Source organism: Aquila chrysaetos, chromosome 26 (genome assembly GCF_900496995.4).
Source record: "Aquila chrysaetos chrysaetos chromosome 26, bAquChr1.4, whole genome shotgun sequence".
Taxonomy (NCBI): Eukaryota; Metazoa; Chordata; class Aves; order Accipitriformes; family Accipitridae; genus Aquila; species Aquila chrysaetos.
In genome coordinates, this window is record NC_044029.1 from 8,744,900 (window position 1) to 9,033,257 (window position 288,358).

The following is a 288,358-nucleotide window of genomic DNA, read 5'->3' on the forward strand; positions in this document are numbered from 1 at the left end:
ACTACAAATACAATGACCTTCCTCAAACACATCTTTTAAAGGACTACACATTGTGAAAGAAAAACATTTTGTTATGTTTTTGTGAAAAAGTTTATATTTTCAATATATCCAGGTAAATTCCACTGAAAGTTAGATAACTATATCTCCTATTATAAATACATAATTTGAAACAAACTAATTTTGAATTTTTTCACTTATTTATATGTCAGGAGTCAATGTCTAAAAAACTAAAAGCATTTTTTCTGAAACAGAAGCAAACAAAATACCATGCTGTAATATCACTTGAAAATATTTTATTGCCCAGTGACTTGATCAAGATAGAAGCTAGAGTCTAATAATGTCTAATTTCTCTTATTAGTGTCTAATAAATTGTTGATACTCTTTTATTATATGTTGCAGCACCGTATCATTTGGGACATTCAGATACAAAAGTTAATCTGAGAGTAATTTTCTAATCTCAGCTATTCAAGAATGAACACTTAGTGGCATGGTATTAAGGATTTCTTTGTATAGAGTAGTCAAATATTATGGTTTTCTGTGAACAACCCTGTATGACTTTAGCTGGTAATTCCTCTGAAGTCTCTAGATCAAATACTGATCTTAAAATACCAGTGCCATTTAGAACAAGTATCTTCATTAAAATAATTAGGGGTTAGAATTTTTATACGTACTCTATCCAGAACAGAACTGCTAAGTAGCTGTTCTACCCTAAGTATCTTTAGAAAGTTTTCAGCTGGTTAATACTATAATATAAAACTTATAATATTTGCTCTCAAATATGCATCAGTTAGGATTAGTAGTGGGGAAAAAAAAAGAGTTATGCTAACAATTTGGGCACAAGAATAATTAGTGTAAAAATTAGTCAATTAAATGTAAAGTATGTAAGCTGTAGGGGTAATTTCTCTTTGTTGAATGAATTATGTTCTGGAATATGGTTCCAATAGGAGAAGGAAGAATAGTCATGATTGGTTTAAAACCAGAGTTTGATCAGTTCAGGTAAAGCACTATGTAGTAGAGAAGTCTGATATTGATGCAGAAAGGAGACATGTAAGAGAAGCCATAACTAAAACCTTACCTACTGACTACTATTCTTTCTACAAGGAATTTGAGTATTAGAGCACCTCAAAGAGTGAGGAGGGTATTGCCATACCAAAATTACCATAAAATAGAAAATGTTGAGAAAGTGGTAGAAATGACAAAAGATACAGAAATTGGATATATCTGTTTCTTTATGAAAATATGTGTGAAGCTAAAATTATATGTGTATTTCATTTGTTATTCATGCTTCCTTTTTCTTTTTCTGTTTCTTGTCTCTCTTTCCTCCATCTTCATTATTCATCGGTTTGTATTAATGTATTCCCCCATTACAGTTGCTAAAACTGCCACTGTATATAGTCTGCGTGTTACAGAAAGCTTGTAATTTTCAAGCAAAGAACTGATATTAAAAAGATTATAAGTTAGCGGGAAAAATAGACACTAAAAATAGACTTCCTGGTGAAAACATAAGAAGACTAATTTTATACTAAATGATGGTTATTATATGCCTCTGCATTTGATTGATCAATGATTGTTAGGGCACTGTTCTGATTGCAGTCATGCTGCAGAAGCCCCAGAGTGCCCTCAGCAGAATCACTAAGAAGAAATAAAGCAGTTTTCTTTTTTCACTTAATAAAAGATCCAACTTTTTATTTCAAATCAAACTCTCCATGCTTATGAAAAGGTCTTTCTGTTGCAGGCTGTAATATATGTAATTGATCCAGTCTGGATGTGAATTTCAAAGAAAACCGCACCTACATTTACTATGCAAAGGAGTTAGTCTGAGAAATGTGATAGTCCCAGAGGACAGAGACCTTTACTCACAGATATTTTAGACAGAAATAATAACACTTCATTCCTTGAATCACCTATGTTATCCAAATTGTGCAAGGAATATTTGACATAGAAATTCTGAAAGCATAAAGAATCACAAAAAGAAAAAAAAAAAGAAACTTTGTGTTACCTATATTTCTTTTTAAGCCAGATAGCAAAGAAATTTTTTTTATCCCAAGCACTACTGCGAGAGTTTCAGGGTTTTTCCTTTGATTAACAGAATTTAGAAAAAGACTATTGAGCAGAAATGTGAGCAGAACTTCCTAATTCTTGAATGACTTGGTACTACGCATATACTCCTGAGACTGCCAAATGGAAAAGAGTGGGATGACTCAGACATTTAGAATAAACTCCAGTTAATATAATGGAATGGATGTAAAATCATAGTACAACAAAAAAGAGCTGGAGGGGACCCTGAGAAGTTATCTGTTCAAAGGCAGGATTGACAGGGGTTTGTCCAACCTGTTCTTAAAACTTTAAATGATTTAGACTCTAAATTTTCCTACACAATATATTCTGGAGCTCTTCAGTCCTTTCATGACTAATTTTTTTGTAATGCCAACCTGAATCTCCCTTAACAGAACTTAAACTCGTTGCTTTTCATGTATAACATTTGAATCGTCTTAACAGTAATTCCAAGGGTTAGCCTCAAGAATATCTGATAACCGCTAAATCTTTGCATATTTTATATGGTCTAGATTTTTTTCTGTCATAGTCAATGCATATGAAACTGCTATGATAACAACGTTCTGGCTTTATTACCCTACTCTTACCTAAGGACAATTCTTCTGACCCAATGGCAGTTACTCCAGTGTTGTTACATCAGATTTTCTGACAAGAGAAAAGGAGGGCCTTTGTATATTCGAAAAATCACTTTGTTAGTCCTAATAGTCTTGAAGATTGTGGGGACATATTCATGGGTTTAGAATGAAAACAGGACTGTCGTGGTTTCAGCCCAGCCGGTAACAAAGCACCACACAGCTGCTCCATCACTCCCCACCCCGGCCACGGTGGGATGAGGAGAAAATATTAAGAAAGACTTGTGGGACAAGATAAGGACTGAGAGGGATCACTCACCACTTATGGTCACGGGCAAAAGACAGATTCAACTTGGGGAAGAAACAAAATCAATTTAATTTACTATCAATCAAATCAAAACAAGGATAGTGAGAAGTAAAACCCGACCACAGCACACCTTCCCCCCACCCCTCCCTCCTTCCCGCCTCAACCCCACTCCCGCTTCTCTCTCCCTCCGGCGGCGCAGGGGGTCGGGGTCGGTTCCTCACACACCTTGTCTCTGCCGCTCCGTCCTCCTCAGGGGCAGCGCTCCTCACGCGTCCCCTGCCCCGCCGTGGGGTCCCCCCACGGGAGACGGTTCTCCGCGAACCTCTCCAGCCTGGGTCCTTCCCACGGGCTGCGGTTCCTCACAAACTTCCCTGGCGTGGGTCCTTTCCGCGGGACGATCTTCAGTCCCAGCCTGCTCCAGCGCGGGCTCTCCCACGGAGCGGCGGCCATCTTGTGGGGCATGCCCCTGCTCCGGCGTGGGCTCCTCTCTCCCCGGGCTGCAGGCAGGCATCTGCTCCCCGCTCCCCTCCGTGGGCTGGGGGGGGACAGCCTGCCTCACCGTGGTCTTCCCCAGAGGCTGCAGCTGGATATCTGCTCCACCATGGACCTCCCTGGGCTGGGGGGGACAGCCTGCCGCCTCGCCGCGGGCTGCGGGGGCATCCCCTCCTCCGCCGCCTTCCTGACTGACCTCGGTGTCTGCAGAGGGGTTTCTCTCACACCCCACTCCTCTCTCCGCTGCAGGTTTTCCAGCAGGTGGGTTTTCTCTTTTTTTCCCCTTCTGAAATCCGTTCTCCCAGAGGCGCTGCCGCCGTCGCTGAGGGGCTCGGCCTGGGCCAGCGGCGGGTCCGGCTGGAGCCGGGGAAGCTTCGAGCAGCTTCTCACAGGAGCCGGCCCTGCAGCCCCTCAGTCGATACCAAAAAAAAAAAAAAACAACTGCACCAGACAAACCCATAACAGGATCTAAGGCCAGTTTCCGTGGTATGAAGTCAGTGTTAAATCTAGAAAGTACATTTATTTTTTCTTAATGTATTAGGAGCAGTTTGTGTGTCAATAAAGTCAGAGGATACAGTATGAGATTCTTCTGACCAAGCAAAATTCCTTAGAGCCTTTTGAAGGAGATGATAGTGACAATATACTGCTTTTTGAGTGTAAGCCTAAACCCAAAAATCACCTCTTTTGGCTCAAGGTCCAAGTTTCTTCTCATTTGTATTGCCTGAAAGACTCAACAGACAGAAAATTACAGCCTATAGTATTCTTTTTGCTTAGCTTCAAGCAGAACCCTGATGTGGGCAGATAGGACTTGGCCATTTTGTGGTCAAAATTTGAGACAAGTCAGCTGAGAAGTCATTTCTAGAAATGCTCAAACTTTGTAACACCATAAGGACAGCTAGGATTTGTCACTATCCTGAGCTTGGATTATGCATCCTCTAACTTGCTATTTGTAGAAGATGAAGATGTTCAGTGTTTCAACTCTCCTCCAAAGCTTGTACAGATAAAGTTTGAGACTTTAAAAGACTATCGCTGGAAAGCTTCTGCAATATATGGAAATAGTGGATAATGGGAATAGTCTATTGGCACACATAAATTGTGAGGAACAGAGTTCTAAAAACTTTCTCTGAAATCATTAGTAACAGCCACAGAATCTGTTATTTCCCTCAGGGTATGATTCATGTTTCTGTCAGGCATCAGAATGAGGCAAATTTACTGTTTATAATAAATGTGCTTGATAATCTTGTTTATAGAGGGTATTGAGAACTTTTCTACAAAGTGTTTTTCCACAAAAATACATTAATTTGTTCAAAAAAATAAGAAGAAAAAAATTAGAAGTGTTTACATTTTAATGAAATTTTTGTTGGCTAAATATCCTAATAGCCAGAGATTTAAGAGACAGATTTAAGACCGTTCTTCCCGATACAGGATTCTTCCTGATATAGGAGACAGTATGAGCTTACCACTTGACAGGAAAATGTTATCTGCAGTAGGGGGTGGCCAAGCTTCAAGTTCTACATTCAAATCAGACAACTTAAGGTAAAGCCTGTTCTCTATTGCACAGGATTTCTTTCATTTTTTTAGGTTGCTTTCTGAAAAAACTGTCTTCTTTCCACATTGGAATTAAACCACATGCTTAAAACATAGGTCTTGCATGTGTTCCTTTGTAAAACTAATTATCACTTTTCAGCCGGTCCTTTTCATTTAAGTAGTGCATTAATACTATGTTGTAACTTGAAATGCTCCCTAAATGCAAGCTGAAATGCTCTATTTGAAGGAAAGAAAGCACCAAAGATGGAATAGTTCATTCCTTCTTTGGTTCATTCTATCTTCTATGTAGGACCAAGGAGGGAAAATAAAGACTTGCTAAATCATCCTGTGCTTTATATCTACATATTCTTTAGCCTACCTCACTTTCTGGGGACAACTTCTCCTCCCTGATACACAATCTTCAAATTTTTTTGTAAGTGAGTCAGGTTTTCATAAGAAAAATAGAAGACACTGTTTTGCACATCTTCACAAGCCAAACCAAACACCCAGGGAGCTCCCCTGTCTCATGAAGGTAGAAGCAAGAAGACAACTAAAATTGGAGAAGCAAAAATCTGATTGTGGTTGAATACTTCAGAAATCTGCCAAGAGATTTTCTCAGAACTCTGAGATTTTCCCTTCTTTTTGCCTTCTTCGCCTCTGACAAACATGATTAATGTTTAATGCAATGTTTAATGCACATGAATTGCTAAATAAAATTTAATTCACATCTTCCTTTGAGATAACCTGGAGGTTCTTCAATTCTATGAACAGAGTTGCCTGCTGATTGCAGGTCTATCAAATGAAACAGGATGAATGTTCATATCAGGGATGAAAAGATTTGTATTTAAAATATGTACATTAAAAGATGCTTTTTTCAATCTACTTCATAGGCTGAGAAATATGAAGAAAAAAGTGGTATTAATAGAGCTTCAGATTTTCAGGGCTTTCACTGAAGAAAGCTCCAGCTAAAATGAAAGCTACTCTCAGTAAGTACCTGCTGTGCAAATAATGTTTAACGGGATTAAGGAATTGAAGTTGAAAAGTGTATAGAAAGTGCCTAATCACAGAAATCTATGTGTGCCCAGATTGTTCTTTCTCCTATTTTTGAAGCCTTTCAGAACAGAAACGAGAAAAAAATATGAAAATGTCAGACCTTTTCCTCTTAGATTCCTTACTTGAATGGGGCTTCTTTATACATTGTGTATAAAGAAATATTTCCCAGGAGGTGTCCAGGATAATTTGTACAAACCAGAACTGCTTTGCAATATTGACACATTTTTTATGATTACAAAAATGAAATGAGTTCAGGAAAACACACATCCTGCACAAAGTGCTTAAGGCCCACAGAAACATTATTATTCAATTTTGCTGAAGATGTTCCCCACAAAGACACTCTTACAGCAGGCAGTCCCTTCTGGCAATTTGAAATCACTCTGTGAATAAGAGATCAATCTTGCCTTCACAGATTGTGCTATTGTGCTATTACTGCTTTATCCCTTATCACAGAAAGCTGTTTTTCATCACCTATGAGAATTTTGGTATGATGGATACAGCAGTGCTGACAAAAATCTTCTTTTTTTGTGGAAATATGAGTAGCTAGATTTAATAGTGACACAAGCTAAACTTCTGAATTGCTTCTCGGTATCTCTACAAATATTATGAAACCCATAGTTAGTTGTCTATATTCTGTGAGATCCTCAGCCTTAGTGCTATAACTACATTGTAAATTAAGTCCAAGTAATATTGCTTGAAAAAAAGTGTGGTTTTTAAGATATAGCTGAAAGGTGGGATTTTTTTTCTTATGAACCATAAGCACACTTGGTAATTGATTCCTGAATTTACCTGGGGTTAGCCTAAACACTAAAAGCTTAATCTAAACCCATTTTTTTCTTAGCAATAAGTCAACTCTTATTAACTAAAAGTAGCTTTGCTTCAGGCCTCATGTAAATAAAATATAACTAATTGGAGATCTGAGCAGAAACTAAAGTCATACAAAGGGCAATTTCCCAGTTCTTTTAATTTGATGTGACATAAGTCCATGTACAGCATAGCAGCAGGGAATCACAAGAAAAGCATAACAGAATTCACAAATTATAGAAATTTGAACATTTTATTTGAGACAATTAGTCACAGATAATTTGGGGATGAAAATGCCAATGTAAATCAATTTGTAAAATTATTTTTTTATTATTTTATTGTTATAGTGTATTTGCCCAGTGAGACAATATATCATAAAATGCTATTCACAGTCTTCATCAGGGTTGTTGAAGACTTTTTAATAATATATATCAAATTTTATTTTCTCCTAGCACATATATATCTTTAGACTTGCAAAAGATTCCTTCTATGCATCCATACACTCTTAGAATTCTGACTTTTTACAATCATATATTCTATCTTCAGTAAGTTAATAAAGAGCAGACACATTTTCATATCATAGTATGTAATCATTAATGAGATCATTTCAGGGTGGTCAAGAGTTGTAAAAAGAGATTGGAAATAGATGAATGAAGTGTAAGTTGAATTGCCTGAAGAATGCACCTAAGAAAGACAGTTTCACTGGGCATCTTCTTCCTTTTCTTGATAGTGTGAAATAGCTTTGCACGAAGTCTTGCCATTTCAGCCTAAGGGGAAAACTGCTCTTGAAAAGATTATTCCTGACCAAAATCTGCAGCTTTCAGAGCAGTAGGCATTTAGGATTACAATTTGGGTCATAAATCATATTGTTTAAACAAAAATTAGTTAGCATTTTAATCTATTCATTGTCAATTTCTGCCCATGCAGGTAAAACACAGCCATGCAAATATTGGATGTAACTCAGGAGTGGAAATCTTCAACATAGAAAGGAAAGAAGACCTAAACAACTACAGGCAGTAAAGGTAAAAGAATACGTCAAAACAGTAATTGAAAAGTGAGATGAAGTTGCTTGTGAAAATGACAATTGATGAACTCTTTGCTACACAACTTTTAATTTATTTTGTCAAGCCATTGGCTTTTTATAATGCATTTACATAAAAAACAGAGTAGAATTTTCTGTGTGAAGTTCCTGAGCACCTTTAATTTCTTTGGACGCGTAGCAATTTCAGGATATGCTTAACTCCTGACATAATCAATCAAAAATGCTAGATTATAGTGTGCAGTAGAAAACAGCTAATTCTGAACTCTGAATAACATCTTTGGAGTCATAAATAGGTTTACTACATCATTTACAGTAGCTGAAATTGATAGTATGTCTCCACTGTAGGCACTATGTCTTAAAATTTCCACTCATTGGACATAATACCCTGGAAGTATTTAAAAGATGTGTAGAGATGGTGCTTAGGGACTTGTATTAGTGGTGGATTTGACAGTATTAGGTTTATGGTTGGACTCGATCTTCTTAAAGGACTTTTCCAACCTAAATGTTTCTATGATTCTATAATACTGTTTTAAGAATAATACTATTATAATTAAAATACCTCAGCTTTCATCAAAGACTTCTGTGAAATATATAGACCCCTCCTTTGGGCAGTTAGAGGTGGTAGTTACGGGGAAATTATATTGGATATTGTTTAATATGGATTCTTAAATTAGTTTAGATCCTGTTGCAAATCAGAATGTGCTTTACCTTTCTCTGTGAGAAGTCAATGTAAAGAGATCTCCTCAGTCTAATTTTAAAAATAAAATTTTCATTAAAATCTTATAATAACATCATGACAAGTAACTGAGTGTTTTGCTAAAGCAGTCATGATATGTAAGTGTATTGTGTGTACGTGTCACGGTGCTGGCAGCTGTGGGGGTGTGGGGTTAGTCTCTGTGGAAAAGTACCAGGGGCTGCCCTGTGCTGGACACAGAGGGTTCCAGCCAGCTCCATCAGACCCACCATGGGACACAGCTGAGCCCCTCAGCCAAGCTGGGAGCGTCTCTGGGAAAGTGTATTTCAGAAAGGGCAATAATACCAGAAAGCAGAGAGGAGGAGGGAGTGTAAAGAGTGAGAAACAGCAGAGGAAACATTGGGTTTGGAGGAGGAGAAGGAGAAGGAGAACAAAGAGAAGGAGGAGGAAGAGGAAGAGGAGGAGGAGGAGAAGGAGGAAGAGGAGGATGACAATGACAATGACTGCAACGATGACAATGACAAAGACAATGATGATGAGGAGGTGGTGTTCCAGGTGCTGGAGCAGAGATTCACACTAAAGCTGGTGGGGGACCCATGATGGAGCAGATGGATATTCCTGAAGGAACCGTGGCCTGTGGAGAGCCCACACAGGAGCAAAGGAAAAGTGTGAGAAGCAAGGAGTGGCAGAAAGAAACCATTATGTATTGACCATAGCTTCCCCTCACCAACCCCCTGCACCTCACAGCAGGACAAAGAGTCTGGAGTGAAGGAGTGAATTTGAGTCTAGGGAAGAGGGGAGGAAAGGTGTTCTAATGTTTGTCTCCTAGTTTTCTCCCTACCCAAACCTATTTTAATTTGCAATCAATTAAAGTTAATTTTCCCCAAGTTGAGCCTGTTTTGCCTATGATAGCAGTTGGTAACTGATCTTGCTGTCTTCATCTCAACTTGTGAGTTTTTCATCCCATTGTCTCCCCCTGTCCCACTGCAGAGTGGGAGTGAGCAAGCATCTGGGTCAGAGTTTGGCTGTTTGCCAAGGCTAGACCACTGTGGTAAGCAAAATTCATATGTGTGTTGACCACATTGAAATCATTACAGGTCACTCAGAATTTGTGGAGACGCATTTTTTTATCTATCCACTCCAGAGTTGATGCTTCTTCCACCGTTGTGTAGTAATCCAAAATTGTCAAAGAGAAAACAGTCCTCACTATTCTTCAGACATCAGGGATAGCACGGATTTCTCCACTTAGTGATGAAGGGAGATAAAATAATTTATAAGAGTCAAATAGGAAAATGAGTTCCAGAAAGTTTGCTTTAAAGTGTGCGATTATCAAAGATAAGGCAATTATTTTAATAGCAGGTTTAAATAGTGTAATATTTTTCATGGTCTAGAATAAGAAGTCTGGAATCTGAAGACTGACTGGTACAGGGGACCCGATAGGACCAGTACAAAATTGTTTGCAAGACGAAGGCCTAGAACTCTTCTTTATGATGCTTTATTATTCAGCCATTTATCGGATTTTTCAACAATGGCTTAGATTCTATAGTTGCTTTCTGAAAACGTAAATAAACTCTGGGAGTGTTGCTGGTTGAACTGTACTGTTGCAGCCAGTTTTGCACTATTAAGAATGCTAAATGAGAAAAGTTGGATTAAGCCCTGCAGATACATTCTATAGTGTTTGCTGAACAGTTTAGATTTACTGTGTGAGTTAGCAATAGATACATCACAGCACACAGGGGACACTTTAAAGAATCATTATTATTGCTGTTTATTGGTGTGGGTTTTTTTGCAGTGTAATGTGCTGCACAGTAGAGTAATTGCTTTCAAAAGAACAGTAAGTATCACCCCCCAGTGAGGGTGTTTTATGGAAAAATATGTTGTCTAAAATTAACAGGCAGTGATACATTTTTCCTCTAGGTTCACTTAAGTATTTTGGTTTTATCTCATTTTATACTTTTTATGCTTGAAGAAATCTTTTGTACTAACTTTGCTACTTGAACAGGGGCAAGTCATAAACTCAGGTAGATTTATTACTTCCTTCTCCATTATGTTGATCTGGCTTTTGTTACAGTGAACAGCAAATATACACAAATATCTCATTACCATACTTCCAAGAGGTGCAAGTACATAAAATGGAACTCTTATCATATAATGAAATAAATATGTGTGTCCTAGTTTCAGCTGGGATAGAGTTAACTGTCTTCCTAGTAGCTGGTACAGTGCTATGTTTTGAGTTCACTATGTGAAGAATGTTGATAACACTGATGTTTTCAGTTGTTGCTAAGTAGTGTTTAGACTAATGTCAAGGATTTTTCAGCTTCTCATGCCCAGCCAGCAAGCAAGCTGGAGGGGCACAAGAAGTTGGCACAGGACACAGCCAGGGCAGCTGACCCAAACTGGTCAATGGGCTACTCCATACCATGGGACGTCCCATCCAGTATAGGAACTGGGAAGTGGGGGCGGGGAATCGCCGCGCAGTGACTAGCTGGGTGTCGGTCGGCAGGTGGTGAGCAATTACACTGCGCATCATTTGTACATTCCAATCCTTTCATTATTGCTGTTGTCATTTTATTAGTGTTATCATTATCATTATTAGTTTCTTCTTTTCTGTTCTATTAAACTGTTCTTATCTCAACCCGTGGGTTTTGCTTCTTTTTTCCCAATTTACTCCCCCATCCCACTGGGTGGGGGGGGAGTGAGTGAGCGGCTGCGTGGTGCTTAGTTGCTGGCTGGGGTTAAACCATGACAATGTGCAATTTAAAAAACATTTAAGCATTTCAGCAGGAAACACTAGTTTAAGATGGAGTGCTTGTATCCAATGGCTGTGTAAGTGGTTTATGGAGAGCTTAAGCGATACTAGCTCATCATAACCAATAGCATACAGGGGAAAAGGATGACTTGCATCATAGTCTGCTGATTTTAACTTCCCAACCCAAAATACCATGTGCCAGCTGGATCAGTTGAGAACAAGGCTAAGGTCGAAGTCACCCACGGCAGTTCCCCTTTAACTGCTTTGCTAAGAAAACCTGAGTATGATTAGTGCCTAAAATTATTTATTGACAAATTTTGCATCATTACCTGAACAAAAGTAAAAAGCTTAACATACCATAAAATACAATAAAATGAAATAAAGTAAAATTAAATAAAATAAAAAAAATTAACAATACAAAATTTCATCTAATAGTATTATCAACAAAATTATTTGACAAAAACTAGGTTGTTATTGCTTAGAAGGATGATATGCTAATTAGTTTGAATGTTGTTTACTATTATATTAAAATGCCTAATATTATTATGATGAGTTTTACCTAATGGAACTTTATGTGGTATTAATCACATAATGGTCTTCCACCACTGTTTACCAGCTGTAAATTCAGCCCCTTAATTCCTTCCTGTCTGTCACAGAATGCTTTCTACATAAAGACTCAATAAACTATGAAAGAGTTCAAATCTTTAATTTCTTAGCAGGCAACACTGGGTTATTCACAGCGTATGTTTAGTTTGAAGACTGTATATCTGGTAACTATGTTGTGAACCAGGGAGGTCCTAGCTGACTGGAGGTTAGAAATCCTGACACCCATCTACAAGAAGGGCTGGAAGGAGGATCCAGAGAACTACAGGCCTGTCAGTCTGACCTCGATGCTGGGGAAGGTTATGGAGCAGATCATCTTGAGTGCCATCACACAGCATGTACAGGACAACCAGGTGATCAGGCCCAGTCAGCATGGGTTTACAAAAAGCAGGTCCTGCTCCACTAACCTGATCTCCTTCTATGACAAGGTGACCCACTTAGTGGATGAGGGAAAGGCTGTGGATGTTGTCTACCTAAGCTTTAGTAAAGTCTTTGACACCATGTCCCACACCATTTTCCTGGAGAAACTGGCTGCTCATGGCTTGGATGGGTGTACACTTCTCTGGGTAAAAAACTGTCTGGACGGTCAGGCCCAAAGAGAGGTGGTGAATGGAGTTAAATCCAGTTGGTGGCCGGTCACAAGTGTTGTTCCCCGGGGCTCAGTATTGGGGCTCGTTCTGTTTAATATCTTTATCAATGATCTGGATGAGGGGATCAAGTGCACGCTCAGTGAGTTTGCAGATGCCACCAAGCTGGGCAGGAATGTTGATCTGCTTGAGGGTAGGAAGGCTCTACAGAGGGTTATAGACAGGCTGGTTCGATGGGCCAAGGCCAGCTGTATGAGGTTCAACAAGGCTCAGTGCTGGGTCCTGCACCTGGGTCACGACAACCCCATGCAATTGGCTTGTATCAGAACTAGTGTGGCCAGCAGAACTAGGGAAGGGATCGTCCCCCTGTACTCGGCACTGGTGAGGCCGCACCTCGAATATGTGTTCAGTTTTGGGCCCCTCACTACAAGAAAGACACTGAGGTGCTGGAGCGTGTCCAAAGAGCAACAAAGCTGGTGAGGGGCCTGGAGCACAAGTCTTATGAGGAGCGGCTGAGGGACCTGGGGTTGTTTAGCCTGGAGAAAAGGAGGCTGAGGGGAGACCTTATCGCTCTCTACAACTACCTGAAAGGAGGTTGGAGCCAGGTGAGGGTCAGTCTCTTCTCCCAAGTAACAAGTGACAGAACAAGGAGAAATGGCCTCAAGTTGCAGCAGGGGAGGTTTAGATTGGATATTAGGAAAAATTTCTTCACCTAAAGGGTTGTCAAGCACTGGAACAGGCTGCCCAGGGAAGTGTTTGAGTCACCATCCCTGGAGGTATTTAAAAGACATGTAGATGTGGCCCTTAGGGACATGGTTTAGTGGTGGACTTGGCAGTGCTAGGCTAATGGTTGGACTCAATGATCTTAAAGGTCTTTTCCAACCTAACCAATTCTATGATTCTATGAAAGAATAAAGCCAGTAATTGAAAAAAACCAACCCAAACTTTTATAATTCTCTGCTTAGCTAGTGAAACAACAGAAAAGAGAAAATGGCTTGTCAACAAGATTATGGATCATTATGTGTGGTCACTTCAAGAATGATTGCTAAATATGTTTGATATTGAAAATATGGAATCTCATTCAGAGATTAAAGGATTATATACCTAAATATAGAACATTTGACAATTTCATGGATCGTAGAATTCTGGCTTTTGTTTGGTCTTACTAATTGATTTCGTTACTCATTATTTGGAAATAGTTTTTCCTGAAATGTAAGAGCTTTTAAATGTAGATATTCCTATTTTTTGTTTTCAGCAGTCATTAGATTTGTAACTATTTAAGGAAGATCAAAGGGATTCAAATTCAAAAGATAATAAATGTTAAATTATGGAAGAACAGTCTGTCTCTTTGGCAGCAAAAAAAACCCAGAGAAGCAGCAGGAAAATTAGATGCAGGAATGACAGAAGAAGGGCAGAAATGATATGAGTTAGTAAGATTTTTCTTTTTTTTTAATGTATATTATTAAAACTGAAGGCAATTGAAAACCTGAGTAGAATTTTAAAATAACCAGTTCCACTTTGGAAAGAAAAGAGAAAGACACCAAAAGAAAATGAAAATGGAATGATAGAAAAAGCTAGTTCAGTGTTGTCTGGCATTCTGTATCCAAGTATCAGTATCCTCTATGTGCCTAGCTGGCTGGTGGGCTTTGAGAGAACATCAAGGCCAAAGCAAGAAAGTGCTGAAAGTCAAAAAATGTCTGAAGAGTAAAAAAATAGATCCTACAAGTATTTCACCTAATAATACTTCATATACTCAAATATATGCTTCAGTAGATAATAACTCTAACATACAGTATGCTAGAATCCCCCCAGGAAAGAGTTTAAAAGTTTACTAGCAACTTGAGTTTCTTAGCTTGCTTAAAAACATATTAGGCAAACCTAAAGCCAAACATATAATAACTAAACAACAGTTCAGGATGCATAGAAGAAAAAATACAGTTAATGTGCTTAAGCTGAAACAGTCATAAACTTTTACTAGCAAATATTGTGGCAGAATTTAAGTTTATAGCTGAAACCATGAAGTGGGTTCTTGCTTGTTTTTCCAGAGTTTTCCATAAGCATTTTTAATTTTTTTGTCCTGAATGGTTTTATAAAGTATTTTAAGACACTGTGACAACTACAGTGAAAAGTCTAAATATCCTTTGGATTGATTGCTTCATTAAGTATTGTGGTTGAGGTCATCAGTGTAGAAGCAGAACTATGAAGCAATGAAACAGGCCTAGGCTCTTCCATTTTTTTAAATTATTTTTGCGGGGTTCCCCAAATACTTTTATTTCTCTCACCCAAGTAAAAGTACTTGCAGTGAATAAGTTTTGCACTATTACGTTACACCCATTAATTTAAAGAAGTTTTCCGTACTGTCTTAAAGAAATAGGGAATTTAAGAGCTACTCTGGTTAGCTTAAGCCATTTCCCCAATTCATTTAAGTCAAAATCAAATTATGTAAGTAGCAATAAAAGTGACCTCACCTAATTCTTAGGATTTAAATAGGCATTGAATTTGTACTTTAAATTCGATTGCTAACTCTCACTAAAAAATAAGATAACTGTATTATAGCAAATCATTAACATCTGTTAATTCAGAAAAACAGTAATACAGAATTATTTCATTTTACTATACATAGGCTGAAAAATGAATAAAGCTATTACAGAATACATATTGATTTTGTATGCTCAATAATCCTAACGTGGAAGTATTTGAAAAGATACGTTACCTAATGCAAATAAATCTTACTTGTACATGACTAGAACAATGAAGACACCTCATAAGGAACAGAACTCTCTCTGTCTCTAAACCCAGGGATCTCTAAACCCAGAAATTGGTATGATTAAGTGGAAATATTTCCCATAATGCTGCTGATAGCTATGACTGCTGTTTCATAACAAAATAAATACACCACCTTGCTCTATTTGTGCATGTCGTCTGGTGCAAAATAATCTGCTTGGACATAAACTACCAGGACATAAAGCAGCATGTCATAAATATCAAAATGTATTCCTTCAGACTGAAGCATTCTATAAAATTTTCATAGACAATGTACAATCCAAACTATCAGATATGTTCATGGTTTGAGCATCTGCCAAAAGCAGGTATTTTAAATTATTCAGAGACACTTCAGATCTGAGGATAATTCAACACCCACTTTACACTATTGACCATCCTACAATCCACTATCCTCTTGCTACTCATTTTTGAAAGATTTATTTACCTGGACTGCATTTATCCACTAAAATCTGTAGCCTGGCTACAAATACTGCTGTCATAGTCTGACTCTTATGACTTCTTCAAGTAAAAATTAAATTTCTATCATAACATTAAGAATAATTCTCTGAAAATCCAAATAATTTTACTGGTGATACTCTAGCACTTCCTTCCTATCTCCTATCTTGCAATTAGAGTAAACCAAAACCCACCCTAGGCATAAAAAAAAGATTCCTCATACTCATTTGCTTATCGACAAATTAACTCTTCCTTAATTTTTTCCTGATAATATTCTGCAAACTTGCAATAATTCTCATAATCTTTTTTCTATGAAGTTTCTTTTTTCCTCTTTTGCTTTGTAGAAACAACACTATGTATTTTCCTGTTACTCAAATCCTGCAGTTCCTCAGCTCCACAGTGGGTGAACAGGGAAGGCATAGTGGGCGAAGTAAAATGCTATTAAATAAGTAATAAAGAAAATATATTTAAATGTAAAATAGTGTCACATAGTAAAGTTATGTGTTGTACTGTGCAGCAGGAACATATACATTGTGAATACCATGTGACTAAAGCAGATAATACACTAAATCTCTCCTTAAGTTCTCATACTAGAAGTAAATGTTTATTTTGAGGTGACTTGAGGCTCAGTAAGAGCGATCACATCTTTCAGTCATTTCTACCAAATGACAAATGAGGAGGGATGATAGAAGTGTGCATAGCAAGGATTGCCATAGAAAAGTTACTTAAAAATAACTATCTATTTAGATTAAAACAGTATGAATGAAGGATACAGAATAAGTGTGCAACAAAGGAATGGTTAGTGCTTTGGTCAATTTTGGCAAAAATGAGTGAACAGCTCTAGGATTTTTATTCTGATTGACAGCCTGATCCACTAGCCCACACTGACCCTCAGGAAAATGTTTTAATCTTCTTTTGCAGTTATAAGGAGCAATGCTGAGACTGAATCCCAATCCCAAAGGTCTAGGGGTGACGATCCCTGGTGGGACTTGTAGCAAGGGTTCTTTGCTTTCAGTCCTCGTAGAATTCCTACCTTTTGCTGTTTCCAGAGATCTAAAGGCTGCTCCAGAGGAATCTCCAGATCACACTGTGCAAGCACCTCTATTATATCAGCAGCAGCAATCAAAACACATTTAAACCATATCAGTTACATAGCAGCTACATGGATGTGAAGTGCCTGTGCAGCAACTTTGATTTTTTTTTTCTCAAAAAAAGTGAATCACATACATGCAAACAGAAACAGTGGTTCCCATACCATGAATTCCTTCATGCCCCAGAAGGCACTCAAGAACAAGCACGTTTTCATGCTGAAATGAGAGGGTTAGGAGTAGACCAAGCAAAGGGAAGATGAGGATAATTCATTCTAGTAGTATCATGAATATGTGTAAATTAAATGGCTAACATGACTTTCACCCTTCACACATGTTCTTAGATGCTGTGTTGAAGGCATCTGAAGATAGATTAAATTATATAGGTAGACTAATATCTGCTTCTAGATATGCCCAGAACTAGCTGTTTCTCAAGATGGAGGAGCAGATAATGCCTACAACTAATAAAGACACTTTCTGCTTAAAGGAATTTGAGCTCCCATATCCAAATACTAAGTGAAAAACTGAATCAATGAAGGAAATAGATTGGAAACATGTATGTTTTAAAACAAGTTAAAATACAGAATGATGGGCAAAAATATTAGGCATTTTAATTTAAAAACTACTGCAACAAGTTTATTTTCTCTCATTATTGTCTTATGTCATGATTTGTCTCACTTAGAAATAAGGCAAATTTTTAAAATTATATGAAATATTTAGTGAATTAATTATATTATGGTTGTATAAACAGCTAATACTGTTTATCAAAGTTTCATTAATTTAAAAGGAATATATCTTTCAGAAATAAAAATATACAATGGAGGGTTAGGTTTCACCACTCCTAACTTATACCTTTGAAACATGATATGGCTCAACTTTTAGTCAAGTTTTGCATTATAGTGGAAAGAGAATTAGGCACTGGAAGTGCCTAAGTAGGTGGCTCTCTGAAGGGATTTTTCCTCTCCCAAACAGCCTGTCAACAGAGCCTACAGGGCAAGCTAAGCCTAAATATCTAACATCTAGAAAGTCCAAGTGAAGATGAATATAACTCGCTACAGGAGACAGTGAAGAAAAAGAAAGCATTTATATTAGTAATAAAGTGCAATAATGAAAAAGAACACCATGCAAAATTAAATTACCTTTTATAACTTCCTGAGACGGGCTGACTTCATTAAGGCACGTACAGGGCTTCTTAGAAGATCTAATTCTTTCTGTAGCCCCAGCTTCTATCCCAAATTAGTGAGTTTCCTCCTTCAGAAATAATGATTTCCAGCAGTGATCAAGAAAAAAAGTATGTATCTCAAATATGATTTACTTAAAAAAATACATTTTGGACCATATTTACAACCTTCATTGCCTAACTTGTTTTTTAAATATTTGAGATAAGAACACCAGATCATAACAAATTTCCTGTGCTGGCGGTGGGGGGGCAGGGAAAGAAGAAAACCACAATTTTTTTTAAGAATGCAATTTAAAATCTAATTTACTTTGATTCAAATACTAAGCTTATATGTTGGGATTAACATGTGATTTTATAGAAATAAATCTATGGCAGGAATTGGACCAAAAGTTTTTTGAGGTACGCAAAAAACATGGTAGGGACTCAACTGTTTAAAATGCAGAAAATTGCAAGGCAACAGTGAGTGGTATAATAGCATTGAAATTTCATCTTTTAAAAAAATTATTAAATCCCCCTCATGCTGTGTATGAATTAAGAGTCCTCAACAAAAGCACACAGCATGAACAGGTTATAAATTAGGCAAAAAGCTGAAAAAAAAATTTCCAGATTCATTGCACAAATTATCTATATTCTTTCAAAGACGGGGAAAAAACCTTTTTTAAAATGACCCACTAATGCAATGGAAATCATTTCATTACAGATGCAGGATCTAAATAACGTTCTATTACTAAAATTTCCTGTGATTATCTTCCCTACAGGAGTGGGAAGGACTGGGCAAGTGGAAGAAAATCAAGAATAATACCAAAAGGAGGGAAAAAGGTTATTGTTTGAAAAATTCAAATAGCTCAGATTTCTTTTTCAGCTCTGTAACTGTGTGAATAACAGTGGAAGTAGCACAGCCAGAGAGTTTGTGTAAAGTTATTCTCCAAGGGCTGAATTGAACTTGCATTCTGCCAAATCATAAAAAAAAGTTCTTTTCAAAGTTTAACATGTAATATTTAGTTAGTTAGTTAGTTAGTTAGTTAGTTAACTATCTATCCATTTATTTATTTATTTATTCGGAAGCTGGGGCAAGTGAGCTCCAGTTGGCAAGATGTGCAGTTTCTAAGTTCAGAACAACACCGAGCCATAGAATCCAGCAATAATTGATTGTGCAAGCCCATAAACTGCATGGGGCTTTTAGTCATGAGTGATTAAAAACCAAGCTAAGTGAGGGGCACACATGAGAGTTTCTTATTTATAACTTCAGGAAGGGCATGCTGCCATATATACCGATTTATTGGAATTGGCCCTGTTCTTCTACTCCTTAGCTGGGATGCCCAGGCTGCATTTTAGTTGTGATCTCTTGCTGGGTGGTAACCAGCTGAATTAAATAAATGGCCTTCATCTGGAAGGTATGCTTTGATTTTCAGTGTAACTTGGTAGATGCTATTCAGCACTGCCTCTGAGTTTCATAGGATTCTATGGTCAGCAGAAACCTAGCATAATGCTTCAAGCCTTGGAGATATAACAACCAGTAGGAAGTAAAGGGGCATTGTGCAGGGAGACTGCAACATGAGAGAAAGTGTTTTTTGGTGGTTTCACACATCTTAGCCTGACAAATTTATCCAGGCTACAAAGGGGACACATCATTTAGGATAAGGACCTTGCCTGCTAAAATATATTCTCTTATGTAGAAAGAAGATGTGGTTGCTTGGCCTGGGAAAGCTTATATTGTGACTAAAAGAAGCAAAATAATTGAGAAACTGTGTTCATTTTGACCAGTTAACTTGGAGGAGATAAAACTGAGCACAAATATAATTGGTTTTAACAGATCAGAATTTGACCAGAAAATTCTTCTACTCCATAAATTTTCCAGTCCTGGTTTTTTTTTCCCCACTTAAAAACCTTGATAATCTTCAAAGATTTAGATAGCTACTTGATAGCTTTTCCAGTCTTAATATTGTAAAAATTCAGTAGTAGATTCTCATTTAAAAACAAAGTTCTGCAATACTTTGCTAAGCAAAACTCTTTCAGCTCAGTGCAGAGGAAATTTACCAAAGCAAGAAGAAAATATAGAATAAAACCTCAGCTTTGTCAAGATCTATCTAGATCAAAACCCAGCTTCATTTAAGAAAATATTTCGATTCTTGTACTTTAAAATTATGTGTTTAAAACTGCTACAAGATGCTATCTTGTGTGTGAATTTCATATTAACTACTGTAGTCACCATGATGAAAGAACATTTAACCTTGAAGGAGAACTCAAAAGCACAGGCAATGTAGCCAAAATCATATAGACAAATACAGAATCAAAGCTGAAATGTTCACCTTTCCACTTCCTGTACCTGCCAATGCTTCCTGTACACTTGTAGTATTTAATGTTATATATCTGCAAACTGCAATACTTTTCCACTCCACTTTCAAGAACACAGGAAAAACAATCCTGCACAGTTTCAAATAAGGCAGCACGGTAAAATTAGGGATTACTCTGGTCCACCAGGTGTTTTTTGAAGAATAACTAAAGTAACCCATAACTAAAACTGACTTAGCATACATTTGACATTATGCTAGGCTTTAAGCCTTACATAATTCATAAAATTTTTGCAGTTACTTTTTAATTTCATATTTTTGCAGTTATTAGTTCATTTTAAACAATTGTACTTGAAATACAGTAAAGCAGGAGTTGTTTATTTGAAAGAAACTGAGGCATTTATCCAAACAGCTGATGAAAGGCAACTCAGACCGTGGGCATTATCCAGTGGAAAATAGCCCTCCTCCCTCACAGATAACCTAACAAGTGAAAAAAAAAATTCACAGTCAGATCAATTCCCTGATTCAGCTAAGTTTGCAGGTATATATACTGCTTGTGTCAACACTGGGCCAATGATAAGTAGAGGGCAGAAGTGGTCAGGCAAGGGAAATTTTTGGGCCATATTGTTCAGAGACAAATTAGGGCTAATGTTGAATTAAAGTAAGCATTTGAACAATGCCTTGGTTTTCACTGTGTCAGTGAATGGACAGACATGAATTACAGCATTAGTTCAGACCAAACCATGAGCAATTTGGTCACAGAAGAAAAAAAAAAAAAAAAGAAATCTAATGGGCAGGGGAAAAAAACCCCTACAAAACAAAACTTCAGCATTTTAATATATCACAAATAACTTAAGCATACGCCTTACCAGAAAATTATGAAAATGTAACCATGTAAAGAATAGAAAAACCAACACATTCAGAACTAAGGTATAGCACAACTGGAATGAATTATTATATACAGTGATCAGTATTCATTTTTGCTATAATTTAAGGTAGATTCCTCTGTTTTAATTACTACTATTGTACTACTATTGCTATATACTACTATTACTACTATTCTGTATCGATTGTCTCTACTTACTTGAAGCTATTTTTATTAATTTTTTGGTTTAGTACTTATTTTACTACAAGTTCCAACTAGAACAATGATAGCAGCTAAATTCAGCTTAATAAATTCCTTGAGATTAAGAGTTCTCATGTGTGATGGGGAATGACATGAAAGATTATAGTAACCTTGCTGTGCTTCGTATCTGTTCTGTCTGGATATAAACTGATGCTAGAAACATCTCACAGGAGTGAGATTTCTTCAGTCAAAATGGATAGTACCCCAGATCATGACCTTGTCTTAGAGTATCTTATCAGTATGGAATGAATGGCTGTACTAGAAATTTTTGCTACTTTTAGTGTCATTCATATGTACAGCAGCAATATAGCAACCAGAAATATTCTGCAGCTTTGCAGCAATTGAAACCATGACGTTGTAACAGCATTTTAATCAATACAGTTGTTCATGGGTAGTTCTTCATTCACCCCATCAAATTAATGATGGGTTGACAGGGTCTGCTTTTCTCATAGTTTATTGTAAAATGAGCTACTGAACTGATAGGAATCCCTACATAATGCTGATTGCATCAAAACAAATAAAATACCATACTATACTTTTATGGCCCCAATACGTGCTCAAGGACACTGTCAAGTCCTTACGTATTCTAAATTGTTCCTTTTTACTACGTCCTCTTGTGCTGATTTCCACAATTTTATTAGGTGCTTCTCAACTCTGGTTGATTATTTTCACTTAATATATTTACCTGAATGTATAAGCTGAAGTAGGCTAAATGAATACGTAATATATAAACTCTTTTGTCTTGGATCTTGGAATTTCTTCCCATTCTGAAGCCAATTTAACTTTATTTCTGTTTTACTGATACATATTTATCCAATCTGTTCTTAGAAATCTTCCAGTACTCTTAAAAACTTCCAAAGATGACAGTTCTCTAAACCTATTCCAGTGTTTCATTATCTTTTACTTTTGGAAAGATTTTCTTAATAGTCAGCTTGAATCTCTTCTTCATTGAAACCTGTGGCTTTTTGTCTGAGCCATAGCAGATTAATGTTTCTTATTGCAGCATCAGTCACTGGAATAAATTCCTCATGTGATTTAAATCAAATCAGGATTGAAGCGGTTTATAGATTGAATATTAATGAAATGCAATTAACCAACAATCTCTGAACCATACATACAGAATCAGTAAAACAGATACCATGCTGGGCATCCACAAAACAATTGTAAAGACCTACAGATTTCATCACCCTTCTATAACTAAACCCCACAAGTTCTCACCCCCTCCTGCCCCCTCAGAAATATGCATGGTTATGTGCACTTCCCCCTCCTGTCTTACAGGACAATCAGGTTACAGATAACTCCCACCTCTTCCAGGCATGCCTTCCCTTACTTAGTTACACCTCTTGTTGGAGGTGGAAGGGGGGGCTTCTAACTTTATGTGCAGCTGTGCTGCTCCCCACAACCCACTAATTCACACACCAGTGAGAAAGCACCCTGCGAGATCACATACACAAACCTACCTTGCGAGTCCCTACTTGTTACACTCCTTAGTGTCCAATGTCTAGTTGGATTTAAGCTACTCATGGCATTCAAAGCGAAGGGTGTTTGGACAGACCTAGGCAGATGCTGGCAGGTGACTTCTGCCAGCATTTAACTCAGTCTGATTGCTGTGCTGTTGTGCAATATCAAGTCCCACAGTCACAAATTTCCAAGCTTCTTTTATACGTCTTTTCAAGCTGACTCCTCTTCTCAAAAGTCGCAATCCACAAAGCCTACTGTCCTCTCATAGAAGGAAATGAAATTAGTTTGACTTGGATTTTTTTTTGAAAAACTCAGCATGACTTACTTCCCAATTTGTTCTCACCATGTCATTACAGATAGTTATTTGATTATGTCTTTCTTTAAAGCATGTTTGTCTTTTCCATTATGCTTAGATGCTACACTCAAAATCTTGTTATGGGCAAAAGAGAACACATGGAGCTAAAAAAATCATTATTAGGCCATTTATCACATTAACATATCAAATTATCTGATATGGTATGTATGAGCCCCATAAAGCGAAAAATGTCAAATAAAACCTACCAGTTACATACCCTTGTTCTCCAGTGTTAAAATCACCCTTCCAATAATTCTCTGGTCCTAAGTCTGACACTTCAGTCTTGCTCAAACAGAAGGAGAGGGAAGTTACTAGAAGCAGTCACAGCAGGTCTTTGCTGGGAGCTCATGGTGGGGACTTCTCCCTCCTCTCTTCTGGGAGGAGTGTGATGTAGAAGCTTCCTCCCACACCACTCCCGGGCTCTGCCTGGGTTTCCCTCTACACATTTCCTTTACACAGGTTGCTTCTCTCTCAGCCGTTCCCCACAAAGCCTGGAACAGCTTCCCCCAGTCTCAGAGGACGCAAAGGGATATCGTTTGCTTTGCAGTCACCTTGCCCGAGGTTTGCCAGACCTTCACCATAAGGTATTCACAGGGTTTTAGCTAAAACAGGCTGGGCGATAGTCACTTGGCAGGGGCCAGCAGTTAAAACAAGATAAAACCAAGTCAGGCGAAGACAAGCCCAGACAAGTCCTGAGAGCCTGCACTCAGGAGCCCGCAGGTCTATACAAAGCCTCTGGCCCTTACCAGTAATGGCAAAGTCACATTTACCAGGCAACACGTGACATTATCTGTTCTTCGCAAGTTGGCAAAGATAGTTCCTAACATCCCAAAAATGACATCAGACAGTATTTTCAACATTGTTTTTATCTGAATTCTTTTTATGTGAATAAATTGGCTCTTTCTTAAGCTCTCTTATATCCTTCCCTGCTTGTATTTATGTATTTATATTACCTTCTAAAAATAACCTAGATATGAATTCTTCCACCAAGTCTCTGTTCAGTGTACTGTTATATACATCAACATGATCTACTTTTTTACCATTTCTATTTCTTTTCTTGTCCCCCACTGTTTCAATCATCTGTTGAGCCTGTGTTAGTCAACACAAACAGGTAAGGAGAAAAGGAAAAGACACAAGAGAGACAGAGAACTGATCATCATTCTTCCAAGTTCTTTGAGGCTGATGCACTTAGCTGCAGACTATAAGCTAGACCATACAAGCCTTATGGATCTGATCTTTCACTGAGAATATGAGTACACAACCACATTTCTGTGAGGTTGTGAGGGATGAATTTTTGAACAAAGTGGTCCTGTTTGTCCTGAGGGAAAAGCTACCTCAGAGCATGCTTCTTACATTTACATGTGCTACATCAACAGGCTACCTTATCTGAAAACTACTTGCTTGAGCATCCACTCCTCAGATTCAAACAACTGAACTCTATTGAACAGTATTAAAGTGCAGTAATTGAAAAAGATTTGGTCCCTGTGTGAGGGTGCATAGAAAATCAAACTGATGTAAAATAGGGTGGCCTCAAAGAGGGGAGACATTTGTCTAGGTTACAGACATCAATAAACAGGCAAGTCTATACTCCATGAAGTGTAGTTTTATGAAGCATGAAGAGCTATATGAGGGCACAGTATATGGTACTGTGTTCTATAGGCCATGCTCTATGGTTTTTCATTACTTGAGTAAAGTTCTTTAAAATAATTAGATTATTTTAGGACAACATGAAGGAGCCTTAAAGCAATCTCTTCCCCATGAAAAAGTCATACCAAGGAGAAGTCAGCAGCATTAGTGGAAAGGACTGCACAGGAAATTAAAGAACCTCAGAAATCTTCTATTGAGCAATAGTAAATAAAATATGTTCCCCAAAGCATACATGTAAACTGTGTATCAGCTACGAATATGAGTCCTACATGCCCTATCACTTACTAATATTTAACCACCATGTCACATGAAGAAATATTTAGGATTATGAAACATATCTTAATTGATAAAAAGGGAAATAATTAAGTTGAATGGTGGGACACATTTACAGACAGTGAGATTCACTCATGTGTGGAACAACCTCTTAATGAATCCTGTGGGAGCACCCATGTCTTTGGGTACTTAAAACCAGAGAGGACAAAACATTACAAATTGTGTTTAGGGAACAATTCTTCACTAGTAATAAGATGAACTGCATGATAACTTGATAGAACTCTTCCATCTATGATTCAAATTACCCTAAAAATACACCCTGCAGATATCAAGTAGATGTAAAATATCACGAAGTCTTGAAAGGGTATTTGTATATGCTATGCAGAATCTTAGTCTCTCTTGTTTTACATTTTATTCTGTTTTGTATAAACAGACTCCTTATTTTACAGTCTATGTATGAAGCCAAAACTGCAGCTTTTTTTCAAATTCAGTCTAATAAATTCTTCTTTCCTTGTCAGATCATTTATTTTTATTTCAAATTCTCCATTAAACTTTGTTCTTACTTAGAAAATAGAATCTAAGTTTATGACTAAGGTAAGTTTATAATCTGAGATAACAATACCCACTTTTCCAGTAGAGTACAGTATTAATGTTTTTATTAACCTTTCCAAGTGTTTGGCAACAGACCAGGGAGCATTTCTATCTAAATGATCATTTCTGGCATTCAGACAATTTTTCTCGTTGTCTTCTGAGCAATGATTATAAGCAGAGTGCAAGATGGAAAGAAAGCCATTTATCTGTTAGAAGTAGCTACCAACTCATATTTGCAAATCAAGGATTATATTTTTCATTCCCAACCACACCAGTGAGCCGGAGCATAACAGAGTTTTTTGAGTTGATTTATTCATCTGAAATGTGGATTTAATTGACTCTTAATCTATCTGTAAAGCACTTTACAAAGGCCCTTTCACCCAAGAATCTCAAAGTAATATTATCAGTAGCACAGACTGCAGTAATGCACACATGAACTTAACATAATAAACTAGGTTGACTTTATCAGAGGAAAGAAATATTTTTTTAGCACTGGTCACCGAAACATGCACCCCTACATATTATGACATAATTGCAGTCATGCAGCTGGACAGCTGCTCATATCATTACCCCTTGTGTACGCTTGTAATAAATTTTCCTTCTCTCAGCCAAATCTTGCAGCACAGGGAATAGTGCTGACGGGGAATTGCAGACTGTAGGTGTTGATTGCTTACAGTGTGAGTGGAAAAAAATAATTACCATAGGGCAACAAAAATCTTACTAATTAGAATAAATTAATTTTGAAAGTGTTTATCTTTTTGACAGCTTGATCTGATATTCTGTTATTCAGAAGTAGCTTATTGTAGTAAATGAAATAAATTCTAACCTTTCTTATTGGAGGTGGACTTCTGAACTCCTGAAGACCCCTTTCTCGACTAAAGGATTTTGAACCCATATACCCCTCCTTCCAGAGGAAAAAAAAAAAACGAAAAAAAACCCCAAACCAACAAACCAAAACAAAACCAACACCCAGGCCATTGTGCAGAGTGAAGGGAGAAAATTTTCAGCTGCTCTACCAACCTCTGCTTACTGTATTGCATGGGACCTAAGGATGGAGCGATGCTGCCACACATACACAAAAGACAGGAATGGAGGCAGTTCTGCAGGTTTTGCTGTCACTTGGGGTACTTTCCTGCTAGAAGGGCTGTGCCTTATGTATGTCAGAAGCTGAAACTGGCCTCTCCTCCAGTACTCTGCCATCATTAGGTGGGTAGCAGACCCGTGCCTGCTCCTCACAGAGGTTGTTATTCCCCCAGATAATTGCTTATTTTATCCATGCATTTAATCTGCCCTTCTGTTTTCCATTGCAGCCTTGTATCCTTCACAGCAAGCAACTCTCAATGTCCACCCTATCAGCATCTATAACGGACTACAAGCTGTACTGAGCTGGACTGACAGTACCAGAAAAAAGTCAGTCGCTTGGTCATCCTTATTGGCAACTTGGCTTTCTCTTCTTGGGCTGCCAGAGAGATTCCCAAATGCTGTGCTCAGATTCCCAAACTATCCTGAATCAGTTCTGTTCAGCCTTAGTGTCTTGTGGCCACCAAGCACATTTTTCTACAGCCATCACCCTTCAGGTCCTGAAAACATGTCCTTCTCAGCGCATTCTTCATCGCTTGAAAAATCCAGTTTTGGTGTCTTGGTCATAGCTTTTTCATGTAGGGCCTCCTCATAGCCTCACTTCCTTGAATTCACATAGTCATCTACTGTATATAGCTTCTAGCATTAGATGTGAATCAGATTATACTTTTCCAGCACGGTATTAAGATTCTATAAGGCTGTACAATTTTTCTACTACTAAACAATATTCTCTTTGTAGCTCTTTCCAGAATATGTTTTATATTGGGCATTCAATCTGGGGCAATAGATTCCTCTGTTTTCATTTGCTTTGTCCTCTCCTCAGCTTGTGACATTTTTAATTTCCAAGTTTATATATTAGTAACAAAACCAAGATGTCAAAAATACATTTCAGCCTATAATATGCAAAACTAGAAACATTTCCATTGTTTTGCTACTTTTTTTCCAATGGAAGGAAGAAATATTTTCAAGAGGGGATTAAAAAAACATCAAAACACCACTACTTGACATTATTTCTACTTTGAGAGAATTTGCAATAAAATCAAAAGAGGTGGTGAGCTGTAATTATTTCCCTCACATAAGAAACAAATGATGTTCTGCTGGTTTCACCCAAGTTGCATATTTAGAACTGGGAAAGGAAACAAAAGCTCGGTTCCCTCTTCTGCATTTGGGCACATCCCAGAGCACCCCAACCACACACATCCCTAGATTGTTACATGAATATTGTGTGGAAACAGGATAGCTTTTTAAAGAGATTTTTGAGAACTCTGGAAACAGGACAATGTCAGTTTAAAATTTTATTTACTGAAAGAAAATGAACTATGTTTCCCTTATTTTGGGTAAGTGCCCCATACATTAGGTTACCAAAAAGCAATTTTACCTAGTTGGAAGAAAAATATTCTGTTTCCATTCCATCTTTTCTGTACTCCTCTTTCTCTTTGCTTATATTTGAATAAACTGACTCATCCCTAATTATATTTCATTCCCTTACATCTGGTGACATTATTAGCATACAGATGTGAATTGTTTCACTGTTCTATTGTTTTGTTTAATGTTTTATTTTGTTTTCCATCAGATACATGTAGGACATTCAACATAATTTTAAACCATCTACTATTGCACAGAGCCTTCTGTGCTATTTTCTGAAAGACAGCTTGTTCAAAGTACCTATTATGCATCTAACAGTGGGAACTTGGCTCCACACAGGGACTGCTTCATGATACTTTCCAAAATGTCCTAGAACAAATTCTGCACCTCAGTTACGTTCTTAAATAGGCAATAAGGGATTTTTTTATTGTTATTTTTTTCCCCGTGAGACTCTCCTAGCAAGAATTTCTTGTTAATTTCCAGTAGTGTGTTTCTTCAAGATTAAAGGATATAATTACCCATAACTATTTTATGTTAATCACTCAGACTTAGATAGGTCTGCTTTTTGTTGCAACTGTTTACTTCCTTCACTGTTTGTTAATCTACAAAAGAAGTTGCACAACATCTGAGTTCTCACCACAGAACCCTGAAATACATTTTGACTATCCTTTGTATTGATGGATTATTTATATTTTACTCTTTCACAGGCTTTATCTTTCAGAAGTCAATGTATTTTTTTTTCCCTAGATACCTGCGAGTAGTTGTTCTGATGTTATCGCTCAATATTCTTATGAACAGTCCTGAAAAGATTCTGTTTTGACCCTTCCTCTTCTAAGAATATGAGCATAATGCTTACAAACTTGATGCCTAGAAGTTGTTTCAGTTTATACTGGAGGACATGTGCATATGTGTGTGTATTTGTTTTGGTACCTACCAAAAATTCTAGAAGATGTTCTTTGGAGATTGTATGTTATAACCCTTTTTTGCCATCCTTAATATTTGACAAATCAGCTATCTCCTCCTCAGTCAGCAAGTGCAACCTCAGACATGCAGGTTATCTATTTTTGTTCAGGGTTCTATTCAGTGCGTTGAGACATCACAGATCCTTCCTTTAACAAAAAGGTTTTTGCACTTGTGTTTGGCTGCCAGTCTACCCTGGCATTTCATTCATGATAGAATGTGTTCCTTCTGTACACTTCATCAGCATCTCCAGAAGGGAACATGTGAGACTGGTTTTGTGATGGTTTGATAAGTAATGAAAAGAGTAGCTGGCTCTGTTAGTGTCCATTTCTCTGAAATATTTCCTTGCATTTTGGGAAGGATGCTGATTATGGTCCATGGTGTTAATTCTTTTTCAGACGCAAGACATTTGATATCACTTTATTACTTAAATATTTTTCTGTTGCTCAGTAGATGTGGTGTTCCTGCCTACTCTACATTTTTCTGAGTGTGATTGCATGACTGAGTGATTTATTATTGATGGCCTGCACTTGACCATGTAGTTGTTTTGTTATCATACATCATGTTTCAGACCTGACATTATTATGCATCAGTACTGCTAAGAGGAAATTGCAAATTGCTCCAAAATAGACTTGCAATCAAACTACCTTGCTCCTGTTGTATAGTTACAGATAGCATGGTTGAACAAATAACAGTCCGTCTTCTATCAGTATGTACACTGGCAGCCTTTAGGTCACCAGAAGCTAAGTTTCAGCAATGTCTTCCTCACTGAAAATTCCTGCTCTCAGTCATTACATGTAGTGCTATTCATCATCTCAATGTGGGAAAACAGCTGTTTGTCTTTGTCTTCCTATAGATTTTGTACTGTTGATCATATCCTGGGAATTTCTTTTTCTACCTTACAGATTTTTTTCCACAAGACAAATACTACTACCAATATATGTCCTGGAAAATAATGTCTCAGTTTTGGAGAGTCATTATGCATTGTCTGCTGGGTTCTTTACTGATGTCTGTGTACATACTCTGTCATAAGAGTTATTATGAAGTGATTGTTTCCAGAGACCCTTGCTAATCTTTAGAATTATATCTGTTTCTTGTATACGTCCCACATAAAAGTCTGTCATGAATAAAGAAATCTTTATGATATCTAAATTATACAGGAATACTATTCAGCCAGTACATTTCTCTGCTTCTTAGTTTTGGGTAGAAACAAAGACAATCATTGTAACAGACGCATAGTGTCCCTGCGTCTCATTCCACCCAAGATCACACTGTCACGTTCCATTTAGATGTGTGAAGCTAAGTTCTCAGGAAAAACTTTCAGATCCTGCCTTGTCATTCTTTTGTGTTTCCCATGGGAGACCAAAAAGCTAAGCAACCTTATACCAAAATCATTCTCTATTACCTCATTTTTATCCCTCTGATCAGTCCCGCAACATGGTTTAAAGTCTTTCCAGTCTAAGAATTTTGCTGTCAGTGGCCCTAGACTTGTCTCACCGCTCCCTGTTTAAGGGATTGTTCTGGTACAAGTGGGAATAGGAGGAGCTGACTTGGGAAGAATGTCAACAGACAGGAGCTAGAATAGTAGTCCACTTCTGTCCACCAGTGTCTTGTACAATAACATGAACATCTTATCACAGCTCAAAAAAACCCATGCTTGATGTACTTTAAGAACAAATTTGCATTTTTTCCAGACATACCACATTGGTGGCTCATGGTCATATTGTGATCAACTAATACTCCCAGGGTTTTGTCCTCCTCTGTTTCCAAATGATAAGCTCTCAGGTTCTAGGAGAAACTATTATTAGTCCCCAAGTGTATGACCCCGGCCTTTGTGCTATTGAATTACATTCTATTTCTACTATTTCTAGCCTCATTTATGTCAATGGGAATGCACTAAAAATAGTTCCATATGGAGACTGGGTTTGCTTTTGTATAATTCATTTTCATCAAACACAAGGAAATACCTAAGAAATTTGCTTTGCTTTACATATCAAAATTAATTTGATGTCACATTTGTTAATTTCTTCTATGGATAAAATGATTCCAAATTTTGCAAGGGTCTTAGAGGCACTATAAGTTTTTAAATTTGATACTCTTTCTTTATGTAACTGTGTTTAAATCCTGCTGTATTTTCTAAAGGCATTACATATTTTTATTAGCTGTCATGGATGCATACACACAGCAAAATGACTGCATTCAACTCCATGGTAGAGTGAACTGATTATTAGCAGAGCATTTGATCTCTAATTTGGAAGGTACCAATGTTTATGAATTCTGTCCACCATGCTTTACTGCTTGAAAATGTTGACTCTGAATACAACTCCTAGACATTATATTTTTGTTTATGCATGTGTCAAAATGACCATAAACTCCTTATTCAGTCTAAACCAAATATGAAGGGGTAATGTTATCTGCAGGTTATGTTGTATTCAAACCAGGGAATAATAAAGTACATAAAGCTCAGCACAGGCGAAAATCCTGAATGAAATTATTTTCTTTTAAACATTACTACGAGGGGGCCAAAACCATTTAATTTAGCCTTGATAAAGACATTATAATTTGAAATATAAGATGCCTTCAATGATGGTTTAATTTCACCACCTTTACATATTGAAATCAATGTAATGTGTGGTAAGGCCGTACTATTCAACATGAATAACAGTTAAGGAACTGGGCTGAGAACAGAGATTTGCTTAAACTTTCTGATTTACTGGTCTTCATCTAGTCAGCAATATTTACTTAAAACTTGGTCTAGTCATAATTCATATTTTATTTTCTCTTCTTGACAAGTAAAATGAATTTAATTCTCCAGGCTAAAAAATAAAAATAAAAAATCTATCCCTTCCCCTCCCAAAAACCCAGTACTTGCATAACACTTATCTATAAAATTTTAGGCTACAAAGAAGCATTGACACTGCATGTTCTAATTTATACAGTTTGTTTCCCTTGTTCTGTGCATCTGTTCACCAAAAAGCAGGCACAAAGCCAGCTTCATGTGATGCCTTAATAAGCTTATTTAGGACAAGACAATAAAGATTTTCCCATCTAAATGCATGCTGATACTAAATTCATTTTCAGTTATTGTTACTGAATGAACAGAAATAAGGCATTCAGAAGAAAACAAAAGACAAAACACGGGAAAGAGATTTGCATTTCTCAGTTTATGACAACATTAATTATGACTGACTAATTGTTTATCAAACAAATTAATTTTTCATTCAGGTGAGATGATAACTCAGCATATTTAGGCTGAAGCCTGTGGTCTATTGCTTTTCCTGTTCTTGCAGTTGAAGCCTAAAGTCTGGTTTCTGATGCAGTATCTAGAGACCTTCCTTGGCCTGAGACTATACAGTATTGTCTTCCTGCTGCTTGAACTGAAAATGACGAGTATGGCAAGAGTGGAGAGCCTGGCCATCCCAGAGGCTCTCCCAAGTGGGATGGACCAAAAGTCAGTAGAAACTGTTCCTGTAGGCTCTGGAATGATCACATCGGTGTTTCGTATGCAGTTTAAGACAGTCAGTAGCAGGCATCGTGCGTGTGTGTGAGTGGGCAAGTGGCACCACTGGCCAGCTGGCTATATCAATTCAGCAGAACAGAGGTTCAGGGAGTCTCATCCCATTCAGCTTGAGAAAATTTTGCAAGAGCCCTTGGACGCATGAACGGTGACCCACCACCCTGTTCAAAAGATTCAATTCTGTGCATGAGCATCACCTTCATGCAAAAGTTCCCATTAAATTGGGATGCTTTCTTTTTGTTTTTACCACTTTCCTGGAGTATCTGTGTAGTAAGGCTGGTACAGCTGGCTGGTATCTCCTAACCGGTTTTGAGAACACTTGTCCTGGCTTCCAATGTACTACAGAGTCAAATAGGTATACCCAAAAATAGTTAATGTAGACTATGTAATGAAACAGCGAAGACACTAGTCTTGTGGCTTGCATTTGGGCTGATATATCTATATTGATCTGGTTTTGGTTTTTGTTTCTTGAGTTTTTGTTTTGGTTTGGTTTTGATCTGGACACAATTAAGGTGATTCAGCAAAGATTCTAGCAGGTTTAATATGCATATACCATGGATAAATAATTAGTAAATGTCACATTGTGCAAGGTTACCTAAGAACATATCTGAAATAAGTTTTGTATGTCTCAGTTTTATTTCTGACTTTGTCAGGTTGGAAACAAATTCTTTCTTTCTCTTTTTAAAATACTATTTTTGTGGTTATGGGAAATTTGTTCCAAAGAAACTAACAAAATTTTAGGAAAGGCCTGTGAGAAGTCACTTAGCCATTTTCTTCTGCTAGGACTAGTTTCAGAAACACCTCTTTGAGAAATTAGCTTAATTTACATTGTTTTGAGGATAGTGTCAGCAGCTGTTAGGAGCAGTCCAGTGTAAATAAAGCTAGGTTGCAGATTGTGAAAGAATTGTGCCAGAGTTTAAAATGAAAGGCTTGATTTCATACTACCAACAATGATCCATAATACCCCCTTTAAACTTACTTCTAAAATGAAATGTTTTGTTGGCTTTTACAACCAGCATAAGTCAACATTGTTATTAAGTATCATCTCCTTCACTTGCTGTAAGTTGGTAACAATTTGTAACCGCTTTTTAAGGAAGGTAGATGATTTGCTAGTATTATCCGTACAGTTGAAGTTCTATATTTAATTTCCCTTAAGTTCCAAAGCCATAATAGCTTCCATTAAAAATAATAGCTTAATATATTGTTTATTTACACCTAGAAAGGATACAAACAGGGAAAAATCTACATCAGGGAGCAGAATATACATAGGACTGGCAGCCAGCCAAGCTTTGGAAAATAAGACCATTTTAATTTTTAGTGGCACTTCAAAGAGTCCTTAAACTTTGCCTGATCCATGATTTCACACAGTTTTAAAAAGAAAAAAAAAAACCGAGAGGCTGCTACTACACATGTACACTGACTTGCTACTACAGTAGAGTAATCTTGCACTACTACATAATTTGGGAGATAGCTCTATGACAGCCAGCCAAAATAGGAAGCAATTAGTGCGATAAGTAGAGAAACTGTGTCCTTTAAAGCATCTTCTTATGTATTGCCAAGACACTGTTTCTGGACAAGAGTTTAATAACTGACTCATCTGTTAATTTAATTTAATTAATGTTGTCAATTGAAAATACTGTAAATAAATATAAATATTTCCACTCTAAGACATATTTTAGGAGATGTTTTGTTGTTATAGTAGCATGTACCTCATTGTAAGCAGCATTTCCAATTACATTACTGCTTGTTAATAATGCCAAGTTCTGAAAGCAAATCACAGAAAGTACAGTTCTCACTACTGTGCTTTTATTTTTGTTTCTTATATTAAATATTCTTTCTCTTTACTCTGTGTCAGCTCAGTGTAATAGAGAGCTGCTATACATATGTAAGAAAATCCATCTTTGTCCAATTGCTCCTCTGTAGGTTGTAACACCTAACAGTTAATTTCATCATAGTGTGTTTTCAGCTTTTAGTCATGTTCAGTGACGTGAAAAGTGGTGAAACACTCATCATATGTAATCCACAGAGTTCAGCTATATCCTTTTCTGTTGGAAATCATATTTTTTTAATTCTTCAGTCCTAAGCAAACAAATACTTCCAGTGGTTTTGTTGGTTGGTTGGTTGGGGTTTTATTGGTATATGTTTGTGTATGTTACTCACATGGTTATTTGCTTATTTACAATAGAGTCTTGTGACCAGTAAACCCTTTACTTGCTGTGTTGTAAAAGCTGGTCAGCGCTCAACCTAAAAAGAAAACAGAAACATGCTTTTCACTCAAGTTATAATTTAGGCACCCAAATTTAAAATAAATAGAAAAGAGAAACTTCCAAAAGGAGGTAAGAACATAAAAAATACATCTTCCCTATTACCTAGCAATAAAAATTTTCTAGAAAGTATGTGACTTCTTCAGTTCCTTCCAATATAATTGGCAATACAATGCAATGCAGTACAATACAATAGGGAAATTAAGTGTCTAATCTTAGAGGAAAGATGCCTAACAAGTGGGCATTGCAGCACTTTACTACTAAGACTTTGTGACTAGGTGTGTCATCAGTTCTTATTTGGTGTCTTAGCAGAGCCTTTACAAAGAACGTAGAATAGCACTTACCTGATGGGCCAGTGTGAACGACACTAGAGAAAAATGTGCTCAAATCCTATGGACATGTCTGAGCTAAACTCTACTGCAGGATGCAAAGATTTCTGTGCTAGAACAAAACCCAAGGTGTTTATGTCATTAGCCGTGCTCAAGTGAGCATCACTTTTCTGGAACTCCAGCTGTATTTTGGTTTGGTGGCTACATTATACTAGCAAAACAAAACAGCCCATTGAGGTGGAAAACCAATTCTGCCTAAGTCTTTTTTTTATATAATTCATTCTCAGGTTGCAGAATTGCTCCTCAGACACTGTCATGACCCACTAATAGTCAGACTACATAAAAATAAGTATTGTGAAGTCTCGTCTGTTACTATATCAATACAATTAAGTGACTATTTAATTTATCAGAAAAAGTAGACTGTTTCTGAGACACATCTTAAAATGCTAAACACTAACAGACTACTTAGGAAGGAATAATGAAATGCAATGCTGTGCAACAGGGGTAACAGTCCACTGTGAACTGTGATTTTTAAATACCATGCTGATGCTGGACGACACTCTTAGTCGTATGGTTTACTTTAAGGTAGTCCTGTGAGGAGCAGGGAGTTGGGTTCGATGATCCTTATGGGTCAATTCCAACTTGAGATATTGTATGGTTCTATGATTCTATGCTGTTAACAAAGGTAATCTGAAAACATGAATGGTGTGTAAATAAAAGACATACTACTTCACAGCAAATAAACTAAAGAAACTCAGTATCACAGGAATATAAAATTCAAAAATAAATATGATTCTATGTGTTAAAGAGGTTTATGCTGTTTAGAGAGATAATATCATTATTGGTAGAAAAAGCTAATTTTTCTGTCAGTCATTGCCTACCTTTATCTGACGCCTGCTGGTTGCTGGGAATATTTTCTGTTAGCTTGGCATGTCTCTTTCCAGTCCTCTTCCTGAGCAAAAACTGAGTGAGTTTCCTGAAAAGAAAAGAAAACAAAAAAAAAAAGAAAAGCCAATATTGTGTTTATGGATGTGTTTTGTGGGGGTCTTCTATAGGTCCATTTAAAACTATGAAGAAAGAGAACTTTATCTGCTGCAGTGTTACGGAAGAAATCACCAACTACATTGTTTGATGACTACATGGATTTAGTTCTTGTACCATAGTGGCAGGGGGAAAAAAAAAAAAAGAAAGATCAGAGGAATAGTTTACATGTAATACATTAGATCTACACTTGAAACTGGACTCTATCTCAACAGTGGAATTTGTATAGGGCCTTATTTGCCCATATAAAGCCATGTAAAAATTCCTCAGATACCAATATGACCTGAAAGAAAAGTCATTCAGGATGATATGAAGAAGCCTTGCCAGCCCCAAGATGGTCCCAGAAGCAGTTCTATGGCCAACAGTGCAGCAAACTCATCAGCCAGTTTCTAAATAAGCCAAGGAATGAGAACTGCTGCTTGAAAAATATAAAAGGCTTACGGGAATTTATGAACTGGAAAGCCTATTTCTTATAATAATTAACAGTGCATCACTGTTTAAACCTTGATCTCTCACAGGTGCTTGTGCCATATGGCAGGTGTTGAAAGTCTGAGTAACTTTCTGCGTGTAGGAAAAGGCACTGCAATGAAATGGCAGTCAACTGGGATGTGAGCAGTGAAGATGCTTATAACAGTTGAGGAAAATTTTATAAAGGCCTATGTAAAGCCAACACCAACACAAAACTTCCCCAAAGAGAGACTGAAGATTAATGAATGAATACTGTATAATTTTTGGAAAGAAGTTTCAATAGAAAAAGTAAAGCAATAACAAATCTAAAATTACAGAAACAAGGAACCTCTGTAAGAATAACAGAGTCATGGCCAACTAGTGACTATGGACATGGCTGGGGAGCAAAATTCAGGAGGGTCTTTTTTTTCTTTTATATTAACATGATCTCCTTCTGTAAAAGAAATAATTAAAATCTGTATATTCTCTCCCCCATTGTCCCTAAAAGTTGTAAAGTTACCATGTGAGGGGAAAATAAAATAAATAGATGCCTAGAAAGGTCATCAGTAAGAAAAAAAAAAAAAAGAAATCACCAAACAAATTCTGTAGTAATTGTCAAAGGATAAAACATTTCATTGGATTTGTACACACAAGATAACATATCAAACTTGAGGCTGAAGAGTCCATGAGCACCTTTGGAGGCCTATCAACATCATACAATGTTCAACAGAGTTTCTAAACAGCAGGCATCCAGCACCCATGGGTGTGCCTTTAAAGATGTATGTTTGTGTCACCCAAGAAAATAAAATCCTCATTCCATTTTTAAATCTTATTAATAGGGTTTTTTGCTTTTTGTTTTTAAAAGAAGTCACTATATTTAAAAAATACACTGATTAGTCGAGTAACATTTCTTCCTTTGGAAGTATAATAATGAACTGAATATTTGCGAGTGTTTAATAGTGGATCAAGGCTTGTGGTGTCAGCCAGGACCTGCACAGTAATGAGTTTATTCTTAATAAGATCATGATTTTTGTTATATTGTAAAATTATGTTATTTTTACCCAGATAGCATAAGGAAAAATCCTCAAACTGTGAGTTTAGTTGTTAATTGAGGGAGTATAAATAAATATCTTCACTAAACAGCAGATGTAGATTACATTATTTAGATCTTGATTAATGCCTTTTTAATAGAAATTTGTAAAATAAAACCTCACAGATTGTGGCTTTATTAGTAAACCACATGAAGCATTCTGTGAAATCCTTTTCATGTAAAAAAAAAAAAAAAGAAAAAAACCCAAACATCTCATTCAAGCACAGAGATTTTCACACTGGGAAAAGCAGACAAAATACAGTGACACTGCTGTCTATGGAGTGAGGAATCACATGTCAGACTCTCACGGTTATATCAAAATGAACATAACAGCTACCCTGTGTATCACTCACTTCTATAAAGCCGCTATAAAAACTGAATGAACTCCTTAGCAGCTGAGATCAGCTTGGGTGTTCCTTTTATTCTTTTCATCATTTATCCCAGATTGTTGTATGTCAGCAGCAAACAGAAAAGAGAATGGTGAGTTTGCCAATTATTTTTCTTTGCAGAAAAAGTGTTCTTATCTGAGTACAGGAAATGTTGTATCAGTAAAGGGTGATGAGGTTGAGGTACACAATAGGGCTTTTTCTTAATTCACCAAACACAAAGACAAGATATATTCTACTGACTGCCAGTTGATTCCTCTGTGGTTTTCTCTGTGAAGCAACGAATGTACATAACAAAAATTACTACCGTTGTTTTAGACTGTAATGCTGGAGATCCAAGAATGGTGGCAAAATTTTATTCTTGGAAGAATGTGACAGAATAGTAGGGATAGAAAAACACCCTCTACTTGTTAAAAGGTAACTGCACCCATCCCTGGGAACATTAATTTCTCTCTCCTTCAAGAATTCTCTAATTCAATTTTTTCTGGATGAGCCTACGCTGTACTTGAGGAGACCCAGTGGGATACTATGCAGATTTTGCAAAGTCACAGACTGCATTAAGAGGCCCTACTTCGAACCTGGTTAATACCATTTCAGCACACGTTCCCTTCCCTTCCCTTCCCTTCCCTTCCCTTCCCTTCCCTTCCCTTCCCTTCCCTTCCCTTCCCTTCCCTTCCCTTCCCTTCCCTTCCCTTCCCTTCCCTTCCCTTCCCTTCCCTTCCCTTCCCTTCCCTTCCCTTCCCTTCCCTTCCCTTCCCTTCCCTTCCCTTCCCTTCCCTTCCCTTCCCTTCCTTTCCCTTCCCTTCCCTTCCCTTCCCTTCCCTTCCCTTCCCTTCCCTTCCCTTCCCCTCCCCTCCCTACAAAAGCCAATTAAACAGAAAAGTAATAAATCAGAACCACAGAATTTGTGGTTTAATGAGCTTACTTTCAACGCTTTTCTGAATCTGTTCAGTTCATCCCCATTTGGCCTGTATTTGTCCATTTTTGACCAGATAGAATAAACATTGAGAACTGGATTTAAAATTATTAATTACCATTGACATTAATTATAGTTGTATAGAAACATATTTTATGTTAGTCTACATTTCTAAAACTATGTTATCATTTAAATATTTAAACAAGCATTACTTTAGAATTATGATGAAACAAAATTTTCAATTCTAAAATGAAATAGAATTGAATTGTTATTTTAAACTCTGATCATACATTTCATGTATATATATGCTGATAAACCCCTTTCACCATCAATAATTTCCCTATAAAATTAGGGACCTTTACATAGACAAAGTATCAGTGCTTATAAAAACAGCAGCAGTTCATTGTAAATTGGCCACATAACTAAGCATAACATTAACAAGTAATAGTTTGCAAAGGTCTGTACAAATCGAGTACCTTGTCCCTCCCCACAGCACGACGAAGAACAAAACCAGCAAAAATATGCTCTGCACTTAACTTTCTTAAAGCATGTACTATAGGCCAGAGTTTGTACATAGGAAGGAACCTGTTTCATAAACCCATGAACATGTGGAATGTTTTTTTCAGTTTCATTGGACTCAGAAGTTTTATCTAGTATTAAGTGCATAAAATGCTAAGTATTAATCTGACAGATAAAGAATCAGAGTAACTGCCTTTGTCAATATAGGCAAGTATACTAGTACCCACAATAGCCAAAGTGTTGGACACAAGGTGCATAAAGATAATTTTCTTACTAACAGTCTTGTAAGCACACTTTTATTATGGTGCAACCCAAGTTAAACAGATAATTTCATAACTCTGAAATATATTACACAGGTTAGCTATGTTGGTTTTGAAGAATATCTATTACTTTCACACAGGCTCTCATTGTCTTTGCAGCTGTGTGCAATGATATTTACTGTAGGCAAAGCTTGAGACAGATGCTACTTAACAGATTCCATATTAACATCTGAGTAGACACTATTGTTCATACATTACATGCTTGACCACTGTTTTCAGTTTCTTGTAATAAGGATGCTATTGCTTAGCGAGGTGATTTCTCAATTTTTTTTAGGAATAACTCCTAACATTTATCCAGTGTTTTGGGATCCTTCTCTAGTAAATCCAAGACAACAGACAAAAGGCTTTCTTTTAAAATTACCTTTACTAGACTACAGGCTACAATTTCAAAATTACCACACTCATGCTTCAAAGAATGTATTTTTTGATTTAATACTGACCATTAACTAAATCAGTTTAAAATAATGAAAAGAAGGTAAACTAGGCAATCAAATTCAAGCACCAGTAGTGCTATTTGAAGTTGTGGTTGTTTATCACTATGTCCTTCTGAAGAATTAAGAATGGTCTCTTACCTCTCCTTTTTTCAGATATTGGGAGCTTTTAAACTTGTAAACTATTGTACATCATCAAATGGGAAACAGACAATCTATGACAGAAAGGAGAATTCAGGAATACTTTATTCGTTCTCTTACTTACCTCTTTATCACGTTTCAGACTTGTGTCTTCATGGCCTTCTCCTACCCCTTTTTCTTCCCTAGTTCTTTTAAGAATCCCAGATAAAGAAAAGTGTTTGTGTCAAGCCCCTCTGAAAGGTCAGAAAATTCATAAAGCTGACCCAATCTTACTGCAATTTCCAAAGTTCAAGAGCATGTATTTAAAACATTTTAAAAGCAAGCAAACAAGCAAACAAATTAAAGCAATCATAAACATGTTGCCACAGTCAATGTCCTGAATACTGAAAATGTACAATATCCAGAGACCTTGTCCCCCTCTTAATTTGACTGATTTCTGCAGAGATTTGCCTACACAGAAATGTATGGAGGACCGGGGGAAACACAGGATTTGAACAAACAGAAAAATTCAGACTTTTTAAACTTTCGGTGAATGTGTAAAAACATTATTAGGTTTTAAAGCAAAAATAGGATTGTAATATTTACATCCTCCCAACAGATGGAAGTACAGAGTAATCAGCAGGAGAGCAAAGCTGAGATGATTGTATGAGAGATATTTGTCCTGCATTATACAGTAAGTGAAAGAATCTCTTTGATTACAGATGGCAGGGAAAACATGATTGAAATAATTCTAGGGATAAAAAGTCACATTTCTTCAGTTCTTCTAAAGTCCTGATCAAATCAGTCTTCTCACAGCTGAGTTTCTCCTCCCGTGAAGCTACATAATGTAGAGGTACTGCAAAGCTATCCAGGAGACATTGGCTTCTCATTGAGCCACATCCTGGAAGAATTTAATCACTGAGAGTTACACATGGATCAAAATAGTACAATTAGGCTTTAACAATGGCAAAATCTTTAAAGGGCTGTTCTCATTTGAATTGTCATTGGTATCTAACAAGATGAGAGAAACTATCCCTCACAATAATTATGACAAAAATCAAGTTTGTCAACCTCGCCATGTTTCTGCAGTTTTGAGTGGGTCAAAACATACATCTTCCATATTTATTTAGTAGGATGAGTGTAGATTATTGAACCCCTCCTCTGTTAACATAGTAGCTGACAGGAATGGATTTTTTGAAAACAGGCTTTGCTTACAGGGTTTCAGCTTAAAATGTAACTGATCGAATAGTGTATGTTGACACAAGATCTAAACAGTTGTCTATGCTTTATGAGTGTAGTCTGCAAAAACTTCTTGTCTACTGCTTATGCAGCTATATGCTGCCATTAAGATTTACCTAAAAGCTCCTTATGAAATCTAAGAAAACAGTATTAACCATAAAGTTTGAAACTCTGTTAATACAAGACATTGGGACTGTTAGGGAAATATTTCAAAGAGTTGGAAGCTTCACCATAATGAGTGTTACAATGGCAGAAAACTGCCACAAGGGCCTTATTGTCTATGGAAGGGTACAAACTTTCAAACACATAGCACGCACATTGTAAATGAGATAAAAAATTGTCCTTTCTTACATACTTAAAGATCACTGGATAAATGGAGTTTGGCAATGATTTGGGGGATTCCTGATTTTGATTTTTTTTCTTTTTTTAGATTATGGTGATTATAAAAGCATCAAGAAAAATACAGAAAGAAAGAAAATGCTCTAATGTGGAAGGAGGATATATCAATTAAGCTAACAAAAAACTTTACATACCAGAGAAAAGAGGAAAGATTAAAAACTTGAAGAGACTTTACAATGAATGACAGTCATTTTGCACTATTGTTTTAAACTAAACTGTTTCTTTTGTACAGGATTGAGCACAGATTTGTGGGGTCCTATCTAACCAGCGAATTTTGAATAATAAACCGTGGTCATTAATACCCTCTTCTTTTCTGAGTAATGTGTCTGTGGTGGGTTGACCTTGGCTGGCTGCAAGACGCCAGCCTCTGTCCAGTGTTTTGCCCTTCCTTAAATCTGTTTTCCCAGAGGTGCCGCCATCTTGTCCGAGGGGCTCAGCCATCTTGTCCGAGGGGCTCAGCCATCTTGTCTGAGGGACTCAGCCATCTTGTCCGAGGAGCTCAGCCATCTTGTCCGAGGAGCTCGGCCATCTTGTCTGAGGGGCTCAGCCATCTTGTCCGAGGGGCTCAGCCATCTTGTCCGGGGGGCTCGGCCGTGCCCTGCGGGGGGTCGGTTGGAGCCGGCTGGAACCGGCTGTGTCCGGCACGGGGCGGCCCCGGCCTCGTCCTCAGAGGCCGCCCTGCAGCTCCCGCTGCCAGCGCCTGGGCACCCGCACCCAGGACAGCATCAAGGTAGGATTTTTTAGCTCAGGCAAACCATCTTGCTAATATGACAAAACATTCAGATGTAAGCAACTGCCTCACTCCAGGTCTGGGTGGTACGGCTTGTTTGGCTTCCCTGTTCTCCACTAGTGAACGTAGCCAGGCCTGGAACCTGGCCAAAGCAGCTGAATGTTGTACATCAGTTACATGAATTCATAAAGCTACTAATTCCCACCTTTTATTATTAAATGGACATCCTTTCTGTTCAGTTACTGCATGGGTCTTGTTTCCTTATCTTATGTGATTACTGAAGGGATTTTAGTGTAAACTCAGCACAGATTTACTTCCTTATCTCAAATATATCTCAGCTTTTTCACTTCTTTTTAATGAAACAAAGCATTTGTTATAGTAACTGGTGCTTTATATCTTCTTAAGAAATTCACTCTCCTGAACTGCCCCACTGTTGAGACTTCGTTGGCATGAGATATCTTACGCTAGTAATTTTTTTCCCTGAAAAGGAAATATTTGTGTTCCCTAATCCCAGGACCTTTAATTAGCTCTTTAATTCACTTTTAGCTATAAATCATCGTTTATAGGGTTTGTTTCTTAAAATCACACTTTTGGACATGTCTGCACTGCACAATATAGTGTTATGTTAAAGATTACCTGGTGAACTGGTATTTACCTGGGGAAGTCAAGGATATGGGTACATCTGTGGGTCACAGTAAAACTGTATTAGCATGGTAGTTAGTGGCCAGGCTAATTAGCTCCATCTCAAGGCAGCACTAATGAGCTGATTCTCAGCAATGTGCTGAGCTATATTGCTCACTTATGCTTCCTCCAGTTCCTGAGCAAATTCAGTTGGATCTAGCTCAAGTGTCTTTTGTCCAGCAACGTACATACACCTTGAGGCCAAATGTACGACGTCATATGGCCTCCAGAGCTGCTTCACAACCAGCCTCTTCCACTGTTAAGCAACCAGCTGTTTCAACATATGGTAACTAATCAGATATATAGAGATTTAGAAACCTGCCCTCAGGCAGGGTTCCTTTCCTAAATATGGGTGGCTCTGCACTGCCAATTTTTCAAAATATCCTATTGAATTTGTGTAAAAATCAAGAAAAATAAAACATATTTCACTTAAAGATGAAGGACAATAATTCTCACCAGTGAAGAAAACCATTTTATCTTTATGCTTCACTTAGTCATATTAAGCAAATATGTTGATATTCACCTACATGAGGACCTTTTGTGTGTCCAAGTAAAGGTCAAGCTGTTTATGTACTCTTGGGTGGTATTTTGCTGTGACTTTTTTTATTTACAGGAAGTTACTCCTGATATTGTGACATGCTGCTCACTAATGTCTGTTACCTGAAAATTAAAAAAAAAAAAAAAAAATACTGTTTACAACAAACAGTCAGTGCCACAGAGCTATTTGGGATCAAAGCTATTTTACTAAGCCTGGAAAGTTTCCCCTACTCTGTATATTTCAGTCAGATTAATATTGATACAGACTTTTTAGATCACTTTTTAACACAAGAGATATTCAATTAGCTATAACTAATGGCACTGCACTCCAGAAATAGATATATACCAGTTTTGTAAAGTGCTTCCATATTTTATTAATAATATGATAGATTGAGCATGATATCTGGCATTAAAAATATTTTCAGTACTTTCTGACTTCAGATCAAAAATCCAATGAAAATATGTCCAGCCCTAAACACCAAGTAAATAGGTCTAATATAAGAACACATACGTTAATTCCACCGAGTGTTCGCTTTTGGCTGAATCTGTAGATGCAATTAAATTATTGGAATGAAAATCCAGGTCTTCATTGCATTGCACTACTGCTTTCTCTCCCATTGGAGATTATTTTCCCTGCATAAAACAATTAAACTTCTCAAAGTAGAAATTGACATTAAGGTTAAAACAAACACTCCGCTTAACGTCGGAAGCACAGTAAATCACGCTGTGTCAGAAAGGATAGAAAAAATGAATGAATTTTGATAGGGTCACAATTTTAGCAGAGTAATCTTACTAAAGCTTTAATGAAGTATCTTTTAAAGGTAGTAAAAAAAAAAGTTGATAAAATAGAATTAAATTAAACTTGCAGGATTCACATGTTCATGTCTGTTACTATGAGAGGCTATTTTGTTAAAATGCTTCCAGCATGTTCCATATCTTTAAAAGTATTTTGAAAAACAGTAGTTCAATACTTAGAAACACAGTACATGAATGATGTCTTGAAAATAAATAATTAAAAGGACACATTTACTTAAAGTTTAAATTAAAGTAGTTCCACAATTCTTTCAGTTAGAGGGCATTCTTCATACCAATATTTGTGAGAGAGACAGGCTGTGAGATAAAAGGCTGAAGACAGAAAAGAGTTTCAGTTATTAGTCACCCTAATGACTAACTAGTGAAATTTCAATGTTAGAATTCTGATATAGAAAATCTGATTCAGAAAAATCAAATAATAGTATATTTTACTTTTCAGGAAACAAAATTTAATTTCTGTTGATTAATAAAGGATCTTGCACTATCAGTAATATGTAGCATTTATATATTTTCCTAGGCTTTGATAAGGATGTTTTTAATGTCAACAATCTCTAATTATTTTGGCCGAAAAGACCAAATGCAACCTAAGAACAAATGCATGCACTGATTCTGTGATCTTTATTAGTACAATTACAGTTACATTTTGAAAAATGGCCTGCAACGATTTTTAAAAGTCAGTAGAGAGAAAAGACATATAAAAACTTATGTATTATGGATGCCTTTTGAGAAAGAATAGCTGTTATTTACCCATGGATACACTTCCCATTTTCTGACAATTTTCTTGATGTTACAGTCTCATTGATTCAGAGTGGGGTTGCTTGAAAATGTTCTAGTGAAAACACTTTCAGGCAAATGCGTTAGGTTTGGGGCCTAAATGGTTTGTTTAAATCATCTAATAATTGGGTGTGTTTGGAGCGTCATTTGGTTCTGGCAGCATGTGGGGGGAAGAAGTTTTCATGGCATTCAAATAATCATAAGCATGCTTGGGTTTTCAGCAGTTCTTCTCAAAGACCAGAAGCCAGCTGTTCATCTGCCTCTCTCTCCACTGAAAAACATATTCTGTTCACTGAAAAACATATTCTTGCCAGTTTCATTGCCACTAAAACAGCCAGGAGAAGGTATATCAATGAAAAACTGCAGGATTCAAGGTTGCCAGAAGCTCCAAGTTTTGGTCCAGCCTAATTCTGGGGGGAAAAAAAAGAGGGGGGGGGGGGGGGGGAGCAATAAAAAGAGCCAAATCTGAAAACATGGAAATTTAAAGCCTTTCCTTTGGTCCAGCTCCTACAAAAAGCAATATTCTGATACTTATTTCAAATAGTTATTCTGCAGTTTGTGGATTAAGAGGATAGAACCTGTGCCAAAGTCTGTCATTATCAATGGTGGGACTTTCACTGACATCACTAAATTATGTAGTAGTCTCCCAAACTACTCCCATGAATAAAAAATGAAAACTTCCTTGAAATAAGATTATTTGTACTTTCAAATGAAAAGAAATTCAGTTTTCATTGTTTTCATTAAAAAATAACTGTTCATTGGTTTAGTACATATACTACAAACTTACTGGGATAAAAGTAGGATCACTGATAGACATGCGCAGTGGAATTACATGTAAATTTTTTTTGTTTGTTTTCCTCATGTGCACAGTATTCTGTTCTAGTTTTCTGCTGTAAGGACTATATATACATTTACTCTCTTTAGGTCTGAACTGATTCGCCCTTTGATACAGGTAAGCATCCCAGTGATGGGACTTGCTGTAGATGTTATGGCTGTTACCACTCTGGAGGTTCATGAATCATCATCTAACAATGCTTTTAATTCATTCATATAGGAAGGTGGCAAGGAGAATTGGCCACAATTTCTCACATACAAAGGAAGTACAAAATATCATTTTACATACAACAGATGTCTAAAGAAAAGCAGCCAGTTGCACATACATGAGGCTAGAAATCTTCATGCTTTTTTTTTTCTTTTTTAAATAAAGATAAGAACAATGTAACATGTCAGATTCTTTCCTAAAATATTATCTGGCTTAGTATATTGCAAGTACTGTCAGGCAAGATGCCCAAAAGTTAAATTCTCAGCTCTTTTTCTTTATAACCATGTGGGGTTTTTTTCCATGAAATCAACAATTCTGATAAAATGTTTTTTAACAATTTCACTTCTGTACTTGTTCATGCTGTGCCCAGAGTTCAGGGACTCAAGATATCCCTGCAGCTAGCACTCAAGCAAAAATCATCTCTCATACTAATTTCCTCTGTACATGTCACTTCCCGCTGTCCTCTTTCTTTTTGGCTTGAGAAACCCGTAACATATTATCTTTGGCAATTATTCAGGAACCATAAGCAAAGCATCTATTCCAAGCCTGTCCCTTGGTATTTGAAATTTACATGTTATTCCCAATCTTTCCATTACTGCTTAGAACACTTGCCAAAATAAAAGTAATGTATAAATCATCAAAATCAAAGATGGGCCAAAAGCACCGTCAAACATTTTTCTTTTGTCCCAAGTTTTAGGCTTGAAATCTCTAAAGATAACAGCTTTAAATGGGTCTTCAGAGCCCAGCACCTCTCCAGATATAACTAGCACTAGGAATCTCACATTAGGTACAGAACTTATCTAGGGTAGAGGACCCCCATTTTGTATGCATAAAAGACTGTTTGGATGCAAACCCTGTGGCAGATACTATACTCCTTGATAAGTTTCTTTAAATTAGTAGTTAGAAAAAAGATAAAAACTGAGAGATTCATGGTGGGGAGTGGATGTTCAGACAAGATGGCCTTTAGAGGTCCCTTTTATCGTTAAGTGTTCTGTAATTTATGATCTATATACATAGGATTTACCAGTGGATGTTTCTAAAGTGCTTTTTCTAACCCTATTAATTTTATGCAACAGGATTGGGTCACAAAGATAAGTAGAGGTATGTACAACAGCATCTTTCTTACTAAGTCGAGTGACAAATCCTGGAGAGACCCTCCCAGTCTTAACTGCAGCTCATAAGATTTGTCAAATTCTATAATTAAAAATTAATTTTTAAAAAGTGCCAGTAGTCAGCTAGATCTAATTCTTTATGAACTTCTAAATACCTCCCACTGATCACACTATTATACATTTGGTCTTTATTCCCATCAAAAAGGCATAAGCAAAACATCCACATTTTTAAAGACCCCTTTGCACTTTGTAACACCACAAAACCTGGATACGACTAAAATATGTGAAGCAGGTCTTAATGAGCAAGGTAAAAGAAAATAGGTTTCCACTGTCCAATGTTAAATTGTTCATGTACATTTTTATCTGTAGAAATCAAGTTTGTGTTCACATCACTAATTTATGCAATGTTAGCAATTTGCTTTCCATTAGTTCAATGTCTAGGCATCTAACGACAACCTGTTGTTAACTAAAATCTCAGTGAAAGAACTTATTCAGCCAAGTTTTCCTCAGGTCTAAGACAAACTCATGAGTTACATTGTCTCAGCTAAATGTGGTAATTGTCCAAGTTTTCTTATTTGATTGAATCTGTTGAGTGAGTTGTGTGTTCCTACTTCAGACTGACACAGCAGGATTGCTTTTCTTTGAAACTTAGGGTCATGATCCTGTGCATAAACCGGAATGGCTGATGTTTGCACATCGTGCTTCAGCTGGTGTGATATTGCTTTTACACTTAAGGTTCTGATTCTACTACTCTGAAGAGTCACCCCTCTGCCCCTTACACTGGTTATGATGATATCCTTGGGAGTCACAGCAGAAAATGACAAAAATGTGTGAGGGTTTTTCAAAGATCTTGTGACACCCCTGATTTTATTGCATGTATATATAATTATCAGCAATGTGTCGCATCAACAAAATATATGAAAACAGAGTGTTGGCAATAAACAAGAACGGTTCCGGATGTTCAGTCTATTTCTGTAGTTTTCCCCTAGTTCAGTATTTGCAGGTCTGCTTCAAGAGGGGGACGAGGCAGGAGACGAGGGTGACCCTTCTCTGTCAGAGCGTGGTCCCACAGGGTCTGAGCACTGCGAGCAGGGCTGGGCGCTGGTGATAGTGTTCAGTGACAGCCCAGAAAGGGTGAGGGGAGGACTCAGCCCCATCGCCCCTCCAGGGTCCGTCCAGGGAACCAAATCGGCAGGGGCGGGAGACGGGGTTGTAGCAGATGCGACGTAGGTCCACGACCCCCCCGGGTCTGGAGGCAGGTACTCCGCTGACAGCTCGGCGGGTTTGGTTGCTCAGGCCTGAGCTGAAATGAGGCCGCTGGACCCACGAGCAGGGCTGGGAGTGCTCCGAGAAGTTGAGGCCAATCTGTGCACTCAAGGCCCTGACAAATATCTGCCCCTGTTTCTCGTGGCTAGAAAAGTTTTATCTTCTGCAAATCGGTATTCTTTCCTATTTACTTAAGCAGCCAGTATAAAAGAGTATTCTTGGCTTCTCTCAGAGTTTACATTTAAACACACAGAAAAATGTTTTACACCCGAGCTATGGCTGCAAGCATTACTACAGGGTCCCCAAGGTAATTGTTCAGGCAAGTTCCTTCCTTAATGATCTCGATAGCTTACTGAAAGCCTGTCTTTCCCCTTCTGTCTGTTTGTGCTGTTTCAGCAATAGCTGCTCAACAGACTGACAAAGCTTCCTGCATCCTCTTTACCTTTGACTCAGTCTAAGGTGAAAAATGTAGTGGTTTATAGAAAGAAAAAAAGGATTAAAAAAAAAAAAATTCTCAGGCATTTTCTGTACACAGTGTAGATTATAAAAAAGTTTATTCTCATAGTAATAATAAGACCCAAAGACCTAATTTTTATGGAAAACACTTGTATACGCTTCTTGGTTGTTAGTTCAACGCAGAGCAATCTAATCATTACATTAAATGTCAGTGTATCAGCTACTGACTTATACAGTAGTATTCTAAATTTGCTCTGAATACTTCAAAGGCTTAACTAATTATCTTGTAATAAATTATAGATGTAAGCTACCCTTGATTCAGTTATATTAACAATGGAAGTACTTTAAAAAAAGATGCAGTAACTTTTCACATTCTTTGTTACAAGGTTTCTGCTAGCCTATGAGTTTTCTCAAAACCTTTGGATTTCATTTAGTTTGAACCAGTTACATTTTAATTATAAATGTGGGTTCCCATAATCTTACACAATAAGTGAAGGTTTACATACATTCTGTCTATAAGTTTTTTCTTTAAGACTCAGTTCCATCCATCTTTGCCAGCGCTGAGGATACGTGGTAATACTTTTTTGGGGGGTTGCGTTTTTGTTCTGGGGGTTTTTTTTGGTTGGTTTTTGTTTTGTTTGTTTTGGGTTTTGCGCATTAAAAGGGAAAACCATCTTCCACTTCGACAAATACATAAAACACCATGAATTTTTCATAGCTCCCAAAATATAATATCCTAATTGGATATACACTACAATACCCTACAGGAGTTCTTGAATGGTCACAAAAATTGCATCTCTTCAGAATGATTTACAAGACATAGGACCTCAATCTGCTAAAGGACATCAGTACAAAAGGTAGGGGTCAGCATCCACATCTGCATCAAGGGTAGTAGCCCAGGAACCTTTTAAAGCCCATGAAAACAAATCGATATTTTCAGACACTGTAACATTCGACTTATTCTACGTGTCTGACGTAATACACAGACGACAATTCATGTACTTAAATGTAGTCCTCTAGGGCCAATTTAGGCACCTCAAGAGTATCTGAGTTATCTGCACAGGGCTGCATTACAGAAAAAACCATGCCTTTTTGCAGCAGCAGCTGAAGACTGGCTGGGATACTATATTGCATTTAAAATGGCTATAGAAACCTTTGCTTAGGTACCTGAAATTTGTTTCCCTAGATTCCAAGCATAGAAACATTTAGGATCTCAAAAAGGGAATTGCTGCAACCGGCATCCTCAGGAAGGAATTGCCTAAAATAACACAAAGGGCAAAGCATGAGGCTGAGTCTTAGACTGCACTCCTGTCTAGAATTAGATGCCGCCTTCTGCGCTGCATGGAGTAGTTTCTCACACCTTGGACTCCTCTCCCTCCAGGTCAGAAGTCTCCAGACACTTTAATTTTTGTTATCAGAGGTCTCACTCAGTTCAAGAGCACCGACTGGAGTTATTTAGCCCTGAGCTTTGTAACTAAAAGCTCATTGCCACTCTAAGTCACCATCCCTACAGCCATATTTTACATACCACAGTTTTGCATTTCCAGGTTCAAAGTGGGAGAAGATAGGGACAGAGATGCAAAAGGCCTGGAGTGTGTAAGTGCCACCTAAGCTGCAGAAAGACATGAGAAAACAATTTAGGCTGGGATAATTTCTCTTTTCCATAGATATTCTAAATTATTAATATTTAAGAGAGAAAATAAGGAAGTAATGTAATCCTGGACAGAGCTCAAAAGCATGTGGAAGTGGCCATCCATTTGCAAATACAGAGTAGCCAGGCTTATCATTAGAAAACAGTAAGCAGTATAATTTACGCAATAGTAAACTTTGCAGTTTTGATCAAAAGTTTAAAACACTCCATAAGTTCTAAACATATTTATTCAAACTGGCTGGTGCTTAGGGGTCCCTATTACAACTTAATTAATCTGCTTGTTAGAGTTGCCCCAGCTGAACCTCTTTCTTCCCTGCCAAATGCTCTGACTCACTCCACCTTCTCTAAAATCCATTGCAATTTTCTGTGACAGCTGAGGAAAAATGTGTTTTATATTAGACTAAATATTAGACTATTGTGTTTGTCTTTTAAAATTTCCATTCCTTGCCAGATCAAACACTTGAGCTTACTGTAAATCAAAAGTGTATATTTTTGGGAAGCTGAAACTTACCAATGACAAGTTGGAGAAACGCACTATGTCAGCAAACTGTTAATCCTAAACGTTGTACTTAGCTTAAATAAATCCTCTGCTTTTCATCATCTATTGTAATGTACTGCTATTTTTCTGTGGAGTACAATGCCACAACGGTGAGGAGGCTTGGTCATAAAATATATGTCCAGGCTGTTTCAAAAGCAGGCTGGTCCCCGGTAGAAATTAGGGCAGGCAAAACCCTTTTGTAACTTATGTTCAACTGCAAAGGACCACTGCAGCAGCCAGGAACAGCTGGAGCATAGGCACACTGCTGTAACACCTTCTCCTTGCCACCTTCTCTTTTGGCCATGTCCCAGCACCCCACAAGCTGATCCGGGAGGGGGTTTAGTGCGGGTTTTGCCCCATCAGCTCCATACTGCTAGTGATCTTTCTCTGGGGCCAGCTCTAGGTGATTTATGGCTCCTTTGCATCAGCAGAGCCAATATAAATTGAGCCTCAGAGATACAATTAAGGAGGTTTGTTGGGCAGCGATTCGTGTTAAAAGTATTTGACAAAAAAGTTAGTGTTGTGCTGTTTACATTTTTAACTGGACACACACTCCAAACAGCAAGTTACTGATTCCCAAAAATGCAAAAAGTCTTTTTTGAAACTTATAAAGACTTGTACTTTGAGCAAAGGAGCCTAAGGAAATAATTACTATACTATTATCATACGTCTTACCAACAGAAAATTCATTTTTAGGAACTTCGCAAAGGAATATAGGAAGAGTGCACACAGTTAAATGCAAATAAGCGTATGATTTCGAAGAGAGAGTTGTAGCATATTTTTCAGTGTTTATCCCACTCAGGGCTTCACGTTTCTAACCAGAAACTTTTCATAGGACAATAGAAGGAAAATGGTTTGTGTTCAGGCAGGGAAATAGTAAAGGTAAGGAGTTTTTCAGAAGAACTAGGTAGAGGTAGACTTATAAATCACATGGACCAATGCAATATATGGAGCAAAGAAAAGCAGATCTTTTTCTAGGACTATGCCATCCTTACTGTCAGAGTGGTAGGCAGAGAAAAGTCAACTGGATTAATTTATTTAAACTTAATGAAAGATTCTATCAAGGTTGTTCACAAGGAGGTATTAAGGATACTTGACATCCACACTGAAAAAGAAATACTTGTCACGATTAAATCTTTATATGGCAAAAAACTACCAATAAGAATAAAATGGCTGGATCACAGCATACTCAAACATTAATAGCTATTTAATTCATAGGTTAAAATTTAGGTCAGTATCACTCAAAGTTCTTACCACATGCTATATAAAGATTTATCATATTAAATTAATGGCAAAATAATTAATATTGTATTTTGGTATATGTTGCAAAAATACAGTGAGAAATTGCACCTATACACAAAACACAGAATTGTAAATGTGGTCGAAAAACTGACTCTCATCAGCTAGAGATTCTAAGATTACGTTTTCAGTCTTCTGTAAGGCAAGACTGAAATCCTTGCATCACTGAATATCCTGGCATTATTTTATGTTTTTTTCAATAAAAACTGAAAAAATACATTCTAAATTGATCAAAATATTTTGATAACAAGAAGTAGGGAAAAAAATCTTATTTCACAAGAAAAAACCAAAATATCAAGAATTTCCCACATGATCACTTTCTGGGACGAAGCATTCCATGAGAAAGTTTACAGCCAGGTTTAATGAAAATAAATGTAAGCAAAAATAACTACTTCCACTATTAATTATATTGGGATGGTAGAAAATTTAACAAAAAGATTCTGTGGGCAAATATAACAAAATTGCTCTTCCCTTCCCTTTGTTTTTTCACAAACCAAATGATATGTCATGACTTATAAGGAAACATTTCTTCACCGAGGGGGTGGTCAAACACTGGAACAGGCTTCCTAGAGAGGTGGTCGATGTCCCAAGCCTGTCAGTGTTTAAGAGGCATTTGGACAATGCACTTAATAACATGCTTCAACTTTTGGTCAGCCCGTTGGACTAGATGATCATTGTAAGTCCCTTCCAACTGAAAATATTCTATTCTATTCTATTTGATTCCATTCCATTCCATTCCATTCCATTCCATTCCATTCATTCAATTTGACTGATTTATATTTAAATAAGTAGCAGCTTCACTTTCATGAGACTCAGGCGGATCCAACAAAGAGGAAGAAAGAGACACCTCGGCACTTGAAGTGTAACATACTAATTTCTAACATGCCTTCTCGTATTTCAAAGTTGAAATTTATGCTGGCTGGGATGGAAGCCATTATGCAATGAGTGTTCTTAAAGGAGGATACAAATGAGCTATTAATTCTGCCATTTCAAATTTATCACTTACTAGAATTAATGCATCTTGGTTCCTTTCAGAAGTGTTTTTTTTTCCTTATATATTATATGTCTTACAACAGTGGCAGCAATTAAACTATCTCAGACCCTGATTCTCTTCTAATTCTTTTACCCTTAATCAGCCTGGCTTCTACTCCACTGAAAGGTATCTGTTCCTCTCCAGCTTTCTAATTCTATTGTCTTCTGGGGAGCCGGTATCCACTGGACAAAATCACAGTCAGTTATAGTAGCCTTCCATTAGGCCTAGCTGGAATGGTACAGTTGGTAAAACTCTCTCACAGAAAGGCAAGATGAAGACCTAGGTGTTTTTCCCTCTAAATAGCATCTAGCTCACTTGAGAATATTAATATTAACTATTACACCTTTTCTGGAGGGATAAGAAAAGACGACTTTTAATCCCATTAAATAAGGATTTTAATGAAAATATGTTACAGAAACTTTTTAAAATCTCTTTATGGTTCCTTCCCATTTAGAATGAAAGCATGTTTAATTTAATTTTATTTCTGGTGTGTCAGTTCTCTACTGCTAATTGTGAAACCCCCATCTGACTCAAATTGTAATTTAAACTGTATCAAAATAAGTATTAATATTTACTTCTATGTCTTCATTAAAAGTGAATCAACCTAAATTCCAATAAAGCAATTTTAAAGTATGATAATTATTTTGACCATAGCCCCAGTAAATGTGACTTTGCCATTACTGGTAAGGGCCAGAGGCTTTGTATAGACCTGCGGGCTCCTGAGTGCAGGCTCTCAGGACTTGTCTGGGCTTGTCTTCGCCTGACTTGGTTTTATCTTGTTTTAACTGCTGGCCCCTGCCAAGTGACTATCGCCCAGCCTGTTTTAGCTAAAACCCTGTGAATACCTTATGGTGAAGGTCTGGCAAACCTCGGGCAAGGTGACTGCAAAGCAAACGATATCCCTTTGCGTCCTCTGAGACTGGGGGAAGCTGTTCCAGGCTTTGTGGGGAACGGCTGAGAGAGAAGCAACCTGTGTAAAGGAAATGTGTAGAGGGAAACCCAGGCAGAGCCCGGGAGTGGTGTGGGAGGAAGCTTCTACATCACACTCCTCCCAGAAGAGAGGAGGGAGAAGTCCCCACCATGAGCTCCCAGCAAAGACCTCTGTTTCCTTTTCCCAAAATTTTTCTCAAATAATTAGATTTGGAGTGAAACACGTTGATGCTAGATTAGGACTGTCTTACTATTGCTCCGCAATGTCCTGAACCATGTAGAGTTTGGGTATACAAGTGGGGTTGGTCTTAGCTTTTCATCTGTCATTGCTGAACGTAGATCATCCATTGCAGTCAGTTTTCAGTCATCTGGCAGATTTCAGGTTACATGTCAGTGGCTTAATAATAGCTCCATTTTTTTCCCCCAAGATTTTTATTTGCTTGAGTTATATAAGCAGTAATGACATCTTCCTTGGCAAATGTACTTTTATAATGTAGGCTTTGGGCATTACTAATTTTCAACACTACTTCATGAACTAAAAAAATATTAGCTTTTTAACCAAATTTTATTTGGTTAGTCATGATTCTTCAAACATCAGTCTCCTTTTTATTCTCAGCCTTGTCTTCAGTCTGTTATGGAGAAATCCTTTTCCTTCAAGGTCACAATGTTAGTTTTCACAATCACTTGACATTCTTGTTCCTTTTATAGTTATATTTTGTTATGGACAAATGACCAAATAATCAAAGACAGATAATAAAAGTCTCAAGTAAGTGTAAGATTTTGTGATTTAATTAATTTTGACAGTTACTGGAGGATTATTTTTTCCTTTCCTCACCTTGTCTTCAAATACTTAAGCTATGAAGCCATATTCTTTTAATATGTGACAAACATATCTGTTTATGTATTCAAAGATCTAGGTATTGTTTTCTCCAAACATCAATCAGCAAATGCAATACTTTCAAGAAGACCAAAAATATACCCTGTAGAAATCCAGAACTGTAGTTAAGCAATAAATATGTCAAAGATTATCAGGATAATAAAGGATGTCAGTGAGGCATGTGTGCTCTCTCTAGGAGTTTCACCCCTCTCTTGTAAATTGTCTGCATAATTTGTGTGAAATTTATATAAAAATCTTGCCTGCTTTTAATAAGACATCAGTAATTTATTTGTATAAGAAAAATAGCTGTTTTCTGTGGAACTATGAAAATAACACTCTGTAACTTCTTCTGATATCCACATCAAAAGCTGTCAGGAAATTCAACTTCAACCAGCATTCCACGTTGTTCATTAAACTAAAATGATAGTTTCATGAAAAGCATATAAAAAGAAAACATGTAAAATAAAGGAGAGCCTCAGCTATTTGCAAACTACAAAAGCAACAACAAAAGCTCTAGGAATAACACTCTTCCTATGAATACAAAACCTTTTAGTTTGTATTTTTTTTCCCATTCACATAGGTCACATCAAGGGTCCTTTGGGGTCACCCAGCCCAGCCATCTGCTCAAAGCAGGAACAAATACAAAGCTAGGTCCAGCTTTGAATTTTGATCAGGTTGTGCAATGACTTGACTAGTTAAATACAACTATATTTTTTATTTCTTCTTATGGTTAACTATGTGCTATTACTACAACCTTGCCAATATTTTTCCCCCTTTTTCTAATTTCTACTTATACTAGAAAACAGACTCTAAGGTAAGGTTAAACAGAGCACAAGACTGTGTCTTAAAATCAATGAACACATAAACATTCTCTTATCATCCTCAAAGTATCTCCATCCTTTAACACTTTAATTAAAATTATTATGCTTTTTTTTCTGTGCAAAAGAATAAGATGACTTTCTAATAAGCAAAAATGTTTTCAGTCTGTTGGGTCCTTGCTGAGCTTTCTTTTGATCCCACATAAAAAGGTTTTATTTGGGGTGAGGGGGTATTGGGGAAGGAATTTTACTGGAAGAGGAAGTGCAACTATGTGGTACTTTCACCTGACAGCTTTGTCATTTTCCGATTTGCAGCTACATGGAAGGTAATGTACAGTAGAAATAAATGTACCTCCTTGCTTTATTTCTCAAAGGATGTCCCTTATGAAAATATCCATCCCTGGGGGGCAGCTTTCAAATGTAAATGGATTTATTTCCCCTTGTAGATGTCATCCCAACACAGGCATTTTTCTGATGCCTATTGTCTTACATAAATGAGAAATATAATTATGAGTAAGACTAAACAATATGTTACTGTGAAAATGTTTTTCATATGTCTTTTCAAAGTAACAATTAAATGGAGAGGTTTGTCTGCTGAATACTGTGAAATTATTTTTGTTTGTTTTGCCTTTTACTGTAAATAAAACAGGCATGCCCTTGCTCTCCTTTTCTACTTTCTAAGCTATATAATGTACATTGTTGCCTATTTATTTAATTCAGCCTTCTCCATTTAATAATTATTTTCACAGCATCATTGCGTTTGCTACAACTAAGTATCACTTAATCAAAAAGCAATAAAAATACAATTATTTATAATTTTATTCTCCATCTGTTTAGATTCATATTAGTACCAGTAAACTACCTCTTTATGGCCTAAAAATGTTTGCCTTTAAATACCAAATGCTAAGTTACAGCTTCCTGGTTCCCCTGTATCTTTCAGACGTCACCCCAAAAAGACCTTTTAACTGAAGTATTTAATAGTTTGCACATGGATCGTGAACCTCCACTTAGTCAGCAATGAAGATTTAGCAAAAGGGGTTTCAAGAGGAAATATAAAAGAAGTCTCTGAGCTAACATCTTGTTTGTGAAAAAGATCCTTTTTATTACTTTGAAAATAAAAGGGATATAAAGTAGATCAAATGTAGATATACAGCTGGTCAATTTTTTTACAGTGTCTTTTGTTTACTCGTGTTAGGTTTGAAGAAAACTTGCTCTTAGTGAAGCATACCTGTAAAAAAAGCAAACAAAAATAAACAACTATTTTCTAAAACATTCAGTTTTGAAACCAAATTTATTTGATGTCTAGATTTTTTTGAACACTTAGATTGTCGAAGGAATTTATCCAAAAGTGAAGTATTTTTACTCTCATCGTTCTTTTTTTAGTAGTAGGGGAAATATTTCAGACAGAATCACAGAATGGACAAGGTTGGCAGGGACTCCCAGAGATCAGCTAGTCCAGCCCCTGCTCAGGGCCGTGTCCAGCTGGGTTACGAGTAGCTCCCAGGATGGAGATGCACAGCCTGTCATTACCAGGGCAACCTGGTCCAGGGTTTGATCACCCTCAGAGCAGAAAGGTTTCTTCTTCTGTTTAAAAAGAATTTCCTGTATTTCAGTTTGAGCCCATTGCCTCTTGTTCATTCCCTGGGCATCGCTGAGAGGAGTCTGGCTCCATCTTCTGTAGTTTACCCCATCAGGTATTTATACACAGGCTCCCCTTGAACTTTCTCTTCTCCAGGATGGACGGTCTCAACTCTCTCAGCCTTTCCTTGTGTGTCAGATGCTCTTGTCCCACAACCATCTTGTGGCCCTTCGCTGGACTCACTACAGTGTGCCCCTGTCTCTCTTGCACTATTTGTTTACAGTCGGAAGTCCTTAACATTGTAAGAATCATATATTTTCCTAATGCTAAGAAAATCATAGAATCATAGAATCGTTTAGCTTGAAAAAGACCTTTAAGATCATCGAGTCCAACTGTCAACCCAACACCACCATGCCCACTAAACCATGTCATGAAGTGCCATGTCTACACATTTTTTGAACACCTCCAGGAATGGTGAGTCCACCACTTCCCTGGGCAGCCTGTTCCAATGCCTGACAACCCCTTCAGTAAAGAAATTTTTCAAATTCTGCCTGTGTTTCTTCTCCTGAGATGCTTTACATGCCATTTTCCTTCCTCTACCGCTACTGAAAATGTCCTCTGAGGAGTAAGTCTGTAATGGTGAAGAGAGGTAAAGGACAAGATTTTCTGTGCAACTTGTCCCCCTCAGTCACCCAAATGATTCACGCAGTCAAAACAGTAAAAGTTACTTTTGCAACAGTAACTTACCCCTTCACTGGCTTCCAGCACTTCACACGCTGAACTAGGACAAGAAGGTAGTACACGTTGCAGCCTTTATCTGGATTCTCATCTTCAGCAATAAAAATCTGGATTTTTGTCTTAATTTTTTCCCTCTTTGGACCAATAATTTTTTAGGGAAAAAAACATGGTACTTTTGGTGACAAAATAAGATGTTTCATTTTAATATTTTTCAATTAATCCAAACAAAAATGCTATTCTTTTCCCCTCACTGCTTTAGGAACTGTGTTCCACTTCTTATCTTTGGATTTACTTTGTCTGGTTTGGTTTGGTTTGGTTTGGTTTCCATTTTTTCCCTTGCCCTCCCACGTGCTCTTGAAGAAAACATTAAAAGTAAATAGCAATCTGTGGGAAATATGCATAAAAAAGACTTATTAAACCAAGTAAAGATTTTGACAATTGCCACATTCATCAGCCTAATTCCATATCTTTTGATGTCTCTGATATCTTGTATTCAGTTATTCAATCTACCTTCAAATCTGAAGATGTAGCAGAGCCTCAAAGCCCATTTCAGCTGTGTGAGAATAGGAATTCTTTGTAGGATGCAACACTTGTATGTTAAAATCAATTCTTTTTCCACATTATATCTTCCAGGAAGTCTAATCTTTAAAAGCTATTTTTAATTTCCCAAAACAGTCCTGTGGTACATATTTGTAGTAATTTTGAGATTTTGAGTCCTTTGAGATTTTTTCACATTGAATCTTCACTGTTTCATATTAACCTGCCAAATTTAGCCATGGTGAGAAAAGCTCAATGGACTTCATTGTATAACAGGGCTGTTTTGTTGTAGTGTTACTAGCCCACCATTTGCTAACATGAATTTGCAATCTCAAAAATATTTGTTTTATTCCTCAGATGTGGAAACTCCAGATTTCTGTGGTATCTCCATGACTCAGGGTCTTGGTTTCATGCATTGTAAGTAAATTCCTCGCTGCCTATTATGATTTATTACAGTGAGAGGTGTTGAAAGTTGAGTCATGAAATCTGAAGTCTGGATTCAGACCAAAAACACCACAGGCATATATTTTGCACTAGGGATGCTATGAAAATAGGCCGTTCTGTTGCCAAATATATATTAAGAAGCGCCCCCAAAATGTTAACTGTCATAATTTCAGACTCCAAAGGTTAAGAACTTCTACGCTAACTATCAAGAGATGTTTAGCTTGGAGCTTGGTCTGTTCCTTATTTTACATAGTGCTGTGGTGCTCTGATCCTCTGCTCCTTTATTCTGACATATTTCCATTGTGTAAAATTCTAACAATAGAACTATAATGACAAACAGAGTAAAAGAGTAAATAACGACTAAAACAGTTATACTGTTTTTCTGTTTTAAAGCATTTGCATTGTTTGAAGAATATGAAGTATTCTTGTATATAATTAAATATAGGTTAAAGAAAGCACAGAAGTATTTGGAAATACCACACTGACAATTATCTACTGCCTTCATGTAGGTCTATGTCAGAACCACAGAGTGTTATTTTAGATACACGCAGAATAATGTTCCATTCATTCCTTAGTATTACTACACTATACTATATAATTTATATGGATGATACAGTTATAGTTCAGCTTGCATGTTAAGACATTTTGCAAAAGCAACATATGTTAAAATTTGAAAAATAATTACTGTTCTCACACAAGCCAGTTTAAGACTGTTGAAAACTCTGTACAGTGTTTATTGAATTCTGAATTATTTGATTAGCCAATGCACCACAAATCACAGACTCAAAATTCTCTGATAGATTTTATAGCTAAGAAAGCATTCCAGATACTAATGTAGACCAAGGATTAGATTACATTCTTTATGTAGGTGAAAAACCAGAAATCTGTGTTAATCATCCAAAATCCTGTTCTCACATTATTGAAATACACAAGTAAGATCTACAGCATTGTTGTAATTTTATGTTGTTGGAACTTGATTAATTTTGTTGTCCTTAAATCCGTGACACAAACAGAAACATAAGCATTGCTATTCACATGAACTAGAGTAACATCATAAAAATTCAGGGTTTGAAGATGTTAATACCACTTGTGATAGTAGTTAAGCACCTAAATACTTCTAAGATTGAACAAAGGAAATTATTGCAATAACTTTAGAATAAAATAATTTCATAAAAAGAGTATTACTAGATCCATTCCTCCTTATTTTTCTGATATAATTTTATTACTTCCTAGAATTCGTTAAAAATGTTTTATAATTTTATTTCCTACAATTAGTATTGAGTTTGTTGGATCTAAAACAGAAGTGGTTTTTTTTTACCCTTTTAAAATTTGCCACTAATGAAATAATAGAATACAATTTTTTTTAAGTGCAGTATATTTTAAGTGGTTACTCTGCATGACAAAATTAAAGACTGTTGAAAAAGATCCCTCAAGATGTACAGTAAACTCCTGAGATTGTGGCAGTATAGGTGTATGGAGTAGAAAGGAACTGAAGAATGAATGTTTTGTCACAGTTCCCATTTTCAGAAAAAAAAAATACAGAGAAATACAAAACCTCTCAACATTATTGACAAAAATAAAAGGTACTTTTCACTTAGAGAATATATGTATGGGTGTGTGTATGTGTTGGTGTGTGTGTCTGCATTTAATATTTCACATACATATGCATGTATATATGCTTTATGGAGATGCTTGCCTTTCACTGTAGAAAGAATATTTGGAAAAAAGTATTTTGGATTGTTAGAAAAGAAGCATAAACTAGGAAAACAAAAGTATAATAATCTTTGCAGATACAGTGGAGTGTCCAAATATATTCTTTACTGAAAACTGGATTCTGAAAGATTGACATCTGCATGTTCTTTTGCTTTTCCAAGACAAACACATTGTTTTATAGAAATAGCTTTATGAACCGAGCATCTCTCCTGTATAACTAGCCTCATGGAAGATTCCTATATTATTTAAGAGTAGTGGATTGTGGGTAGGGACCTAGGGGCTGCATTTGTAATAATAAATTAAATAGTGACCAGAAATGTCATCTAGCACTGGAATCTGATCATCTGTAGTTTTAAATTAATAGCATGGGCCTTAGCAGACTTCTGGCCCATGTCAGCCATTATTCTCCCAGCAGTTTCCAAATCCAGCTACAACACTGCAGAGGTCATTCCCAACAGGCAGTCTGAATGCACTCATGCTGCTTTAAAGGTCAAGATAGTTTATTAATACCACGATGAGCTACTCCAGGCCAATTGGCCTGAGCGCCAGTGAGCATTCCTGGGCACACCTGGTGCCTGTTAGCATAGGTATGGACTCATACTCCAAGGTGACATCTTTTCTGACCCTTTTATCTATTGTCAGTAGTGCACAAAATGTGTCTTTGCCAGTTAAATACTGTAACTTGCCTACTATGTGGAATAATTTAGGGCAGATAGAGGATTGTATTTTTGACCACTACTTTCTGAGTCGTCTTCACAGACTCTCATCTTGTTAAAGGTATTAATTCTGGTAAAGCTTTCTCTCTCTTTCAAATAATCTTTTTTCACCTCTGTAAACAGCAACTACTTAAAAAGCAAAATGAAATACTGATTATTAAAGCCGTAAAGTTATTGAAAAGAAAGCACAGAAAATATCTAAATATCAGGAAATCTGGACAGGAGCTTGGTCCTGTTCTGTACAGTCAGTCTGTCACAGGTTTACAGGACTCAATACATGATCTGACTGCAACTGTTTTTTCAGGAAATCAGCCAAAGACATTGTCTTTCAAGCTAACTGACTAATTTTTTCTGTTTAGAGACTTTAAGGGATCAACAAGGAAAGCCCACTCTGCTTAAAAACTGTCAGGTCTTTTGTGGATTTTTTGTGTTGGTTTTGAAAAAGAAAGGAATGATATGAATTCATTCTTTCCTCCCCACCTCTTAAAATACCATTTGCATTAATATAAAGGAATTTAAAAAGATACGAGTTTATCCTGACTGTTTTGCATGATAGGCAAGAAATCAGATAGATAATTTGCGTATATAACATTAGACATTTCGTATCTAGTTCATCATACAGTAATCCCAGCCAATCTGTAAATGAAAAAATTCATTAGTGCAAGCATGAAGTAGATCTTGCCTTACATATTTTGTCTCCCATATTCTGCTTTTCCCTTCTGTTTTCTTCCTTAGCAGTATAGCTGTAATGCTCTCTGTGCTTTCCAACTAGAAAAATAGCTTGCATCATATTCAACTGTCATTTTTACATGTCTCTCTCACACAGATACAGATGAGTCCTATAGCCCTGAACTAAATTGGTCACAGAGGAGCACAGCACAGGGATATTGCTTGCAGCCCAACACCACATGCATTAGACATTCTCCAGGGTCAGTCAGCTCTGGGGTTAGGAAAAGTGCTTCCCCCTCCCTGCCGCCCAAGTGTTTTGGAATTGGTTGGAGTAATGATGTTTGGCTTTATTTGGTTTATGTGCTGATATATTGTGGTGGGAAATATCCTTTTCCTACAGTTTCAGTAAAATATGTGGTCACTTCTGTGGTTTCCCCTGGGTATATTACCTGTTCTTATAGTATAAATTGGGCTGCTGTGAAGATTATAAGTTCCATGCCTGGTCATTGTAGAAAGACACCTCCTCTTGAAGCAAGAAAATAATCAGAAAAAAAGCATCTGCAAATACCTGCAACACCAAACTGCTGTTAAGTCAAAAGGGATAAAGAAGGGAACTTGAACAGCATCTATCAAGTCATACAGCAGCTCAGCATGCCATTTAAATTAGGGCCTATATGCAGGGGCACTTGAAAAATATCCTTTTCAAGCACAAGCTGTTAAAGGATGGGAGTTCAGATGCCACCTGTCCTTCTGTGGGAGTAAATCTTTCCAGAAAACAGCTGAATCAACCGCCCTTACAATTCATGTATCACAGACTCATAAATCACATTCCTAGAGAAACACTGTGTTGTCACCATTGATGTCACCCTCAATTCTTTGAAAAAAATCACTGCGACCATGTGCATGTATTCCCTTAGCTGGATACAGTGATTCTTTAATGTTCTTCAAATTTAAAAAAAAACAAACAAAAAACAAAAAACACATTATCAGGTATGTGTGACATTCTTAAAAGTCAAAATACACTTTACCAGCTTTTCAGCATGTACTGTGTTTTATGACTGCAGAGCTATCCGCTGCAAAGTTTTGTTCTGACAGCAATTTATGTTTTTGATTATGTAATCACTGAAAGTACTAAAATTCAAAGGCAATATCAGTGTTAGTTGCATCCTGACACTATTACTGAAGATTGTTTAAACAGAATTAATCACAAAAATTAATGAATTTCAGACTGGCTTAGTTAAACACAGTTAACTCTCTATATCATATTCTTATTCAGCTTTAAAGTTATTTAAATGGAATTTAGCTTAATTCACTTTTAATGAAGATCTACAAGTACATATTAGTATTTATTTTGATACATTTCAGATTGCAATAGGAGCCACAGAGGGTCTTCTACTTGTGGCTAAGACCTTCACAATTAGCAGGAGAGAATTGAGTCCTAGAAATTAAATTACATTAAACATGCTTTTATTCTAAATGGGAAGGAGCCATAAAGAGATTTAAAACAGTTTCTGTAATATTGTTTCAATAACATCATTATTTAGTTGGGATTAAAGGCTTCTTTTCCAGGTCCCTCCAGAAAGTCCCTAACAGTTATTATTAATATTTCAGGAATGGTTTTGTATATTTGCTTTTTTTTTTTTCCCTTAGAATCTTCCTCTTCTCCAAACTTTTACCCTTTGAAAATGAGCAAAAATCCGTGGAAGTGAGAGAAAAATCTGTGTGAAAGCATATTTTATAAGAAAATAAGGAGAACATAAGGAGATAAATGAAAAGAATAATAGTGAAGTAGCATTTACATGTATTAAAGTTGATTATAATGTTACTGCATCTTTCACAACACCTTCCAAGATATTTTACAAAATAGGAGCATCATTACTCAGGCATGGTTGTGAATATCTGAACATGCAAATATATATTAAGATTGTCATTAGAGCCTCAGGCTTTATACGTTTTTTCCAGTTAGTCATCTGAGTTCAAGAGAAGTTTACAGTGTAGGGACAAATGTCAGGTTTTTCTCAAGTGGCTTTAGGTGCTCATTTTTATGGGATATATACTAAGATACCTTTCAAGTTGGCATCTTTTAAAAATCAGAGCCATAAAATTGTTTCAAGCTGGACAAAAATTCCTAGGATTATTTTTTTCTTAATCTTGACCTGAAAACTTTGCCTTTACAAACATAACAAAACTCTCAAATGTGGAATAGATTATCTCCAGTGGCTATCTAGACGTATATTACATGCTCTTTACTATAATCTTAGGATGATGGAGCTCCAAGTATAATATATTCAAGTACCCTACATTATTCCTGATGAGGTTTCAAGAGAGTTGTCCTGAGCAGGGAATGTCATACCTCAGATGCATCTGCTCTAGCTTTGGAGTAAAATCAAGAATGTCTCTTGGTTAGAATGCTAATGTATAAATTATTTTCAACTAAGTAAAAGGGAGGACCCCTATATACAGTATATCTTCTGTGCTAACAAGTGCAGAATCTCCAGGGCCAAAAGCAGAAAACTGTTCCAGCACAGCACATACTTGAAATACACTCCATTCCAGGGCAATGCACAAAAGTCTGCATCAGATTCAACATGTGGAAGAACTGCAAACACTAACTGGGTATCATTATAGAGGCTATATCCCGTCTGGATTTGGATACAGAGCTTTGAATCCAAAAAGTAGCTGTCAGTCATGGAAATCTTTATACCAAGTCTCTGTGCTTAGTTATACAGGAGACTACAGAAGGTGCTTACAAATTCTACTCACATGAAATGATGCCAACAGCTGAAAATTTTAAACATTTCTTTTGCAATGTAAAACCATTTTAAAGTTGATTATGTCCAACAATGAGCCTATCCATCATGATGTTCTAACAGAAATATACTGAGGGACTCTGCAGTAGGATAAAGATTCTCCATGTACCTGAGTTTAATGTCTTTGAACACTTACCTGAAACAATATTTCATGTGATCACAGTCATCACAGACATTTTAAAAAAACCAAACCAAACTATCAGTTCTGACCTCCCTTTTCCTCCCTTTTCCCCATGGCAAGCTGCATTTAATATGAGACATGAGTGCTGTGAACCTCGTAATTGATCTGGCTGTGGCTCAGTGGCTTAATTGTGGATTAAGGTCAAAGGTTTGCAGTGTCACCAATTTCTAAATGCTTCATAACATAATTTTTGCCACTGAGCACCGGGGAGGATAATATATAAAATCGAAGTACTGGTATAAGAATGCCATAATTCTGACCTGATGAAAAAAACTTAGATTTTTATTGAATTTCTGAGTAAAATAATATATACATAGTAGACAAATATCATCTCTTTTACTACTAAATGGAAAAATAGAATCCTAGCAGATTTATGTTTTTAAAAGACCTTCTTGTTTTAGTGGAAAAATGAAGATGTATAGTGTGCTTTATAGTCAGCCTGAAAAAGAAATGGACCACGCTCCCTGTGAACCTTGCAGTTCAAACATGTTTCCAATACATAGCTGTATAAGAGGGAGTCTTGCTGACTACTACTGGTCTCTGTGTGACATGTCACTCCTGATATCGGAGACACATCTGTGATACCAGTTCCCTGTTTGAGCCATAACAGCTGAAGTAGAGACATGATCTGTTATTCAGAATCTCTGAAAAAGTGTGCTGTGGATCTTTACCTGTTGAAGTGCTCCTATACCTCAGCTCATTGATTCATCCCACCCCTGAGCTGTCCTTTTCTGTCACACTTAATGCAAGTTGGGTTGAGGTAAGGCTGTTGGCATTAGGAGCTCACCACAGGCTGCATCCATGCCTGGGCAGCCTACAAGCTCTTTTGACAGATGATGCCAGTTTGTAGAGCCAATATGGCCTTCCAGGTCTTTATAGAGTTTAAGGCAAATGACATCCTTTCCCAAGGACTGTTTCTGTTGACTGTCTTTTCATCCATTTTCTTCCCTAAAAAATAATTTTAAAATATTTGTGAAATACAATATGAATTCTTAGAAAGTTGAGCTGGCCTCTTTTTCCCTCCTGTATTGGTTTGCTCACACTTTCCTTCTGTTGATGGACAATTTCCCTGTTTTCTTCAGAAATTCTTCTTCACTTTGGACTTTATTAGCCAAATTGCTTCCAATATGTATGTTTTACATTCTACTTTATAAAAGGCACAATATATCAGTACCAGGGTTGCATAGTAAAATGCTTATGTGATTACTACACATCTATACTCAAAGCACACTTTGAGTAAATCATTGCTGTAAAAAATAACAGTTGAGTGAAACAGGTTTTAGACCTGTTTAGAGCCTTGCATAGCTTCATAATTTTTGCAGAATTCTTGATCTGTTTCACACAGTAAATCGTTTTTTTTTGTCTACAAAGATTCTTTTGTTTTCTATTAAGACTATACCAAACCACAGAACTTCAAAGGACCATCTATGCAGGATGCTATAACAAAATAGTTTTGTATTGCACTCAGCAATTTTGTTGGACACTGGTGACACAATACCACATCTATGGGTCATGTTTGCTCTCTTCAAATATGGGACACTTGATTGTGGTAGAGTAGTAGGTTACCTTTGACTACAGAGAGATTAACCAACTGCTAAAGTGGAATGCCCTTGTTCAAGCGCTAATGAGTTACCTGGAATGAAGTTTTGTGATAGACAGATGTACACATCAGTGACTACATTTTGAATTCACAGCTCCTTGCTAGAATAGGTCACGGACCCGGGAGGAAAAAAAGAATAGTTAAACAAGTACATGTACAGTTTGCATGGATTTGCAACTTGGAGTTTAGCCTGCTGTCTACTAAAGATATCTGATTATTTTGTTAGTCAGTGGGATACTTCAGAGAGAGGATATCAGAAGAAAGATTTTAGAAGTCAATAGAAGAGAGTAATATAATAGTCTACTTGTCTGTCTTTCATGAACTGCTTACATATGCTATTTCAGCAGTTATCCCATGAAGTTTTAACTCCTCACTACACTATAGATTTGAGTTTCAGGAGTTTGAAGGATTTTTTTCTTCTACTCCCAAAGTAGTTGTCCACAGCATCTGTGCAGAGCTGGCAGCACAGAAAGCAGGTTTTCATTATTAGTACCTTAACAGCTGCTTAAAAGATCCCAAATACATGACTTGGGCTGATGTGATATTTGGAAAAGAGATCCATCTTCATAAAAAAAAAAATAAATAAAATATGGCACTCACCTGAGCCAGTACAGATGTTAATAATCACATTAGCTTTATTCCAGATGAGAAAATATATTTTCTAAATGTCCAGCATGAGACTGTGCTAACAACCAATCACTAAATCCAAAACTGAACAGTTCATGTGTAGTCACTGAAATCTTTCCATCAGCTAATTTAAAAATTACAAAATTACAATGTGTAGAATTGAGGTAATCTGAGAATTTCATACACAGGGGGATATTCAGACAAATAATCAGAACAGGAACTAGAGAAACAAAATGTGATATTCATGATAATGAGATCCTTAAATAATACTGTAAGGTCATTAAAGGATGAAAATATGAAGAGTAAAAGTCTCTGAATAATACCAATGGAGCTATTTTGTAAGAGAAAATGGTCACTGTGGAAGAATGAATGAGAGAAGGAGAAAAATAATTTTTCCTCCATTTTCTTAGTAGCTAATTAAAAAATATTCACTATTTTGAGATATTTTTTCTCCTTATAAACAATTACTGGTGCAGGCTTCTCTTTTTTTTTTTAATTCCTTTTTTTGTCTCTGACCTCTTTCGCAAGAGAGAATACCTGAAAGATTGGAGCCACTTCTTCGAAAACACTACTGAGCACTGAGGACAGTGTGTCTGGTTCCTGGGAGCAATGCGGTGTTGTATATGTACCATTGGATTACGAGGATCAAGCCTGTACTTGAATATAAACTCCCTCCTTGCATGTTGCATCTGGTACTGATGCCTCTGGTCTGCAAGAGGAGTCAAATGAATCTTGAAGCTGTAACACTTGACCACAGGAGTACAGATGCTCGAGAACAGAAAAGACCTGATCCAGGACTTGAGGACAGCTGCACCACAATATAGGCATAATGAACAATTTTTGGCGGATGGGTCCTACTATTCTTCCCCTGGTGGTAGCGTCTGTCTTTAGAAGACATTAGACAGAAATTATTTCGTTTCATAGATTCAAACCAAACAGTTCCAATAGGAGTTGAGAGTCTCAGCACTTTCTGAAATTCTATCAAAAAGGCCAATTATATTTTTTCAAACTTGTCCACATCTAAACTAATCACAAAAATATTCATAAGAAGATATTAAAAGAATTCTTACACTGAAACAAATGAAAGGTCCAGATAGGCTGGTTTCATGTTATCCCACTGAAATGTTAATAAATATTTGTCCATTCTTCTTTTTTTTTTTTTTTTTGAGTCCAAATGTACCAAATTTCTAATAGATGTGACAAAAGAAAGGAGGTCAGCTTTTAAGCATTCAGAGTTACCTATCTGGGTGCTGGAAGGCAAATATTTCTGCCAGAGCATGTTTAATACAAGCTGATTAGCTTATTTCCTTTTTTTTCATATTTTCAACAAAACTGCAGTTCTAATCTAGATAAAGACATCCAATGACAACTGTTTAAATCCTTTTCTTGTGTTTACAGTTTGCTTTGACGCAACAGTATTATTTTCTTTTTCTTTCTCTTCTTTCCCTTTTTCCTCCTCATACTGAGTAAGCAGTTCTCTGTTAACAGTTCATTCGGGTTTAGATATGGATCTTAATTAACAGAAAAATTGCCAGCAGGTACTAAATCCCTGCTCGGGAATAGAAAAGGGTCCCAATGGCACAGATTTTCTCAGCATCAATTTAATGAACTACCACTATCTAAATAGACCAGATGACCAGGGGAGTATATGTCTTTATTAGACATACTGCTCAAAATATGCTGTGTGAATCAAAACCTAAACACCATATTGTATCCTTCTGGAAGGATGAAAGCTTATACGAAAAGAGGAACGTGGAAAATGAGCCATACTATAGTCTTTAACAAGAGCAAATGATAGCAAGAAAAAGTCGTAGTAAGATCTGGCTAATAAACCAGCCTAAACAATGTATTTTTCTACTCTGCCTAGGGGCAACATTAAAAGTTTATAAATTTTGTATGCCTGTCCCTTTCAGACCAATTCCAATATTTATATACAGAGTGAGCTGCATAATTAGCTTCGACAGCCAACAGCCTGATGGTTACTACTTAACCTGGCAAGTGAAACAACTTAAGTTCAAATCAGGATACAGAGGAACTTAAAATACTGACCTTCTAGGTAAGTGACCTAACAACTTACCTGTTGATATCTTGCTCACTTAAAAAATGCAACAAAATAAAATAAATCCATCATAACTTTAAGAAATTTTCAGAAAAAAAAAAACCAAAACCAATGGGGAGGGACTATCCAATCTACCTGAACTGCAAATACTATGATTTATTGTTTGTACTGCACAGACCCAAGTCACAAGTAAGGTTTTTTTGTGTTAGGTACATAAAACAGTTTAACTGTACTTTCCTAAGCTAAAAGTTATTTAGATAGCTGAAGTCAATTTATCACATAAGCAAAATAATAATTTCTAATTCCACTATTACAGTACAAGTCAATACATCTGAGTAAAGATATACATAAAAATGATACCATTTACCAAGGGTGAGGTATCACTCGAGGAGCGTGGGTCACACTTGTGTGCCCAGTCTGAACATCGACTCCTTTTTTTTCCTTTTTTTTTACTTTGGAGTACTAACACTGACATCCACACCTAGCAAAAAAATACACATTAGTTTCAAAGTATTTCTTGCTTCCCATCCTTTATTTGGTCTTCCACTGCCACTTGATTTGTAAAAAATGCTTATAAGCTTTTGCTGTTGAAAATTGTCCACTTATTTTTGGCACCTTGCTAAAAGGGCCAGATTGTACAATAGGAATCTGATCAGGAAAAGTGTTTTCTCATCAGTTACAGCAGCTTCTGTGAGCAAAGTGAAATCCGAATTTTTAGGTTAGGATTATTATTTCTAGAGCATTCATTTCAGTAAAGTTTCTTTCTTCAGCGACAGAATTTGTAAAAGTTTAAGACATGTCCCAAAGCTGAAAGGCAGTGCTGTAATAATGGATCCTCCCTCATCTTCCGGAGTTCAAGACTTCTGCCCTATTACTTCTTATTTTCTTTTTCTTCTGTATTGTAGATACAGATATTCTTTCTATACTGCAGCTAGAGTCAACTGTGCACACAGTAGGCAGGAGGCAAGGAGGTCAAAATGAGGTCCATCTCCAAATGCTTGTTTTGTTGAACTTTGTGGCTTAATAATCGGTAATCCAAGTCTACGAACTCCAAGTTGATTTTCCACCACAGACTGTCACTAGAAGGTGACAGTCCCTCTCCTCTCTCTGGGTATCATAACATAGAAATGAGAAACCTTTCTGGGTAAGGGTTCAGTTTGACAAACTAGCACTGTCAGACATAAACATATTTTGTGTGAGACATAACTGGTCTATTCTGGAGTTATTCAGTACAGTATATTTGCAGTGAGTTTTTACCAGTTCCCAGTCTCTGTCTGTAGAACAGCTGAATAAATGTGTCTGAAGTCACTCTAGTCAATGAAAAGATGAAAGAATTATTTCACAATATTCTTGATATAAGCATTGTGGTTTACATGTTCTGGTGAATTTTATCTAATGTAATTTTCCTAGAAATACAGTAAAGGATATATAGCTACTTAGAGTATTCTGATTTAAAACTACTTATTAAAAACATCAATATTGAGTAAAAATCAGCAAAATCCACAGATTGAATCAAAATACCAACTAAATTTCAGTAGTTAGTGTCTTCTACCTGCGTGACTTCATAAAGTTTATTAGGCAGAAAGTTAAAGGTTTCTGGTATACTAATACTACTAAAATGCAATGTAAAGTTAAAATAGCTTCATATATCCCTAAGAACCCTCAGACATCTGGATAAGAGTTCTCTGTTGGCCACTTAACCAAAGGTTTATGCCAAAAACCTCTTACCTTGCAGCAGGAAAAGCTCTGGACACTAAATACATCCAAATTAAGTCATTGCAATGCTCTTTCATATTTTCTAGTTCATAATCCATCTCCTTTGTAATAAAATAATGCTTATTCTTTATTTTTTCAAAATTCTTTGCGAAACACTGTTTAAATGCTACACAACTAACATTCATAAATATTTACCGATGCACTTGTGTCTAGAGAACATGCTGGTAAAAGGAATGTTTCTAAACCTTATACTTTTGATATGGTTTTTGAGGAAGCAGTCTTACAAGCTGCCAGCTGCAGACAGTTATTGCTTGCATGTTTTTATACAAAACTCTTCTGTTTTGCAGATTTCTGTTGTGGCAGCCAAGTAAGCATGAAAATAACTCATGCAACTTCCTAGAACTTCACAGAAGGCTAGAATGAGGCCTCACTACAGTGTTACATAGGACAAGTAAATAATAAAACTTTCCCTGCAGAAGTATTGCACTTGTCATGGTTTTCTGCAGTAAAACTTGTTATAATTATACATTTTACAGTTAATAAAAACTTTTCACTTGGTGATGAAGAAAATAGTCAGAAATACTTGTAATTATTGTTTCCATTCCATGTCTCTAATGCAGGTGCATATATATGTATATAAACTAAGCTTCTTGGTACCACACATGTTGTCTTATATGAAGCAGTTCCTGACCAGTGAAGTGCATGAAAAATGCAGTAAATGTTTATTAATTGATAATGTGTATTTCATTCAATGCAAGTTAATTGCTTGATATTTTCCCTTCAATAAAAGATTCCTCACAAGAGAAAAATAGCTTCACCCCCCCAATATTTTTAAAATGAGCTTAGAAGCCTCAGCTGCCAAACCCCATCAAACTTCTAGCTAGACCTGAAACTTCAGCCTTTAGACATCTATGCTTTAGTTAGGCATGACAATACTAAAAATGCACTACATGGAAAACTTATAAATCAATATCTGTTTACCACAGCCGGATGAAGGTGAAATTTCAATATAAATTCTAAACTTTCAGGTAGGTAATTAGGTAGTTTAAAATATTCCTGTTCATGGATCATCTATATATTAGTTTAGTTAAAGTTGGATCTAACACGTCAGAGAGAAAACCACGTATCGGTGGCTTCCCCATTCATCTCTTCCCCACTGAGCATTTAATCCAATAAAATTTTGTAAAAATGCCTAGGGTTTTTATAAACTAGGACAAGTGCACTTAAGAAAAGGGATGTTTAATGAGAAATGACTCTGACATGACAGAAGAAAGTTAAGTTATGGAACAAGGATGTAGCAAATCATGAAGTACTAAGCTGGACACCATCTCAGCTACATTTAGAATTGGCTGGAAGTAACTATCCATAAGAAGAGCAGTAAGGTCTTGGCTAATACAATGCAATTTATCTGAAGATAACTTGGTAGTAAGCTGTAAGTGAAAGAAATGTGTTTAGTGAAAGAGGAAGAAATAGATGGCAAAAAAACCAGCACAGAAGAATATTAAAATTTAGTGGGTGAATGCAGTAAATAAGCCTTCCTCATTCTCAAATCAGGTCGTGTTCATCACTCCTGCTGCTATCAGTGCCAGAGAGCATTTTATTCAGCTTCAAGAATACACTGAGCAAGATTTTTTTCCTTGTCCTGACAGGTTGAATGAAAAACTGGACATGAACCAACAATGTGCGCTCGCAGCCCAGAAATCCAACCAGATCCTGGGCTGCATCAAAAGGAGCGAGACCAGCAGGTCGAGGGAGGGGATTCTGCCCCTCTGCTCTGCTCTGGTGAGACCCCCCCTGCAGTACTGCCTCCAGATCTGGGGTCCTCAGCACGGGAAAGACATGGACCTGGTGGAGCAGGTCCAGAGGAGGGCCACAGAAATGATCAGAGGGCTGGAGCACCTCTCCTTTGAAGACAGGCTGAGAGAGTTGGGGTTGTTCAGCCTGGAGAACAGAAGGCTCCAGGGAGACCTTATAGCAGCCTTTCAATACTTAAAGGGGGCTTATAAGAAAAATGGGAATGGACTTTTTAATAGGGCCTGTAGCGATAGGACAAGGGGTAATGGTTTTGAACTAGAAGAGGGTAGATTCAGACTAGATACAATGAAGAAATTTTATACAATGAGGTGGGGTGAAACACTGGCACTGGTTGCCCCGAGAAGTGGCAGATGCCCCATCCCTGGAAACATTCAAGCTCAGGTTGAACGGGGCTCTGAGGAACCTGATCCAGTTGAAGATTTCCCTGGTCATTGCAGGGGGGTTGGACTAGATGACCTTTAAAGGTCCCTTCCAACCCAAACTATTCTGTGATTCCATGATTCTATGTTCATTTAACTACAATGTATGCAAAGTAGAGGGGCTATTCTTGGGACTGAGTGTCTTTAAGAATGCCAATAAAGGCAAAAAAAATGGCACAATACAGGAGAGATTCTATTTTACCTTTCCATGGTCCTTATTCAACCTGTGTTGCTGCAATAGTTGAATGTCAGCTAGCATATGATTAATGTACGGGAGCTCACAGTACCCAAAGGCATGACACCTTGGTGTCAAATTAACAAATGGTGAATTAAGTCAGCGGGGCTAAGGGTTTTGCAATGGAGAAAGCCATAGCAGGGAAGGAATAAAAGATTTAGTCTTCAAAGCTCTGGATTGGCATACCTGTCACTAAGCCATTTTTTCTTCCCAATTCATACTGAGACTGCAGCTAGATTTAGGAAAATAAAAAATGAAACAGTAAATTCCCTTACTCCTCCTGAGTATCTTTGCAAAAGAAAGCATTTGCTAGAAAGCTTCAACATCAGAATTTTGGATAGGAGGCTGATATCCGATTCCTGAAGTGCATTTCAATTTCAGCTGAACTTTCTTATGTTCTGAGCAAGCATGTACTGTGTTTCCATGAGGTTACCTGCTTCTGTAACCAAAGCTTCTGTAATGGGTTCTCATAGGCCACAGTTCTGAGCATCACCAACTGATATGCCAGCTGCCCAGATCCCACAGCTGTAGAACCACAGAATTGGTATCATACCAGACAGGTTACAGCAACCACTTAAAAGATACTGATGTAAAGTATAAAATGATCTGGTTGGATCATAAGGACAAGTCTTCCCAAATTCAACAAAATGAACCCTGATGAGTTGTAAGAGAAATAGGAATAGCAGACGTGTAAGACCAAATGTTGCTTGCAGGCAACAACTGAGATAAGAATATAGTCAACATAATAATTAAAAAAAAGTAATATTGAAATTGCCAGGCTGGGCTGATGATTCTTATCATTTTTGAGTTATTGCACCATTGCCTGTTCAGAAGTATGGAACATACAATGGTTAATAGTTTCAGCTCAAACTGAAAAAAAACCCCAAATGCCAACCCAAAGCCATACCAGCTCTAACATTCTGTACATTTCAGAGATATGGAAAAACAGATAAAACATTCCACATAAACCCCAGTCACTACAAATCCATTCTCACCTCAGTTACAGTAAACGAATTGGTCCTGATGGCCTTTTCAGCCAGGGTTGTAACAACCAAAATTGCATTAGTGAGACAGAGTTTTTTTCTTCATCCCATTGAAAATCCAAAGTAGAAGTCAAGAGCTACCAAGTTTTGTATTATATGTGAAATTGTAACAGCTTGATTTTTAAAATGAATCTCTGATGCCTTGAGGGGAATAACTTTTCAACAACTAACCTCTGTAAGTTGTTGGCAAGGGCAACATTAAACCAGTATGTAATCAATTTTGGCTCTCACAATTGTGACTCAAACTGCTGCTTTTAAAAATCTATCCAACTGTGCTACTATCTGCAATTCCTCCTTACAGACTGCATCAAATTAACAGAAGATTTTCATGAAAAATAGACCAACCACCAGCTAACAAACACACTGCTATAAAAACTCTCCTAGGCATGGAGGAGAACAGTTAACATAGGACTGCTATAGTCAGTGGCCATTCAGTTAGATGCCTAAATATATTTGGTGCTTTCCAGTAGTCTCCCGACTTCATCCTTATGAACTTAAATTTTCTTGTGAACCTAACCTTCCTAAGGATTTACTACAGTAGCAACTTTCTTCAGCATAATCTGCCATTGTATTTTTTCATCCCATCAGCAAAGTCATCAGTCCCCAATTCTTCTACTATGCTCCTTTTCCACCATTACATCACTGGTTTTATTTTATTTGCCATTCTTTAAAAATAACAATATCAACAATACAATCTACTACATTTGCTGTATCTTCAATGAAAAATATTTTCTGTGGCATAAGTTGCTTTTGTAGATAGAACTTGCATTTTTATCTCAATTTACTTCCATTTTTTTCATTATTAAGGAATATTATATCATATCGAGATCAGGCAAATGTGTTACTTTCAACCCACTTTCCCCATCATTTCTCGCAAAGGCACCATATTAGCTCTTTTATAGTCAGATGGCATGACCCTGATGTTGAGACATTGATTAAATCCATTTTCCAGATATTCTATATTTGCAGCTTTCTGTCACAGATCTTAGGAATTCTGGGATGTAGATTACTTGACTTTACTAGCGTGAGTGCATTATTCACTTTGAGTTTTCTCTGTTATGTGTAGCTTTCAACTCTTCACTCTCGTCTGCAGTAATGATTGACATTTCCATTGAAAACTTCTGCAATGTACTCATCTATTTTCAGGGGTACTGACAGATTATCATCTATATCCATCTCTTCCTGTAATGTAGTGTCATTTCACTTTGGTTTTCCTTGTTCTTTTTTCAATTTGTATAGCTAAAGAGGTTTTACTTTTAATTTCTTTTGCAAGGTCTGACTCTGCTTGACTTCTGGCAGTTTTCTTTTTACCTCTAAACTTCCTGACCTCTAAGATATACTCTTCTTTGCTGGTTTCTAATATCTTTTCTGAAGTGGCTGTTTATCCAACTGAGCCTGGAGTCCTGTCCTACAGCTTGTCGCCTTTGTTTGAGATACAAATTCCAATTATTCTTTCATCATTAATGTTTTAAAGAAATTCCTAGCTTAATTTAATTCCCTAATCTTCTCAGCCCAATTGATTCAGTTGAGTTAATGCAAAAACCTTTCCTTAATTTCTTGAAGTGTGGCCTTTAGAAGGCAAAAAATATGTGCTGCTTGTTTGAATTGGGAAGTCTTAAATTAGACTGATTCTTTGGTTACTCAGCTGAATTATTTTCAATTGTTTTGCCTAACTTACATATATGTCTTCTATCATCACAAAAATGAAATTACACTCTTGTTTCATTGCTGCATTGGTCCCACCTACCAGCAAAATAATCCAGGGATAAACTAACAAAATTATTTGGACATTCGTATGCACTTGAACTTGGGCAAAACATTTTTGGACATTCAGATATTATTCTGTGGTCATAGACGTTTGTAATAAATAACCCACTTTCCCTGTCAGAATCTGTAACAAAATGAATGATGTCATTGCCCCTTTTTTCTTCTCTTTCTTATTTCTAACTTTTCTACAGATGACAAATTTCAGAAAAAATTAGAGCTGTTGAAATGAATTATGAATAAAATTTTGTTTGTGGGGATTAAAGCAGAACTCTGTGAGATGCTCATTCTACTGCATATAAGGAGAGTGAAAGACACCACTAAAAAGTTCAAACTGAAATTTTGAAGATTCTGATTTTAACAAAAGGTAAAACTATGCCTCTCATTTCACAGGCTTCTAAAGGACAATAATTTTGAATTAGAAACCATGAACAGTTCTGTGCCTTAGCCCTACATTAGAGTTCTCTGCATTTCCTACTGAAAAGCAGAATCCTGGGGGACTGCTTACTATGGACACTGACAGTAATATGTCAAAAGCCTGAGCTATAGAGACATGCTGCTATCATATTGTTCGTTTTGGCCTTCTTAAGGCACATTCAATCTGTGTGATAAAATTCAAAGCAAGGTATATGAATGTCTTCAGACACTTCCTCTGTTAGAGACCTTTCTTACATTAATCTGTGATTACGAGAAAATTAGGCTCTAAAAAGCAAAAGAGTAAGTCTCGTCTGCTGGGGAGTGAATACAGCACCAGCCTTATTTACCTACCTACTTATAAAAGATAGACCAAACCTGTTTTATTACACAATATGGTTCTTACTTTTAAGAGTAAGGTAGGGGGTACCTATCCTGCTTTGAAATAAAAAGTGATTAAGTATGGTAGTAACCCATCACTTAATTTATTAATTTAAATTTATCGAATTACATTTGCTTTAAATGAAAGCATGTGAAACAAGATAGACTGATACCATTAGAGGAAAAGTCCTTACTTCATTCCTTGGCTAAGTGCGATATGATGTGATAGTTTTTAGCTGTGACTCCCTAGCAGCACAATACCAATAAACTGTAAGCCTTTCTCCTGTGGTGAAAGGTTGATTCAGTCTCCAAATATAATCATTCCTGGCATTGTCCTTGCAGACATTGCCAATGGTATCACAAGATATGTTAGTTTTATTCTGTAGTTCTTCTGCTCCCCTGGGACCTTGGATGTCTTGAACACTTCTCATTTATGCTTGAAGTAAAATTAAATCCTTTCAAAGGAGGAAAGCTGTTTAGACAAATCTACTGAGTTACTTTGTGCTGTTTCCTCATTTAGTTCACTTTCTGACCGGTTTCCAAAGTTGTGAGCTTTTAATCCTGTAAGACTGCTAAAAAGGACTGAATCTTATTTTGTGTAAAGAAGCTGAAAATACAGCTCACTCTGAGATTAACCTCCTGCTTCCCAAGTTTGAGAGGAATTCTTTAAAGGCAGAAAAAACATAAAAGTTTACTCAGGTACAAAAGAGCAAACAGTGTAGAGAAATCCAGAGATAGGAAAAAGGTCAGGAGGTAAAAAGATAGGTATTCTGTTAAGATCTGGCAAATTATGCACAGCTAATATGTGAGAAATACTGCTACCCTATCTGTTCATAAGTAAGTTCATAACTATGTGCACAAAGAAACTTTAATAAATTATTTATTATTTTACATTTCTTAACTCTCTCATTCTGAATCTGTGTGGGAAATCATGTCCCTGTCAGGCACAATATTCCTGAGCCTTATAAAAAAGTTTTTTACATTCTATGTAGAAAGAAGATAACAGAATACTCAGTACCCCAACCCAAAGTCAATCACAGTCCTTCTCAGGTCCACTGAACATTTAATCATTAATATCAGCAAAAATGCTTCAATAGGAGACATTCATAAAAGGTCATCCTAGAATTACCGTAACCATGGGAGAATGTCGGAGATGCAGGAAGATGCAGAGGGTTAGAGATGCAAGTTCACGATGTTTCTCTGCATATCTCCAGGCAGCATCCTGACCAGTAGATTCCTGACTATCCTATGGTGTCTCACTCACACTAGAACCTAACTCTTTTAAGTGAAAGTATACACGACAGCTATGTTTCCAAGTAATCATTCAATATTGATGGACTGATATTTTCCATTGAAGAGTCCCAACTATCTGACTTTATTTCTTCTGGGTAGTGACTTGGAAGTTATTCACCTCCACTGATATTTGTATCATTCCATATTTGCAATTGGCTTTTGAAAAATATATGACCGGTAGTATTTCTGCGCCTTGATACATTCACTTTCAAATCCATAAGGAGTGTTCTGAAGAACTGTTCAAACAGTTCTGTATCATACACAAATAAGAAGGTATTTGATTTTATTTTGATTTTAGATGAGGGAATATTCAGTCTATCATCATAGGAATTTGTGGGTTTGTGCCAGATTGTAATTGATGTACCTTAATCTTGTCCTATGTGAAAAAAAAACCCAAACTGGTCTATTTCATGGGCTATTATGAGATAAAAATTGTGACCATTAGGCACTACAGTAATGAGAAGTTCATAGACTGTCCTACTTAGATATTTGTTGCTGTTTGTTGCAAGCAACTTTAAAAGCCCAGTTTTATTCACCAAAATTAACAAAATACATTGCAAAACTGATTACTTTTCTAATAAATATTTTCTCAGTTTTTATTAGAGTAGTTGCTTAGTTTCTGCAGCGAGCATTAATGTATGCAATTTTTTTTTTTTTTTTTGCATAAATACATTTGGATCTAAAAGCTCAATTCAGAACTGGCAAACAACATCTTTAAAATAGCATATTGGGATTCCAACTATCCCTTTGGATTCTAAATCTCTTTTAAAATTAGCTTGAAAATATCTGTCCCATCTTACGTATTCATATATATATATATATATATAAAAATGATAAACCTGAAATTAATGTAAAATATTAAACAATACACAAGAAAATAAAAAATGAACAATATGCAACTCAAGTACTCCGGCTAGGCTTTCTCTTTTCCTTGACAAATCACTGCAGTATATCTAATTAAGTATTACAAAGCCATGGCTGAAGTTAACAGTTCCGGATGTTTCTTCTTCTGTGAACCTAAGGTAAGTAATCACATCGACAGGCATACACACAAGGAGCAGAGCAGAGAAAAACCACAGTATTCACAGTCTTATTTTTCTGGCAATACATAGGAGGAGTTCAAAATTAGAATGCAACATGAAAAAAACCTACCCTTTTAGATTCAAACATGCTTTGCGTTATGCAAGGCAGAAGTGTTAAGCTGATATGGATGAAGAATAGAATGACAGCAACAACAAAATTGACTCTTAATACCCAAAAAGAGGTGTCATTGTAAGTGTCATCACTGAACAGTATTGTCCTCTACAGCTGGTTGACTACATCAGAGCATTAGCCATACACCAGTCAAGTCACCATTATGTCACAATATTCCATAAATCTTTCAACTATGTAAATAAGATGGTTCATTTTGAAGTGTCTCGTCATTTTAACCAATGCTCCAGGTTAACTGATAATGTTCAAACTGTAAATACTTCATATACATTCAAATGAAAGGTAATCAATACATTCAAAAATAAGACTTTCAGTCTGTAAGTTTGTCTTTGTATATAAATGTCACTTGCAGATTCTCTAAAATACTTCAACAGAATTCAGTTGAAATAACGCTCTGTGCCAACCTCCCTCCCTTCCTGCAAGCTTAGCTCCCTGATCCATTTAATGATCTTGTTTCATTTCAGTAGTAATAAATTAGGAAAGGCTGGCAATCCAAGCATCTTTGTAAAACATCTTTTATATTACTTTTTACCTACTGGCATGTCTTTAGTGGTAAACTGTAATCTAAAAAGTTGAGGATAAAAAACTGAAATAACATCTAACTTTGCACTCATAACACTGAAATAGCTTTGTGAACAGTATTAAACATTTTTTCACCCTTTGATCCAAGTATCAGCTATCTAGTGTGTATACATTATTTCATTTTTAAGGAGAAGTAAGTGCTCTTTGTTATTGCACTGGAGTTCAGTTTCAATATAAAGTACTGCAAAGAACTATGTTACCTGAATTTAAATTCTGACCCCATTCACATTTTAGCTGTAGTAAAGGGAACGTTCTTTCAATCTCCTCATGGATGAGAAGTTTATCAATTATGTACATATTTTGAATAGAAAGAAAAATAAATTTAACAGCAGGAAAAGACCATTTCTAGAATTCTACTTTATGCTTAAGGAAAAGTATTTTCAGATGTGAATCAAGCTGTACCTTATTGAGCAGATTAAGCTATATTTAAACTGGTATATTTTTAATTACTTTTGCTATTAAAACCTATTATGTTGTTCAAAACATCAGTGCTACGACTTGTCAAACTTTTGTACTTTGTAAGATTTGGTGATGAAATTCTGAATTAGCTTTGAAAGAAACACTTAAGAACAGAATCTCTGAGTCATTACAATCTACTTGTAATTTGCTTTTCAGTTTCCATGTGCAGGCAAATCATGGAGTGCAGAAAGGATCAAGTCTGCTTTCACAATACAAGCCTGGGGCAAGGTGACATGATTAAGATGAGACACTATATATGAAATTGGAGAAAACATATGCAAGAGGGTACCTCGCTGCTTCTGTGCACATAAGAGGGGGAAAATTGTCCAATTACTATGGCAGTAACCATACAACTCTGAAACGAGCCCACTTCAGGGCCACAGCAGTTCTCCAGCAGATTTGGAAAGAGACACTCGCTACTTGGTCTTCAAATACTGTCATGTAAACCTCACACAACTCCATGTCACTCTAAAAATATTGAAAATTACAATATACTAGTTCCTGGGGCTTGTAAACATGCAAGTGAGGGAACAGGTATATTAAGTTTCTCATTACACGAATCTACTATACACGAACTACCTTTCCTGAAGGCAGGGTTTATGGCTGCTGACGAGCTTCCTGAATCAGTGAAACTGTGACCTGGCAGGGATTTAAGAAGTAACGAAAAAAACCTCAACAACAACAAAAGGTCAAAAGATCCCAGCCTATCTCATTCTCGGCAGACGCAACTTACTCTGAAAGATCTCCAGGACTTCCACAGCATTCCCAGATAGTCTGTTCCATACGGTATCTGTGTGGGGTGGTACTTTTTTCTAGTAAAGTCCATAGAAACACCTGACATTTTGGAAAGTTCAATGAAGAACAAAGATTTTACTCTCTGTTGGGGAGTGGGGAGAAATCAGGACTTCCCAAACATGATAGTCAAAATGGCTATACCTCACTACTTCAACTCACAGTTGTCCTCAGATAAGGAATTAATTGGGAAAAAAAAAAAGGCTATTTTTATCTTGTACCTGACTAAGCCTGTTACACTTAGGAGCAACCAGATGCATCAAGAGCAACGCTCTTCTCTCTTCACATGCTGATTAGCCATTTTCACTGCATCCTTCTGCTCAAAGATTTCAGTTCAATCAAAGATTATAAAGGGCATGATAAGGGGAAATCTCCACCAGCTCCTGTTTTGGATTTGTGTGGCGGGGTTCGGTGTCGGCTGAGGGGCCGCAGGGCCGGCTCCTGTGAGAAGCTGCTCGAAGCTTCCCCGGCTCCAGCCGGACCCGCCGCTGGCCCAGGCCGAGCCCCTCAGCGACGGCGGCAGCGCCTCTGGGAGAACGGATTTCAGAAGGGGGAAAAAAGAGAAAACCCACCTGCTGGAAAACCTGCAGCGGAGAGAGGAGTGGGGTGTGAGAGAAACCCCTCTGCAGACACCGAGGTCAGTCAGGAAGGCGGCGGAGGAGGGGATGCCCCCACAGCCCGCGGCGAGGCGGCAGGCTGTCCCCCCCCAGCCCAGGGAGGTCCATGGTGGAGCAGATATCCAGCTGCAGCCTCTGGGGAAGACCACGGTGAGGCAGGCTGTCCCCCCCCAGCCCACGGAGGGGAGCGGGGAGCAGATGCCCGCCTGCAGCCCGGGGAGAGAGGAGCCCACGCCGGAGCAGGGGCATGCCCCACAAGATGGCCGCCGCTCCGTGGGAGAGCCCGCGCTGGAGCAGGCTGGGACTGAAGATCGTCCCGCGGAAAGGACCCACGCCAGGGAAGTTTGTGAGGAACCGCAGCCCGTGAGAAGGACCCAGGCTGGAGAGGTTCGCGGAGAACCGTCTCCCGTGGGGGGACCCCACGGCGGGGCAGGGGACGCGTGAGGAGCGCTGCCCCTGAGGAGGACGGAGCGGCAGAGACAAGGTGTGTGAGGAACCGACCCCGACCCCCTGCGCCGCCGGAGGGAGAGAGAAGCGGGAGTGGGGTTGAGGCGGGAAGGAGGGAGGGGTGGGGGGAAGGTGTGCTGCGGTCGGGTTTTACTTCTCGTTATCCTGTTTCGATTTGATTGGTAGTAAATTAAATTGATTTTGGTTTTTTTTTTCCCCAAGTTGAATCTGTCTTTTGCCTGTGACCATAATCGGTGAGTGATCCCTCCCTGCCCTTGTCTCGACCCACCAGCGTTGCTCTCTATTTTCTCCTCCTCATCCCACTGGGGGGGAGGAATGAGCGAGCAGCTGCCTGGTGCTTTATTGCTGGCTGGGCTTAAACCACGGCAGCTCCCCAGCTTCCCCCTGCTGCTCTAGAGCTAGTAGGATTGATGGAGTTTTAAAGGGAAGGTAGCACTGGGTGCTGTAGAGTTGCCTCTCTGCTTTTCAGCCCCCTCCAGCACACAGTTCTGCTCCCCCAAACTCCCAAGGAAGGTGCCTGCTTCAGACCGGGAACCACAGAGGAAGAGAGAGACTGTGCAGAGTGCTGGGGGCAGCACACTGCATCGAATTGCACCGTTCAGTGATCTGTGAAGCCTACGATAATTCAGAAGTTTTTTCTCTGGAACTAACAATTGGGTCATTCCAAATGTAGTAGTTGGTCACTCTGGTTCCTTAATGGCAAATAATTTTTTAACATAATCTTGGGGCCACTTTTGGACAGCATCAAAGAGCCATAACGCCAATAACAATGATCTTTCTTGGTGCTAAATTTTCAGTTTATGCATGGCATGAGGATGAAAGAAGTCATTTGTCTTCCACTGCACCAGGTGGGGAAAGGCTGTCTGTTTTCCACAAGCTCGGTAGTTTTTCTTACAGGTTGTTTCTAGGGCAGCCTAAGAGTATTGTTCTTAGCCCCTCTAACAGGTTCTGTAATGGAAAGAAGAAAAAGCTTTTTGTGTCCCTTGCCCCTTCCTCTAGTTTCAAATATTGTATGAAAAAGGGCATACTTCAATTGCCCGTACCTTTTAATTTTGCATTTTTTCTGCTATGTTTAATTCTAGAATTGCTTTGCATAGATGAATAGTAGTAGCTGTACAGTCTCAGTCTATGGGAAAGTTATTATATTCACAGTTTTCTTTTCTCACTTGTAATTGATTCCAGAGAGAAAACACACATATTAATACCTATTATCTCGTTTGCAGTACAGATGTCTAATCATGAAGGCATTCCCTATGTGAAACTCCCGTTGAAGTCAGTCAGAGTCATGCCTGCAAGTGGACAGCAAGGTCAGGAGCAGATTTACTTTCCTATCATTTTTACGCATTGACAGAGTATGTTTACTTTCTAATACATTACAAAGAGTGATGGGTAAACCACAAAGTGTCTCAACACTTGGACAAACACCAGAAACTGTGGATGCTCTTTTGAACTGTATTCCAACTGTCTAAAGCCACTTGATTCTCCACAGCTGGGCTGGAAATCTTACAAGATTAGATATTTCAGCACTTCTGCTTCCCATCCTAGCCAAGTGGAGATAGTTTAAATTTGAAATGGGAGTGGGGAAGGGGGAGAGATGAAAACAAGACCATTGCAAGCTTTAAATATAAACTAGATTTTCAAATATTTACCTGTTAATCTGAGATTCCAGTAAAATTCTGTTCTTAACATGGGTATCCGAGTGACTCTGGCCCAAGACCATATAACACTTTATTTATTTTCTCACTTACAGCAGCCATAGACTACTCATTTCTAACCTAGGTGGTGGATTTAGATCCCAACCAAACATTTTGGTCTGATATAGACAGCAGGATGTCTGAGTCAGTGATCCTGGAACTAACGGACAGAGTCCTAATGATGCTGTAACCATGACAGAAACGAGACCCAGACTCAATTTCATCTTAGTTTCCCTGAAAATAAAAGAGCAGAAACTCTTGATCACCTTTCTTATTAAAGATTATATTCTTCCAGCTATTGGAGAATAATGTGGCTTCTGAGGGAATAGTTGTTGAGTTTTTCATGGAACCCACTGTATCAGTCACTTTGCATATCTCATTTTTACATTCCCATGTTGATCAACCTCAAGTTTAAATACGCCAAACTTAGTCATATCTAAATTCTGATATTTTATTATCCATTTTTCTTGATGACAGAACAATGCATCAGATGCTCTGTGAAAGTATACACTGCACTAGATTAGCACTTTCTTTCTAAATGATATTGTACTGTGTTTCTTGGCTGGATGTTATGAGAAACTTAAGATGAGTCTTATCCTAGCAGGTACTGATGATTTTGTTCAAAACACTTATGCAAGCAATCTGGCTGGCTGCTATAAAGCTTCATTACAAATACAGAAAAAGTTCATAGAACAGCTGCTTTTTGCTTCATTGCCATCAATTAGAGTATTTCAATAACATGAGAAACTGAAATCCCACAATATATACCCACTAATTAGTTCTTTTAATACCTAAGCTCTTCTTATATTAAATATTTCAGGGAAATTGCTACTAGCATCAACAGAGTAAAAAAGTATGTTTGTGTATTTAATTTATATATGTTTAATTTTAAAATAATTTTCTCAGAAGAACTGTCCCAGCTCTCAGGGAGCAGCAGGAGTGGGGCTGCTCCGGGACAGAGATGAGCTGGGAGCCACAATGACCCCAGCACTCCAGGCTGGGTAGTGATGCTCCCACAGGCTGCAGTCCCACGGTACCTGATCAGGGATGGTGGTAGCAACAGGTCCCAGTGACCAATCCAGGCAAGGCAATGGGTCAGCTCCACAGCCCAGCCAGGAATACCAGTCAAAAATGGCGGGAGACTGGGCTAGAGGCAGAAGTAGAGATAAGGCTATGCATAAGGTGAGTCCAAGCCCCATCCAACAAGCTCAGCCAGGAGGGCAGAACAGTAGGTAGCAGGACTAGGCACATGTGTACTTACAGCATCACTTAAGTAAGGTGGGGGAGTCCAGACCTCAGCTTAAATGGAGCCCTCAGATCCACAGGCAGGTCCAGGTGAGGCTGGTCAGCACATGTATGGCCTTTTGGTGCCCTCTGGGACCTAAGAGTTTTCATTCCAATACACTGAAATAAGAAGTAGATGCCATGCCTTTGAACCCTTGTGAAAAGTGTCTCAACGGTGTTATTTTTTCAAGTGTGGATTTCTTCAAGGTTGGGGAAAGGGTAACATCTGGGGCACTACACTAGGCAGAAAGGGAAGCTAAGCACTTCTGAAAAGGCTTTCTGTGTGGCTGACCCTGCCTAACCCCAACTAGCAAAAACTTGATAAGCCACTTTTCCTATCCTGCTTCCTCCAGCTGTCCTTCCGGTCATTTGACTCTACAGAAAGCCACTGAATAGGTCATGTCAGATGTTATAATAGTCACTGAACCTGAAAATGGCTCCTTGTAGCCCAGGGGGTGGGGGGTAATTTTCATATCTAAGGCAGGTAAAGCTGTCTCAGACATATTCAGAGGAAGCAAGAAAAAATGTGGGGTAGAAATGGAGAATAATGAAGGGAAACAAAAAAATCTTTGAACGTTAACAATTAAATATATTCAGATAATAAACGGATACAAGGCATCAGTACAAAAAATCAAAGTAATACTGTCTGAGTCCAAAACTTACCTAAACAAATCATTCTATCAATGAATGAATAAATATTTCCTTGGATAAATTAATTCATTATCTTGGGATTAATTAATTTTGTGAGATTTTAATAAAGTATGAACTTCAGTTAAAACTTTTCCCACATAGGTCTCTGTATGCATTGTATCTGAACTCCCCAGCGTCAGCTCATGTTACAGCTTTTCCCCACTGTGGGGGTCTTAATAAGGTTTCTTTCCTTTATTTAGTTATCCAGTTTCCCAAAACTGCAAAATTTTCTTTATGTTTGAGGTTCCCACCACTCTGCCACATGTGAACTGAAACTGCCAAATGGGTTCACACTTTACTGGATGCACACATTAACAATAGCATGACTGCATAAGCATTGTTTCCATAGGAAACCAGTTAAGATAATCTGGTAACAATAGCTGACAAGTTCACTTAACTATTATCATCAAAATAGCAATGTTCTTGGTTCTTTTTTGGAGCCACATCTTCACAGGACTGTTACTCAAAGTGAAGACAGGAAGTATTTTCCAGAAATTTGATAGGTGGCAGCCCAGATAAACTGGCTTTTACTTAACATATGTATCTCAAAACACTCCTATATCTCCAGTTTATAACGGATGAAATAATTTTATGGATTTTATATGTTTCTGTATATAAAACATGTCTATATGTTTATAATCAGAAACCTGGAGAGATAGAAACTGATCTGTAAGTTTAGAAACAGGAATATACCCTTAGAATGTTGCAAAATGTTATGTTCTCTGCCCTATTGTCTTGGTTTCAGCTGGGATAGAGTTAATAATCTTTCTAGTAGCTGGTATAGTGTTATGTTTTGGGTTCAGTAGGAGAAGAATGTTGGTAACACACTGACATTTTCAGTTGCTGGTAAGTAGTGTTTAGACTCAGTCAAGGATTTTTCAGCTTCTCATGCCCAGCCAGCAAGAAGAAGGCTGGAGGGGCACAAGGAGTTGGGAGGGGACACAGCCAGGACAGCTGACCCAAACTGGCCAACAGGGTATTCCATACCATGTGAAGTCATGCCCAGTATATAAACTGGGGGGAGTTGGCCTGGGGGGATCGCTGCTCAGGAACTAACTGGGCATCGGTCAGCGAGTGGTGAGCAATTGCATTGTGCATCACTTGTTTTGTATAGTCAAATCCTTTTATTATTATTGTCATTTTATTATTGCTATTATTACCATTATCAGTTTATTCCTTTCTGTTCTATTAAACTGTTCTTATCTCAACCCATGAGTTTTACCTTTTTTCTTTGGATTCTCTCCCCCGTCAAACTGGGTGGGGGGGACGTGAGTGACTGGCTGCGTGGTGCTAGTTGCTGGCTGGGGTTAAACCACAACACGTATGTAATAAAAACACTTTGGACATAAACTAAGTCTATTATTCCCTTCCATTTTTGTGGCTGAATCACTTCTCTTAGGTTCTTCTGCCTGCTCAGTTACATAGCATTTTAGCTCCAGAAGGAACAAAATCGACCAATTAGTATCTCATGATGCAAAGAAGACCCAAAATACTGAAATATGTGGTGCAGTCGACATAAATCACTGTCTCATTTAAAATAGAGAGAATCAGGCAGATTGAAAGGATCCTAAAAAAAGAAAAATGTTATATGAAAAGCAAAAATTGTGGAAATTACAAGATTTATTTCAGCCAACACTGTAATCTTTTCATGCTGTTGGAAATTTGCCCATTTTGTAATTAAAACTTTTTAGGGTAAAGACAAGACTTTTTACTGATTCACTCAAACACCCAATCAGTGTTAGATCTTAATTCCTGCAAATATTTTGTGAAGAGCTGATATACAGGAGCTGCAGCTATGGGTCTATCTAACCCCAACTACATAAGAAATGCATAAAATCCTCATATTGCAGGAAAAATAGCTAAACCACCTCCTTTGGGGGAAGAAAACAGAAAGAAAAAAAGAAAGCAAGCTGATGAACAATATCATAAACTCCCTATGCTATACTAGGAACAGAGAGACCTGAAAATCAAAGTAGGTACAAAGCTTAGAATACATTAGAAGCTACAAAACTGGAAAATAAGAACAACCTAAACTGTAACCCACCTTCCTATGTCATTGTCCATGGTTCTTTTTTCTAAGATGTTCTAAGATTTATTTTCCATATACGTGTAAGGAATGTGGAAGTACCTGTCTACCTCTTATCAGAAATTCTGTCCCATAATTTCTGACACTTAATAATTTTCAAGAGATTTACCTTTCTACCTGACTGTAAAAAGAAGTAGATACAATAAACCTTGGGCTTTAACTTACACTTTCAACCATACAAACACCAGAAAGCCGAGCACACTGTCAGTCTCTGCAATCTCTTCTCTGCCAGCTCCCGACAGTGGTGCAGCTGTGAAACCCTACATCAGACTACTGTGTGAGAATGAGCTGTGGCTCATTAGGGTTTTACCCTCTTCATTTGAGAACTGCATTTTAAGTTCAGGTCCTTGCACTTGGTCCCTACCTACAGCATGAGGTATGCTTTAGGTATGCCTGTGCTTGGCTTGGCTGATCCTGACTGCTGCTCAAGCTTATACCTGTCCCATCACCAAGGACTTGTCTGGCACTCACTGGACTCTTGGCCGAAGCTGGTTACTGTCACTGGGCCACCTCTGCTCTTCTTGCTTAGGGATTGTGTGACAGCAGTCATGTCAAGGAGCTGTCTGCCTTGCTGCTACCCTTTGCTCTCACTTCTCCTTCTCTTGGGGAGCAGATTGTTCTTGCTGTCCCCTGAGACCAAGCAACACAAAGCAGGATGCACATCTGGGGTATATATGGTCAGTAACCCTGGGTACCCCTTGCCACTTATGGGCAAGAATTACAGACTTAATTACTATCTCGGGTTTTTTTCCCCAAACATAGCTGAAGATGCTTTTGCATAGACCACTTCATGTGCACAAGCTGGTTAGGTCATAATAGTACAATTTCTTTTTTAATTAAGAAAATCAATGCCAAGATGTGAACACAAAAAAAATTATGAAAGGAGAATCAGTTGTATGATTCAACAGTAACGTCCCAGATGTCTTTACTCAATAGTGGAAAGAGCTATACAATGAAGGGTGCTTGCTTTGTGTGAAACTCAGTTTAAATACATCTCCCATATGCTGCCTTCAAAAATGCCTGGAAAAGTGGCTTGATTTAGTTGGAGGAAAGGTGAGATAGAGGTGAGCATATAAATGAACTAACTTCAATCTCAGCTTAGGAGGAACCTAATGCTTTCCCTACAAATACTATCCTGTGCAGAATTTTTTCTTTTACAAATGTCTAAACCTCATCCATATCATTACTTTACTGTGCCTACTTTCTTTTCCAAATCTCACTACATATTTTTCTCTAGCTTTTTATCTGTCATTCCTCCTTTTACCTCAGTCATCCCTTAGAAGAGCACAAACCCAATCACTCAAGCCTGAGCTGACATTTCAAGCCCAGGATTTTCAAGTGGGTTAAAAATTAAAAATTAATTTGCCTTTCTTTATCTAGCAGAAGCCTTTTTCAGTATTCCGTTAGTTATTTCCCTTCACTCCCAAAATTATTCCATTCTCAAGTACTGTAGTACTTTCTAACGGCAGCATAGTATACCAGACAGCCATTAATACTCTGAAGTAGGTCAGCACTGGTATTTGGCTGCCAGTTAGTCTCTGCACATCATGATATTAAAAGTTTTATTGTATATAGCCAGGTAAATTATGTTTTGTCCCATATTCTGATTATTTTGTTACTTTATCAGATTTCTCTGGCTTTATTCAATATAATTCACTTGATGTAAATGACAAGAAGAATGTATGAAATTAAGCTAAATTTCTCTGTAAAAGCCATGGAAGTTTACTGTGAGACAAAAGAAAAGTTTTACCTGGAAAGAATTGTACATATGTCCTACGTCTTAGTCTTTTTGTAGCCTCTTTGATGCAAAATGGATGGTTTTGGGGAGTTCATATGTGTCTACTACTTATTCAGGACCCAAAATGAACCTAAGTCTGTAGTGTCTTATGTATCTTCTCATCATCTGAATTGTCATAGTCACAAAATTAACAACTTCAAGAGAAGTCACAAATAGAAGCAGCTATTTTAAACATCTTGTTTTTTAGGAAAAAATTTCTACTTGGTAGAACGCAGATGTTTTTGCAAATTATTGCCAAGAGATCTTCTGAAAGATTTCCTGTCCTATGTTAATGAATCTTGAATGATGATTTGCTGATCCTCCAGTAATAATAACAACTTTGCATTTGTCACTTACCTAAATGTCTTTGACACAGGTATTCACCTGTTACTATTTTCAGCTCAGGAGAAATACAGAAGAAATATGTACTCTCAGTCTCAGTTTAAGAATTGGCCTACTTTCTGCAACAAAAGGTAGCAAAAATCCTACTAGAAATAGTAAAATTTACAAGTATATTCATATTTTTATTAGGGATTACATTGAAGTGCTTTTACTCTTCATCTTTAATTGTTCGCTTCCCTTCCTGCAGTTTATCCTTAACATGTAGGAAGCAATCATTTTCTTAGCAGCCACCTGTTATTCTAAACAAGGCAAGGTCTTGCAGTATCTTCCATGACACCTGTTGGTATTTTGCTTAAATTGTAAGGAACAGAACAGATGTCTAGAATAGGGTATTCCCAATGATGATGTGCCAGTGCTTTTCTTGTTGCTACTGGACATGCCTGCTTGTTTTGTCTGGATTATGTCACCTGATGCCTGTAACCTTTGTGAGGTTATGATAAGTCTCATTAATCATCATTGTATTCACTACACACCATTTCTCCCTGGCCACAGACTTAAACATGTCACTTAATGTCTGAATTCCTCCACTGTCTTCTCCATGCATTAAATAAAAAGTATTTATTGCATCGTTCAAAGCTCTGTATGGCTCTGTCCTTCCTTAGTAATTTGTTCCTGTGTGGCCACATCAGGTAGATACACATTAGTATTTTAGACTGAAACTTTTGCTCTTGAAACAAACCCTTTAGCCACGCTTTGGCTCACGCTGCAGAGTGGTCTCAGCATGCACAAGTTGCATTTCTGTTCAGTGAAGTTAAACCTGGAGATGCATTGCAGTGGCTAATGGACACTCAGTTCCCAGGACCAGAGGTGTAGTTGTACTGGCTAGGATAGAGTTAATTTTCTTCACAGCAGCTCATATGGTGCTGTTTTTCAGATTTGTGACCAAAACAATACTGATGACACACTGAAGGCCTAGCTATTGCCGAACAGTGTTTGCATAGCACCAAGGCTTTCTCTGTTTCTCACTCTGGCCCCGCACTGAATAAATAGGGGGTACGCAATAGGTTGGGAGGGGACACAACCAGGCAGGTGACACAAACTGACCAAAGAGATATTCCATACGATGTGATGTCATGCTCAGCAATAAAAGCTGTGGGGAAGCAGGAGGAAGGACGAAGGGAGGACAGAGTGATGGCATCTGTCTTCCCAGGTAACTGTTACATGTGATGGAGCCCTGCTGTCCTGGAGATGGCTGAACACCTGCCTGCCCATGGGAAGTGGTAAATGAATTCCTTGTGTTGCTTTGCTTGCGTGCACAGATTTGCTTTCCCTATTAAACTGTCTTTATCTCAACCCACGAGTTTTCTCACTTTTACCCTTCTGATTCTCTCCCCCATCCCACTGCAGGGGAGTGAGTGAGCGGCTGCATGGGGCTTAGCTGCCTACCAGGGCTAACCCACAACCGTAGTTCAGTATATGCCCTTTGTCCCCCTGTCCGCATGTCCCCCTCATGGATATAGTCTAGATGTCAGGTCCTCAGCACCAATCATTTGGCTCTATGAATCTCTTCCTGTTGGGCCATGCTTTTCAGTAACATTAGTCTAAACATCATTTTCTCACCTATTAGAGTAAGACCCAGAGAAGCTGGGCTATAAAAGCCTTCAATACCTTCATTCTGGCTCTGCTCTTCGTCTTTTAATAAACAGTGGACAGGCAGAGATTTTCATATGTGGGCCATCTAGCCTATGGTTAATAGATTTGAAGGAAACTGACTTTAAAAACTGACATATGCTCAAAACCAAAACTAATATGTAATATTCTGTGAAATTAAATTAATTTTCAGAGACAGGGGAAAGCAATGTTGACCTTAACACTGAATAACACAACACTTTTGAAATTGTCAGAGCATTCACTGTCTCATACAGTCATTAATAAGGTGACTAGTTAATACTTCATAGAATCATAGAATGGTTTGAGTTGGAAGGGACCTTTAAAGATCATCTAGTTCCAACCCCCCTGCCATGGGCAGGGACACCTTCCACTAGACCAGGTTGCTCAAAGCCCCATCCAACCTGGCCTTGAACACTGCCAGGGATGGGGCAGCCACAACCTCTCTGGGCAACCTCTTCCAGTGCCTCACCACCCTCACAGCGAAGAACTTCTTCCTCACATCTAATCTAAATATACCCTCTTTCATTTTAAAGCCATTACCCCTTGTCCTATCACTACATGCCGTTGTAAAAAGGTTACTTACTGGTTTTAATGTGGTTATCTTCTTTATACACCTTGTCCTTTAGCTGTCAAACCAGTGTGTGAACCTATAACACATACAGGACTTCTGTGAATCTTCATTTTGATTTAATGTTCTTTCTTATTGCTAAGTTTAGGGATGACTTTAGACTGAAGCTGCAGACTGGAAAACACTGCAGCTGTGTAGAAAGAAGTAGGTCATTTGCAGATCATATGAGATTTTAAGCCTGAGAACCACACCCTTTTACATAGGGAAGTATAGAAATCTTGACTTCTAAAGTCACCAGTGATCAGTTTCAAGATTAATGGAATATTCTGTATGGGTGTAAAAACAGATCAGAATTTAGTTTGAGATAAGCAACCTTTAAACACCTATAGAAATCTTCAGTTTATCCTTTTGGTTTGATTTGAACTAAAAATATCACAAGAGTTTAATGACTTAACGTAATGGTAACAAAATATATTACATGTTCTAGTGTATTTTTTTACATTAGCAAATAATTATTTTTTCTTAGTGGAACTTTCTATTTTTGTATCTAGTCAATACAAAAAGCAGTGGCAGTCATAATAAAAAAAAAAAAAAAGGAAGAAAAAAAGCCAACAGACTTTTTCTATCAGTTCGGGTTTATAGTTTATGCTAAGATGTAGAGGAATTTAAATTAGGTCCAAGCAAAACCTAACACCTAGGATCAGTTTCACTAGCATACAAAGAATCCTAATGTTTTGTAACATTACTAAAGATCTAAGAAGAAATTTAACATTCAAGGCATGTAACTTTTGACCTAATACTTTTACATTCTGCTCCTGCAATCAGCTAAGTGTCTCAGATTCTCATCTCCAATAAATAAGTGCAAGTCTGAAGTTTCTCAGATATGCTTGGGAGACTGTTATGGGATTTTAACTGCAGTGCTCTGTCTTAACATTTCTTTTACTTCAACAGAGGGTCTCAGTTTTGCTTTGATACCTCTCCTGCTAGGTCAAGGGAGTTTGACTGAATTCAGCTCATTATAACTTCTAAGCTGCTGCTTAAATACTGATATGCAGCTGAAAGGAAATGTTTTTATTGTTTCCTACATCCATGTCTCTAAAAATGCTGGCATTTTATCTTTCACCTAGAGTATTGAATGCTATGGAACAAATTACTATGATGACATTTTTCTTCCATTTTTACTTCATTTAACTGAATGGAAAGTAAGTTTCCTTGACCAAAAAATATGTTTAAAAACCCCAGCCTATATTTTGCCTTCATTTCCTTTCTATGACATACATTTAAAAATCTAGGGAAAATTGTAGGTTAAGACAACATTTTTATTAGATCATTTTTAAGGAAGCTAGCTTTGCCGTTTACTTAAAAGTTTCAATGCCTGAGCGATCAACCTTGGATAGCATAGATTTAGTTTTCCATTCTGAGTTTGTGGGTTCAGGGTTTTTTTGTTTGCCTGGGTTTTTTTGTTTTTTCATTGCCCCTGGGGTTTATGAGGTTTTTATGGAACACACCTTGATATCTACATATACCAGGGTCATTTTCATAATCATTAAATCTATCATATAGGATGGTCCCTTGTCATACTTTAATAAATAATAACAATTTAATAATTCTTGTTCACACTTCACTGTAAAAGTATTGTGACTCATAGTTTCTGAAGGTTTGACATTCTATTTTCTATGAATGTGAATCCATACCTATGAGCCTGATTTTTATGTACATATGTGAAGTCTCAATCTACAGACAGAAACTGCTGTATTTAGGAAAAAAATCTCAGTAAAATGACTGAGCTATAATTACAGTTTGAGGGACTGTGTTGGTTATCTCTTTTTCATTATTGTGATTTCTATTTTATAGTCATGTCTACAACACGGGAGTTTTAATTCTTTACATATGTCATAAGTAATATTGAAAGACAGTAGAACAATACATACTCTTCAATTGATATTGATCACTCTTTTCCATTATAAACCCTAACACAGAGCCTATATACACCAGGGGGAGAGTAAAACTGGTTATGAGAGAGCAGATTCCACGTTTAATCTGTAAATTTCTAAACCAAAGTCTAGTCTTCTCCTCAGTTTTCAATTTGTCCTTATTAATGTCTTCCATGAATTAATTCTATTGGTTTCTCAAGTGGCATTTTAAGCTTGAGTATCACGTACTAAAAGATGAAACAAAAAAAAAGCTAATCAAATATAATCACATTCCATATTCATGACTGCTAAAGAATTTTCTTTCAATGTTCAGAGTTACAAGCATCATGTTTAAAACATTTCCAGCAGCTCCAGAATCTGAGTAATGTTGTGGGGTTTCTGCAGAAACATCATATGGTAAATAATAAGATGACTTACCACCTGGATCACCCAGTTCCATGCAGATATGAGCATATTTGGATCCATTTGGGAAAGCAGTTAAATCACAAGCAGCAAAGATGTCACTTGGAAATTGCAGTTGAACACATATGGTTAGATTTTTGATGGCCGCACAACGGCACTTTTGTGGTAAGTTAGAAGAAATAGTTTTTCCAAAAGTCAGGAAATTACTTCACCTCTTAACAGGGAAAATAGCAAGATTTCCTAAATTGTATCTAGAAGAAGAAAACAATAGTTGAAACATAACAATGAATTGACTTTCTGATTGAGATAATCGTAGAAACTTGGTGGGGTTTTTTTATTTATTCTCCTTCGAATTTTGAAACTGAGGTTGAATAAACCTACCCTGTCTGATGATCTGTGTGGTAACAGAATGCTCTCTCCTCTATTTGAACTGCCCTTATCCTGCATAGGGGAAGTTTTAAAGGGTTCAAACAATTTATTGCACCCTGGGTGTGCCAAAATATTAGATAAGAAGCATTTCAGTTAAGCAGTACATCCATGTTTGATGTTTTGGTTTCTGATGTTCTTCTTGCTTGTTTTAGTTAATTACTGTCCCAAATCTCATCTTGGCTGACCACTTGCCATGAGTCAAAAAAATTTCACTTCTTGTCATGAGTTACTGTTTCTCAAACTCCTGCCATACTTCTGCTTTTTCTGCTTCTGGTTTTCTGCTGACTTTTTTTAGTTCTTTCTGGTGCTAATTAGCCTTTCTTAAACAAAGCCTTTTTATTGTACTAGTTCCTTGTAGAGAACTAGCATCATGCTCTTTGAAAGGAGTTACTTGAAGTTTCCAACTCTTCTATTTTCTCGCATGAAATAAACAGAGGGAAAACATAAACATAGAAACTTTTCTTTATTTTCTCTGACTGTGATTACTCCTGGGTCTAGTCTTCCATTTCTGAAAAGATGAAGTAGAAGTAGAGCTACACACAGAATAATTAGCACAGCTGTGAGCACTTGGTCAACCTTTCAGACAGGTCACATCCTCCAGGGCTGGTTGAAGAGGAAACGTGCCATGAGACAGGTTTTTCCCCGTGTTCCACTTAGAAATGAGAAAGTATCCTGTGGAATTTCTTATTAATCTCAGACTCAAGAATTCACCCAACAAAACAGCAAAGTAATTGCCTTGCATGTAATAATGTGTGTTTTATTTTCATGTACAAGACCATTTGTGAATGAAACCCCTTCAGATGAGTATGGTCATCTTAAAGATTAGTTTGATAACAACAAATTCATTCAGATGATGGAACTAAGTTTTTTTTATTTTCTCTGCTATCTGGTAGGAGGACTTATCTTGTTGAATCTATATCTGTGTTTAGCTCTGTTCAAACAGTTACACCCTGCATAAATGAGGAAAAGAGGATAGCCTGCTGCAAGTTCTTGAAGGAGACTAAATAGATTGGAATAATTTCATCCAGTTTTATTTTCCTTTTTACTGTAGATACTTAAGCAAGCCAGGCTAGGCTCTGTTTATAGCCAGTGAAATGAAACAGGCACTTGGGTGCAAACTGTCTGACCGTATACAGATATCTCATTTAGGATGAGCTGAATCACACCTTGGACTCCATGGACTGCAAGTGGCTGGAGCTCTGCAGGCTGTGAAAAGAACCTAGGAGTCTAACTCAGGCTGCAGACTGCATACCCAGTTGAGTGACTTGCACCCGACTCTGTGAATTTGAAAACAATTCAAATCCTCACTCCAAACTCTCACTCACCTTTATCTCAGCTTCCTGGATCTATGAAAGGTGTTTTCACTGAAATGATGTAGTGTAGCTCCAATCAGAAGCATTTTCAAACTTGGCTACTGTAGTTCATATTCTCCTAAGGCAGAAGCAGAGACATGTGCAATAAGACACTGCAGGAATTGTCAAAAATGTTTTCAAGACCACGACCAAAACTTCACAGTTCCCCACAGAAGTTCTCCCCACACTCAGTACACTGCATGAGATCCAGAGGCAGCAGTAGTAGGTGTAATCAGAAAACAAGTAATTCTCAACTGCTGTGGCTGGCTGGAAAGCAGCTTTGCAGAGAAGGCCCTAGAAATCCTGGTGGACACCAAGCTGACCATGAGCCAGCAATATGCCCTTCTGACAAAGAAGACTAAAGTTATCCTGGGCAGCACTAGGAGGAGTGTTGCTGGCAGGTTGAGGAAGGCGATCTTTCCCCTCTACTCAGCACTGGTGAGGCCACATCTGAAGTGGTAGGTCTAGTGCCGGGCTCCCCAGTACAACAGAGACATGGACTTACTGGAGCTAGTCCCGTGAAAGGTCGCAAAGATGTTGAAGGGACTGGAGCATCTCTCCTATGAGGAAAGGCTGAGAGAACTGAGACTGTTCAGCCTAGAGAAAAGAAGCCTCAGGTGGATCATACCCATGTGGATAAACACCGGGGTAGGGGGGAATAAAAGGATGGATTCAGGCACTTCTCAGCAGTATCCAGTGACAGGACCAACACAGACAGGGAAATCACTTGCCAGCTGCTGTCACAGGCAAAACAGACTTGACTTGGGCAATGACTTAAAACATGTAGTTACTGATTTGGGTATTAGGAAACAAGGAAGACAAACATTAAAAAACTGTGAAAACGTCTTTCCTTCTCCCTTTCCCAGGCTCAACTTCACTTAAGAGACACCTCTCCTTCCCCCTTCCTGGGCTTCTCTGCCTTTGTTATTGTCACAGATTACTCAGTCCCTTTGGTGGGGTGACCTGCGGTGCAGGAGGTCGGGGTCATGACAAAGTGGTTTCTTTCTGACACTCCTTGTTTCTTACCCTTTTTTTTCCATCTTCTCCCTCCTTCTTATCCATTTCCTCTGCTCCAGTACGGGTCTGTCATGACATAAAGGGTTACCTGGCCTGCAGGCGTGTAGGGATTGCTACTGTGGGTTCGCAGGATACTGTAATACAAAAGGACGTGGAGGCTTTATCCACTAAATTTCTCTACTTTATTATGGATTACCACAAATACCACAAAAATCACCACTAGCGAGTATACCTATGATTAATAAAGTGAATGTATATAATCAAGCTATTTAAAAATTACTATCAGCAATAATATAGTATCAATCAATAGTATGGCAGCAGTTAATGAGAGCAACAACCAATCATTTAGCAACAACCACTAACAGCAACAACCACGTAGGTATATACTATTACAGCTTACTACGAACTTATTATTAGTGAAGCAACTTACCAACAATGTAACAGCAGATATGCTTATGATAGATTACTTATATGGATATATAATACCGATATCAAGTGAATTAGATTTCAGAAGGGGCCAAACTGTCCCAAAAGGGAGGACAAACCAATCCCAAAGGGGGACCTACTCACCCCAGAGGTGGGAGGACAAGCCCAACCGACCCCAGAAGTGGGCCCAAAGGGGGATCAATAAGATGACAGGCAGACTCTCACTTCAGAGGTGAACCATGTCACAGTCTGGGGTTAGCCAGGCATCCCCGATGAGAGTCCAAGGTCTCATAGAGCGGTCATTCAGAATTCAACCTGCACAGGAAAGGAAAAGTATGAACAGCACAGGAAATTATCAGAGAGAGAGGCTCCATTTTGGATAAAAATTGAGTCCTTTTTATAACACAGAGACATAAGAGGGTGTAGGACGTCCTACTTTGAACAGCTTACTTCGATGCTGTTAATTCCTATTTTTCACCTGTAACAGCCAATAGGTGATGCTCTTTTCTGTTCTTTCAGACCCATTTTATTTTCGCAGCCTGTTTTCCACCTTCTCAGACAATAAGTTGCCATTACAGTCCTGTGTTTTTGCACTTATCAGTGGTATCTCAGGACGTCTCTGGTTTCTAGGTACCCCAGGTATACTTCGAAGAGGCCAGCTGCACTTTTCAAGGGTGTTCCTGGTTCCAGGGCCTGGTTCCCAGGCTCACAGCTCCCAGGGTGGCAGCCAATTTTTCTATCAGTACTTTCAGCAGGCATTTTCTTATGTTCAGTAATTTTCCCCTTCTCGCCAGGCCACCTTTATAGCTGCTCACATCAGGGTCCTCCATGAGCAGCAATCCCTTCGGGCTGTGCCCAGCCCTGCTGTGGAGCACCTCCTTTGCTTCTTGCCTTGCTGTTCCTTTTTCTCAGTGTCTTCCATCCTTTTTTCAGTATCTTTTCCCAGAGGTGCCGCCATCTTGTCTGAGGGGCTCAGCCATCTTGTCCGAGGGGCTCGGCCATCTTGTCCGAGGAGCTCGGCCATCTTGTCCGAGGGGCTCGGCCATCTTGTCCGAGGGGCTCGGCCATCTTGTCCGAGGGGCTCGGCCATCTTGTCCGAGGGGCTCAGCCATCTTGTCCGAGGGGCTCGGCCGTGCCCTGCGGGGGGTCGGTTGGAGCCGGCTGGAACCGGCTGTGTCCGGCACGGGGCGGCCCCGGCCTCGTCCTCAGAGGCCGCCCTGCAGCTCCCGCTGCCAGCGCCTGGGCACCCGCACCCAGTATATACGTACTCAGTGCCTTGGCCTATCAGCTTTTGGTTACTGAAACTGCTAGAGAGACTGTATTCCTACAGAACATAAGGATCTAATTCAGTGCATTTACGACAGGAAAACCCTGGGCAAACATAACCACCAATGTGTTAGTTTAAGAGAAGGAATATCCACATGCTGCAACGTGTTTTTCTCTTGAGATTGCATCTGAAAAGAAAAGATATTTCAGAAAAAAAAAAAAAAAGGTAAAAAATTCCAGAATATTACCAATATTATCTAAAAAATAGAAATCTACACGCATATACCAACTAGGACAGCTTTTGTCTACTTGCTGGTTAGTTCTGCTGAAGCTATTCTGCTCAGAAGCTTTTCCTTATAACATAAAGAAATGTAAAAATTCCAAATCTTGGAACATTTTTTAATTTATACTATGCATCTTACTTTTTGTCTGAGCCTTTTAGCCTACCACCAGCAAAAGTTACTTTCATTATATTTTTAAAAAGCAGTTTTGTTTTTCAATGAAATCCAGAATTAAAATCTAGACAAGAAAATTGTTTGCTATTTATGACTGTCTACAAGGTGCCATTAGCTTGTTAAAATATGAATGATACTGAAGATACAACATATCCTATTAATACATTACCACTTTAAACTAAAACTAACGGTGTTCATTAGAACAAGGTTTGACATTATATTGCTGACTTCATAGTGTATCAAATCACATTTTTAATGTTAATAATCTGCTGATAATTATACTTGCAAAACTAAGATTCTCTGACTTCGTAACCCCATTTTAGAGTAGAGACTTCATAGCTATTTTTTTCCAGAAAGCAGTGGAAAGGTCCTTTTTTGAAAGTGACATCATTAAACATGAGGTTCCATATAGTGAAAACTACTTAATGTCACATATAGTTCAATCAAATTAAGTATAAACAGAGACGTTCTTTTCAATTGATGCAATCCCTTGCTGCAGAAAGCCAAGTGAGATTAAACAGGTCAGTGTTCCTGTCCTCCATTTCTACCTTCCCATTTTCTGTAAAAATGTAGCTGTGAATAGTGTTCTGTTTAAATGTAAACTGTCCTTTCTAACTTTTATCTAGCTGTTGGCAAAAAAACATCTGTTGGCCATGATATACTATGGGAAATGAATGAGAAGTCAGTTAATGAGCTGAACCGTTTGTTATTTGCTCAAGCATACAGGCTTTCAAGATATTTTTTTAAGTAATTTTCACTATTTTTATTGAACAAAATAAGATTTGTATTAATTAAAGCCTATGAAGTATTAAAAATCTTAATGGATAGATACATCTTCCTGCAGATCCCTGCACAGAACAGTTTTTCCTGATTTCATAAAAAGAATAAATTGACTGTCAATTGACTCTAATTAACAATGTAGACATTTCACAGGCATTTAGAAATAATCATCTGCTCTCGGGCATGGTCTGGTGTAACTACACTGTGCGGGTCAATTGACAGTCCGTTGCTGTAGTTAAAGAATAAGATAAGCTGAAAGAAAAGGAAACATTACAGGTCAATGTAAGGCAGAAGTCCTGTGCTTTGGTCAGCTATTAACTGTCTCAGACTGACTTAAAATACGATCTTTTGCATATGACTATGAGCAAGCTCCGTCTAAGCAATGAATTCCATGCATGCTCTGAATATCCTAATGTCTAGACCATTCCTGAAAGTGATTTAAATTTATCTGTTTTATTTTGCTGTAAAATATCTAGTTTCTTGAGACAGTTATACTATCTCCACCATGGTAACCATCACTGCCAGCTGAACATAATAAGGCCACTCCTTTCTGCTGCTTACATTTTGCACTTACCTCTCCCTTGATTCTTTCGGCATCTCGGATACAGCAGGGGAAAGAGAAGAGAAAGATGTCTCATCTCATCGCTCTCTTGCATTTAGATGCCATATAAGTCTATGTGGCCCAGCGTAGTGTGATGTTTTTCATTAAACTGGGACATATTTTCACCAAAGTGCGGAAATTAGGGAGCATCAAGAACAAGGCAAGGTTTATTGGATGGATAATTGGATGGATAATTATTTCAAAGATAAAGTTCAGTTGGCCAAGGGATCGTATGAAAAGCGTCAACAACTTTTAGACAACCTAAAGTGCAGATGTCAAATGCATTCACATCAACAAAACTTCTAGATCTTTTGAAATTCTCCCATTCTCCCATAGCAGTAATGACAATGTATTAGGAAAAGGGACATAGGTAATATTATTCCTAACCAAAATCTAGTAATCTGACCATACACCAAAATAAAGGAATGGGAAAACATCTGTGACATATTTCACTAATGTTTATACGCTACAGTGAAGTAGATGAACAAATAAACATTTTGAGTAAAGATCAAAACAGACTGTCTGGGAAAACACTTTGGAAACCAGAACATTACTTTTGAAACTGGAAAGATTTCTATTTTGACATCGCTGCCAATTTCAGCCATCCAAAATCATGAGTCAAACCTCAGATAATCATAGGATTGGCTTAAAAATAGAACAGTAAAAAAAAATAGTTTGTGTTTCTTTTTACAAGCCCTTTGCTTTCTGAGATCTTACAGATTACTTGTTTCATTTTGTCAAGGTTTTATAAACAAGCATTAAAACTTGAAGCTTATCTTCTAAAAGAAAGATCTCCTGCAATCTCTTAATTCCAGCTGCAGTGGCTTTATGAAAATACTAAATATCATGAAACTTTTGTTATATTTATGAGGGCTGGGAATACAGCCAATTAACCAGCAACATTTAAGACATATGTTGACAAAAGAAATCATAAGAAAATGCATTCTTAAAACATCCATTATCTTCACACTTGTTTTTTGGCACAAGGTAGACTCAAGACTGTTGCAAGGCTGACTCCTTAATCACTGGGCAACAGTGAAAGCAGGAGTCAAAAGTGATGGCAACTTCCCTCACTGAAGTGCCAGAGGAGTTAGATGGGCAGTAAATGGGAGAAGGTAGTGCCTTTGCTAGAAGCAAGGGATCCACACTGGACCCACAATCTTCATGTCCTGGTCTCACATATACTTTGATCTGCTGCAGCTGATATCAGAAGGACCTGTGAGGTCCCTGGTCCCAGCAGCCACCAGACAGCCCTGCATGCCAGCCCTACTGCAACCAGCCCCATTTCACCTGACATACGCTTCCTTTTCAGACAAAATACAGCAAAAGTCATCTGTGGCAAATCAGGCAAACTCTCCTGCCTAATTCTCCCGCTTCTTCTTCCCTCCCCCCTGTCCCCCCATCCCTTATTTGGACCCTTTCTACACAGGATGTTGTTTGTAATGATATAACAACCATGTAATTCTTAAATACAGATTTTCAGGCATAAGCTAAACCACAATAACTCAGTTTCATAGCAGTATGACAGAGTCCAGACACAGAACCTAAATCCATTTAAATTAAAGCATTACCATGGAGGAAAAGATAAGACTTTACACAGTAAGAACTCTAGAGCATAAGAAAATTCCCCCCCTGCCCCCCGAGAATGTGCAGAACCTTGATAAGCAAGGTCTTTGATGTATCTGTGTTTCTAGATGGTATTGTAATAGAAATAATAGCAATACTAACAATCAAAAAAATGAAAAAGAGGCCACTCAGTCATTGTTTTGTTTTCCATTCCATTAGGGGAAAACAGTTGTTTGGGGGGGGTTTAACAATCAAAATTTTAAAGATTAAAACTTTGGGAAAGCATTTACCTGTCACTGTTGTCACTAAAACTGCTAAAAGTTCTTCAAAGCGATGACAGGAATGAAGGCAATCACGACAGTCAGTATGGTGTATCATCTTGATCCACAATGTCTAATACCTGTGTATGACAAGTGACAACTTGTGATTACAGTCAGCTCCGTCCCTTGGAAAGTTACTTACATGTGAATAGATATAAAATCCCTTTTATTACTGTTTTCCAAACTGCAGAAGTTATTATAGAATAAGACTTCTTGTCATATCTCAACGTACATAAAAGTAATGAGAATATAGATTCATTGACTATATATATTAGCAGTTCTTCATGGAAGCATTGCAATACAGTATAATAAAATTTCATTATAAAATAAGTGAACAACAAAATCAACATTACGAACAACATAATGGAAAAGCAAGATCTGCTCTATGATTCTCACTGTCTTAAGACAAAGATTCTAATTTATCCTGTTTCTCTTTCAGTTTACATGGTCTTTCATCTCTCTGTCCTTCCTCCCACTATTTTCTGGTTTATCATTGTCATTCTGTTTATCTCACAGACTTCTCCTTTTTCCTGAAGTTTGAGAATTTTGATTTTGTTATTATTTATCATGCTAGTCATGTCTTCAGTGTTTTGAAAGGACAAAGGAAGAAAAGAACTTTATAAATGAGCTTATTAGTATTATATCAAAGCTGGGAGAATGCAGAACAGTGACAGCAGTGGAGAGATTCCTATTAGCTTCACAGTCAAATACCAGTGGAGGAGCTTTTGTGTGTGAAAAGGTTGATGTGGCAACGGCATAATGGACAGATCGATGTCACACACCTGTTGTTACAGTCACACAACATATTTAGGTCATAGAAGTTACAGACTTCATTAGGTCTGGATGAGTTTTAAAACGATCAGTACCCATGGACATTAATGAATTCTTGCAAAATCACATACATCATGTCAGCACACATATAAACCCTCAGTTTTTTATAAATTATAAATCCAAGAGGCTTTATTTGCAAATCTCAGTACTAATAATCATACTATCTCTTCAGCAATAAGAAAAAAAAAGGTTTAATTTCACTCATTTTTGGAGATGATTTGCCCAGGATTGACAAATTAAGAAAGAGTATATGCAACAATGTCAGTGTACACATTATGTTAAAGTGCAAGATATTGGGATCCCGTGTTAAAAAGTATTTCAGACTGAAACCTTCTTAGATATCAAAGTCTGGCTACTCCCCAGTCACAGAATGATAGAAAGTGGTATTGGAAGAGACCGTGAAGTTATCAAATCCATCCAAAGGCAAAATTGATTATATCTATGTTATTCCTGTCAGATAGTTTTATAGCCTGCTTTTAATATTTCCAGTGACGGAGATTTCGTGATCTCCAGTGCTTAATTATTCTTAAAGTTCTTTAACACCTCCCTTGCTACAAAATAAGGAATCTTATCTTATGGGGAACAGTTTATTCCTTGTGTTTTTTCTGGTATGGGAAATTAAGAAGCCCCAGTCTGAATTCATTTCAGTTGTTCAAGATGGAATTGAGGTCACTGCAGGGTGCAAATTCAGAAGTTTATGAAGCAGGGCTAGGATGAGATGAGTAGCCACTAGCGGAGCAGACAACATCCTTAGCAGCATGTGGTTGGAGAGAGCTCTGTTTTAATCCCCCAAAAGATTGCTAGCTTCAGTCCTATGTCTTCACATCTGAAACAGGTTAGCTTGCAGCAGTCAGGATTATCGACCAAAACCAGGCAGTCTTTTATGAGTTCTTTTGAGGGTTTTATGAGGTTTTATCACGTTCCTTTTATTAAGAAATGTGATGAAGAAGGAGCTTCTAAATGGGACTGGTTCATTTCTATTCTGCTTCCAACAATGTGTTGGCATCCATCAAGGAGACAGTAGGTAATGTAGTTCAAGTTAGTCATTTGCTAATGAGCTGCTGGTGGGGTCAGACCCCTATATCTTTCCAAAGGTGACTGTGATCATACCTCATGGATGTTGTCATGAGGCTTTTTGGAGACTAACAAGAGAAGACAATAACAAAATGATTTGCAAGAGCAGAAAGTTTTCTAGTTTCATTGTTCCTATTGTTATTCTTATTGTTGAATTCATTTGCATATCAACTAATGTAATGTAAGAGAAGTGCCTATATGATGAACGTGCTGTTCTTTAAGTGTCTTTCAGAGAGGTAGCACTGATTGGCACATTACCTCAAGCTAGACCTTTGAGCTCTTTTAGAGATTTTTCCTCTTTGTAATTAGCTTATTTAAAGCACTTACAGTAAGCATGTAATCAAGAGCTAGACATAATGATTTGATGTCCTGTACTATTTGTTCTCCATCTACAGAGTATTTCATCTTGAGAAGCACCAGTATGAATGAGATGGATAGTTTATACTGCTGAGAATTTTAAACCCTAACTTTATTATCCCCACATTATGCTATAGTGTCTTATTCCCATATAGCACAATAGCTATCAAAGTGTTTTAAGAAAGGACGTATTGATATTTCTCTTCTATTGATAAGAAAAACAAGGCTTTAGCATAGGACTTGTAAAGAAATCATTTGGAATAGATTAGTAAGAGAGAATATATAATTTCATATGACAAGATCTTTCAGAATAAAACTTCTCACGTGTAAATGGAAAGAAGAGTCGTCTCACTGGACCACTCATCAGTAGAATGCTGATGATAATAACTAGGTTCACTACATAAATGAAGACCTATTCTCAAAATGAAGAATACACTTAGACTATAATCAATCTGGCATCTTGTAGACTACATTCTCAGCCAGAAAAAACATCATCCTTCTCATTTGCCCAGTGCAATTTCTTACATTTCTCCTATCTTAACTACCTCAAACTTCAACACATGTGAGTTTACATTTGGCAGCTGCCAAATTCCTAGTCATTTATTTACAAGAGATAGGTGATGATTTTTCTTACTTTCCATAACAATTCCTTTAAAACCATAAATGCCATAGAATCAGAGAATCATTTAGGTGGAAAAGACCCTTAAGATCATCGAGTCCAACAGTAAACCTAACACTGCTAAGCCCACCACTAAACCATCACAATTTCTCAAGAATAGAACTGGCAAAAACATGTGCCAAAAATAGATTTACTTTTCACTGTGTAAATAGAATGAAGAAATACAATGTTCTGACTGCACAGACATGAAATGTTGGTCAGCACCGGATTGCACTAGCAAAAACAAACCTGCAAATGCCTGTATGGATATATATGTGAATATATAGTTAAATGCAGATGAAAGTGGGATTGTTTTCAATTTACTTTGAATGCCTACATCTGAGTTAGCCATCTAGAATCCTTTTATAGTTAGTGGAGAAAAATAGGCTTTTCTGCATTGTGACTCATCTGACCTGGTTTAGATTTATGTATTAAGATGAAATCAATTTCACTCTAACGGTAACGTTCCTTCCATTGATAAAAACAGAAGTCAAATGGCTAACTCCGACAAAAACATGTATGGTGTAGGTAGGTGAGATTAAATCTGGCTTTAATATTGGCTTCTTGCTAATTATGTAAAAGCTTCTTAAATCACAGTAAAGAGCAATAAGTAATGGATATAATTTAGGGCATCTTTTCTAAGATTAAATTAAGTCTTAGAAAAATTTAGAGGTTTCCTCTTCACAATAAGAATGAATCTAATTTCTTCTGTTGTGGCAACTTGGTTTGAAAGAAAAAATATAAGGCTTGAAGGCAACAAGAGATGGGCCATTATAGCCTGACAGAGATAACAGCTACCTGCAACTGTCAGAGGATGGAGTGGATACCAACAAACAAAATGTTTACTGCTTATTGGGTACTGTAGCTCAAAAATATGGATCAGAGTGACTGTAGCAAACTGTAGCACAGGATATATTCAAACCATATTATTCAAAAAATTATCTGATGGTGATTTTTAGATCTTTGTAACCAAGTGGAAGAATAATTTCTATGAACGTCTGCTTCAGGCCTATGCCAAAGCACTGAAACCAGTAAACAAATCCCTGGCTACTACGGTTGTATGCAATAGTTTTATTGGATAGTAAAGGAGAAAAGACAACATTTGAAACTTTTTTACATTGCTTCTGATTACATGGAATATGTGGTGATCTTCCTTGCAATTAGTGAAAAAAGGCAAACTTCAGTTACTGAGTGTCAGAAGTAAATGTTTTCATGGTTCTAGGCAATACAGCTGTGGCATGGATGGGAGCAGCAGGCACAGGAAGCCCAAATAAGTCATCAAAATAAACGTTTCCTCTTATTTTAATTGGGTATTTCTGAAAATGTGTATAAAAGATCTCATAAAGAGAAAGAAAAAATTAATCAGGGTACCGTTTGATCATTATATAGTATTATATAATCAGTACTTATAGATATCTCACAATAAGCAAGATTCAGCCTCCTGCTATAGCAAAGTACTGTTTTCTGTCAGTTTTCCTCTTGATCGTAGGTGATCAAAAGATGACAGAGCTTTCCACCATTCAACTATTTCCTTACATATGTACTTTAAGTCCCATTTTAGACTAATGGGACTAATTTAGAGTAATTTCCACCTCCCAACAATCTTGCAATTAGAAAACTATGAGAATTTTATTATACTGTTATCTGAAAGCTCAGTCAAGAGCAATTTGCCAAGGCAGAGCAGGGGCTCAGGAAATGGCTTCATTTGCTGAAATAAAACCCGAGTTAGTACACTGTTAAAGTATTTGCCAGAGCTGAAGTCCATCATTGACTGTCTGGCACAGTACCTTCAATTTAAAAACGTCTTCATCATCTTGTGTCACACAGTGCAACTGATTATGCAGATACCTATATCTCATATTTCCTACATTCTCAGTGGATCAGATGTTGGAGAGAGGAGTGGTAGGAAGGGGTGGGAGGGAGAGGACCGTCTCAGAATGTCAAACAGTGGACAGAAGCTGTGGAGTGCTGCCTGGAAGCTTGTTTGAGCCTGTAGCCTGACACAGTGGGACTAGCACCTCTTCACTGCTCCATGCCATAGTCCGTTCGCTTGCCCTGTGGTCTGCTTACAGTCGTTCCGTGGGCTGGAGAGGCACTGCACACTGCTGCAAGGATGCCAGGGACACCTCTGGCCACTAAGGAGCATGGAACAGGAGTTAGCTGAATCATTTCCATGATCATTAAATGAGATTTGACCCGGCACACTTTTGTTCTACATTTTAGACTCTTCAAACTCTTACTCAGCTTCCACCTCTCTTCATTCACTTCCAGGCTGATTAAATAAAAAATTCCAATGGCAGCACTTAAAATCTGCATGCTTAAATCTTAAGCATTTTCTTTTCTTTTTCTGTTACTACTATGCTGTATAAAACAACTAGAGAAGGTAGTCTCTAACAAAACATGCACCTGTCAGAGTTCAGTTCCACTTGTAGCCTATTATTCAAATCGGTTTCCTATATGTTGCAGGAAGCCGCGAATCTTTCGTTCTGTCATGCCAGGAGACTATTCATGAAGTAATTCACACAGTTATCTCCAGTCCTAGCTTACCCTTTTAACCCGCACACTATGACTTTCAGCCTAAAGGAACTACTCACATCTAAGCACATCCCCAGAGTATTGGTATGTGAACTATTAGCTCTGCAGAGCTCTTTTTACCTATTAGATGTGAAGACTGTTTTTGCAAATACAGTGACTGAGGTGACCGGTGTTCACCGCAGTCATGCAAAGATAAGTCATTCCTGGGTGATTTATGGAAAATATGTCATGTAAGTAGAAAAGCTATCAAAACAGAGAAATTCAGCGAGTCTGTAAATTCCAATATCCCCTCTCTGCAAGTGGCCACTACCACATACTTTGGGAGAAAGTCTAAGAAAAATTGAAGAAAAAGAATAACCTTTCCTCAGGATAAATGCATTTTTTAACTCTCACTCTTGGGTGACTGCTTATGCTCAGAGTCAATGAAACTCTGTCTTTGTCACAATAATAATAAAAAGAAAAGAATAGCCTATGGTTAATTTTGTGGATGGTCCCATGGCTCACATAAATGTCTAATTCATTTAAAGGCAGCTACATTCTCAACATCACTAACAGGCTGTGCTATTCCTCCTGTAGGAATGAATTCCAGAGGTTAATTATATATTATAAAGAATTATATCACTTTTCAGTTTAGCTGAATGCTGCTTTCACCCACCCTACCCCCCCAACCTTTCCTCCCTTTCACTGTTTTGTACTCTATCATATCTCTCTCACTTCATTGTTCTTATTCCCAGCATAAGTCCCCATCTTAGTTTTTGTTTTTATGGAAAGCTTCAACAAGTAGAAAGACTCTAAGGGCTGTTTATTCACTAATACTGGAGGTATGCATGCAAAATACATTTTTGGTCAATGCAATCTTATAAAGTTTAGTATAATGAAAATTAAAGTACATCCAGGCTGTGAAACTACCAGCATTGGGTCCATTCCAATAATTACAACAGCTCTGACAAAAGCCCTGAAATCAAATTTCCTGGATGAATAAATTCAGATAGTCTTATGAGAAGATTTCTTTTCCAAACAATGCACAATGAAGTGATCACAGATACATCTGGCAGAATCCCTAATGAGTATTGCGTTCCTGTCTACTAAGTACCAAACTCATTTTTACTGTTCAGTGATGCTATTTATATTTGAGAATATGGTCACTGTGTGCTATGTGAAATGTATCTCATTAAAGTATTTTCTGAATCAAGGTGAAATTTATATTATATAATCATAGCTATTACCTTTTGGCAAGACCCAAATATATTAACATTTGCATATGTTAGGCTTGCAGAAGCATATAGTAAAATCCTGGTTCCACTTTTGTGAGGACACTATATAAACCATTTTAAATTAGATTATTTTTTTAGATGGCAATAGTATATATTATTATGCATATTTTCTTAATTTTAACTCCTAAATGCTTAAGTAGATCTTTTGAGTTGTGTCTTTTTAAAACTCATTTAGTAGTAATGACCTGGATACTAAATGAATGTTAACACATCAACCACTTTTTTTACATCCTCACTCGAATGAAGATTAATGGAATTAATACATGTTCTATTGTATGCTTTCCTCTATTTGAGCCAGATAATCTGGTGTCAGGAAAAAAGAGAAACAGGGAGAGGAAGTGAACATAAAGAGTAGAAGCAGGATGTAAATGTAAGGACAGAGAAATGTGAAAGAAGCAAACAAATGTCTTTTCTCCCATGTCAAACATGCAAAACAATGATTACCTGGAAGTTCTAGGGCTGTGTGTAGAAGTATCACTCAGAGATAGTTGCACAACCTGAAAGATATGAAGATTTCTCTCCTGCTATAACTGTCTTTCACAAGTTTAGATTGCTCAAAAGTAATGTTTAGGTATTTAGATGCCTGAGAATTGAAGTCTTGATTGGCATAATTATATATGCTGTCATCATAGAGAATATTTATTGCATGCTCTTAGTTCTACATTGCTAATGCGCTTTTAATGTTCACTAGAAAAAAGAGAGAGTTCAGTTTAGTATTGATTTTAACCAATATTCTGAATATTGATTAATTTGTTAATGGTAATTTGGTTAATTGGCAATAGGTATTCGGAGATACTCTTATGTGTGGCTCCTCATTCTGTTAACTGTCTATTCTTCAGTATACATTCTTCATCTGAGCAGTATCCTCAGTTAGAGTATGCCATTGAAAACAGCAGATACTAATCTACCCGTAACTGCACTGGCTGATAAACCAAAAGCACTGTGAAAGCATAAAACACATTACAGTGATTATTATAGCTTCTTGCTGGTCTGTTTTTATCGTTTTCTCCTTTACATCATAGGTTTAAACTAATATTTGTTCCAGAGTCATGTCCCATGGAGCAGAATGGAAAAACAGAATTTTACCAAGGAATAGAACACATTCACACATACTGCATAGGAAAAACTGAAATAACAGTGTTATGGCTTTATGAAGTGTAAGCTGTGCCCAGTGCTGCTAGACAATGCATGCAGACCTGAAGCTTTAAAATGCTCCATCTTGCAGAAGAGAAATATATTTTATGTGAGTTTAGTGATATTCAGTAGAACTGACCCTCCAAGGAACACAATTTCCTTTATGAAAGAGAAATTTAACTCTCAGAATTTTATGTATAGTATGGTTTAAGAGAACTGAAACCTCTAGATGAGCACATAAAGTCACAGCTGGAAAAGTCTAGAAGCAAAAACATGGATAAAGAAAGAAAGGTTCCTAAAACATTTTGTGTTCTTAAAAGTTAACATTTCTGCCCTTACTGCTGTAACAGGAATCATTGAAGCTTAAGATCTGTTCAATAGATACTGTTTTGTATAACTTAAAATCACAGAATAAAGTAGATTGGAAAGCATCCCTGGAGGTCATCTGATCCAAGGCCTTGCTCGAAGCAGGACTAAGTTTAATGTTTGATCAGATTGCTCAGGATCTTGCCCAGTCTTGTATTGTCTCTGTGTACTTCTGAAAGGAGTATGGCTTCATCTTCTTTATAACAACCCATTAGGTAGTTGAAGACAGCAGTAAGACTTCACTAACCCTTCTTCCTCAGACCGAAAAAAAAAATCCACCAATTTTCTCAGACTCTTCTTGTAAGGCATATTCTCCAGCCCTCTTGGTAGCCTTCCATTGGGCTCGCTCCAGTTTGTGAATGTCTGTCTTGTACTGGGGAACCTAAATTTCGATGCAGCACTCAAAATGTGGTTTCAGGTGCCAGATAGATGGGGATAATCACTTCTCTCATCTTACTGGCTACATTCTTACTAATGCTGCTCAATATGCAGTTAGCCATCATAACCGCAAGAGCGCACTGCTGACTCATGATCAACTTGCTGGCCACCAGGACTTTCAGGGCCTTTCCCTCAAAGCTTCTTTGAAGCGAGTTAGGCCTGTCCTCTTGCAGGGGGGTATTCCACCCCCATTACTGTTAAATTTCATGAGGTCTCTCGTTAGTCCATTTTTTCCAGCACATTGAAATTCCTTTGGATGGTCACCTTTTCTTCCAGCATATCAAGTACTGCTCTCAGTTTGGTGTCATCCACAAATTTACTGAAGGTGCTTTTCATCTAGTCATCCTAGCGGTCGATGAAAGACATTAAATAGCATTAGTTCATTACTGTCCCATGAAGAACACCTCTAGTAACATAAGCCAGCCTCTTCAGAAGCCTTGGATGCACTCTATTGTCCTATTAGGGTCCTATTGCCCTATCACTGTCTTACTGACTGTGTACATCCAAAAAATATTTTTATATTGCTTCAGTCCAGAGTTTCCTCTTCATTCATGCTGTCCTTCTGCCACACTTGCTTGCCTTCCTGCAAATCAGGATAGACCATTCTTGTGCCCTGAAGAGATGGCCCTTGAGGATCAACCAACTCTGCTGGACCCTTTTGTTCTTCAGGGCTACCTCCTAGGGGAGTCTGCCAAGTATTTCCATGAAAAAGCCTAGGTCAGCTGTCTGGAAGACCAGGGTTGTAATTCTGCTATTCACCTTCACAGAATCACAGTCTATTTGAGGTTTGCAGGGATGTCTTGAGATTGTCAAGTCTAACCTCTTCTGCTGAAGCAGGGCCAGCTAGGGCAGGTTGTCCAGGACTCTGTCCAGTCCTTACCCCTGTGTCTCAGGACGTTAAACTCTACTAATCACATAGATGAGGCTTCCATCAGTCTTCACATCCCTGACTAGTTCTTCCTTGTTTATGTATAGCAGGTCCTGCAGAGCATGTCCCCTAGCTGGCTTGCCAAACTCCTGTGTCCTTGTTTGTGCCCTGCAAGTCAAGCAGATATCAAGATAAAATTTCCAATGAGTACCAGGGCCTTCAACCATGAGGCTTCTTCCTCTACAGTCCATAAAGAAGACTTCATCTCTTTTCTCCTCTTGTGGAGGTTCCTCTGTAGGGGACGCTCACCAATTTCCCTCTTGTTGGTTTCTATTCTTTAACCTGTCAGTTTTTTACTATCTTGTCACTCATCCCAGAGCAAAACTCCACACCGTCAAGCACTCCTCTGCACAGAGTGCAAACCTCCACCCTGTCTTCCCGGCCTGCCATTCCCAAAAAGCCCATACTTACCAACGTGCCGCTATGTCTGTGTGATCCCAGTGAGATTATATGTTTGTGAGTGCACAAGGACTTCTAATTTCTCCTTGTTTGTTTCCCATGCTGCATGTGTTCATGCAGAGGCACTTGTGAAGGGCACCCAGATACATAGCTTTGTTTGGGAAGCGTGATAGCCTCCCACATCATCCTGTCCCTGAGAGCCTCCTATGTTCCACCCCATTCTTCCACTTTTCCTTGTACTTTATGTACTCTGTCCCTCTGAAGCTCCATTTAAGTCTAGCCTCCATCATCTTGGGAATCTATATCCAGTCATTTAAGAATAACCTCAGGCCATCTGTCCTTCCATGTAATATGGATTTAGGTGGTTTTGCCCGTGCAGGCTTTCTGCAAAGATTCTTTCTATGTCCTGCCTGTCCTCCCTGGTGTTACACCATCTACTCACCTTCTCCCATAGCTCCTTCACTTGACAGCCCTGGTGTCTCTGATAGGGTGCACATCCCACAGGTGTCAGCCCTGGGACAGGAGAAACCACAGACACTCTTGGCAACCTAGTACCTGGGCAACCTTGCCCTTCCTCAGGAGTTGTGTCTTCGTCAAAGTCACGTCATGGAGGGGGTCACTACAGCTTCTGTTGGGAACCACACTCCCTGATACACCTTTGACATTGTAGCACCAGCTCCAGCAGTCCCACCCAGTCCCTTGTGCAGTGCCTCTGGCCATCCTGCATGTCCTGCTGTCCTGCACCAGCTGCTGAGTGCTGATTAATATGTCCTGTTCATATGCTCCTCTTCTACAAGTCTGGCTTAGATAATTTTTGGTAATTAATTTAGGCTCTATGATTCTTGCAAATACAAACCCTCTATTTTGCCACAGAGAAAGGGCAAGCAAGAAGAAGGACCTCCCTGTGACAAATGGTTCTTCACTAATGAAGAAATGTTCTGCACCCACCTCCAAAAATTGCGTATGTTTTTTTCCATTTAAGAGTCTTGGGATAATATGTATAAATAGAATGAGCAGCAGACATGGAATCTCAGGACTTCTTTCTTGGGGAATCTTCTTGACTAAAAAGTTTGATTCCCTTTTATTTAATGTGTTCCAGCCTTATGAAGCTGTTTTTCTCAGCTACAGTAAAGCTGCTTAGTAAGATGCTTCTCCTTTTGGTGAGTATAGTCGACCATAGTTGTGCCACTGAGTAGTGTTCAGGATTCTAAAGAAGAATATGAAATTTCTGTGTTCAGTCACTCTCAGGCTGAGAACAACTTGAGTTCTCTTTCTGATGAATACTTTGATGCTCTTGATAACTAAGCTGTGGTCCTAACAGGCGGTGGAACTACTATCACCTTGAAATGAACTCCAGTTGAGGGGCCTTTGATGGGTTCTTAAACATTAAATAATGCTTGACAGCAGGTGGTATCTGCTGAGAAATAAGCTTGAGAGCCCACTTAATTCTTACTTTACAACCATCTGAACATAGTCCTATTAGTGCATTCCTCAAATTCCTTATCATCTCAAAGAGGTCATAAGGCATTCTCTTGCTCTGAACAGGTGTTTCTGATGTCAATGGCAATACCAAAATATCTTACAAGCCAGATTTAGAAAGTGTTATGATTAAAAATGATGGACATTTGCTTTTTTGTCAAAATATTTGGTTTTGGCTGGTTTGAGATTTTAAAGGTCAGATTTCCCCCCTTACTCTTCTAAGAGTTTCAATGAAATGTTCAAAAATGGCAACGACATGGGTCACAATTTTCAGCAACACAGAGTATCATTTTATCTTGTCAGAAATTAGCACTTACTGTACAAGATTGTATATTTCCAGATGTTACTGGAAAGAAAAATCACGCAAGTGCTATTCATTGTTCTTGACTATGAAGTAATTTGGATTGGATGACTTGATGCTCATAATCTTCTGTGAATGTAAATTAGGCTGAGTATTATTAAATACCAGATTTAAAATAAACAAAAGGAAGTGCAATACATGATAAAACTACGGAAGTCTTTTCCATAGTATATTGTAAATGCCAAAACAGAGATTTAAAAAGGATTAGGAATATTCATGGAAGAAAATTCCATCAAGTACAGTTGAACACAAAGATATGGTCTATAGCTCAGAAAATACTACAACTGCAGATTTCTGGAAGGATTTATCTGGAGAAGTATCACTAGGGGATTACACGGAATGTATCCACTATTGGTTTTTTCTAAGATGGAATACTGGACTAGATAAATCTTTGGTGTGACCTAGTATGGCTGTATTCTTATAAGTTTTGTGTCAATACAAACTCTCCTTGGTCTATACTGACTGCAAAGTCATGCTTGCTAATTTATCATTTCATCAACATTCCTCTACTGCAGTCCAAAGTGCATAACTTTTGTACTGCAGAAAGAACCTCTGACTGAGACATTTTAAAAGCACTTTTGAAAGCACTGATTTGAAGTAAACCAAATCTGATTTCATGTATACCTCATCTTAGGTTACTTATAATAAAGTACCTTTGTGACAAACATGCCACTGCACTACTGCTTACAATGTACATGAATGTGACATAAAATAGATATGTCCTCAGTTTGAATCATTATATTTAAACTAATCTCACTTCGTTGCTAACACACAAGGGTTACATTGCACAACCCTGTGATTCAGTTCCTGGCATTACATTTATACAGCTACATGCCATGCAATATGCTAAATCCTTTTTAATCCTCTAAAAAATTACTATTTCAACTAGGAAGCACAGTAATGAATTTATTGTATTAACATTCATCCTTGAACTCAAATAGACTTGTTTCCCAAGAAACCAAAAAGCATTTTCTCTCTACCTCAAACCCATACCATTAAAATCTGAGCTGAATTATTTCTAGAGCTGGATAAACAGTTGCACTGATACTCCTAGAAAGTGAATATTAAGCTTGCACACTTGATGGCTCACACCAGAAAGGTTATAATTTATGTGGAATGAGATAATGTTTGGGGTAGGAAGAATCCCAAATCCCTTAGACTCTTGACGCAGAGGCAATTAAGTGAGCCAGACAAGAGTCTGACTGCATCCTTCACAACTACAACCAGGCATGCACACAAAATTACTTCACAGCACTCTGACACATTACATTTAAACTCTGTACCCAGCCAATAAATCTTACAGAAGCCTATTTTTTTCCATCAACATTGCCTTGGGCAAGGCCTATGTGACCTAGAAAGGAAAACCTGTAGCAGTTTATAAAATTTTCTGATGCTGTTTACCTGATACCTCTCATCAACCTTCTTCACTCTGTAAAAGATTCAGTGCCACAATGACTACTGCAAGGTCTCCTTCTAGTAATAGTATCAACTGGTCAGGAATCAATAACAATGCAAAATTTGCAACTGTCTCTATTTCACATTATTGCAAATATTGTACTGTGTAAAAAATACAATGGTAAAACCATGGCCCTATTGAAGACAATGGAAAATCTGCCACTGACTTCTGTAGGACTACAGTTACCAACTTTACAGGTCTTTCTTTGTCTAAGACCGGACTCCTGGAGTTCTCTAGTTTTGTAAGATTTTCAATTGTTTCTTAATAGGGTTATTCATAGACTTTATGACTGCAGCGAGAAATTTGAAATTAGAAAGTGAGTAAAAACTTTAAAGGAAGCATCTGTGTTTCTGCATCTATCTACTTTTTAGCAAATCATGTTATTTAGTGATTTTTTCTTCACAGGACTTGAACAGTTTGAATATCTAATGTCTCTTATGATCTTAACAATCATTTGTTAACAGAGTGGTCTGAAACTGAATTACTGTGTTTTAAATATTATGTTCAAAATTTACAATGAAATAATAAATATAATAAAAATTTCTTTTATAATCAATTTCCAGTAAGTGGGAGGAAATCATGTTCTTTCAGAAGTAGCTAAAGTAATTATGTAAATTACTCAGCTGGCTGTAATTTATAACTTCTATGTTGCCTTTCAACTTATTTCTAGCAAATTTTCAGTGTTTAAAATGAAAGCTCAGTATTTATGCTGAGTTATAGAAAACAAAATCCAGCAAATAATACACTTTTCTGATACATATTCTCTAGGCCGAAGCCAAATTACCACCCAGTCTAATTTATAAACGAGCTCCACCTCCTAACAACAGAGTTAAATTAACTTCTGTTTCCTGTACATGGGGTGAGTGGCAAGGAGGGGGAAGGAGATTTGGGTGGAGAGAGTAATCCAATTTGTTAGTAAAACATCCAATTTGAATGTGAGGATCAGAGAACAGCCACTGATTTGTTAACTTCTAATTTGCCACAGTGTTATAATTGTACTGCTTTCTGTTTCCATTGGCAGTATTACCCATTTGCTGAATTCACATTTTACAATATTTTTTTTCTTTGACGTGTGCTTGAATAAGGCTAACTGAAGTTACCAAAGACAGAAAGATGTCTGACACAACAATAAGGAGAACTTAGTAATGAACATTTATTTTTCTTGAAAACTGTATCATCTGATGTATTTTCTGAATTAAAATTAACAGCTCTAATGGTAATTTTAAAATTACAAGAAATGGAAATGTTATTTTCTGATTTTCAATATTTATGCAAAACCATCACTAATGCTGACAATACACACTGTTCCATACAATTCAGTGCATTGATTCAGCAAATATTTTTCCCTCTTGAAATAAGTAGTAGAAAGTGCCTTCCATGTCCTGATACACATATCTATAGTAGAAAACCAGAACACTCATTGACTGTATGCTTACGGTAAATATCTGACATGTATTTAAATGTGTCACGCCTATTAGAAATTTTGCTAAAGACAACAGTCACATCTTTGAAAAAGATGAATCCTATTTCTCTTTACTATCCCTGTCTTTCTAATCACTGATGCAGGTTCAAGCCTCTGCAGGGTTTTTTCTTCCCTCTGTCAAATTTCATAGATAATAAGCTTGAAATAAATATATTTATTTTAAACCAAAACTAGTCCAAATGTACATACTTTCTGAAGATAAGAGAGGTCCCTCATATCAAAACAACTGCTGACCTACTTTTGTTGTATATTCAGATATACCATTCCCCTGTGCACCACTAGCAAATTCCTTGGATGAAAAACTGCTGTTATCCTAAGGAAAGGCATTTTGGCACCTTCCTCTGCCTCTGTCTCTTGCTTGTACCACACTGGAGATCTACAGTTTCCCTTTTTGAGTGAGAATAGCAGAAAATGTGACAGTAGCAGGTGGTAGCAGGTCTGATATATTTGGTTCCAATTAAGTACTCTCTTTAGAGACATTTGCCTGACATTTTCTGATTCAAGAGTCTCAAAAGCCATGAGGGGTTCGCAGAGGGAAATAGGAAAGTAGTAGCTATTCAGGATTCTGAGGTTATTAACAATCTGTTTTTACAGAAGAGTGACCTGGGAAGAGATAGGAAGGCATGGGGCAATAAACAGCAGGGACACAACAGACTCAGGCAAGCTGCATACATTCAAACCCCTGGAACAAGATGGGATTCACCCAGGAGGGCTGAAAGTGCTAGCTGCTGTGATTTTTTAATTCAGCTGTCATCTGAAAAAAAATATGGTGATGAGGGGAGGTGCCCGACTAGTAAAAACTGGAAAAAAAATTAACGCTATGCCCATCTTGCCTTTAGAAAGGCCTAAGTAGCCCATGTGGGTCCAAGGAACAAACTGATCAGCATCACCTCAGCCCGTAGAAGAATCACAAAACATTTACTCTTAGGTTGTGTTCCAAGCACGTGAAGGTTAAGTGTATCTGGAGTACTTGGCACAGGTTTACAAAGGGCTTGACCAACACAAAAACTTTCTGCCATAAAACAAGTGGTTATATGGATGAGGAGAGACTGGTAGATATACTCTACCTTGTTGTTAGTAAAGCTTCTGATACCGTCTTTAACAGCATTCCCATTTGGAAATTGAGAAAACACAGACCACACTTTGGAAAAATGAACTACTAGATGGATTGAAAATTGGCTGGACCACCACGCATAAATAGTAGTCATTATTTACTTGATTTTGGTTGACAGTGAGCATCAATCAGAGGGTCCCAGAAGCCAATTCTGTGCCCCGCATGTATTCAACATCTTCAGCAGCCACTTGGGTGATGGCGCAGAGTGTACCCACAGGCAAATTTGTAGATGACTCTAAACTAAGGGGAGTTGTTGGTACAGAGTTTCAGTCCAGAGGAATTTTGAAAAATTGGAGGACTGGGGCCAACAGAAACCTCCTGATCTTTGGTAAGACAAAGTTCAAAGTCAGAAACTATGATGGAAAATCGTGCACATTTGTACAGGCTAGGAACTCGCAGCCAAACAGTAGCACTGCTGGTAAGAGCTTAAAGATTATAGTGGACTCCAGGTGGAACAGTACACTGTCATTGCATGGAAGCCAAACAATGTATTGGTCTATGTTAAGAGGAATATGGCTAAAAGATAAAAGAAAGCTCCTGTCGCTCTGTATTTGGCATTGATGAGGTTACACCCAGAATATGCATACAATTTTGCCTTCCACCCAGTTCCAGAGGGATATGAAGAAACTGGAGAAGGTCAACAGAGGGCTGCCATTATGACCAGGGACCCAGAGCACATGTGCTGTGAAGGGAGGAAGAGGGAACAGGGGTTGTTCAATCCAGAAAAGAGAGGACTGAGGGGAAATCTACCAAATGCCTATGGTCATGGAAGGGCAGCTACAAAGACAACAGAACTGTACTCTTTGCAGTAGCACCAAACAACATAACAAGATGAAGTTGCCATGAATTATGCCTTTGAAAAAGTGGAAAAATGCAGTAACAGGGTAATGCAGCTACCAGCGTAACACAGCATTGGAACTTGTTGCCTAGGGAGGTCAAGGGACCTCTGTCCTTGGAGATTTTCAATGCTTGGCTAGACACAGTCATTGCTGACCTGACCTGATGTTGGCAACAATCCCACTTCAAACGGGAGGCTGAACTAGATGACCTCCAGAGTTGCTAAATCTCATTATTTTACTGCAAATCTTACCAAATTTTATAGGCTAGTTAAGACCTGAGATCAAGATCACGAGAAATCACAAGAGATAATGATCATAAGAGAATCCAACCTTTCATTACAAAGAAAAAAGAAAAAAAAAAAGTCTGTGGAGAACCCTTATGCAAAAAAAAAAAAAAAATTTAAAAAAAAAAAAAAGATCAGAAAAGAAATAGAAGGAAGCCCACCTAAAATGTGTTGTGATATTGCAGATATTCTCCTGGTATTTAGGAGCCTTAGTCATGTTTTGTGAAACCCAAAATGGGATTTCTGCAAATCTAATGTAGTAGGCAAGATCTTATGCTGGCACAACAGTGAATGTCATGCTTCAGAAACAGACAGGGAAGCAGAAACCATACATAATATGAGGCTTTACAAGAAAAGTAGCAACATCCTGTGATGTTCAGAAGTCTTAAAAGAATGAGGCATTAGATGAGGAAACATAAATCTGCCACCTCATGAAGTGCATAATAAAAAAGAAATTGTAAAAAGGTTTGTATTACCCAAGAACACTATTCTTTTAGCTCATTATTATAAATGTTTTTCTGGGATTTAAAACCATTGAATAAACATGTTCCTTCATCTTGTATGAGTGTATGCAGTCACACATGCAAACATATTGCACTGCAACTCAGATTTTGCCCTCAGTTGTTAAAAACATGAAGAAATAGTCTGTTCTTCTTCTTAAGTCTAAGGTCATCAGATTTCCCCCAAACTACACAGTATGCATTAAATAAAGCTACTGGTTTTTTTCATATCTGAAGATAGAAAGCCTGCTCCATTCTGGAAGATTGGTGTAGAGGTAATAGATAGAAATGCCCTTGCTTCTGCCTGCTCCATTTCAGATAATTGTTTCTTGGAGTGAGCAAGCACCAAGCTGCCTGTGCTCATAGGAACAGACATCACCAGCCTACGCAAAGGCTAGGCAAAGAGGATTCTGGCATGCTACTGCAGTTCTGTTTGCCAAAACTCCATTTAGTAACTTTAGTTGACATCCATTTTTTTGAACAGCAGCCCATCACAAGAAGTGCAGTAGGGTTTATATGACTTTCTATGCATTGTGTAGAACTAGGGTGCAGTAAATGAACTCCTCCATTTTCCCTCTTTTCAATCTACAGACACCATTCAATAAGTAAGACTTTGGATACCTTTGTAATACATGTTTCTGGCAAAATGGCAAATGATGCAAATAGAAAATCAAATCCTGATGATTAGTCTGAAGCCTGAAGTTTCTTTCCCATAGAAACAGCTGGGGTGGGAGTGCTTCCAGAGGTTTTGGCAAATTTTGGCTGTTGCTGTAAATTTCTAAGTACAGTAATAAAGAAAATTTGAAACTGGAGACTGGCAGAGTGGTTGCTTGCTGTTTGGCTTCCTGTGGATGCAATCAGAAATGACTTATTAAAACAGCTGTGGTTCAGGCTCTGTATTGCAATTTTAGTGTTATCCATAAAGTAACAAGATTATTCTAGTCTGTCAAATTTCATTCCTTCACCTGCTCCTTGATGCAATTTGCTTGCACTCTCTTCTTTAATACACAAAATGGAAAGAGGATTATTGAAATTCAGGGAGGCAGTGTCAGTGCCAGATGAACATTAAGGGGCCTTATCACACAGTGCGTGATCCAACATGAACTGATTCTGCTGACTTCCACCAGTTTTGAAACAGGCCCTGCCATACAACTGAGAAATCTGTACTGTGTGAGCAATAGAGGAGTGCAACCAGCTTTGCCTACAAGCTAGGATTGCTGATATTCGGCAGTCTGAAGGTGCAATGCGTGTACTGCAACCACAAGGGGAAAAATACAGCTCTTATCACAGAATCATAGAATGGTTTGGGTTGGAAGAGACATTTAAAGATCACCTAGTTCAACCCCCCTGCCATGGGCAGGGACACCTTCCACTAGACCAGGTTGCTCAAAGCCCCATCCAACCTGGCCTTGAACACTGCCAGGGATGGGGCAGCCACAACCTCTCTGGGCAACCTCTTCCAGTGCCTCACCACCCTCACAGCGAAGAACTTCTTCCTCACATCTAATCTAAATCTACCCTCTTTCAGTTTAAAGCCATTAGCCCTTGTCCTGTCACTGCAGGCATTGGTAAAAAGTCTCTCTCCATCTTTCTTATAAGCCCCTTTTATATACTGAAAGGCCATAACAAGGTGTCCCCAGAGCCTTCTCTTCTCCAGGCTGAACAATCCCAACTCTCTCATCTTTTCTTCATAGGAGAGGTGTTCCAGTCCTCTGACGATTTTTGTGGCCCTCCTCTGGACTCACTCTAACAGGTTCATGTCTTTCTTTTCTAGGGAGCGCTGAGCTGGATGCAGTACTCCAGGCAGGGTCTCACCAGAGCAGAGTAGAGGGGCAGAATCAGCTCCCTGGACCTGCTACCCATGTTTCTTTTTATGAAGCCTGGGATACAGTTGGCTTTCTGGGCTCCAAATGCACATCGCCAGCTCATGTCCAGTTTATCATCCACCAGTATCCCCAAGTCCTTCTCCACAGGGCTGCTTTCAATCCATTCAACCCCCAGCCTGTATTGATACTGGGGATTGTCCCAAACCATGTGCAGGACCTTGCACTTGGCCTTGTTGAACTTCATGAGGTTTGCACAGGCCCATTCCTCAAGCCTGTCAAGGCCCCTTTGGATGGCATCCCTTCCCTCTAGCGAATCAACTGCACCACTCAGCTTGGTGTCATCTGCAAACTCACTGAAAGTGCACTCAATCCCACTGTCTATGTCACTGATGAAGTTATTGAAGATATTAAGTACTGTTGGTCCCAGTGCAGACCGTTGTGGGACATCACTCATCAATGGTTTCCACTTGGACATTGAGTCATTGACTACAAGTCTTTAGACATGGCCATCCAGCCAGTTCCTTATCCATCTAACAGTCCATCCATCAAACCCATATCTCTCCAATTTAATGGCAGGAATGTTGTGGGGGACTTTGTCAAAGGCTTTATAAAAGTCCAGATAGATGACATCCATAGCTGTTCCCTTGTCCACTGATGCAGTTACTCCATCATAGAAGGCCACTAGATTAGTCACGCATGATTTATGCTATAATTGTTCATGCTATAAATGATTCTGGAAAGGTAAAGTAATTGTTGAAAATTATTGAATAGCTTAAGGTAATTAATTGCTAATCATTACAACTCCTTGGATTTTGCTTCACCCTTCCTAAGAAGCTTCAGAGATTTTGTTTTTGAAAATCTAAAACATCATCTAATACTTCCAAAGCCCTGCTCACCCTCACACTGATTTTTTTTTTTTTTAAGTTGTGAAAAGCAATGCTGAGAGTGGAACTGATCCAAAAGTCTATTGAGATCAATGAAAATTATTCTGTAGACTTGACTGGGCATTACTTAGGATCATCAGTAAGCATTAACTTGTTCTGAAAAGCCTGTGTTTTCAACCTCAGTAGTTGTTTCTGCTTATTCACATATTAAGCACGTGGACATATTAAATGAAAATAACATTTCAAGTACTCATCTCCCTACTTTGTCTCTGTGAAATTAAACGTTTCATCTGAAATCTTATTTCACTGCCATCAGAAAACTCTTACTAGCTCTCTAGTATTCACTGATCCAACAAAAAACTTTAACTCAATAATCTGGGGATAATACCACAAAACTTCATTTCAGGGCACACCCGTGTTTTCATTCATATATATGTTATAATGTCTATTAAATTTTAAGATGGGAAAGAAAAGGAAATTATAGAAAATTAATAGCCCAGAAGGAAAATTGTTTTTAAGTCCCTGATCTGAACCAGGCACAAAACAGATTTGAATCTGAGTCTCCTACATTACCTATGAGTGTTGTGGTCATTAAATCTACGCTGAAATTTTATGCAATTTGCCCATCTCTGCCATTTTGATTTAGGAAACTCTTCTTGTCACGAAACCTAACAGTTTCGACAAGTTTCAGTTCTGGCAAACCTGTCTTTTCTGATGAAAAATGTTCTGTCTGTAATTTCCTAACCAGATCAAAATCTTATTATCTTCAGTAACACCCTATTTTGCATTAAGAACCTCCCTGCTAATTTTCAATTAAGAACTTGAGGACTTTACATAAATTGTAAAATGGATTGGACTAAAGATATATAGAAGGTCATCATTTTTTAAGCATGAAAAGATGAATTTCACAGTTTCCAAGTTTTTCACAGGTAATTTGATGGAAAAAAGTCAGAGTCAAAATGCAAACTGTTCAAGGAAAGAATTCAAGTCAGAAACATATGGAAATTGATTATATGTAAATAAAGGCAATGAAAATACTTCAAATGGAATAGCAGATCAATAGCATGCAGAATGTTAAATATGCATGTCAAGAACCTCATTTTTTGGGAAAATTTCTCTCAGTCCCTCTGCACAGGGTATTTTATTCTGGAAGAAGTCTGCACATCAAAATATAAACAATTACATTCTGTGTAATAACAATAATATATCCAAGATAATAGTTTCCATTTTTGTAAGAAAAATTAACAAATGACGACCGCCATTATTGCAACTTGTACCTTAAACTGTCAAGAATCAAAAATCCTCTCCTCTATATTGAAGGAAAATTGGTTTCCAAAGATTGATCTACATTATTCTACATTTATTGTTTTCAGGTTTACAATATTTAAAAATTAGATATTAAACTCCAGTTACATAACTGGCACCCTGCTTTAACACCCAATAGTCAGTAAATGTCTCTTGTACCTTATTAAAACATTTGCAAAACAGGTGATTCTCAGAAAGGAGCTAAATCAACAGTGTCACCTGATCCCAAATCAATGCATATGAGCTAAGCCAGTGTGCCAAAACAACAGTCCATTGCAACATAGTTCTAAATACATGAAAAAGCATTTGGAAATTGGCCAATTAATTTCCTGAGGAACTGAAGGAGTGACGAAATCTTCTGTGTTTTCCAATATACTTACAGAATTTAATGTCTCCCTGAGAGAGACACAGCACTATGCCTCCTCACAAACCTGTGCAGGCTGTATTTCATTCCTGTCACAGGGAAAAAAAAAAGTTAGATCTTACTGTGCTCAGTCATCATATCCAAACTACTTTTTCTGTTTTTTCACCACAGCAGCAGTAACTCCTTGTGAATTCCTTATCGATAGCTGGAAATCTAATAAATCAGGTTAACAGTGAAGCATCCCCTTATTCAGTAAATCTATTACTATTAATATAAGAATATATGAGGCTCTACTCGTTTAAAAAAAAAATAATCAGGGAATTTTTGGATACTCTTTCATGACCTGTTTGAAAGTGTCTTTCTTCTTGGGGTTGCACAGTTGAGAGTAATCTTCCCCAATCATACTTTTGGTCCAGTTCTTTTAAGATGTTTTAGGACTGTCTTATCTTCCCCCTGAAGATTCTGGTATTCCCTTATATTTTGAAAGAGACTTTATTTATATAAAATGAATAAACCAAACAGCAAACATTTTTGCTGTTACCACGCTTTTTGTGTGTAATTTTTCGTCCGTCCTGCTAAGGAGACAGGGGCGATTTCTGTGTCATGTTTCCTCCTCTGTCTGGCTCCTCTGGAGTACTTGGCTTGCTTACCTAAGATTGCTTTTGTATATGCTCTGTGACTACAATGACTGACATTTACCTACTGAGTTACTTTCTCTGTCTTTGTGCAGAAATCTCCTTTTTGTCCCCCATAGCACTGAAAAAGACAAAGAAATGATTTGCCATGTTGTATTTATCAAGGCTGTTCTTAAAATCTGGTGAAACTCCAGGTGGTTCCCATGAACAAAAGTTCAGAAACCTAGTTGTTGCTTTGCTTCATTATGGTTCTGCTTTAAGACACTTCACATATTTGCAGTTCTATTCATTTCCAAAGTTAAATGACAATTGCTAACTTTTACTTGGATTCCAGGGTAGATGGAATCCATCCTGGAGCTAAGAGGATTTGGATTTTGAAAAGAACAAATTATTGCAATTCAGTACAAATATATTTAGTGCCAAGCAGTCTTTGGCACACACATTCAGTGAAAAATGCTATGGTAATTGATGTTATTTATTTAAGTACCAGTGATATACATGGCAGCACACTGTCCTCTTGTAAAACATACTTTGAGGGCACTGGTGCATGCAGAAAGGACAGAAGAGCATTTTCCCCAAAAAAATCAGCTTTGGGATGCTCTTTTTAAGAATTGGATGATCTGGGTTTTTTTCCTCCCTGTGTTGCATTGATTGGCATCAACAAGCAGGAATCAAAGACTGGGTTTTGTTGGGGTTTTCCCCCCACCGTTCAGGATTTAATAAGCAGCATTGGTAAGAAGTGTCACCGAATTTTATTCCTGGGTGATGTTTTTTGGACTGGCAATACATTAAATTCTACAAAACATGGAAAAATGACAAGGATTTCACTTAAAATAACTAACAATCCCTGTGGACTCAGTCCCACTATGAACAGTCCATATGAACTTTGTACCTACTACAGGTACCCTCCAGACACATTTATTAAAAGCCACTATACTGTATCTCAGCCTTCTTATTCAGCACCTAAACACACCCAGCTCTTGAACTTACATATTTTTCAGCATTTTTGTAATGCTCTCGGTTGTTGGGCTTTTTTCCAATAACAGTTACCTAGTTTTCTCAGAGGATACTCTGACTGCATCGTATAAGTTTATGAAATTTTCTTCAGATTGGTCATTCATAAATATTTTATTCTTTTTTTTTGTGGATTTTTTTGTTTGGTTGTGTGCAGTTTTTTACTGATAACAAGTTAAGAGCTGTGTAACAGAAAAACGCCAAGGATTTGGTCTAAAATAACAGTCTATATGAACACAGGCACTGAGACAGACAAATGAGTTTTTTTCTTCACTTTGTATTTATTAACTACCTTTCTGTGGATGCTACCTTCTATTTAAAATCAGAAAATGTCTGCTTTGTACTGAACCGACCGGCCTATATCTGTTTAAGTAATAGATATTAAAAACATGAATTACAACCTAACCCTTTAGCTTTATTATTTCCTGAGATGCAATAGTTTCCAACAATTTTCACTGTTTATGTGGGATCAAGTTTTCACAGCAGGGATTTTATAATACTAGATAAACCACACACACATGCAAGCACACAAACACACTCGCACACACACGCAATTCATTTAGTGTTTATGGCTTTGTTCCTTTACCAAAATGATTTGAAAAATAAAAGAACATAAACATTTCCCCTTTTAGTACAGCTCATTGTATTATGGCAATGGAGAATGTATGAGTGACAAAAATCAACACTTATAACTGTGCAAAGGAGCTTAAAACACTACCGAAATTATTCACATTTACCAGAGATAATTCATTAAATTTTAGGTTGCTTATTTTTTCCATGAATTTTAAATTAAATACATTATTAAGATGGAGGTAGCTGTCTTTTCTGATCTGTGGTTGAAAGAAACAAAGCATGCTCTCACACACACACACACACACTCGTATCTCAGAGAGCTAATGGAAAGAGAAAAGCAGGTAATAAGAATGGTTCCCCATCAGTGGTCAAGGAAAGCTTGGTGAGAGCCATCTCAGAAGGGCTTACTCAAACTGCTGCTTTTAGATCGTCTCCAAAAGAGACCACCTGTCCATGCAGGACAATTGCAGCACGTATATAGAGGGAAATAGTCAGTGCTAAGAGCTTTTTAGGAACAAAATCAGTCACAAAGCTATCTCTGCTTGATCCCTGTGGACTGCCTGTCCACAGTCTTAAGCGTGCTTATTGGATCACAAGTTCTCATTTGCCTCGGAAGGAGAAGCAATTAATGTGCTCACAAGTGCAAATCAAAGCACAGTAAATGGACATGGTCAGGAGATTTGCTTCATAAACCATGCCGAAACTAAAGTGGAGCCCTCTCATGCATTAAGAAATCTTTGTGCAAATGTAGCACAGCTGACAATAATGTACCACAGCCCTGGCATAGGAGTCCCATTTAAACTCATTGTTTGTCACGTTTAACAAGAACCACCGATCATAAAGTTATGCTTTTAGACTGAATACACAGGGACATAAGGAAGATTTGAATTCAGATATGAAAGGTTGTTTCCTCGCCTTTATGGCTGTGAAGATGGCCTAGTTATGAGAAAGGTCTCAGTCTGTGACGTGCAAAAAAAAGTCCTGCTACAATAAAGACATATTCCTTCTTCTTTGATGTTCCTTAGGGTTTTCCCATTAGCACAGGACTAATATAACTGTGTTAAAAGACTTGAGTTTGAAATTATTTGAAGGAGAAAGGTGCAACCAGTCCTCGCAGAGTCAGCCCCAGCAGGCTCAGTACTGATGCCAGTTCAGGCAGCGTTAGGTTTCTCTAGAACTGCTGCTTTCATGCTGCCAATCAACAGTAAGCTAACTCCTGAAGATATTAAGGTACCAGAAATCAATCAGTGTTATCAATCCCACAGGTAGATGGCAATATCTTGCTGAGAATGAGACTGCCTTCCAGTCAGTTTAGGTTCAGCAGCTTTGAAATGTTGTATTACTGGCTTCTGCATTTCAAAGATCAGTATATGAAGGTGTTTCCTTGCCACTTCTAATTTTCCAGTGCACTGTTCAGTGTAATTTCTTGCCATTTTTCCTCAATATTTTCTTTGGAAACATAACACTCCAATGGTAGGTTGTTTTCACAAAATCAAGTTGAATAACAATTAATACATCTTCATGGGCAGTGGTCCAGTGTGCTGGTGTATTAGGAGGCACTCCAGCATGAATTGTGCATACAATTTAGGCACACTTTTGACTTTTCAGGGAAGCAATCAAGCCAAAATCTTAAAATTTGAAGTAAAGCACCAAACTTCTATTGAATACCTAGATACATCTTTTCATGCTTAAGATATGTTTGAAAAACTGTCTTCCATATGCTATGTCTTATTGATATCATAAAGGCAAAAAGTCCTCAACACGTTCTGGAAGTAGTTAGTTCTTACAAGATAAAGCCAATGATATGTAGTATGATGGTAAGATGGAATATAACTGCAAACTCTGGCATCCGAAATTCCTTTTCAAATGAATGGACATTGTCAATTTGGAAGCTCGCTGTATTTTTTGCTTTCCTTTCAAATACTTTCAATCTATAAGGGTAACAATAAAGATTCTTTTTACAACAATATTAGGAAAAAGAACCAAAACCTGAGAAAAATTAGTTTGGGGAAATGGGGGATGAAATACATATCTATGTAAGGTAACATATCAGTCAACACCTTTTTTTTTTTTTTTTTTTTGATCACTGACTTAAAACAAGCTCCAGAACTAAATTTAAACATCCAATTTGTAAGCCAGATTTTCCAAAATACTGAGCTTCAAACAGCTCCCATAAATTCTTGCAGGAGGTTGCTGAATTCTTGGTACTTCTAAGTACCAAAACCCATATGTCAGTGTCTAAAAATATATTTGGAAACCTAGCTTCAGACATCTATTTTGAAAAATTGTATTCTCCAGCTGAATACATCATGGGTGATATAGTCTTGGTTTTATTCATTGTAAAGGAATGAATAATTAAATAATTACTAGCTGAGAAGTGAATACAAATTTATATTTCAGGAATGCATCAGGCATCTAGTTCACAGAAAAATGCATTCTCTCCCTCTCTTCCTGGAAACTACTCATTGAAGTAGGGCCACTGAAAATACCATTTTGAAACTTTAAAATACAATTCAGTTTGGTTGTGGTTTTTTGTTGGTTTTTTTTTTCTAAGCACATACATGTTATGGTTTTATGAATCACTTTGCAAAATAATGAGCATTTCTTAGCAAATTTAGTTATTTTGTAAATAGTTTTGAATTAGGATATTCAGGAGCCTTACTAATGATCAGTGAAAATATAACACTTTTCCTCTCAGACATATATTGGGTTTGATCTTACATCTTCAAATATACTGCATTTCCCATTTCATACAAAAAGTAAGGTAGATAAAAACTCTCCAACCCATCATGAAAGGCTTGCCAATGTTGCCTGAATATTTGACTTATTTTCTAGATAAATAATGATTTTCAAAATAAGTCATGCAAACCTGGGTTCTATCAACTGCTTAATGACTCTACAGCTATTTCTTTCACTATCTACAGTTTTCGGTTTGAATAGCTTCCATTTTATTTCTATTTATTTCCACTTCTACTTTACAAACTACAGCTCTGAGAAGACAGGAAAAACCCTTGACAAAAAATAAACACCCAATTTCCAACAAGCAACAAATTCACAATAGTTCTATTCTCACTGTATGCCAAAGTTCATTACAAAATCATGAAAGAAATTTCATGGGAAGGGGGAAAAATAAACAACTAGAACTTTAAAACTGTAAATGAGATGCAGAAAAATTCTACTTCAGATTGGAGTCCAGAATCTGTGCATAAAATTCTGTTATTTCTAAAAATTTTAAGGCAAACCTTACTTTCTGTATCCTGGTGTTATGTAGCAATGAGTCATTTCTGGATTTTCACATCTATTTCTAATGAGAACAGCAATTCTTTATGGCTATTCAAAGCCTGTAGATCTCCCCAAAGTCATCCTATCCAAACATCCAGTGCTGCTGGTAATGGCTATTTCCCCTCACTACAGACCTAAGAGACAGTTTCCTCAGGGACCACTACTAGAGATGACACATGAAACTTTTTCTTCCTCCACTCTCCTTCCACTGGTACCCTGGGGTCATTTCCAAGTTCTGTTTAGCTTGTACTGTATTTTGGAAAAGGAAGCTCATGACTGATTTCATATACAGATCTCTAGGCATCATGGCATAATGTGTTGCCATCAATATAGTCAATTTAATGAACTAAGAGTAAAATGCAGATTAAGGAAATTATACTGAAAGATTATTCAGAGCATACTTCTATGAACATTTATACCCTCTAAGCGTCCGTCTGAATGTCTCCTGAGTGAAGACCCTCTACATATGGGGATGCAGGATTTGCCTCAACTGATGCAGGGAAAATGCTTTCACAAATTGCATAGAAAATGTAATAGCTGAAAAGTTTTAGAAAATAATAGCAGTTCAGGATTTTTATCACTGGTTTTCAGACTTGTTTAATTAATATTACGTGATGGAAAAAATCAGAAACTGTATGGTTTTTAGTTTAGTTTTTGTTTCCTTTTTTTCTCTGACTGACTTGCATTACATTATAAAATTATATACCCTTTCAGAAAATAGACCTCTTTTGTGGAGTTTCATTTTAATGATATTCCAGATGTCTATTGCACAATTTAATAAATGCAGGTTCATAATCTCCCACTCTTCCATGAAGAATAGCATTGAATTATGAGGATATGAAAGCTCTCCTAAGAAGAGAATTTCCAAGAGTAACGTGTTTTGTCTGATATGGAAAGTTAATGTATTAGAGGAATTGTAGCATATGAAAAGAAGAAAAATGAGAGAAAAAAAGATGTGCTAAATGAATGCTTTCTGTACAGTCTGATGACTGTTTTACATTGAATTAACTGAAATATTTCTCACGGAAGTGTCTTAAATTGAGTGACATGACTTTAAACAAGCAAACAAAACTCAGCACTACTTAAGAAATAAGACCAAAATCAGTATCTCTACAACAGTTAAAAATTTTACAGCCTGTTCCTCTTGTCTCTTTTTTCTTTCTGTACACCTACTTTTTTCTTGAAACAAAACATTGGAATAAACAAAGTAGAGAAAGTATAGTTGAACCATGTGAAGTAAAGATTTTTATTAAAAATATCTAGTCTTAAGTTTAGCAAAGGCCAACAATTTTTGAAAGTAAAAAGGATGGAATAATGTAACAGATAAAATGGGATTTTCAAAACGGCTTTTTTATTTGCCTTAGCCAAGGATTTCATACATCTCTGAGTTGAAATGAACATGTAAGTCTTTGGAGGTATGTCCCTCACTATTACTTGTCAACACTAAAATATAATCAAAGATTCTCTTTGCTCTCATGCTCATCTCTACGGGAACTGAATTCACTTCAAAATGCTATTAAGCAATCAATTATTTAAAGTGTGGCACATGATGTTGACATTGTTTATTATTTTATAAGCATCATTAAACCTCAGAGTAACTGTTGAACTAATTATATTCTTCACTGTTACCCAGTGAACACCTCTTTTCCCTCACAGCTCTCTGAATAATGCAAAGCAAAGTACTTGTTGATTCTGAACAAGATTTTCCAATTTGGACCAAAAATCACTCAGGTTCAAATAATGTAAATACAATGTAGGTATATTCAAGATATGCAGTTATCTATTTATGTCTCTAAGGAACAGTTTCAGAAGCCATTGAAATTACTGGAAATCTTTCCCTTAATTCCTGTTGTTTTGCATCCAATATTGCATGATCTCTGTTCCGCTCACATTTATTCGCGCTTATATCCATTCCTTATTTACCTTTACTTTCTACCTCTTGATTTTGGTGTAACTTTCTCCAAAAGATGGAAAGGCTCACAAAGTCAATTCTTGATCTCTCTTCAGCGAACAGTATGATCGAACCTTTTATGTTGAACCTGTTATTTGAGGACTAGAGAATAACTTCCTTAAACACCATCAACCCTCTTTCTCAAAGAGACCTCAAAATATAGCTATGTTTCAAAATTAGTTTCCCTGTACCATAAGCAGAGGCAAAAGTCACCTACTCCTCCTCCTATTAGAAGTATTCCTGTTGATACAGTTAAGGTTCACAATACCTTTTTTTTTTTCATAACATTACATTAGGAGCTCAAGATCAACTATTGAACCTTTAAAACCTTCAAGTCCTAATTTTCCAGGCTCTAGTCCACAGCCTTTTGGTCTGACCTGCATTTCTTATTTCCCACCTGAAAAGTTTTTTAAAATTCAGATACTTTTAGGGGGTTGGACTACCCTCATTGTATTGTTGCCTTGTCTCCATCTGTACATCCCTACCTACCACGTTTGCATTCCACCTACACCATTGTGTATAGATGCCTGATACTGTTCTGCCCATTTTAATGTTTTTTTCTCACCCTTTTTGGCTAGTGTTGTTATATTCACACTAAATAATGATGAAAATTTTAATATTAGTCTAGTATCATTCTCCATGGAGACAACTGTAAGATCTACTGTTCAATGAAAATGCTTTATCAACACGTGTGTCTGAGATCAACAGCAAGACATCCTTAATCAACTGAGGGCATGTCTTACTGATGATTAAGGAGTGTTGATCCTTTTAAATGTAATGCAATAGTAAAGCTAATCTCTCAACAGTGCGCAAACATAATACATATAGATATTTAACTCTAATCACTAAAACATGTAATCTAAGAAATCAGGCCTCTCTGACAAATCTTATTTCTCATTTAAAAGAAAAAAAAAAGCCCCTTCTGCCACCCCCAGGAAAACAAAACACACACAAAAAAAACCCCAAATAAACAAACAAACAAAAAAACCCCAATGTGGACTGTTTTCTTTATGGTGCTATACTGTAACTTTATTACCTGAATATTTTATCACATTTTCCATTTATTGGCTGGGACTTATATCAGCCCAAGCCATCCTGCTTCTCAAGAATAAGCCATATATTTCTCCAGCAGTATTTGGAGTCACCAGAATATAGAAAAATGAGCATGACCTGCCATATGTATTCTTAGCCAGCAATTTAAGAACACTTGGTACCAAGAGTTTCAAGGCCTCTTGATTTAAAATATTTATCTTCTCACTAGGGAGGAAATGGGAAACTGGATAAATATGAAAGCCAGCCATGCAGGACAACCAAACATAGACAGTAAGGGGAAAATAACAGTAACTTGCATTCTATATGATACATGGGTCTCTGGGTGGTTGGTAGATTTCTTCCCTGTGTAACTAAGAAAAACAAGCCTATAGTCAGTAAGCTTAAGTTCACTAAAAAAGGATATGTATTTCTACCCGACTTTCTTTTTTGGGAAGTGCAGATTGAGACACTTGTATAGAGAGCTGTATCATCCACCAGTTGTGATTCCTGAAATGGAGGGAGCAAGAATAAAAGGAATACAATTTCTTTGAGTCATGAGGAGAATATACAAGCAACACTTGATTTCATTTGCAATAATCGGTGTAAATACATCGAATAAGACTTTTAAATGATATTTACAGGGTAAAATCTAATGAAAAGTAAATGGGAGGAAATCACATTCTATTTATAGAGAGGCTGCAAGGAAAATAAAGGACTAACTTAATCATATACATAATTTACAGCAAGTTATTCACTCAGCTGTCTCTTCCTATATAGTGCTGTTTCTGTTTTCCATGGTAGTTTAGACTGAACAGTCACAGCTGTCTCTTCTTTTAATATTAATAGAGAGGGAGCTTTTCTGGAGACATGGTGCCTGACCCAAGCACAAATTGTTTATGGCCATGTATGAACATAGGTGGCATGCTGTTTCTATAAACACTCTCATAAAGTCATAAGGGATTTGAAGACAGAGTGCACTGTAGTGGCTGTTTGTATTGTTATTTCTTTGATACTTTAATGTCTGGGTTTTTTTAGGTTTATTCAATTTTGACTGAATTGTTATATGCTAGTTTTAGTTTTGAGTCAGAAAGGAAGCATAGCTGGAAGGCATAACTGGTATCGGTTTTGTTATCTTCTTCTCTTAGTCCTTTGATTAGACCAATCCCAGAATCATCTCACCACTTACTCATTTTAGCTTGGGTCTTTTCTGTTTGAGTATCACCAGCAAAAGAATATTTTTTTTTTTTTTTTTTACACCTTACATCAAAGAAAGCACAATCACTGTCCATGCTCCCATTCATTAGCTTTTTAGATTTGATTTTAACAGTAACTTTCTTAAGGAGAAATGAGACTGAGTTCCCCTTAAAGGTGGGTAACTCAGTTAAAAATCAATCCAAGCAGTCAGGAAACAAGAAAACCTCCATAGGATTTGACTGCAGTAAAGCTTAGATTTTTAAATTTAAACATGTTTAGGAAGGTTCTTCAATTTTGTTCACACATGCTATAAGCTATATTCTAATACTGTCAGAACATATGAATAAAGAGATACTAATTAACCACACTTCATGTAAATTTTTCACTCAGCTGGAGCATCAGTCTTTAAACACGTTCTGGCAAACAGATTGAAAAGTAGTTTATATGCTGAATTGCATTGTGTCAGCCTGACTCTCAGGTCTGTTGTCTAGTGAATGGTGTCAAATTGGGTGCAAATATAAATGTTATTTTCAGAAACTACATTGGTCTCTATTCACAGCTAAACTCCACAAAGTTTTATTTACAAAATATAGCTATATTTCTTAAGTATTTTATTTGGTGTACCACAATATCCCCTAGTTAGTCCCCCCTTACGGTGTTTGTCCCAGAACTACAAATAAGATTGGATTCAGAAAAAGATAGCATACAGGCAGTGTTATCTAATAAATGCATATTAATTCAAACAAATAACAGATGTTTTACTTCCCTCTGCTTACTGGGCAATTTGAGCAATCAACCTTTGTTCCATGAAAATTATATGAGTTGGAATTAAATTTCAATCTATACTGCAACCAAATTCCAACTTTAACAGAAGGCTGATCCAAAGTGCTGCAGGGAAGAAAAGCTAAATCCGCCCCACCCCCCCACCCCCGCCAAAAAAAAAAAAAACAAAACAGAAAACAAACAACAAAACCTGTGTAAGATACAACTCAGATTTAATGCATTATTCTTCCTAGGAAACCACGTACTCTAGTAGTTTTAATATCTTAGCAAACATTCATTTATTATGATCACTGCAAATTGCACTGCTAGAAATTGGTACAAAGCCAATTTATTCATTAAATATTCAATCCATTCTCACTCACTTCTTGCTATGTCCATTCTTCATACATTTCACATAATTAAGTATTTGTCAGGTTTGCATTTCCAAGGCTTTGAGTTAAATACAAGTTTAGCTGAGACAGATAATGCATAGTTTGGATTAAAGTTATTTTTAACCTGTCAGGTAATATTATTTTAACCAATAAATTAAGTAGAACTGTATACACTGGTACATATCTAAAATAAGCCAGTGCATAAAAAAATTAAACATAATACACTTAGCATATATTTCATATTTCTGATTTCTTTATTGTATCTCTATGGATACCCTTTCAGGACAAGTCTTATTCCTTTGACATTCTTGTATTAAGACCTCATATTTATCCCATGCTTTGAGTAGGTTCTTGTTACCAAATTCTGCCTCCACCAGAATTTCATTTATCCTCAGCTTTCATTGAGACTGGACATAAGTGCTTCTTCATGTGAATGCTTATGGGCTGTGATCAGAAATCCTGCTTAATGCCAAAGTACCATTTATTTTGAAGCTAGAGCAAGGTAATTTACTGTGATTTTAAAACAAAGGTTTGTCTGTCTTCCTTGAAATCTTCTTATCCTGTCATGGTAAATTAAGACTACTTGTGTTCCCTAATGACTGTCTTTGCTAACACCTTGTCCTTAAGAAAGTGCTGTCTTAACTCTGCTACCCCTGTTTTCTCTCCATCTTTCAGACCAAGATCAGCCCCAGATGTTCATCAGTGAACTTAACTGTAGCCCTTACAGCCAGTAGTATTTTTCTTTAGGTAACTCTCTAGTTAACTTCTAGTGAGGATGGTCTGTGACATTTTTAGCTACCTGTATCCTGCTTCAAAGTGTCAGGCTCTACAAATATTATCATAACAAAGACATCCTAGCTCCCCAATTAAACATATAGTTTAACAAATTATTTTTGGTATTTCCAAGTTTATCAATACCTAGTGATCCGTACACCTATCTGTCTCTATGCAGGACTAGATAAAGGTATCCATGTTTAGTCTGAGTAGGTTTCAGCAATAGAGTACCAGTAATACAGTGGTCCACCTGCATTTATTTACTTCAGCTCACAACAGAAAGAGCCCAAACATAATGCTGTGCTAATGCAGCTATGGAGCTGCCAGCTGGCTCACTGAGAGGTAACTCCATGAGTTCTACTTATTATTGTACTTTATGGTATAGACATATCTGATAAGTATGCATATCTTATGAGACGTGAAGTGTCCGTACTCATCACTTCAACTACAGGCATATAAAGTGATAAGGTTAGTGCACTTTCCAACAATAATAAGTCCCTGTGAGGGGATTCTATGATACAAAGTGAAAAAAAAATTCTTTAGTCACTGCCACACACCTCACTGCCCCAAGGCTGCTTCTATGTACAAACCCAAGATTGAAAGATTGACACCACTACAACGTTGTCCTGAAAATAACTCTCTCATACCAAAGGAACCAACAAAAACAAACAAATAAAACCCAGTGAAAGTTTAGATCTTTTGAGGGTGCAACTTGTTCATGTTTTCTATAATACCAGAATTACTTGGGAATTTTCTACAAAGTTAAAATGTTCTGTGGAAAATGTTGACCTTCTAGCAAGAAAAAAGCCAGAAAGAAAATAGCAAAGATATCTGAAACAAAATATTTCCATTTACTGAACTGATTTTAGGATATTCACTTTGAGGTACTTCAAAATTAATCTATTCCCACTCTGCCAAACAATAAGGTGCCTCAGTAGAATAGCATAAACATCTTGCATCCATGGATAGAAAAGGACAGCTAAGTACTGAAAACACAATTTCCATGAAACAATGCTCCATCTTAGAGAAATATTAGTATTGCTAGGCTTTCAGACACCTGACCAGTAGATGCAGCTACTTCTCAACAAGAACGGAGTTCCCAAAGTCATTAATTTTAATTCAGGTGGACTAAACTTGACAACCAGACAACACTGAATCACAACAATCCATACTCCATTGAATCACAACAAACCATCACAAAAGTTGTCTAATACCTATAGACACTGAGAACCCAAGAATCATCAGTAGCAGCAGTAGGACACTAGACTGTAAAAATTTGTTCAAACAAATAGGTTTCTGAAAACATGCTACTGAATCTGTATTTTCTGACTATGTTCTATCAGAAAATTTTTGATCATTTGAATGTGAAATTTCAAACATAATTAATGTATTGGTTTTCTTTTGCTAAGCCAGTAGGATAAGAAATTCTTCTCAATGAACTCTGCATACTGAACTCCAAATAGCTTTGACAGCCTGTATAGTACATTTCTGGTAAAACCTGTAAAATTGTTAGAACTATACTTTTTTTTATGACAGTTGTGCAAAGCACCAAATGTTGATGACTGGGAAAAGTAACAGATACAGATGTAATGCAGACTGGGTCACAGTAAATTACCTTATGCTGCCATTAACCTTTAAGTTCTCAACTACCTAATGGCTAAGCTAGAATTTATTTATTTAAATTTTTAGTAGGAAGCAATATTAAATGGAGAGTATTAAATTTATGTCTCAGTTTGACTAGTAAAACTGAAGTCAAGTCCTTCTCTTATGTGAGTGACTTAAGCAAGAGATAATACAGAAGTAATTCTGGTTAAATTAGTTGAATTGTTTATGCAAAAATGAATGCACTTAGCAAAAGAAGAGGTTTAAAACCTGCCCCAGAATATAACTAGAGCTCAAGTTTCCTCAGCTAGGATGTGAGATAGGAACAAACCCAAACCTCCAACCAGAAACAGGAAAAGCACAAGCTTAGACATCCAAGAACAGGATGCACTAATATATTCTGCATTCCTCCTTGCAGTCTGCTATTAAATGGGACGTTCTATCCCCATACTGAGAGAAACTCCCTAGCAACATTATTAACGCTAACCTAACCTTGTGAAAAGCCATGTTTTCATGAATCAGCAGTTTTGATAAGCAACTACATCATCAGAGTAAATACTCACCAGCTCCAGCTGCAGTTAATCCATGGCAGCTGCAGTTAATCCATGTAGTCCATCCATGACAGGTTAACTTCAGTTTTATCCATGACTGAACTCATGCTTTAAGATCCCCCTGGAAGCAATGTCAGAGTAGATGAACTGCATTTGCCTATGGGGTGTGTTTATACCTTGTCTGACCAATCAAGAGATAAAATGTACTAGAATTTCAAGGACTTCCCTTGAGGAATGAATATGGTGCAACTTTTGCAGGTAGGCTCTTTCCAGAAAAAGAAGGTGGTAGCCCTGCTATTCCTTGGTTTTGTTTGATTAGTTTTACCATGTAGGAGATTTAATATCTCTTTTTTCTAGAGTCTTAAGGACTGCAAACTGCAGGCTTGTTAATGTTATCACCTGTATTGCTTTGAAAATGCAAATGTAGAAAAAGAGTAGCTATTCTCATAAGTTTTTGTATTTTATATAACACTGGAGGGTATGAATTTCCTGGGTGATTGTGACACAGCCTCAAAATTCTATGCGTAGCAAAGGGATAATACTCTGTGTGCAAAACATATAGTACGTTACTATTGTTAATCGCATGGTATGAACCAGATTTACATGAGAAGTATCAGATGCCTTCAGTTCCTAATAATACCTTTTGTGTAAATTTTCTGAAGAGAGCCTTTTGTGTAACTATCTGTCTAGACTCCTTCCTGTTTTATGAAAGCTTATGACATAAGTGTCCCCTGAGTGAGCACATATTTTTCCCTCTAGACTGATGGTTCTGAGCTAATTCATCCATCTCTGTAGTATATTATCTGAAGTGCACAGCTGCCACAAGACTGGATCATTTGTTCTTCCTCATTACAGCTGCAACAGTAACACCACTGCACTTAAGGAACTGTCATCCTTCCATTAAAAAAAAAAAATAAAAATCAAATGATCAAAGGCTGGAATTTATCTGGCAAGTAAACTTTCAGCAAGGTTATAGTACCCTCTCCTTTCTCTAAGTTTCTTTTAAATCCCAATTTTTGTTCTTTGTTACCTTACTTTGGTTTATGTTTGTGATTTTTATTAAAGAGTTAAGTAAAAATATGTGTATGATAGTAGACCATTAATTCAACAAGCAATCAGAGTAAAATAGGCTGTATAGATTGTGAAGACTTGTATGCAGAGTAACCTCTTCCTACAGACTTTTTTAGATAAATTTGGTATATAGTAGGTCCAAGGCATGCCACCACAATGACAGTGAGGAAAAAAGTCAAAGCATTTTGGTCGGGTGATTAACTGTCTTATAATACATGATGAAAGTTCATTCTAGAGGTAGTTAGACCTTAAACGTGTTTTGGGTTTGTGTGGCGGGGTTCGGTATCGACTGAGGGGCCGCAGGGCCGGCTCCTGTGAGAAGCTGCTCGAAGCTTCCCCGGCTCCAGCCGGACCCGCCGCTGGCCCAGGCCGAGCCCCTCAGCGACGGCGGCAGCGCCTCTGGGAGAACGGATTTCAGAAGGGGGAAAAAAGAGAAAACCCACCTGCTGGAAAACCTGCAGCGGAGAGAGGAGTGGGGTGTGAGAGAAACCCCTCTGCAGACACCGAGGTCAGTCAGGAAGGCGGCGGAGGAGGGGATGCCCCCGCAGCCCGCGGCGAGGCGGCAGGCTGTCCCCCCCCAGCCCAGGGAGGTCCATGGTGGAGCAGATATCCAGCTGCAGCCTCTGGGGAAGACCACGGTGAGGCAGGCTGTCCCCCCCCAGCCCACGGAGGGGAGCGGGGAGCAGATGCCCGCCTGCAGCCCGGGGACAGAGGAGCCCACGCCGGAGCAGGGGCATGCCCCACAAGATGGCCGCCGCTCCGTGGGAGAGCCCGCGCTGGAGCAGGCTGGGACTGAAGATCGTCCCGCGGAAAGGACCCACGCCAGGGAAGTTTGTGAGGAACCGCAGCCCGTGGGAAGGACCCAGGCTGGAGAGGTTCGCGGAGAACCGTCTCCCGTGGGGGGACCCCACGGCGGGGCAGGGGACGCGTGAGGAGCGCTGCCCCTGAGGAGGACGGAGCGGCAGAGACAAGGTGTGTGAGGAACCGACCCCGAGCCCCTGCGCCGCCGGAGGGAGAGAGAAGCGGGAGTGGGGTTGAGGCGGGAAGGAGGGAGGGGTGGGGGGAAGGTGTGCTGCGGTCGGGTTTTACTTCTCACTATCCTTGTTTTGATTTGATTGATAGTAAATTAAATTGATTTTGGTTTTTTTTTTCCCCAAGTTGAATCTGTCTTTTGCCTGTGACCATAATCGGTGAGTGATCCCTCCCTGCCCTTGTCTCGACCCACCAGCGTTGCTTTCTGCTTTCTCCTCCTCATCCCACCCAGGTTGGGGGGGGAGGAGTGAGCAAGCGGCCGCCTGGGCTTAAACCAAGACAAACCAAAAGTAGGTGTTCAATTGCTCTTTGGAATAGCTTTTACTTTTAGTGTTTGAGGTACTTTTTAGAAAAAGGATTCTTCTTGTATTGTATCTCCACAATGGTGTGTTTATTATTTAAAAATGAGGCAAGTGATTGTACATATGTAAGTACTAAATGCCTCACCAAAGCGACAATCATCTATATTTGGTGCCTTGTCTATACTACAGGTATACAAACAGTAATTGAAAAAGACATGTTGCTCTACAAAATCAAGTTAAATGCATTCCTTGATTTATAGTGTGAGGGAATTCCACACTTCCATGAAAACTGCTGCATTCATTTAATATCCAGTATCCATGAAAGAGTGAAAAGGATCTAGGACAGTGCACTGCTTAGATTCAATGGCACACTCTTTCAATAATGAGTAATATAAAGGCGAGGTAGTGTTCTTCATTTCTTACCAGGATCTGATTCCTATGAATTCTGGCTATGATCAGGCCCTCTTTATTTGGGTATTGATCTGCAGTGAGCAGTTACAGGTGATGTATCTGTGACTCATTAAAAAAGAGCTCTGCCATCTGGGTAACTCGGAACATGTTTCTGTTCTTTTCTCAGTGAATTTCAAATGGTGTTGAATAATGGTCAAAAGTAGAAATGGATTTTGTTGAACAGTAAAACAAGAATTCTTCTGAAAGTTGTTAGTTATGCTGACTCATTTAATCCAAGGAAGGAAGGGAAAAGGACTGGAACTAATTTGGGGCATTTCTATTTCTCTCTGCAAATTCCTGAATATGCAATGGAATTACAAAGTAATATAAAGTAATAAAGTCTTCGAAGAAGTTAAGCAGGATGTGTATGGTTATCAAGGCACTTTTTTAGATGGAAGAGAAAATCGATTGCTAAAACGAAAAGATCCAATTCAAAATACCCCAAACCTGAATAACAAATCTCCAGCGTATTACTGAGATGGTCTGAGAGCACCTATCAAATATGGCAATAACTTAGCTTTAATTCAAAATAAACCAATTAATGTCACAGAAAACACTCTACAATGTCCATAAAATTCATACTGCATCACAGGTACTGTAACTGTAATGATTCCTTGTAAATGTCCTGCAAGAATCTGTGGTTCATACAGGGTCAAAACCGAAACACTCATTATATTGAAGGACGTGGAACATTCAGGATTTGAACTGATGTGATTTTTGCTGTCCGTTCATTAGTATAGAAATTGCAAAGGGAATAAAAGATCTGAGCAAAAATATAGTATAGGAAATTCAACATAGCTATTACAAGATGCCATTAGAAATTAAAATCATATTATTCATCATTATAATGGGAACCAGTAATAATTACAGTGAGAGACTACAAACAGCAAGAATCCGTGGATCCATAGGAATAACATTCAAATGTTTGCCTTAAAATACTAGTATTTCATTAATGGCAAACAAATGTCATTGAGCCATACACTAAGTAGTATTAAAATTTTGCCTGCATAGAAGGAATGATTTATCTTACGGGAGTTTGCTTGCAAACACGTCTGTAGTTCTCTGCCTTCTACAGATTAGGATAATTGAAATTTAGAGGCGGTGTGGGTAGGTTTGGCCTGCTATCACAGCAAGGCAAATGTTCATTTGAATCCTCAATACACTTCGGTTTCTGCATTGTAATAAGACCAAATCATGAACTATGTACATCAGGTTTCACTTTTTCCTAAACATTACATATTTATTTTTACACACAGTCCAAGTCTCAATGAGGAAAACATTGACCAACCCAGTCTGAGAATTTTTAAGTTAGTCTTCTACACTGCTGACACAAAGCAACATATTTGGAAACAAGAAGCACTATCTAGGTCCAGCTAGCTAAAACTAAGTCAGAGTGGCACACTTAATATCTGTTGTCATGTTCTTAATAGCATTTTTATGTAGTTTTTGCATTCAGTACTCTCTTGGTGAATTGGCTTACAAAGTTCTATTCATATTTTTCATTGTAAATCTCATTACATTGGCAGGTAACATCACACAGTGTGCACTTTCTGTGAAATGCAGGCGCTCCATAATACTATATTCTTGTTCTGTGGTTTATTGTTTATGTAAAACCAACTGTCAAGAAAATATTCATTGTTATTATTGATGTGTTATCTTCTTTGTGTTTTGTTCAGGGAGATTTTATAAGCTCTTTGCAAAATACATGTGGAAAGTTTTGCACTATGTTATTACCTAAGAAATTTCTAAAATGGTTGGGTTTTTTTTTATAAATTGCAAGTAATGACATAGTATCTTGGATTTCCAGTAGCAGCTAATGTGCTGGAAAAAATGTGTTTTTAAAATATTACTCTAAAAGGAAAACTTAAACTTTAATACTTTAGACAAGCTTCAGTTGAAGCTGTAGAAAGCTAGACAACTTTAATATAGGCAAAATTTGATTGATTTAACAGTGAATTCAAGATAATATTAAAATAAGGAAAGAAAGAGAAGATAACACCCAAAGTCAGGTCATTCATACAAACGCAGTATAATTTCATTAACTTCATTGGAATTATAGGATTTTGTCAAATTCAGGCTGAACTTCATTTAAAGTTTTAGGAAATATTGGTTCTAATAAACAGTCTTGCATATATTTTACTTTAATAAGAAAAAAGAGGAAAGAACTACATAGACATTTCTCCTACCACTCACAAATGACTGGACAACTGGACAACTTCACTATGCTTTTTTTTTTGCTTTTTTTTTTCCCTATCAAGTTAAACTAATAATAAGCTCAAGTATTGCAGAAATACTAAATGTCCAAAGAACCTGAACTTTGAAAATGTGATGTTTAGGATCCTAGTGTTGTCTTCTCATAGGGTCTAAAACAATTAACTCATTTTTTACTTACAGAATCATCAGTCAGTTCCCTGAAGTGCAGTTTGTAGTAGTTCACAAAATCCTAGGGGATTTTCAAAGACATTTTGCATTGTACGTGATGACTCCCATATTTCTAGCTCAACAAATTGAATCAATCCATCACAATATCTAGAATGGCAGTATATTAAATATTGTACATTAATCTCATACCCTGAAAAACCAGCTTCTTGTTTCTGATATTCCCACTTTCTGTGGTGTTAAACAAATGTTTGCACTGTCTGTGTAGCATCAAGACAGTATTTTTGAGCTACAAAAGAATAAATTAGCATGTGTATATATGTACCTAAAAAAATCTTTCTAATCATAATATTCCTTTATCCATATTATTCCTCATTTGCCTGCTTACTCATCCCCTCTGTTTCCTCATACCAGGAGCTATCAAGCAATGCTTTTCTTCTTAACTTTGCCTTACTAGTTTCACCAGACTTTCCTGTCATGCTTGGAGCTCATAGATTTTACTAGCAGATTGATAGCTTGGTGGCTTAGTGGCAGCGTTTTCTATTTGTTCTTGATTGCAAGCTTTATGGTTCTGAGTGACTTTGCAAGCTTGGGGAAGCAAATTATACAGGCTTTCTTGAAAACATTCACACTGTTGTGAAAAGCTTATTGTGAGAGTAGTTATAAGAAATTTACAGAAATCTTCTGCGTATAACTTATAATGTGTGGGGCCACATTTTCCCAGGTGAAGGCAAGGCAGCAAAAAGAATCACAGAAGTTAGAATATTAATTAGCAGTTCCTTGGAATTGTCATAGTGAACAGTTTACCATTTCTTGTGATTCTGAGCTGAATGAGATAAATAAGGCCATAGAGGACTTGAAAAAGAGATAATGGTTTTAAATAAATAATTTCATTTCTATTTCACAGGAATGGGATGACAGTGTCAACGAGATGATTTATTTTCTGAACTGTTGTTAATGATATAATATACTTCAAAATCTGTGGTTTAACATAGGATATTTGGAAAACATTGATAATCTTCCTCATGTAAACCTTATTTATGACAGTAAAATTTTAGGGACTTGCAAGTTTCTGTGTACTATTGGTAGAAAAACAGAGAAGATAACTGAAATTTAAAATCAATGAAGATGGATAATATATTACATTTTAATGCACTTATGATCACTTCTCTAGCACAAATGACTGCAAAAAACCATGGTGATCATTGTAAAGTCACTTCTGGGAAATGTTTCATGATCCTGCTTCCTAAGCCTGAACCAGTGACATTCTGTGTCCTAAAGGAATGACAATATTTTGTGACCAATGGAAATTGTGGTGTCTGTGAGTATTTTTCTTCCTTATGAGCTCTAATCACAGTGACTACTACAATCCCCCCAAGGATTTTACTATAGACAGGAAACACTGTATGCTGCAGATATTTGGAGCTTTGTGTGCGCTGGCCAAACTCAGTTGCTGATTGCCTCTCCAAATGCTGCCAAGCAGAATTCCTGAAGACTGAATTTAGCCTTTCACTTGTTTTTACTCAGCACTGATTTTCAAAAAGATTGTAGAGACCAAATCATCTCTGATACTTCCAGCTTTTCATCAAATTTCCTTGAAACTGGCAGGTGACTTAAACATTTTGCAGGTGCACACTCAGACAACTCACCATCACAGAAGATTCTTTTCCCTTGAAGGGGTGGAGGAGGAAGAAAAAAACCCCGCAAACCTAAGCTAAATTATACTAAATATATATATTATTTTTTCAAATCTTAAATATTCCCATAACAAAAAATTAATGTAAATATCAAAGATCTGATGACAGAGAGTGAAGATACACTCTGATAAATTCTTTAACCAAAAAAAGCCACATACAAGTGTAGGTAAACTTCGTTTTAAAACAGATATCCTAGGACTTGCTTTAATTGAGAAGAAATACAGTTTTCATGTCACATCTAAAGTTAGGGAATAGAATTCATTACACTTCTACCTTAAATGCTTTTATTTGAAGAACAGATCAACTTCAATAGCTTATAGTGAACTTATTTATTAGCATCGTCATTTGCATCATCATGGTATTTTCAAGATCTTGAAATAGATTAAAAGGTCAACGTGAGAAACACTCTAGAAACCAAGCAGATGAGTGGGTTGGGCCAAGGACAAGTGATTGACAATACTGCAGCAGAGTAATACTAATCCCGTGCTGTAGGCACACTGGCAGCATTTGACAATGATCATCAAGAAACATAGGGGTCATAGGCAACACAGGTTAGAACATAAATGTTTAGTTTTGTAGAAAGATTGAAAAGACAAGATTTAACTGACTTTGCAAAAAGTAGTGTGAGGCTCTTCCAAAGCATGGGAATCAATATAAAAATGTTTTTCGGAAAAAATGTTTCTTTGCCCCATCAGAGGGCAATGATGAAAAGGAACACATGTAACTTGGAACACAGTTATGCCAAGGTATCCCTGTCTGATATCAGGGTTCGAGTATTAGATGTGATAAAGATAGATTTGGTGGACATAAAAACAGTTATTACCTTTTGAAATCAGGATATCTTTAACTTTTTACCATAGAATATGATGGTTGATTTTGTTGTTAAATACAATTTTATGTTCAAAGAATATTCAAGTCTTCTTCAACCATTCTCTACCTCATGTAATCCTTAATAATATGAGATATAAAAGCAAGGTTTATAATTAATTACTGCTATTAAAACTATGTTATTTAGGAAAACAACAGCTTGTTGGTGTTTTCTTTAGCTTGGTTTTTAGGTGTTACTGGTTTACCATCAGAATAATAGATTAAATCCTGCTTCTAGTCACATGTCTAAAGATCAGCTTCAGCAGAATAAATGAGGACAGGATTTTCCCTTTTGATGCTAAGGAATTGAAATGAGCAGCATCAAACTCTTAAGTTTTTTTTTGTATTGGCTGTGTTTTCCAACCATGTCTATAAGTATTTCTTGCTGCAGAGATTTTTCTTACCCCTTGGAAACCACAAATCATTAGCTTTCATTTCTTTGACTTCCATTCATTATAGTTTGTGCTTCAAAAGTTGTATGTTCTATATTAGTAAATAAACTCCCAGGAAACAAAGACTCCAAAAAATGAAATGAAAAGGTTGTATGATTTGGGAGTCATACAGTGCAACCAATTCACACATAAAGTTGATTTTTCTGCCTAAGGAAAAGAAAAAAACCAAGGAACTTAACTTCCAATTTCTCCTCCATGCTCACCCAAATAGCAAGAGAGAAAAAAAAGAGTGAGAGAGAGAAAGGTTGAGGAAAATTAAGTAAATGAGAAGTCAGTTGTTTAAAATCATAAAATTCAGGCTTGGAAAGTATGGACTGTGTTTTGATTGCAGAGGTATAACAAATGAAGTGGGCTTTACTTCATTCATAATGAAAATATTTCAAAAATGTAAAAAAAAAATAATCCAGTATCTGTGACTAACACATGCTTACATCAAGGTATGAATGTATGCAGCAGATCCACATAGCAAGGTCTGCTTAACAATGGAAACAGTTTACATATAATATGGTTTTGGCACTAGAGACCCATTTTTTCTTGCACAGAACCAAAACTTTTATGCAGCATCAAATATCAACATGTTGCAAACTGAGGTAAAAAGGAGTTCAGTTAAAAATAAACCAAGCAAGATCTGGGCCATAATTTTCATTCCTCTCTTCTTTTTCTTCATAAGAACAGCTTTTGTTGTATTTCTTCCCTTAGTGTAAGGTTAAAGACTATTTTTTCAGTCTTTTCCAATCTGCAGACTCCCACATACACAATTTTCAAGTACACTTTCAGACCTTAGTACTGCCAATTTAAGCGTACTTAGAATAAGCTTGCTTTTCTTAGTTACCTTTAACTTTTAGAAGCAGTTCATTTAATGTACTTAAAAGCCCCTGAATTACAGGACTCTACCTAGGTTTATTTCTAAAACAAACAAAAAAATGGCTAGTTAGTGACTATTGAAATCACAGCTGGCCTGGGAAAGAATAGATTTACAAGAAGGACAATAAACCACAAAGGTTTGTTTATTACCATGTAACTTTCCAACATTAAAAACTCAAGACAATTAACATGTCTATGGATATCTTGCAGTATTCCTGTATGTTTAGCTATGACAGTCTCTAAGGTCAGGCCATAAAGGATTACCATCAGAAGATATCATGAGAGAATATCAAGTTCCAGATCTGAAATACCTCAAACATTTAGCTTCATAACAAATGAAGCCAGCAGTGTCCCAGATACAGCTTACCCCTTTGTAGTCCCCACACCTCCTGCTATCGTTAATTAGGAACATTTGTTCACAGGTAATGATGGAAGACTGACAAATGTTAAGTGACAGACACCTAGTACATGTTAAAAAAAGATATACAGTTGTTCATTAATCATAGCACATCTTTTCAGCTAGGGAAAGTATATGTCAAAAGAAAAAGGTTTCAAAACATACTGAAAAACATACTGTCAAACCTACTAAATGAGGTTGTCTTTCTATTATAACAGAGATGTAATGAAGATTAAGTCAGCACTACGGTCTAAACTCTTCTTTCCAAAGGATTTGTCATTCAACAGTGTAAAACAGAAGTCAAAGATGGGTTAAAGAATGTCATTCTACCTTTCAGTACAACAAGCACTTTTTACCCCTTTTTTTTTTTTTTTAATGCTGTTCAGCTCTTTGAATTGAATTTCAAGTTCAGATCCTAAAAAAGTAACAGTTTTCGTTTCTCATGTAGATTTGTATTTAACACTTTGGCTTTCCAAAATATTTTTCCTTTGAAAGTACTTATGGGAAACTCTCTTGCTACTCAAAAGAAATAAATACAGATATTAGCTAGTGAACTCTCTCTGTTTTTATTTCCTCTTATTTAAACTGTTTTTGGTAGGGAGGCAAGTTTAGCATGACCAAGCTATCGATCATTTCTCCATGCGGCAAATGTAACGTTCTAATGTCAACTCAATTATATGTATGCCTCATTAAAATGAGGATTAAATGGAGTATATGATAGTTCTCATTTCCACAGAATTCCCACTTGAATATAGGATTTCCTGGTTATTTACGATCTACAGGCAAGAAAGCATGTGGAAATAAGAAACCAAGTTTATTGGTCATTGCCAGCTGGTCATCCTGAAGCTCATTATTGCTTCCCAAACCAGACACAGTGTAAGGAATAGTTTTCTAGCTTAGCCCTGTGATTATGGATATTTTACTTAATTTTCTATTCCCATTGTTAAATAGTGAGAAGGTCTGCTTGCTCAGGTTCCTAATTTAAGAAGGCCACAAACAGAAGAAAGGAGAGGAGTGGTACAAATACAGTTAGACTTCAGGCAAGTATTTACTGCTGAATACAAGAAGGATGGGGAAAGGAGGAAACTTATCATCAGACAGTCAGTATTTGAACCTAGGCACTCCCAGATTACCTGACAGTATATGTAGTTCTAGCCATAGCTGCTAGGCTGTACCACATCCCAGGTAGCGTACAGTCCCCTGTATGTGGATGGGACATACTATACAGAACTTAGCGACTGCCTGGAGAATGGAATAGAGGTACATGTGTGATGCCCACCACTGTTTGTCAGAACAGAGGTAATATGAGCACGCAGACATAGTCCAGAGCTACGAAATGGGCAGAAAGGGAATCCAGCTGTGCAGGAGCATTAAGGAAATCATTTAATCTACTGCACATCCCCATAGCCTGAAGGCATGACCTAGAACATGAGATTAATTTATGCTAATGTGGTTTTTTATAGTGTCTTCTTTCAGGCACTATAAACCCAGGAAGAATAGAACTGTAAGTGGTATAATGTGATGAGGAGCATGATGAATGAGACGATGACAACAAAGGGAAAAAAAATCCACAGGCAATATGTAACAAGTCAGGAGCTTCTCAGCAATCATAAAAGATTTTGCTTTTTTACGATAAAGGTTAACATATGCAGGTGTGTTAAACACTAGTAATCTCTCTGTACAAGTTTTTGCATTATAATCACAAGGATGGTTATTTTCAAATGCCCCTTTCTATGTTAGTTGATTAAATAGTTCAATAAAATCAAAATCAAACCAAGTCAAGGAAAGAGACACCCTGTATTTTACAATACAGTATTAGCAGCAGGACTTTGTTAAATTGAAGGTCAACATCAGGTTTTTATGAATCATACTGGTTCAGCTTTATGAGAAAAATAACCTTTGAACTTCAAGTTTCCAGATGTTAGTATTTGCTGCGTAATGGTCAAAACAGATCCATAACTGTAACCTACACTGAGAGCTGGCGGGCCTCCATAATCAAGCATATCGTATTATTTGTTAACTATATCACCATAGCTAGGGTGTGTCATACATATGGACAGAGTTTTTCATAAATCTTTATAGCACAATAGTCTCCAAAGGAATCTATGAGAAATCAAATTTTCTTGAGATAGTATGTTTATTTTCCTTTACTTCATCTAGTCTCCTGATAAAACAATTTTCCCTAAGAGATCCAGAAGAAAATCAATAAGCAAAGGAAAATTTAGTCTTATATTGATTTATTCAAATGAATTTAAAGTAGTTGTCTATCCCAATGCTTCAGTGCCTCACCTTTGCATGAAAATGCACAATAACACAATAAAAATATATATGACATAAGGTTTAATCAAAACTGCCCCAATTCCATTCTGTCCTCTCTCCCAGAACTTACAGTGAGTTCAGTGTTCCCTGAAAATTTGGTCTCTGGAAAGCCTTTTGTGGTGGGAAGGAAGAAGGTGCCAGAGTTCAGGCCTCTTCTCAGAGGAAGACATAGCAGCTACCTCATTTATAAAGAAAGAAACCTGCCTAGATCCTTTCTGCTGATCTCAGCTGCATATGCAGAAGTGCTTTTCTTACAAATACGTATGTAGTGCGCTTAAAGGTTAATCTGTGGTGGAATTACAAATAGGACAAAAAGCACTATGAACAGAGCTCAGAGGATGTGGGGGTAAAACCAACCACCCATCGTATTGTAACCTGGAAAATATATGAAAACATAATTACATCTTTTTGTGGGGTCTCACAAAAACACAACCTACCTCGTTAAACCATCAAAAGCATAGTACTTCAGATTGCTTTATTCTGTGACTGAGTCTCCAGTGCTCTGTGCAAGTCTACAGTGAGTAAAAGGTAAGAATGGAGACGAGCTGGAGGCCATGGTAGTCATCTGGCAACCTAGACAGTGTTGTATAATTCCTTCTGTATTTAACATCATTAGTATACATCCCTTTCCGTTATTCTGATTTATTGTTTATTTTTTGATAACATGTGGCAACCTGAAGGCAAGAATACTATTGTGATAGTCATTAAGCAAACACAGAAGACAATTCATTACCTGTCCCCAAATTATTTATAACTTTATTGTAATCTGAGGATGAAAGATTAATACAGATAGGGAGAGAGGACAGTACCTGGATGGATTCTGAACTTCTTGTCCTGATAGCTATAACCATATCAGAAAAGTCTGCTGGTGTCCCAGCTATGGAGACTTGCAAAAGCAATTAAGTCTTTCAGAGATATTTCTGGGATTTTTTTTTCTCAAATATGAAGAATTATTTTTAACTTCTCTTCCTCTCTCAGCCATTTGTGACGAAAAGATTTCCGTGAACAATAGGCTTAGAGGAGATTGTCATAAAATTAAAGAGTTATTCAAGGTTGATAGAACAAATAGCTGTTTCCCCAATCTTTTCTCATGACTGTCAACAAAGTTTATGTAATTCTTAATACTTTTTTTTGCTTTTCTCTCCTTTTGAAAGACATGTTTGTTTGTTTACTTAAAGACAAATGCTGGCAGGCCAATGTTTATGAGAAAAATTTTACAAGAATAAATCAGGCAACATTTGCCATGAATGTATAAAGTTTGATAAGGAACTAAGTATTTCAATTTCATGCCTATGTGAGGTTACAAACCTGAGTAAAAAAATGGTATTTGAAAAATTACTTTTGAGCTACTAGCAATGCAGTCTGTTCAATTTCTCTTTCTGAAGGACTACAGATGAATAACAATTTGTAATTTTTCAAATTTTTTTTCTTTTTTATCAGACCTGTGTGATATTAATTTTTTTTTTTTTAAAGATGCAACAAAATTCACAGAAGCTTGTGTAAGGTAAGATAGACTCATGGGCAATCTTACTTGTTCAGGCTTACCCTGAGTGGCAGTTTTGAACCCACTTTACAAAAACCCAGTAAACAAATACGGTTCATGTAAATTTTTTTAATGAGAGGATTGATTTATGAAAAATGCATAGGGTTCATTATTCAGTGAAATTGTACATCTAATATCAGAAGTATTGAAGAAGAATTTCAGTTTATAAGATTGACATAAGAAAATCAAATCGCTGCCTTTTGCAAATGTAGGTTTGGACTGAGAAATGAAGCATCCCCCGTAACTGATGTTTCAAATTACTAAGAGTATCTTCACTTGTTGATTATGTTTGGAAAAAGAGACAAATATACTGTCAGACTAAATATTACCTGCCATAACCTTGTGTTGCTATCATAGTCTGGAGATTTTAACAGGAAGATTGTTTATATATGCTCTATAATGTATATAATGTGTTTATATTCATAAACATCTTACACTTGTAAATATATTTAAATGTTACCTCAAGTTTGTTACATTGCCCCCAATGTTGGAACAACACCCCTAAAAGGAAGAAAGATGGTTATTTGGTGTCCACACTTGAAAAGAATCTTTTTGTTGTTGTTTTTGACATTTACTGAAATCCTTGTGCATGTGCATCTGTTTGCCTCTGGAACAGCCTAGAAACAGTTTTCTAGTTTGGTTTGAGTTAAATTTCCTTTGCATCTCTTCATTTCATTTAGTATAACATTCCATTGGATGTATTCAAAAATTTAATAGAAGAGTAAATTAAAGAAAGAAAAACTTCCTTATATGAACATTCAAAATTTTTATGGAAAAATCTACCATGAAGAACAGACTAATTAATTCCACAGTTCTGGTTTGCAATATATATTGAGAAGAATTGCTTGAAGTGCTTATTTGCATGACAGTATCAAGACTACATTTCAAATTCATAGCTACCTCATCAGACTAGCCCCCCCCCCCAGATTTTCTTTTTTCATTGATTTCAGTAGTGGTGAGCTGGGTGATTTCATATATATTCTGGAATTTACACACACATGATTTTGTATAACTAATTTGTCTTATTCTGAAGTTAAACTACTCCCTAACAACTGGCAAGAACCATTTTTTTTCTTCAGTTTATGGTTGGGTCACTGTGAATCTCACACTATTAATCAGGATGAAAAAGTACTCAAGAGATGCTTGGTTAATACACAGAAATAAAACATGTCACCAGCAGGATCCATCAGAGCAGACATTTTCCCAGACTTCTGCATCCTAATTCTAATCCAACCAGTCATTTAATTTGATTGCAATTAGCATCCTCTTTGATGATTTCTTTTTCAATCTTTTCAGCTGCTATAAAAACTTTAAACTGATCCAAATGATATCCTCTCATCCAAGTGGAATTTGAATTAAAACTTCAACAAGCAGCTTGACATAACTGATCCTCTCCTAGCAGGCAATTCAGTATCATTCTGAAATATTTGTTTAGATAGACCATATGACTGAAATACATATTATACAACAAAAGGAATTTCAGTTAATCTTAATCTTCCAAATTACTGCTTTCATTTTGCAAAAGATAAGGAAAACCCGATTAAAACTTAATTTCTTCCATCACTTCATTCCATTTCAGTAAATAGGCTGAAACGGCAGTATAACCCCAGCTGTAACTATGCCGTATACTCCTTTTTTCCCCTTTTATCTGTACCTTCACCTACCTCACAGTTTAAATGTGATCAGTAGTCAGTCATGTTGCAAATATTTTGTAGCGCTTTTGATGTATCTTCTTTCTCTGTAGAGGATTCTTACTGTTCTTCAGTTGTCTCAGGAGCACGCAGCAGCTAGGTGGTCTTGAGAGTCTGACTCTGATGCATGCACCCATTTCAGGACTCTTTACAATAAGATTTCTTGCAGATGCTAGACAGAATGTCTAATTCTTGCTTTTAAAATGAAGATTGGGGTCTTTTTAGAGATTGTTTTCTTTTGTTAACACTTATCTCTACAACGTTGTCACAATTTCTCTAAGCATCCAATATCCTTGAGTTACATGTACGCAGGAAAAACTTGGATTTAACAAACAAACAAACAAACAAACAAACAAAAGGGGTAACAATACAGGGATTGTACAGAAAGAATATGGAAAAACATATTTAGAAAAAAGACCTTTTTTCTCACTTTTCAAAATCAAATAACTTAAAACATAGTAAAATTCAGGATGGACATGTAACATTCATATTTTACCTGTTTCATTTGGCTGCACTGATATAAACACATTCACCAGTTAATAACGATATATGGGGGAAAGCAGCATGAATTTAGTAATAGAATCTAAATGTTATTTTAAAGAAAGCACTTTTTCTTTCATGTTTACTAGCATAACACCGTAGTCAGTTAAAGCTAAAAAGTTGGTGCTTTGGCCAAATGCTTTCCTTACAGTTGCATCCCACCCCCCCCCCCCCCCAAAAAAAAAAAAAAACAAATGGAGGCTGTGTCGGAAAAACCAAAATAATATTATTGTCCTTGGTCTATAAGCTGTTACTGTACCTAAGTATACAATGGGATATGCAGTCTTCTGTTTTTACAAAAACCTTGCAGCTTTTTGTAGATATTAATTTTTGGTGCAGGAATAGTAAGTATGTAATTTTCTACATGCTAAATATTGAAAACAAGTGGAAAAGGAGCTTTGAAGGGTGGTCCACATAAAGGGAACCTAAATAATCTTAAATAGGGTTTTTTGTTTGCTTAGGGGTTTTATTTTTTGAAGGAGATGTGTTAGATCAGATTATCAATTCAATTTAGACATCCAAAATAGATCTGAGCTTTACAGGTGCCTCAAAAAGGCTTATAAAAGACAATAAAGGATGCTCAGATGAAGACGTTTATATTGATCTTAGAATTGGATCATAGCAGTCTCTGTATGTGGTCTTCAGCTGTGAGACAGCTAATGTCAAATGACAGAAAACATTGCTTCCACTTGTGTAAAAGCCAAGTGTTTGGTTTACATTTTTAAATAATTACGATTTTTTACAAAAAAAAACCCCATAAATTTCATTGTCAAGAAAAGTTTATTGAGATAGAGCTATTTGATGAAAGGAAAGGAAAATGGGGAGAGAAGTGGATTTGAAAACTACCCCTTTTTTATTTAAGAGTTATTTTTACACAGGCATGACCTTTTTCTGGATGGCAAAATCAGTGTTTCATAGACATCTGTGTGTTCATCTTTGAAAAACTACCAGGAGAGTTTCTTCGACTCCCTATCATTTCTGAACTTGGAGAGAGTGAAAAGGTGCCACCTATTTTGTTGTTCAGATCCCTTCCAGATACACACACATCCTAGTGCTGGCTGAGCTGGCAACAGTGGAGCTTAAGGACTGATCAGAGCAGCACTGAAATAAACCTGACACACTCTACCCTAGGCTTAATCATTTGACCCGGGTTCCAGACTTTCTGGTTGTGCCTAAAAGTACATTGCTGTAAACACAGCTGCTCCTCGCCTTCCCTGGAAAAAAAATGTTGCCAAACATATCCCATAATCTCTATGTCCTCTGGAGGGATCCCTATTTCCTAGCTGCATCTTCTTCCTACGCTCTGTACCATATAGCTCAGCAAGTGCTGCACACAACATGGCATCAAGGGGTAACCTAAACACATAATAACATGAGTGTTCTTCCTTCAGCCCATGACTCAATGTTGTATCAAAAAAGCATTGAAAGCTTTTTCAGAACACGATGAATGTCGTTTTCATCACAAACTAAAACATTTGTTTTACTTTTATTTTTCCCACACTATTCATTCACTGGTAATCTCTTACCAAAATTGTGTTCCAAATTAAAAAAGAAAACAGAATCCGAAATTATGGTATTTCTTTAAAGAAAACCCCAAGCCCCACAACAAGCAAAGCAAAAAAACCAACCCAACAAAAAATCTTTTCCAAATTCATTTAAAATCTTTTTTCTTTAGGTTTAGAATTTCAATCAAACATTATGCTTGCAATCTGATGTCATGGATTAAACCCAGCCAGCAACAAAGCACCACGAAGCCACTTGCTCATTCCTCTCTCCCCTACCCCCTCCTCGGTGGGATGGGGAGGAGAAAACAGAAAGCAACGCTGGTGGGTCGAGACAAGGGCAGGGAGGGATCACTCACCGATTATGGTCACAGGCAAAAGACAGATTCAACTTGGGGGAAAAAACCAAGTCAATGTAATTTACTACCAATCAAATCAAAACAGGATAACGAGAAGTAAAACCCGACCGCAGCACACCTTCCCCCCACCCCTCCCTCCTTCCCGCCTCAACCCCACTCCCGCTTCTCTCTCCCTCCGGCGGCGCAGGGGGTCGGTTCCTCACACACCTTGTCTCTGCCGCTCCGTCCTCCTCAGGGGCAGCGCTCCTCACGCGTCCCCTGCCCCGCCGTGGGGTCCCCCCACGGGAGACGGTTCTCCGCGAACCTCTCCAGCCTGGGTCCTTCCCACGGGCTGCGGTTCTTCACGAACTGCTCCAGCGTGGGTCCCTTCCACAGGGTGCAGTCCTTCAGTCCCAGCCTGCTCCAGCACAGGCTCTCCCACGGAGCGGCGGCCATCTTGTGGGGCATTGCCCTGCTCCGGCGTGGGCTCCTCTCTCCCCGGGCTGCAGGCAGGCATCTGCTCCCCGCTCCCCTCCGTGGGCTGGGGGGGGACAGCCTGCCTCACCGTGGTCTTCCCCAGAGGCTGCAGCTGGATATCTGCTCCACCATGGACCTCCCTGGGCTGGGGGGGGACAGCCTGCCGCCTCGCCGCGGGCTGCGGGGGCATCCCCTCCTCCGCCGCCTTCCTGACTGACCTCGGTGTCTGCAGAGGGGTTTCTCTCACACCCCACTCCTCTCTCCGCTGCAGGTTTTCCAGCAGGTGGGTTTTCTCTTTTTTCCCCCTTCTGAAATCCGTTCTCCCAGAGGCGCTGCCGCCGTCGCTGAGGGGCTCGGCCTGGGCCAGCGGCGGGTCCGGCTGGAGCCGGGGAAGCTTCGAGCAGCTTCTCACAGGAGCCGGTCCTGCGGCCCCTCAGTCGATACCGAACCCCGCCACACAAACCCAAAACATCTGAAAAGACTTGTTTCTTCATTAGGGGTAAAGTGCTTGTACAGTCTGAGTAGACTAATAAATGGAGCAAAGGGGTATTTTAAGACCCAGTATGAATCAGCTTCTTTGCTTACACTTTTTTTTTTTTGTTTGGGCATTTGCAAGGAGGGATTGCTATTTGATGGTTTTGTCAGGAATAATTTATTTCAATGGAAGGAGGTAACAGATGACAGGCCACCTTGGAAAGACTACCCTGAACTGTGTTCTCTGGCTAATTTGCAATGGCTGTTAGCCAGAGTACAGGAATTTCCATACTAGAGATAGCTCTCTGGGGATGTGATACCCATGCCAAGAGTTCAAGGGACACAAAACAGGGAAGTGGATAAGAATAGGGCAAATCCATATAGATTTCAGAAGCTGTAGTTTTTGCTTGCAGTAGGGAGTAGTCATCATGATTCTGGTCAAGAGTACAGCTGTTTTGAAGGGGATAAAGTTCTACTGTATTAAGGAATATAACGGGGGATGTGGGGGGGAAGCCTGTCAAGTCCATGCCTCATTAATTACACTGCCGTTCACACAATGGATATATGTGGAGAATAGGCACTGGTAGGTAGAATTCATTTAACAAAACTTAAATACCTAAAATATTGATATCTTCAACTGAAGTACCCACTTTGCTATCTTTTCACTATCACTGCGTAGCTAAGCCTCTTTAGGGAGCCATTCATTTTATCTTAAGTTAAACATCTGTAATAGGTGTCACAAGGAGAAAGAGAACAGCAGATAATGAGGCACTGCCAAGGGCAACTTATTAAGTGGACCAAGTAAGGGATAGGCTGCATCATGAAAAGCTTTACACCAAGACTCACACAGATCAAACTGAGACCACAGTTACCAGTGGGTTGGCACAGTCGAGCCTACGGAAAACATGACACTGGCTCTGACCAGTCTCAGTGTCATGCTCTGGCTTGTGACTGGGTACCAACACGTACCTGGTACACTACGTGTACCTTCCCCCTCTACGTGGTGCTGAGTGTTGGATGTCCATGTAACAACGCTTCACCCCAGTCTCTCTTAAGGGGCAGGAGGGAGGTTATAAGCACAGGCTGCCAATGAAATCAGTCCATGAGGATACCATGATACAGCTTTTCAGCAGTTTCAGGTGTTTTTCCCCTGTTACTCGTCAATCCATAACCTATACCAAGACTCATCGCACACAGTTTTGGTTGTATTGTCCTATCTGCCATTGCAGTGTACTCAGATACTCCATTCTTGACTCTCCCATGAAGGCAGGTCAGGTGTAGGTGTCCATGAAGTAGATGCCAGCAACTAAATGAGATGAATCCACTCCCAGTGTGATTAGCCCTATGAAGATGTTGGTATGGAAGCAATATATTTAGTATTTAGTAGGCATACATATAAGGAACTCAAACAGAGTTTGAATCTTTTTTTTTTTTCTGAAAAAGCCAAGGTTATTTTTAAATTGTTATAAGGCAACTTGATCAAGGATGGCAACTAGATCAAGTCATGCTGTGCTCAGCAGTGTCCCTAGTTTTTTATTAGTTATGTAGAAATTAAGAGAGATGCCAGTGGAAATTGCAGTGGAAATCACTTTTCTCAAGCAGCAGTCGTAATGGATGCTGTGAAATTTTCTGCCAGATACATAAATCTCAGCACATAGAACCTATGTTTTTGTTACTGCCATTTTAATGAGAATCTTATCTTGTAATATTGGCATTAATGGCCACGTCAATGGTGGAAAACCAACTTTATTCACAGTTTACTTCTTACTTAATAGCCAGACACATAGAGATTTAAAATGTTAATGCTTTCAGTAGTTCAACTGGCAAATAAAAAAGAAGGAATAGCAACCAGTTTTCTTTTTCTGACCCCTTTTTCTCACACTGTCAATGTAACAAATAATGCCAGCTGCTACTTAACTTAAATGGAAACATTAAACTAGATTTTAATTAAAACTGTTTTCCAATATATGTCATGCTTTGTATGTGGCAAGGAACACAGCCTGTGAAACTGTTCCAGGATAGAACTTTGAAATCTTTGAGACATGAAAATGAGTTAACAAGAACCATCTCAGCAGCACTCCTCCCTCAGGAACAAAGGATACTTAGGAACAATAAGGTGAAAGAGTCAAAGCTCAGTCAATAAGGAAAAGATCGCCACAGCATTTTGAGGAAGTTGAACCTTGTTTCATTGCTGTATGAAGCTGTGCAGAATAGGCCTTCTGACAGTCCATCTTGCCACCCCCAGGGCTGCGCTGGCAGGTGCAAGTGGACTGCACAATATCTTTTGGACAGTCAACAAAATCATGAACAGATGAAGTAAGCATTTTCAAGGTTATAGTACTATATTCTTGCCCAAGGGGATCCTCCTCAGGGAAAGAGAGGTCATTCAATAGGACCTGATATATTTATTCCAAAAACTGTTGTATAATTATTATTTCAGCTGAAATAAAGTTTTTCCAGGCTCAGATAGGAGTGGTGTGAACTCCATTGGGGAATGTGAATACCTGCATCACAGTGAACTTTGTGTGAATAGTTTAGTCTCATCTCTGTTAGTCATGTATTTTATTGTCCCATTTGTATTTATTCAGCAGATTTCTAAGAGCAATCAGCTTTCTCTTACTACTTTCTTTCTGGCATATTTTTCCCTCTTCCATTTTCGATCTCCATTTCACTCTCACTGTTTCTGTCTTCTCCTTTTTTATTGTGCTATGTCTTCCAATGTCTTTTGCTTCATACAAATCTTTTCCATATATTCTTCATCCCTATGAGGAAGGAAGAAACCCAATTGGTTGAATAGTTACAATAGCATGCCAAAGACCAGGGGCTCAAATGTCAGATACGCACTTGAATGTTCCTTGCAAAGACTGTGTATCTTGGCTGGCACTAAGCTAACACGTGGAGAATTGAACCAGGTATCTCTAGATTATTGCTATAGCAGAACACCTTGTTTCCCTGGGAACTGAAGACCACGCCTGTCCACTTGGAAATTCTGGCTTCAGAGTGTGCAGCTCCCACGTCGGTAAGCTACCTATTTAGGGTGGAATTCATCACACCAACAGGTCATAAGCTGGGCACGTAGTATAAGCAGGTTGGTTTGATCCCCTTTTAATCAATGGATAGAGAGGTCAATACACCTAGTTCTCTGTGGAGATGATGATGTAAGCTTATGTTATACTTTTAAATTAGGTTATTCTCATTCTTGCTATTCTAGACAGGCAAAGGATTTCAAAGAAAACAGGTCTGTAAAAGGGAATTCCAATGTTACACTACATAACAAGGAGGGGTCAAAAAAGCAGCAGTCCAGTACTCTCTTTGCTTCTCTACTCCCAGCACATCAGCACCACGGCCTCCTTCTTCACTTTACCTCAAACAGAAAAATATTTGTTCTTGTCTGTTTGCTTACAAAGTGTATATAAGTCTTCATCGACACTGGAAAAGTTTGCAAAATCACAGGTGACTGAGCTTAAAACTGGCTAATCGCATTCACACATAGCAGCACAGACTGTTTTATAGGATGGTTGTGCTCTAGTATACCACCACATCACTTGCTAAATAAAAAACAAAGAACTTTGTCCAGATGATTTTCCATTCTGAGGCAACAGTCAGAGACAATGTTTTTTCTTGTTACAAATATGGGGGGGGGGGGGGGGAGGGGAGGGGGCGGGGAAGGAAAAGAAATAACTGGAGCCAAATCAGTTCTCATGCTTGGTTATAATATATGAAAAAAACAAACAAACAAAAACCCAACAAACAAAACAAACTTTTTCCTCAAAAGTTCTCCCACCTTTTTGTAGTCTCTGAAAAGTTTTAAAATGCACTCTTTCTTTGTCTTGTCACGTTTCAGAATGAAAGCATTATTTGCAAAGAATATTTCCTTAGAACTAAAAGACTAGACTTATTCACAGACAGTCACACTCATGGAACATTAAGTATACTCTAAATTATGTCACATATTTTCACAAAGCTCTTCCTTGTGGATATTGAAGAAAACAGAAAGAGACTGTGATGAGTGGTTGCTTTTAACTCTGACTCACACTTCTTTCAAAAAGTTAGGTCAGATCATCTCATGGATTTCGAATACTCTCCTCTTAAATGAGTCTTCTGTACAATGGCAAGGAAACAAATTAAGACATTTATAGCTTCTGAGATAATTTGAACCAGTATTTTAACTGTCTAATGCATCTTACCACACCACAGAAGTCTGCCTAAACTATGAAGTCTTTCTAATATTTGAGGTCTTGCTACTGTTCCCTTTAAGGCCAGTGAAAAATTTCCCCTGAGATAAATGGTGCAGTATTGTGTACTAAACTAGGTTGTTGGCTCTTTTATCTTCTATCAGTGAAGTATTTTATTGTGGAAATCTCTCTAAAGTGAAATTTGAAAGAAAGCCCCACCCCCAAAAAAAGAACAACCAAAAAACGCCCCTCCCAAAGCTCTTCAAGGGCTCTTAAAAAAAAATAAAAATTTACTGTTTCTTGCAAAGTCCTTGTATTTAAGCACATGTTCAATGCCATTTTTAGGTACACTTTAACAACTACAGACAATGAAGTTAGTAATTTCTTCAGGCTGTAATGTACACCATTTACAGAAATCACAGAGACAGCCCCTCTAGGAAGAGATGTAGGAGAGAAAATAGTTGTTGGAAAAGTCACCTGTGCAGTAATAGTACTAGTTTTGGCTGGGATAGAGTTAATTTTCTTCATAGTAGCTTGTATGGTGCTGTGTTTTGGATTTGTGCTGAAAACAGTGTTGATAATACAGGGATTTTTAGTTACTGCTGAGCAGTGCTCACACAGCATCAAGGGCTTTTCTGCTTCTCCCCTCACCCCAGCAGCGAGCAGGCTTGGGGGGGGCACGAGGAGTCGGGAGGGGACAGAGCCGGGACAGCTGACCCCAGCTGAGCAAGGGGATAGTCCATACTGTATGATGTCATGCTCAGCAATGAAAGCTGTGGGGAAGAAGGACGGAGGAAAGGGAGGATGTTCAGAGTTATGGCATCTGTCTTCCCAAGTACCCTTTATGCACGATGGAGCCCTGCTTTCCTGGAAATGGCTAAACACCTGCTTGCCAGTGGAAGCAGTGAATGCAATCCTCATCTTGCTTTCTTTGCACATGCAGCTATTGCTTTACCTATTAACCTGTCTTTGTCTGAACGCTTGAGTTTTCTCACTTTTACTCATTCAATTCTCTCCCCCATCCCACTGCCGGGGAGTGAGCGAGTGGCTGTGCGGTGCTTAGCTGCTTACAGGGGTTAACCCACAACACCCTCCCATCACCAACAGCCTTACAACCTGATCTCCTGAGCAAGGCAAAACTCCAATGTTTAAAACCCCCTGTTATTTATAGGTTAAAGAGCTTGCAGAGGCAATCTCCAGTGCATTTTCTTGGGTGCAGAAAAAGAAAGCAAGTAAGCTTGGATCTAGGATAGTCCCTGGAAGAAAACTGCCTTTTGGTTTAGAGGCTAACAAATGCTTGAGAGAATTCAGAAACAGAAAAAAACATCTGCAGCTTGAGACAGGACTGGAGTTAGCTTTGGCTACTGCTCAGTTAAAAAATAACAATATAGAGAGCCAAGTAATCATTCTTTTATCTGCATACTAATTGGTCTGCTGTTTATTGTTTAAGATTGCAATCTTCGGTAATCAGGACTCCATTAATAGCTCTCTGTAGGTGTTACAAAGTCCCAACCATTCAGTGGTGTTAAAGAACGTAGTATTTTTTTCCTGTTCCCTAACCCAAAATAAAGGCTTGTATCATTTGATGCATACAACTCACTTCTCTGTCAGTTAGATATTTGTGTGCATGATCACTGTAGAAACAAGCTTTATGGGGTGAAGCCTAAAGCACCACACAGATAAACGAGACCTTGATGACATCTGCCCACCTCTTACTCACCAGGTTAATCTGGTGTGAGTTGAAAACAAAGAAACAATAGACAAACTTTTGTAACTGTTACTAACTTCACACATTTGTAGTACATTGGGAGCAGGAGACCAAAGGGTGGTAAAAGTCCCAGTGACAACCACTAATTGGCCTTAAATGTAAAGAAAGCAAAAGAAATTGACCACCAAGCTACATAATTGCTGCAGCCATTGACAGTATATACCCGTGGCATAATTCAGAAAGCAGTAAGTAGCTAAAACAGAAGCTCCTTAGGGAGGGAAACACATATACGAACAACTGCTGGACACAGTGCAGAAGGCTGAGTCCAAAGTGGAACTGCTACCTGTGGGGCCCAGGCTGCCAGGCAGGACCCAACTCACCCCGTGCTCAGGGTGAATGTCCTCTTACCTTCGGTCTGTGGAGCACCCCACCTTTAACCAGACCAGAGGAGCTTCGATCGGTGTGCGTGCGTAGTAAGTGCACGCTCTAGAACAGAAATCACTATCCACCTGACATAAACATCCTGTTCAATAAATAAATTTTAGATTATATGTCAGAGGGTGGTGCGGTTCTCGTCTTGTGGCCACCCTACTCAAATTTCCCCATGACACATACATAAGATAGTAAGGCTTTAATGAAACAAACAGATTTAATTAGTAATAAATGGCTCATCTCACTAACTGTGGGATGTTTGTCTCTGCCCTTTAGCATTTGTTTGAATCTCAGATTTTAGCATTCTCTAGGAGAGATTTTCTATATCTCTGGCCAGAATATCATAGGGTTTTAGATGTAGACTTTGCTATCTGTTTCTTCCAGTCCATATGTTTAAGCTGTCAGGGATCAGCTATGGGGGGAAGTAAACTATGAACGACTCCTAGTTCAGCATTTGCACAGAAAGAAAATTCCATATGTGGAAAAAGGAGACCAGACTGTGCAAATAGCACAGATTAATTTTAAACTCAGCCTTACTCCAAAAAATTGTGTAATGATAGCTGTTATCTCTGTATTGTCCTTTAATTTTCTGTAGTTAAAAAGATGCATAAAGGGATTTGTGTTATGTCCTTCAGGAAATAATTCTTGAGATAAGAATGGTTTAATAACTAATTTAAAATAAAATATAATAATAACAGTAATGATAATAAAATATAATAATAAAAAAGTAATGAAAGGGAATATAACAAAAAAAAAAAAAAAAGAGAGATTAAATAAAAGCCAAGAAAAGACAAGTGATGCATGATGCAATTGGTCACCACCCATTGCCTGATGCCCAAGCAGCTATCTGCCCCTCCCAGCCAACTCCCCCCAGTTCACAGAGTGAGGATGACATTCTATGGTCTGGAATATCCCTTTGACCCTTTGGGGTCAGCTCTCCTGGCCGTGCTCCCTCCCAGCTTCTTGTGCACCTGCTCGCTGGCAGAGCATGGGAAACTGAAAAATCCTGAACTTAGGATAAGCGCTACTTAGCAACAACTAAAACATCAGTGTGTTATCAGCATTATTCTCACACTAAATCCAAAACACACTGTACCAGCTATTAAGAAGAAAATTAACTCTATCCCAGCCAAAACCAGGACAAAGTTATATTAGGTTAGTTCAGGATGTTGCCCAGTCAAGTTTTGATTATCTTCAGGGATGGAGATCATACAACCCCTTTGAGAAACCTGACCTAATGCTTTCCCCCCACCCCAGCTGTGAAGGATTCTTCTTTATATCTAGTAGGAATTTCCTTTCCTGCAACTTGTCCTTTTGTTCTGCACCTCAGAGAAAAGGTTGGTTCTGTCTTCTCTGTAACCACCCATACAAACACTACATAAACGTATACAAATACAGCAGATTAATCACAGAAAAAAGGGGAATATCTGAACTCCAGACCCTATTCAAATATTTTACGTACTTGGTGCGAAACAGTGACACGCAAAGCCCAGTTTCTCATTGCAGAGTCTAAAATTCCCTGCGATTCCAGGAGGGTGCAGTATCCACCATTACAAATTTAAAACTTACCGTTCCAAAGCACAGAGGTTCAAGGGTCAGACCAAAAGCATTCACTCCGGTGCTGCTTAGAGAAGACCGCGGGCAGACAGACGTGCAACTTCCCCACCACCTTCTGTCACCCTGCCTTACGTGACGGCAACAGAGCGGCGGTGGCCTTCAGGCCGTGCTTGTCAGGCAGCGGCGGGGGCCGCGGGTGGCACGCTGAGGGTGGCCGCAGAGCAGGTGGGCTGTGACCACTCCGAGCCCAGTCCCACCGCATCTGCTCCGGGTGAGCGGAGCCAGCTGGCAACAGCAATGGGTCCTACCGAATGTCTGGTGAGCATCGGGCAAAAGCGAGGTGACAAGTCAGGTCCGAGGTGAAGGCAGGACATCCATGCCATTTGGGAAGGGGACTGGAGACACGGACGTTTAAAGCTTAGCTCAGGTTGGATGGAGGGCTCAGGCAAGGCTCCTCAGGACCATTATGGCTTATTAGTGCCCCCAGGACCCTGATGGTGATTTAGGACTGAGCATCTTGATAGATAGTCACCTCATTTTTGGAGTGCACGAATCTACTCTTCTCGGCTTTTTTTTTATGTGGGGTTTGAGATGACTCTTGCTCATGCTTGCTGACTTCTGTGTACGCCCAATTCTTTCTCTGCTTACACCCTGTAGAAAATAGAGGAATTTCCATCACAGAGCGGTGTGCATCAGCAGTGAGCTTTGCTGTGTCTAGGTAGATTCATGCTGAGGTACCTGTATTTCTGCCTAAGACCCCTAACAGAGCATCCTACGCTCCCAGGCTACCTGAGTTTCTTGGCACCCCGTGCCATGCCTCAGGACCAGTAGGACCGCCAACAAGTGACACTCTGCCAACACTGGGTCTAGATGCTCAGGGACTGACACTGTCCCTGTTTTCCAGAGCCAGCCATTTGACTAAGATGAAAGTGGCTTTGAACAGTCAGTTCAATAATAAAAAAGCTAGTGTTTATTTGGACAAATTATTTGATGAACATTATGTTATGCTTACAGAAATTATGACTGGGTCATGAATAATTCAGAAGAACACAACAGATTAAATTTGTTGGATAATTTGACAACAAATAATTTAGCTAACTGAAAATCATATAAATCTCACATAAAATCCAGATTTGCTTGTTCTGGAAATGTTTGATATAGGAATAGATATTACCAGGGAGAAAGCTCATATCACTGTCAAATGTTAGATGGGTTCGTAGTCATTTGAAAAGACTATGTAGATTTTTTAAAATATAAGTCAATATGGGTATTTAATTAATTATAATTCAACAACAAGAAGAATAAACAAAAGAGAAGACTGTTGGAAGACAGAAAACTAAATTTAGTTAAATAAAATGAGATATCAAACTCCTTGAAAGGTGAAAATGTCTTTGTTTCACTTAATTTTTTTTTTAAATAAAACACACTTATGAAGTAAAGCATTTAAGCAGAGGACAACAGTGAATGGCATAAGTGACATTATAAAAGCTGAATAATATTGCATCTAGGCTGCGAAGCTGGCCTTGCAGGAGCTAGAAAACATATGTAGCTAAAATAATTTAGACAAATATTGCAATGTACTGTTTGATATACTTGGAAAACCTCAATGTGTCATTGCCAAAACGTAAACTGCAGCCTAGTATGATACCAGTATAGTGCACATTCTCTTGCAGTAGGTTTGACTTGTTTTTCAGGATTGCTTTATACAACACATTGTCTTGATTTGATAGAAACGTCATTTCACTTCATTTTCTATATCCAGACATGGGAAATTTATTGAATTCAGGCTCTCAAATATAGTATTCATTTTGTTTAGATTTAGCTAGAGTTATTGCGTGAGAAGTGAACAATTGCTAGCAGACTATTTTAACAATTTCTGGACTTTATTATAAATACACCTACTCTAGTGTATGCATAGCAGTAATTTTTGCACTCAATAGAATTATACCAAGAAAGTCTTACCAGTAAAATGAAATCAAATTACAGTACTGACTTTTTAAATGTCCTATATGTATGTGTGTCCTATATGTATGTATGTTCTTATGTGTGTGTGTGTGTATATATATAGTATAAAGCTTGATTCTACAGTATCTGAGCATTATGCATATGACCCAATAAACCACCTAAATGCATATCTAATTTCTCTAGAACTTCAAAGGTACTACTCATGCTTAAAATTATGTACAAGCTTAAGTGTTTTGGTGAATCAGAGCCAGAGTATTCACCACCTTGCAGGAACAACCCCTAGTCACTGAACTTCAGAACGAACATTTTAATAGACTTTTAAATAGATTTGGGATCAAATGAAAAACTCAGATCTGAATACCCACAGCTTTGGGAAAGCTCTGCTAAGATTGTATATTGAAACAAAACCCAGACAGAGTTATGAGACTAAAAAAGGAGACACTAGTTAATTCATGGGTTCAAAAGGAACATGTTGATTTTATGTTGAAGGCTTTCAGATATTAATGTCAGGGCATGGTTGTTTAGAAAAGTTCATGTGACGAGGGGATGCTCTCGCAACATGCCATAGCAGCACTCTTAAGGGCAGTCTGCTGAACACTACTGTAGTTTCCCTCCTGTTTCAGGAGTTGCTCTCTGTTGAAATGGTATTATCTGATTCAGCCATTTAATGGACTACTTGTAAAACAACAAACTTCATTCTCCGCCGTGGCTACCTTCTCATCATGTCCCTGGTGGTCTTAACATATGAAATTCAGCCTGAACATTCAGCCTTATGTTAAAAACTGCTCAGTTACAAACTAGGCAGAAGTACTTCTTTGACTCATTTGGGAAACCAATTGTCTGAGCTTGGCTTGTAGCTTCAGGGAGTTGGGAAGCTGCTGAGGTACAGAACACAGAGTGCTTTTGCTTTTAGTGTGTGAGTTTACCCTGGTTCCGCAAAGGAGTAGGAATTAACAACAAATGGGCAGGTAGATTAAGGTTTCTTAGCTTTCTTCATCAATCTGTAAATGACAATAACCATGAGGAGCAGCACGAATCCCTGTTAATCTATAGGGGTATTTAAAAAAAAAAAAAAGTCATGTATATTTTACAAGCAGAATTGGCATGCAGAATCTAACTCTAAGGCTGAAACTTCAGTGACCATCTCTCTCCCTTCTTGTGGAAGAAAAAAAATAGTGAAAGCATCCAAACATCTTCCTATGATTCTTTTTTTTCTCTTTGAAAATGCAAATTAAGTTATCAAATAGAAAGTTAAGGAAATGAGTAGGTTAGTGAGAGCAGCTATAAACCAGAGAAAGAGATTTTGCAGTCTGCAAATCTGGTGTCTAGAGTGAAAATTTGGTGAATAAGTTTGGCACTGTTGCAACAGTAAACACAAAACTCATCACAGTCACAGAACAGAAGGCATTTTGAGAACATAGCTGGTAATTTTGCATTAATATTGATATTTTAAAATTACTATGGGTTTCAGAACAGATGATCATTTTGATTAGTTTACAATACATAGAAAAAATGATACATTAGAGTTTCACAGGTCTGGTGATACTGATAACACATGGGCTAAATATTCTTCACAGTAACCACAGAATTATTGTGAACTTATGTTTCCAGATCCTCTTGCTTTTGTTCATACAGAACTGTGCTATTACATTTTTTACAATTTTGCTATAGAAATAGATAAATAACACCTGAGCTTATGCCTAGATGTTGTGGTTCAACCCTGGCCAGCAGCTGAGCCCCATAGAGCCACTCACTCTCTCTCCCCAGTCCCCCTCCAGTGGGATGGGGAAGAGAATCATAAGAAGAATCGAAAGTGAGAAAACTCTGAAAGACAGTTTAATAGGTAAAACAAAAGCCCCACGAGCAAACAAAACAAACCAAGGAATTCACCCACCCCTTCCCACGGGCAGGCAGGTGTTCAGCCATCTCCAGGACAGCAGGGCTCCAGCACGCAAAACCGTTACTTGGGAAGACAAACGCCGTCACTCTGAACATCTCCCCTTCCTCCTTCTTCCGCTAGCTTTTACTGCTGAGCATGACGTCATATGGGCTGGAATATCCCTTGGGTCAGCTGGGGTCAGCTGTCCCGGCTCTGTCCCTTCCCGACTCCGTGCATCCCCAGCCTGCTCGCTGGCGGTGGAGCATGAGAAGCAGAAAAGGCCGTGTTGCTGTGTGAGCACTGCTACTTTCTAAGCAGTATTTACTGAGGCCAAGTTGAAACTGGGTAGATATTTTAAGCAGGCTATAGCAGAAGTCACTAGGGAAGGTGACAAATTCTCTTTTCTACATAATGTTATCATACAAAGACAGCTGGAACAATTGTACAGAGTGATGGGACTCACACTTACAAGAAAATGCCCTAGGTACACAGGAAGTTTACCCCAGCGCCAGCTCTGAGTATGGCTCTCAGAAATTTAAAGTCAACAGACGATTATTCTGATGCCAAATCTGCCAGTCACATAACAAATTCATGTATAAAGAGATAATCTCTGTAATAAGATGATATTTTCATTGATGGTTTTGGTAAAAATAAAGTGTTACTGGTTCATCAAGAGCAGATTACTACGCGCTTATTTTATCAGAAAATATAATGAAATCATACTCAAGTACAATGAGCTTCTATATCATAATCCTTGATGTAAATTGGACATGAAATAATTTCTAGCTTCTTATAATTTTCAATATGAAAGATGTTTGTGCTCCATCAATTTAGTTTCAGAATTTAGATTGGATATCTGCATAGATAAATATATAATTGCGATGATTTATTTCTTGAAAGTCTCAGGGCAAGCTCTAAGTGCCCTGTTTAAGCATTTGTACAATCTCTCCCCTATTACCTATTCACCAGAAGTATTCCAGCATAGATCTACTAAATATATGTTTTATGAGAGGATGGTTTATACTGTAATCTTAAACTCCAATGTGAAAAGAATTCATGCTGAAACTCTATGCCTTTCATTCTTAAAGGGGTGAGGGGCAGCTATTGCTCTTGTAAAACTTTTATAGTTAATTTAGGCTCTGCGTTATTATAATTTGTCTCCTTTGGCTTTTTCCTACCTTTTTATTGCAGTTCTATCTTTTATTCATTTTTTCCATTACCTAGAATAAGAGAGGAATCCTGACTGCTTGCCCACATGAACAGCTCAATGCTTGCTATTTGCAGAAGTTGGGGGTTGCAGGTCTCAGTCTCAGAAAGCTTGCTCTGCCTGCCAGAAGAAATAGTTCAGCTGTTTCCTGAGCTCACATAAGAGGTGGATTGAGCAAGCATCCAATAGAATAAAGGGGCTTGAAGAAGCTCCTTTCTTTCCTGAATGCAGAGGAAAAGTGTTGAACTATTAGAAGAGATTTGGGATGCCAGCACAGGGACTGTTAACATCACTAAACTAACACAGAAGTGGGAGAGCAGCTATGTCAATAAAATGATTTTTATGGACCAAGGTTCTCTGAGTCACTGATCCTGGGTAGACTGATAGGGAAATATTGCTATGTTCTTCCTATGCCTCTAGGAGGGTTGGGAGGTATCAGATGGCTACCAAGCATTGTCTATTTCCTGTTCGTTAATCAAAGGGAAGAAAGATAACTTTCCCTCCATGTTTTATAGTCAGCTCAACTTCTTGTTCTCACGATCAGCATGTCTAACAACCAGCTGCTTGATGCCTACTGACAGATATACAGCACAATGTTCTTGCTGCCTCATCAGTATGGAAAACTCATCCCTCCAATTTTACTGTGTCACGATGAACTGCAAACTTCAGCAGCTCTGCCAGAGCTTCACTTCAACGCTACGGTCATTTCTTTTCTTTTTGCTTCTCCTAGTTGCCTGATATGTACAAGGAATGTCTAACAGTTCATTCACCCAGAAAGATGAGTCTATCCAATGACTGTCAGAAGAGAGAGCATAACAGATCTAGGTGCTATGCACCTGAAACTACTGCACATGTTGAGATTTTTAACTTGAATATATAGCCTTGTTACAATGCAGCTGATTGAGAGCTCTTTATAGCATAAAATGTCAGAAATTAAGTTTGGATATGCACTGTTTGTCCTGTCCTGTCTGAACATTTATGCGAGTTTGGCTAGAAGTACCGAATTCTTGTCCCCACATCAAATGGTGAAAACCTGACCTGGAATATGATTGTTAAAGTGAGATTATTACATGTAATTTTAGATGCCTGTATATATTGTAGATACCTGAATTTTGATCAGAATATCCAAGCTCCTTCCTCATCAAGGAGACATCTACACTCCAAGGGCACAGTGCCATTGACCAGTTTCAGCTGTTTTCAATAGGATGAAATTAATTATACCATACAGATGCCTTGTTATATGGACAAGTCTCACACACTGTCTCTTTGATTATAAAATCTCATTCTGGCATTCCATTGCCCTACTGAGCTAACAGGTAGTCAGTCTAACAGGACATTTGGGAAAGAAGTATTTACATTTCCTAGTGGCAGCGTTATAGTGAAGGTAATGACACTTAAGGGAAACTGTAGGGAACTATAATTTCTTCAGTTAGATCCATTGATTTTTATTTGGTTTTTAAAGGACAGATCTTTGGGAATATTGTCCTCTTGGTCACATGTTTCCTTTTAGCTGTATTTGAGATTGGACTCAGAGCCAGTTTCATCCTGCAGGGAAGATAGCTGGATCATTCACCACTTAAGCCAAAATACTAACATTTAGGGCCATGTTCAAAGCTAGTGGCCCAACAGGTATGGGAATTTAAGCATTACCTTTGGTACATGATAGACATGCCTACAAGTTTGTCAAGCAATATCAGCAAGAGTAACTTCCTCTTTCTTGAAACTTTGCTTCTCCTACATTTTGTCTCATCATCAAAAGTAATACAAAAAGGAGAAACCAAAGTCTGAGTCCAATATATTAAAACTAATTATATCATTTTGAATGGAAGAGTATATAACTTTATTTTTTGGAACAGTTTTCTACTTCTTCGCCTGCTAAAATCCTCCTTTCAAATCCTTCCATAAGACATAGATCTTTCATGGAGATCAGCTAGAGAAATTTTCCTCATTTTCTCTCTCTCTTTCTTTGCCTCATTTATCACATTTGTGTGAATTTGGTTATGGGCTCCCTGAGGCAAGGACTAAAGGGCAAAAAAGTGTTCTTAAATACTCTAATGTAAATCTGAAAAAACTTTTTGAAAATCTGTGGAGATTCTCCAGATGGTCACAAGTGTAATTGGTTTAATATGTTCGTGTGCCTTTGAAGGGTACATAAAAGCTTGTGTACACCAAAGTTTGTCATAGTAACAAATAACAGTCTTCACATTGAATTATAGTCTGACACAACAAGTCAGTATTGTTCATCAGAACTCTTCTGATAACTGATGGTTTTCTTAGCTCTTCAGGTCCCTGAATTCTGGGTTCACATTGTAAAGAAACCTGGGAGTATACAGACTGTATTTCTTTTGGATAAAACTAAACTGGAAGATTTTATGAGTCCACATTATACTGTCCAATATAATAGGAACCACTAACAGGCAACCTGATAAGGAGGCAGTAAAGCACAAGATCACATCTGCCAAATTAGCCAGAGTACACTCTAGGGAGCTTACACTGTTTTTTTGCTGGCTGTGGGAGAACAGACAACAAATAACCTGGTATAGAGGGGCCTGGTCAAGCAGTACTTTATCCAGAGTAAAGCTTTCTTATATAAAGTTAACTGACAAAATTATTTGAACCGCCTTGAACAAATAAAATGAGTTTATACTGAAACAGTACTTTGTGCCCTGTGCTTGTAGTGGTTTTCATCTAGTGCAGAGAGCCCCATAGCCAGATTTGTTGTACCACCAAACCAATGTGTGAGCCTTTTATTTACTTGTAAAAGCTCTCAATGAAGTCGCTCATTCTTAGTAAAGTAAAATGTAGTGTTTTATTAGACTACCAGAACCAAGAACAAGTAATTTCAGAATCGCTACACTACAAGCAGAATGAAGCCTCATACTCCCCAGGTTGGGTAGCCAGCAAGGTAACGCAGAGTTCTGCATCTGACCAGTCACTTCACCTGCCTTTTTTGCACCCATTTCACTCTTCAGTGATACCAACCATACAGCAGTAGTCTAACCTTGCAGAAAACTGGGAAAAGTGAATACTTTTCTTCCAGTTTAACTCTGCATTAGCTCATTATGCAGCCAACTACTGCAAGGCTGTGGCAACACGGCATAGTTTACAGCAGAGTAGAAAAAGACTTAGCCTACTGGGGAACAGTTAGCCTTCAGATTATCTCATTTTTTAATCTAAAATCTCACCTCTCACCATTCAGAAGAAGGACAAATAGCAACCACTGTGTTATGTTAATCCTAAAGTAAATAGACACTTGTATATCAAACATATTTTATTAGCTTAATAAATCTGTCTTTTTCTCTAGGGACATACCATATCCTTCATAAAGGTGATTGGAATGAAGCTGGTATTAATCTAAAATGAATTGCACTACACAACTAATGCAAACCAATATCCTTCTGATCACATAATCCTGTAGCGTAACAATGCCGGTTTTCTCAGTAAGTTAACAGTGAACTGCTGATAAGTGGGTTATCTCTTACTCTCCTGGTAATTGGTACAACAACTGATAACCCTGTTAATCTTTTACTTTAAATCCTCTGTTGTTTGGAGGCCTCATTCACTGAAGAATTATTCACTCATACATATTGCTATTCAGTACATAAACTAACTGGCAACAGGAAGATCAATGTGCCTCTTTCAGAAGAGATGGCTGTAATGATCTTCCTTCTGTTGTTTGTATCACCCTTTCTCAATATATTCAGACTTCACTTACAGACCTGTGCTGTCCATGAGCCATCAGACTAAACTTATTCTGATAGTTATAGCAGCCTAACCATGCCATACTTTCTGCCTACATTCAAGACAGACTGCAGAGATAACTTCGCTATCCTGTTTTGAATCACAGAGAGAAAAATTTACATCTGGTTGTCAATGTCAGCGAGATACTACTCCAAAATTCAAAAATGACATGACACTGAGTCAAAGGTGTACAGATGAACATATATATAACTGGGATAAAAGTATTTTGTAATCATAGGTGACTGTATCTTAGACACAAGAAATGTCAGAGAACCAATTAATATAAGTTATTGCCACAAGGTATGATCAGGAAGGTCAGAATGAAAAATGACTGATGTTAGAGGAATACAATATATGTTTAGAACTGGCTAGTTTTTCTATGACAAAAATCTCCAGATGTCAAAGTTGTTTCCATTTCAAGGATCTGACAAAACCAAACCAAACCAAAAAAAAAAAAAAAAAAAAAAAAACCAAAAGAAAAAAAAAAAAAGAAAACCCAAACCCACCTGAAACCATCATGGATGTTTTTAATTTTAAAAAGTCCCATATAAATGAAAAACAGAGACCACATAATGGTCTGACAATTTGAAAGAAAACAAAAGTAAATAAAATTGTCATAAAAATATTATGAACAGTACAAGTTTTCAAAAACTCAATAAGCTTCAAAGACATTTTATTTTCTAAACTACATAATTTTTCAATTAATAAAAGTATTTGAAAAATATCAACTAGTTCAATACTTTAAGCAGATATGGAAAAGTTACTTCCATTCTGAAAATGAAGAGACTAAATTAAAAAAATGACTGTTGACCCAACACGGAACAGCTCTGAACTTTAAATCCAAATTACAGGACTGCTTTTATATTAGCATATTACCCCCATATTTGCCCCATGCTTTCTCTGAGGTTTCTCTCTGGCGACATTCTGACTATCCAGTGCCCTAGTCTCAGTAGGCAGGTGGGAAGGAGGTTTCCATTGAGGCTAACCCTCTCTGTGGTATCTAGACCACCCTGTGAAGTGGGAGTTGTGATTGCAGTTCCTGGAGACTGCAGAAGGCCATGTCCCACGTTTCTCCCTTCCTGAAGGAGAGCGAGCCCTCACCTGTAATTTGATGGGAAAATAAGCAGCATGAGCTCACTGTTTTGAGTTGGGCTCTGTGTGATCAGCGAGTGTTAGTTTTAAAAGAGGTTTAGATAAGTCTTTGAGTATGTAACAATGAGGAACCTTGTCTCTGAATTCCAGAAAGCCTTGGGAAAAAAAAAAATTGTCACCTGAATACTCAGCACAAAAAAATGAAGCAGGAATGCTTCTAGGTATGCTCATTGAACAACTTCTGACACTTAATGTCAATCTAGGTATTTACGATACCTAAGGTCCCTAAGCAGGCTAGAGACAATTTCTGGGTTTCTCTTCTAAGAATATATACTGGCATTGTGCTTTATGTGTTTAAGTGTTTTCTTGAATCTCACCTTAAGTAACTTACCTGGTACCATAGGAAAAACCACTAGGAGAGCCAAGAACAAAATCCAGCTCCCTTTCCCAGTTTCTGCATCAGAAGAGCATTCTTTCTTTCTAAGGACTACACAAGTTATCTAAGTAAAAAAAACAGTTGAAGGAAATTCAGAGATATAAGAAATGGCTGGCAGAATACTCCAAGGAAAGCTTTATGAAGAATAAACTAATCAGTTTTCTTAAGTGCACATCAAAAGAAATGAAAAAAAATGTGATAAATGCAGCCTAAAACTCATAACTCGTGATATTCTCACTAGACCTTTCACCACACTTGCACTTTTTTGTTTGTTTTTGTTTGCTGAACTCAGGGAGAATATTGGCCAGCAGCCTGAATCAAGAAATTACTTGGATGCTTCCCAGGAATACACAAAGATTTGCAAATGCCTTTCACTGCAAATGAGGAGGCCAACAGAAGTACGTATAGGAAGAGAAGGTGGTTTAATGGCTGAATCCCATTGTGCTGTGTTGGTAAATTACTCCATAGCATATCTCAGGTTCTTTTTTTTTTTTTTTTTCTCAAAAAAAGAATAAGGACAAATATAAAGAAGTCAGAATGAGTGTCAAGCAGATGGGTAGATTTACAGATAAAGCTTAGTAATGCTTTATGTCAGTAAAATCTTTTCTATTATTTGCTTTCATCCAATAACTCACAGAATGTCAGCAAGCGTGTGGATGATATTATTTCCTTCTTAATGTTTAAGAAATAATAATTTTGACATCTTCCATAAAATACAAGCAATATCATTATCTACTCTTCCTGCATGAATTTGATTATTTGACATTATTTGCTTGACATGATGTGAAGGAACTGCAAGTCAACCCTAACTCTGAAGTTTTGGAATTTTCATACTATTTGAAGATCTGTGATCTATCTCAGAAAGTCTTCACTGTGAATACACCCAAAACATCACACTTCTAAGAATTTTTGCAGGATTCACCTGTGTCTGTTGGATGTCTTTGTAGGTAAGCCATGTTCTTTCCTCCAGTCTTGGTCTCTTTTCAACCCCTTTCTAATGGCTTCCTGGAATATGGTACTACTCCTTGCATACCTAGAAAAAGTTTCTTTCTTTTCATTACCTTGAATCTTGGCTGCATGTTTGAGCCATGCTCTTCTGAGGGGCCTCTCAGGCTCTGCTGCTGCTGCCGTCTTCCTGCCGCCCATGACCCCATTCTTACCCCCTTTTTGCCTGGACTCTTCTCCCAGGTCCAGGTACGCAGCCCACTTTGGGAAAGTGCAGTCACTGCCCTCCCAAAAAAACTCAGGCTGGCTCTGAGCAACACATTTCTGTCTACTACCCCCAGACTTTTAACAGTACAAAACAGTTAGAGGAGGTAATTAGGGAACAAATAAAATTATATCACCCCAAAAGATGCCATCTATCACATCTGGTTTTGACTTAGTGTTACAGACTTGTCCAATTAGTTTAGCCTGTCATGATTAAACTTTGTCATGACTTTTTCATGATTAATTTTCTCACCCATTGTATTTTGAGCAATGCTGTTCTCTAAAACAAATTTTGTGTCCAGAAAACACTATCGTCACAAGAGACTGTTCCTTGGTTCTCAAGTATTCACCTAGTTCAGCTTTATACCCAAAGGAAAGCAAGACTTCAGAGCATCTGGTACAGATATTAGGATTGGTACCCGATTGTAATTGTTTTAGCAGCATAATTAGGTCTTTGTAGTTATTAAACAATTACAGTTGTCATCAATTTTAAATACTTTGCCTTAAACCTTAGTGGTTTATTGCTAATTGTGTGATTTGATATAAACTTAATTGGTTATGATGGCTGAATTAAAGAATCACTGCATCTTATAAAACTATACCTCAGACAGAGTAGATTTCTTTAACAGATTTTTGTTCCTCTGGGAACAAGACAGAAATAACCACTGCAAGGATAAATATATCCCACTGAATTTAATCTTAACTCCGTTTTATCTAAGTAATCAGAGCATAAAATGCAATGGTTAATAATAAATTAATGACACTAGGGAAAAGATCTAGACAGTAGTTGCGTTTTGGAATATTCTGTGTAGGGCTTAGTTATGGTTCTTATAATTGACTCTCCACAGGGGACAACCAAAAAGAGAAAAATAGTAGTGAGTGGGATGGCCAAGACAGACACAAAATTTCATTTCTTTGTCTTAAACATAACGTAGAAAGGTCACAACAAACTTCATCTGTGTGGCGGGCTGATCTTGCACTGCAGCCAGACACCCACCCAGCTGCTCTCCAAGTCCCCCTCCTCAACAGGACAGGGGAAGAAAATAGAATGAAAATGCTCATGAGTCAAGATAAAGACAGGGAGATAGATCACTTATATATTACTGTTACAGGCAAACCAGACTCAAATTGCAGAAGATTATTAATTTATCAACAGTTAAAATAGATTTGGATGGGGAGAAACAAAGACAAAAATTAAAACCTTTCTACCACTCCCACCCCTTTTTCCCCTAGACTCAGCTTCACTCCTTCACTCACAGATACTCTACCTCCCCCCATAACCTGAGCATCACAGGGGGATGAGGAATGGGGATCGTGGTCAGCACATAACAGCTCCTCTCTGCCTCCTCTTCCTCCTCACGTTTTCCGCTGCTTCCTGCGTGGGCTCTCCACAGGCTGCAGCTTCCCTCAGGTCACATCCCCCTGCTCCAACATCAGGTCCTCCACGAGCTGCAGGTGGATGTCTGCTCCAACGTGGTCCTTTATGGGCTGCAGGGGGACAGCCTGCCCCACCACGGTGTCCTCCACGGGCTGCAGGGGAACCTCTGCTCCGGCACCCAGAGCACCTCCTCCCCCTCTCTGACCTTGGTGTTTGCAGGGCCGTTTCTCACACTTTTTTCTTGCTCGTCTCTGCTTTCTGGTGTAATTGCTCTTTCCTAAATCTGTTTTCCCAGAGGCATCACCACCCTGGCCGATGGGCTCAGCTGTGCCCGTGGTGGGTGCTCTGGAGGTGGCTGGAGCCAGCTGTACCCAGCTCGGGGCAGCCCCGGCCTCTCCTCACAGATGCCACCCCTGCAGCCCCCCCTGGCCAGCACCTGGGCACCTACACCCAATTCAACCCGCCAACCCTTCCAAAACTTTGAAATTGCAGAAACAGGTGGAAACTTATCAGGAAAAATGTTACTTTAGAAGGAAGATCAACATCACCTAAATCCCAAGCCTCATCTCGTACAAAGCCCACTACCAACAAGTCTCTCAGCAGAGATAAGATTAGAGATGTGCGTGTAGAGAGTAGCTGATGATTTGTTTCATCACGAAGGAAAAACAATTTTAAAAAAGACCTTTTTTTGATCATGTCAAGGTTGGTTATAGGCTGAGGGGTTGTTTCTTTGCAGTAGGACAAAATTTATCCTCCTTTCCCAAGTGTACTTTTCAGGTGTAATGAGATGTTTCCCTAAATTCAGAATAAATCGTCTTGCTGCCAGGTAAATGTGTGAAAACAGAGAAAGTGTTTGTCTCCAAAACAATTAGAGATAAAACTTTGTCATTTAGAAAATGTCATAAGAAAACTATTTGGTTTCTTTTAAGTAAGTTCCAGCCAGCTTCATGAATTTGGCATAAATTCACATAATTTCAGATGGTGCAGATGTTGTGCAAGTACAAAGTTTTACAGTTCTACAAATGCTTTAGCTGTAGCCACCTTGGTCTGAGAAACTCCCTCATGTTTAAGCTGATGCCAAACGTGTGAGAGTCTTTCTACTGGTAGGTGTGAAGAAGGGCAGGCCTGGAAGTGGTTGTTACAGTCATTGAGCAGTGCTGGGAAGAGCAGGAAACAGTGTAAAGGAAGATATATGGCAGACTTGGGATATTTTTCTCTTCTAAGGCTTTTATTCAGAAATGGCTTATTGAAAGTAATGTTCTTGTGCCTAGTTTAGACTGCTTAAAGGTGCCACTCCATTGAATTTTTCCCATAATGTGCAAAACCTGCATTGACATTGAATTTCTGTTCACCCTATCCATATTATATCTGTCATGTGCAACTACATGGATCACATCTAACCCCTCAACTAGATGTATCTTTATTGTAAATAGGTTACTAAGCTTCCAACGTTCTTTGTCTTCTACATAAAAGCTTCACAGAGAAATCAGAGAACCTTGATATAGCAATTTTTTATGGACCAATATCCTCAAAATATGACCACAAACAATTTATGAAAGGACATAGAGGTTAAAGACTACGAATGCTAATTCAGGAAAAATGATGTCAAGATTGAACAAAATTTTTTATCACATAAATCCTTACAATTCACAGACCTGAAATTGCAACAGTTACACATTCTGTTGGCTTTGATAATATATTACTTAAAAGAAGCAGGAGTCTGATGAAGCTGTTTCCGTGAATTATACTAGTACAAATTCAGTGGCTTGTATAAATTTAATTTAAATAAAATATATGGTAGAGAGTTATCACAATGGTTCTTTAATTTGGTTCATTTTAAATGATATTTTTATGGTTTTGAAGAAAGGTCAGAAATATACCATTGCTGAGCTGGACTTTATTTAGATATTTTGAAGGAGTAGCCTGTATTCTGAAGGGTTTTAGTCAGCCCCTTCCATTTCAATATCAGATAAGTTCAGAAACTCTGAGAGACAGATAGAAATAAGATAGGAATTCCATTCCAGGGAAAGAGAAGAACAAGACAGAGGTCTTAAAGCCTGGCTGTATTTTTATTTTGCAGCTGATGAAGAAAGAAAGAGCCCTTCCGAGAATAAAGATTACTGCATTAGTAATTTTGCAGTCCACACTATGGTGGGATAATGAACCAGAAAGACTGGCATTACCTTTCACAAATATTTGAGGCCAAAACCATTTCAGACAATGTAGCCATCGATTTAGTAGGCACCACACATTCAATAAAGTGCTTAAGCTTTTAACTTTAGACATATGTCTAAATACCACAGTGAGTGCTTTGCAGAACAGTGATGCACTTAAGTATAAGCTTAAATGCTTTGCTCATCTGGGACTTTAATGAATACGTCTCTGATAATCTTGACCTAATATAGAATGATCACTTTCTCTAGGGATTACTAGCAGTTCAGTTAAATTCTGTTTTTTCTCAACTGCAGATGTGAAATAAAATCCTTTAGAGACTGAGTGTAAACCACAAATTATGCCTCAGAGACATGAACTGAAGTCTGAGATAAGAAAAGCTTGGATTTTTATGCACACAGGCACCCAAACTCAGGGGAAAAAATATAATGCAGCTTGCATTTTCAAAGTTCACGTGACTTCTGTGAAATTTCCTTTTGTGTTTACTACCTCCTATTCTTTGAGTAATTAGTTTCTTGGCATAAGGCACATCAATGACAATCAAAATAAACTATTCCTTTGAAGACTGTACTATAAAAGAAGCCAGGAAACAGGATTCACAGTTTAAAAACTTTATGGCATGAAAGACTCTTCTAGTGTGTTACATACTTGTTTTGCTTAGCCAGACACAGAAAGTTCCAACAAACAGGTTAACTGCCCCTTTCCCTAACACATCCAGTCTTTCCTTCTGTAGCAGGTATAACTCTCCATTGATTCTTACAAAGGGAGAAACAGAAGCTGAAGTAAATGAAGCATGTTATTGCATATGTTCCCAAATATCTGAAAATCAGAACCAGTTCACGTGGCTCTAAAAATTGATTAAAACAAGTTAGAAGAAAGACCTTAAAGGAATAGGAACTCTGCATCCAATAAGACCTGCCAATTAAGGTAGCATTTAATCTTGGGAAGGAAAAACAGTCTACTTCCATATGCTTTGTCAGCCATACAATAATCCTGCAATAACAATGAAAAATGTAGTGCAGAGTTTTTAACTTTGAAATTTTTATATTTATTTGCACAAAAAATGTACTTTTTGCTTTGCTTTAACAGATAGCATCTTGCAGGCATAGCTTGATAGAGGCAGTATCCACAGACATAAGAATAATCTTGCGCCTGATCTCAGACTGTTTTCAAACAGTACTTGAAATTGCTGTGTACAGACACACTTGTGCGAATTAGCTGTATTTCTTATAGCATAGTCTGTATATCCACCAGTTCTGAAATTCAGACATAGACTTTGAAATAAGATCATTTGAAAGAAAAGTACAAAATTATTTTATGACCTGGAATTTCTTTAAACCATTTATTTTTATCTGCAATTATTTCTTAAGGAAAAAAAAAAAGAAAAAGCAAGAAAAATGGTGATGGACAGACATGTAGCAGTTTTTCCTAAGTCTTTTGGTTGTGTTACTCTTTGGTTATCATTGCAGCTTTTCAGAAATCAGTTTTGCAGGAAACACATTGGAAACAGCAAGGGGGAATAAAATCTTAAGGGGAAGAAGCTTATAGACTTTGAAATGAGCAAGGAGTTAAAATGCTATCAAAGACTATCTAAATAGCAAACCTTGGAAATATCTGCTAAACTGAATAAAATGGTTCTTTTGCCACTGCTCATCACTAAAAGTTTTATAAAATGACTGCAAAGCGGTTTGAAAGTGCTACCTCACCATATTTCAGCATTTTGTAATCTCACTGCGGTCAACTTTGAAGTGACAATCTACAATACTTGGGAAGAGAAAAACAGGCCCACAAAGTTTGCAGTCAGCAGACTAAGCAGCAGTGCAGCTATTTACCTTACAATTATATCATATTAGTTATAGTAAACAAGGACGCACGAAGATCCAGAATCATTCCAGTGTACATATATATGTGTGTGTGTATATATATATATGTGCAATCTTCCCATTCCTGTATAACCTCAGGTGACAGGGTTTGAGGGTTTTGGGGTGCTTTTTAGTAACTACCATAAGTGTTCTGATGTCATTTCAATTTGACCTTGCCAGACTGGTATATCCAAACACAAGCAGAATGCTTTTGACTTCTTTTGGTGTGTTTACTCAATTTGCAGTGTTAATACAAGGAGTGGGGTGGGGAAGGGAAGAAGAGAGGGAAGACAGTATTGATAACAATCTTCCACCTAATTGCTCAATGTATCTTGTAAATGTGTGATTTACAGCTCACAGATATAACTGATCTTTTAATTTGTCACACTAATATTGATATAGACTACTTTTTTTATTGTTAAATACATTATAAAGTGCAGGTGTTTGTAATCTTGGGGCACAAACTTTTCAGTTTAATTGTCCAAAATTAAAATTTTGAAAGAAAAATCAGCAGTATGCCTACAGAGAATCTCCGTTTATTATGAAAGTTCCTAACAACTTTCTGTATAGTCATACAAAATTTTTGCCCTTGCAATGAGTCTTAGCACCACATGGCAACACACATGACTTTGGAGTTTACAGTGACATTTCCTCTTTTCTGATGAGTTTGTGAGTTCATGGTTTTGGGGTAAACCTGGCAGAGAGCTGGCTCAGAAAAATGGAGGAAATCTGTGTTACAGTGCTTCCTTGATCCACCTACTGTGAACTCTGGAACCAACTCAACGTAGACTCCTGTCAGATTCACCACGGCCAACAGAGAGGAAAGTAAAATCAACAGGAATGTGTGCTTCAGGCTGGAATTAGGTTATTACAGTGTATATTGCCAACACTGTTTCCAAAGTCCCTTTTTTTCTTCTCTGACAGAAATTCTGGTTTACAAGGAGTTTCAATGTATTTGGTTTAATTTATAAAAAAGCAAAATTTTAAAGCATACATATTTGTTCTTAAAACAGAAAGTCTAATTTTCCAACAAGCTTCACCAGTTCGGAAATACCGCCTAAACAGTGAGAGGTGAGTTAATATCATTATTAATTAATCGCTCTTTGGCAATTCAAGGGAATTAGAAAGCTCTTTCTCTACTCCCTGTCCATACTAAAGGGACAAACATGGCAGAAAAATATTCCTCCTGTTGACATCCAGTGGTCCTTTAGTAATTAACTATAGTCATGTCCCTTTTAATGAGGCAAGACTTAAGCCTGCATGGACTGAACAGTCTGACCTGATTCAACAAAGCACTTTAACACACACTTAACATTATACATGTGTAGTGCCTTTGAAGTAGGCATGGGGTTGAAGTTGATACAACTCATTCTTAAATCTGCTGCCAATTCAATATTGTTCTACAATGTATATTTTCTAACAAAAAAAAAGCTCCATCCATTTTCTTTGGCTTATTCTCCAGTCCATTTCTACGTATTAAGTAATATTTGTGATATTAAGCCTGAGTCTACGGCGTCCTACATTGAATCCCTTATTCCATTTGTTAACCCTTAACTTTATATACTTCAAATTAGTTTTAACACCAACAAACTCTTTATCTGTTATGTAGTAACCTGGACGTATTTAAGTTATTTGGTGATTAATTCAGGCATGATTTTTTTTCCAGGTTCCAAAACATCTTTATGCTTATGTATCCAATTACAGGTAAAAATCAAACATATTAGTTCCCTAATTCCAGGGACTGGCAACTGACTTGTATGATTTAGCAAATGATTTTTATGGATGAGGGTGATACACAGAAATCTCCACAGATTTGCAAATGTTGCAGAAAGAAGTTAAATTGCATAGTCTCGAACAGCAAGAAGGTGGCTGATAAATTGATCACAAATTGTTTGCAGGAATTCCAGATTAGCTTAATTTTATAAGAATGTTTTTACTGATAAAAATTTGTTTTAATAGTAACAGGAACATTTTCTTCAATTTTGCCAAATAGATGAGGATACGTACAAAGAAAAATACCCCATACTTCTAGCTTTTCAGCAAAAAGTGAAAATACAAAAACATTGTGAGAATTTAAGGCAAAAAATACATTTTCTTTCTTCTTTCTCTCTTTTCTAGACATCATACTTTCCCAGTTTTAATTTACTCTAAGGGACTATATCTATTATTAGTGAATAAAAAATTTTCTTGCTCAAATCAAGTGATTAAAATCAGCAGTTTGAACCTTCTCCTGTAAGTATATTCATGTTTGTGTGGAAAAATAAATATGAAAGATCTCTTCCATCCTGTGGAATTTGTGCCCATATGATCCATCTGGAGTTTCAGGCAAAAACTGGTCTGCAGCAGCAGCCTGTCTTTCTGGCAAGCTGCTTTTCTGGCCTTTAAACTATTTTCTAAGCAAACGTCCAAAAATTTGATACAGAGTGACAAGCTTAGGGGACTTTTGGACTAGCGATTAACCAAAGCAGGCCACCTTTTGCTAATTAATATCCCTTCTGCTAGTAATTTTTTCTTTCTAGCGTTAAAATGTTGTTACAGTTCTCAGTTGTATGTCAATGCTGGATTAAGCTGATATTACAGTAATCAACTCTGAAAGGCCCCAGATGTATTGTGGAGGAGAAAAAGGAAGCCTTTTATCAAAAGCCAGTTCCTGCTTCCTGAACTACGATACAGCTTCTAAAGTTTCCCTCCAGATAATAGACCGCAGTCAGAGCTCAGAATATGGGAGAAGGGAAACACACACATACATGCACATATACTCAAACAGAGTACAATTCTCCTCACATAGAAGCAGATGTAGCAAGTGAGGTGCACCAGCTAAATGAAAGCAAATAAAGATAATTTCCCCGAATCTAGTCAAAAGTCTACAGAACAGCAATGTAATTGAACTGCTTCTGGAAACAAGAATAAGTTCTGTTTGAGTGAAGGTGCCATAAAAAGAGGCAATCTTTAATGTCATAGTAGTATTTTACTCTGATACAGTGGCACTCTTCGTGTTAACTTGGAAGGTCAAGATATGAAAAAAAAGAAAAAAAGACATACTAGGCTTAGAAACTGTTTTGTGCTCTTTGACAAATATTCCAATGGGGTTTGAATGAGTTTAACTATAGTACTGCCTAATTCCATCACATAAAATTACATACACACCAAATACTAAAGAAAATGTGTGATTTTGTGTTATTTTTAGCTTTGTGAATTTTTCCTCCACTTTTATTCATTTCACCTTTGAGACTTAAGGTAAACTCCAAGCAGAGACCAGAAAAGCAAATCATTTCCTTTTAATTACTCCTCCAGGAAATCAGTTAATGGAGGTTCACCCTGGGTCATGTAAAACTGCTATCACAAATCTTTAAGCCACAAATGAACTAGGAGAAGAAATCTGTCTGCCACACATGGTATGACTTTGGGTCATTTTTCCCAGGTGCTTCTTTCACTAATTGATAAAGAGTAACAAATGCTCTATGTGTGACAAAAAAAAAAAGACCAATACATTCACATTCTCCTTCCTATATAACTCATATCCTGTGCTTTTCCCATAATTATGTCATTTGATACAAAACCAATATTATGTATATTAAAAGGATTAAAAACTGGCTGATATGTTTCAGAAATTTATTGTTAATAGGGAATCATCTTGAAACAGGTGTACTCCCTGTGGGTCCTAAAGGGATCCCTTTATATTCTCTGTTGTTTAATTTGTTTACTGGAGGAAAACCTGATATGTTCTTGCTGCTAAAGTTAGTAGATGACAAATGGATTTCAAAAGAAGCAAGTAAAGGGGAAGAAAGAGGGGAAAAAAAAAAAACAAACCAAGAAACCGAACAGAGTAATTCAGACAGCTTGATAACATGGGCACAAATATACAACTCCTGTCTTAATATGATGAACTGTAAAGCAAGAAATCTACCCAGGGAGGCAAGGGTTCTGGCAGGGATTAGAAAGGTCATGGTAGGTAATGAGCCAAACATGAGCTCTCACTACAGATCTATAGCCGAAAGGGCTAAGGAAATCCTTGGATGTTTAAAGAGAGGACTATCAATTAGGAAGGATACATTACCTCTGTATTTGGCAATCATGCGACTGCAATTGCAAAGCTTTTTCCACTTTTTGGAGGTCTAGAAAGATGTTGATTGGTTGCAGAGAGTTCAAAGCAGAGGCGTGAGATTGATTAAAAGACTGGAAAATGTGCATTACAGTGAAAGACCTGAGGAGCTAAATCTGTTTATCCTAACAACAGTAAGAAGAGATCTTAATCATAGTGTGTAAGTATTTAAGTGGGAAAAGAATGTTGTTAATAGAGACTTCTTAGTCCACTTATAAGTATAATAAGATAAAATGGCTTCAAGTAAAAACCAGACCATTTCAATCTCCAGCTAGAGTGAATCCAGGAGAAAATTAAGAAAACAAGAAGTATGTCTCTGAGCATTGCATTGCCTTTGTATAGAAAAGGGAAATATGTCACTAGTAGTTTTCATCTCTTTTGACACTGTACAGCAGCAGAATTTATGAGAAGAGAGCTATTCAGTGAAGACTTCAGACACATTTTGTTGTGAAGAGTGACAAATCCAATGTCTTAAAAGAATTCTAGAATGAAAGAGGTATCATGGACAGTTTACAAAAATAAAAAATAACAAACAAGAAATTGGCATGCAATACACAGGGAGCCAAAATGAAATAAACAAATAAAACCAAAGCAAAGAAGAAGAAATAGTTCAATTTCTAAATTTCTGTTCAATTTCTGTTTCATACCTCAGGCATGAATATGAGAATACAGTGTGATTTGTAGTAGTCTAAGTGTGACTGAAAATCTGTTCATCTTCCCGTCTTACATACTAAATTTGTGGTGCAAAGATTTCACTGGTAGGAATCATTGAAAGTTCAAGCTGAATTCCATGAACAAATATAATATTTCTGTTTTTCTCCAATATATGGGCCGACCTTCATGGTTTTTTGCAAGTCTGTGGTCATTGTGCAATTCACTAAATGTTTCATGTTGAATCCAATTCCAAATATTTCATGTCCAAAGGCCATATCCTTCAATGATATGAATCACTGTGCTTATTCAATGAACCTGCTGTGCTGCTGGGTGTAATACTTGAGACTTCTCTAGATTTCAGTAGAATATATTTTCATGAGTCCCATTGGACTCCCATGAAATCTTGACTCTTCCCCTTTGCTACTGCACTTGGCAAAGACCCGCTATGTACTTACCATGTAAGAAATGGAGTACCTTTCAAAAACACAATAAATTCTAAGTCCAAGTGATATGATAAAGCATCTGCTCATTTAGTTCAACATATATATGGTCAGAGTCCCATCTTACTGTTTTTCTGACCTAACGTTAGTCTATTGTTGGTCAGACATACTTTGAAAGATATGTGGAACTGTTTTAAGAACCACAGGATAGGGCAGCACTGTATAAACACTTCTCAGTCTTCTAAATCCTTATTCAATTAGCTAAATGTGAAAAATAGTGTGATGATAATAACTGTCTCGACTGAAAAGACAAACACACATGCATCAGCTTATTTCATTGGTAGATAAATCCTCCGAACATTGCTGCAAAAGCCACTAACAAGGTCAATTCACATTCAGTAACCATGGAATTACAGTCTTTCAGGGAATTGCTTTGTGCTGACCAGGATCTAAATTTCTTTTTCAAGTTAAAATAGAGTTATTCTTCCCCTTGATTGTAAAACAGGCTTTCATATTGGTGATAAATGCAATATGAATGATTCATGGTTCTTCTGAAATGGAAAGATAAGCAACATCATAAAGAAATGGGGCATTAACATTAACACTTTATTATACAAAACAGTATCAAAACTTTATACTCATGGGAATAAAGACATTGTTCAGTCCCTTTAGAGGATGAAGATGCTTTTTTAATCAAATGAGGGGAGTGTGGCTACAATCTTTGAAAAGCAGACAATGTACATTCTCACATATGGAATAATGAAATACACTAATTGAATAGTTATATTAATTAGCCAGTGGTAATCAGTGGATTCAGCTAAAAGATGCATTAAATAAATTGATGGTGGGAGGAGCAGAAAAAGAAAACCAAGACAAAAAAAACCCCATTCCTAAATAATCTCCTTCTATTCTTAGATAGTACCCCTAGAATTTGCTTTTCTATGTTCTTCCTGCTTCTTTAGTTTGTAAATGAAAAAAGTGTGAAATCAGAAGGATTTCATGATAAGAAACCATGCAAAACTATCCTGGAAGCAAACAGGTGCAATTAAAATTATGGATTCCCGTCATATACAGGAAAGGTTTGAACAACATAGTCTCAAACAATTTAGTCTTAAGAGCTATTCTTTGCCAACTGCTCTTGTCTTCCTGTATATCAAAAATACTGGACTAATGCCGAGGGCTCTTGCTGCATTGCTAACAATATACAAATGGTTCACAGACTGAAAGTGGAAAATATAAGGAGAGAGAGGAAAAAAAAATGGAACTTCAAATCCATTTCAACAATAATATAAGAAAATAAGACACTTTATGTCTGGAATTTTGGAAAAGCCAGAACATAACAAAAGTTTGGTTGTTGTAAGAATTTCTTCTTCTGCTTAATATTTAAGGCTTATATATTTAAAACAGATGAGTGTTCATTTTTATAGTTTCCAAATGTGAAAAGCTGGAAATAATTAAGCTGTTATTTTCACAACATCTCATTTAAGCAAATAATTTTTTTCTTTGTTACAGTTAGGTGTTTAAAAAAAAGCATTACCTTTTTTCAAACTGGCACCAATTATAGCCAGGTCAGGGGGAAGATCCTTGCACTAGGCTAGCAGATGTCTGAGAAACTTACTATAGCAAACTAAAATACAAGAATAAAAGATACAGCAGCTGCTGTCTTTGATGGAAAGTACACAGTTAGATACTGCATAGCAAGCTTTTATCTGTGACTCTCATAAACTTAATGGAAGACAACTACTTCTGAATGGCTTCTTAAGGGCTAAACCCTTATGTAATTCTGTATTTTCCATGAGGATAACTTAAATGAGTAATGGTATTGTTCCTGGTAAACCTTACTCCTAGTGACTTCTATAATTAATCTGTAAATGATAAAACATATAAGAGGAAAGCACATTATTTGAACTACATTAAACATGAACTGAGAGAAAAATTGCAGTTTATACCTGATTAGGTATTAGAGGCATTTTAGATAAGTCCTTTTGGAAATTGCCATAAAGAGCTAAGGTAAAAGTCTGGTCTTAAAGAATCACAGACTGGTTGAGGTTGGAAAGGACCTCTGGAGGTCATCTTGCCCAACCCCTCTGCTCAAGCAAGGCCACCTAGGGCCAGTTGCCCAAGACTCTGTCCAGACAGCTTTTGAATATCTCCAAGGATGAAGACTCCACAACCGCTCTGGGCAGACTTGCCAGTGCTCAGTCACCCTCACATTAAAAAAGTGTTTCCTGATGTTCAGAGGGAACCTCCCGTGTTCCAGATAGTCCTCAATGCCTCTTGTCCAGTCACTGAGCACCACTGAAAAGAGCCTGGCTCCATCCTCTTTGCACCTTCCATCAGGTATTTATACACATTGATAAGGTCCCCGCTGAGCCTTCTCTTCCGTAAGCTTAACAGTGCCATCTCTCTCAGCCTTTCCTCATAGGACAGATGCTCCAGTCTCTTAATTATCTTTGTGACTGTTCATTGGACTCTTTCCAGTAGCTCTTTATGTCTCTTCTACTGGGGGACCCAGAACTGGACACAGTGCTCCAGGTGTGGCCTCACCAGTGCTGAATAGATGGGAAGGATCCCCTCCCTTGACCTGCTGGCAATGCTGGACACTGTTAGCCTTTTTGCCACAAGGACACATTGTTGGCTTATGTTCAGCTTGGTGTCCACCAGGACCCTCAGGTCCTTTTCTGCCAACTTGCTTTCCAGATGTACCAGTGCCTGGGATTGTTCCTCCCAAAGTGCAGGACGTTGCACTTCCCTTTGTTTGAGGGAAGCCTGCTTGCAAGAACTGATTTCAAGTATGTTGGGAATGTCATCTATGGAAGGGTGTCATTTTGGGCCAAAGCTTGCTGTCTGGAGATTGCCTATAATTTTCCTTGCTTCAGATCTATAGACATATTATTAAGATATGGGGAAATGGTTAGCGACCTGCCACACCACTTAGACACACAAGTCTATGAGGCCAGATGGGATCCACCCAAGGGTACTGAGGGAGCTGGCAGAAGTGCTTGCCAAGCCACTTTCAATCATTTATCAGCAGTCCTGTCTAACTGAGGAGGTCCCAGTTGACTGGAGGTTAGCAAAACTGACACACATCTACAAGAAGGGCTGGAAGGAGGATCCAGAGAACTACAGGCCTGTCAGTCTGACCTCGATGCTGGGGAAGGTTATGGAGCAGATCATCTTGAGTGCCATCACGCAGCATGTACAGGACAACCAGGTGATCAGGCCCAGTCAGCATGGGTTTACAAAAAGCAGGTCCTACTCCACTAACCTGATCTCCTTCTATGACAAGGTGACCCACTTAGTGGATGAGGGAAAGGCTGTGGATGTTGTCTACCTAAGCTTTAGTAAAGTCTTTGACACCATGTCCCACACCATTTTCCTGGAGAAACTGGCTGCTCATGGCTTGGATGGGCATACTCTTTGCTGGGTAAAAAAACTGGCTGGATGGCTGAGCCGAAAGAGTGGTGGTGAATGGAAGTAAATCCAGTTGGTGGTCAGTCACAAGTGGTGTTCCCCGGGGCTCAGTACTGGGGCTCGTTCTGTTTAATATCTTTATCAATGATCTGGACGAGGGGATGGAGTGCACCCTCAGTGAGTTTGCAGATGCCAAGCTGGGCAGGAGTGTTGATCTGCTTGAGGGTAGGAAGGCTCTACAGAGGGATCTGAACAGGCTGGTTCGATAGGCCAAGGCCAATTGTATGAGGTTCAACAAGGCTCAGTGCTGGGTCCTGCACCTGGGTCACAACAACCCCATGAAACACTACAGGCTTGGGGAAGAGAGGCTGGAAAGCTGCCCGGCAGAAAAGGACCTGGGGGTGTTGGTCGACAGCCGGCTGAATATGAGCCAGCAGTGTGCCGGGGTGGCCAAGAAGGCCAACGGCATCCTGGCCTGTATCAGAACTAGCATGGCCAACAGGACTAGGGAAGTGATTGTCCCCCTGTACTCGGTACTGGTGAGGCTGCACCTCGAATATGTGTTGAGTTTTGGGCCCCTCACTACAAGAAAGACATTGAGGTGCCGAAGTGTGTTCAAAGAAGGGCAACGAAGCTGGTGAGGGGCCTGGAGCACAAGTCTGATGAGGAGCGGCTGAAGGACCTGGGGTTGTTTAGCCTGGAGAAAAGGAGGCCGAGGGGAGACCTTATTGCTCTCTACAACTACCTGAAAGGAGGTTGTACTGTGGTGGGGGTCAGTCTCTTTTCCTAAGTAACAAGCGATAGGATGAGAAGAAATGGCCTGAAGTTGTGCTATGGGAGGTTTAGATTGGATATTAGGAAAAATTTCTTCACTGAAAGGGTTGTCAAGCGTTGGAACAGGCTGCCCAGGGAAGAGCTTGAGTCACCATCCCTGGAGGTATTTAAAAGACATAGATGTGACACGTAGGGACGTGGTTTAGTGGTGAACTTAGCAGTGCTAGGTTAACAGTTGGACTTCGTGATCTTAAAGGTCTTTTCCAACCTAAACAATTCTATGATTCTTGATTTTTCATTGATTTCAACGGGATCAGAGTAACAGAGCAGTTGGATCTTATTGTGATCCCAGGGTAGACTGGATACTGTAAGTATACTTCATGTGCTCTGACCTGTCTCATTCTGACACTCTATTTGAAACCTCTTGTACTGGAAAACAAAATTCCTTTTCCTGATATGAAATAAAGTGAGAAGGATTTGTCCATCTCCAACCAGAAACAAAAAAAGGCTAAATCTTGTTTACTTATGTCAGTCCAGTATGAATAATTACAAGGATGGAATTTATCACATTGTCATCATTTGATTAATAAATCAGCCTAGGTTAACCAGCTTTATTAATTCAAGATGTGGGTTCTTTCCCCTGAAAATCATAGAGTGTATTCTTGTGTTGGAAAGCATGATGGAGCCCTGCTTTCCTGGAGATGGCTGAACACCTGCCTGGCGATGGGAAGTGGTGAATGAATTCCTTGTGTTGCTTTGCTTGCGTGCACGGCTTTTGCTTTGCCCATTAAACTGTCTTTATCTCAGCCCACGAGTTTTCTCACTTTTACCTTTCTGATTCTCTCTCCTATCCCACTGGAGGGGAGTGAGCGAGCGGCTGTGTGGTGCTTAGTTGCTGGCTGGGGTTAAACCACAGCAGTTCTCAAGATGGTTAACTGATAATCTTCCTAACACCATATGGCACTTAACAAAACACAGTAAAACTGATTTTTCAGTGTGTGGTTGGTGTTTTCTGTGAAATACTGTAAAGGATTCAGCAGCATTCATTCTATAAATATTTAAGCACTGGCTTTGCTCTTTGCAGATTTTCATTTTTCTGGAGGCAGCATTTTGATGCAAGCAGCAGTGTTTTTCAATTTTTTTTCACCTTTTCTTATTAAGCTTCCAACACTATTGTTATCATTCAGCTGTCTTCTGCTTGTAAATCCAAATTCATACAGATTATGAATCTGTTACCAAAGTTTTAAGTGTGTATCAAATTGTTATGCAACATTCTAGAAGTATCCAAGGTAAAACAAAACTGAAGGTAGCAGGACTTCACTTTATATACTGTCTACACCATCTTCATAAAAATCTGGAAATCATTGAGACACAGTAAGTATGGAACCCCGTGAAGCCACTTACATGGACTTTTAGGAGTCAAATTGCACTTCAACATTTATGAATGTACTTGCCCATTTACTCTTCTCAATTTCTGTACTGCTCAGGCTATCCTGAATAATGTGCGACCCAGAATATCTTATATTCGGGTTTTATTGAGCTGTGGACCCACGAGGTTATGAAAGTATAAAGTGTGCTTCCAAACTCAGGAGGGTGGTAGACTCAGCTTTATCAGTTTAGTCAGTGAGAAATCATTAGAATGCTAAAGACTATTTGTTCAATCAGTGCCCGGGGGTTTTAAGCCTTTGGAATAGGTAACTAAAACCTGAAGGACGGCTTTGAAACTCTCATATACATGCAGACCTTGGTTTGAAAGATAGTGTGTCAAAACATAAAGGATTTAGTCAAATGTACTGGAAAATACCATGGGTGCTGAATTTTGAATTTGGGCTTGCTAAAACTAATGCTATGGTCTTTGAGCAAGCATGACTTCCCAGAAGTGATTAATTTTCAACAGAATACTCACTGGCTTTATTGCCTCATGTTATGACAGTTTGTCAATAATATGGAAGGAAAATGAATAGATTTGGGAAAGTAAGAATATAGATAACATTTTGTAAGAACTACTTAACTGAATTTTCCCAATCCTTTTTTTTTTATAGTTAATCGTTCTAAACTAGATAACATTAGTATAATTTTCAGTAGAACTAGATTGACAACTTAAATTAAACTATGGAAAACTTATTAAGTTCTTCCTGAAATACTCCGTAATCTACTAACCGTATGTTGAAGACCTAATAATATAAATATATATAAATACATACATAAATAAATAGAAACAAAATAATAAATAAAATGAGAGTGAGAAATACAATCAAACATATTCTTTATTTTGATCACTGCTTTCTTCTAAATGTTTCTTAAAAAAAAAAAAAGCAAAGATACTTCACAGTAATTCAGATTCACTGCATTTTGTGAGACAAATTCTGAATGCTTGCGGTTAATTATGGGAACAGAAATCAAGTAAAGCTAACTAGTCCATAGGTGAACCAATGCCATTAGCTCACTGCACTTTAGGTTTTGGCTGGCTAAACTTGCTGATGTGGTCTTGCAATATGATTTTCCAGAGTATGATACTCATAGAGGAAAACTCTCAAGATTCAGCACCTAAATGGCAGGTCAACATGTTTGCTTTTAGTTTGTCGCTTGGAAAATAATATGATCATATTATCATAACTAGAGGTTACAGAAGATGAACGAGAACTTCTGCTAATAAAAGCAGACTCCGTTAGAGCCTCCAGGACTGAAATACTGAGCTACCCATTCAGTTGCTTCTGAGGGCAGTATGTGAAAGAGTATCATTCATTTCTCCCTTTAAAAAGGTGAAGAGTTTACTTTATTGTGTTTTTTATTAAATGCGTTGTGTAGACTGAAAGAAAAAGAACATGTGTGAGTCTGGGAGAAAAAATATTAGTAAGAATATATTGAAATAAAAAACAAAACATGTTTGTCATAAACTCAAGTTTTCTCTCATAGTGCTTGCTTTGTTAAATCAAGGTTTAGAATTCTATTTTTAATGATTCTTTACTAGAATCAGGATGAAAAGCACTGTCACAGGTTTCATCAAGCATCCTAGTCAGCCTGGGCATGTTAATTCCTGAACAATAAATTTTATGAAAGAAAAAGGTTTTTGACAATGAATCTTTAACTTCAAATCAAACATTTTCCAGAATAATCAGAAGCCTTCATTTAATTTCTTCAGCCCTCTTTAAGCTCAGAATTATCGTATATAGTTACAAGACAATGAACTTTTAATCATGTAGAAAAGGAATGTATTGAACCTTTGATCATCTTAAGGGTCATGGTCAGCTAATGTAAATTGTCAGAGCCTTGTTGAAACCTACAAGCTTAGGACAATTTATACAATCTGAGGAACTTAATTTGAAACATTTTGGGTTTAAGTTAGGTAGCTTATTTATTAAAATGTATTGAATGCCGTTTCATTAATTAAAAAAGGAGAAGGAAAATGAAGCAGTTTTACCTAGTTAATTAAGTATTTATTGTGGCCTATCTATACAATTGAATTTAAATTGTAATTTAAATTGAGATTATTTCTTGCCTGGATGTAGGTTTACTTACAATTATTTTTACAGTGATTTCTTTTATGAAATAAGCAGAGGTTTACAATTTGGCCCAGGTACTTTTGTAGGTATCATCTTCAAACTAGGGCATGAGAATGGTGTCACCTTTGTGGTACAGTCCTGTCACCATAATAATTTTTATGTACTGAGAAGTTTATGGAAAAGATATAATTAGATACATCTAAGGTATTAGAAATATTCCAGTTACTACAGAGGACATGGATTAAGCCATTGGGTGAAAACCACCAGACTTCATCACTACAGGTCTAAAAGGATTCCCTAGTCTCCCTAGCCTGGCTGAAAAAAAGTTCAGAGAAGTTTATTTATGCAGTAACCTACACCCATAGTTTGTCACATGGGAGGTAAAAATAACCTTCACAAATCATTTCATGGGTAAGAGTTTAGTTTTCAAGATCACTCAGGACAAGAGTTTCACATTTTTAGCACCTCACAGTGGGCCAGCTCTTCAAATAACCAAGCAACAGATGCCATGCCCTTTCACAATCTGAACCCTGTTCTGAGCAATAAAATCTTTAAAAGATCAGGGTCTTATTACCAAAGTAACCCTAGCATTAAAGCTAATCATGGTATTTTTTATAAGAAAATGTTGCCATTTTAATACTAGACAAAATATTTCAAACCTGTGTAGGTAATATTAGCTCATGATACTATCATTATCATTGACTTAAGTCTAGACACTTGAAGACTTCTTAAGAAAGCTGATATATCCAATAGGTTTCTTAATTTTGAGTTCCTTGTTCTGGGCACCACTGGGTATCTCAGATTTGTCCCAGTCCCATGTTGAGGTGGAACAGTTTTCCCTCACAGGAGGTGACTGTCTTTCAGTCCAGCGAACAAGCACAGAGCAAGCTTCACAGGGATCTAATCTGCCCAACCAAGGGCCCAAGAGCCTGGCATCAACTGCAGCAATCACCCACTGTTAGTCCAGGTGTAGCTATATTTCAATAAGATGGAGAACCAAATATGTTGATGCAAAGAAAGAGAATAAACAAGAGACAGGAAGAAAAAAAAGAAAACAATTACTTTGGTTCTGTACCTTTCTTACCAGTTAGGTCATTTTTTTAAAATTACATCTCAGAGATGTAAAGAGGTTACTAGGACTTTACAGCTTAGCAGTCAGCAGTTTCAAGGTAATGAAAATTTTAGTGAAAGAGAGTTAAATTGAATGACATTGGAGTTCAGTTGCCATGGACTAAGAGTAGGCACTGGGACAGTCACTTTTAGGCAGTGATTGAACTGGTAGGAATCGAGCTCTTGCTTTAACAGTATTTCTGCAAATCTCCATAAAGAATCATTTAAAACTCAGCACCAACACAGAAGGCTTATTTTGTAAAATGTACTTTCTTTACACTGGCAAGATCCTATCAAATTCAGTGGGAATTCTCATTCACAAGTCCAGTCTCTATCCAGCTGTCTGTCTAGATTTTGGTTTTACTAGCTCATGTCAGCCCTTTTTAACTAGAAAAGTAATTTTATTTCCCATGTCCCTGAAATAAATGTCATTCATTAACAGATGATCTGAATGATTTAACTGTGTTTTCTCCCATCACTCTCTGGTGCACTGTGGAGGCACTCAGTCATGCTCAGCTTGATTTTAGTTTGGTGACTAACAGGATCTGGCTATTTCCTCTTCTTCAAGTAAGGACAGAAAGAGGCTTCACATGGTAGAAGTTACTGAGCATACTAAGCAGGATAAAACATTACAATTTGTTCTGTGAAGCAGAGAACTCAGACATCAAATGACCTCCCAACAATCTTTGATATTTTTTACCTCATTCACATCCATGAACTGATTCAATAACTTTTCCCTCTTTTCTTTGTTTTTGTCTGTTTTCAGAAAAGAGAAAACCACATTTGCTGTATCTGAGTATCTGAATTTTGAAGCTGGTGTTCTTCAGTCATTTTAAATTCATAACTCCCCAGTATGTCTTCTTAGCTGAGATAGGGAAAGGATAGATAAGTATGTTTATGTGAAGCTTTCTTGAATATTCCCTGAAAAAGGATATAATCCAGCTCCCACTGAAATCAATCATTTCAATAGTCTGTGAATCAAGCCTAGAGAAATGAACTTCCTTTGTACTAGACAGCTTTAGATGTGATTTCAGAATAAGCAGCTGGAAATAAATGTGTAATCCTTACAAATGGTACTCTCAAAGGCAAAGCTTCCATTAACTTTAATGAGAGCAAATTTGAGCATATCGTAGGAAAGAAGGGGACATGTGATAAAATTAAACAGCTGTACATTTAATACAAATTAAAGGAAATCTTTCCTAACTCAGAGTATAATCAACGTGTAGAGAAAACTTTCCACAGGAGGTCATCTAAGTGGCTAGATTTAACAAATGACTGGATAGCTTTGCAGCCATTATTAAAATTTGTTGCTATGCAAGCTTAAACAACGATGTGAGTAATCACATTTCAGGCTTCAGGGCTTAAGCTGATTGCTCATGAGGGTTAGAGTATAATCCATCTTCTCATTTCATATTACTCCAAATTTATTTAAGTGCCCTCTGAAAGAGGACAATTGATTGATTTCAAAATATGAGGTAGTGGTCACTAAGTCACAGAAACAATATAAAAGGAAGCAACCCCTGTAGTCCACATGCTTTGTTTTGGTTTTTGATTACATGCATGCTAATTTAAAGATAGGAGGCTGGGAGCTTACTGCATTGATGAATGACTCCATCGCAGTTCATATAGATTTCTTTCGTGACTTGGAGACTGCAGAATACCTTATTAGAGCTTTTCTTCATGTCTGATAATTTCTTATATCCACAGTTGTTGTTCTGATTCATTCCAGAAGGCAAATAATGAAACAGATATTTTTAATCTTTAGGAAAGATACTCTTTATCAAAAAAAGTGTTAAATCATTTGTAAATGTTCTCAACACTGTTTAAAAAAACACTTGTGTCAAGTTTTTCCATCTTCTTTATAAAGCTATGATCAGGATATGATCTATTATAAGTAAATTTGCAATATACAACAAAACTGAGATAGCATGAACTCATTTACTATAAAGGGGATTATTTTATAGAATATATGAATACATAGTGTAGAAATTATCTTCTTTGCTGCATCTCACCAAATTTTATGATTGGATTTTTCTATGGGTAGTGTTGTGCAGGATATTCACTGTTATAAGACTATCAATGAAATAAGGGATTTTTGGTTTAATATTATAACACAAAATCACTGTAAAATAGGTATAATAAACTTCATAAAATTTGGGTTATCCTTCTGCTGTATATACATTTCAGCAGCTGGCTAGACTTTCACTTTTAATCTTTTGTTGGAAATACAGGTGCAAACTTCTTTCTTCAGAATGCCATTTACTGTGAGGTGTGCAGGGAGCAGAAAAGTTTTTGCATTGGCTTCAAAATGTGAAAAAATCTGTGTATTTCCAAAGTGACTTTTTGGCTGTATTCTCCCACTGGAGGCATTATGACTAACTTGCTCCACCATTTCATCAGTGAAGATCATGGCCTTCAGACAGAATATTAGAGATGGTTCAAAGGAGACAAGGTTAATTTGGCAAATAAGATAAAAAAATATGGTGGGAAAATCTATAATGCGACATTGTTCTGGAAAACAATCAGCTTAAGCTGTTTCCATTCCTTCAATAAAGTTTGTCTGGCATATTCTAGCTGCTCTCATCTAGAAACATTAGATTGAATTACAGTTTATAAACATAAAACTATGTTACAATACCCACTATTGAGATTTCTTCAAACCCCAGGTGCAACTTTTGTTGTAAGCTCTTACCATATTCTGACAGCATACTGTATTGCATGACCAAGACCAGAAGTGCCAGGAATTAATATTGAGCCAAATATAGGTCAAATACACTGTATAATGATAGGATATAAGATGGGATGGTTCAGATGTTCTTATACTGAGAACAGTACAATAGAGGACTACAGTGCAGTATTTCCCTTAAACTGCAGCCAGACTTTTCCCTCTCGAAATGCCCATTTAAAATCTAAATCAAGAGGATATGTATCCTGTTTGAATTTTATGGTTTGTTATTGATGCTCCTTTAGACATAACAATTTCAGAACATACAGAGTTTCAAAAACCTTGCGTCCTGGTGAGTCAGCAGCTGCGTGGTGCTTAGTTGCTGGCTGGGGTTAAACCATGACACCTTGTTAGTTATTTTTCATGTTTAATTATGTGCATGTAATGATTTCAGACAATTATTTCCTGCAATAATTTAGAACAATACAATGAGATTTTCAGAGTTACGTATTTTTTAAAAAATATATGCTTTAGATTTGCAAACTACCTGACCATCTCCTGGAATTTAGCCAGAATGACAAGATTTCATGTTTATAAAAGATATTGGAAGTGTAATCCCAAATGTCCACAACAGCTCAGTCCTTTATTTTCACATGCTACCAGCTGAATCAAGTAAATCCTCAGAGCTGACAAAAGGGGCTTCAGTATACATCTGAAATATTTATAAAAGAAGTACCAAGTCATCTTAATAGGAATTGGACTTGCTGCACCACAGCACAATTCGGAGATTTAACTACATCAAAATCTTCTGTAGATGTATGTTAAATCACTGCCAGTGAATGACAAGGATCATAAAATCAATTTCTTTTATATGGACATTTTTCTATAGCACCCACCCATTGCAGAGAAAAAGAGATTGATGCCAAAATTCTGTCAAATACTGACTTTGGATGCAAAGCCAGGTGAAAAGTTCCCACCTCTTTCCTTCCCCTTGGCTCTCCATTCTTACTCTGGACTGTAGTTTGCCATCACTTTCTCACTACTATAGCAGTTCATGGAGATTGAATTCAAATAGAATAATCCTACTAAAAAATAACCCTTTTTCGAGATTTATTTTTAACCTGAGTCAGTCCAGGGTCTGGTTTATATTTACAGCAGATATGTAGGACCATTGAATGCTAGTACAGAGACAGCATAGAAAAGCTGAGGAAAGATCTTATTTCACTTTCAGAAATCACTGTATTTTTGAACGTCCTGAGATCTTGTTCCTGTTCCCATCGATATTAGAGAAGTAAACACGGGATCATATTGAAAACAGATTGACAATGGGACATGGGCAGTTGGAAGAATTCATAACCCTGAGGAAGACAACTAACCTAGCTATGTGGTAAATGAAGAGAGTTAGGCATTTAGAACAGATGGAATACATTAGTGCCAGCATACTGGGTAAACATCACAAGGAAACTAATACAAAATGCTGAGAGAGGAATACGAAAGATATCTGTACCTAATTTAAACCTTCCCTCCATATAGCATAGAAACTACTGAATCCTTTTTAGTTAGGCTCCTAAGCTTTTTCTTTTAAAAACTGAACAGGGAGTCAGTTCTTTCTCTTCACAGGAAGCTTCCAAATGAAATGCAATATTCTTTGTTTTCACCTGCTAATTCAGTGGCAAGGTACTTTCTCTTGCAGTGGGTTCCCTTCTTCAGGATCAGGGGATTCAAATGCGCATCTCCCATGAAAATAGTATCCTTGGCAGAATGTGATTTATGCTGGAACTTCCAATCCCTGTATTTAGCATAGGTTGAAAAAATAGTGCAGTGCAGCAAGTATTTCTCATCCCAGGTGTGCACCTTAAGCAACAGACTGTCAGGTCACACTTAGTACTTTAGGTCCAATTAATACTTGATTGTTCCACCAGCAGGGAACAGATCTAAGAAGTTGTCATGAAGTTCCACTTCAAAACTGAGAACACTGAACTGGACAGATCAAGAACTTGAGAAGCCAAAGGATTTTTTTTTTTAATTATTTTGGGAGTTTCATATAATCATCTGTATGCTTTGTATGGTGATGGTTAAACAAAGGTGGTCAGTGGAATACAGAGAAACATTGCTAAAGCAATCAATGAAACACAGAAAAATGGGCCAAATCTTCAGCTGATTTAAACCCTAATGGCTGTATTGGCCAGCCCAGATTCTGCCTCAATATATTTTTTCTCACAAAAATAGTAAACAGAACATTAGGCTGTATGCTGAAAAATTAGGGAAAGATTAAATACAGGGTTTGACTGCATTTGAAACACACATTGTTTCCAGGGAAATTAGTTTTTAGATCCAAATTTTATTTGTGAGTTCTCAAACATGATCTGACACCATGCAAACATGTACATGTCCTATTTACGGAAAACCTTTTAGTATTTATTTTACAAGCATATTTCATATATGCGTTGCAGTGCTGAAAATAGGTTACCTTTCCTGTTACAACAGTTCTGTTTTGGTGCTAGTCACTGACTCACTCTGAAGATTGTTCAAAGACAGAAAACTTTTCATACAGGCCAAATGTCTGAAGTATAAACTACATCTTCATGACTAGGAACGTGCTGAAACCTTAAAAGAGGGGATTTTCCAAGAAGTAGTAAGACAAGTAGAGAAAAATGTTACTATGATGTGGACCACTTTTATCCAAAGGTATTGTACCAAGTTAGATAAAACAAGGACATCCACCCAAACACACTAAAGCTAACAGAAATCCAAGGTATGTACAGAATCCAATTAACTGTGGATGATATCTTGGATTTTGTCAGGAAGGATGGATTTTTTAATCCCTTTTGGTGTTTTCTCGTAAGTGTTCCTTTGGATATATGCACATGCCATTGTAGTCTCATGTAGACCTCAGTAAATGATGAAACCTGCGGATTATACTGGAAAATACTAGCTGACTATAGCGGAAGTTAGAATGCACCTTTGCTTCCATAGATTAGACAGAGGCTGATGATGTATTTTATTCAGACACTGCTTCCAATAGGTTCACTGAAAGAGATACCTGAAAAAATACATACTGTGGCATGCCTTATGTCTTCATTTTGCATTAGAGTGCTGGAAGGTCTTTCACAGAGTTCTTCAAAGAATGTATTTAACTTTAATCTGAAAAGAAAGACAGAAATAGCTATGGAGACACCTCTGCCCTTTTCTGAAATTAACTTACATGCATTTCTGTTAATAGTGTTCTATTTCTGCTGCCACAGTATCCAATAGTGTAACAGACATCAAGTCTGGAATACATCTGAGGTTACAAAGACAATAATGAAATTCTTTATCAGACTTTTTTTTTAAATGATCTTGCTGTAGACAAAGTAATAAACACTTTGTATTACTGCTTAGATACAGCAAAACCACATCGTTTCATCATCACCTTTACTAAATCTAGTTTCCAAACAGATGGAATTAAATGTTCTGTTATATTTTTCCCACTTTAGGAGCCCTTGTTTGTCTGATAGTGCCTTAACAAGGTTATTAAAAGACAATAATCATCTCCCAGTGTAAATGATTCTCAAATGTGCTGTTAGGTAATAACTAATCTTAGTAGTCTTCGATTATACCTTTCCTGTAACTTTTTGTTTCACTCAGATGTGAGATTTCGCTATGGAGTGTTGCAACTACAATGTGTTACCCATGCAGAAAAATGTTCTGTTTATCTTACACAACAGCAGGAAATCCCCATTCAATTTTCTTTCCAAATTTCTGAAAGTGATTTGAAAGACCTGTAACAAAGAATTCCTCGGGGTTCTCAAACTAAAAGGCTGGTTCTTGCTATATTTCCATATTAATTGCTTTAGCTATTACAAATAGCAGTTCTAATTGGCTTTTGAAGACTTTTTGAACTTCAGTAATTAAGTCCATAAGGTACTCTTAAAATTGTTGGCTCTAACCTGCTGTCGTCTCCTTGTCTGCCCACACATCGGGTAATTCATGCAGACTCTCTATGCAGTCCATCTCTTCATTTCCAGTTCACGATTTGGAATGTGTATGTCTTCTTGCACAGTCTAATATGCACAGGCATATGAACGAAGGAAAATCCAGGGAGGATTTGAATCTGGGAGTAAATTAATCTATTAAATCTGTAAAAAAACAAGAGACAAAAATGAAACATTCCCATCCTGTAGCAACTGTCTCTCATCTCTTTTTTCTTCCATAACTGAATGATTGACCCTTTTCTGTTTCTTACTGAGCTAGTTTTGATGGTACCGTGGAAAAAGTTTACACTGAAGCCTCAACTTGCACAAATCTCATGAGAAATTTGCATTGCTAACAGAAAAACAAAACTGGGTTTCCCAAGAAGATCACTGTCCTTTTGAATCAGTTCAGTCTGATTTACACCAGGATGATGCATCTGTTCTTGTTTGATCTTGGAAGCTAAGCAGCTCTGGAAACCACCTGAAAATCTCCTGGAATATAAAAATAAACTAAGGTATCACAGCCTACCAGTTGGTGAACACCAAGACACATGAACAAGTCTGTGTAATACTTTGTTTGTTCCACTGCTGCTGAGAACTTGAAACATCAGTAAGAAGTTGTGAAGAACCGAGCTACAATTTTTCATGAAAGCCACACAAACAGCATTCTTTTGGTGTCAGGTTCAGCAGATTCCTCATACAGCAAAACTTCATTAATAGTTGAGACTATAGATATCTGGGGCATGATTCAGTAACCTAAACATAGACATCTAGTCCCATCTAAGTTGTTCCTGGGTCTCTGAGATCTGGCAAATGGGGCTGGAAAATACGAATCGAGATTTATCATGCTCCCACACTTAGGCAAGGTGTCACTGCAGAACATAAAATAAAACTAAGGACCCATTTCAGAAACCTGAACCCCGTTGTGAAATTCAACTCCTGATGAAGATACTTAAAACTATGTGGCTACAAGAGGAGATCTATTAGGAGGTACTTGAGTGTCCAAACTCCTAGTAGAGACATTGGAAATCTAATAAATGCAGGCAGGGGAGTGAAGGGAGTGATCCTGCTCACTATAGATTAGAAACCTCATAGCTGCTCAGACATGTAGCTTTTCAAGTTGTTACTGCTGATTTCAGTCAGCTGCCCACAACATACTGAAATCTGAGATGGCGTCTCTTCCAAAGAACACAGATTTCTCATAGAGCCTATGTCGTACCTACAAGCTCCATGCAGATATCTCAAATACTTCAGGGCATCCTAAATGATACTAGAAACATTTGTGGGGATGTAATGCACATAGGCAGCTAAATTAAGATATCTAATATGGAACTGATTCCCACCTTTAGAATTCCTGATTTTGGTTAAGTCCCACTGAACTAAGACCTCAGATTATTATGTATAAAATAAATAAAACTCTACAGTTTTAATTAAAATTGATATTACAATTATATATTTATATAAGATTCTTGAAACAAGCTTAAAACAAGAAGAAATATGCCACAGACCCTGTGAAATGAAAAAAGATAAAGTTTGCATGTCTCTTACTGACAGTTACACAGTGGATGTATCACTTTTAAAGCAATATCCCTTTAACAAACATTAACTCTCTTGCAACTTTCACACAAAACCTCATATATCTATAAGAGGGATTTTAATTTGAATTAAATCAATCTTTTTTTATTTCTACAGGAGGAGAAAAAAAAAGATAGAAAAAAAATCAGAGCAGCACAGTCAAGTTTGTAAAAAGTCCAGCGGAGATGGCTTCTAAAGTTTGTATCCATAATTACAGTTGGAACTTGTGGAGGACAAGTTTATACTAACCTCATTTGCATTGTTTGTATAGCCTACGTTCATTTTGTCAAGGAATAGTAACAGATAAACAGAAGGCAAAAACTGTGCCACAATCCCAGTAGCTCAATTAGAAGAGAAGAGAAGAGAAGAGAAGAGAAGAGAAGAGAAAAGAGAAGAGACGAGAAGAGACGAGATGAGACTTTTTCAGTTGTAAGGGACCTACAACGATCATCTAGTCCAACTCCCTCACCAATTCAGGGCTGAACAAGTTAAAACATGTTCTTAAGTGCATTGTCCAAATGCCTCTTAAACACTGACAGGCTTATGGCATCGACCACCTCTCTAGGAAGCCTGTTCCAGTATTTGACCACCCTTGCAGTAAAGAAACGCTTCCTAATGTCCAGTCTAAACCTCCCCTGGCACAGGTTTGAACCATTCCCATGTGTCCCATCCCTGGACCCCAGGGAGAAGAGCTCAGCACCTTCCCTGCCACGTCCCCTCCTCGGGAAGCTGCAGAGAGCAATGAGGTCGCCCCTCAGCCTCCTTTTCTCCAAACTAGACAAACCCAAAGTCCTCAGCCGCTCCTCACAGGACATTCCTTCCAGCCCTGTTGCCTTCCTCCAGATGCATTCAAGGACCTTCACATCCTTCTTAAATCCTGGGGGCCAGAACTGTACACAATGATCAAGGTGGACCGCACCAACACTGAATACAGCGGGATAATCACCTCTTTTGACCAGCTGGTTATACTTATGAGATACTGAAAGAAGTTGATAAAGAATGACTTCTACAGAGAAGATGAAAGTCCTAGGTAGCCTTCTGAATGAATTTGCTCCTCTGTGTTCATGTTTCCTCATGGAGCATGTTTATTCTTCTCATGTTCATGCAGGAAGACTCAGGCTGTTCTTATTTCCTCCAAGCAGCCGGGAGAAACCTCCAGACATTTCTGGATACCATATAGCTGAGTTAACCAAGTTCCTATGTCTTTTTGAAAGTCATGCCTAAGGGCTCCTAGATGCAAATCCAGCCAGCTCAGAAAACACACACAGGAACTGGATGCCTGCACCCACATAAGTAAACACATTGTGAGGAGGCCTGCTGAATCCATAGATCTATGCTTCACTTAATATTAATTTCAGCTCCTGGGGGCTGTTTTATATGTGCTTAAAGACACATTTTTAGGCTCCTTACCTTTCAGCATAAGCTGTAATACAGACCTTTACTTATAAATTCACATTCCTCACTCTCATCCAATTAGAGGTGAAGATCAAACAAAATATATAAGACTAAAGTACTGCTACTGGACATAATTGGAAATCTGCTGGAAATTAACTGAAAAATTCATCAAGATAAGATTCAGCTGACAGTTTTTCACATTTTCTCATGAAGGCTTATTAAATTATTTGAGCCAAATGTCCTATTCTCAAATGAAAAGAAAAAAGAAGTAGAAAATAAGGGTCCATTCTGTCTGTAGTAGTTGCCTAAATATAAATCAAGTGGAATTTATTCTAATTTCCTTTCATATTTTTATAACATCTCTTGTATTAATAAAACACATTTTCCAGAAAGGGGTTATGTGACTTTTCCTACAGGCTTCCTAGTTTTTAAACTTATAATTCCCATTTATTCAGTTAAAAAATCATGTACAAAGTAATAAGCTTAGGCTTGAGGAGAAATCTACTAAAATACCTAAAACAATTATCAAAACTATGATACTTCAAATATTTTTTGCATGGGTATTTCATAAATGTACACCCCTTTTCAATGCTATACAAACATGTCTTCTGGATTTGCAGATACAGAAACATAGATGAATAATAGTAAGTAAACAAGAATTTGTACCAGGATAAAATCTAATGCAAATTCAATTGCATCTGGATAAATAAATCCTTAAAAAATTGGATTTCTATTGAAAACATTTCAATATAAAAATATAATTATGTCAAAGGAGGTACCCTGCGGAAGTCTACAAATTGAAGACGACATTTTGAACTTAACAAAGTCTAAAGCCTTTGGCCATAACTTAAACAGAAGAGGAGAGAGAAAAACACCAGAAACTAAACGGGATTTCAGATTACTGAGAGGTCAACTATCTATGCAAAACATTTGAAAAGAAATCTTTGTCCTTTCTTCTTTTCCTGCACTCAGGGTTTGAAGGACAGATGGAGCAGCAGTTTCATCCCCAGACACCATGGCTGCATCCTGCTGTTCTGGGCTGGTAAAATGGCTGTACTCTCAAGTTTGGCTAGACAACCCATAAAAGAATGAGGAAAACAGGACCTCACTGTTCTATACACCACTTTCAATGGTCAGTGAGGAGGTGTTTGGACACTTAACCAGTTTTGCCAGCTTACTTTAGTAAGGTCTGGGGCATTTGAACAAAATCAAATACTGTCAACTCCAGTTTCTGATGTTTTTTTACAAAGAAGTTGTCCTGCTGTCCTGAAGGTAATTATATTCCTGTGTGAGTCCCTGAAAGCTAGGCCAAGGGGTGAGCGATGAGTCCTGACTTCACTGGCCCATGACAAAACACGCACTGACTTCAGCAGTGGCAGGCTGTCATGCCAGCAATTAGGCATCATTATTAACACCCTTGTATGTCAGAGCATTTAAAATTATGTCTATCTTTATGCATCGAAGTAGTTGCCTTCTTCATCGAAGAAGACTCAAAAACTAAGACAACAAAAGGTTTCATTGTTAATAAATAAACATACTTCTCCCCCCCCCCACCCCCCCCCCAATTCCTGGTAAAATACATAGTTCTGAAGAAAGACCTTATGTTTTAAACCTAATTTGTGACCAGACCCAGTAGCCTGAGAACGCAATTGCAAGAGGTGGCAACGAAACAGTCAATAAAAATCACATAGAAGGACAGCGAAGAGGATAAATCCTAGAAGAATGTTAATGTTGTTTCTTGTTGCATTAACAGAGCTGGGCATCCAAATTCATGCTAAAAATAAGCACTTTCCACATAAAGATTTACAGATTTGAAACTTCATTTTCTAAAAAAAAAAAAAAAAAAAAAAAAAAAAAGGTGAAAACCCAGCAGCATTGAACAGTCAGTTCTGTCACAAACTTCCATCTGATGGATGACTTCTTCAATGTGTATTGAAGTTCACCACATTACGAATATTTTAGGCTTAGTAAAATGAAACAATGTAAATATATAACTTTGAACTAGGTGAAAAAAAAATCCCAAACAAGTAATTAGGTTTTGGAATGGAAACATTTTTTGGAACTGGAAAAGTAAAATCCAGTTAAACTACGTGCACTTGTATGCTTTATCTACTGTCCTGTCTCATCATTTAGAAAAAGAGTTTCAGTTCACCTCTGCCTTTTACATTATCTTTCCTGTACTCATAATGTAAAAACTCCAGGCAAAATTAAAACTTGTAATGGCATGTTTGAGTTGGGAAGGTTTTCCTTCTTTGTTTTTATCTATGTTTAAGAAAACCCCAGATTTTCTTCAAAATAGCAATCATATGAATAGAACAAGGTGACTGCAACACCTCTTTTCTGGGATCAATGTAATGTGATTTTTCCTCTAGGAAAAAAAAATATTGAAATTATTTATCAACAAATATTTGCTGAGTTTTAAAAATAAGGGGAAAAAAAGCACAAAGCTAGCAGAAAGCTCTTAAGGAAATTAAGATTTTTTATGTTTAATTTATATGATCATTAGATAGACATAAATATGAAAGCATTATTGAAAATGAAACCAAATTTCTAGGGAGATACTGAAAAGGCTTTATTGACCACAATCATCAGTGATAACTAGAACTTCCTTTAAATACAATTTTAAAAAGGAAAGCAAATGCAGTGTAGCAAATAATGGCAATTTAAAAAAAAAACTTTGCATACATAGACCTCCAGTAACTCAAATCTCAGTAAATCAAAGTTACTATGTAACAACCTGGAATATAGGTCCATGGAACTGGACTAAGGGACAACATAGATCATATGCTTTACATGTGGTCCTCATGCGTACATGTACACAATATTAATTTAAACTCAGCAGTCAATATTTTTAAGGTGCCAATATTTCTGTCTTTGAATAGAAATACGAGCTCACTCATTGTGTAGTACATTCATAATGATCCAACACATCCAAAACACTTCAAAACCACTGCTAACTCATTATTATACATTCAGAGGGCATTGTGTTTTACTGTTGGGCCTCCTGTGTATTTTTACTTACCCTACAGCAGATGAACAATTATTCCTGATGTGACAGATACAGCACATGAGCTGTGCAGATGATCTGGGATCATGAAATTGCCACAGGTCAGTGAGCACAATCAAAGCTGCTGCTTCTGCTTCTGCTGCCATGCCCTGGCACTCAAAAAACCTAACCAAATGGCTGAATTCCTGGTGGGAAAGGAAAAGGAGAGTTGTCAGGCAATGTGTCCAAGCAGAAAAAAAACCACATGTCCAAGAAAACTAAGACACAGGGTTGGCATTGGTTGCTAATACATTTTGGAAATGTATTCATTTTCTAATCCCTATCCATTTAGATCCAAATATGTATGCATAATGGCATGTACTGGTTTCAGCTGGGATAGAGTTAATTTTCTTTCTAGTAGCTGGTATAGTGCTATGTTTTGGGTTTAGTAGGAGAAGAATGTTGGTAACACACTGACATTTTCAGTTGCTGGTAAGTAGTGTTTAGACTCAGTCAAGGATTTTTCAGCTTCTCATGCCCAGCCAGCAAGAAGGCTGGAGGGGCACAAGGAGTTGGGAGGGGACACAGCCAGGACAGCTGACCCAAACTGGCCAAAGGGGTATTCCATACCATGTGACATCACGCCCAGTATATAAACTGGGGGGAGTTGGCCTGGGGGGATCGCTGCTCAGGAACTAACTGGGCATCGGTCGGCGAGTGGTGAGCAATTGCATTGTGCATCACTTGTTTTGCATGTTCCAATTCTTTTATTATTATTATTGTCATTTACTGTTATTATTTTTATTATACTCTCTTTATCTCAACCCACGAGTTTTACTTTTTTTCTGATACTCTCCCCCATCCCACTGGGTGTGGAGGGGAATAAGCAAGTGGCTGCGTGGTGCTTAGTTGCTGGTTGGGGTTAAAGCACAACATGGCATAATACATGAAACTATCCTAAAGTAATAGCTGAATACGTGCATTATTAAGGATAATTACTGGTTTGCTGTGTAGTTATGGTGACTGTTATGAGGACAACTAAGACAGACCATGTTCTCTGCTAACTTGAGATTTAGTTCGTTCTTTGCTTCTAACAATAACTAAACCCAATACATTATAAAAGGGACTGGAAAATATGTATTTAAAACCAGTGGAGAGGAAGGATTTCTCTCATACAGGCTCAGAATTCTCAATATAATAATTTGGAGCTGACCAGCAGCTGTTGTACTCAGAGACAGGCAAGGTAAGTGGTGTTTGCTTGCAAATACCAGCTAGATACACAAGCAGGCATCTATCTATCTATCTATCTATCTATCTATCTATCTATCTATCTATCTTTGGGACAAAAAATTACAGAGGGCTGTCTCCACTCTTTTCAATTCCTTGTCATCCATTCCTATGGTTTAGAGCACTTGTTCAAAAAATGGCATTCCTAATTTCTGTTCTCTCCTTTCTTTGAGAGAATTCAGACCTAACTTTTCATTCTCCCTGAACTCCACTATGCAAAATAAAGCAAGTTTAAGTTAGTTTTGTTTGTTTGTGGTAGTTTTTGGTTGGTTTTCTTGGTTTTTTTGGGGTTTTTTTTTTTTTTTTAGAGAATATTTAATGTAAAATACTGAGACAGACCCATGAGAACACTGCAGAATTTTCCTGATGTTCCATAACCATTAAGCTAGGGAGTCTGGACTCAAATCTTTTGCCCCAGATATTTGTCTAATGCCATTTGAGATAACCTTGGATATATGACACAGTTTTCAACTGCCTTCCACAAAGGGATTTGTCACCCATATGTCCACAGTCATATCTATCTAGATAGTTTTCTATGACTCAGATACATCCCTTTCAGAGTGCCTATTATCTCCCTCTGGTCTAAAATGTGAATGTAGAAACTAGCTCAAAGTTCTGCCTACATCTTTGAGACATTTAACGTTAGATAAGATAAATCTCAGGCATAATAAACACAAGAGATAAATTTAAAAAAACAAAAACAAAAACAAACAAAACAAACAAACAAACAAACAAAACAAACCCCATAAATGTGAGTTTGGAAAAAAGGAACAACCAGGTTCCATAGAAAGCAAAAGTATTTAGGATTCAAAAAAATTGTCAATGTATCATCAGTATGAATGATACACCAGAAGAAAAAGAATAAGCAGACTTATAATTTATAAGCCTGATGAGTGTTGTATTTCTTATAAGCATCTTATCAAGCTTGTGTTAATGATAGTGGTTTAAGGTGTTACTACCATCAGCTAACCTTTATCCTGATGCCAGAGGTAATGCCCATAAAACAAGTGGATAAATCAAGTATTCAGCAGCTTTCTGACTGCCATAACTCATAGCCCAGCATACTAAGACAAACTGCCATGCATTTTCCTTTAAAATAACACACCATGCTGTGAGAGGTAAGAACCAAAGATACTCACACATATCCTTCTGTTATGCCTGTTACAGGAGGATAACCTCTGAATAAAACACAAAGTAACCAAGTAAAGAAGAAAAGTTGGCTAAATGTTTCACTATGTGATTAGCAATACCTATTTGGTTACCAAATAGGTGTGGAATAGGTTCCATTTTAAGACACAATCAAACTTGTATTAAGTAGACTAAACATCCAGAGAAGTTAAAAATTTATCAGTGAAGCATCTTTTACAGAACACTTTTCCATGAAATGGAAGTTTGTGACATTGTAGGAGTAATTGGTTACAGGCAGTTGTCAAAATCTGTAGTCTTTTCCAAATAACGTTTTAATTCTCTTCAAAGAATTACAACAGAAGTGTAATCTATCTTTTTTTTTTTTTTTAAATTTAAATACTTGCTATTACAAGGCTGTTTGTCTTGGAGCTTGAAATAAAGGACCATTAATTTTGTCCATGCTAATATTATGATAAAGTAAAAGAATTTGTGGCACTAAGCCACAAAGACTCTCTTACTTATATATTGTTGCAGGCAGCAAAATTTTCTGAGTGAACAGGCGTGGAAGAAACATGGCATCAAAAAAAGATCCAACCATGCATTACAAGAGAAGAAAGAGCTGTTATCTGAATCTCCCAAACTTTCCTTGCAGTGCTAGAAGAAAACATAAACATATGCTTCCTGTAAACATAAAACTCTGTGCCTTAATTTTGTAGAACAGCTCTTTCAAAAACATATTTATCCATTGACATTTTTGATATATAGCCTATAATTTGACTTCTGCTACATGTTCAATTTTTTTTGCAGTCAGATACAGGAATTCCTAAAAGCCATATTGAAAGCTGTCCAGAAAACTGATTTGAGATACGCTATAGACTCATAAAGAAATGTTTTCTACTATTACATTGGGAATACTAGCTATTATTCCAATTGTATTAATTGGAATAGGATATCAAGATATTGCACAGATTTTCAAAATAAAGATTGAATCTGTGGTACAACTCCACTTTGCTAATATGAAAATACGACATTGTGATTACAGAAAGGGTATAAACAGCTGTGATTTCTCTGAAGTATGGGGAGAGGGTTTTCTGAAGACTTTTAGAAGGTTAATTTTATTTATTTTTCTGTTAGGGTTGGGATTGCTTTACATATTTGTTATTTCTTAAAAGACTGAATTGTGATGTGAAATGGAAAAATGGAGAACTAAATGTTAAAAACAGCCTAAGGGATTTGGAGACACATTTTTAAAGGCATTTAGGTAGCCAAGGTTGAAGAAAATAAGAAATGCCTCAGCAGTTTAGGTATTTTTTTAAAAACAATCTCATAAAGTATGCTTGCTTTGCAATCTCCATATATTTGTTATTCTCTTTATCACAATTTTGTGAAATAGTGAAATCCACGGGAAAAAGTTAAAAATTATGGGAACTGCATTTGTACATCCCTTAAAAGTTGTGAAAACTGCAGCTTTACACTTTACTTTATAGCGGGATATCGTTAGGACAGCTAGATGCAAACAATTTAAAATAAATAGTTTTCAATTTAAAATAGTTTTTAAAGTCCTCATTTAACTTTAACTATAGTTATGGTACATGACAGATTTTAAATAACTGAATATACAGGTCTTTAGACCTGGTCCTATCAGAGTGGTTTTTAAGTTTTTTAGAGAAAACAAGTATTCCTGTAGACTTGACATTTTCATACGAGAGGCTGAAATTTTGACAAAAAAATTGTCTCTTGTGGTTAATCTTTGGGAAGCCAGATGTGAAAGAAACAGAAAGATTAGAAAAATGTAGCTTTTCTCCCCTGCTAGGAATTAAAGAACATCTAATATATTTTTAAAAGAATTAGCTGTCACATCATCAGTCTTTCATAAAGTGAATAAATCCATTCCTTTGCCTTTAAAATTTTCAGCAACTTCCATCTAGCTTAATATTCTGCATGTAACATAGCAGTGGGTTACCCAGATGTTATTATATACATACATTCACAGCTGAGATGAACCACCTTCAGCAGTGTTACATGAATTCATTCATCACCAGCCCAAAAGTAGCAAACTCATGATATAAGTCTTTATACTGACATTGTTTTAAAAATGAAGCATGATGCTGAGGTTAAATTCATCATTATCTTAACATGTTTCTTTCAGAGTACAACTGAGCATAATCCATTTACTGGCTAAAATCAACAAAAATCAGAAGATACTTGGCAATCATTGTCCTAGAGGCCCTTCTGCTCACTTGGATTGTAGGTTCTTTTCCCATGGATAATATTATATTTCCTCATGTGGAAGATTTTTAAGTAAGTAAAACTTCAATATGATGAGAAGGATGTTTCTGACTGATGTAAGGATCTGGAGCACTTAGCATCTATGAAACCCCAAAACTCAAAATAATCTGCCAACAGTAAACAACTGAAAATCAGTTATATCAATCTCTGACTTTTCTTTTTTTCTTGCACCTCACAAATAAGGTTAGTTGCAGCCCATGGGTCTCCACAAATACTCTTCTGGGTTTTAGAAACATTCATAGAATGCTTGCATGTGTTATATCACCTGTGGGCTCTGATGTTGTCTCATCAGTCTTGCTACAGCAATGTAAACACTCTATCTACAGTGCTGCCTGCAGTCCTGCTTCTAAGAGCTGCTGGTATTTTGGGGGCATTTTAAACACAAGGCAGCAGTGTGCTGAACCAATTCGCCTGCCATAGGTGGTGAAAGCTTTTTCTAGCATAAGCAAGGAAGCTGGGAAGAAGCAGCAATAAGCTGCCACGTATGTGTGAAGAATGGGACGGCATCTTATGGAGGAAAGCTTAAAAGTATAAATTGTATAAATCTAAACTGCCTTGCAGCATGTTTCAGTTGTTGCCAGCAGAATTCTTAAAAGGAGAATACCCTGAGTCTTCACAGCACAATAAATATTTGCTGTACTGAGAAAACATACTAAAATACAAAAATAAATACAAAATTGTGCTATGAATAATTTGAGGGGAAAAGAAACTACATTTAATGATCTATGTTCTCCAGATAAACTCTTGTTTTGGGTTTGTGTGGCGGGGTTCGGTATCGACTGAGGGGCCGCAGGGCCGGCTCCTGTGAGAAGCTGCTCGAAGCTTCCCCGGCTCCAGCCGGACCCGCCGCTGGCCCAGGCCGAGCCCCTCACCGACGGCGGCAGCGCCTCTGGGAGAACGGATTTCAGAAGGGGGAAAAAAGAGAAAACCCACCTGCTGGAAAACCTGCAGCGGAGAGAGGAGTGGGGTGTGAGAGAAACCCCTCTGCAGACACCGAGGTCAGTCAGGAAGGCGGCGGAGGAGGGGATGCCCCCGCAGCCCGCGGCGAGGCGGCAGGCTGTCCCCCCCCAGCCCAGGGAGGTCCATGGTGGAGCAGATATCCAGCTGCAGCCTCTGGGGAAGACCACGGTGAGGCAGGCTGTCCCCCCCCAGCCCACGGAGGGGAGCGGGGAGCAGATGCCCGCCTGCAGCCCGGGGAGAGAGGAGCCCACGCCGGAGCAGGGCAATGCCCCACAAGATGGCCGCCGCTCCGTGGGAGAGCCCGCGCTGGAGCAGGCTGGGACTGAAGATCGTCCCGCGGAAAGGACCCACGCCAGGGAAGTTTGTGAGGAACTGCAGCCCGTGGGAAGGACCCAGGCTGGAGAGGTTCGCGGAGAACCGTCTCCCGTGGGGGGACCCCACGGCGGGGCAGGGGACGCGTGAGGAGCGCTGCCCCTGAGGAGGACGGAGCGGCAGAGACAAGGTGTGTGAGGAACCGACCCCGACCCCCTGCGCCGCCGGAGGGAGAGAGAAGCGGGAGTGGGGTTGAGGCGGGAAGGAGGGAGGGGTGGGGGGAAGGTGTGCTGCGGTCGGGTTTTACTTCTCGTTATCCTGTTTCGATTTGATTGGTAGTAAATTACATCGACTTGGTTTTTTTCCCCAAGTTGAATCTGTCTTTGCACATTACCATAATCGGTGAGTGATCCCTCCCTGCCCTTGTCTCGACCCACCAGCGTTGCTTTCTGTTTTCTCCTCCTCATCCCACTGGGGGGGAGGAATGAGGGAGCGGCTTCGTGGTGCTTTGTTGTGGTTAAGCTGGGCTTAAACCACAACAGCTCTTTCCACACTATTTGGTTTTGCTATCTAGATTTAACTTAGAGCTTGCAACATTACATTTGTATCTCTTTACTTCAGTTAAAAATATACAGATTTCTTTCTTAAATAATGTCACCAGCTTTATAGCACATCAAGTGTGCTTAAGTCTTCAAACATTTCTAGCACTTTCTGTTTAATGCTGTAGATGTAGGTCAATGCAATCCCACTAGTGATTCATGACACAATTCCATCTGTCTCATTACTCAAATTCAAAGGGAGATAGAAAAAAAGAGGGCACATAAAATCCAGAAATCAAGTCTGTCTTTTCACAGACAGAAGCTAGCAGCTACCAGCACACATTAAAAAAAAAAAAAAAAAAAGGTGCCCCCAGTGTCCCTAGTTCTTTCAGGTATCTCAATACTGTAGCACTTCTTGTCATAACAGCACAGTCAATGATGGAAGTCCAAAAACTGGCACTTACTACTGAAAAGACCATCCTGTTCTTGCCAGTCAAGATCAGCAGCATTTTTACCACTTGTTTTATTAAACACCTGACTCACGGCTGTTGATTGTCTGAGATCTCTGATCCATTCTCTCTTATTCTCTAGGTCACCATTTATTTTACAAAAATAGGGCAAAACTTGAAATGCCTATCTCGTTATTCAGCCTGTCTTCCCATTTTAAACAAGATGGAATCTGTACTTGACATAAAGTTATACAAATCTTTACCATTTAAAGTTTTATAACTGAACCAAAAATGTGAAGTGGCATATTTATATCTGATCCAGACAAAATAGCTTTTATTCCTAGCAAAAAAAAAAACAAAACAAAAAAACCAACAACAAGCAACTTTCCGTATCAAGTAGAGGCATTTTTTCCTTCAGCACCAAACCCATTTCAATTTAATTCACACATATTTAATGCAAAAAAAAAGTCATGGAAAGCAAGTGTCAACAGCAACTTTCTTAAATTTTGACGTAAGCATCAGACAGAAAAGTTGAGGCATCTAGTAATTTTACATCCCAAGTCCAACTCTGCTTTTTCCTAGCTGTAGTTGAGAATAGATTCAAAAAGAATAAACTGACCAACACACAAAACTGTTTTTCTCTGTAAGAAGTATTTAAGAGTTCATATACACTACAGCAGTGCAAACAGGAAAGACAGAGAACAGGTGAAGACAATCCATCACTGAGTTACTGTAGGACATTCGATAAGTTCTGCTGAGTGCTTCATGAGATTCAGTATTTCCTAGCAGAACAGAGGTATGAATTCACATGTCCTATACATAAAGTTCTCTAGCTGCACAACAAGCATTTAACAAGCAGAAGCATGACATAGTCTCTTCATTGTCTTCGTGCAATCTTTCCATGCGGCTTCAGAGAGGGCCAATACTTGCTATCCCACGCATTCACATGTTCAGAGTCATGAGTAATTTGCTATGTTTTGTCCTCTGTTCCTGTGGATACACAAGGTATGCCAAATAAAATACATATTCATACATGACTTCCCTTTTTTTGAAGGGAATTACAAACTGTATATTCCCTCTATTTGCATAGCAGGCATGCTGTCTAGCACATGTACAATCTGCAGAACGGAACAGATATGTTGATGTTAATACACTACTATCTAAACTAACTTCTTATAAAAGCAGGAGGATGAGATTGTAAAATGTCAGTTGTTGGTAAAATCAAGTTGGGCTGACTCTGTAACTAAGTTGCATACAGAAGCTGCTTTACGAAATCTGCTGCTGAAGTTTACAGTTGGTCTCTCAGTATCCATGTTATGTTCTAGCCAGCCTAGGTGCACATATAATTCCTTGAAAATGGTCATCATGTTGTGCACATAGAAAGTTGGGTGGATACAGCTAACAATGAAGTTTCTACTGAAAATGTGGCCTGTGCTCTACCAGGCTACATCTGCAGAAGGGGAAGACTAAACTCTAATCTTAACGCTTCACTTCTATTTTACTTCCCAGATATCTTTCCATTTCAGTCATAAATTGTGTATTCACCCTATCCTTTAATCTTCTTAACCTAAGTCCAGTCAAAATAAACAGATTTTTAATTAAGAAAGCTGCAAGCAACCCAATCATCTCTATCTGGAGAAAGAAAAGCAAATGACGGTTGTGTGGGTATAATAATGTGCTGTGATCAAGGCTGAATCATAGCTGAAACCCGAAGCTGATTGTCCCACTGTGGGTTGAATGAAATGTGAAAAAATAATTTAATGCATGCAAAACCTTTACACAGATTCCTAAGTGAATTACAAAAACTAAGGTAGTTGCCTTAAAAATAAATTATATTTCAGTGCTTCCACATGTGTACTAATCTGTATCCCTGGACATTTTATCCTACTATGGTGGGAAAACTAAAGCAAAATACAGAATCCTGAACAATTCACAGTTTTATTGGGACCTGAAAAAAGGCTGCTTTTGTTTTAGCATGCATGCCTTCTATTTTTGTAAATATACAGAAATTTTAGCTCATTAGTAATTATTAGTTTCATTTCAGGAGTGCCTGATGGGCAACATACCCGGGCCATATAATACTAGATGTGGAACATAAATTGAGAAAAAAACTCCTTCCCAAAGGCCTCATTCCTTAAAATGAATAACAAAGAAAAGAGTAGGAAGACTGTTAGAAAACAGAGACACATTTCTTTGCTTTTTCTGGTTTGTTCCTATTTTGTTTCATTTCTGTTTAAGCATGATTATACTATATTGCTCATGTTGCAATGTATGCGTGTATTTATCTGGAGTGAGCCATCAGGAGGATCCTGAGGGGTGGAATAAATAAGGCCCTAGAATTTCAGAATATAAAATTCAGTGAACGAGGCTTTATAAAATTGAAGATTAAACCTGTCCTACATTTGACAGCATTTGAAGTTTGCCATTATCTTTAGCAAGGCCAAGATGTTCCTGAAGTGTCATACAGATAGGTTCATTCAGCGGTTTGATCCCAGAACGTGATAACACAATCTAGATGACTAAAGTGCATGTGGCTTCCCTCTCTGATAGAATGATGAAGCTTTGTGGGAATGTTGACTTTGGATCTAAACATGGAGGGTTGCTCAGAAACTCTCACAGAATATGTAAGTATCTGATTCACTTATGAACACATTGTTCACTTCAAAGAGAAGTTGTGAGTTTCAAGCTTTGCTTCAAGCACTGTATTTACACGGAACCGTATGCTGTGTCTGAACAGATTGTCACATCCAATGTCTGAAAGCTGAAACAGCATATGGAAGAGGTATTGGAGGTATTAATGTTGCCTAATGTTTTAACTTCGCTTTTATGTTCAGGAATGTTAATTGGACCCACACAAACACTCTCACATGCAGCATCCTGGTTTTTTCCCCTCTTTTAATTTCTATCATTTATTGAGCTTTTTTATAACTTGTCCTGCTGTTTTACATTTCACAAATGAAAAATAATGCAATGCAAAACCTAGTGAACTGATAGAAGCTAGAACTAGTAGACTCTGTCTACAGTGACTTCCTGATCCGCAGAACAAAGCTACGAATGCCATCTGTACAAAAGTCTCTCCCAGTAGAGACATCTCCAGTCAGGATCTCTGCACAGCAGCAAACAATGCAGTTTCTACAACATAACTATCTCCACATCAAAATCTTATTGATGTTTATCCAATAGCTATTTAGATAAAAAATCGATTATCACTTCTGTTTTGTTCTAGAAGCCTAACAAAGCTTATATTCTTTGACTAGCCTATACCTGAGGCATTTGCATCAAAAGAGAAAAATGAGGGCCAAAATCAAGTCCAGGAGAGGTTGCTGAAGTCTTTTTAGACACCTTCCTGACAAACTAATTTTAATGTCATAAGATCTTGTATGTTAGGAAACTGATATAATGTTAAAAAATCTATAGGTTACTGAATCTTTAGTTATTTTACTATCTCTCCAATGATAGTACAAGTGGAACTGGGGTAGGGATAGCATCACTAGAAAGTTTTTGGACAATTCAGAGGAGTGGGAAGGAGGTATGATTTCATTAAAACTCATTAAATGTTTTTATAAAGATCACTGAAAGATCTCCTTTGTTCTCTTTATGTAACCTTTTTAGTTACTTTAAAGAGTAAATTAGTTTCTGGTGTTTTGTAAATATTCCTTCAAACATATATAACATATATTGCTTAAGAAAGGGTCACTCTATTTGAGAGGCTGTGAAATACACTTTTTCAGATAGGCTAAAAATACCTTTGCCTTTAAATACTATTCTGCTAAATTTTCGACTGGGAAGAGATCATTGGTATTCTAAAATCCTGTTGGGACTCAGGTACAACATAACTCTTGGGTATGTGAAATATAGATGAAACTCTATATTCTCAAAAACCGCAAAATGAAACAAATGTAAAATTTTGCCAGTGGAAGATGTGTTTTGCGTTGGGCCAACATAGCTTTTTCAGCACCATCAGTCTCCCTGAGGAGGGAAAAGAGCGTAATTCCAAGGGCATCCCAAATGGACCCCAGATGATCTGTTAAGCAACCAAATCCATTCACTTCCAGTGCTGGGGAGAGAAACTTCCTGCTGTTCTGTCTTGCCTGTTAAAGCCTGCTGGCTCCAGGATCAAATCAAGACACATATGCCTTTATCTTTTTTAGGAGCACATTTCATCAAGTAGATACCCTAAGAATAACCATAAAGCTGTATGTAAAGAAATATAGGAAATCCACATTTCCTGTCAGGGTAGATTAAAAGTTTTTAGTAGTTTTCCTTATTCAAGACAGTAGATTTCCAAAGGGCCAACTCAGACATCTAGGATAGACTTCACCAGTGCACAGAAAATCACAGCTCTAGTCTTCCTGAAACCTTTAGTTTCTCATTCTTCCTATGTCTCCAGAAGCTTTTCATCACTTTTGAAGCCCTGAATAAGATGTATCCCCCATTTTATACAAGAAATATAGAGGTAACATAAGGATAACACAATAGGTTTTTGTTCAGAAATATTTTTACCCCTTCTCAGCTTCCAGGTGAAGTGGCTTTAGTGGTACATAGAGAAACGGAGAGCATAACACTGAAGCTCAAAGAAAAACAATGGGAATGTAACCCATCCTGCATTTAAGCATAATATGGGAGGCTTTCTGTGGTTGCCAAGGTTAGAGTCAGGAAAAGGAAGTTGTTGTCCTCTGATACATCTTATTCCTGTAAAATATAGAGCGCTGACTTCACAGGAGCTGCATCTGCTGAACATCTTTCATGAGCTGAGTCCTTAAGTTCACTGACAGCAGAAGAAAGGAATGATTTTAAGCCAAACAGTTTGTAAACCTGTATTGTAGAGCACTTTATCAGTAATAGTGGTCTGGTGTAGCAGGGAAGGTCACAGGGCAAAGCAGCATCGCTTCAGAACTGGAGCCTCTCATATCTTCTGTTTTTCTGAGGCACTAAAGACATAAATAAAAGCACTGCAAGGGAAGAGGAATTACTTTGTAATTAAATGGCACACTATATTCAAGAATATAGAAAACAGTCATCCTGTCTTCCAGCGTCTCCTCTGGAGTGTGTTTAACAGAGCTGCTCTGTAAGGAATTCCTTAAGGGAAAGTCTTTGCAGCACATGTTCTCAAGAGAGGAAGAGGGACTGTGGAAATATTCAAATACTTCTGAAATTATTTAGAGTCTGTATATCCTCTCTTTAAAGGCGCAAAGCTCAAATTGCTATGTTCTTCCTTATTTCCATGCTGAACTTAACTTTAAGTTTTCTGGGCAGACATTATAACCTTGAGTACTATTGAGCACGTGTCAGAATATTTAAGGGCTGCTTTGTTATTTCTAAGGAAAGGACAATATGAGATTTTGCTAAAATGTAGGAAATCAAATAAATTAAATGAAAATTAAAACAAAGAGCTTCTAGTTAATGGAAGCAGATTATAAATCTCCTATAAAAACATACTTTGTTTATTTTTCCTGTGGTATGACATGACACCAATAACAAATGACTTAGCATGTAACACATTTAACTTGCCTTGAAAACACTACAATCGCAGGACAAAGAAAAACAGTAATTTCATGGGTTATAATTTCAGGAATATAAAAGATACTGCTTCAAAAGAGCTCACAGCATTAAATTTTCTTAAATTAGCTGTGATGGCTGTATAAAAGATGAGAACTTTTACATGTAAATCTAACCTCAGAGAGGGCTCTTAATATGCTGTAAAGCCACAGAACTTCAGGTAAATGGTCTGAAATTTTGGCTCACTGGACTGGAAATTTTTAGCATGGTTATGTTTCTTCCATTTATTCTGTATAGTAATACAAGGTAAACATCCCAGAATGGCCTGCAATTAACACCCGCTGTGATCTCTCAAATTTCACAAACTAAGCAGACTTGAGCCAAGACAGCGCTTGGAAGATGTAGGTGCTTTTTATATATGGCTGATGAGTAAGTAAGTAGTTCCATTTGAATGCTAGTCTGTCTTTGCTTTCCATGTGTATGAACAGGGGAATTGTGGTCTTATCTTCTCAAAATGCATTTAACAAAGATGTCAAAGCTGCCTGTCTTAAAAAAAAAAATAAATATATATATATACATATTTACTTAAATTTTAAACTATATGAAATGGTGAAAGGTTACCTACAACTACAATGAAATGGTTTGAAAAACAATATTGTTTGGGAAATGATGTAGCCTAGGAATTCCTAAAAAAGATTGAAATAGCCACTTTATAGCCTTGTAATTATTAAAATTTGATCATGTGAAGCTGGGAAGATCAATTTATAATAGAAATCATTTTGCTATTACAAATGTACTCTCCCACAAGCCACTGGGAATTCTTGGTAGAAACTGTAAACTGTAAGAAGATTGGTTTCATGAATGTGGGTTATGAGCGTGGTTGTGTTTCTTGATATCTCACAAGCTGAACTGGCAGTTACTTGGAAGCTATTTTCCTTTTCCAAGAAACTCAATTAGAGACTGATCCAAAGATGTGTGGGCCTAATTGCAGAAATTCGTTACACCTGCTGTCTTCTTCTATTGCACTGTATCAGACACAAAGCATTAACTTGAAGAAAATTTACTAGGAAGGATGATTGCTGCTAAGTAACCTATCTGAGTGTATGGATTCACAATTCTTGCCCACACAGTAAAACTACCTGAATTACAGTAATCAAAGCGAAATAGATTTTTCCTTCATAGTTTGTGATTATGTCCAGAGACTGATAGTTTACCAGCCACCTGTGCTTCCAAGTACTATGGGCAATTTTCTGTGATTTAAAGCAGGGTGCATCTGGGAAAATAGAAAGGTTTTGAAGTAAATTTTACCATGAGAAAATGCTGTCACTAAAACGTACTATAGTAAAAAGTAAAAATACACTGTGCTTTTTATAGGTGCATTAATTGTATCGTGTAGATAATCAAAGAAAAAAAAACCTTTTTAAGTAATGTTATTATAATTGGGATAATGAAAAATAGAAATACATCCGGTTTGCAAAATTAAGAGCTCTTTGTGTTCTGCAGTGAAATGCCTCCTTCATTTTACATAAAATAAACAGCTGTGTAACATAGTTTCTAGGGTCAATTTCCAAATCCCAGAGCCAAAATCTAGCACTGCTCAGCAACTAGCTTAGCAATATAAACCCATCTGTAGGTGAATGTACCTTAGCTGAGAATCTAAAGACTAATGTGAACATGTATTCTTTACCATTACTGAGTGCATGACTACACATACGTATACAGATAAAACTAATCTCTTCCCATACAGCTGCATTAGTGTAGTGCTGTACTTCATCATTTATTTCGGGGCTCAGTAGTTGGAATTTTGATTAACTCTTGTTTTTGTGACAACATAGCTATGAAGTTTTGATCCAAGCCTGGTTTACGTCCAGACAGCTTAGGGAGTTGAAGATCTCATCTAACCATAGTTAGAATCATCATTTAGGTTGGAAAAGACCTTCAAGATTCTGAAGTTGTACAGAAATACACTTAAGTATATTAGTTACTTAAGAATTTTATTATTTCTATTGCCATTGTTGTTATTACCATGATTTGTATTTTAGCAATGTCTAAACTGATCAGGAATTCAAACAAAACAAAACCTATGTTTATGCTCAGAATTTTTTGAAATACTTTTATTAGCTGGGGGCGGGGTGGGGGGTGGGGGGGAATTACAGACAGCTACCATTAATGCATCTATTCAAGTACATCTATTACAGTGTAACACTGCACAGGCAAAAACCTACATTTGCAGTTTAGATCTATGATTAGAAATAATTTTATAATTTATGAAACCAAATACAATTTGATACAAATATTAAACACCAAACTTTGATATATGAAATTCTTCAAAACTTTCCAAAAAAATAAAGTATTAGGTCCTCTTCCCTTTTGTGTGTGATGGGTGCTCCCAGCAATGTTCTAATCCAAATGCCAGAAATTACTGAAAATTTAAAAATACATTTGTTCTGTGTTATTTCAGTCTCCTGTAATAGAAAATGCTGGAAGGTTCCAGGGAAATCTGTTTTCTAGACATCTTCAGTTCAATATTACTTGTAGAGTAACATGGCTAGTAGCTTTGGAATCTGTAGGGACAAAATACCAGGTAACATAGAACAACAGGATTTTTAGGAACAGGTGGCAGTAAATAAAAGAGAAGGAGTAAATAAAAGAGAAACATGAACAGAGAAAAATATGGAAGGAATGTGTGATTCCCAAGAAAGTAACAACAGAAGGAAAATTTTTCTCTTATTTCTTCATTTCAAAAAATCACTTGTAATAAGAAATCCATTGATACAGTCATAAACGTTAAATTAACTTAGTAATAATATTTACAAACACATGACTGGTCACATTTCACTTCTTTATTGATATAACCCTTAGACATCTAAGGCCTTGTCTTCAGTAAAATAAGTCCAGACTTTCCTAAGGTATCAAAACAGTATAAAACATTACTAGATATACCAGACAGACTACCAGATTACCAGATATACGGACAGACAAGATTTAGTTTTGTAGACATTAAATACATGATGATGTTTGACAACTGAAAGGAGTCTTTATTCACAAATGCTGAAGAGGTACCCAAACACCAGCTAGCTTATTACCTGGGATGTTGCTACCACTGTAGTTCCTCTTTCCTGGTAAGGAAAAAATAAACCAAGAAACAATGTTGAGATTTAAAAGATACACAGTAGATCCCTAATTTAAGCCAATGAGAGGTATGAAAACACAACAGTTTTGGACAGAACAACAATGAAAAAGAAGATCAGAAAAAAATTCTCTGACCTCTGGCTGACACAAAAGTGAATTCCACAGCACAGAAACTGAAACCATGGTAAGGGTGCTTTCCAGAGTCAGTCATCAGATCTTACTTAGGTATGGAGATAACAATTTTATCTGACCAAGCAGTAAGATCCTTCAGGATCAGCAATAGAGTAATACCAATTGCAGCAACTGAAGTGGTTCGTTTTACAACAAGGCAGTTGAGAATCCTATCTGAAGAAGATCTAAAAGAAAATAGCTTTTAGCTTTTATGTCTGGACACTCAGACAATTGCTTTAGATTCTGCTTCCAATTTACTTATTTGAAATTATACTAGATGGAAAAATAAATCTGAGACCAGAAAGCAAGGCCTAAAAGATTACTGAGATCTTGATTTGTATCTGAATATGCTACATTACTTGATTTCATGGGCTTCCTAGATGTTAAAAAGAGGTTACAACTCTATGTCTTGGGAAATGCAGGACAACTATGTACAAGCAGAAGGAGCAAAAGCACAGGCACAGCATTTTCCTTATGGTGCCACTAATCTCAGTCCATTGGAGCATGCTGGCTTGTCCTCTGGTCTGTCCCTGATTGCAATGACTGTATGATAGTTAATTAACCAATTTACATCAGGTTTTCACCAACCAGCACTTTAAAAATAAATATATTATAAAGATTATATATCAGTTCTTTGGCAATTTGGAAAATATAAACTAGCTAGTAATTTTTATGCTTTAGAATTTCTAGGAGGCCGAGAATTCAGGCTCTAGAATCACAGTAAGTGATGAAAACAGTTATGAACACAAAGAGCATAAATAATTTGCAGAAAGAACAAGTAAAAATGTAGAAAAAAAGGAGGAAGAATGTATGTGTACTATAATGCTAAGACACTTAAAATCTTCTCCCAGCTTTCACTTTAGCATGCCTTGTCTCTAAATGCAGCACCAAAACAGAAGTAATGATGCTGAAGACTGAAGACTGGATGATATCAGGGTGAAGTGATCCATCAAATGAGTCTTAATTCTGATTAACAATTATAGTCTGCAGAGAAAAACTCTAATTGCCTACTTGATTAAGAGCTTCTGTCAAGTAGGTTCAAGTTCAAAATTAAGATTTCTGCTAAAAAAGTAGACACTGAAAAGGACTTTGGAGTTGAATGGTAGTGGCTCAAGAGTACTCTTTGAATAAGTGCAAAAGAGATTGATTTTGTTTTGTTAAGAATTTCACAAGTGTTTCATGCTTTTTGTTTCACTTCTATTCAGCCCCATTCTCCAAGTTAAATTCTTTGCATACATTTTCAACTTTGGTTTCTTTGCAAAGAAACTACATTGTAAAATTCTCAGAGTAAGATGTGATGAAATTCAATGGAGGAAGAAATTAGGAGATGGATGAGGAACAGAAAATGGGAGAAGATGCAGGGATGTCACAAGGTTGGTTACTGGGTGACAAGTAACTAGTGACATGCTATATAAGAGGATCAGAGTAAAAATGACTTCTGCTAAATTGCAATTTAAGCTAACCATACTAGTCACTAGACTACATGTTATATGACTCCAAAAGTGATCACAGTGTGATGTGTCAATCATTTCTAAAAGTACTTGTCAGTCTTGTTTTGGATATGTGTTAATGGGGAGGTTTTTGTGTCACATGGACAGAAAATTACTTAAACTATAAAAAATCCTCTACAGACATGCTCTGTGAATCAAGCTGAAAACTGTTCAATAAGTGATGACCCTGTTCATTACTGCCTTTCAGCTGTTGGATAGAGACCTCACAGTGCAGATGCTTTAAATGATCTTTTGCACCTTCCTACACCAATTCACTGCTAAGTGAGAGATTAAGTCTGATTACCTATAGTATTGACTTAACCTGAACTGGTTGTGTGTTGATACAGACAAGTAGTGCTTACACAATTAATTACAATGTCTAACTTGTAAGGCAGTAACTTTGGTTTATGATTTGTTAAGAAACCTAAAACTAGTGGATTCTGTACTTAGCATATATGTAAAACTTTACATGTCTTTGTCTTCTTTTTTTTTTTATTTTCATCAGATCACAAACCGGCACATATCTGTACTATATGAATTGCTAATGAGAACTACCTCACAGAAACAATGAATAGAGATATTTTCTTTTTAAATTTTCTTTTTGAATTTAGAAATACAGTATCATCATGCTAACATAAGACACAGAAACTGCAAATATCAGCTTTAAAAAGAGGATCATTCAAGTCTGGTCAGAAAAAATAAACCAGACATAGAATTCCCACAATTTTACTGTAAGTTATTCAAGAGAGGATTTATTTGACAACAATTATTATCTTTATTCTGTCTTTTAAAGAATTTTTAAAAAAGGTAACGCGTTCAAATACCTTATATTTGTAACTTCTGAAATAGCTTCAGGCATCTCTTATTGCCTGAAGGTGATCCCTAAGTCATGAGGGGTAAAAGGCACTTTCCTTTGTCAAAGGCTACTGTTGGGAATTTTAATATTTCAGCTGTCCAAAGGCCTAATCAAAAATCTGTTAAAATAAATAGATTAATTCCCATTAACTCTGGTGAGCTCTGAACCAGGTCCCCAGCAGTCCTCCATAAAAATGATCTGATTTACAAATAAAATAAAGCTTTGTGTCTACTCAGTCCACGTATTCCTTTTTTTGGGGGTGGCAGGCACGTTGTGAACCTTAGCCAGCCTCATCTGTTTTTGTAGAAGTCTCACTGAGCTTAGCCCTCCTTCCTGTGTGGAAATGTTATGGGGACAAATGCTTCCTTCTCATGCTAATGCATCAGTGCTTGAAAAGTTATAATTAAGCCTTAAAGCTGGTATCTTTTCAAGACTTAGTATCTTTGACACAATAACAAGCTTGAGTTAAATATCCATGTAGATGCAGAAGTATCAGTGTTTAAACAGATGTCAGCAATTTCTGAGGAAAGGGAACTAGTGTTACAGATGATGATGACTGAAGAGTTTAAAAATAGCTCTGTTGCAGGAATAAAAAATGGCATGTGAGAAAAAATAAATTGCATTAGAGCAAAAAAATACTTGAAAGTTAAGGTCAATAAATTAAAAACAAGACTTGCACCTCAAGTTCCAAAACTCTTCTGAGCTTAGAATTGGAAGCTGATTAGCCAACACTCATTTTTTCCCAGAAAGATGTAACTTTACAGAGCAGAATTTAATATAGCTATTCTATCCAGGCACAAGTATCCCAAAACAAACCACAGCAGGCTGCCTATGTGAACTTTTTTAAGAATTGGTGTGTTCTTACAGCACTAAAATATTGAAGTTCCCAGTGTGTTCCCTGAGAGATGGAGCAGGCCCAAAGCAAGTATAAATCAGTAGGTTTTGTCCTTTTCGTAACTATTACAGTCCTAGCCCCAGTTACTGTTTTTACCGCAAAAAAACATTAGAAAAGAGGAAGAATGGAACTGTCTCTTGAGGCCATTTCTTAATGATTTCATCATTCTTTTACTACTTGATTCCCTTCATTGACTCCAACTGCCAGTTTCATAGGCAACATGTGTTGAAGCATGGACCTTTCCAGTTTCATTTTTCTCAACACGAGATAAATGGCAACAAATGCCAGTGGTAAATGGCAACAAAGGAAGTCTGCCCCACAGCCAGGCCCAGGGAACCAGGTACCTATGAGCAAGCACATCCTTCACCTAGAGCGCAGAGCCATACCTTCTCTGTGGGATGTCTCTGACGAGCAGCGGCTGGCACATGAGGTCACGTAGCAAGAGAGAGATCCTACCATGATACAACACAAATGCACAAGACATGTGAGGGGTTGCCTCGTGGGAAGTAAAAGCAAGCGTATTGAGAAATGTCCAATAAGTGGTAACCGCGTGGGTGCCAGCAGGCTGTTAGGACACATGAAGAAGCTGGAGACAGTTACAGAGCTGTCACTGGGAGGGCAGGCTGAAATTCTCAGTTTCGGGTGGCCAACTACAAGGTTTGGTTTGGACAAAATTCTAAGCTCTATTCATTTCATCTTTCACGATGTGGCTCAGTACTAGCTTCCAAATCTTTCAGGGAGTGTTTCTTTTGTTTTCTTTGTTATGACTTAAAAAAAAGAAAAGTAGTACATGATAAATTTGAGTACTGAACTATGAATTCCTGTGTAGCTGAGATTCATCCTAGGGAATGAAGTCTCAGTGGAGGCTACCCACCAGCTCTTTGTACAGTCACACCACTTCTATTGTACTTATATCTGGTCCATTATTTTGGTTTTGATTAAAAGTTGTAAAAAAACCTGTTGGGTTTCTATGAAGGGTAATAAGTTTTCCTAACCTTTGACTCATTTCTTCTCTTGTGCAAAAACATTTTGTGCGCTAAAAGCTGGCAACAAGATCTTAGTCATCCCTTGTCGGCAGTTGGATTTTAAAAGTTTTTTTAGCACTTGAAGTACATGGTTAGAGACCGATTTCCTACAAACTTTAAATACAAAAATAATTCCTTGAAGCTAAGCAAATTTAAAGAACTGTTTACCAAAATATCCATCAATTCATTTATAGTTATTGATAGAGTGAATGTGTCAGAAAGTGTCTTGCTTGCAGAAGAGAGCAAATAAATATATTATGGTTATTTTTTTTCTGACAATGGAGTATTTTGCCTTAAGCTACATATGAACTCTGTTTTCATTTCTTTTTGGATAAATCATCTCAGCTATGTTGAGCACAAGAGCTGAACACGTAAAATAGTTGTATAATGTAACAGCTTTAAAACTGCAGCCGCTGGACAACTTCACTTTATTTCATCCTAAGTGAGATTTCAATCATCACAATAATGCAAAATTTTTGACAGACTGCCATTTTTATGCAGGGAGTTTCAAGATACTGTTAACTTAAGCTAACTGCTTAATACTGTGGACAGTTAGTTCTGTAATACTATAGAAATTAGAAGCCTATACGTGGTAATAAATTGAAAGCTTGGTATAGAAGCTTACCAGAAGAGGTAGTAACTGTTTCTGACCTACCACAGTGGCTGCACTTTTTAAAGGGGTTTTGGAGTGTAATGTGACAAGTTCCATTGGGTAGCTTTTCGCTGGTTGGAGTCAAAGAAGTTGCAAAATATTTAAAAGGAGTGTATTCATATGTATCTTTTTAAAATAAAACAAATTATAAAAAAGTCAGACCAAGTTCTACGCTTAATCTTCTTTTGTACTACCCCCATCAGTGGGCTTGCATGGATACAGCTGAAGGAAATCTTTTGAAGATGAAAAGTTTAAGGTGCTTTAGTTTCATGGGTATAAAACATGTTAGGTGAGTTTGGAGAAGTTCCATGTTGAATAAACCATAATTCCTTTGACCCGCACAGAGGGTTTTCTTGATTGAGTGTGTGGTGGAAATGCTTTATTTTAATATAGAACATTATCTTAAAACAATTTGTAAGAACACGGATTCTTATCTAAATAGTCCGTGAAGAATAAGGTGGAACAATTATGATGGTGTCTGAAGACACCACCTCCCCCACAAAAATGAAATTTACTGAAAAATTTCAAGTTTTCCTTGAAGGTAAATGTTTTCTTTAAGATTATGAGTTTTCTTCTCAGTGACAGGTCCCAGACTTTCAGCTTTGTACTTCCAAAGAACTATTTTTAATTGGACCTCACTCTTGTAATCTTTGCTGTGAAGTCTCCAGTTAAGTCCCTTGGTTCCATACTTGTTTCAATAAAGGGGGCTTTGGAAGATGAGCTTTACTTGCTAATCATTATCAAAGGAATTATAGTTTTACCTAACAGCTGTTTTATATGATTCACCAAATAACACAAAAATATCAAGACAGTTAATAGTCTCACTATAAGAAAAGCATCTGTGATTTATGAAATCTGTCATAAAGTATCAACAACCGAACAGTTTGTAAATATTCATGTCTGGCAGGGTAGTGGCTTTGCTATGATTGCAGGAGGAATTAAGATTTTCCTATATTTAATTAAATTTTATAAACACTCTGTGGTATTAAGGCTTAAGATAAAAATACAGTGTCTATCATTTAATGGAAAGAATACTCACAGAACTTAGGTAATCTCTCAAATTACCTTAAACAGAACTGTGAAATCAAGGAAAGAAAAAGTCCTTACAAACTCCATTAGAGATCTGTCGCTATCATCTTGAGAGTCTCAATAAGGGATGTTGGTAAAAAGGCGTATGATAAATGACTGGTAGATAAGGTATATACACTTGGGTATTGTTCTGCCCAAATAAGAGCTTGTCAAAGGCTTCAACGAAGTATAACAAAAAATACAGGATACAATGAAATACTCTATTTTATATTTGAATAATTTGGTTTCTTTAAACAATTGAGGGATAATATGCTATAGTGGAAAGCTATTTTCAGGTTTAACAATAGAACATGTACTTTGTTCAGTTGAAAAAATATAATTTGACCCACTATCCACTGGAATTTCCACTTACTTCTTTTAATCTGAAAAGTCTAATACCTTAATGAAAGAAAAGATATCTAGTTACTACCATTCAATTACCTATATTGAGAAACATTGAGTCTTGTAGAGGGGAAAAAACCCACAACCCTTTAAAAAGTAATTTTGTACAGTAGGTCAAATTTGTGCCGAACAGTCTAAAATCTAACAGAATTACATCTGCCTGGAGATAAGCACAACAGTCATTAAAGAGGGAAAAGGAAAGCCAGAGGAACAGATGTATTAAAACAGATTTCTCCAAAGCTTCAGGATTCACTGCCGAAATCAATGTTCACAAGATCCGCATTAGAACAGTGGAGTTCTTACCGAGGCAAAGCTGGGGCTTCTTCCATGCCCTAAGAAGCCAGGGCCTAGCATGAAAATTGCAGAGTGTCCCTGAAGACCCCCTTGGCAGGTGGTGAGGAGGCCCTAAGTCATGCATTACACGTGCTCTCTGATGGTCTTGCTCTTGCAGTTTCTCTTGTCACAAATTCCTTAGAATATACCAATATTTTCACAGAAAACATAAATGAAATCTCCTAGAGCATTATTGGTCTGGCTGTTCTATACCAGCTCTTGGATATTATCTTAATACAAGTTGACTGGGTATTTCATATATGTGTATGTGTCTATACACTCATATGCACATGTGTGTGTGTTTTCTTGGCTTGTTTGGTTTGGGGTTTTTTTTGTTGGGAAGTTTGTGTATTTGTATATTGATAACAGAGCACACATCAGTGCTTTGTTCAACTTGTGTGATTGCTGTAACTTAATGAAACCCACCTGGGAAACAAACCTGAACATTTGCATACATCTGGGTATAAATAACATGTTGCTACAAAACTGATTAATAATTGCATTTAGAAGGCCATCATTAGCTGTATTTACATTTTGGTGCCAGTGGGAAAGGAGAAAATGAATATTTACCATTCCTTCATTGAGTTAATTTGAAAAAGATAGTAACTGAACTCATGCTTTATGTACAGTATTTTTGCATGCTTTCATACGACAAATAGCTGTTCTTTTTCTTCTCTAGAATGATCAGGAGGATCGTCAGATCACTTTGAGATGAAGTAATTTCTCTGTATTGGCGATATCAGAAAACAAACAGTTTGCGTAGGAGATGGGTCAAGTGCATTTCCTTCAGCAGGCATAGTGCCTAGCAACTGTAGTTCATATTCAGAAGTAAATGAGAGATCTGGTAAATGTAATTCTAGCAGTCTAAACAATGTGTGGGCTCCCAACTTTAAACAGTTTATCCTCATTGGAGTCATTTAGGAGAACCTGCTTTATTCTACAGAGCTGACTGAATACTGAGGAGATAAGATAATTCCTATATACTTGGGAAAAATATATAATAAAAAAAAACCTTGAAAAAGGTAGCACTATATCACCTTTCAAAAGCAAAAGTAATATGAGAAGCACAACCTGTTTTGTATTTCTCTTCTCACAGTTGCAGAAGTTTTGCGCACTGAATAACATTGATTTGGGGACATCGTTACAAGCCACGTAGCTTTTTGGTATACTTGCAACATGCAAATGAAAAGTTTGATTTTCATTGGGGTAGATGTTCCAATATCATCAGATGTCTACCCAAATTCCAGGACAATGGAAGCTCAGTGAATCTGATGGCTTTTACTTACAAATGCCACTACAAATGGGAGTAATCTTTCAGTTTTTACTTGGGTACACCTCTGTTTATTTTAGCAGAATAATAGACTGCCACATCTGCAAGGTCAAACCTTAAAATCACTTGTCATTGCATTTGTCGAAAACAGCACAAAGAAGCTAACATTTCAGGGCACAAGCCTCAGCTGATCAGCATAGGTCTAGTGATGAAACACACTCAGGCCATACAGATTTTTCAGACTAACTAAGTGAAAAAGAAAAATCTCTGCCATTACCAAAATATTCTGTAGCAAGAAGTTTAAGTTATGACAACACAGATTTATTTATTTGTGTGTTGTTTTGGGTCTTTTTTTTATTTAAATCAGTGTAGCTCCAAACCCACTATCCAATATATGCTGGAAAGTCCCATTGTTAGAACTGTCAGAACCTGAAGTCAGACTTTGATGTCTTCTGGAGTCTGTGTCAGTAAATATCCTGCATAGATAGTTTTATCTGCAAGAGGATTCAGTAAAAATATTCAGGGACCAAGTATGAAACAGGGAAGTAATTTTGCACAATATATAATTATGAAAATCTGGCCATCCAATATAATTATCAAATTTATTAGAGCAGAATGAAGAATGGAGAGCTGTATGCCAAAATTCACTCAAAGCTAATGCATTTCAGATATACTTACAAACTTTTGTATTTACTTTTTTTGAGCAGTTTTGTGATCAAATTTGCTAGCTCAACAATTGCAGAAAAGCAATTTCCAGAGCTGTGGATGTTTGGGAAAGCAATTTTAAAAGTACATGCAAAGTATTCATGCCAGAATAATTTGTGCACTCAACCAATTTGGAAACAGAAGCAGTATCACATTATATATATTACATGACAACGGTATAAAGTCACAGAAACAGGGATTTTCTTCTAATCCTAGACAAATGTGGAAAACATTGTTGCCTCTAATTTATTGTCTTTTTGCTCTGTCGTGATACTCTGATGAAAACCTCCACCAGCCTCTCCTGACCATCTGGTACACAACCTTTGGAAGCACTTCAGCCAGGCAGTAGAGCAAATGTTTTTGCTTTAAGTATTACTGCTGACAACAAAACAGCAAGGTCAGTAAGACTAACTAAATAAAAATGACTGTACTAATTTCAATATTCAAGACTAGGTAGGCATCATATGGAAAAAAAAGTCCTTTGCACAGTCACAGAATCACAGAATAGCTGAAGTTGGAAGGGACCTGGAGATCATCTAGTCCAATGCCCCTGTGAAAGCAGAAGCCACTAGAATGGGTTGGTTGGAGCTGTGTCCAGTCAGGTTTTAAATATCTCCAGTATGGAGACTCCACAACCTCTCTGGGCAACCTGTTCCAGTGATCACCCTCACCATAAAAAAGATTTTTCTTATGTTCAGTTCACTGGCTTTAATTCACCTCACTATGATGCCTTGGTGTCTAGTACATAATTCTTCAATTTGTCAATGAGGAAGTTATGGGACCCAGGTCAAAGACCTTACTAAAGTCAAGGTAACAGCATCCACTGCTCTTCCTTCATCCACTGAGCCAGTCATCTCATCATAGAAGGCAATCAGGTTGATTAGACATGACTTCCCCTTCATAATCCATGCTGACTGCTTCAAATGACTTTCTTGTCCCTCATATATTTCAAAATGGTTTCATTGGCTCATGCCTTTCAACATTTAATTTTACATTATGCACAACATTATGCACTGTTATTACTAGAAAGTAAGAAAATACTTTTTCTCATAAAAGCAATTTAGCAAAACAGTGAGATATAACTAAATAACCAGAAAAAAATCACTTACTGTACAGAGTACTTGTCTAGAGCCAATAGAAGAAATTATGTTGTCTCCAATCAGTGTAAGATATGTGTGATATACATGCCTTATCAAATTAGATCATATTGAAATGTCTGTAGAGCAGATTATACACTGTAGAGATGTAGAAGATAAGAAAGGGACCATTTCTTGAGCCAGAGCTCAAACTTGCAGCATGTGTCACTTCTGAGCTTAGATTATAATATACTCTTTAAAACAATGACATACTAATTTGTTTAAAAGAAAACCAATTAAAATCTATATGTAAATACTGTAAGGTACTTTTAAGTAATTTGATGTTACACAAAGTGACAAGGGCAAACAAGAAGTCAGAACACCTAAAGAAGGCCTTCAGAGAGTGAAATCTTACCTTCTTCCACTATATTATCTTTTCCAATAAAAGATCTTATCTCTTCCAACAAACTTTGCCTCTCTGGAGAACAAATAACTTTGTAGTCAAGATGAATATTGCAATATTTTTCCCTAGCAAAGCCAGTCTATTCTGTGAATTTGATAAATATCCTTGGCAAAACTTTCAAGACAGTTAAAAGATGGTTAAAACTTTGGCACCTGTGCTGGAATGCAGTTTTAGAAAATTTATGAAAACTGTCTGACTGTAACTGTATTGCTCTTTATCTGTGGAATTGCGCTCCAGTTCCAGTACACTTATTAGTTAAGTGCCAGTTTTGTCAAAATGATCACTGCCGTTGGCAACACTGAATCCAAAATGTGCTTGAGAGGTATCCAAATATTTAGATCTACAGATGGTACTTTGGTAGTTTCATTCTAGTTAAAGAATAAGATTTGGCAGTAAAGCAATACACAATATGGATGAGATATTAAACTTTGCAAAGTTTGCTGCATATTCAGCAGCTAATTTTCATTAGAAGTGTTCTAAATATTGTGTTAAATGAGCCAAGTTCACTTTCATTTGTGCTCAAAGCTCTCATAAAGTCAATGGAATTTCTATGCAAACATCTGATAACAGAATTTTGGCTTAAAGAATTTTTTTCTAGCAGCTACAAGAGAGTGAATGACCATTCAGGGTGTTTATGGGAGTCCTGGCCAGTTGTTCTGCCTAGCTTCATTGTCTAATCCCCTGTTTCCTTCTCTTTCTATGCTGCCAGAAAAAAAATTCAGCGAAGAACTGTAAGATAGTCAGAGGTGTATGTTATGACAAAGAAGAAAAATAACATTGAAGATTAGAATTTTGTCTAGAAGGGTAAGAACTGTCTTGAAAGGAAGGATTAAAAAATAGCTTAACAGAGCTGAACATGAATATCATGACCTATACAGCATAAATAAAAGATCGTATTTTCTTACTTTTCAGGAAAAAAAAAACAAACAAACAACCTGTCATTTAATTTCCAAAATGCAGTAGAACAATAAGCAGATTAGCATAAATGCAATATTCAAGATTTGTAAACCCAAACCTTTAAGACTACCAAAAACCTGCTAGGAAAAAAAGAAATACATAGTACAGTTATAAAGGATACAAAAGTGTTTTGGGATAGTCTTTTAAAAGTGTTTAAACCCATTGAAAGAAAATAGACATTAGGCTTCTAAATTCCACCATTCCAGTTGAAAATTCAACCTTTTTCTAATCTTTTCGCATACCTTGGGTAAGATTTTATTTCACCAAAGAAATTTTTTAAAATGTTATGTATTTTTCACAATTCTTACACTGATAGATAGCAAGCAGATTACAAAGTTTTCTTTGGGAATATTTTCAGTGTCTTTTATCAGTCTAAGTACAAAATATGCATGCCTAAAATCAATATCTTTATTTTTCACTTTCTTGTTTGTTTAATCTCAGTACATTTCCTCAGTATATTAACAACACTGCTTAAATTAGATAGCACATTGATTTAAGTGTTTATGAAAGTGGACTCACAAAGCATATGAAGAGAGGTATAAGACACAAAATGTGAACACCCACCCACATGAAAATATTCAGTCTACTGAGCTGCCATACAAATACAAGTTTTCATAACCTACTACTATTAAATCATTTAACTAAAACCAGAATATTCAGAGAATATTTTTCTTAACTGTGAATGTTTGTCCTGTTACCACACAGGGTAGATTAAAAGTCTTCCAGTTAAAGGAAAACTTGTGAATCCAATTTTAAGACTTCTATATTTCTGTTGCACAATCCACCAAGACAGGACTCATTTAAAAGTATTAGAGAGGAAGCAAAACTTGCACCTTGACAAGGTAGAATTATGATGCCACTACATGTCCATTAAACAATTCCCTTTCTTTAGAACTGAAGGATATTTTGAGTTTTTCCGTATAACAGAAGGTTATTTCAATTAACTAAACACTTTCCAGGAGCTCTGCTAAATTTCATTGAGAAAATTTCTTTATGTCCAGATATCAGCTGTATTTTTACATTACAGAAGAAAGAAAGAAAAAAATATGTTATCAGTCTTGATTCCATCTAAACACCAAAATGCACTAAGTAATGAAAGAAGAAAGATAACAAAAAAAAAAAAAAACGGTGTGCTTTAAAAAGGGCAGGTGTAGAGACTCTCCCATCACACAGAACTAACTCTATTTCGCCTCTAAATGATGAGAAAAGTCACTATTTCTAGGATGGTTACCAAGTTTTTACAGTGAAGAAAACCAAAAATTCCTGAAAAAAAGATAATATGAGTAAATGTAAGTAAATAATTCCATTGTAATGTTACACACACGTTTCTCCTGCTTCATGGTAGAAGTCCTAAGTTTTAGTATGAATACATTTTTGTCCTGACTATAAACTTCACTCATTTTCTGAACTGGTAACCAAAGCAAAAACTTTTTTTTACATCCTTTGTAAATAGGTTTCACTATGCATTTCATTTTTATCTCCTTCTTATACAAAGTCTCTCTGTGTAGCATGTAAACATTTCTTTTTGCTGTGAAGCAATTACTTTAGGACTCAGTGACAGCCTTGTTGCTGTGAGCTACCTTTTTGTAGGATTACAGTCTGAAATAAAACAGATCTGGATTAAGTGAAAATATATAATAGTGTGCACACAGGGCCTTGAGGTACTGTATCAACAGTACAGAAAGCAGAACAGTCTTCTAAAGATCTATTATGTTAGTTTTAGGGTCACATTTTCAGAAAGACTGAATATTCTAAAAGCTTTTAGTCCATTTTAGATGTTTATTTAAAGATGTAAAAAGTTTCAAAAGAGTTTATTTTTCAAATCAAATGTTTAATTTACTTTAGCATAGTCAAGTATCAAAAGAAACTCAAAATCAAATCACTGAATTTTAGGTTCAAGTAAAGTAAAGGTCAATAGAGTATATCTGGCAACACTTTAAGTTCTTTTAATACAGTAACAACATTATTCCATATGGCAATAATCAATGGTGGTGAATTATAATGAATAAAAAATGCCAAATTCTATATTCAGGATAGGAAACTGAGGTGGTATTTATTTATTTATTTATTTATGTTATATTCTAAAATTATATGCTTTTTACTGATGGTAATTTATTTATTGGATATTCTATTAATGTAAAACAAGGTAAACACAGTTGAAAGGTAAAGAACATTTGCATAGATTTAGGTTGGTTTAGGTATTTCTTTCACAGCCTTTCCCCATCTATTTGTTGTCAGCTGAAGAAGAAAGACTGCGTTTGCAATACTTAGAAACAGATCACTGACATTCCACTGCTGCGCTTGCACTTACTGTTGAACACTCCTGGAAAAGAGATGTTTACGGTGTATGTGTTTCACGTAAGGAAGCACTCCAGGCAAGCGAGAAAAAAAATGACAACAGAGAAATAAAAACATGAATAATTTGTTATTTAATAAATTAAGATTTATTTAATGTTACATTAATTCAGGTGGCTAAAAATAATGAAAGCCATATTTTTAAACTGAGAAGAGAAGGTGTTATTAGTGTCATCGCCAAACCCACAAAGGCTAATATGTCTACAGAAATTACTGATTGTATTAGGTATGTTTATATAGACAGTGTAAGTACTCCTAACATGCCTTGTTTCAGTATGGAAAAGGTTCCAGGGTGGAAGGTAACAAAGAGTGAACCAGAGCTAAAATACTCATGCTGCATGGCATAACTACGGTACTACTCCAAAACAAAATTCACTAATTTTCCTGATTTTCCTCATGAGGCAGGATGGATTAAATTATGACTTTATGCTTGTCATCAAGCTATCTTGCTTTCCAACGTGGCACCATTTTTGGCTTCCCCTGAACCAGGAGCTTAGAGAAGCTAAGTTTTAAAATTTTCATAAGATTTTGACCTGAAAGAGGCAACGAATTTCAGGAAATTCTGAACTTACTGGGAGCTAAAAACCAGAAACTCCTATCTTGAAAAGAGGAAAAAGTCTTTCTTCAGCTGAGGAAAGCTTTCCAGCTTCTTCTGAGTAGGAGCTTGTGATCCTAATGGCAGGTCCTTCTCGCCGATGTGTGAAATGCACGTGCTAGAGAGAGACAGCCTTTCAGCTTCCTCTGCAATGAGACGCTAGCAGGTACAGGAGCAGCCTAGCTGCTGAGCCAAGATCTCTTCTGAATTCAGTAGCCCTAGAAACAAAGACACCTTGCAACTCACGAAGCACTGCTTCGGCACGTGGGGCTCAGTTGGAGCTGCAGTGAGCGAGATCTTCCTCCTGTAAGCAGTAGGTAGGCTGCTGCTAAGGCAGGTTAACTGCAGGATGGTAACAGAGCTGGGCCACAGTTGGGTGTACTTGAGCCTTATTCTGAAAGAAAATCTCATCTTTAGCCACCTAAAGACATTACCATGTAGACATTAGGCATTGCAGGTGCAGCTACACTACCAAATAAGATGAGCCCAGGACTGTTCTTTGGCCCTTGTCTCCTCCAAATCAGAGTGGCCACATCTAAACAGTCCATTAGGAATGGTCCAGAACTGTTCTCTGGCCCTGTCTAGTTCACTAATATAGATACTTATGCTGGTAAGCAAACATCCACAATATTAAATTACTTGAGTAATCTCTCAAACAGTTACAGACTGGAGCCCAATCGCTGTCTTGTGTCTGTGCACGTTTGGGAGGCTAGTATGTGTCAGTGATGATCCCCAAAGGGCATCTGGGTTACAACCACTCTGGTTTAGGAAGTCGGGGAGTTTATTTGTACTTAGCTTCTCCCAGAGTGAGGACCAACATTTTATTATTATTCTCACGATCATGATTTTAATTAACATAGATATAGCCAATGCCTACAGGAAACTAAAGTGCTATAGGTACCAATCCTGAAGGCAATGTCAATACTAATAAGTCAAACAGTGTCAGAGAATGTTCCAGGCTCTGAAACTTGGTTGTCATCACTATTAAATTGCTAAAACAGCTCCTAACCCAGTTTTAGCCCATACCAAGCTTTGATGCAAACAGTTCCCAAGCACAGCTCAAGGTTTAGTATGGGTCAGGGACTAACTATTCCCAGCAGGCAGTTTCATGTTTTGCAGGGAAAAGACTTCTATGATATAGATGTTTGCCTGTCTGTGATGACTGACATCAGTGCCACCGTACAGTCTCAGACATACATAATTTGCTAATTAAGACAAAGCTAAACTTGTCCCTCTACTTGGGAAGTTTCTGAGGGTGGTGAAATTTGTATAGTTGCTTTATAGCACAGTTCTACTTCTGAGTTTGAAAGAGAGAACATCTGAGCAGGAAATCAGCTGTACATCAAAAATACCTATTATGAGAGAGAGGGAAGTTTGGTTCTTCCTCAGTCCGAGGGTTGATTTCATTCAGTATTCAAGTGGTGCATGTCACATGAAAATGAATCCTGGGTCACCATGACTGCTAAGAATGATATTTTTCATACTCATTCCACAACCCCCATAAACCCCTCTGGGTTTTGTCAAGCCAGGAGAATGAATATTTAACTGAAAAGTAAGTTATGCTGTTTATAGAGCCTCTCATTTTTTAAATTCCTGATATCTCCTAAAGAAAACAATTTATATTTCTTCATGGCAGGTAGTGACTTCTGTCAGTTTAATGTCCTTTAGAGCAGTTAGGAAAGAATACCAAAAAATACCCCAAACCTAGAAAATATTAGATAGTCATAGACTAAAGTAGGATTAGGATAATTATGAGGGATAAGATTCCTTTCTCTGTCATCCTGACATACATCCATGCTGAGCTCCTGAAGACAATGAAGCGACTCGAGATTATACAGTTCAAACCAGAAGTACAATCTGGCTGGCAGTCCAGTGCTGTGCAAATGTGATGCGAGACTCAGCTGGGACATCTGAGTCGTTGTCCTACTAATGAGAGTAAAGACTTATTGCACAATATAGACCATGCTTCAGGGCAAGCTGACAGCCTACATATGCTGTGACCAAAGGAACTTAAGGAAATGACAAAAGGAACTAATCATGGCAATTACGTTTTTAAAAAGAGATTTCAGAAGCTCCTGTACGCAAAGATGATGCAGATTTTCTTAATGTGAGCTTGGTTTATTTATCATAATTGTATCTTATGCATTAAAAAAACCCCAACTGTTTCCATCTTTTTACACACAGAGAATAATTATAGATCATTGTACTTGCTTTTTATTTTTATTTTATTGACTGTGTTTTGATGTTTATTGTATTTTGGTGTTTATAATCTTGCTGAGGCTTTCAGATTAATAACCTAAGTAAGTGCAAGAGAATACTACATGCAGTTGTGCTTCATTTCCGATAGCTATGTTGTATCTAGCTTTTTAAATAGCAAACCAAACAAATGATATTCTAGAACTTAACACATACCACTGAGAAAGTCAGATACAACACTATATAAGATAGCTGTATTACAAGCGTGTTTTGCTTTGTTTCTTTGCGGCCTTCATTACATCTAAATAATTTGTTCCAATGCTTGATAAAAAGTTGGAAAAAACCCCCAAACCCAAAGTCTTCAGTAACGTTTTTAATCAATAGAGTTGTAATTTCATTAATTAACACATGCAACTATAGTTATGGTGATATGAACTGACAGTGAAAATTTGAAATTATTTTCAAAAACAAATAGGCTGAACTGAGCTAACTACTCAAATGCCCTTTCATAACTTACCTTAAGTATGAACCCATAGAAAGTTGCAAGCATTTGATAGTTAAACATATGAAATCAACTTAGCCTCATAGTGATGTCAGTAAAGATACATTATTAATTCAAGTTTAACACTGACAATTCTTAATGCTGCATAACTTTGCCAAGCAAAGATAAGATTCAGATGTTTTTCTCACCTCTTACTATCCATTCCTTTGCCCTGGTGCAGTTAGCGGTGAAGCTGAACCAGCCTCTGGTTCATGTCTTGGGCAGGTTAATAGGTCTTTGGACTTCATTTACCACTAAGATTTCAGACCATCATAAGTTTAAAACATAGCTTCATGCTGACAGTTTAATGGTCAAATAAGCAAAGAGTTAACTTACTTTTAACGTCTAAACCTTCTGACCTTTCTTCCAGGGCCACAAAAATGAATTTCAGCGTGGATTTTCTGATGTGTCTTTGACTGTGCACATGTGGCAATGTCTAAAACAGCTGCCCATGTTTACATTATAACCCTTTCAAAATATTTTCCTTATCTTTTTATTTTGCATGGCCTCTGTAAGACAGGGAAGGTAAGCAAAGAGATTCTCCTTTTCTTACCTTTTATTTGATTAAGTCAACCTTCAGAGTCACGTTATAGATCATCTGAGGGGAGGGGAATCTCACTCAAGTTAAACATTCAACTTTCTCTTTGGCTTTTGCCAAGAGAGGGGTTTGGGGGTTGTTTTATTTTAATGAATGTGTCAGACCCGAAAGCGTTCACCATACACTAGCTCTTGCCAACAGTAGGTCAAAGAATTAAATCATTGTATTCCTGAGACAGAAATGTCATCCCTTCCCATTACACAGAGACCCTTCACCTTCTAGCCTTGTAAACACTTTAACTGGCTCTTTTCCAGCAAAAACGCATTAGTTTCTTAACTTCATTCTAACATATGAATGTAAAAGAGAAATTTGCAACGTGGATAAAACCCTGTCAATACCAAAGAAGTTAGATTTTTGATGGAAGAAAATAGAACAGTTCAACTTTCAGGTGATAAACAAAATCATTATCTTCAGTTTTAGGTTTTAATAAGCTTCTTTGTTTAAAAAATACTGTATCATTTTTAATGTTTTGTATTTATAGACATGATACTTGTGAATATCATGTTAAATGTTTTTAATACATGCTGCTAAAAGTGAAGGATTCTGCTGAATCCTTTCAGGACCCCAGAAGCAAGTATAAAAAGGAAGAAAAGATCAAAATATCAGTGATCAATATTTTGCATTTTGTGCCGATCAACAAAAAACTACAAGTGTAAATGTGAAAGTACACATTTAAAGAGCTTTAAACTAGGTTCAAAGGGGGAAAGGGATAAAATTCGGCATACTAGTGATAAGTTATGGGATGGCATGACAATGTTTGAGGCACAACGTGCTATTGAAGGCTTTCACTCTGCCTTACGGTGTGCTGAGTACACTGGAGTGAATTTGAAATGTTTGTACACTCATGCACACAGTATGAGGAATAAACGAGAGGAACGAGAAGCTTTGGCTATGACATCATTGGCATAAGTGAGACTTGGTGGGAAGAGTCCTGGGACTGGAGCGCTGTGATGGAAGGTTATAGGCCCTTCAGGAGAAGCAGGGCAGGTGAGACGGAGGGGTAGCGCTATATGTAATGGAGGGGTTGGAGTGTGCAGCACTTGCAGAAGACATGGTTGAGAGCTTCTGGGTAAGGATTAAGGGAAAAGCTAATAAAGCAGATGTTTTTGTGGAAGTCTACTATACATCACTCAGCCAGGATGATGACACTGATGAATTATTCTTTAAGGAATTAAGGGAAATCTCTAGATCAGTTGCCCTTGTCCTTATGGGTGACTTCAGCTTCCAGATGTTAAATGGAACTATGATATAGCAGACACCAACATGTCCAGGAAATTCTTGAAGCACATTGAAGATAACTTTTTGATACAGGTACTAAGGGAGATGACTAGGAAACGTGCCCTCCTAGATCAGTTGGTTGTGAATAGAGATGGTCTCATGGGTGAAGTGATGATCGGTGGTTGTCTTGGGCACAGTGATCATGAAATGGTTGAGTTTAAATTATTTGGTGATATGAGAAAACTGTCATCAGAGCTACTACACTGGATTTTGGGAAAGCAGACTTTAGGCTGCTCAAGGAACTAGTTAGGAATGTCCCCTGGGAATCTCCTTTTGAGGATATTAGGGTCCATAAATGCTTGTCACTTTTTTACAGTCGTCTTTTAATAGTGCAGGAGCAGGCAATTCCAATGTGTCAAGCAAGAAGGGCAGAGGCCAGCTTGGCTGAATGAGTATCTCCTTCTGGACAGTAGGTGGAAAAAGAAAGTGTATGGACTTCAGAAGCAAAGTCAGGCTACACTGGAGGACTACAGAGATGCTGTTCGCCACTGTAGGGAGAAAATTCACATGGCCAAAGCTCAATTGGAATTGAAGCTCATCAGTATTGTAGATAACAAAAAAAGGCTTTTTAAAGTATGTCAACAGCAAAAGGAGGACTAAAGAAAACATTATTCCATTACTTGATGAGGTTGGTCACCTCACAAACAGGGAGGAAGATAAAGTAGAGACATTGAACACCTTCTTTGCCTGTCTTTAACACCAGTGATGGGCCTTGGGACCTCTGGAGCCCTTGGTTGGAGGACCACAACTGGCAGAGTCATCAGTTCCCACTTGACTTTGAACTTGTACAGGATTTGCTGCTGTAACTGAACGCACATAAGTCTATGGGGCCCAAAGGTAATTACAGGCCTGCCAGTTTTGCTTCAATGACTAGTAAAATTATGGAGAAGATTACTCTGGGAGTTATTGAAAAACACTTGAAACACAGCGCAGCCGTTGGTCAAAGCTAACATAGGTCATGAAAGGAAAGTCATGCCTTACTAACTTAATATCCTTTTATGACAAGGTTACCCACCTAGTGGATGAAGAGTAGGCAATAGATGTGGAGTTTTTTTATTTTAACAAAGGTTTGGTACTGTCTCTCATAAAATGTCTAGCATACAGCTAGACATACACAATCCAATGGGTGAGTAGTTGCCTGAACGGTTGGGTTCAAAGAGTAGTAGCAAATGGGGGTAACATCTGGCTGGCAGCCAGTCACTAGTGGTGTTCCCCAGGCTCAAGTTTAAGGGCAGTTCTCTTCGATGTTTTTGTCAATGACCTGGATACAGGAGTTGAGAGCACACAGTAAATTCATCGATAGTACTAAATTAGGAGGAGCTGTTGATCCCCTCAAGAGCAGAGAGGCCCTACATGGAGATTGTGGTAGAGTAGAACTCTGGGCAATTATCAACCATATGAAATTTAACAAGGACAGATGCTGGATTCTGCACCTGGGACAGTGTAGTCCTGGATGTATGTATAGACTGGGGGAGAAGATGCTGGAATGCAGCCTTGCAGAAAGAGATCTGGGGGTTTTGATTGATGGTAAGCTCAATATGAGCCAATGATGTGCCCTGGCAACCAAAAGGGCCAACCATATCCTGGGGTGCATTAAGCACAGTGTATCTAACTGGTTGATAGAAGTGATTGTTCCACTATACTCAGCATCGGTGCAGCCTCGCTGCAAGTACTGGGTGCAGTGTTGGGATGCATAACGTAAGAAGGATATAGAAACATTAGAATATGTCCAAAGGAGGGCAACAAAGATGGTGAAAGGACTAGAGGGTGTGACATGAGGAGCTGAGGAGTGGGTGAGGATACTAGGTTTGTTCAGCTTAGAAGAGGCTGAGGGATGACCTCATTGCTGTCTACAGCTTCCTCATGAGGGGGAGCAGAGATGGAGATGCTGATCTCTTCTCTCTGATGTCCAGTGACAGGGCATGAGGGAATGGCTTAAAGCTGCATCAGGGGAAGTTAATGATTGGATATTAGGAAAACGTTCTTCACAGAGAGAATGGTCAACCACTGGAACAAGAACCCCGAGGAAGTGGTCATGACCCCAAGCCTGTCAGTGTTCAAAAAGTGTTCGGACAATGCTCTTAGATATCTGGTTTAACTTTTATGCTGCTCTGTGTGGAGTCAGGAGTTGGACTCAATGATCCTTGTGGATTCCTTCCAACTCAGGATATCCTACGATTATACATGTCTTGTTTCAGCCAATTATTACATAAAACTCATATACTTGGTTCTATTTACATCTGAAACTGAACTACTGTAATAGCAGTTACACATAGTTAAATCTCATACTTGAATTAATGATCAAACAGTAATATATTACTGTAAATTACTAAAGAAAATGTTGCACTTTCTATCAATTCCAAAAATAGTTTAGTAACATTTTACTTCTAAGATGAAAACAGATCTGGCAAAACAGTATTCTTGTAAGAGTTGTTTCATTCTCTCTTCTGTGTTTAACCCTCTTTGCCATAAAAGAGCATGTTCTAAAAAAAAGTCAATATATTGACAAAATAAGCATGGATTTTATAATTTATGAAAAAATCAAACATAAGTCTAATATAACTAAAAAATATTGTTGGTACTCTGTGTACCTACTTTTTGCATTTTCAGTTGTAAAAAAGCACAGTTATAGAGTATTTCTACTCTGAGGAGAAACAAGTACTGCTAGAAATATACTTATGACATTACTTCATCTCACAAGATATCTATTTTACTTCTGCAGAATCATGAGTTACACATTATTAGATAAATAACAAAGAGTCTATGTGCTTTTATCATTAAATAATACTGACTCAGTATAGTACTGTCTTTTGAAAAGAACAGAATATCATGGGACAGAATGCAAGATGAACACCAAGTGACTTGCAAATTTATCCAAACATACAAATTTTAAGCCCTCCATAGCAGTTAATTTTTTTTTAACAACAGATTCCATTTGCAGGAGGATGAATTGTTGTCCCATGTCAGTCCAGGCTTCCAACATTCCTTGTGGCAAAATTGGGTATGCCATATGAAGGATAAACACAATTTTTATTTTCTCTTCTCGTACTGCAACTTTTATCTTTTTTCTTTCTTCATTTTGCAAGACAGTAGTAGTCACATCTCTGACTTCTTCACACAGGATTATAAAGACATTTGGTACCTCCCAACTGTTACCAGTGTACTAAACATCTGAAGAAACTCTTTAGTCATGTTGCTGTTCCTTCCTCTCCTGAAAACCTCTCCTTCCCTTGGCAGTGCAAACTGAGTGGGCAGTGAGCTCTAGATGGAGGCAGAGCTGATTCTGCCAGTTTTAGGCCAAGGCAGATCTCCCTGTCAAGAGCTTTAAAACCACCTTTACTTTACTTTTGTCTTTACCTAGGCACAGTACCTATAAGTGGAAGCACAAGAACAAGCTTACACTTGTAGATTCATCAGTTCTAAGAGTTACTGCCATGTGGTAAAACTATCCTCTGATATGAATACCAATTGCAACTCCAGTATATTGACCAGAGAGGTTGTGGAGTCTCTGTACTGGAAATATTTAAGACCTAACTAGACACGGCTCTGAGCAACCCGCTCTAGTTGCACATGCTGTATGCAGGGGCGTTGGACTAGATGATCTCCAGGTATTCCTTCCACACTTAGCTGTTCTGGGATTCTGTGATGCTACTCATTTCACAGATTTCACAGGTGCATGCATTTTTGGCAGGACAATATTGATGCTGCACAATTTGAAGGAAAATGGAATAGCACATTTATTTAAGTTAAGCCACCAAAAATCTTCACAATCCTAAAGATGGCAAATTTTTGCTTTTGATTGAGCATCCTTCAAGACTCAATGGTTTCTGAAGGTGAAGTGATTTTAAAACAATAGCCTTTAGCACAACATTTATTTATTTCACACTGAAAATGTCAAATAGGAACTTGCAATGCTTTTTGGTATTCTATTCAGCAAACTGGGTTGTCAGTGTAGCTAAGAAATGGACAACACACTGGTGAATCAAAGCCTGTTATTAACAACAGACCACAGGGAAGAAAAGAGGGAAAAGCTTATAAGAAAGCAATGACTGAAATGTTAAGTAGCAACCATTTTCTCATTCTGGTTTGGATTTTATTTGCTCAAAAGATCATTTTTAGTAAATGCAGAATAGAAATAGAAAAGATAGCAACAGTCCAAGATTCTCCGCAATGCCCTTTCCATGTGCATCAATCAAGGCTTCAGACATCAAAACTTCCTTTCCTCTGTAATATTCATGAATCTGTTTCCCATTTTCAAAAAATGTATATCATGGAGTTACTAGACCTGCCTAATTAATCCTCATATTGTCTCCAACAGGAATGTCTGAAGTAAAATGAAGTGCATTGGTTATTTATACTATGTTAACAAGCTCTGTAGAGACACCCATAAATAAATAAAATGGTAAGAATAAATAAATTTGTGAACTTTGCAAATGGTCGCTTTACATTCTAAAACTAACTTAAGACTCTTCCTCTGTTGCTTTGAGATCCTATTATGCCACTTAAGTTTAAATTCACCTATCCTTCAAAGAAACAAGCAACCACGTATATAAATTATTTCAGCTGAAAAAAAGATTTTTAACATGTAGGTGAAATAAAAAGCAATGCTCTATGTAACTGAATTTTCTTTTAAAAAAGTGGATATAACCCAAGTCATTATTCTTTTTATGTTTATTATTACTCAGATAAGTAATAAATTAAATTTGTTCAGAACATTTCATTTTACAGGCATTTCAACATCTCATTTTATTTTCAGAATCTATTTGCTACTTAAAGAATAGTTTAATTTTTCAAGCAAGCTGTACATTTCTGAGGCTAACAAAAAAAATCTTTCAAAATTTAGGACTACAGTTTGCCTCTAATAATTTCTAGTAGTTTTATTAAAGCAAGTACCCATTTCATAAAAGTAATAGAAAGATATAAATCAAAAGTAACATGCATTATTCATTTCTGATCATCATACTATTAACTTCCTAGAAGAATACATCAGGTAACAAGGTAACAATGTGTGTTCTTCATATACACACATACATATATGGAACTGATCTTTTGTTTTATCTAGCAGACGGTTACAGCTGGAGCAGAACAGGAATATTTGCACCTTTATTCAACCCATTTCTGATCTAGACAATTCAGCACAGTCTGCTAATGCATAATTACTGGTTGAGGAAGCAATTAGGAAGATTAAAGTATCTCTCAAGGACAATGTCCTTGTGAATTGATATAAAAACATATTGGGATAAATCAGATCCTGTAATCCTTATTTTTTACCTCATATTCCATCCTTTTTTACCTCCTGCACACAGATAGTCTTTACTTACATTCTCTTCTTTTATTCACGTCCTCACGCATACACACTCTCCAGACCACACATACAGGCATATACAAGCACAGGCAGACTCCGTCCTGAACCCATGGCTTTTCCAAATTCTGGCGTATTCCCACACCCACACATACCACCACACATATACACATACACATACACATACACATACACATACACATACACAATTTCTCCAGACTTAACATCAGCTCAATTTATTTTAATCAAAAGAAAGGAAAAGGAAGTTGGCATGAATAGTAAGTAATACAAGTCTAACAACTTTACAAAGACACTGACATGGGATTACCTATTCTATCTACGTCCATGATAACTTAAATTCAACATGATGCTTCTTAGTGAATAATAAAGGAATTAATATTTTTTTACCACTTAAAAAAAGTATCACCAGTGGATAAAAAAGTTTATCAATTATTAAATCCCTTGGTATTCACTATATTTGCAGGGTTCGTGGTGAACTCCTTTGGTTTTAGTAAGAATGTAAAGTAACATGTAATTCCATAATAATTTCCACATACTTCAGCATTGGTAATTATCCAAAATATTGCTTTTCTTCTGGAAGGGAATGGAAGGGAAGGGAAGGGTAGGGTAAGGTCTATACTTCAAGATCCCTCCCAGGTTAGTGGCTGGTAGACATGTAAAAAATGAGCTTACTGTAGTGAAAAGTTATGTGGAGCAGCTGAGGTTTTAAACTTATTTGATACCCACCTTTGGACAGACAGTATTATGTATGCACAGGCTGGTAACTGAATCTGGAGTAATGTCTAGTACATTACATTATCAGCCTGAACCTAAACAAAACAAAACAAAGAAAGGGGAAAAAAAACCCAAACCAAACCAAAACACCACCCCAAAACAAAGAAGAGGAAAGAAAGAAAAAAAAAGAGAGAAAAGAAATATGTGAGCTCTAATAGCTCTAAGAAAAATGATGGAGTGGACAAGACCGTGTTTTGAAACAGAGCAAGCAAGGAAAACAGAAACATTCAGACTCCTCAGAAGGGAAAACCAGAAATATTTAAAGAGGTGAGAGAAAAAAGACAAATACAAATTTGAAAACAGATTCTTATGAAAGCAAAAATATTAGATATATTTACTGCAGAAAAGGCATAAAGGCAAACAGATAAGGACCTATAGTGACTCCTTCAAGAACAAATACAAGAACAAGAATTAGATTCAACAAAAAATTTACCTTAATTTTCACTGTTTTTTTTAAAATTATGTGGATATGTCAGCCTCTCAGTGTACTTATGTTTCATAATTTCTGTCCTTTTAAAATTCTCAGTCCAAGTGATCCCATAGGGATTCTCCTTAAACACTCAACATTTGCAACCTAGAATAATTAAAATAATTCATATTTTTAAAAGCTTTTTATAAGCAAAAATGGTGTTCCACACATCACTAATATCAGCTGATATCAGTTTCTGTCGGAAATTTATTCAAATCTATTTACAGAGCCTTGCTGTAGTGTTTGATAAACATACATGAATTGAAATGGAATGCAAAGTTTTGCAACATACACATTATGAGCCAAAATTTATAATTAGCAATAATTAACAGACAGTATTCCTACAGGACATGTTGAAGTTTGCTACAGAAGCAGAAAATAGGGAAAAGCTGCGTTTTTGTGTTCCATAAGTTAAAAAAAAACAAACCAAAACAAAAAAACACAAACCACAAAAATCTGAAGGCAGAAGGGTGACTATTTATCAGTGTTTATCTGATAAGACAAAACTGAGAGATTTGGTTCTCGTATGTATTAAAAAGAAATAAAATCACAGAACATCCAAATTATTAATTAAAACCATGAAGAACCATCTGTTCGTTATCCTCTATAAGCAGCAGAGCAAAGCCATGTGCATAGTGTTACATGTGGAAAGAGTTTCTATAAGCATATTGCGCTTCTGCAGAGTCTGGGCCACCCCAAAGTCCATTGCTCCAGAACATCTGCGCAATACGAGTACTGCAGACTGGTGTTTTAAAGGAACCTGCCTGACTATAAGTTAGTGTTCCTTTCCAGTAGTAATGTGCTGGATAGAAAGAATCTTCTTCTTACGTTGCTTCTACACAGACTTTGAGTCCGCACACATTGGAATGAAACAAATTACCCATTTACTTACCCTCAAAAGCAATTGGGCATGAAAGAATGGATAATAGGAATCTTGGATTCAACTCACAGTTGCAGAGCCAATAGGAAGGAGATGGAGTGATGCTCATTTATTCATTGTATAATAAAGCAATAAACGACTACCTATTTGGAGGCAACAGATGGGGGTGTTAAAAGGAGAGTTTATAGCATATGTGAACTCCAAGTATTCCAAATACAGTTACGCCTTTGTATGGTGCCTAAAATGCTAGTCAAGGCTTTCTATACCACTGTCTTCTCCGTCATTTTTATGCACACACTAACCTAGCCTTACAGATAGACTTAACAGAGAGACGTTAGTATTTCACTCTTACTTGTAATGAAGCAATTCACCACACAAATATTGCTCATTATTACATGTTGTATCACAAGACAAATTAGATGTTCTTTGGCAGCTTATAGAAAACCTTCCAAATATACTCTGTCCTACTGTTACTTTTATTTTCTCTTTTCAAATCGCTCTAATATTCTTGAGTTTTGTCCAAAATTCAATAGCTATAGGGATTATTTCCATGTTTGTATTATAAAATGCAGGAGTAACTATAGAACAGCTCTCTGTTACGTCTGGTACTATTCATTTGACACCTAATCTTGAAGCCTGTCTCACAAAGCTATTTTATAATTCTCTCAGTATTGGAAAAAAATAGCTGTTTTAATTTTTCATTATTAATTATTCATTTAACTTGATATTGGTTTAGAAGGCATTTTGAGTCACTGAATAGATATTTTATTTTCCAGTTTTATGATAGGAAAAATATCTACTACTTTGGCATTTGATTCTGAATGCAAGAAAACAATAAAGGATTACTGCTGCTGTAACTTTCATTAAGGTTTTGCTGCCATTGCCCGCATAACTGTAGAACATTACATATATTTACAACCAGAATTTTTCTGGATCTCAGAAGGCAAAATGAAGAGAAGAGTCATAAGATCCTTAAGTCTTAAAGAAAATATTATATTATATGCTTTGGATTTGGATATATAGAGAGACCCCTTTAAAGTTTCTAAAATGAGAATTATTACCAAGGATTCTATCTTAGGGGAGGATTTAACCATTCCAGATATGGTCTAACAAATAAATGCTGTCAACACTAATAATATCTAATTGGTGCTGCATGGAAAAACTGACAGAATTCTCTGTGAAGTAGCAATTAAACAAGAGGTAATGCTATTACAGATGCAATGCAGTAATTAATGCACATTCTTTTTCCAGGATATGTTTGCATGCTCTCTGTTTATGGTTTCACAGCCTTTTTTAATGTGGCTATTTCTGAGGCTTTTTTGAACCCCACTGACACACAGAGATATATAGATAAATATCATAAATATGCATTGAATTAATTCAGTTTCAGTTTCATATAGCCTAAGTTTAATCATCAAAAAGTTTGTCACATGGTCAGTCATTCAGACTTCCAAGGAAACAGTGGAGGAATACAGTGACAAATATATTTTTGATATATCTAATATAAATTTGATAAATTAACGAAAGAGTTGAATAACATCTGCAATCTATTTTTTTTTTTTTAACCAAAGGCCTAATGAAGAAACGTGAAGATATTCCCAACTCATTTTTATGAGACGTTGATTGGTAGTTACCAGAGAAACTTGTGAAGCTATGGTTACATTTGAATTCTCAAACTCTTTTCTTTGGTAGGCAGGCATCCTCAGAAAAGTTGAGAGAGGTAGTCATTCAGGACAGCCGCTACTGCCCATGCAAAACTTAAAGGAAGATTAAGCTTAGTAATTATTTTTCTCTTATTAACTACATAATGTTCCTAAAGGCAATAGAGGAAAGTGAAGAATATGAAAGAAAGAATTCCATCCTACAGTTTCATTTTTCTTTAGATGCTTTCAGGCATTGATGTGTGGATCATCATTTAGCTGTTTCTTCAAAAGTGTAGATGTATTGAAATGTAGCAGGGTCGCTCACTCTGTGTCTGGAATGCACAGCTTTTCATGGGAGGCAGCCGGTGTTTTAGAGGTAACATTGATCTGGTGAGGTCTGCTTTAAACATTCACATTTAGAATTCTGCTCTTCCAAATCTGTTCCAGTCTTTAGGAATTGTGTACTTCACAATATCCAGTATTTCGACTTTACTTTTTTCCACTTAAGTCTACTTAAGAGGCTCATGCATTCCTATAACAGAGATGTTGCAATTCTTCATTGCCCAACACAAAACTTAGCTCCCTAGCTCTATTTATTCCCATTTATTCTACTTCTATTCCCATTCTAATTCTACCTTTATCCCCAGTTTGTAGTCTTCAGCCCCTGCAAAGTGGTATAACACCACAAAATGTGGTCTGCAGCTAACCCACAAAACCTTTATCTTTTTTTTTTTTTTTAATTGAGTTCAATGGTAAGTGCAAAAAGCATTCTGCAAAAATATTTTAGGGAAGGCTCACTTGTCTAGGAAGTAAAGAAATCACTTTCCTTAGTCAGCTTTCCATGTATACAGATAAGATAATTATAACGTAAGTCTTTAGCTCTCCTTAGTGAGTGTACTTAGAAGACTGTTTGACTGTTTCTGTGGGAAAGTCATTCTGAGTAGGAAATTACACTTTACCAACAGATATTTAATTCATCTGGAATCCTCATTGACAATCTTCAGAGCAGGAGCCTCTCATCTGAAAAACACAGCCATCTAAATGCAGTAACTCATCAACTATTTCAAATAAAAATGAGTCACAAATATAAAAACTAAGACTGTGAGGGTGTTTTATATCCTTAAATTATTCAGATTATTTTAAAATGACACCCTAATGTTTTCATTTAACTTTCCAAAACTCCATACTGCTTTGTGGATGTCACCTTTTTTTTCTTTTCTTTTTTTTTAATAAAGAAATAGTTCCCAGGAAGGCTTTCAGAAATTAGGTGCTTGTTTTGGCGGGAGAAAGAGACAGGAAAGGAAGGCAGTAAAATTGCTACTGATATTTGTATGAACTGTGTCATCTGCAATATCTAGCTGTTATTTTCATATACATAGGGACATTAAAGTGAATCTAAAGTCCGTCCATATGCTTTATCATTATGTGCCATATAACAAGGGAAATTTGAATTGAGCACATTAAAGGCATGACATGTCCCACATAAAAGTTTCAAAGAAAATGCAGGCAATTATCTATATAACAATCTTTTTTTTCCCCACTACAAAGGAAGCCCTATGTCACCCAACCATCTCATTCCTTTTGACCCAATTTCATTGTAGGAAATCGACTCCATTTTTGCAATACACCTGAAAGAGTGGTCCATTTAGTGATTTGGCAGAAAAATAAATGAAAGCTTCTGCAGTTCATAAGATAATACTTTTATGATTTCATTGAAGTTACCTCATAAATATAATGATAAACAGAAGGTCTTGCTATTTTTCTAGTGGGAATAACTTAAAAAAAAAAGTATAATTTCCCTTGTGGTTTTGCTGTGCCATATGTTTTTTTTCTAGTAATATTTTTAGCAGGCTACAAAATTGACTGGATATCTTTTACTCACAGACAGCTCAGATATCCTATTACTACACAACTCTTCAGTGCTCTGTACAGCACAGCTACAGTGGTTGTAAGCGTGGTGATATTTTTTGATGGTAGCGTTACTCATTGCACCACTGTCTGGCAGGACTAGATTGTGGTTTCTTTCCACCTGATTGTAAAGAAACAAGGGCACAGTGCAGATATTTATATTACCATATTTAATAGCAATTATTAAGTCCAAATAGAGGAAGGAAGTGGCAGAAGTAGGTAAGGATTTTTGTTGGATCATGTATTGAGACTTTTTAGAGTTCATATATGAAGATTTACTACCTTATACTTATAATCAAGTTTTGTTCAAATGCATACTAATAATACCTTTTTGCAAAGGGTTTGTGTGCATTGTATTTATTCATTAATAGAATACCTATTACTGATACTGGCAGACAACTATTAACATCAAAATTCAATTATTTACCTACTGGTCAAGCACCCTATGATCCACTGCAATCTTATACTGGACGGAGGTGTATGGTGCGTTATGGGGAACATATAGCTGCAGATACATTGTGAGAGATGTATATAGCAATATAGAACAATAGAGAACCGCAGTTTAATGCTGTATGAACTCAAAATGAAATGTCACCACCTCACAACCAAAGCAGCTTTTACAGTATACTGTTCTTTGACAAGTTCCAATTTTTCAACTCAATTAGGTACAAAAACCAAGCGTTGAAATAGCTGAATTTCCCCATGGAACAGTAATTTCAATTTTTGCTCGGCTCTACTTAATGTTACCTCAGCAACCTTCCTTTTTGCCTGTTACACAGGTTTTTCTGCATTACCAGTGGGAAAGCATCCTTCGTTTATGAGGTGGGAAAGCAACCTCTGCAGAGCCATTACTTCCCCTTTCCATAATGGTGTGAAGAGAGTAGGCTGAGCCTTGATATTATTTCTTTACCCAAGAATGTAACTGCACTAACACAGTGGCACCTGGCCATATAATTGCATGAAGTATAGACCTGTTGTATTACAGCCTATCCTACCCAGAGGTGATGGCAGAAGGTAGATTGTGGCTGAGTTACAATCTGCGTCTGGGGCACTGCAAAAAAAAATCATACGCTGTTTTCTCCTTCTATGTGCCATTGGCACAGTATTTGTACAAAGTCACAGTCTAGTTATTAGCTATAGCCACTGCAAAGACTATGGTCTACCAGTGTATCAACTGAATAATGGTTTGGCTAGGATAACATTGTCGTTAATTACAATAAAATTATGGTTGTACCCTAGGACTGAAAAGAAATTTTCTTTTTGAAATGTGATCTCCCTATAGAGGAAATCAAATACAAATCATCTGCTGTTCCAGCATATTTTGGATCTACTGGATTTTCAGTGGAACATCTTTTTAAACTACTAAATTTTAGTTTCTTAAAAAGTCTACAGATATTATTTATTAGTTATTGTCTTCAAAAATTATTTTTAAGAGTAATAAAATTATTCTGTGAAGATGTACTTCAACATTCATTGAGCTGATGGCTTCACAGTAATGCAAGCCAATATATTCATATTGCAAATATCTGTATTATATTATTTAACATCTCCCATGTTCACACTGAAAATTAGAAGGAAATAGCTTTTTGATACTCACCGTATGTTGTCTTTAAGGGGAAGTCTAAGACATTAGTTCATGAACATAAAGCTGTTTTCTTCTCTGTGAAATTACTCTGAAGTTAGCAGGACTGTCCCAGGACAGTGCTGCTGCTCAAATTATGGACATTGTATTCCAGCCCCAACATACCTCTTTATTACCTGTATGTATATGTATGCAGTATCGAATAACTTTCTAACCAAGTTCATCTTAATAAAAGTTTTACATTCACAGAAGAGTTTGGCTTATCTATCCAATTCATTGTGTTTTAAAATTATTTGTTAACCTATGAATAGATCAAAATTCATCTTTTATTATCACACTAACTAAATGAAGAGGTGCATATGCCGAATATGATTAGGTACAGCCGCATGTAAACTCATAAAACAGTCACCATTCCTCTTTCCCTGCTTTCTAAAAGAAGGAGGAATTGCATAGCAAACAGAGCATACTATTTAATGAGAACAAAAACCCCTGAACTTCTACCTGGTTTTCCTAGCTACAGAAATAAGAGTTAATGACACTAATCTTTGCACCATTATTCAATTGTTTCGGGTACTTAAGGTTCATTGGTCTTTCAGGCAAAGCTCTGTGATCTATAATCTATGACATGGTAATTTTATATTAAAAAAGGATAATTAGGCCTTTTAGGAGAAGATACAAGAACGAACAGTGGAAAGAGTTTGTACAGTGGATTACTGTATTTATACCAAAATGATGGCACAGGTGTAACAAAGGATTGAACTCGGTCAATCATACTTGTTAATTTATTTCTGCCAAATTAACTTTAATCTATAAGATCAAGGCAGGGGGGAGGGGGTGTCAGTAACTTATTTATGGCTTAGTGGCTTCCTGTGTATTAATTTAATAGGTTACAAATGTAAGCCTGTTGAGTTTCATAGTTAGGGTACACAGCTCCAGAAAGGACATTTGCTCAGAAAACTATTGCTTCAACATTCTTCTCTTGACTGCCTCGCTATTTATCTCATCGGCACACCTATATAACTGTTTTCTAAGAACAGATTGACTAACATCACGTTTGTCTCAACAGACCCATGGGTATTGAGAGCCAATGGCAAATAACAATAACGTAAACCCACTGAAGAATGATTCGAAATTTCAGAGACAGGTAGAAAGTACATTTTATTGGAAATAGACATAGATACTCTGTCTCCACAGTAAGCAGAGAGAATCCAAGTACTTACTTAAAAAGGAAAGAAAAAGGGAAAAAAAGACACTGGAAGTACTCCATATATCAAGTTAAATATTGCATATGGCTTTGTAGGTTCAGTGCTTAGAAGATGAATAAGCAGAAACACATACCAAGGATTAGCCAAATAATCCAGTCCGCCTAGAGAAAGAAAGGTGACTTTATTGATCTTGGATATAATAAAGGATTGATTTTCCTTAGACTTTTGGAAAATTGGACTGATGATACTGTCTGTTCTCACTAATGAAAGCAGAATCAGCTGCTAATATACTGTTCTCATTAGAGCCAATAGCTTCACATCATTTCCATTTATGCTTTGAAATAAAAGTTGAATGGAGTAGGATAAATTTTAATCTTGTGAAATTTTAGACTTAAATGTCTCAGTTAAGAGAAGTACTTATGTGCCAAGTGTCTCAGAGATGTATGCAACAGTAGCCTCATTTACTTTTGTTTTTCTAGACTCCTGAAAGAATCTAGTTTGATCTCCTGACCCAGCCCATTCAAAAGGATTTCCCCTTTTACACTCAGTTCCAGTTCAACTTATGAGCAAGTACGTGCCTCTGTTTACTACAAAAAGCATTTATGTCAGCAAACAGATTTGTCTTTTAAGGCTCCTATTCTTTAAATCCGTTTGCAGTCTCATAGCATGTTATATCATATGTGCCCTGTCATTCATCCCAGTTTATCAGTCTGTATGTATACAGTCTGTATGTATAGGTGTTTTTTCTTTTATTTCAACACCAGCTTGGACTTTCTCATATAAACTACTGATAGAGTATTACTGTCACAATTCTTCTCACCCAGCAGATGTCTGAATCTGGCCTAGTAATTTAGTAAATAAAGAGAAATAATTTCTGTAAAATTTGATGCATCTGATCTATTTTAGGCCAGATAGGTGAGATGAATCAGCCCCTAAAAGTAAAAACCTGACTACCTTACATGTAGATACTTAGACTGTAGACAGTTCAGTTAAGCAAGCTAAAGTTTTCCCATGATGCTTAGTCACATATGCAACCCACTATACTTGGCTTAAATCTAAAACTAGGAAAAAGATAACTAGATACAATACTGAGCTCTACTATCTTGAAAGAACCAGTCCTTTCTCTGTTATCCGCGTAAGAATTCATTATTATAGCACATAATTTAATGACTATATAATCAGTTGTTTAGCTGTGTCTCATTGAAATATTTCCTTTTTGTACTTTTCCTATAAACAGTAATAACATTTAAAATTCTTTATTGTTCACAAATATTCACATATGTTAATGACCCATCAAATCCAGTAAGAATATTGGATTGTTAACTTAAATTCTATGGGGCCTGCCAAGATATTGACAACTATTAATATGTAGGAAAGGAAAGTTAAAATAATCACATTCATACAATAGGAAAAAAGACAGAAAGAAACTCACAACAGCTGTTAATTAGACATGGGCAAAACCCAAAATAACCATGTGCGAGAACAATGGAAATTTGTTAGTGTGAAAAATTCTTTAATTCCAAGGAATTAGTTTCTTCCTTTGTGTGTTTCTAAAGAGAACTCCACCAAAGGTCTCCTTCTGAAACAAAGTTTTTCTGTGTAGTTAGATAACCCTGGCAATGGAGAATGATGCACTTTTATGCCAAACATACACAAACACTAGCTTGAAGATAACTGTGAAATGATCCCATTCATCTCCATGGAGTGTTAAATATGAGGCCTAATTAGCTAAATTTGCTCACCATTTTACTGCTGATCACCCTCCTTTAAATATACAACTAAAGCTATCCATTTTGATTAAATGGCACTGTTAAGTTTAGTCAGAGGAACTACTGAGGCCATAAAAACAAAAAAGCATGCAGGGTGCAGAAACTTTTGTGATCATCTTGGCCTTTGAATCTACTTCTTGTTTTGTGATTTTAATTTTTTATTTAGTTGATTTTTGTTATTGTTGCTTTTTCCATGGTGAGGCATTAATTCATTAAAGAAACTATCAAATTATGAACTACTTACTTAGTAAATAATCTCAAAGGTTTTTCAGACACCCAATCTGTGACCATACTGAGGTTTGAACTGATGGTGGCTCTCTCCACTGCTACATTTTTCCATATATTTACCAAAGTTAAGAAGTAGCTAATATATGGTTTGGGTTTTTTTTAAAATGCTACTTATATAAACAGCATGGGAAGAAAACTGGAGTGAAAATGAAGGACAGACTCAGAACGTTCCTGAGAAGAAAAAAAAAAGGCAAGCCTAAGTTTAAATCCTGAGGCAACAAACTACATATGTTCACCACATGAATAGGAGACATGATTATGGTGGGTGTGAAAGCTATTCTGTATCCTTAATATAGACTTTGTACACTTCCTCTGAGCATCTGCTAACATTTTAAATTTTGAAGTGGAAGTTTTAGAGATACTGACCAGGTGGCAGCAATATCACAAAAGCTGTGAAGTGGAGAAGAATTAATAGGGAGATGGAAGTTGGAGTAACAAGAGATCTGAGACACCTATGTGTTCATTAGTCTCATGGGCAGTAGGCATCTGGATCAAAAAATCAAAAAGTAGCCTTCATGCCTCCTTAATTCAGTATAATTTTCAGTGTGCAAATTATTATGGCAATGGATAGGGAGCATGACACCTCAAAGACCGAAAGCCAAGATGGAGAAAAATGAAACTGTAGTTCTGTGCAGGACTGTGTCAGTCACACTGAACACTACTGAACACCAGAGCATAATAAGATTATATATATTATGGGTAAGAGAATTTGAAGAGCTGAATTCATTTGAAAGTAGTAAAACTTCTAGTTTTCAAAACCTACCTTATGGGAAAATATTAGCATACAGAGATAAATAATTAAATATTTCTAGTAAGTGTTACCAAGCAAGGACGCCTCTGACTGGAGGTCCTCATTACTTTAGTGGTGCAGTTCTTGTCGATGTTACCATGAATATGTTTCCTACAGTGACAAGAATGTTTTAAGAGAATAGTAAATCAAAACATTTTGAAGATACATTTTTTTATGAGGAAGTCACTGAATATTCTCTATATCAGTCACCGTGCAGTTCTTCTCTTAGAAGCATTGCCTTTGGTTTCACATAAGTAGGAAGTCTGATGCTGATCAAATCGATTACAGAATACAAGATATTAGTAAATCTGGTTTCAATCATCCCTCCCTTCTGCTTGCCTTTAATTTACATAATAACCTCTCAATTGAGGTAATAGTCAAGTGCTCTGAGAGACAGAATGAGTGTATCTTTATGCAATATTTAGTCAGTGATTGTCCACTTTGATTTGGACGAAACATAACCCCAGCTCCTGCTGCTCTCACTGTTACCCATTTCCTGAAAACAATATTGTTCTCTTGATTGTAGAGTGGGTTTACTGGCTAGCAGTTTATTCAGACTCATAAATCCTTTCCCAGAGATGTGTTGCTGTTAAGCCTTCTTTTTGAGATGGAAGTGGGGGGACATAGTCAGACAATCATTATTAGCTCTTTCAAAATATAGAACTTTTTTTTTTTCTACACTGAAAACAACTGCATGCACAATTAGCTAGAATTAGCACTATGGTTTCTACTCTGACAAAGTTGCATGACTTGATTAAGCTGTGTTTTTATTATCAAAATTATGTATCAGCTAAGACTGTTGGGTTGCACAAGCTGTCTGTATCACAAGTCAACTACGGCATGGTATAGCCAAAGATCTTCAAGGATCTTTAAAGATTATGTATATACTATTTTCCTTGAAGCCATGGGTAGAACAGGAGAACAGTAGAATACTTTGTTTACCAACAAAAAGGTATGCTACCTCAGGAAATTATTGAGGTTTAATGACAATATTCAGCATACTGAAACACTAAAATATTGGCTGTTCAGAGAGTTTCTGGTGAACTTAAGAGATAGAATAGGAACCCTGTGCTCTAGAGATTCAAGTATCTAGTCAAGATAGAGAAGAAAGTAAGCTATGATAGTTTAAATAATTATCTAGTGTAGGCTCTTAGCAGTAAATTTTTGGCAAGCACATAGAAGCAGGCTTTCAAAAGGGGTTTTAACACAGCAGTTGAATTTTTAGTCACATCTGTTTTACTGTGGTAACTATGCTGCATCTATTACAGGCAAGCATTCTGCATATTAAGACTACCTTTTACCAGTTTTCAGCTTTTCTCTGGAGTCATGCAGAGAAGCAGAAGAGATCGTGGTGGGGGAACACACAAGGCTTTTTAGCAAACATGCAGCAGTGAACAGCTGTAGGCTTACAGCCTGAATCTTTCTGCCTTTGCACATCTGGCCCCACAATTAGCAGAAGCAGCCAATGCCTAAATACTCGCTCAGAGCTACTGTCCTTTTCACAACCTAAACCTACTCAGATTCTCAAAATCACAAGACTGACTTTAAGTTTTTTCAGGCAACTAGTGTGGAATCTTTTCGTTTCCATTTTGGGAGTCTCTAGGGACACTTTTTTCCCTCAAAAACAGTAAAGACAGTAGTGGAGGATCTTGAAGGTAAAACTAAATGTCTTTGCTATATGAAAGGCTTATTTTTAAACCTTATGTTGTATAGGCTCAATTTGGTCAGAAATACAAGCAACTAAGAGCCATCAATGACAGTGGGTGTAGGGTATGTAAATGTCTTCTTGGATTTGGGCCCTACCTTTTATGTACCCCAGCTTCCTAGATGAAAATGAAGATTATCAAATATTGTCAGAAAAAATAATAAATATGTTAAATATTTGTATACTACTAGAAAAAGGTGTATAAATACCTAAGATAACAGAACTATGGGTGATAAAGTTTACTGACTGAAATTCTTATGTATTCACATGACTCCAGAACCATGGGCGCTTAAACAAAAGAAAAATCAACATCATATCCCAAGATTAATGAAAAACTAGTAATAGTAGGCAATAAAGGCACAGCAACACACAGCTCATCACTTCTGTTGAAGAAGTATTGGATTAATTTATAGTAGCAACTCCAGCGTAAGCAGATCTGGAAATACTCAGCACATTCCAGTCTCTCTCTTATTAAAAAGAAAAAAAAAAAAGAGAGATATTAAATTTCCAGCAATTGATCACAGAAAATACCAGTCTGGTAGAGTTACCTTTGTACTTTGTAAGTGTGCATAATATTACAGTGTCACCATGGTTATGGAAATATTTCTTTGCATGGTTCATTTTAAATACACAAATAACATGCAGAGAAAAAGCCACAGCACAAAGGAAATTCAGCAATGGAATGCAAAAAGAAGACTGAGTGATACCAAAGATACAAGCGTAATAACATGCAAGATCCAATTACCAACAGCTGGCCTGCATCCGGGCTGGGTTTGTGAAGGAGGTGTGAATGATACAGCCAATACTTTATCACACAGCATTATTTATGAAAGTCACTAAAACCGTAACTTCACATTAGGAAGTATTTGACATAAAAATCTAAAAAGAATTGCCTGGGTTTATATACATAGTTTAGAGATCGCGCACAAAACTGCTGTGTTACGAACGGGGTCTCTTTCAAATGGTCACGTCTATGCTAGAGCTTTCAGGTATGTTTTTAAGAAGGGAGATTACAGCAAGTGTATCCACATGTGATAGTTTCAAATTGTGTTCTGTCATTCTGACCTTATTCTGAATTTAGGTGGCAATAACACAACTGCTGCACCTTTTTGTGTGGTTTCTCCAAAACAGAAAAAGAACTTGCAACTAACTAGCTGTGCACATTTGTTCTGCTTCAGTTGCCCCATAATGTAACAATAACAGTAATTAAGAAGCACCTGTGGCCTTTGTAGGTTTCTTCTGTTAGCAAGAGCTTCTGCAGTTCATTTGCTTTCCAGCAAGTTGAAGAAATGGTCAAAAATGAAAAAAAGCTGACCATGGCACTATGTCACGATCTTTCACCAGGACATGAAATTACTCATGAAAATTTCGTAGAATAGAAAAGGCAGGATCTACACATTACTTTTTTTTTTTTCTTTTTTCCTTTTTTTTTCCAAAATAGTATTGCTTTTCTTCCTCTGAAGTTACGTTCATTCCTAATAATCTAAGGAAAGTATTGTAACAGTTTTTCCCTTTCTGATGAGCTGTTGCTACTATGAAAGTACTATTGTTTTATTTATGGTCTACATGCGAAACTTGTTTTATTTATGGTCTGCATAAGAAATTGACCTGGCCTATTTCAATCAGTGCAATATTACACTGTTCTGGCTGTTTGCAAACCCTAATAAGAAGGTGAAAGAGTATATGAGGAATAAGTAGCAGACTGAAGACTGTTACATTTCTTATTCTGGATACTGGGTTCAGAAATTCCATCATTTTTCTCCATTGGTCATGTCTACCGTGAGCTATCCTTTGGATTATAGAATCATGCTGGTTGGAACGGACATGCATGGACAGCTAGGGCAACCACATGCTCAAAAGAGGGCCAATAAAAGCAGGTTACTCAGGGCCGTGTCCAGGCAAGTTTTGAATGGCTCCACGACCTCTCTGGCAACCTGTTCCAGTGCTTCACTAGTCTCATGGAGAAAGACTTTCTCCCTTGTCTCCCCACACATGTAATACGCTCCATCTCCCTGATCATTTTGGTGGCTCTTTAAAGAGCTTGCGTCCAGTATGCCCATGTGTTTCTTGTAAAGGGAGCCCAGAACAGGACACTACTCCAGATATGATCTCACAACAGATGTCAAGTAGAGAGGAAGGATCGCTTCCCCAGACCTCCTGGCAACACTCTTGCTAATACAGCCCAAGAGGTGGTTGGTCTTTTTTGCAGTGAGGGCAGACTGCTGAATCATGTTCAAATTCTTGTGTAGCAGAACCCTCAGATCCTTTTCTGCAAAACTGCTTTCCATTCAGTTGGCTCCCAGCCAATAGAGTTGCATGGCCTTATTCCTTACTAGATGCAGACTTTGCATTTGTCTTTGTTAAACTTTACGATGTCTCTGCTAGGCCATTTCTCCGGTCTGTCAAGGTTTCTCTGAATAACATCCCTATCCTCCACAGCACTCATCTGTCCTCACAGTTTGTTAGAGACAATGAACTTGCCAGTCCTACTCTATCCCGTCACTGAGGTCATTAATAAAAGTGTAAAATATTATTGCCCCAGCAGCCATCACTGAAGGACACCACCTGTAACCAGCCACCGGTTGGACTTTGTACCGCAGATCACAACCCTCTGAGCCCAATGCTCCAGCCAATTTTCCAGCCAACTTATTGTCCACTTATCAGTCTGTATCTTACTAATTTGCCTGTAACAATATTATGTCAAACCGTGTCAAAGTCCTTGCTAAACTCAAGGTACACAACAGTCGCTGCTCTTTCTTTAGCCTTGCAGCCAGTCATCTCATCAGGCAAGACAATAAGGTTAGTGAGGCATAATTTGCCCTTGGTAAATTGATGCTGGCTGTTTCCAATCAGCTTCTCGTACTTCATGTGGCTGCAAAAGACTTTGAGGAGCTCTCAGTGACTAGGGTGAGATTGTCCAGCTCGTAGTTCGCTAGATTCTCCTTTTCACACTTCTTGAAGGCTGCTGCGACATCCATGCTGCAAGCATTCACTTCGTGAGTATATGACTGCAGATGAGGACCTTCAGTAGAAGTCTCACAACAACCATGTCCCAAACAACCATATATTCACAGTCAGAGTTTATGTCTCATGCAATATGAAGTTCAGTTACTGCTTCAGAAGGACACAGAAGACTTCCGATCAAATTGCAGGCCTTAGAAGTAGATAGACTAAAATGTTCACAAAATATGCAGAAGAGCAGGGTTCCAATCCTTAAACAGTCACATGAAGACTTCAGATGATGAGAACATCGATTTTAACGTGTTGCTTAGAAACAGTGAGAATACAGACATTTCTTATTACTTCTTTACAAAGTTATAATGGGCTTACAATGCAGCATGTCTTCAGCTTCTAGACCTCCTGTCTTCCATGAATTATATCCATATACTTCACAATTTTTGAGGGTAGTGTTCACAATGCTCTTTAAAATGCTAATTGTTAATAGGATTAAATATTAAAAAGAGCTGTTCATTTTTTTTTCTTCTTCTTTCCAGTAAATTTAAATTGAATACAGGCAAGTTGCAGATAAAATAAAACATTTAATTTGAAATACATGATTTGTTAACATCCTCAAAACGTAGCTAAGAATGTTTAATATTTGTATGTTATCCAAATCTAATATGTCATAATCACCTCCAGTATTCTTTCATGACTTCAGCTGAGCTTCTGTGATGTAAAAATTAACGCTTTACCTCTAGGTTTTCCACTTTACTCCACATGTTTGTCGCTCACATTATTTTCAAATATATTTTGGACTAAGTAGCTATCGAAGGGTACATTACACACTGCAAAGATGTACTCCCTTCTTCGTGTGCTCACTGATTTCTTATTAGTACTAATGGAAGTTAAGTACATGCACATCACTCAGAGAGCAGTCCCTGATGAGAGAACGAAATGGCTGGGTAAAACAGATTTCACTGTCGATATCACAGTTGTCATTTGAAAAAACAGAAAACTGAACGAAGAGAGAAATCTAATCTTTTCTCTATTTACTTCTCACTTATCTTCATTTTTCATAGGAATTATCCCGCAGTTTAAGTGCTGTCTGAGAGCACAGATTATACATACATACTTTAAAGATGCACTTTGATCTATAATTTTAACAGAATTCAAATAGACACTGCATTGTCTCAGTGATAAAAATTTTGGCCAACATTTATGAGAATTAATTACTTTTGTATGTGCAGTCCAAAAAATTTTCAAGAGGGCTGAGGATCACTGTTGCCTGTTTCACCAGATTTCCCCTATGGTTTTGAACAAGTCACTTAAGGATAGATCTATACTGCAGCACCCAGTGCTCATGCAGCTGTCCCCTTTGCAGAACACACTTTGAGAAAGGGGTTGCATTAAAGATTCATAATCCTGAACCTTCTCGCGAATTTTGGAGCCCAAGAGCTTTCTGTTTTCAAAACATGGAAAGATGTAATAGTACCAAATGGGATAATCAGAGCACCCAGGACTGCTAGCTTTAAATTTGAAGGAATCCAAACCTGCCTTTCCAGCAGAGTGCTCTACCAATAGATGGTCTTGTGAGAGGGTTCCATCATTCCTCACAGCTATTAATTTTTAACTAGGCTAACTAATTAGTCTTTTGGCCTTTCCATAAGCTTGTAGCAAAAAAACTTTAGGGTTTTTGCCTGAAGCAGTACAACCTCAAGTTTCATTCTCTTCCCCAAGGAATTCTATGGTATGATGCAGTAGAGATTACTGCAGCAGTGGCTTGAACATAGAAAGTCCACCTCTTGGAAGAAAGTCTTAGATCCAAATGCTTAGAATCATTTTAACACTCTTTCTTGTCTTTAAAGAAGATATTCAAGCACAGGCATTTTCCCTGCTCATATCCTGAGTCTCATATAAAAAAAAACTTGAGGCATATTCCTCCACTGTACTGTTTGTTATTCAAGGAAGAACACAAAATGCAGATTACCACATCACCATGTCTGTGGTCTAACAACTGAACTATTCCTAATAAAAGATAGTTATCCTCTGTGCTTTGTGACAAACATGATTCATTGGGTATGCAAGTGTGAAAGAATAACGTTTAGTCTGTGAGTTCTTGGGAGACAAGTGAAATATATATCAATCCGCTCAGAGCTGTTGAGGCTGAAACTCTACTGAGCATGCCCCAAACCAGAAAGCTGTATGTCTACTCACTTTAGACTCCCTTTGAGGTTAAACAGCAGCTGATAGGTACATTGGAGACTAAATTGTCTTCAAATACTTACATACATCTCATTGTAGATGATGGATTGCAGCAACCAGTGTATCTGCCTACATCTACACCACTTGTGTTGGTTGTGGCCAAGTGTGGACTTGTATTTACCTATCACATAATGAGGGTCCAGTCAGTAGTGTCCATACTGATTGTAGGGGGGTTCTGGAGCTGATTCAGTACTCACTCTCTCAATAAGTTTCCTTCGTTTTTGGCTTACTTTGACCATAATGCAAGCCACCATGAAGCAATGTGACAATCAGGAAAATTTGGGTTGAGTAGGAACTGGAGCTCTAAAGTAACATTACTGTGTAGCCATTGTTATTGTGTTTGCTTCAACTGCCCTTAATGCAGAATAAATCAAATAATGTCAAGAAAATACAGCAATGTGTCAGTGGGGAGGTAGACTAAATATCATATGATAGTTAAGATAGATGGGGGCAACGTAAGTGGTGTGACAATATCCTTCCCTACTTGGATATGAAAGAATTTGCTGACAAAAGAGAACTTGCTAGAAGAAAAAACCCAGAGAAAAGGAGTTCCTGCCTTGTCACTCCCTTGTATACAAAAGAACCGTGAAGGAATGCAGACACTATCTTGGTAGTAGGAAGAAACAGGAGAAAAATCACGGTTTGCCCATGATTACTGTAGACAAACCAACAGAATCGTGAAGAAGTAACTGAGATTATTTTGCCTACCTTGAGGAAACTTTAGAAGATAGATGATTTAATAGCTGGTTTACCCTCTCTTCTTGGATCCAGTGTTAGAGCTGGACCTAGACAATCAGATTTATGGCCTGGTTATGTTCCGTGCTGTCTGAATTCTGGAATCATGCCTTTGTGCCATTGGCAGCTAGCATTAACAACACATCAAAGGCTATAAATGGTTCTTTGCAAATCCCCATGTCTCTCCCATTCCCTGAAATACACTTTATCTGTACCATGCACCTTCAGGATCTGGGCTATTATCTTCAGAGGGAAAAAAGCTGTATTATATAAAAATGTAGTAAGAAAAAGTTTAATACATTTCTTAAGGTTTGCAGAAGGAACGCCAGATGTGCACTGAATCACAGGTCTCCATTTAGGATCTCAGCGATCTTTAGAAATACTCTTTTCAACTAATATATTGACAACCTTCTGAAAAAACCTGCATAGAAGTCTTACAGCCTGTAAAATATACAGAAAACGTGATGTTGCTATGATTCCCATGGTTTTCTGTAAGATGTACTTGAGAAGTGGAAGATGTTCCCAGAGGAAATATTTAACAGCCGTGGTATAGCCACAGCTCATATCACAATGAGTTGCTAGAAAACTTTAAATGTGATTCTACTTTACGGACCAAAATGGCAAAGTGAGGGGTTCTACCTTTATTAACTTACACTGACTGAGTCTTTTAATGAGTTTGGTTTACGAGAGACATTTTTTCTAATTGCCAGTCCTACTCATTAGTCTGTGAGTACCTGAAAATGTCCTTCTCACCATCTGGAAACCAAATGATGCTTTCAGTTTTACCTGTTCAGTCTCATTTTCTTCACTTTATGCCCTCAATTATGCATAGGTAAATCTTCTGTATATGATCAGAGGCGGACTCCTATATCCCTGGTATAAATGTCGTCATTTCCATTTTACAAGAAGTCCCATCCACATACTCCCAAATTATACCTCAGCTGTACAAAAATACATCATTGATTTAATTGCTTTTTGCTTTGTTATTTAACTGAATAAAGAAAGCTAAAGAAAGCATTTTCATGAATACACTTGTCATAAGTCAGTACGCAACTAATTTCCATATGTTCACAGAGATTTACAGTGGTTTAACTAGACCAACACACTTGAGTTAAAATGGAACATCTAGCCTCTACATGAGTAAAATACTGTGGCTAAGATCCTCTCCAAAATATGAATATATTCCCTTTTTAATTTGTTATGCAAGAGAACTTTCATATATCTACTTATTTGATCTCCATAAATGTGGAAACTAGGAGATTACCAATAATATTTACCCTCTCTGAAGTGGGGAAATATTGTGATTGTCATTTCAGTAACGGGACGCTAAGAGAGAGAGATTAAGAGCTAGCCCAGTAAAGGGGTTTTGGCATGCGGCCACCAGAGTGGAACTCAAACCTCCAACTAAACTTTCCATGCCGTGCCTGGAGGAAATTATCCATTCAAGAAAAGGATTCATAGCAGTCAGCATGCTGACCCAGGGATATGCTTAAACTGGAGAATAGGAAATGATAGAGCACATCGTTTGACTCTCACACCTTTTTTTGACATTGACAGACTGCAACAGAGTATAGAAGTACATGATCTAGCTCTGTACTGAAAGTATCTCAGCACGAAAAATAAGCCAACGCTTAGCTCCCTTTAATGATGATACAGTGTTTAATCTGAATAACTTAGGTCTTTCTAAACTTTGCATTAGGATATATATTTTAGGCTGGAATTTGAAGTCCTGAACCTTTCCCTTGAACGAAAAACTAAGCTGCTTCCCTGGCAGAAGAGCAGTCAATTTCCCTTGTCTTTTAAAACATGGCCAGTGGTAAAGCTGTATTTCATTAGAGCACTTAAACTCAGGGCCTTCCTCAGCATTGGAACGTTCAATTTGATATTTTCTCTCTATCTCCTAGATGTATGCCCTAACCATAAACTTAGAGGGCAAGCATTCTGCATTAAAATACAGAAACAACCCCAGAAAAAGCAACTGGAAACCAGGACTCCTATTTTCAGGGGAGAGCTGTAATCACTAGACTAGTGTAATAAATCTGTAATTTTTGCTTCATAGTGGTACCATGTCAACATTCTGGGTAGAGTTTTGAGGCCTCATTACTAAACTGCATCCTTTCCTACATTTGGCAATGTGTTCTTTCTATACTGCATCTATGTAGAGGGAGAAGCTGTTTTTTAGTGTTTTGCAGCCATGGAGCTTGAAGGAAAATCCTGGCGTATATTCCTGATCTCTCCCTCTAGATTTGTGGTAAAGTACTTGGGATAAGAAAACAGAATTTCTCACCAGGAAAAAAAAAAAGTTTTATAACTGCTACCTGTATCCAGCTTCCTATATTTGTGATAAACAATATACATACACGTATATACATACTATATATATATATAAATATATGTGTGTTTAAATACATATGTATGATAACTACATAATGTCTTCAGCATTCTCCTGTGTTCACATTAAACTGAAACTTGGCTTTCAAGAACATGGGTCACAAAGTAAATACTTACTCCCTTTAAACACCCAGTACACACTTACTGGTCAACCACCGCAATACGGTGAGAGCAACTGGGCATAACTTTTTTTTCACATCTTTCAGGAAGGCACTAAAGTTTTATGGAAATGTATAGACTCACTTGCAGGCTTAAGAAAGAGTACTACTTATAGAATCTGTAATTCCATTCTTCATAATTCCTAACAGTTTTATGAACTTTTGAGCAGAATGCATGTCATTCAGACCTGTAAGTATTAAATTAGATCTGTATTTACATATGTGCATTTGTGTGCTGAAAATATTTTTAGAAAACATCTATATATTGTTCCTAACTTTGACTGGTCCTTTTAAAATTGCACTAGGCAAAAGACATAGCCATAATTTTATGTATAGGCAAGTACACATGAAAGTGTACAGCGATGACTGCACATCCTTTTCTTTTTCTTATGGATAGAGCTTTGAAGTTCTCCTGCAAGATAGATACAATCCATTCTATTGGCTACAAACGTAGGAATGAAAGCAATTACATTTTAAAGTCAAAGACAATTTACAAAAATGCATATCTGAATTATCTAACATAGCATACTGTATATTATGAATTCATTATTCTGTGCTATTACAACACAACTCTTTCTTGTGGGGATATGGACACGGTTACTGTTGGTACATCTGTAAAACTATTTGCGCAGAGAAAGCTTAGCTGATGGATAGTACAAATGTGTTTACAGTTTGCTGTTTCCTAATGTTACAGGATTTTTCATCTAGCCATACACAAATAAAAGTAAACCGATGTCCTGATATTTCTTTTTTACTTAGTGCACTTATCTATAATAATTCCAGTTCTGCTGGAACTACTACTACTCTAATGAGGAGGTTTTGATTGACAAAGGGCTTTCTACTGAAGAATGGTGGGATCTGGGCTCCCCAAACTGTTGTCTTTCTCAAAGACAGATGGTAAATCTGTCAGCAGTAGCATTCTGCACAACAGCAGCCCAGATGCTTTTAAGCTTTCTGTGTGAAGCCTCTCCACCCCTCAAGAGTACCAATGGGCTACTTGCCAGTGAAAGGTCCCCAAGGCAATTAGCTGCCTCTGAATTCAACTCCAGCTGTCTGGGAAGTCAAATGAAGGCAGCTTGTTTGGTCATACACCATTTAATGTGAAGAGTCTGCTTCTTTATAATTAAAGCAGCCTTCTATATATCAGTCCAGCTGTGTTCTAAAAAAAAACCTATGTGACCTTCATTGTTCACAATAGAAACTTTCAGTTTATGGTACCTTTTATTTTTTATTTAATGAAAACCATAGTCTTAACTATTATTTTGTAAGTTTTCTGCATGTGTATTTTTGCCATCCACAGGACTTCGCAGCCACAGTATTTATGAGTCATTTAGTGCAAAGTAAAGGACAAAGAACACTGTAAAACCTTTTTCACAGTGTTCTTCACTTCACAGCTGAAGGCTTTGCACTTAGGCTTTACTGGATCCCTGGATCCACCTCTAGGACAATTGGAACACATTGTAAAATTGATTAAAATGTGGAAATTGATGCTAGCAATTAGAAATTACATAAAGATTGCATTTTTGATGGACAGAGTGTCAAACCTAATTCTCAGACATACGAGAGCAATTGAAATAGAAGCTAGATTGCAGTCCTTTATATGCTACCAGTACAGAATTATTAGACCTCTGTTATGCACCATCATAAAGAAAGTCAGCAAAGGGATGTTTTCTTTCAGTGGTTGCAGCATTGGCTTTACGTGGCAAGGTTTTGGTAGCAGAGGGGGCTGCAGGGGTGGCTTCTGTGCGAAAACACCAGGAGCTGCCCCCATGTCGGACAGAGCCAGTTCCAGCCGGCTCCAAGACGGACCCACCGCCGGCCAAAGCTGGGCCCATCAGTGATGACGGCAGTGCCTCTGTGGTGACATATACAAAATGGGTAAAAAAAGCTGCACAACAGCATCTGGGAAAGAGGAGTGAGAACATGTGAGAGAAACAACCCTGCAGACCCGCAGGTCAGTGCAGAAGGAGGAGGAGGTGCTCCAGGTGCCGGGGCAGAGATTCCCCTGCAGCCCGTGGGGAAGACCACGGTGAGGCAGGCTGTCCCCCTGAGCCCACGGTGGAGCAGATCTCCACCTGCAGCCCATGGAGGACCCCACGCCGGAGCAGGGGGATGTGCCCTGAAGGAGGCTGTGACCACATGGAGATCCCACACAGGAGCAGGTTCCTGGCATGACTTGTGCCCCCCCACGCTGGAGCAGTCTGTGCCTGAAGGACTGCAGCCCGTGGAAAGGACCCACGCTGGAGCAGTTCGTGAAGACCTGCAGCCTGTGGGAGGGAGCCATGCTGGAGAAGTTAATGAAGAACTGTATCGCATGGAAGGGACCCCACGCTGGAGAAGGGGAAGAGCGTGAGGAGGAAGGAGTGGCAAGGACAAAGCGTTATGAACTGACCACAACCCCCATTCTCATCCCCCTTCGCCACTCTAGGGGAGGAGATAGAAGAGTTGGGAATGAAGTTGAGCCTTGGAAGAAGGGAGGGGTGCAGGGAAAGTGTTTTAAGATTTAGTTTTTGTTTCTCATTAACCTACTCCGATTAATTAGCAATAAATTAAATTAATTTCCCTAAGTTGAGTCTGTTTAGCCCATGATGACAATTGGTAAGTGATCTCTCTGTCCTTATCTTGAGCCACAGGGGTTTTGTCATATTTTCTCACCCTGTCCTCTTGAGAAGGGGGAATGATAGACTGGCTTGGTGGGCACCTAGCAGCCAGCCAAGGTCAACCCACCACAGTTACAGATACAAATGACTATCCTATAATGTTTTCCTTGAAATATGAACACTTTTATAGACAAATATTGATTTTAACATGCATATAATAATTTGAATACGTAGATAAGCAGTGTTCAAAGATTCCATACGGTAAGATCCTGAAGACATATTTCATTGCTTCAAAAGAATCAAATTTGTTTAAGCATTGAGCAGCAGCCATTACTGAAGGAGCATGCTCCTAACTTCAATGACCACCCAAAAACAACAACAAAAGAAATCATTAATTTCACTGTTTAGTCAGTAGGAAATGAAAGTTTCTGACAATTTAACATTTTGAATAAAGTTGATGAGTTTAATTTTTCTTTGCTTCCTAGGTAGTGGAAAAATTAAATTTTCCCCCGTATGCATGTGGTTCTACAGCTTCCAGAAAATATAATTTCTATGTGAAGACTTCTATGTGAAGTCATATTCTATATTCTTCATATTCTATATGAATTCCAAACATAATTCAAGGGAACATAAAGGCAACATGAAAGATGTAGAAAATTTCTGTGCAGGAAACATTTTGCAAAAGCAATGCAGATTATAAAGAAATTTTGTATGTACATCTGCATATCTATATCCATCTACCTATATATGTGTGTTATACAGATACACATACTGATAACATCAAAAAAGAGGATGTTTGACTCTATGGATCAGATCAATTCATTAGTTTGTTGGTATTAAGATAAATAGCATTGCAATCAGCAAAGTACCAGGCAACTCACTTGAAGAAAGGGATCCTGTTCAGACACTATCTGCCTCACAGTTAAAGGAATCCCTCTTTATGAAAACGCACGTCTATATGCAAAGTCTCACTGCTTAACTTTCCTGCTAAAGTAGTACAACTTCCTAAAAAGGACCAGTCAAAATACTAATTCCATTCAAATAATATTTATATGTTTATTTATTCCTGTGAAGGCAAGTAAAAATTGCTAGTTGTAGAAATTAAAAAAATCAGCCCTATACTCTCCTCAAATCAGTCATATCTTCTGTCTTCTCTTTCAAACCACAATCATCTGTAATCAGTTCATGGGAGAGAGAAAATCCATTGCACGATTATGGACCAAATCTTACTTGCATCACTAGTATTAAAACTCTCCTGGTTTTAAAGTAGGGTCAGTGCTTGGATATTTCACACAAAAAAGAAGGAGGTTGCTATATGCAGAAGTACGTACGCTACATAAGATCTTCCAAGATACGAACAAGAAGTAGCTACATTATGGAGGAGACAAGGTGATAATTTGATATATAAATTCAGTATAATTCCTTCAAAAACAATAGGAATGCTTTGATTTGATACCAGATGTTTCCTCTGCCCAAGATTTTACACAGGTTAAGGTGCCCAGAAAAATAATGTGACTGTTAAGAAAAATGATATTGTAGTTATTTTAAGAGAGTAAGTATTAGTGTTACAGAGATGAACTGTTTGAGATGAAGAAAATGGTAATGGAGACTGGAAAAAAAATGGTAATTCCAAAATCAATGAGCCAGAAGATGTCAAAAGGATCAAAGCTAGGGAATAAGTAATATAAATTATGCAAATAGACAGCATTCACAAGAATGAATTTTTGGCAGGAAATAACCAGATAAGTAATTATTCCCTTTCTAGGAATGGAAGGGAGGAGCTCCCAGGCTCCCAGGCTCCTTTCTTTTCCTCTGTTTCTGTTAGGATCAGCGCAGCAAAGGCACTGTTAGGCGCGTTAGCTTGGCTGCAACCTAACACTTGGTATGGAGATAACACTGAAGTTGTAGCCTTGCAATATAAAAGCCAGTGACTGAGTCCTGGGTTTCAGACACGGTGTAAGTACAGTCTGAGAACTTGTTTGAAAACTAATTTAACAGAGTCACTACGAAAGTGATGGCACAAATAGTAATGAATGTTACAAAAAGGGCAGCCACATTTTCTGGAATATCTACATCCACTCAACACTGTGACCAGAATTATCTCCTATGCTTTCAATAAACCTCTGATTATCTGCAATCCTATCTCACACTCGCATATTACTTCATTCACCTAGCTACTATAATAAGTAGGGTCTGCTGCACTGGTAACAGGAGACAAAAACAACCAGCAAATCAACTCATAATCACAATTCAGTGTGTACTCATCCCAATGAAATATTGATTTTAGAAGCACAAGCAATTCCTGGCCCACAACAGTCTGGCAAGATGTACACCACAATAAAGTTGGAACTGAGCTTTCCCAATTATTTTATGAAGCATCTACTCCTTTTTTATGCCTTACATGCTTTTGCTGATATGCATTCCTAACTCAGAATATTGGATATCCACACATAGAAATAGAGATCAAGTGAAAGAAAAGTTTTAAAAAAAAAAGAAATTAAAAAAAGAAATTAACCTTTTATCCCATCTATGTAAAGCAGTCAAATCCTATCTACTTTTCATACGTGTTAATCCTAATTCTGGTTTTGTAACTGAAAATACAATTTGAACATCTCATCTTTTGTAGAAGACAGAAGGAATACAATGTAAGAGAGTCTTATCCTTGTGTTATCGATCAGTTACACTGCAGACATCCACAATGCACTAATTTCACTGAAATCCATCACTGACCATGTCAAGACTGCATGTCCCAGTCATTCAAGCTTCCTCAGATGAAAGTTTTAAATTTCAATACTTTATTGGATGGCCATTAGGTTAGGCTGTGATGAAAAGATGGAACAAAACAGTGTCTTAAAGAATGATACAACACAAAAGTAACTTACCAGGTGTGCTGTTACATGCATCCTTCCTCTAATGAAGAGCCACCGCTGTGGAATTGACTCCACGCTCGGCCTCTCAGCAGACCCTCAGCATTTACTGCTGGTTATCAAGGCTTCCCCTGCAATAGAGGACTCGTGTCCCTGAAAGCAGTGGAGCTAAGTTTTTAGATTTAAGTAGGGAGCTAGATGTGAATCCATGTCATCAAAGCTTCCTAAACATCTAATAGAGCTGATTGATCGCCATCACTTCCCGAAGGAAATCACTTCAGTAAGTCTGCAGAAATAAGGGGAGGAGGAGAGGAGAAGGCAGACTTCTGGTCAGCTGGATAGAAAACAGTGTAAATAGTAAAGTCAGCATTCCTATTTCAGCAGCTGTCACTTAGATTAAATTCTTAGTGCATATCAATATTATGATTTAATCCTTTAAATAAGGGCTATTCCTTACAGAAATAAAAATAGGAGTGCGTTAGAAACTGACCTTGGTTCAAGTTCCACCTGCAGTAATCTCCACTCTGTAAAAATTTCTCCTTCAGTAGAATTTTGCAGAGTGTAAATCAGCATGGAATATGTCCTAATATTTGTAAAACTTGTAAAGCCTGAAATTTTCAACAACCAAAAAAAAGCCCCCAAAAGTCCTCACAAAGTCATTAGAAATCATGAGCCTAATTTCATTAGGCTTCTTTTTTAAAGTCACAGATCATCTGCATTTTTATCAAAGGCAAAGCTCATCTTCGAGAGGAATTTAATTTACATATTATGAAAATTAACCAAATGTAACATTAAAAGTAACTTTATCAACAACAGGCCATGACCCTGAAAGTTAAAGTAAGATTTTGGCAAAGTGGAGAACACTAAGGATTGAGCGAGACTGGTAATTCTGCTTCATGCAGAATTTCAAAGTAGCAAAATTTGTTTTTATTCTCCTTGAAACCAACATCTAAACAGAAAGGAATTTGAGAACAAAAACTTTGTATTTTCTGTCCAAACGTAAGCAACCAAATATAAAACAAATGTAGCCAGCCAGCTACCAAGCCGACTGCCAAGGATCCCAATTCCTCTCGTCCACCAGCTCTTTCTAACTCTAGCCTACCACTTTAGCTTTTAGAAATTAGCATGTTTTTCTCATGAAATGCATGTCTAAATTTCTAAAAATTGACAAGCACCAAAAAACTATCCATATCACCAATTATATTATTCAAACTCTTTGGAGAATATGGAACTTTTCAGGATATACCTTTATGTCACTAGCTATTGGATGATTGACTGGAAATGTGTATGGGTCTTTCTGGTGATTAGGATGTATTATAAGGAACATTGATAATAATTGGAAAGATTGAATGCGAGAACAGTTTTATTAAAAAAGCAACATGGAAGAAACTGATTAGACCAGCTACCCCATAGCCCAGCCACGAACAGGTTGTTCTTTCCGGTATTTGATCAACTTTTCTTTAAAGCAGCCAATAGATACACAATTTTAAAAGGTTCTTTTTTTCAGCTAAAGATGGCAGCAAATAGTGGCATGTAATGCCATCAGAATGCTGACTTGATCTGTTAATAGAGTATTTTAATGATTTATTTACACAAATTAAACATACACACCAGATTCCCCCCACCATTTAATTAAAGAACATCATATTGTGACATAATCAGAATAGTTCTGAAGGTTTCCAATCTACTTTTAGTTAATGACTAACACTGTTAATATAATGGGTAAAGATTACAGATTGCTCATAAGTAATGTTTCTGCTTGTTGCATGCAATGGCAATCGGGAAATTGCCCTGCCACTACAATTCGACACATTAGTGTATAAATTAAGATTCACAAATGACACAACTGAAAGAAACGCATGGTCAAGACATGTGGCTGAATTGTTAAGCTACCTTTGGAAATGTTTTAAATCATTTGTGTTGATTAATCGGCCAGAACTTAGGTGGGGTAAATCAAAATAATGTTAATGACTGCAATTCAGCTATGTGTTCTAATAGACAGAAAGAGGAACTTCTCCAGGAAAAGTCATGAAGTTTTTCCCCATCCCCCAAGGTAGGTCCTCAACTGGAGTATTTCATCCAGTTTTGGACAGTGACTTTTAAGATTTTATATGCTGAAATGAAGTCCGGGGAGGCGGGGGGAACCAATGACAGTAAAAAAGAACAAATATTGTCCTCCACGAAATAATTAAAAAGACATATTTTTCCTAAAGAAGGGAGGTTTACAGTTCAATGAATATGGCTTCAAAGACCATAGGAGTAATGTTTTCTGTGTTTATCATGTATGAACAGAAACAATAGGTCTAATTACATCAAAAAAGATTGAACATTAAAAAAGGTCTTCTAAAAGTAAGAAAAGTAAAGCATGAGAATAGTTGGCTGAGCTACTCTAATGTATATGTCACTGAGAGTTTTAAAAAGGGATTAGGTAAATATGCACTAGAAATTATATAAACATAAGGAATCCTGTGTTATATCAAAAGAGTGGGTGAGATGACCTTGCAGTGATCCTTCCAAGATTTTTCTATCCTTCTACTATTACTGTTCTATTTAGCCATTTATTCTTAAAAGCAAGTTTGATTGATTGAACTGGAAGGATTTATTTTTTTCCTGATTCATACAGACGTAAGTACAGACAGCAAATTTTAAGACAAGTTCTCATGTGCTCTGGCCTTTGTAAACTATAAAGGAGAAATGCATAGGAAGGGCAAAACATAAATAAACCATATATCAGAAGAAGTCAAGAAGAACACAAATAATTCTTGGAGGAATTATTGCTAAGGTGAACAATGGTAAGCACGATGAACCTGAGAAGACATCCCTTGCCTTGTTACATAGTTCTTAGATACTGAGTTTGTTAAGAACTCAAATGCCTCTTGGTCCTGTCCCTGGGCACAGCTGAAAAGACCCTGGCTCCATCTTCTTTGTAGCCTCCCTTCAGGTATTTCTATACACGGATAAAATCCCCCCTGAACTGTGCTAAAGAGTTCCAGCTCTCTCAGCCTTTTCTCATAGGAGACATGCTGCAGTCCCTTAATCATCTTTGTGCCCCTTCATTGGACTCTCCCGTATGTCTATGTCTCTTCTACTGAGGAGCCCAGAACGGGGTACAGTACTCCAGGTGTGGCCACAGCAGCAGGTCGAGACCTGCTGGCAATGCTTTGCCTAATGCAGCCCAGGGTACCATTAGCCTTGACACAAAGGCACAGTGTCGGCTCATGTTCAACCTGGTGTCCACCACAACCCCCGGGTCCTTTTCTGCAATGGTGCTTTCCAGACAGTCGGCCCCCAGGATATATTTGTGCATGGGGTTATTCCTTCCCAGGTGCAGAACTTTGTACTTCTCCTTGTTGAACTTCATGAAATTCCTGACGAGGTCCCTCTGGATTGCAGCATGACCCTCTGGTGTATTGGCCAGTCCTCCCAGTTTTGTGTCATCAGGGTATACTCCGCCCCATCATCCAGATCATTAATGAAGACATTGAACAAGGCTGGACCGAGTAGTGACCCCTGAGTTACACCGCTAGCTACTAGCCCTCAGCTAGACCTCGTGCCACTGATCACCACCCTCTGGGCCCAGCCCTTCGGCCAGTTTTCAATCTGCCTCACTGTCTCTACATCCAGCCCATACATCAACAGCTTGTCTATGAGAAATTTATGGAAGACAGTGTCGAGAGCCTTACTGAAGTGAAGGTAGACAATATCCACTGCTTTCCCTTCATCTACTAGGCCAGTCATTTGTTAGTATTTACATTGTAGTTTGTATTGGGTATAGTTTGCTGTTCTGCTGAGTCAGAGGAAACTCCTGAAGTTGCAACCAGTCTTCGCAGACTGGGAATACTCCTCATCTTCTAAAACCTTCAAAGTGCATTCATTCTTTCCTACACATCCTGCTTCAGATATGTGCATGAGGGGAATAATCTATACTCCATTGAGCGGAGAAATGGCAACCACATCTATGATTCATGAAAAGTTGTTAGGTAGTATGAGATACATCTCATGCTTTTGCAGCAGAGTTCTATGGTCTTGTTTCCATTCCTTGTGGCTTCACATACTTTACAATACTGGCAGATCTTTGGCTGACCTACAGCTACCACACCGAGTCACTGACACCGCTGACTCAGATGATATTTGACCTGCTGATCGAATGCATCTGGCATACGGGGTCATAGAGTGGAGCCAGAGCCTACAGCACGGCAGTACAGCTGCGGGCTCCGTGACCTGCTGGGGCACGCTGCAAGGCACATCCCTACCCCGACTCCCGCTGCCACCCAGCCCTGGCACACTGCTCTCTGTGCTGCCTTCCCTTGCCTCCCACCAGCGCTTTTGCAGACTTTGACTAAATCAAGTTCCTTGAGGAAGTGTACCGCTGAGAAGGCAGACCTTCCGAGAGTGAACATTAATCGGAAATAACCTGCTCATCGTTCCATGAATATTGATGTTCTTATTTCTAATATGGCAATACCTAGGAGCTTCCCAGTCATCACCTAGAGCTCCACCATGCAGAAGATGATAGTCTTATTCTGTGGGAGAAAAAGTGAAAAGCAAAAAGGGAAAGGAAAAAGGGGAAATAAAATAGAAAATAGAAAATAAAAAACGAAAAAGGAAGAGGGAAAGGGAAAGGGAAAGGGAAAGGGAAAGGGAAAGGGAAAGGGAAAGGGAAAGGGAAAAGGAAAGTGTTCTGGTTTAACCCCAGCCAGGAACTAAGTACCGCTCAGCTGCTTGCTCACACTTCCCCCCGCCCAGAGGGATGGGGAGGAGAATTGAAAAAAAGAGGTAAAACTCATGGGTTGAGATAAGAATGGTTTAGTTACTAAAGTAAAATAAAATATAAGAATAACATTAATAATAATAAAATATAATCATCATCATAATTGTAATGAAAGGGAATATAACCAAAAAAAGAGACCGAAATAAACCCTAAGAAAGACAAGTGATGCACGATGCAATTGCTCACCACCCGCTGACCGATGCCCGAGCAGCGATCCATCCCTCCCAGCCAACTCCCCCCAGTTCACAGAGTGAGGATGACATTCTATGGTCTGGAATATCCCTTTGACCCTTTGGGGTCAGCTCTCCTGGCCGTGCTCCCTCCCAGCTTCTTGTGCACCTGCTCGCTGGCAGAGCATGGGAAACTGCAAAATCCTGAACTTAGGATAAGCGCTACGTAGCAACAACTAAAACATCAGTGTGTTATCAGCATTATTCTCACACTAAATCCAACACACACTGTACCAGCTATTAAGAAGAAAATTAACTCTATCCCAGCCAAAAATTTTCAAACTGTATTTTTTCTTAAAGGAAAAAAAGTTTGGATGCAACAGAAAAGCAAACACTTTCTGAATTTTCCTCTGCACTACGTCTTTGTGATAGCTGCCTTCACCCCAGCACCAAAAAGGCAAATCTCCATCTCAGCAGCAAAGCACTGTACAGCAGAGAATTAATTCTGTTTTAGTAGTACCAACCTGGCATTTAGCCTTTGTAAATTGAGGTCTTTATGTTATATGCAAGACGAAAAGACATTCACTACAGAAAATAATGCACAGAGAAGACAATTATTACTACAAGAGTTCTAGCTACAATTTTACCTGTGGTTGTAGTACTGAGAGGGTAAAGAGTTGGTCAGAAATCATTGCATCAACATCAAGAAGGCAAATCTGGATTTATTCCTTTGACACCTTTGCTGCGGCTGTTGTAATCTATTATTTGATTTAATATAACCCACAGAAGATTGTGTCACTGAAATTTCAGTTTGCAACAGGGAGGGGAAAATCAGCAGGCTGAGACTTTCATTCTCCCTGGATTAAGAAAAGTAGCTTCAAAACAAATATTTCTGTTGATGCTCATATTCCTGTCACTTAATTAAATTCTCTGTTGGCCAGAAAGGACATCATACTCAGACTTATGAAAAATGAGACTTTTAAAAAAGATCAAATTTCATCCATTAACATTAACCTCTAAGCACTGGAATTTAGTCACTGTCTCCAGTACTCTGTGTAGTCAGAAAACAGATACTGGATTAGATGAGCCCAGGATCTAATTCAGCATAGCACTTCATAAATATTTAAGTTACAGATGTGTTTCCTTAAACAGGTGCAAACAAATATCCATAAGAAAGCCATCTATTTTCTCCTGTCCCATCCCAGACATTTGAAATTTCCCTTGCAGCGGGAGATGAGAAGGACTGGGGAACACACTTAGTAGTACAATGAAAGTTGCACAATGAGGCAGAGACATCAGGAAACTGAATTCAAAGCTGAGGTAGTGATATTATTTCCTTCATAAATGACTGATTTATAAGAAAGCAGTTCTTTCCTATAATGCACAAGATTTCCCTTCCTCTTTTAAACTTGCAGCTATTTTACCCAAACTGCGTTTTCGTGGGACAAAATTTACTGTAATTTCCCTAAGCCACAGGGTAGGTTTCTTTAAAATCCAATCCTACCTTGAAAGTGATTATTTAATTCTCTGCTCATTATGCTTCAGTGATTCCAATATTAAAACTGCTAGCAATGAATACAAAAAAACCCTAAGTGCCAGCCACACAAACTCAACCTGAAAGCCAACCTGCTTCTTTCCTTTAATAGAGTAATAAAGATTCTGCAGACCAAATTATACCTCCGTTACAAATGTGTAGTTTCATTGTCTTCTGATTATCTTTTCAATGACACCTGTGGCATCCTATTACCATCAATGTTTTTATGCATGTGTAATCTTCGGTAACTAACCGGAATCTGCTTAATCTTGCCCTAGCTGGTGCTCCAGAAGAGATTGCATCGTGTTCCTCTTTTTTAATATTTCCCCAAAGTTAATGTAGAGGAAAATAGTTTTAGAAATCCTACATTTTTTGTCACTGTACTTAGTAGAGAATATCCTCTTAAGAAGCATATATCTGTTTGGTCAGAAGAACAATAGAAGTCTGACACTTAATGGCAGTATACCCTGACAGTCAATAGACTTATATCTACATTGCTCAAAAAGACTGGCTGCTGATCTTCAGAATAAAATTTGCACAATAGGTACATTTACATGAAGGAGGAGCAGCTTCATGTGCAAGAAAATACTTGACTATCCATACGCTGTAGTTATACAGTTAAAGTATTACACTTAAGCTAGTAAACTGTCCTTCAGCAAGGATTTTTAGCCTGTGATCATGCTTGCGTATTTGTGCTACTTTTGTTCTAGAGAGGAAGCTATTAGAAAGCCATGAGCCAAATGTTGGATTTTAATAGACATTTTGGTGCACAAAGATGAAGACAGGTGACTAATAAGATATATTTTTTTTAGTGGTTTAGTTCCACACTTCCATTGGAATCAATTACTAGGGTTAAGCTCTTAAATATTTTTTAGAACACAGTTGTTCTAGATTTGTTCTAAATTTATCTTTGATCACTTTTGACCTGCAGTGTATACACCTCATTCATTCCTGAATAAGATTTTACTCACAATCTAATTGTAATAAAATAATCTATGGAAGAGTCATGCATGCCTGAAGGAAGGGTTGGTTTTAAACTCTTTGGAAAAGGGAGCACCTTTGGAATCCGTAATTAGAATGTTTAAGTGCCATAGCGATGAAAACACCTTTCCCGGAATAGTGCTAGAGAGCTGTCTGAAGGGTGGTAGTTGTGCACATAAACTGTTCAACATAACTATAACATTGTTTTTAGTTGTATAAATTAGTTTAGCTAGATTAGTGCACCAACATCCTCATCTGTTTTGCCCATACATGGTGTTGCTGCTGTACATATGTTTCTGTTAAATCCAAACCTAAATGCAATATCTTTTAAATAAATTCATATCAGTTGGATTTGTAAAGTAATTTGGAATACTCCAAAAGTAACAATATAATGATTGAACTGTCAGAGGGCATAAGTTTAGTATTCTAGGCAATAACATTTATTATCTTACTTGAACGTTTTCATGCAGAGGAATCTTCTATTTCTTTCACATCAGTAATCTAAAATTTGATGCTATAGTCCTATCAGCATGAATGAAATGAGGAATAAATATGATAGTTCTTTAAGAAGAGTCACTGTATAAAATGAAATAAATTTTGAGGATAAAGAACATTTATTTTGAAAACCACTGTTTCAAATAGCATATTTTCTACAGTTGCTGATCAAAATTTCTCATTAAATTTTTTTTTTTTTTTTTTTTTTAAACAGTGGAAACAAGTTTGGGGATGGCATTTTTTTTAAGTTTAGACTTTTTTTTTTCTTCTGAAACAAGAAAGTTGAAATCATTCTTATTTTCAACAGACAAGTAATTTTTATTTATTTATGTATTATTTGTGATGGTCTCTGTTCCAGTACTGGTGTGGAACCAGGCTAAGATAAACTCCAAATATACTCAGAATATAGATCACCAAATTTTTCTCCAATGGTAAGACATCTTGACATCTGCTACTACTCAGAAGGAGGAGAATGACCAGATTGAATTAATTAAAAAAGCCTTTTAGCTATCCTGAAAGAGCTAAGGAAAGTTATAACCTGAAAACCACATACATGCAAGAAAAATTTTAGTGCAAATATGAGGTTTTATTAGTACAGAAAAAACATGTATGTGTCTGTATTGATTTAAGGCTAATCAGTTTCAAACTGGGGTCTAAATGGTTTCATATAGATAAGTGATAGTATAAAGCATGTGGAAAATAAATTAAGTTTCAAAAAAACTAGTTTGGGGGTTGCCCAAAAAAACTTCAGTAATATTGTCTATAATATTAAGTTGAAGCTTACAGTCTTAAGCAATCAATTCTGTTCCTCAGATTTCTTTTGAGTACCTTCATTATCATCATGTGTCATTCCATCTGCCAGCTACTCCAAAAAAACTGCTAGGTTTCTGCTTCAGGAGGTCTTGAACTCATCACTTCAAATATCCTATCAGCTCTAAAGCCCTCTGAAAGTCTAATTTTCTATCCATGAATTTGTTTTTCCTCATGTCGTAAAATCATAGACGTCTCATATAATGAAGCCTGAAGTCTCGCTGAGGGCAGCTGTAAATGTAATGCACTATAATCAGAATGAAGAAACTTCATTTAGAAAACCACTTTATTGAACTTGGTTTACACAAACAAAACAAATATAAATCAGGAAGAGATTCACATACAGGTATTTTACCCCTGTAACAGATGAATTATTGCATACATATAACCTCAGCTGTATTGGAACTGGCTCTGGTGTGAGCATCCAGTCAGTAATTCCCTTTCAAATAGCCTATTCCACACAAAATAGTGAAAACAAAAAGCTGGTGGGATGGGAGGAATTTATGTTAATGAGACGTTTGCCAAAGGTTGAACTTGTATATATGTTGTTTTACTGTATTTAAACTATTATATCTACTCTTCACTTACATTGCCATTTGCCAGCTTAAAATGGTTGTTTGTCTTGTTGACCTACATTACCATTATAGAGAAATAACTGTCATAGCTTTGTTGTTGTGCACTAACTATGCATGAAAGTAACTTGATATGCAGAACACTCATTGAATTTGATTAAAATAACCAGTATTTTAAATTCATGCAGAAGGGTAGAATCAGATACAGGCATAAACTTTCTGTCTCTTAACTCTATTAAATGGTCTTTCACTTGCTGCTATTAAACTTTTTGTCAGTAAACAAATTAAGTATTACATCCTAAAAATTTCCTAGCTCAATCTCCAGAAGAAAATTATTCAGGTGATCTTATCCCGAATGAATTATTAAGGAAAAAAAGAAAGGCTGATACTGGAAAATTAATGGTGGACTTAGTTCTTAACTCATGTACTTTGGAAGATTTTACCTAAACTTTATTAAAATAAAATGTCCCAAAATAGAAATGGTCATCACAAGAAACAAAAATGCTATTTGAAGATACATGAGGAAATTCATTCTCTCTCTCTCTCTCTCTTCCCCACCTCAGTAAGAATTACAAGGAGTTAAAATGTTATATGGCTTGGAAAAAAAAATGTTCACAAAACCATCTGCAGCTTCTGAGCAGAAAAGGAAACTCAATTAACTTGCTACAGTACTTGAGACTCAGAATAAATCAGTGATTGTCAACATTATACAAATAAGACAGCAGCAGGAAGTCGTGACGTAAAATAAGTGCTCCGAAGAAAGAAGAACTTAGATAGAGGGTTTTATATGAAAAATAGGAAGAGGTAACTTTAAAAAGGGCTGTAGAAGTCCCATACACATAACAGAAGACAAAAAATGAAATATGGCAACCATCTTGACCCCTGGGAAAGATGAGACAGACAGTCTTGGAATTTTATTCATGGATTTCTGGAATGCTACCAAATGTGGTGCAGTCAGTAGGATAGCTCTACAGCTGCAAAGAGGTGTTCAAAAGCAAATTCACACTCATATATCACAACCAATATTTCAAATTCAAACAAGCTCAATGTTTAAGCTTTCTCTCACATGTTTGGACATGATATACAGTGAATAAATAGCCAGTGATCAATGGAGAAAACTAAGTTTCTCCAAGCTGTTAAATAAAAAAATGAAAGTCTATTTACATGTGCATATTCCAGCTTCATTGTCTGGTTGCTGTTGTTTTATCCTTTCATAAAATATTCTGTCCAACTGTCTATCATCCTCTCCATGCTTTGAACAAAAGAAAATAAACCACCAGGAACTATTACAAACTACTAATTTATGTTTTTCAGCCTATCTTTTCCTAGATGTTGGAAAAAGTGGCCTCACCGTAAAGTTTTAAAATTGCTTTTGAATCATTCAGTATGGTCCCCATTAGAAATGTTACACTTCCAGAGGAAACCAAAGGAAACATTTCTTCCTGACCCTAATTATTGAACAAGTTGTGTTCTGAAACTTGATTGACGGCCCTTAAAATTTTATCCTAGAAGTACAAGGAGAATGCTTTTCTCATTTATGTGATGCTGGAATATGCTTTTTAAATTTGCTAGGCTGTATACCTAATTCCTACCGTGCTTTAAAGAGCTCCACACAGTAATTCCCTGTGTAAACATTTGCTTCCCTCTACATTTTAAAATTAACTGTTTTAACATTGAAAACCTTCTTATTTTTTTATCATGGATGGAAGTAAATAGGTGCAATTGACCGACATTTCTCTGTTATTTTTCGTTACTTTGTATATCACCCTGAAGTGATTTATGTATGAAATATTAAGGCCACATGTCTACAGTTCTTGAATGTGAGAACTGAATTCAAAGGAAGTCTGAATGAATACTCAAAAGTGTGTAGTCAACCTTAATCTCCTCCTTTGAAATCAGTGAGAGTTTCACCATTGATCCTTCGGGAGTACACTGAGCATTACTAAAATCCAAAAAGCGTAATTGTCCAATGGCACTGCAAGTCACAGATAAACACTGGCATCTGGTCCTCTACCATGGGTGTCTAAAATAAATAAAAGCATTTCGTTTGCAGGTTAATTTATAATTTGTATTAATATTACATATTATTATTACACCTGCATTTTGAAGAAATTTATTAAAGATATTCTGAAGCATTTCAGAATAAATGTTCTGACTTTTTCTCTATGATGCATTTGCAAGGGAAATCAGTATGTTCAGATTGGCACACACACATACTGCAGTCTGGATTTTTGTTGCTCTGCTCAGGAGCACAATAGCTGTATTGTATCTCCCAGCTCATCTGCTGCTGTTCACCAAAACAATAATCAGAAATCTTTTGTTTTCTTTCATGTCCTATCTGCAGAGGGCCAAGTCCTGCTGCTGCAGTGATGACCACAAACCCACCTGCAGGAATAGGCAAAAGGTAGTTGACTCAGAATAATTACCATGCAGGCTGTAGCAGCAATGCGAACAATTCTTATATTGCGTTACAAACTGAATAAATGGCATCTAAAAATGAGTGGCTAGTTCAATTTCCCTGCCTTTCAGTCTCCAGAAACTCTAAC